We start from the raw sequence: 288,358 nt of genomic DNA, 5'->3' as shown, positions 1-288,358 counted from the left end.
TCTACGCCAATATGATATTTGCTTACATATTCTAGCCAATTTATTGCTCAAAAGAAAACACTTCTTATCATGCGTAGTTTCACACACTTTTATATACCTGTTTTATACTTGTGATTATTCAAAAAATATTCAATAAATATAAACTTTGCAATAGTGTGCTGTGGGAATTTTTATACTGTGCCTACTATATTAGGAATAGGGGGGGTGGAAAGAATAGGGATCAGATGACAAACTGTACTTAAGGGCAGAGCCTCCTGTTACCACTACAGAGAGGGAGCAGTTTAACAAGATATGCTACAGAGGGCATCTGTCACTTTACCAGACAGGGCGGGTTGATGAGATATCCCAAGGAGTTGGGGCACCTTACACTTTACTGGTAGTGGGCAGTTTGACAAGATGTGTACTTTACTACTGATGGGCTCTTTGTAGTGAGAAATTCTCTGCTTCCTGTGAGTCCCACAGTGATCTATGCACTCGGAGCGCTGCTTGGGAAAAGGTCTGCTAATGCTCACCAATCCTGACTACCAATTACAGATGATACATTAATTGTGGTGATGTCATTATGCTTCACCCTTGAGGTGTGGCATTCCGCTATGGTTTTATAAATACTTGTCCTTCCTGCCTGTTAAACATGCTTAATGAAGACCCCAATCTGGGGTTGAAAAGTGTAGCTTGTTTTATTCGGCGACGTTTTTAAAAAGTGTTTGTGGGCGTATGTTCTTGGTGCAGTGCCAAGTTCTGCAGTTTTTGATTTTTTTTTACAGTCAACCACCCATTTCAGGGCCCCAGCGGAAGGCACTCATGGTGTATCAGGACAAGGGCTTGCCGTTCTCAGAGTGTGAGATATGGATCATCACCCTGCTCCATTTCCTTGAAATATTTACATGTGGTTGAGCAGAACTCTCTGAGGTGAGAGTATTAACCATTCATTCTCTACTTCTAGTTATCTAACGTTACTACACCAAGCAAGCACCTTTTACTTTCATCCTTTGTTTTTCTTTGCCTGAGATTTGCTGGGATTACAGATCATGGTCTGTATGAGCTGCTGGGCATCCTCCAAGTATCTGCAACAGAGTACTTGCAGACATCACCCATACTTAAAGAGGTGCAAACTGGTTGCCATTCTTCCCCATACCTATGACCAAACCTTCTCCACAGATGTGTGCTCTCTCAGCTTCAGCCTCATGTTGCTGATCTCAGAGTCACAGAGGCGGGGCCCCCCTGCAGCATGCAGACTGACAGCTCTCCCCCCCTTTTATGTTTAGGGAGAGTTCTATCTGTCACTTTGAATGTTGTGAAAGGAGACAGGCTCAGAGTCAGACCCAATGTCCATGGGCAAATTTGAATTGCGGAATCTGAGGAGGTCACCCACACAGATGATCCACAGTTCAAGCCGCCCATAGGAAGACATGGGCGTCCGCAGCTGAAATAAAGCATGAGGATTTGTTTTGCGAACCTTTTGGTCCAGAAAGCAAATCGCAGCATGCTCCATTTTGCTGCAGTTCCCGCATGGATGGCTTTCATTGGAGTCAATGAAAGCTGGCCGATCCGCGGCCCATCCGCAATTGAATTGCAGACGGGACGCAAATTCTGCGGGAAAGCAGGAGATTTTTTTTTTAAATCTCTACTGAGCATGTGCGGTGGCGCGCCGGCCAGCACTTCCGCACACATCCGCAGTGAAGACTCGGACAGGTAAACCCGTTCCTTGGCTGCAGGCAGTGTCAGATTCCACTGTGGGCTCTTGCATCCGATATCCGACCTGCCTGTGGACCATGAACATGGTGATAGAATCGTTTTACGGCCACTTTCACACGAGCGACAGCAATATTGCTGCTATGTACACACGATTTTGTAATGTCAAACATGCTTTTTTCTAGGGGAAAGATGTAGCAATGCTTCGCTGCTACCTGCGATTTTGTATTGAGAAAGTTAATAGGACTTTTTAAGTATGAAAATCGCAAGTTCATGCTATGCGATGCGATGCGATAAACAAGGAGGCTCCATAGGGAAACATGGGCTACAAAAAAAAAAAAAAACGCAAATCACAGCATGCTGTGATTTTGTAGTCTCGCAATGTAGCAGCCTATAAAACATGGCTCGAGTGGAAGAACCCATAGGAAAGCATGGGCTTCACATACATGCGTTTTGTAGCGATGTCGCATTACTACAAAATCGTGCGAGAAAATTGCCCGTGTGGAAGCGGTCTTAGGCCTCTTCCACACGGGCTACAAAATCTTCCTACAAAATCATCGCTACAATGTGAAGCCCATGGTTTCCAATGGGTTCTTTCACATGAGAGATGTTTCGTAGCCTGAGAGAACCCAATGGAAACCACGGGCTTCACACACGTGTTTTGTAGCGATGATTTTGTAGCCTGTGTAAAAGAGGCCTAAACATAACCACACATTAAATAATAGACATATCTTGCATTTCTATAACTGTAACTCACACAATGCTTATTTATAGTGATCATTAAATTGTAGAAATGAGTGTTTTTTTAATCTAGTGTTTGCGTTGGTTTTCTAGGCACCATTTTATGACACACATATAATTTCCCTTGCAAAAAAACAAGACCCCCATAGAGCTACATATGCATAAAAATAAAAGTTGATGACTGTTGGAATGTGACAAGAAAAAAACTAATATATTTTTCTAAACATCTGAATAAGTTCAACCACCAAATTTCTGGCAGTGAAAGGGTTATATTGCAAACTTTATAACATGCAGCTGCTCTCTTTCTTAGGCCTCCTGCACACAGGCGGGTTTCCCGCAGAATTTCCGCCCGTGGAAGCTACCATAAGATTGCGTTAGCAAACGCAATCCGAGGCAGACGGTCGCGATTTGTCTGCCTGAAATCACGCGCAGAAAACAAATCGCGGTATGCTCTATTTTTGTGCGGGGCACGCAAAGCCCTGCACAGAAATCTCACTCCCCGGCCGCCGGCTCTGGTCTGTGTGTGTGCCTGCTGCCTGGCAGCCAGCACATCAAACAGCCGAAGCCGCGGCAGCAGGTTAGTGCGTGTTGGTTCCTGCAGGGGCGCGGATCGGGTCCCTCTGCGAGAATTCTTGCAGCCGGATCCGACCCGGCCGTCTGTAGGCGGCCTAAGACTGGCTTCACACGAGTGTACCATAATTGAAAGACATCTATAAATCTGAAACAACTGACCCTGCTGTGCACAGCAAATAAAAGACAAGCACCATCTCTAGAATTGTATAATGTGTGACATTTCTTCCTTAGAAATCATCTGCATAACCAATGTATGACCTCAATTCACACCCTATGTGCTATAGTGACCAGTTTCTTCTATTATATAAGAATACGGTTATATGGTTACATATAACTTAAGGCTTATTCTTCAGACAGGCGTATATCGGTTGGATTTTAACGCCCCGTCGATATACGCTGTCCCTCTCTGCAAGGGGAAGAGGCGGGCCTGGCCTGGGAGCTAGTGTACTGAGCGCCCGCCTCCTTTCCGCCCCTCGCCACTGTTTGCAATGGGAGAGGGCGGAGTGGATGGAACTTAGCTCCACCCCATCCCGCCTCTCCCATTGCATGCAGTGGCGAGGGGCAGAGAGGGGACGGGAGCTCAGTGCACTAGCTCCCGGCCAGGCCCGCCACCTTCCTTGCAGACAGAGACAGCGTGAAAACCCGACCGATATACGCCTGTCTGAATAAGCCCTTATGCAGTAGACTGAATTCTTTGAATATATTACTGTAGTAAACTTTGTTAGGCTCTGTATCTTAGTGTTCTAAGGCTGGTTCTATTACCATATCCAATCTTGATTCTGGTACCATATAAATACATTATGCTTGGTTCTGGTACCATATCTGTGTTAATCACAGTTTTGGCACAATAGGCTGTTTAGTAATTGTAGATCTGATATCATAGTTGTTCAAAAAATACAGTGGTGCCTTGACATACAAGTATAATCCGTTTCGAGACGGAGCTCTTAAGCCAAAAGTCAGCCAATGAAAGCCAGCGCTGGGCTAACCAATCACAGCCATTCAATGAAAGCAATGCTCTGTCGGTGTGGCGGAGGGAGCGACAGCCAGCATCCAGGCCGCAGACCAGCGCGAGGACAAAATGCCAGCGACAGGTGAGTACAGATCCCACCAGAGCCTCAGCTTGCGAGTTTTTTGACTAGCCAGCAGGCTCATACCCTGAGTTTTTGCTCGTAAATCAGAGCAAAAATCTGGTAGAGAGCCTGCTTGCAATTCAAAAAACTTGCAAGCTGAGGCGCTCGCATCCTAGGGTGCCACTGTATTACAAAAGGCAGCCATACCTACTGATACAAAGAACAAGGGGAGGTGAAAAACACCACTTCCCAGCAGCATGATTGTAGAATATTTTATTCTGTCGTCCAAACATGACCATGGGGGTTTCCTGAGCTACATTTAACATTATTCAGAGAGCTGCTTTACAGCAGCTACATGGGCCATCCACATAATGGACAGGAGGGGACATATTGACTTGTATGGGAGACTGGTCTGGACATGTTCTGTGACCTGCAGAGGTCATTTGGGGAGGGGAGTAAATAGTCACAGCTCATATCTACTGTGAATGGTGGACCCCATGTTATCTACATATAGATCTTACCCTTCTGTGTAATCTTACCTGTGATGTTAGTGAGGTTACTGCAGCAAAGTTTTCCCTACAGAACGGGAAGTATCAATCTATTATTAGGCTTTGTGGTCAGTGTGAAAAATGCAGAGTTTTAGGATTTTTTTTAAAAATACAGATTGTGACCGAAAGTTAAAAAGAAATCTTAAAAAATAAATTTATCACAAAAAATGTGATTTATACTCTATAATAGGTCATTTTCTGATGACGCATTCCCTTTAAGAATTAATTGAAGAGGCTATTGGACCATTGCCAACTGTAAAGATTATTACATAAAAGGAAGCAAAAAGTGGTGCTAGCCTTTCTCAAAAACAAATGCCAACCAGTGTGGGTAGCAGAAGTCTTAGATACAACTCTCAGTATTAGCTTCTAAAAAACAATATTGCCTCAAAAATTGTAAAAATGAAGTGTAGCTAATCTTATAAAGAATTTTCACCAATCTGATCAAAAAACTAGGACCCCCAGAGATGGGTAAAATGAAGGGATTGCAGCACTCATTGAGCACTGTGTACCCTTCAAAGATTTCCATGCACAATGGTGCTACTAGCCACTGCTGGGAGGGAACGGCAGCACAGCCTCATTCACTTGGTGCTGCATTGCCTTGTTCAAGGGTGTTTAGTTCTTTATTCTCAGGATCGGTGGGGTCTGACTGCTGGAAACCCTCCTGATTGCATATCCTAGCTATATTTGGAAAACCCCTTTAAGGCAATTCTTCTGTTGACATAAGTGTAGCTTACATTAAGCCGTAGAAGGCAATTAGTAAATATAAGTTTGTCACAAATGATCTTAAATGTCCCATCTGATCTGATTTTTGGGCAATAATTGAAAGGTTTCTTGTGATCTTATTTCCCATGATCAAACACTGAGGCTAAGCTGCTATCACAGTAAGGGCTCCTTCACACGAGCATATACGTTCTTACAGTCCCCCGCACGTGCCGTAAAATCACACAAATGAAGAGAAGACACAATCAAGTCCAGAGCTTAATTAGCATTTTCATGTCCAATCACACGACCAGGTGCGACATATTGGCGAAAAAAATACGCCGCAGCCCGAAAATCCCTCGCTCGGCATAAATCCTCAGAATGACTTCTAATGCCTAAGAAGAGGCACCTGTAAGCTTTTCCCTGCATTGGACGCTGCTAAACTGCCTACACCTCCTTTTTTTTTTTTGCAGCTTTCAGGACTCTATGGGAACCGGCAGCATATATCAGTCAAAAGATAAAGCAAAATTGTTTTCCCGCAGCGTATAATTTCGGACCCATATGTGCTATTGTTCCCTGTGCAACGTTTTTACGTGGCTAAAAATTGGTCATCTGAACGAATACATTGGAAGCCAATGCTTTAAATGCTTGCGATTTCATTTATGGTTGCGATTACATTTATCTAAAAACTATCATCAAACTAAATAAATGTGTTCCTTGCAGTCATTGCAAACTGGAACAGTGTGTCGCCACAAATGGCCTTGCTGCAGCAGTGGCTTGAAAACTTGGTCATCCTGTGCTTCTGGGATGGGCAAAATGAGCAAATTTTGTGTTTATTTGGCTTTGCTTGAGAAGTGCTTGCCACAACACTTTCAATTCTCAAAATATTTTTAATACTGGCTTTAATATCTCTCCTCACAGTCACAGCATTGAAACGTTCCAGCAACCACGTCGGGAGTCTGTCAGACTAATGTTTAGTGATTTAGGGTTAAATGGATTATCTAGCCTTTTAACACTGATGGCCTATTCTTAAGACAGGCCATCAGTATTAATTTAGTGGGGGGTCTGACTCTTGGCACCCCTGCCGGTCAGCTGTTTGAAAAGTTTCTGTCTGGTTTGAATTTGCAGACTCTGTACTTTTTGTAGGAATGATGCAAGATATTACAACGTTGCCCTATTTAGGTGAATTGGCTCCTTCAAACGGCTGATCGGCAAGGGTGCCAAGAGTCAGACACTTACTGATCTAGTATTGATGGCCTATCCCTAGGAAGGCCATCAATGTTAAAAGGTTGAATAGATAACCCCTTTAATGTGAAATACATTCACGGTTATAAGGCTGGGAGCTGGATGATGATCAGGCTCACTAAACCACAGCTGACTACATCAGTGCTCCATACAGGTTTCCTGTGCCCTCAAAATAACTTCAGATTACTGTACCATGCTTCATTTTTTTTCTCACCCTCTACTATTAATCTGATATCATTACCACTAAGAAAATTGTCTAGCATGCCAAAAGAAGCAGATAGGCATAGACACCTATTGACACAAAGTCTATGGGCAATGAACATTGTTTACTAACAATGGCCATTCTAAGATGAATGTGCTTGCCCTCGTCAGATCGTAGCTGCTACAAAGCCTCCGTCCTGCCAAGTACCAGTGTGTAGTTAAAGGCTCAGGCTTTACATACATGATCTATCCCAGAGGCGTAACTTGATGTCTCTGTGCCCCAATGCATAACAGAGGGCCCAGGGGCGTAACTATAGGGGGGGCAGGGAATGCGGTTGCACCCGGGCCCAAGAGCCTTAGGGGGCCCCTAAGGCCTCTTCTCTCCATATAGGGAGCCCAGTACTATGAAAAAAGCATTATAGTTGGGGGCCCTGTTACAGATTTTGCATCGGGGCCCAGAAGCTTCAAGTTACGCCTCTGACAGGGCCCCCAACTATAATGCTTTATTCATAGTACTGGGCTCCCTATATGGATAACTGAGGCCTTAGGAGCCCCATAAGGTTCCTTTGCCAGGGTGCAACTGCATCCTCTATAGTTACGCCCCTGATCTAGCCCCATGGCACAAGCTTTCTAAACATGACTCATTTCCTGGAATAAATGAAAATCTGTTTGTAGCCCATTAGGCTGGGTTCATGTTTTTTGTTGCATTTTTGAACCACAATTAAAATCACATCAATAAACTGCATACACTATTAAAGAGTGCTTTATACTGGAGATACCCAGGTTTTACCTGCACAGTCCATATAACTCTATATAGGGAAATGTATAACTTATACCAGCTGTATATATATAATTACATACAGACGATACCCAGGTTATATCAGCATGGCCAATATCACTATACATGGTCAATATCACTATATATAAAGAGATGCATATAAAACTTCAGTATATAGTGATATTGGCCATGCTGCTGCTGTAAGGCCATTTCACATCTGCATCGGAACCTCTGGTTGGAGGTTTCGTCGGAGATCCATCTCAAAATACAGGATGCAGTGCTTTATTTTCCGTCCAAAAGCTGGGCAGCTGGCGAAAAGTAGATGTACTCCATTATGGTCAAGGTAGTCCCCTTGGCGCTGTTCAGCATGGAGCCATTCAACCGCAAAGATTCCCCTTTCCTGCTCCCCGAACCCAGCATGAAAGTGGAATTCCAAATGCAGGTGTGAAACCATCCTAACCCGGGTATCTATTGTGTATAATTATATGTACAGCTCGTATAAGCTTTGCATCCTATATATAGTGATATCAACCATGCTGGTATACCCAGGGCCAGGGTATAACAGTGTGGTTGATATCACTATACACAGGAGATGTATAACTTATACCAGCTGTACATATAATTATATACAGTATATACCAGCATGGTCTATATCAGTATATACAGGATGTATACATTATATTAGCTGTAGATTAATAATTATATACAGGAGATATCCAGGTTATACCAGCATGCTGCATATCATCATATACAGGAAGATGTACTTCCCCCTGTATTTACTGATATGAAGCATGCCGATATAACCTGGATATCTCCTGTATATAATTATATATGATTATATGTATTACATACTGTCAGCATGGTCCTCTCCTCCTAAGCTTTGAGTTCAACACCAGCCAGACCAATCACGTGGCCAGCGTTGCACTGACAGACTGCAGTTGTGACCAATCACAACAGCTGTCTCTCAATGGAAGGGAGGACTGCGTGCTGGGGATGTCTGCAGCCTGTAATTGGCTTCCGGCCCATTGGCCTCGGCACTGAAACAGTATATGGTGGGGGGCCTGGAGGCCCCTGTTCGCTAAGGGCCTGGGTCGCAATTGCGACCCCCTAGTGGTACGTTCATGCCAATGTGGAAAACCAGCTAGGAATCCCAGGTGCTGTTAACTTTTTTGCCTATCTCTGGATCAACTTTGCAGAATAGGATGAACTGGATGGACGTGTCTTTTTTCAGCCTTAAACACTATGTTACAATGTTATTATTAGACCAGTAATGACCAAGTACACTCAATCAATCGGAGATGCAAGAATATAGTATAATTTGCACTTTTGTATGTACTATATGTACTTAAAACTTAGGTATAAAAATAGTGTAAAATTCATATAAAATATAGTATTTGCTTGTTAATTGACTTCCTATAATACCCGCCCTAGTGTGTGTGAGAAATTAGATTGTGAGTGACCTAAGGGGCAGCAATTATGAGAATGCTGACAATCTCTGTATAGTGAAGAATGATGGAAGGAGCATCATGGTTTGGGGCTGCCTCAAGGCCTGGATGGCTTACAATTATTGAGGGAAGAACAATTCTAACAGGTATCAAAACATTTTATGGCATAATGTAAGAGCAGCAGTCCATGACCTCAAACTGAGGACCTGCAGGTGATGTAACAGGACAATGGCCCAAAGCACAAGTAAATAAACTACAGAATAGTTGAATAATGAAGATTTTTTTTTTTAAATGGCCAAGCCAGACATTAACCCTATTGAGCTTCTGTGACCAGACCTGAAGAGAGCTGTGCCTGCTAGGCATCCCAAAAATATTGATTAAATGAAAGAATGGTTGAAACTTCCTCCTCAATATTGAGTGAATCTTATTTGCAGCTACAGGAAAATTTTGGTGGAGGTGATTGCTGCTAAAGGAGAATCTACAAGTTATTAAAAGGCGAGGGCTCACTTGCGCTTGACAAAAGATATTAATGGTACATGTTTTATTAGTTTAGTTAGATTGTGTTTGCCTTTTATTGTGACTTAGGCTAACTTCACACGGGCGAGCGCAATATGGGGACATAAATTCTGTATTAGTGTATCTTGACACCACCAGGAAGTCCTGGTGGAGTCAAGATTGACAGGGAGGGTGACGCCCCCTTGTCCCTGAATGGCTGCACAGCTGGCAGGGCTGTAGGTCCTGGAAGGCCAGTAAAGCGCTGGTGAAAAGCCATACATTGTCTGCCGTTGCAGCCCCAGGCGAGAAAGCAGTGAGGAGAAAGAGCGGTGAAGCGCCTTCTCCTGCAGTCCACAAGCGGCTCTCCCCCGGCGTAAGTTTCAGATGTCACCGCAGCTGGGAACACAGTGCGGCGGGAGGAGCCACCGTGACAGCCGACCGGACACACAGTGCAGTCCGACAGCAGGGATGGCAGAGCGCTGTGGAACAGCAGCACGATAGTCAGCAAGGCATGTTCAATTGCGCACGGCAAACAAAAATGCACTGATTGAAATGGCTAATGACTTTCAGATGTGTTCTTTTTCCAGCGAAAATATGCAGTGTTTCATGCACCTCCTTGCATATTGTGCACTCATTTGTGCACCCTCCATTGACTTCAATGGGGACCTTTGGTGCGCAAATACGCAGAAAAATAGAGCATATTCTATTTGCACCTGTAAAATAGGGAAATGTAAACGAATCTATTGAAATCAACAAGTTTAAATCTCTGCGTATTGCACGTGCAAATACACCCATGTGAAGCAGTTACCTTGGATAACACTCCGACTATATTTTATTGGTGGTCAATGTAGAAGTTCAGGTAACTCCAAAAGGTTTGCTTACTTTTTCTGTATATTGCAATTTCTATCAATTTGTATTGCTAGACGGTAGTCTAGCAGGGAGTGCACCACATTGCTCTTCTTCACCTTATGCTGCTGACTTCTATATTTTATGTTTTCTTCTAGATGGATCCTTTTTGAAACCCAAGGGCTTGTTTTGTGTCTCGTGGCTTAACTGTTTCCTGTTATAATTCTGTATTACAGAAAATGAAGTCCTTGAGACCCCGCCTCCAGAGCTGGTATAGCTGAGAACAATTCCGTTGCAAAAATACTAATTTCATTTCTTGTCCTCCTTATTTTCTTGCTCTTACTTGGTGACAAGATGACAAGACTGTCTGAGCCACAACTGAGCTGCAGAGAGGGTAAGCACTGGCTGCTGGATTACTTTATCTCCATCTTCATGCATTTATATTTCTGTTTGCTAAATCTCCAACTTCCTAATCTCATGTGCCGTTACTCTTCCAGCCACAAGAATTTTAGTTTTTATTCCTTTTTTTAGAGAACACATTTTCCAAGCTTGGTAGTTGAGATATGTCTCTAGTTAGTTATTTATAGAGCAGCCATGTATTTTCTGTAGTGTCGGAGGAGTCCGTAGGGTATTGTTATGGCTGTTAGTGAAATGAACATACTACAACTCTTTAGGGTCTATACTCCTGCCTTATAGATGTTTTCCGTTATATATAGTATGTAGTCTTCAAGGTGTCTGTCTTCTAAACCCAGTATAGCATTTGTCTGTATCTGGGGATGTATATACATGCTTTATTGGACTTGTTGATTATGATCTTTTTGGTATGTGTATGCCAAGACACAAACTTGCCCATCTACACTATCTATGCATGCAGCCTACTTTTAGCAGTCACTCTATCATTTTTTCAATTGTGGATTTAACATTTCCAGAATTTCAGGGTTAGCAGCCATGCATCATGACAAAGAGTAAAATAGTTCTGCCATGCACCACTGCGACACTTTGCACCATACTACAATCCAACTGACCAGGATTGTTTTTTGGGGGGATTTTTGAATCATATGTGCAACTGATTAATAGCACTTTAATGAGTGGTCCCAGATTAGGTTGCCTTACTCTGTAAAAATTTGTGACTAAATAATAGGACTTATGCCACAGTTAAGACCAATGCCAATAAGCACCTATTAATACAAACTCAAATAGACATCAGTTTAACACTTTCCGTATATTTTTGTAGCTTATTCTGAGTACTGTTTCTAAATGAACATTGAGGAGATATTATGCCACACCCAATACATTTTGGGGTGTATTCAAATGGTGTGGTTACAATGCGGTTAAAACAGCATCAAAAAGGCGTATTGAAACAACTGTATACAGTTTTACTACAGTTTACTGGGGGTTTCACTGTTGACGTCACTGGCTACTGCAGCCAATCCCAGAATTCGGCGTCCAAGCTGCTGCAGCAGTCTGTGATGAACCATAAACAGGCTAACTGAAGCCTATCAACACAGACCTGGTGCAGAGAATGGAGCTGCCGAGAGCTGGAAGAGGTTATATGATCTTTTATTAATTTGAAAAATGGGAATATAAAAAAAACACCTTTTAAGGCATCTGTATTTATTTAGGGCTTGGTGGGAGAGCTGGGAGTCTATATTTATTTAGGGGATCTGTTTTGTGTTCTGTTAATTCAAGGGTTTAGGTCTGGGATCTTTATATATGGATCTGGTCTGGATTTATGGGGTCTGGTCTGGGGTACTAATTTTTTAGAGGTCTGATTTGGATAGTTTTTATTTAGGTATCTAGTGTGTTTTTTTATATATGAGCTCTCTATTTAGAGAGTCTAGTCTTGGATTTGGTTTAGAGATCTAGTCTGGGGTCTGTATTTAGGGGGTTTGGATTGGGTCTGTATTTAGAAGGTCAAAACCTAGGGCTTCATATAAGGCCAAATTTCACATATGTACTACCATTTTTTCATAATTGCAGCAAAACTGTTGCGTTTTTTTTTTCTAACGCTGATTATATGTAGTTGCCATGGTGACAATAATGGGCAACAAAATAACTCATGATAATACATGCTATGGTGATTGTATTTCAGCATAGATGTAATATATATATATATATATATATATATATATATATATATATATATAGTGCACCTATCTTTTCATGTGAATTTTCTAAGCTGTTGTGTGTGTACATAAAAAACACTATTTCTATCTATTATAGGACTTTTAGGCCTCTTTCACACTGGCTACAAAATCTCACTACAAAATCATCACTACAAAACGCATGTATGTGAAGCTCTTGGTTTCCAATGGGTTCTTTCACATGAGCGATGTTTTGTAGCCTGAAAGTACCCATTAGAAACCAAGAGCTTCACATACATGCGTTTTGTAGCGATGATTTTGTAGTGAGATTTTGTAGCCCGTGTGAAAGAGGCCTCTTCCTCAATTTTCACCAATTTTACCATCAGCAGGCTCCATATCGAGTTGTCAGTTTTCCAAGAGCTGCTATGTATCTCACTGCACACAAAGAAAAGGGATCCTGTTCCCCTATCAATACACATGTAGCGAACTTGTCTGTGATAACAAGTTATCTTATTTTAAGCTATTGATAAATTATTGTCTAATCTCAACACAACAGTCATTAAAAAACTACTAAAATGGCAAATAAACTGTGGTACAGAACATTTTCTTAAAGTGGTTTTCTAAGCTATTTTTACTGATGACCTAACCTCAGGTTAAGTCATTAATAGTTTATCTCCGTGTCCTGGGTTTTGTTGGAGATAGCGAATGTCCGAACAGCTGATCAGTCGAGGTTCTCAGCAGTGGGACTTAGTTGATCATATATTGATGACTTATTCTGAGGATAGCTCATCAATAAAAATACCCCAGAAACCCCCTTTTAAGTATTAAGAGTCATGTGAATCTTTGCTACATTTATATTTCTCACACAAAAGCGAAGGCAAAAGGTACTGGCTAAGTTAAAGGGCTTTTTGCACTAATGACAATTAACACCTATTCATATTATAGGGAATAACTGTGTGATCTCTGGGGACCCACAATGATCCTGACATCTGCATATGTAGATAATAACATCCTGGTCCCCTCTATAATTGTCATACATGTATTGTCTCATGTGGATGCACTGTGCAAAACTGTCATGTCAATTTTCTGTATGTATGTTGCACAGCTGCGGCGTCTGAAGGGTTAACTCCCATACAATCATTGCCTGTTAGCTCTGCTGCTAAATGTATCTATCCTACTGTGTCATGTGGTACAAGAGAGGTTATAAATGTGAGTGTCTGGGAGCGGGAGTGGTTGTTGATGATCATCCATCTACCAATGCTGTTGGAGGATCTACGGTGATGCAGGAAAGCACCTTTAGCTTTCCTGCATTGAAAATGGAGAGGGAGAGGCTCCCTATGGAGGAGCTGAGGATCTTCCCTCTTCCCCTATCTGCTGGAGAAACCGCAGGGGCACAGGGAGACACCTCTGGTTTCCTTGTGTCTAACATGTAGGAGACAGAGAGACATCCCTACCACATGTGAAACACATAAGAGACTGAGTGAGTCACTAAAAACCCCCAGAGTGAGAGCAACACCCAAGTATTTCTGTGTAAAGCGACCCATAATACCAGGTACCCGTTCACACTACAGGCATTTTCCTGTGTGGCCGTCTGCCATTAAGATCACCACACAGAGGTATGTGATTGTGACACCCACGCAGAGAATATGTGAGGTGCATCTAGGTTAAGCCTTTTTCTAAGTAAGTATGTGGAGAGGTTCTTCTCTTTTTACCTTCTCCGGAGTATATTTAATGTCCAGGATCGGTGACATAGATAACGTGGACTATAGGGCCGTATTGTTCCTGTGTATTTTTCATCCCAATCTCTGAGCTTTTGCCTGTAACTGCTGCCGTGAATGATACCTGTAATTGTCTGTTTATTCAAGTTTACCAAAGTAAAGTTTACTGGGTCTCAACCATTCCTTAGGTCCCGAGGTACGATAGACAAGTCTCTGTGTTTATTATTCCGCCATATAGAATAACGGTGTGGGAACAGTGGCGTCACGACGTGATATATTGATATATATATATATATATATACTTCCACAAACATTCCCCTCAGTTTCACCACTCAGCTACACTGTGACAGGGACTAGGCCTACAGCCATACACAAGTCCCAGTGATTATTACTCCTTCTTATTACACATAACTTAAAAGGGCTGTAAACTAATAATGAGCTATACTCAGGATAGGTCATCAATAGCAAATCAGTAGGGGTCTGCCACCTGAGCCCCCCACCAGTCAGCTGGTTGCAAGGCCAGTGTGCTCCTGTGCTTAGCTGATTTTTGCATGAAGCAGACAGCTCCATTCTCTCACTGGCCAAGCTTTGAATTACAGGCATTGAAGTGAACGTGAACTTTGCCTGTAATACCAAACTTGGTCACTGCAGCGGGAACGGAGCTGTCTGCTTTCTGCAGAAATCAGCTCAGTGCACAAACATACTGGCCTGGATAACATCTGATCAGCAGGGCTCGCAGACAGCAGACCTCCATCAGTCTACTATATCTTATCCTAAGAATAGTCCAGTAGTAGAAGTTTACAACTGGAGAACCCCTTTATGTTCCCCATGTGAATGTAGCAGTGATGCCACTCCATTCACCTCTATGTGACAAAGGAAGATTACCGAGCACATCTATCTTCTTGGAAGTGAATGGACTAGTGGTCAGCAATGCACACCATGGCTGCATTCACATGGGGAACCTGAGGATGCAGATGCTGGGATCGCTGTGGGTCCTAGCAGTCAGATTCCAGCAATCAGACATTTATCCTCCATACTGTGGATTGGGGATTAATTTCATTAGTGGGAAAATTAGCAAAAACCGGTTGTGCTTTTGGGTGTAGCTTCACACAGAATTAGTGACCACACTTTCCTATGTTACATTATTATATCAGAGAGATACAGAATTTATTCCATTTACATAAGCCAGTCCCTAAACATTTCTTACCTAATGAGTTGACAAGTAGTGCATAGGATTCCTTCATTTCACCACGAAATTAATATAGATCCCAGATTCCCAAAGTGAATCACACTCAGACCGGAAAATAAAATCCAAGACCAGAATAGGTAAAGAAAATCCCATAATAAATACAGACTCCAGACCAGACCCTAGAATACAGAGCAAGACCCCCAAATTTATTCACACATCAGACCAAACTCCAGAATACATGCAGAGTACAGATAGTAGAATAAACTCAGGCCTCCAGTCAATAAAAGACAATAGAAAGCACAACAGAGGACATCTAACTGTATTAAAAGTAGCAGTAGACTGATAAATAAATGCAGACCCCTAAGGTAATACAGAAACCCTCTGATTTCTTTTGTACAGTCTTGGTGGGCCCTCTGGCTTGAAGAACTGACTAGATATGGTCATGTGACTATTTCTTACTGCTGGGACAATACTTCCTGCGGTGCAGTGTGTCTGTATGTTTTACATGGATCGGCCTTCTCATCTGAATACCAGTTGGGTCAGTGGTTTACTGGCTGTGAGACAGTAGTAGCAGCATCTCTACAGTATGTCTCTCTTTCACTCTGCAACTGCTCCCATCTCTTACTCATCCTCTCTTCATAGACTTCTGTGGGTATCAGGTGTAACCTGATCTCTCATCTATATGACTTTTATCAGTGAACTGAGGGTGAGTAATCAGTGCAGGAAGAGGGGTAATGTGTTAAAGGGGTTTTCTAGGGAAATGCTATTGATGACCTATCCTCAGGCTAGGTCATCAATAGTTGATTGGCTGAGGTCCGGCACTCAGGACCCAAACCGATCAGATGATCGGGTGCCCATTGTCAACACCGCTACACACAGAGCATGGAGGAGAAATGGTAACTCCAACCAACTCCTGTGCAGTGACTGTCGCTTGTAACTGTAGGCACAGCTCATGAAAGCTGCACCTGCAGTAACAAGCACCTGCAGTAACAAGGGGATCGGAGTTGAGTGCTTCTGCTCCAACCTTTGTGTGTTGTGGTGCTGACAGCAAGCGCCTGATCAGTGGATCAGCTGGGGTCCCGAGCAGCAGACCCAGACGATCAAGTATTGATGACTTATCCTAAGAATACATCAATAGTATTTCCCTGAAAACTCCTTTAAGTGAAAAATGAGCATCTTTCTGTAATAACATTTATTACAAGTTTCTAAGGCTATGGGACGGATATGCTGCGGGAATGGCTGCTGCAAAATTTCCGGTGTACAATCCATAGAATTTTGAAAACCCAGCTAAATGAATGAATTCCAGTGATTTTTCGTCTACACGGACTGGTAAATATCCGCTGTGTAATTGTGCTTGCGGAGCGGATTTTAATGTTGCAGAAATACAGCGTATGTGCAGCTTTTTCTGCACATTTACGCAGCAGAATTTAACATAGCTGTAGTATAGAGGAACAGAGGGGAAATACGTATAAGTGAACGGAAATTAAAATCCCATTAAAATCCATACAGAAAAAATGCAGCCGAGTAAAATGACACAAAATCCGCAACAAACAGCAACTTTATGTCTTGCAGATTTCAGGGCGGTTAATCAGCTACCCTGCGAAAAGTCCGCAGCAGACATTACACAGCGTATCCGTCCCATGTGACCACAGCCTAATATTCACTTATACTATGTATTTATAAGAAAATTGTAACATTTGTACACGCCTTTATAGCACTTTTTTGTTTTCTTCTTGTAGATATCCTTCAATAGTCTTGTAATGTTCTGTGAACATGTAACAGTGAGATAGCTTCATGGAAACGCAAGTCTGATGTGACCTCAGATACATGATCAAATAAGGTGAGGAGCATAAATGACATTTTTTTTTAAATTGCTACTCTTTTTACACAGTTACGGCTACTTTCTAATAAGTGGCGCTGTAAAGGCATTGTTCCATCTTCCAACAGATAGGTCGAAATCCACAACTAGGTCTGTGACAATATCCACATCTAACACATGCAGATATAGCTGTGAATTTGCCCCATGTGTACGTGCCCTTAGATAGTTTCACAAATTCTCCTGTATATTTCCTGTACATGTGACCCAATGGGTGATGTATGGCATGGTACAACATATTTCAAGTTCAAACATCTCAGTTGTTGGTTAAAGGGCCACTGCAGTGAAAACTTCTCACTGGTGTTATGTATACCCTAATAGGGCACCTGCACACGGCGTACCTGCTTACCTTAATTTTTAACTGTACTGCGGACACATCGCACGGCGAGCCGTCGGATATGCGCAGTGCAGATCTTGTTTTTAAAACTCTTGCTTTTTCCGCATCATCGCCTAGCGACGACGCGGAATCCGTGACCTTTCCGCAACGCCATTACGGAAAGGTCAGGGATTGGACGGTTTCAATAGAAGACATCCACGTGAAATCTACGGAAAAATGGGAGCATGCTGCAATTTTTCCTCTACTTGTGGAAACCGAAATCAGTTTATGCAAGTGTTCAGAAAGCATGTTATGCGCAGCATTTGCTGCGGCTCCTGATGCAGTTTCCGCAGCAAATATCCACCCGTGAGCCGGAGGCCTAAGGCTTAAAAGAAGTCTGTCTTCATACTGTATTTATGCTAAATTGGGTTATTTACTTTGTTTGATGCAGTATTTTTCTTAATATCCTTTTTCTCTGTTCAGCAGTATAAACTCCATGATATTCATGAGTGGCGACTGCCCCCTCCGCCCCACTCCATACCCGCAGATGATTGACAGCTTTCTTCCTATACTGTGCATAGGAAGAGAGCTGTCAATCAGCAACTAGGTGGAAAGCCAGAACTCACAAGCTTGAACACTGTATAGCGAAGACTACACAGTAGACCCTGCCCTCAGATAGGGCCCCATAAATGTGGTGACAAGTCCCCTTTAAAGCAAATATGTCATGGTGGTGCAAACTGCAATAATCAGGAGAACAGTTTCAGATAGTTTTGCATCCTCTTTGCAAGTAAAGCCCCATGGTAATTGTGCACAGCCACATTAGGGCTTAGTACAGTACATATTCGAAAGGAATTCTATGAATATCTCAAAACCTAGCTTTACCACTCCCAATGCTCTGCTGCAGCACCAGGTCTTCAGGCTAAGTCTGTTGTACACGGAAAAACAGAATAAACTGTCTGATTTACTGGCTAGACTGTCTGATAACATTGCGAAATAATGCACTATTTTTATGCAGTCAGATGATATGCACATGTGGCTGGTCCCATAGGCAACCTTCAAGCACAGATCATCATATGGTTCTGCAGTGTTGTAGCCTTAAAGTCATTTGGCTTGTTCCTAGGAAAGCACCAACCCCCCACCCCCACCCCCCACCTAATATATTTTTATTTTTTCCCCATTTCATTCCACTGGAACTGACACTTCAGGGGACTTTCCATGTAAACAAGACAGTCTGACAACAATATATCTTTTGTAGAACGCTTCAGAAATTGAAGCAAGGGCCATATTTTGCCTGTGGGAAGTTTTCTTTTTTTTTTTAGAGATTTCAGAAAATGCTTTCTAAAGAGGATTTTCACCCAAAAAGCGTAAAGAGAATCAGTTAGCAGATTCAGGCTAGCAGAACCATGAAATACGGACAGGCTCCCTCAATACTTACGACTATGTTATAGAGAAATATTGTGTAAGAACAAGAGTCATTTGGGCAGCTCTTTGCCAGTTTTTCTTCACCCAGTTCAGATTGACAGGTCTTTCCCTATTTGTCACAGCATGTCAGAGTATAGCATAGCTGTATCTATGGACAGGATCTGTATAAATTGGGAGATTGGGTAAAAAAGGGCCAAATTAGGTTCACCACGGATCAATGTAAGGTTTTGCACGTGGGCAGAGGACGTGCATGTCACCATTACACACTGAATGGGAAACAACTGGGTAACACTGACACTGATAGACAAGTATAGAATTTTTTTTTTAATGACAGAACCCCTTTTAGGGTGCGTTCACACGAGCGCATAAACGGCGCGTTTTTGCGACCAAACGTATATACGTGACCATCTGAGGTGATGGTTTCGAATGTATTCGTTCACATGGGCGATTTTACGGTGCGTAAAAACGTCAACCCGCAGAAAACCGAACATACGCGAACGAAATATGTGACGGCGAATATTCGATGGCCGAAAAGATCGTTTGAAAAGTAGGAACAAACGAAAATACGCTTTCTAGCTCTGGTCATGATCGCCGAAAAACGTTCTTTCCGGCGATTATACGCTGCGCACATGCAACGTAAATACGCCTACGCTCGTGTGAACGCACCCTAACTGTAAACTTAACTGGAGCAACCAGTGTCAGGAAGCTGCTGCCAAGGCAAATAGGATCATAGGGTGAATTAAAAGAAGTCTAGTGGCACACAATGAGAGCATTGTTCTTCTTCTTTACAAGTGACTGGTCAGACCACACATGGAATATTGTGTACAGTTTTTGGCACCGGTACTCAAGGACATATCAGAGCTTGAGCTGGTACAAAGGTGGGCAACTAAAGTAATAAATTGAATGGTTGGACTACAATACCCAGAGAGGTTATCAAAATTGGGGTTATTTAGTTTAGAAAAAAGACATCTGAGGGGCAACCTAATAACTATATTAGGGAACATTACAAAGATCTCTCCTATCCTCTATGTATACCCAGGACTGTGTCTGTAACAAGGGGGCATCCTCTACATCTAGAGCAAAAAAGGTTTCTACACCGACATAGAAGAGGGTTCTTTACTGTAAGAGCAGTGAGACTATGGTACTCTCTGCCTGAGGATGTGGTGATGGCGAACTCGCTGAAAGAGTTCAAGAGGGGCATGGACATCTTTCTTGGGCAATACAACACTATATGTTATAATCAGTAATAACTTCAGAAGGGTCGGTGATCCGGGGATTATTCCAGATTATTGTCAGATTGAAGTCAGGTAGGAATTTGTTTCCTTAAATGGGGAAAATTGGCCTCTGCCTCATTGGTTTTCTTTTTGTCTTCCTCTGGATCAACATTGGGAGGTAATAGGCTGAACTGGATGAACACATGTCTTTTTTCGGCCTTACATACTATGTTACTATGACAGATGCCCTTTAAAATGCTCATATATCAGTGAATCAAAAGGTACAGCGATAGTCAAAGATCAGTAATGTCTACAGAAATCTTGCAATTTTCATTCTTAACAGACATTTTTGCAAAAGTAAAAAGCTGAGGATACCAAAACCTCTCACTGTTACGGTACGTTGACATGGGATGGAAATGTGGCGGATTTTCTGGCAGATTTGTGTAGGGAATAGAGATGAGCGAGTATACTCGTTTCGAGTAATTACTCGATCGAGCACCGCGATTTTCGAGTACTTCAGTTCTCGGGTGAAAAGATTCGGAGGCGCCGGGTGGCGGGGGGAGGCGTGGCGGCGCGGGGGGTAGCAGCAGGGAACAGGGGGGAGCCCTCTCTCTCTCCCTCTCCCCCCCCCCACTCCCCGCTGCAACCCCCCACTAACCCACGGCGCCCCCCGAATCTTTTCACCCGAGTACGGAAGTACTCGAAAATCGCGGCGCTCGGGCGAAAAAGGGGCGTGGCCGAGTAGGCTCGCTCATCTCTAGTAGGGAAAAATCATAGTGGAATATAGCATAGTAACATAAAGCTGACAAAAGACTTGTGCCCATCTAGTTCAGCCTATTACCCCTTTTACACTGACCTATCAGGGTACTTATAGGTTATCTAACGTGATGTTTTTGCTGCCGGTATTCTGCTGTGGAAAAACCTGCAGCAAATACACACCAAATCTGCAGTGTAGAACGTTGAATGTCCACTGTGTTATCTCAATGGAGAGGGGTGGGGGAGCGAGAGGAGAGAAATCTCCTGCACTGCCCCGCCCCCCTGCTGGCTGCTCCATGAGCGAGCCAGCTCTGCTAGCTCCTGTGCAGGAGCACGGGAGCAAGGAAACACAGGGACGATTGTCGGGCATGGTTTGCCCAACATTCGTCCCGTGTAAATAAGCCTTTAGGCTCTGGTACAAACTTAATTGACGTTTGATAAATTCTGTAAGCAAATCAAGGTTGTGCTTGTTGCTAAACATGCGCTAGTTCACCTAGGAATAGTCTCTATCCTCAAACTGACATGTAATGATAATACCTTTGGCTGAGGACTGTCCTTTCTGGGTCACCGTCTGTCAAAGTGTGACTTTGCTTTCGGATATGAGTCACTAAGACTTGTTTCCAAGTGCTCCTTAGGTTGGTTACTTCAATTTCACTGTGATCGTCACACTTGAATAAGTCCTTGAAGCTGGTTGCAGGGACTTCTGAATACGGTGCGCATTGCCTGTAGATTCAGTCATGGCCCGTACACAGAACACCTATCTTCTGCACTATCAGCTCCTACTAGCATGTTCTTCTGGCTCAGTTGGAAGTTGCAGTATCAATGACCAGGACTCACAAAGTCCAGCTGTAGGTCTCTTTCTCTCTGCACTTTAGAAAACTGCTGACTCTCCGCAGAACCTAGGGCCTGTCTTTTATACCTACCACTTCAGTGTGCAGCTCAGGTTCTACCAGTCCACAGCAACAAGATCAGAGTGAACACACTCATGTGACCTCTCTCTAAAAGTCCTGGCAGGGCCAGAAAACAAGGTAAAATAGTAATATACACATATTGGCATTTAAGCCCTTACATTTATATACTAATGCCGAGGGGTGTGTGATTTCCACCTCCTCCCCTCTGCAGTCTGCTAGGTTTGCCTTCCTCCCTTTCTAACCTGATACAGGGGTGATCTGCTCTTCAGGAAGACTTGGATGCTTACCTTCTTCTCCACACTGATTCCCCAAGTACAACCTCCTCCTCACTGCAGATATCTCTAATGCTAAGAAAAGGGTCAGGGAGAGTAGAAACAGCCAACCCAGCCAGGAGCTTTGTGCTGTCAAACCCATGTGAGAAGCAGTAGCACCACCAGCTAGGCATGTGAGGAAGTCACAGAATCTATAGCTACAAAATGGTATGATATTTTCAATGAAGATTATTTACAAAGTTGCTTAATTTTGCATTTAAGAAGCAAATGAATAATAACAAAATATTTCAGTGGCCATAGCTAAGGTGATTTCTTGTATATATATATATATATATATATATATATATATATATATATATATATATATATATATATATATATATATATATATATATCTCAATAGGGCTACTATTTTCTTTCCTCCCCAAAAATACAATATTTTAACCATTGCCGGTGCCATAGCTGTTTGTGACTTCGGTAAAGCTCAGAAACGACATATGTTTTCTGTTGTTAGCCACCCTTGATGTTTTGTAACCGGGTCACAAGACATCCTGTTTGTACTTCAACAAACCCTTGCAAAATTATTGTCACACATGCAGCTGCCTCAAGTTCCTAGTTACTTTCCATGCCTCGAGTTGTCATGTTCTCATGGCTTTGAAACTTCTGATTTGACAGAAATGTTCAGTAATCAGTCTCACTATATTCTGCAGATGTTGGTGACAGAAACATATACTCCCCTGATGAGCCAACAGACCACTGCAAGAAGACAGGCAAAAACACAATGCTAAAGTAAAGGTAAACTCAGAATGATCAAATATGATTTATAATGATAAAATGTTATGTTTTGTAGCACATGTACGAAGGGTTTAGTGCTTCTTAAAGGGGCTGTCTGAGTTGTACCATCTCTGGATAACCCTTCCTTGTGTGCTAACATAACCAACTGTCATGATCTATTGCTGAGCAATGTTATTGGCTGCAGCCCTTGTGACATCCCGTAAACCAGGCGGGACTGCAGCTGTCAACAGAGACTGGTTCGGGGCACCGAGCACTGTCACAGGAGAAGCAGGGAGAAGCGAGTATATGACAGTTTGTTATGTTAGTGCACAGGAAAGGGGTCATCCAGAGATGGCACAACTCGGACAACCCCTTAAAGCTATTTATTGCACCTCCATTGATCTACTTAAAAATCTGTAAGAATGTGTGTTTTAGTACTAAATATCCCATCCAAACAGGGAATTGCAAGGTATTTATCTGTCTGTAGAGTGAAGTTTCTAGTTAATAAAGTCATTTGCGCTGATTCATACAGGCAGTTTCTGGGTTGTTTGAGAGTGACGTGACCACAGTAGTGTACTAACAACAGTACACACGAGCAGTGGCAAACGTAATGGGTGGTAGCAGGCTTGTAGACAGAGTGACCATGACCGGGCTGCAACTCACTGTATCTAATATGGCAGACAATGCTAAAAATTTCATGCCAGTGAATTAGGAATAAAGAGAGGTCTGTGGCACAAACAGTTGATGTAAGAGCCCTTTAAGTTTATATTTTTGAATGGAGGTGCACACTAAAGGGATTCTGTCACTAGGTTCATGAAATTTGACTCGGAGCCAAGCTCCAAGTCATGGAGGCAGGCTGTGCCCTCTTCTCCCCATCTGCACCGTGCAGACTAATAGCGCTGTTCCCTTTTGTGTATAGGGAGAGAGCTGTTACTTTGCATGCTGCGGGAAAGGGAGAGACTGGCATGGCCCGCCCCAGTGACTCAGAACTTAGCTCCAAGTCAAACTTCATGAACGTGGTTCATTCAACTTTATCAAGACCAAAGATCTTTCAGTTCTTCATTTCAGTTTTTTTTGTTATGGCTTCCAAGAAGCATAACATTTTTATCTTTCTGTCGATATAGTTGTATAAGCGTTTGTTTTTTTATGGGAGAAGGTGATTTTTTTAATAGTACCATTAATGTACAATATAATTAAAAAACGTTTACAAATTTATAAGTGTGCATTGATGAGGCTGTGTGAGGGCTTGTTTTGTCAAAGGTGAGCTGTAGTTTCTAATGTTACCATTTTGGGGTACATATTGGCATTGTGTTTTTTTCAGACAGCATTCATTATGTAGGATAAATAATGTGATATTTTAATAGATCAGACTTTTACAGAAGCAGCAGTGTTAAATTGTATCTTCATGTTTTATGCACATACTGGGAAAGGGACATTTTTTTCAACTTTTAAGATATGTATTTTTTAAAATTCAGCATGGGGGTTGTATGTTCTCTTTGTGTTTATTCTTCTTGCTCTTCTATTTCTGCTGGCAATGAAAGAACAAGTGTGGTGGCTCAGTTATTAGCACTGCTGCCTTGCCGTGCTGAAGTTGTAGTTTCAACTCTGACCATGGGTTATGGCTGTATTGATTTTTGTGTTTACTTTTTTGCTCTTCTCTTTCTCTGGCACTGAAAGAACAAATACAGATAGTCCCCTACTTGCGAACATTCGACTTACGAATTTCGCAAGATACGAACTATCTGTCCTGCACAGTATGATGTAATGCTATGGCATTACATCATAAGGTGCAGGGACCGGACAGGCTTCTGTCAAGCCTAATAGAAGCCTGTCCGGTCAGATCGCGGTTGCTAGGCAGCCGGGGGCCTTCTGAAAGGCCCTAGGGCTGTCTATGCAGAGCGCCTATCAAGCCGTGCGCTTGATGGGCACTCTGCATAGGCAGCCCTGGGGCCTTTCAGGAGGTCCCCGGCTGCCTAGCAACCGCACAGTGTCCCGCTATCTCATCGTGGGACGCTGTACGGGCCCCCTGAATGTCGGGTGCAGGCTGTTTCTTACAGCGGGCACCCGGCGGTAGCAGTTCCGACGAGCCGCGCCGCTCGTCAGAACTGTTAACACTTTAAATACTGCTGCCAGAGCGCTATTTAAAGTGTTAACAGTTCTGACAAGCGGTGCGGCTCATCGGAACTGCTGCCGCCGGGTGCCCGCTGTAAGAACAGCTCCGACGTTGTATGGAGCGGGATCCACCCGCGATCCCGCTCCATACAAGCATTTGTTCAACTTGTGAACAAAATGGACTTGCGAACAGGCTCCTGGAATGGAACCTGTTCGCAAGTCGGGGACCACCTGTATGGTGTTTCAGTTGTTAGCACTGCTGCCTTGAATTGCTGGACATGTAGGTTCAAATCTGACCAAGGGTGATGGCTGTATGGAGTTTTTCAAAGTTGATGTTGCCCTTGATAATATTTGAACCTAGGACCCCAGCACTGCAACAGTGCTATGAGCCACATTCATTGAGGAGGCACCCCCACCATGGAAAAAACAGACAAAACTGAAAATGGATTGTTTTCATGTTCCATCCGCCATCCATTGAGCATAGTGCAATAAAAAAGATCCATCTGTATTCTGTTTCCAAAGCTGGAAACAAAAGTGCAGTCTGTACTTTTGATCTAGTGTAAAAAAAAATGGAATGGATTGAAACTGAAGACCTTCCGCTTCAATACATTTCTATGGACTTGACAATGGAATCGGGTTCGTTCCTTTTTGCTGTTCCAACGATGGATAAAATTGTGAAAAGGCCCTTAATTAGTTGACTGTCTATTAATATAATAGATACTTCTGAAAATGTTTCATTTTAGTAATGTAAAATCAACATATTTCCAGTTCCGTAGTGATGGGAGGGGTATACATTTTCCACATTTGCAGTCATATTTTTTTTAAGCAGAAGCACGTTCATTCCTACCAGAAACCAGAAGTAGGTGACTGGATGCTGGCAGCTTACATACACCAAAACTAGCATAAATCACTGTTTTGATCATTTTGTGAAAAGTCCCAACATGCTGCTGATTTTATATATCATCTTGTAACATATATTATGTCATGTTTCCCATTCACTAAACAGGGAAAGTAGCTCACTGCTTCATGCATATAAGCTGGATAATATAAATAACAAATCTGGCAGTAGTTACATGTTCTCAGCCGCGGTGAACCAGCATTGCAGCCCCACGGTTCTCCCAGTCTGTTGACAGCGGACGTCGGGTGACCATTGTCTACCAATCAGAGGCTGCAGTGTCACCGTTCTGAACTCCTGGCATCATGGCGCCCAGGATGTAAGCACTGATAATATATATAGAAAAATGCAGCTCACCAACCAAATCCAGGTATCTAGATGCAGAATATGTGCTTGCTTATACAAAGCATGAAAATTAAGTAAATTTGGAAAATTAAAATCCAAAACTTTATTCTACTTAGTTAAAAACATTATTTGAATTGCAATCACAGCACTAAAAGCTCTGTTTACACATTTCTGGCGCTACACTGTGCCCTTAGCCGTAACGAGGCACTCTGTTTATAGGCTACATTAATCCTGTTGATGGGATGTCACTGGCTACTGCATCCAATCACAGACTTCAGTGGAAGGGTGGCGCTGCAGTCACAGGAAGCCAGAACAGGTGATCATAGTCTCATTTATTGTTTTTTAAAATGGGCAGCATAAAAAAACTATATTTTAACTTGTTAAACCCCTTTAAATTACCAGAGATACTAGGTATTACAAGCTAAACCACTGTAGACAACCAGGCATATTACAGAAATACTATCACTGATCCATTAACCACTCTTTGTTAGAATATATACATGTGTAATCCGGTTGCCGGTCGCTGGCAGACACTGGCTCTGCCTTTGGTGGAGCTGGAGGGATATGGTGGGGGTATGCCACAGCCCCAGGGGTCGCCATGCCAGAGAGGAGCAGGGAAGGGGACCAAGGCCAAGCCAAGCATCCGAGGGGTGAGTAAAACGAGGCAGGAGGGGACATCATGGCCAGCCATTCTCCTGCGCAGCCAATCAAATTGTGGGTGGTTGCTTGTGGGCGTGCATCTTGTCTCCACCCATTCTTCTGGTGGTGACAAGATACCACAATACCAGCGTAATATATTACTGTACATGCATAAACTTGGCAAAGTGAATAGAATCTGGGGAGGGGTCTTTCTTGCCCCTGAATGTTTCAGTCATTTTGTCTGAGAACCATACAATTCCATGTAGAGGTTATAAAATAGCTTTTTCTAAGGGGATTAGTAACTCCTCCCAGTGCAAAAAAGGGCAATCTGGAGCTCCACGCCTTTATATGGCCAAAGATTAATTAAAGAGTACCTGTACTTTTACCTTTAAAGCACTTCTACTCCGTTGACTGTTTTTAGCTCTTTCCAGCAGCTAAAGACAGACCCATATAGCACTTATATAGCGCTATATCTGCTCATCTTTATCTCCTGAAAGGAGCCAAAAGCAGCCAACTGAACAGAAGCACTCTGAAGGTGAAAGTGCAGGTACTCTTTAGCTAAATGCTTTAATACTTAGTGAACAGATTGTACTGAACAGCTAAGACAATACATGAGATTCTGACCTACTTTGCAAATAATCATAACTTGCTGTACACTTTAATGTGTTTAATGATTTTATCTTTTGGCTGACCTTACAGCAGTTAGTGTAGCTTTACTTTGGGCAACTGTCACTTCAAAATAGGTGCTGGAAACAGTGAATGTAAGCGATAGTTGTTCCATGTAACCACAGTCACCAATTGAGTGATGAGACAAAATTCTGTTATATTCGTGTGGGCTAGTGAGCACCGGACTCACACGAACAGTACCCGGATCGGGAACACCAGGTGAAACAACCACTGAATAACACCTCTCCCTATCTTCTACAAAGGAAGATTACCAAGGACCTACCTGAGCGGGGACATTGCCCCAATAGGGGGTGACCAAGCGGTCTTCAGATCTGGGCCCCTTGCTGCTCCTAGGAACCCACACACCCAGGCTAGGACACATACACATGTCACCACCGACAGAGACAACTGGACAGGTTAAGAAAACACACAAAGTCATAATCACACCATACAGCCGCCATTACCCAAACACCAATAGCTGATGTTAATGATGTAAATATCTGGTGTTTCTTGACATTTTGGCCAAAATATGGAAGCAAGCGGGCCATGTCAAGGCTCCCGGCAATACTGTTAGTCCTTTCACTAACCAAAAGTCCAGTGACATAACTAAACAAAACCACAAGACACAAACCTTTCTTGCAGCCACCGCACATAGAACCTGCTTACACAATACGGAAAAAGAAATGAGAACAGAGAAAGCTGACCACACCGACACCTGGGAAGACAGCTCTCATGTGTACTGACCCAGAGTGATTGGCTGACTGGAGAAACACACACGCCCAGCAAGCATAATCCCCCACACCTGAGCAGGAAAGAGCTCCAGAGCACCTGTAGTAAAACAGATCTCAGGAGACAGATGTGACACTACACCCCCTCCCTTTAAAAAAGTGGCCTCTGGACCCATAAGCGCATAAAAAAAATTTTTTTTAGCAACTCCTCCAAAACCACGCATGTGTACATTATTCATCTAAAAGAGCCCTGATACCAAGGCAAAGATGACAAATAGAAAGGAGTAACAAATTGTGCACCTCCTAAATAGAACCTCTGCACCTTACACAAATGGCTTCAGTCACAGAAGTCTGCAAAAAGAGTGCATAAGTCCAGAGGGGAAAGAGATGGCAACCACTGCTACTGACACAAGCATCGCATAGGTCTTATATGTACGGGCCTAGTGCGGATACCAGGAAGTCAACAGTAGAAGGGAATACTAATACAGATAGTGTCATACTCAGGAGAAAGTTAGCACAACATAAAGACAACATAGTGCATAACATAACATATGAACACCACTCAGAAGTAATGCATAACACCAATACAACCAAAGCAGTATGGAGCGACCACACCCACCGTATAAGGGGAAGAGGTGCAAGGCATCAACCACCTAGCATTTAAGGAGGACCGTGACCGGCATCACCAGCCTGCACCACGCGCAAGAACATCCGATGTTTAGAGGCCGCACCTGCAAAGGGATAAGGAGAAACCTGCGGGTGTATGCACCTGTGCAGTCTCTGTACCACACACTACATGATGCACGTACCCCAGAACGTAAGGAGGGGAGGGACAGCAGGTGTCCAAACCATCTTCGGGGAAATACGCTCGAACAAACGCATGCAAAGACACCACATTCTGAGCAAACACCAGAAACAAACACAACAGACGTGAGACTAACAGACTCACCAGACCACCCGTAACACAGATGTGACAAATTCGTTCTCTAGTCACTTCAGTTCACCTCACCTAAAAAAATATTTGCGTAATTATTATTGATTAGTTATTGGTTGGTGTAAACAGGCAATCATTTGTCTTTCAACAACTAGCCAATAACTTTGCAGGGAAGTGTGCGCTTTAGTGACTGAAAAATTGAACAAGTGAACAACAATTGTTTGTATGCTTTAGCGAGTATTTTGAGCAATTAGTCAGACAATTGTTGACCCGTGTAAAGCCATCCTAACTTTGTGGCAACTTCCTGATGTAATGTCATAGGTATTGTGAAGTACTGGTTTCCTTCACCTACTAAAACCACAAAGCAGGGTGTTAATATCCGTTTGGAAAGCAGCAAACTTTTTATAACTTCTGAAGATTGAAAATGATCTTTATGATTTGTACATCTCTGGCATCATGATCTCTGTTCATGACAGAAGCCATGGCACTGTGCTGGATCCATCGCATGGAGGATTCGATGGTGGACAGTAGACCATGTTGCCATTTAATGGGATTTGTTAAGGTTCTGTTGGGCTTTCGTCTGTGAACTCACACAGTTATCCTTGAATCCATAAAGTAATTAGACACAGAATTGCTTTGAACAAAGTATGATTTAAAAATACCGTATATACTCTAGTATTAGCCGACCCGAGTATAAGCCGAGTCAATACGTTTTACCACAAAAAAATGGTTAAACTTATTGACTCGAGTATAAGCCTAGCTATACTGGAGTATATACTGGGTAAATAAAAAATGCAATACTCACCTCCCAGCCGGCGTCTGTGTCTCCAGCGCAATGGTCTCCCCGTCGGTGCAGCAAGCTGCTTTAGACTTCTCCCCGCTGTCATCTCTCTGCTCGGCTTTGAATTCCCCCACCGTCAGCGCTGTGTAAGTAAGCGCTGTGATTGGATCGAGCGCCAGCCAATCACAGCCGGCGCTCAATAAACCAATCGCAGCCATTCAGTGATGTCATCCACTAAATGGCTGTGAATGATTGAGCACCGGTTGTGATTGGCTGGTGCTCGATCCAATCACAGCGCTTACCTACAAGGCACTGATGGCAGGGGAATTCAAAGCTGAGCAGGGAGATGACAGCGGGGAGAATTCTCAAGCAGCTTGCCGCACCGCTGGGGACACAGACGCAGGCTGGGAAGTGAGTATTGCGGGTTTTTTTTTTTTTTTTTTTTACCTTACTCGAGTATAAGCCGAGGGGGGCTTTTTCAGCATTAAAAAATGTGCTGAAAAACTAGGCTTATACTTTCTTGTGAGCAATGTTTTCTGAAGGGCTAGATGTATTACCTGGTTTCGGAAGGATTACCATTTTTATTGCTACACACAAAAGGATTCATCCATCTCTTTTGCTCTGTTTGCATTGCAATACTCACTAAGGGTGGTCTGGTGTGCACAACCCCTTAACACATAACAGGTTCCCAACAAGGTGTTTTGATATGTGAAAGTGGTGGTACAGAGCAGTATTTTAAGTGGAATCAAGCCAGATCTTCTGAAGGAACATTTGTGCATTTCAGCCTCTTTCTGACTATTTTTGCCATTTATAAATAATCATATGCTCAAACAGAGATACAGTACCTACAGTCCTACAAAAAAATTCACAAAAACACTTTGTGATGCATCTGACCATTTATCCATAATAGTGGATCTCACGTATTTCAGTGCTATATATCATAAATGAAACATGGAAAAACATACATACAGTGGCATGCAAGGCAGAAAAAAGACATATGTCCATCCAGTTCAACCTATTAACCCCCAATGTTGATCCAGAGGAAGACAAAAAGATCCCAATGAGATAGAAGCCAATTTTCCCCACTTAAGGGGGAAAAAAATCCTTCCTGACTACAATCTAGCAATCTGAATAATTCCCGCATCAACAACCCTTTTAAAGTTATTAATGATTGTAACCTATAATATTGTATCACTCAAGAAAGGCATCCAGCCCCTATTGAACTCTTATATCAAGTCTGCCATCACCACTTCCTCAGGCAGAGAGTTCTATAGTCTCACTGCTCTTACAATAAAGAACCCCCTTCTATGTTGGTGTAGAAACATTCTTTCCTCTAGACGTAGAGGGCTCCCCCTTGTTACAGTCACAGTCCTGGGTATAAACAGATTAAGGTAACAAAACTATGCTCCAATCTTTGCTGTTGGTGGAAGCAAGAAATGGGTGTATGAATTTCAATATGCCTGATCCTTTGTTTCCCAGAAACATAACTGCTGCCAGAGTTGACTGAAAGCAGATTTTTCTCCACTCCCTATGGCAGAAAGCATATAGACAATGAGGTTCTAAGCATCAGAGCAGCAACTCTTCAAATGCACCATGACAAACTCCATTAGACTATGCATGGACCTCTGTTTGCCTTAGGGTATTCCTGACAAGTATTGCAAAAACTTTCTACAGATCCTTAACCAAACTTTATTAGACAGTTACATTTCTTTTTCAAGTATTTCTATAGCATCGTATTGTATGTTGCTACCTTTCTTTATTTTTTAAATTAAACTTCAGCATTTCTGCACTTTTCATGCAAGAAGGTGCCAATCAAGTGACTAATAGTGTAGACATAAAGGAGCGGAAGGAAAAAAGATAAGAAAAATTGACCAAACAAGTGTTATACACTTTGATGTGTTTGCTTTCGTTGAATACTTAACTGGTGTTGTGGTCTGTGATTTGTTTGTGAATAATAAGTTGGACACTAATCACAAAAATGTATTTGCTTTGGGTACAGTCACATCTATCCTTCCTTCCACACTTAAAACACAAACCCGTCATGCTCGCACACATAATCAAATTGAATTGCTGTAATAAGTACAAGGTATTAGTTCATGGATTGGCCAAGTCACTTAAGGCCGCAAGCCCACATCAAGGGTCTTCGTTGACTCGTGGATCCCTACTCTAATGAAGAAACTACCACCAGGACACCTGCCTGCAAGCAGCGCGATCGCCCAATAAGGACAGCCCTGCACTGGAACCCAAGTACCTCACTTGCCCAGAGATGGTAAATGATCCAAGCAGCACAGGACACAGTTCACACTAGCACAGCATGGAAATGCAGGCAAAATGGAGCAGGATTGTTCAATTCCAGCTAACAGGGATCGCTTGCAGCCGCCCCCACCTACATACACTGCAAAAACGCATTTATTCAGAGATGAACAACTACCTGTTTACATGGGCCAATAGTCATTTGGTTTTTAGGTGAGCTAAAAACCAAACAACTTCAACAATTGAGTGATTTAGCTGTCGGTGACCGCATGTACACAGGCGACCATTGCCCAAGTTCTCTATTTCAAGCGATTATTCAGGCGATAATTGCCCCCTGTAAAGGTACCTTTCGTTATTGTTAACTTAGAGGAATGCAGATTCAAAATTTCAGAAGATGTAAAGTTCTATGCAATACTAGAAAACAGTTCTAAATGAAAAAAAAAAAAAGAAATGAAAAAGTTTCTATATGAAGCGTCTATCTAATATTATCCCTAAAGGGATAAAAGCTACAGACTGATTGAGATAAAAAAGCAGACAGATATAAGCTGGGTGTCATCGTCTGATGTTAAATCTGATAGCAATAGGCGGTAAAAGTTAGATTACAATGGATGAAGTAAAGCAAGCAAATAAGAGATGTGCAAAGTTACATTAACCCCTTCTTTGACTACTTGGTAACCAGGATCTGTAGCCCAGATGCTTGGCTGTATGTCCTTAAACTACAAAAGCAAGTAGTGGCCACATGCTGCTCTATCTCAGGACATTGGTAGTTAGAGGGATAGTCAAAGTTTGGCAAATATTTATAATATAATCAGAAAAGTTCTACAATCCTTCATTGTTTATTTCTAGTGGATGTAAATCTGTAATAGTCGTGATGGACATGTAACTTCACAGCATAGTATAAGACATAGCTCTGAATTGTATTGGAGGTGTAATCAGTCTTGCGTCTTTCCATCACATTGTTCGGACAGAGATTTAAAAAGAATGTATCATATATATTTATTTTACTACTTAAAACCAGGCAATAGAACATTTTTCTTATGTTTTTTCATTTTCTGATTTTTTATTCTGTTGTCTATTTATTCTATCTTTATTGGGAAATTGTGTGAATTTTCATTATACAAGAAATTACCCTTATTTGTTCAATACGCCTTTAGGAAAAAGAAAGCATCAGGGACTGCAGGAACCTGTCCGTGCTGCCCCCAAGAGTGTGAGCTCATAGACTGTGTAGATTTCAGATTGAGGCAAACCGATAACCCATTATGCAGTAAATGTATTAAGAGGCTTTAACCTCTTAATACATTTGGAAAATATTCCGACTGCAGGGTATCGATGAAGACTGGTGTATAACAAATTTTTAGCAACCAATGCTTACAAATGTACATTTTCCTGTAATATGTCTCTATTTTAGATTTAAACGTGATTTCTGAACATCACTCAAAGTTCAATGTGGTTCACAAGGTACAAAAGGTTGGGGGGGGGGCGCTCTTCTAGAGCAACCAATATGCAATCTATGATTTGTAGTTATTTTCAAGCCTCTGGCTGCCATGGCTACCTATTAGCACCCCATGATCAAATGGCGGGGATCCAGTGGGTGACAGAGGGAGCCTCCTCCCTTGTCAGCATTTTATATGCCGTGGTCACATTGACAGCAGTAGTAAAGAGTTTAACGATTGGGATTAGAGATTTCTCCATCCCTGGCTGTTAGAGCTGGAGTGCGGCTTTCATAATACAGCTGAGTCCCCGCTTCCCGCAGTACCGGACATGACCTTACTGCGATACTTCATAAAAATGCATCAAAATAAGGTTCCTTAGTAACTATTGTAAAAAGGGGTATTGGTGGTCACTAACGGGATTACTATTAATGCACAATTTTATGGATTGCTATGGTTGTACTTTTGTGATATGTGAAAACTACTATGTCAGAAGATGAAGATCTGACATACCTAAAAAAGGGTCTTAGTATTTTCCTAAAAGATACTTTGGGACAGATTTACTAATCATGTCTAATAATTAGACAGATTAAATGTAGACCACACAGTCTAAGAAGGCGCCAAATATATTACAGCGGCTAATGCTCGATGCTAAATTTGGCACATCTTTTGCATAACTTTATACCACATATTGGTTAGCCTAATGCGGGACAAAATTTTATCACAAAATTTCAGTGCGCATTTTTTCATTTAAAGGGGTTGTCCCACAAAATAAAGTAAAGTTATACATTTCTGTATGGCCATATTAATGCACTTTGTAATATACATCGTGCATTAAATATTGGCCATACAGAAGTTATTTACTTACCTACAGGGGGCCCCCCTGTGCTGGCGTCCCTGTCTCCCTGGCGCCGACCGAATCCTTCTCCTGGCTCGATTAGACGCGCTTGCACAGTCTGCCTCTTCTGTCCCATTGAAGGGGCCGCTCCAGCGTGCTCGCGCCGCACAGGTCGTCTGCGCATGATTACCACTAAGCCACTTCACTTTCTGACAAGCAACGACCTTTGCCACGCAAGACAAAGTGACTTTTATTTTATGTTGTATTTGCTTCATAAATTGTCCTAATAGTTGATGCGTTGCATATGCACCAAATTTGGTGCATTTTATGACTAGGTCTAGGCACAAGAACGCTAGTAAATCTTCCCCAACATGGCAAGATTTTGAGTCGGCTACACAAAGTAAAAGAACATGATCACTCGGTTTCTGTATGTGTTTTTTCCTCTCCTTTATAATGGCCAACAGGTGTTGAACTGAAAGTTCTGTTCAGGCTGGGGGCACGTAAAGAAATCAACAGCGGGAAGTGGCATAGCTTGGAGCCAACCAAAGGAAATGACAAGTGTATGTCTAACTACAAAACTACTAACTGTAAAGCAAAACGTCAGTTGCCTCTGCTGACCTGTCTGGTCTCAGTTATGGCTGGGCCTCGTTGTTGTGTCATAACATGGGCAGCAGTAGGACTCAGTTCATAGTGTGGGCCAGTCTTACCCTGCATGTATTTAGGACAAAGGGTTTCCATTCTCTGCCTTTACATTGGGTAAAGGGTGTTGCAATGAATGTAATACGCAAGCAATTGCGTTTTTCTTAGCTAGTTTTCTTCAGGCTAAACAAACCACAATGGTCTAGTATAGAGAAATGAGTCATCTTTGTATCTCAACTGCTGAACAACGGTAATCCAGGATGCAAAGTGACGTTCTTCACTTTTTTAATGTATTATTGGGTTAACCATTGAAAAGTTTCACCTTGTGTTTTTGTGATCCATGCAACTTAAATTCCAATTATATGCATGTGAAGTGTGTATTTCTAGAAAACAGGGGCTGTTCTAGGACAAAGCACAGGTTTTCACTGAGCACTGCAACAAGCAATTTCTTCTACACAAGATCATTTATGATACATTATTGCTAAGGTCTTGGTGAGGAGAAGCATTAGGTGATCTAGCCTCTCTGTATAATGTCACATTATGTCTTTTAGAAGAATAACATTTATAAATGTTCTAGTTCAATTTCTAAACTGTATTTATAAAATTGGGTTATGGAATGGAAAAAAATGGAATCAATGGCAATCAGAGTGAAGCTTTTATATATGTAGGTTTTAGAAAGACCTCATAAGAATACAGTTCTGTGTTTTCAGTTCCATTTGCCAGTGTATGTACATTTAATGTTTTGCATCACCATCTTTCTGTATTTAAAATTATCACATGGCAATCACAAGAGTGTTAAAAAAGGAAGTTTTCTTTCCTATTTCTAGATGGTGAACATGTCTTTAGTAATCATATGTACAGCGAGTTAAGAGAGCTTAAAAAAGAAACAATAAGAATTCTAATATTTTATGGTTTTTTTTGTATAAGTCGACCATACATAATTTACTATATTAATTTTGTCTGATTACATTTGTATGCATGGATTAAATGTAATTATATAAATGCTAAAAACATTACTCGTCAAACATCATATGTACTAATTAGAAATGAGCGAGCATACTTGCTAAGGCAAACTACTCGATTGAGTAGTGCCTTATGCGAGTACCTGCCCACTTGTCTCTAAAGATTCGGGTGACGGCGGGGGACAGCGGTGAGTTGCGGGAGTGAGCAGGGAGGAGTGGGGGGAGAGAGTGAGAGAGAGATCTCCTCCCCGTTCCTTCCCGCTCTCCTCCACTGCTCCTCACCCCCTGCCGGCACCCGAATCTTTAGAGACGAGCGGGCAGGTACTCGCATAAGGCACTACTTGATCGAGTAGTTTGCCTTAGCGAGTATGCTCGCTCATCTCTAGTACTAATCAGTAATTCATTTGTTCTATCATGCCCCCAAAATCAGACAACTAAAGCCACTTTACTGCTCTTAAAAGACTCCACACCACATAGTCAATATGCCAGTGAGACACAGATAAAAGGTTTTGTGCCAGTCAGACAAAACCCCAAATATGACTTGTGATAATTAGACCTTAGATGGGACAAAACATATGCCACCCACGCCTCAGATAAGACTGATTGTGAGTTTATGAAACCTATGATAAGATACATTTGTGATGTGTAAAAACAGCTGGTAAGGTAATGCTGCACTGAAACTGACCAAGAGTAGGCTGAACATAGTAGTTAAGATCAGGCGTCTGCCAAAACAGCTGCCCGGCTTTTGGAGGGAAGAAGAAATGCTACATGCTGAGCCAGATCCGTGACGGAAACTCCAGCCAGAGGTTTTGACGCAGATGTGAAACCAGTAGAGATGAGCGAGTATACTCGCTAAGGCACTACTTGCTCGAGTAATGTGCCTTAGCCGAGTATCTCCCCCCGCTCGTCCCTAATGATTCGGGGGCCGGCAGGGGGCGGCGAGCGGTGGGGGAGAGCGGGGAGGAACGGAGGGAAGATCTCTCTCTCCCTCTCTCCCGCCCGCTCCCCCCCCCTGCTCCCCGCCGCAGCTTACCTGTCAGCTGCGGCGGCCCCCGAATCTTTAGGGACGAGCAGGGAGATACTCGGCTAAGGCACATTACTCGAGCAAGTAGTGCCTTAGCGAGTATACTCGCTCATCTCTAGAAACCAGCCTTACACCAGCATGGTTCATGTCACTATATACAGGAGATGAATATACATCACTCTGTATATAGTGATATGTACTGTGCTGATGTAACCCGGAGATCTACTGTGTATAATTATATATGTACAGCTGGTGTAAATTATACATCTCTCTGTATATAGTGATATGGACCTTGCTGGGTATATACTGTATATTATTGCACACTTTACAGACAATTAAAAATGTATCAAAAACCTGCATGCAGTTTAAAAAAAAATGCATGTATTTTTTAAATCCACATGCGGTTTTTAATAGTGTATGCAGTTTTTTGATGTGATTTTAATTGTGGCTCAAAATGCAACAAAAAACATGACACATCTTAAGGCCTCTTCCACACGAGTGTAGGCGATTTTCAGTCGGCCGTATCACGGCCACAACGCTACCGTAAAACGCACGAACAAGAAGTAGCCGTTACCAAGTCACAGCTTCGTCTCCCGTTTGTGCGCCCGTTCAGATGGCCCGGTTCCTTTCGAGTATATGCCGAGCAATTGAATCCCATTTAGTGGGAGGGAGACAGTTTAGCTTTGCTGACCCTCGGCAAGGGGAAGGGGCGGGATGGGAGCTAGTGTGGTAAGCTCCCACCCCCTGTTGGCTGCCGGCAATGGGAGGGGGCAGGACGGGTGGGAGCTTAGCAACTAGCTTCCCCCCATCTCACCCCCTCCGATTGCAAACAGCCGGTAACAGGAAGAGGAAAGGGGGTGGGAGTTTAGCAGACACGCTGCTAAGCTTTATCCCACCTCCCTTCTCTGGCAGCTTCCATAGGAGTCTATGGGAGCCACAGCCGTATTGCGGCCGAAAGATAGTTCCTGAACTATCTTTTCTGGCTGGTGTAAAAATGCCCAACCGTTATGCGCTATCTTTGCGGGATTGTCCGTTTTTACGCTGCGGGAATATGCCCATCTGAACTGTTGCATTGTAAACCATTGCATCAGATGGGCAGCGTATATGGGCCGGGCTGTTTAAGCGTGGCCGATATACGCTCATGTGAATGAAGCCTAAGGCTTTGTGTGATGTCCCCATGAATGCAAGCCATTTTTGTGTTAAAACCAGCTCTCATCACCTTGGGGAAGTAGCGATAATTTTAGATGTGGCAGAGGATCGCGGAGTGTTTCCCATTGTTTTCAATGCGTAAACCTGGCATCGCTTCACATTTCTGTTCACCTCATACACCATGCGATGCTGTGTCGGCCCCATTGAAAACAATGAGTTTGACTAGAGTTTGACTGATTGACTGAATAGTGACTTTCTAGTTCAATGTTAGAGACTGATCTGACCGAGAGCAAGCACACTTCCACTGTGCTGCAAGCAAAGACCACTAACCAGTACGATCATGGTGTGCTGTATTACACTGATAGTTGGTTTAAGTTGGACTATTTGCAACTGAGAAGTGTTTGCGCCTTCTAGTAATGAAACCACCAAGAAGTGTATTTTGAGAACTGTAAGTACCAAGAATTGTGCCTTAGAAATATAACCACTAAGCTTCTGCCTCAAAAGCTTGCATTTATAAGCCAAAGGTAGAGGTTAATCCAGCAGAAAGGATAAATGCTAAGGTCCATGCAAATGGCCATGTATTCAGACCATGTGCTGTCCTTGTATTTCACGGACACACTGATAGGATACTGTTTCTACTTGACCGGATTTTAGCACTTGGCTCTGCACCTAACAGAAGCCAGTGCGAGGGAACAGGTGAATGTAGAAGGAAACTGCGATAGTCAGAGGGAACGTGAGTGCCCTACTGCCATAGGACACGACAGGTCCTCTTTAGCATCCACCTCAAGTTCTAGGTACATTCACTAAATTCAGCACTGCTAATTTCTGATGTTTTATGAAAGGTAATTTCTATATCACACCTTGTGAGGCTATACTCTGGCACATTGTGCCTCGACCATTCTTATCCCCTTTAAGAAAATTCAATTAAAATGTATTATGCTGAAAAAGCAAAAACTGCAGCATTTCTTCAAAAAGAGCTGTGTAAAACTTCAAAAAAAAAAAAATACTAGAAAAGGCTTCAATAAGGCACCAGTCACACAGTTACGTGTAGAGCACCATACTGGTTGGCAGGCTATTCTACTAGATTAGGTGGGCTAGTGTACCACACAAAGCACTGACACCCCTATCTACTATTTCAGATGTATGTATGTACAGGCTGCTTGTAAATCCTTCCATGGGCCTTATGTCACATCATAGAAAATTCTTCACTGTGTAAAGCTGTAGATAGAAGTAAATACAGTACATTAATTTAATATGAATAACTTTATTAAAGGGAACAAACAGGGCTTGTTCTTCATTACCAGTCTTGTTGGGTTTGGATCACAAGACATCAGCTGCATCCAAAGAAGAAGAAACTCTTCAGTTTGAAATGAAGTTATATGACGTCCTGTCTTCTATTTTCCTTTTATCTTCATGTCATGTAATAAAGCTAATTAGTAGTAGTTATTGTTTCTTGATCAACATTTATATTAAAGAGATGATGCCAAGGATCAGTTACAAAATAAACTAAACAGAAGTCCTGCTGATGTGGGACATGAAATGACGCACTCTTATCAGCATACCCAACGCAGCAGTGTTATGTAATTTGTAGCCATTGTATCTCATTCAAGTGGCAGTGGCAAATTATTGAAATTAGTACCCAATAGCAGTGAGGTCCGTGGCTAGTTATCCATAATGCCTGATTTCTAAGAAAAAATCCCACTATCTCTGCAGACAACTACTGTATAGATTTTGCAGCCAACGGTCGTGCAATTACTGTGACTATGAGAGAGATTTATGCAACTCTCCAAAACAAAATCTATCTTTGTTGCCTATAGCAACACATCATAGCGCAGCTTTCATTCCTCATAGTGCTCTTGAAAAAATGAAGACGTTTCCTGGTGTTCCCTGGGTAGGCTCACAACACCATCAGGTACCACCAGCCCTTCTGGGTATTCCCGCAGCCCCAAGAGTTATGTCTTACCCAGCCTGACTGATGAAGGGGTCTACCCCGAAACGCATATCTGCTGGTTTTAATCAATAAAAAGAAGTTGGATAAATCTATCCTACGGTCTGTCAGAATTCATTGGAGAGCAGCGCCGATATACCAGTTTTGTGTCTTTGTTTGCTCCCTACTTCACCGCCATATGGTGGATCTATTTGGTTGGCAGCACCTACAAGTGGAATTAGTTTTACATACATTTACACCAGTTTTTTTTTTTCAGCTCCTTGAGACCTTGGGACCCCAGGCATTCCACTGGGCCCCAGACTCTCATATACACTGGGTTTACTCGACCCCTTTTCTATTTCCTTGATCTGTCATTGGTTGCTACAGGCAACAAATGTGGTGCAGAGTGTTAAGGCAGCAGAATGCAGTCCTAAGCTCTCATTTGTGACCTGAGGGTTGCAGGTTCAATCCCTGCATGGTTCAGGTATCCGGCTCAAGGTTGACTCAGCCTTCCATTCTTCCGAGGTCAGTAAAATGAGTACCCAGCTTGCTGGGGGAGTAACAAACAAATTACCTGAAAGCACTATGGAATAGGTTGGCGCTATACAAATACCAAGTCCCTTCCCTTCCCCTTCTTTTAGACAGTTTTCATAAATCTGCTCTTATGTGCTTTTTGGTTCTTATTCCATCCTTCCGCATGCTTACAGGGGACGGGCTCTGTACATCATGGTGAAACATGCACATGTATATAAAAGTGGTGACTATGTCCCCGCGGATTTCTGTATCATGATATTACTTTTACAAATGGCAAGTAAAACAATGATTTTTTTTTTGTCATTTTTTTTAATTGAAATTTTTGAAATGAAAATTGAATATTACAATGGTGTTTGATAAGTGACAAACCAATAATTGCATTGAATGTTTAAAGGGGTTTACTGGGACTAAGGGTCATTTTACACAGGACGACTGTCAGGTACCTAGGTGCCCAACAGCCATCCCAGCGATTAATCGCTTCTGTGCTTTCACACAGCAGCAGGGATATATCACTGAATGGAGGCCGGTGAGCTGGACCAATCTATGGCCCAACAGCTACCATTCACAGTACACAGGCCATCGTTCATAGTTGGATGATGGCCTGTTTGCACAGACCAATCGTCATTTGAAGTTAATGCCTGCAGAAACTGAACAACAAATGAATCATCATTCGTCATTCAGTTGCTGCAGGCATTTACACAAACTGATCATCGTTCAGATTCCGGTGTTCCAGAGAGAATCCGAATGATGATTGCGCCGTGTAAAAGGGCCCTATGGTATTGATGAGTTATCGTTAGGATAGGTTAGCAATATCAAATCGGTAGAGTCAGTTAAGCTTTATAAAACTGCTTAAACGATTAGTATAAGTGACAGAACACCAAAATCAGCTTGTCTGTCACTATAGCCTGCTATCCGCAGTCTGGGCAGCTTGAGGGCTTAACGGGCCTCCTATAAGGTGCCCATATACATTAGACCACAGTTGATGGAAATTAATGTAGTTGGGTTAGACTTCTGTTCAGCCACACAGAGGGCCCAATGCACCTAATTTTTTAAGAGGTGTGCAGATCGCCAGTGTAAATAAATTTACTTGATAGTGTATTGGCACATGCTGCATGGGAAGATATGGGTGCACAGCTTACACGGTCCCTAGTATTACTCAAGATCCTCCTGTATGTTTTGTTACATTTTGAGAAAATTGATGACAAGGAATTAAAAATTGTGAGCTTAGTCCTGATTTAGGGGGTTTCCAGGCTGTAAAAAAACTGCACTTTATCATTGCATATGGTTGTTGCTGTAATAGTTGATATGCAGTTCTACAAGAAGTATATATGTAGCATGAAGGGTAAAACCAGATCTGGTCATGTACATATGTGTTTACTCACAATACCTGGTTTCCCTGAAAATAAGACAGTGTCTTATATTAATTTTTGCTCCCAAAGATGTGCTAGGTCTTATTTTCAGGGGATGTCTTCTTTTTCCATGAAAAAGAATTCACGTTTGTTGTTGAACAAAAAAATGAACATTTATTATATACTGTATAGTAGTTGTCATCACAAACCAGCAGAACCAGACAAACTGTGAATCCTATCAAGAATTTCTGTTACTACCATTATTTCCATTTACACACTGTCTGGAGACTGTAATGATCACCCCCTAAAGAATTAAAGTGACACACTGGTTGCCTGACTCACACACAGGGCCACAAAAAATAAGGGCTGTAAAGTACCTGGCTCCCACACACTGTCTGGAGACTGTAACGATCACCCACAGCAGTTCCTGGACTACTTGTACGGCATGGACGGTATTGCAGCTTCCGGATACCAGGGGGAGCTAATCACAGCAAACTCACACAGCAGGGATAGAGCTAGGTCTTACTTTCGAGGGAGGCCTTATATTCAGCACTTCAGCAAAACCTCTACTAGGTCTTACTTTCAGGGGGTGTCTTATTTTCGGGGAGACACGTTATGTTTGAGGGAAATACCCAGCTGTTAGGGAATGGCAAATGTCTATCAGCTGTGTTTTTGGCAGCTCTATCCCACAATCTATACAGTTTTTAAGCTGCTTTCACATCTGCGTCGGGGGTTCCGTTTTCCTGCAATGTTCAGGGAGCAGGAAAGCTGGCCGAACGGCTCTGTCTTATGGTGGGACTGAACAGAGCTGAACAGACCCTATTGATTATAATGGAGTCAGTTTGGTTTCTGCTCAGCGGTCCAGCATTTTTCCAAACAACAAAATGCTTCATGCAAAAAAGTGCTGTTTTTTCTTCTGGTATTTTGTGCCGGATCTGCGACGGAGCCTCTGAACGGAGGTTCCAGAGCAGATGTGAAAGCAGCCTTATACAGTTACATCCCATTGTAATTTTTTTCTCTTTTGTTTTTGCATAACAAATCCAACGTGTACATTCTTTTTACTGTATATAAACATTTCCCACATCCACCCCTGAGCTTCTTAACTATGCATTCCCTCTTCTCCAGGCTGTTGTAGTTGATCTTCTGAATATATTTGTGGCTTAGAATTGATTTTTGAACCATACACATTCAGCAGCACAGTAAACATGGACAACAAGGTCTCTTGTACGGTATTATTGTATCTTGACTAGAGATGAGCGAGCATTGTTCTTAGCGAGTATCTCCCCACTCAGAAGAAAAGGTTCGGCTGCCAGAGCGGGTGACAGGTGAGTTGCGGCTGTGAGCAGGGTGGAGAGAGGGAGAGAGAGATCTCCCCTCCGTTCCTCCCCACTCTCCCCCGCAGCTCCCCACCCGCCACCGGCAGCCGAATCTTTTTTTCCGAGCGGGCAGGTACTCGCTAAGGGCAATGCTCGCTCAAGTAATTGCCCTTAGCGAGTATGCTCGCTCATCTCTAATCTTGACGCTACCAGGAAGAACTGGTGGAGTCAAGATTGACAGTGGGGTGATGCTCCCTGTAGCTGATTGGCTGCTGAACTAGATGGGCTGCAGGTCATGGCAGCCCAGTAAGTGCATGCTGCAGCTGTAATGCAGCACTTCAGCTCCGCTCCTTCCCGAGGCGTGTGCAGTGATTTCTCACAGGGATGGAGGGTTAGTGTAAGGGAAAGTGTAACAGTTAGCCTTGCTTTTATAATATAAGGCTAACTGTTACACTAACCCCTCAACCTAATCCTCCATCCCTGGCACAAATTGCCACACACTGTTTTTCCTATGCCTCACCGCTGACCGCCACTCCCTGGCACTGTGTGCTCCCGCTTCCACTCCCTCTGCAGCCAAAGCAGGCAGGAGCGCAGTGAGTGGCATCCCTGCTGCTGTTCCCTGCTCCCACTCACCCTGCACCGCCACTGTAGTCTCCCGCTGCCGCTCCCCCTGCGGCCAAAGTAACCGGGAGTGCTCTCAGTCGCGTCGCCGATGGTGTCCCCGGGTCCCACTTCTGCTGCAGTGGCAAAGTTGCCTCCTGCTTGCACTCCCCCTACGGCCCAAGCAGGCAGGAGCGCTGTCACTGATCTCCCCACTGAATTCCGGCACTGTAGGCTCCCACTTTGGCTCCCCTTGTGGCCAAAGCAGGCGGGAGCATTGTCACTGTCGTCCCTGTGTCCCAGTCCTCCTGCAGCATGTCTCCCGCTTCAGCTCCCCAGCGCTGTTACTGGCGTCCCCAGCTCCTACCTCCTTCCAGGACCTTTGCTTCTTGAGCCAATGGGGAGCTAGGGGTGTGAGAGGGGTGTTCCTCCTGTCAAATCCCTAGCTTCCAGTAGCATCAAGATACAATAATACCCTCCTGTACTTAGGGCCTTGATCACCCAATTGCTACCTTCTCTCTCTATCCATCAGCATTTCCTCTCCTTGTAAAATACCAGAGAGAAAAAAAACTTGTATTTGTGGCACATTTATATGAGATGGTGCTTAAAGGGGTATTTCCATCTCAGCAAGTTATCACATATCCACAGAATCGGGAATAAATTGCTAATTGGTGAGGGTCCAACTGCTGGGAACCCCAATGATCCAGAGATATTACCCCTGGTGTATCATGAAATTTTGACAGTGGTGGCAGTGCTTGAGCAGTACCACTCCATTCATTTCAATTGAGACCACTAAAGAAAGCTGAGCACTTGAACTTGGGTATCTCTGGCAGTTCCCATTGAATTGAATAAATCATTGAAACACATTCGCGGTGCCTGCTGTCAAAATTCAGGGATACGCCAGGGGCGATATCTCTGGGTGGATGGGGGTCCCAGTAGTTGTACGCTGACTAATCAGAAAGTTATCCTTATCCTGTGGATAGAAGATAACTTGCCGAGATGGATATACCTCCTTAACTTTACTGCTATATCAAGATGTAAAACCTGGCTGGCTATCTTTATACTGCATGGAGCAATGAGGATAAAGTTAAAGGGGGTTTCCAGGGAAATACTATTGATCACCTTTCATCAGGATAGATCAACAATAGTTGATCAAATGGGGTCCGTCGCTCGGGACCCCGACCAATCAGCTGAGCAGGCGCATACTGTCAGCGCTGCAAATACACAGAGGTTGGAGCCACTACACATGGGTCAGCTTGGAGACTTCCGCTTTTCGTGTATTTGCAACGCTGACAGCGGGCGCCCGCTCAGCTGATCATTCGGGGTCAACTATTGATGACCTATCCTGATGATAGGTCCTAGTAAACCCCTTTAATCTTGACTCTAATGTCATCAGGATGCAGTTCCAGACAAGGTTACAGTCAGCATATTTTGTATTTCAGCCGCACTTCAGTAGCAGTGAGCGATTCCAGCGACCTAATTGGTTGTTGGGTACACACCCCCCCTTTGGAGATGTGCACGAGTGGGCGGCCCGTTAAATAAGCAGCAGCACGGCCGTAGAAGGGTAGGCAACTAACCCTAACCCCAACCCTAAACCCCAACCCTAAACCTAAACCCTAAGCCTAACCCTAAACACTAACCCTAAACCTAACCCCCCGCGGGTCTCGTGAAGTAGTACTCGTGCAGATCTCCAAAGGGGGGGGGTGTACCCAACAACCAATGAGGTCGCTGGAAACGCTGACCGCTACTGAAGTGTGGCTGAAATACAATATATGCTTACAGTCACACAGTTCAAAAGGCCTGGGAAGCAGATAACCACCCATGGGATCCCAGGGCCTGTGGGTCAGCTATTGGGCTTGCTGGACCCAACTCTACTACTTCCAGAGCAGTCAGTCTTGGGCTCAGAGCACTGTATTCACTGCCACTATATCACAACTGATCACAAGGCATGCAGTTATGGTCTCAGACTCTGCCTTCGAGTCTAGGGTTATGATGTTGATGTGGTATCTTCAGCTACCCCCTACCCACAGTGACTTAAACTACAAAAGTGATATGGACTAGAAAGAGTAAATCGTTACAGCAATCTTTTTATGTGGCTAAAGCATTATGCAATGTACCCGCATGGAATAAAAAATACCGCATATAAATGTCAATGCAGGAACTGGTCTTTGAAAACGAAGCGTGTATCACGACTGCTTGTTTTATGATTTGAAGAAAAAGGGAAGTTGCTTACGCAATATTCACATGATTTCAGAAGTTTATTTAGCAATTAGAAAATTAACCTTCTAAAGATCATCGGAGGTCAAGAAAATATTTACAAGCAAAGATTCTTCTATAGTTGTAGCAGAGACGACTTAAGATCTCAATTCCTACAATGCACTACGCCATTACCAGGGCAGGCTGACAAAATATTTAGTATTTCAATGCTTTGGTTTTATCTCAGTTGATGATTATCCGTTACGTCGCATCCGACCTTTGGTCACTTTATGGATTAACGTTCTCCACACATTTTTGACTTTAAGGCCGGCTTCACACGAGCGTGACGGGCTCCGCTGCAAAATATTCCGCAGTGAAGCCCGTCACGGCGCCCCCCCAGAGACCCCATACTTACCAGCGGAAGATAGCGTGAAGACGCTTCCCCGCCCACCGCCGTCGCGTCATGTGACACCGCGGCGGTAGGCGGGGAAGCGTTTTCACGCTATCTTCCGCTGTGTTACAGCGGGAGATAGCGTGAACGGACGGCTTTCATTGACTGCAATGGAAGCCGTCAGCACGTACCCCCGCGGCAAATAGAGCATGCTGCGGGTGAGGACGGGAGATTTCACGGTGCGAAATTCCGCGGTGGAATTCCGCATCGTGAGCATTGAGCTATTAGGTTCAATAGAACCTAATAGCAGGGGGCAACGCAGCGGATTTTTGCCGCGAATTTACGCGGCGTAAATCCGTTCGTGGGAAGGAGGCCTAACTGCTTCTTTCAGTTCCACAATTGACATATTCGTGGTGGCCTTTATCTCAGTTAGTGCCCTACATTTCTGTCAGTCACATTAACAAAATATAGAGGCCCCCAAAGAAAAAGATCAAAATTGGCGTCACGTTATGGTACCAGGTTTGCCACCCAGGGCAGAAAGTCTCCAGCTTCTTGCTTTCTATGGTTCCTCGGTTAATTTCCCAGCAACATGTTTGCTTACAACGCTGTCTACTGGAAAGTACACCCCTATCTAGGAGGCGTGAGGTTCTTTGGCGGGCATTATTAGAAATTAGACCCCTTCCCATTGCATGCTCATTGGTTGCTGAGTCCAGTCAACATACATAAATACTTGTAAGCTGTCTTCAAGCGAGCACTCACTGCTCTGGTCTCTTGTATGCTTGACTGAACTGTCGTTGCTGCAGCCTCTCGTTCTTCTCACCTGCAAGGACTTTGTTTTTTTTGTCTATTGCTAGCCTCTCTGCTGTTGGAGCCTCTGTGGCGCACAAACACTGGCTTTAGCCAGCAGATGGCACTGTTGTATAACAGCAAAAAGAGAAAGCCTTTTAGGAAACCCTGTAGCCAAAATTGGATTGGAAAGGGTTAAAGTCCAGCAGGGAGAGTTCAGTGGAGAATCACTTGCATATATTTATGTGTTTTCAGGAAACGATGAGTATTAATTGGCAGAAAAAATTGTTCAAAAAAGAAAGCCAAGAGTGTTCAATGGGAGGTGTGTGCTGCACACACCACACTGCAAAGTCGTTGACTAGTCGTTAAAAGACAATCACCTGTTTACACCAGTCAATGTTTTTAGGTGGGCTGAAACTAAGCGACTACTGAACAAATTCTTGCTTATCACCTGGTTGTTGCTGTATTTATACAGAACACTCATTGCTTACATTTACTCTATTGAGTGACTATTCGGACTATAGTTGTCCCATATAAAGCCACCATTACATGTGGTTTGCTCTCAGTGCTTGCTAAGTGAGCCAATCACTGAAACACTAACTGCAGCTGCATCCCCCTGACTTTTTACTGACTTTTGAGGAGTTAGATTAGTTACAATAGTTCTCTAGTGTTTTCTTAAGCTTAATGTTGAAGTCTAAGATAACTTGGATTTTTGAGGCACATGTATCAAAATTGTTGAACATCAGAAGTAGCCTTGGTGCTTATAACACCCAATCAGTCCACGTTGCAATTTTCCAGTTTGACAGTCTGTTACCAAAATGCTACATTTCTAGATTTTTTTATAAGTCATATCAAATTGATATAATAAACATGTTCTGCTCTTTGAGTTATTGTCTTCATACAGATATGTAACTTGAAGCTGCTGGTCCCCAAAATAAAGTTTATAAATCGGGCCCCCCAACTATGATGCTTCATTCATAGTCCTAGTCTCCTTATATGGGGATGAGACCTTATGGAACCCCGAAGGCTCCAAGGCCCAGGTGCAACTGCATCCTCTCCACCCATTATAGTTACGCCACATCATTAATCATAGCAATTAATGATGTATAATAGATCGAGAATGGTGGAACTTGATGGGCCTATGTCTTTTTTAACCTACATGTATAAATAACTATGTAACTCACACTGCTCATAAACATTCATTGAGGTTCCTATTGAAAAGGCAAGAAATTATAGTTAACATAAGAAACCATATTTGGCAAGGAATAGGTTTTCATATTATTAGTAGTAGAAGCGCACTGGATCTTGTCCCTTTTTAGGTTTGCATGTTTGCAGTCGCCATTGGAGGATCTTATGCCCTTTTTAGAGGAGCCTATTCTCATTTGAAGAGGTAAGCAATGTAACCACTAACTCATTCGAACTCAGTCAGCTTGTTTAGACGGACAAATCATCATTGAGAATCTTCACTTTTTGTTCAGTGTTTCACATTCCTATACGAACCACGGAGTGGGGAGCGTGCAAATGCGACAATAAGTGAACAAGACAACGATGATTTTTAGTCCTTCTGAAACTGAACGACGAATGAAAAGTCTGCAGTTCGGTCATTGACTCGCATTCAAATGAGCGAAAGTGAACTATAACAGTTCGGTTTAAATCATTTTTTGAACTATAATCTAAACGCAGCACATATATGGCACATAGCTTCACTATCTTTCTTATGAAACTTGTTTGTCAGTTACAGCATTGGCCAACCTATTGCATTTACTACAGGAAATGTCTCAATACTGACTTAGGTCACCACAACTTTCTTCATGATGCTATGTATCATCCCTGCTTAATATTTTAAGCTTTTTCAGTGAGCTTATGCTAGTTAATGATGTGGAAAGACTTAAAATGCAAAGAAACAATACCACACCTCCATCATACATCTCTTGTAGAGATGAGCGAGCATACTCGCTAAGGACAATTACTCGATCGAGCATTGCCCTTAGCGAGTACCTGCCCGCTCGGAAGAAAAGGTTCGGCTGCCGGTGCGGGTGAGAGGTGAGTTGCGGCAGTGAGCAGGGGGGAGCAGGGGGGGAGAGAGGGAAGAGAGATCTCCCTTCCGTTCCTCCCCGCCCGGCGCCGGCAGACAAATCTTTTCTTCCGAGCGGGCAGGTACTCGCTAAGGGCAATGCTCAATCAAGTTATTGCCCTTAGCGAATATGCTCGCTCATCTCTAATCTCTTGCTCTTTGCATGGCACAGCAGTTATCCCCAGGCATTCACTTATGGCAGATGTGGCTGTGATTGATCCACTCAGCACCATGATCAACGTGCTGCTGCAAAAGTAGGGGGCTAACTATGTTGTCCATCTGTAAAAACTAACATAGTGATTGCTGTCATTTGTACTCTACATTCTATAGAAACTGCCCTTTAAAAAGGGTCAAATGATCTCCTGACGGCTAAATCTAATGGCGACTACTCTACTGATTCTATTCGCAGCATTTGATACTGTAGATCACCAACTGCACCACTCTATGGCTGTAAATGGACACTGACTTTTCACACAATTTCTTCTCATTTAACAGCCTTTTTTGTTTTACCACTGAAACTCAGTTTTCAATTGCCCATCTAGGGGTTTCCCTTTTAGCACCTTTGCAATGCACTGCCTGGCATTTGGCTTCTCTAGTAACAGGGATGTGGAGACACTGCTAGTTAATACATGCTGTAGATAGGTGGGCATTCAGATGTAACACTGCAGCCGATTAGAACAGGGCTATGCAAGGCAGCATGGGAAATGTCAGAGAGGAAGTTCTGGCCAGTGCAGTACTGGCAGCATGGCTGGCTTAGGATATGTCCACCTGTAAATAGATTGAAAACAGCAAGGGATGGGAAAATCTACATGGAAACTGAATTGATAGAGCTCAAATGGGGTCCAAACAGCAACAAAATGGTGGCTAATGAGAACGTGGGCTGTTTTTGAAAAGTATTTGAACACTCAGGTACACGTTAAGAACACAGTTCTCACCTGGTTTTCCTCCTACCTCTCTGACCACTTGTTCAGTGTATCTGTCAGGGTTCAAACCTGGGATCTCCTGTGCTCCAGGCAGCATCTCTCCCTGGTGAGCTGTTTAGCCTGCTGGACAGCTGTCCTGCCTAACCTTGTCCAGTTCTTGCCTCTGCAACCCAGCTCCTGATTAGCCACATTATATAAACCTGGCCCTGTCTTTCAGTCAGTGCGTGGTTATTGTGCTTCCAGGAGTAGTCAAGCTTTCCCACCAGCTGTTCCTCCATACTGCTACCTCACATACCTACCAGGGTACCAACCTCTGGTTTCCCTGACTATGCTACCTGCCTGCTCCTTTTGCACTGCAACTGATATCTACCCATGTACTGACTTTTGGCTTTCCTGACTATGCTACCCGCCTACTCCTCTATACCACAACTGATATCTATTTGTGTACCGACCTCTGGCTTCCGCAACCATGCTACTGATCTGCAACGGTTACGACAAAGGGACTCCATCTCTGATCCAGATAGTTACAGTATCAATTATCAGATCTACTTCATCTCCTCTTCCCCTTGCTGTTGAGATTCCTTAGGGTTTGGTCCTAGGTCCTCTCCTCCTTTTCATCTACATGGCTCTTTTTGGACAAACTATCAGCAGATTTGACTTTCAGTACCATCTCTTTGCTGATGATACCCAATTATACATTTCTCCCCCAGACATTACCTCTGCACCTCTCAAAAACACCAGCTATTGTCTGCCTATTATCGCTAACATGTACTGTATCTGAAAGTGAATCTTTCAAAACTGATTTTCTTTTGTTTCTGCTATCTACTGACCTATCTTAGCCTGATATTTCCATTTCAGTGCTTGGTACTACCATGACTCCCAGGCAGCGCTCCCACTGTATTGGGGTCAGATTTGACTCAGATCTTACCTTCACTACTTCAATCATTTGCTCACTCATGCCATATGCACCTCAAAACAGCTTCAAAATTTGCCCTTTTCTTACTGTACAAACAAAAACTCTTACTGTTGCCCTAATCCATTCTTATCTTGACTACTGTAACTCACTACTGATCAGTCTTCCACTCACTAAACTACCCTTCCCCCCACAAGCCATCCGCAATGCAGCAGTCAAGCTCATCTTTTTGTCCACTATACTGATGACTCGACCCTGTGCCAGTCATTGCACTGGTTACCCGTCCACTATAAAATATGAACTCACCAGTCTCATCCATTAAGCTCTCCACAGTGCTTCAGCACTCTATATCTCCTCCCTCATCTCTGTCTGTCACTCTACCCATGCTCTCCATTTTGCTAATGACCTTAGACAAAAGCTTCATTTACATGCAATGATTATCACTCAAAATTCATTCAAACGATGGCTGTTGAGTGATAATTGTTGTGTATAAGCGCTCCCATCTTTCACTCTTCAGCTGAACGATGATTTTAAGGTGAGCATAAAATCCATTATTCAGCCATACAGAGATGGCAGGGAACGCCACAGGAGCAGCTGATCACAATGTATTCAGCTGACAGCCCGAGGCCGCCCGTGCAAAGACAATGCAGCTGAATGCAAAGTCCAGACCTTTAGCTGGGAATTTCAAACAGCTGCTGGAGGTTCATTTGCACGCAAATTCCAAGCTGATGCAGTTCACTGGAATGCAATACCCTAAAAATCAGGTAATCCCCATTACCCATTATTTTAAGTGTTCCCTTAAAGCACATCTCTTTTTAGGGAAGCATATAATATTCCCTAATCTAACTCTCCCCCATTTATTCAATTTTTACACTCTCCCTCAGAACTTCATTACAGAATCCCCTACAACCCACACACTTTAATACAGTTCATGTTTGTACATGCATAGATATTGGCTAATGACTGGCTCATGCAGCTTTATGTATACTACCCTAGTAATATAGAAGATGGCTGCATCATTGTACAAAACAATCACTTTTACCTCGTGTCCCCCCTATTTCCCCATGGATTGTAAACATGTGAGCAGGACCCTCACTCTTATTGTTCATATTGTTTATTAGTTTAAAACTGTATGTAATGTCTGATTTTGTCTGTCCGTGTACCCTCTGCTGTGGAATATGTTGGCGCCACATAAAGAAAGATTATTATGCATGCTATATGACAGGCTTAACCAAGGTTCCCACAGCTGTCCTGTAACAATGCCTATATATTGGCACACACTATTGACAAAGGGAATGGTACTACCCAATTGTTATCTTAATCATACAACCCTAGGGGAATAACTAAGGAATAACGCACCCTAAAGTTGTAAAATAGCTGCTCTAGAATGGTTATTTCATAGCAAATGCAAGTAGTTATGAAAAAGACATGTCAGAAAAGGTCCTCTTTAAAGCGGTTGTGATATATTTTTTTAAATCATGTTCCCGATGGCAGAAAATAATAAGCAATAGGCGTCAGCCTATAAAAATCACGTCACAGGGCCGGCCTGAAAATGCTAGCAAAGGAGATGTGGGGACCCAGGAGAGGTGAGTATAAAGTTGTTTATTGTTGTCTGGTATGGGGAACATGTTTAAAAAAGATATATCTTGGAGAACTCCTGTAAAGCTTCAACCCCTTTAAAGGGGATGTACCACAATTACAAGTTAACTGGATAGGGGACAAATTGCAGATTCCCAACGATTTTGAGAACAGGGGTCCTGTGTCCTCTGTCATCCTTACTGCAAGGTTACTGCACTCCCTCACAGTGAGGAGGAGAATGAATAGAGCAGCGATCGCACAAGGGCACAAGTCCTCCATTCACTTTCAGTGGAACTGCAAAGATAGCCGAATGGCGCTCGCTTGGCTATTTCCATCAGCCCTATTTGAAATGAATGGAGTGCCAACCACGCACGCTTGACCAGTACTCCATTCTCAGTGGTCTCTCTGCAGGTGGAGATTAAACCTCCTCAGTGACGAGCAGAGCTTGACATGGGAGTCCCATTCTCGAGATTGGCGGGGATTCCAGTGATAAGTCCCCCACCAATCAGCAAGATATCCCCAGTCTAGTGGATAGGGGCTAATTTGTAATTGTTGTACAACTCCTTAAAGCGGTTGAAGTTTTAAAATAGAATTAAAAAAACAGGTTTGATCACAAGTGCCCAGCTGCTAAAACCATGAAATGTAGACAAGGTTTTCATGCTTTATTTCTTGATAATGTTCAGTTTTTCCGGTAATCTCATGCTATGCTTGTTCTCTACATTTCCAGTGAATAGTGTTCGTTATGAAGGTGCTACAAGTTTAGTAATATAACAAAGCCAGGAAGACTTTCATGTGTTTCCGGCAGTGTTTTCGAAAGCTTTGCAGGTGCCTTTGAAATCAGGAAGTTGACATAATGTGCTAGTTGCATTTGTTGGTCTCAAACGTCAAACTAAATTTGACTATGTAGTGAAGACTTTCCTATGGCGTGTATCAGTGGTAGAGAAAACAGCATTGTGGTTCAGACACAACACTTGGGCTGGTGTGCACTCAAGTAACCGATAGCTATTGTTTAAAGTCTAATAATGAGTGAAATTGTTGTATACTGTATTACTGTAGATTAGGAAAGAGAGGCAGCGGGAGTCTCCACTCCTTGACCATGTCCTACACCTCCTTGTAGATACTTGCCAACTTTTAATTAGATTTCCCTGTAGACAGATCGTGCATTTGATCGAAAATACCAAAAACTTTATCCTTTGAGCTCTTGTCTAGTAAGTAACACTTTAAGAGACCTTTGCTTGGAACACCACACTATATTGTGTGGTCTAAAGACACAGCACAAGCTACATTTATTGGAAAAAGACACTTGTGATTTCTTTTTTGATATATCCAAGCTTCCTTATGTGTCTCAATAATAGATGATGGACTTTAGGGTTTGGGGCTTATTGTTGCATGATGTTCCTTGCCATCATGAAGATGCTTTGATGGCATATCAAGTCTACTTAGTCTACATTTGTTTCTGCCTTGATTATAAATTCTACATGTACTGACCTACCTAATGTTTCATCTTATTATCTTGCAGGTGTATTTTTTCAAATCTGGTTGAAAAGATCCTAAATCTGAATCACAATGAAATTGTTTAGTTTACCAAATGAAACCGATCCAGACAACGAGACATTACATATGCTTCAAAACAAAGTCATCTGGGTGGCTTTACCAGTGGTGTACTCACTTGTGACTTTGATAAGTATTCCTGGAAATCTAATCTCACTTTGGATTTTGATATTTCACTCTAAACCTATCACATCTTCAGTAATCCTCATGATTAACTTAAGCATTACAGATCTTGCACTTGCCATACTTCTTCCCTTCCAAATACACTACCATGCAAACGGGAACAATTGGATATTTGGAAAAGAACTTTGCAATGTGGTGACTATTATGTTTTATGTCAACATGTATGGTACAATATTAACAATCATGTTAATCAGCCTGGAGCGTTATTTAGGCATTCTCCACCCAATGAAATCAACCATGTGGAGAAGGAAAAGGTATGCAATTGGAGCGATTCTTCTAATTTGGCTGCTGTTGCTAGTTGCATTGATCCCTATGATGTCAACAGACCTAATGTATGAAGTGAAGCATCTAAACATCAAAACCTGTTTTGATGTCCTTAAATGGAGCATGTTGCCAAACATCTTTTCCTGGGCAGTCTTCATCCTTGGACTTGTACTTTTCCTTTTTTTAATACCATCTTTAATAACTGTGTTTTGTTATGTCCGTATTATTAGAAAACTGATTCAGACATCCAACAGGCACGGAACAAGTCATGAAAGAAGATCAATCAACCTTGCTATATTTGTCCTTATAGTGTTCATCACCTGTTTTGCCCCAAACAATTTCATCCTTCTGCTGCACACAATCGTTCGCCTCTTCTATAACAAGAGTTATTACTATGCTTACAAACTGACACTTACGTTAAGTTGTTTAAGCAGCTGTGTGGATCCTTTTCTCTATTACTTTGCCTGCAAAGAGTTTCGTAAGAAAGCATTAGAATTGTTGAATTTAAGATCAGAAAGCTTGGGATCGTTTCGAACAAGACGAGGCAGCTTGTTCTCCGCTTTGACTTTTTCCAGTGGACAGTGTGAAATCTTAGAAAACGGGAACAACCATAGATGTGACAAAAACCATCAGGAAAGTGACATGTAGACATTATCGCACTCTTACTTTAGGAGGATTTGAAGGCACTGAACATTATCTTTCTATTTACATCTAAGTGGGATCTCCGTTAATCAGCATTTGAATTAAGAACGTGGGATTACAAAGACAGCACTTTCAATTTACAAGATTGGTTTCAGATGAAGTTGATACATTACCTGATTGGCATTGCTTATTACATGTTTAAACTGGTTTAAAAGTTTGGGTTATGGGTAAATTATTTTATAAATTAACAAGTTCATACTAAAATATTGGTACATTTTTGGAACCAGTGTCACCACTTGAATTTAGTCAGTTAGGGTGACTACCCACTAGCGGGTTTTTTTCTGCTGCGAATTTGCGGCTATTTTTTCTTCCAATTGTCAATGGGACTTTCTAATGTTAAAAACGCAAAGTTGCGTTGCGTCGCGTTACGGTTTTAACATTAGGAAGTCCCATTGACAATTGGAAGAAAAAATAGCAGCAAATTTGCAGCAGAAAAAAAAAAAAAACTCTAGTGGGTAGTCACCCTTAATTGGAAGTCATTGTACTGGTTTTCAAACATTGAAGTAGCCCAACATTACATTACAGTTTCTCTTTTATTAAACAAACCATCTTTGAAAATGAATGAAATACATACAGTTTAATATGTGTATATTTTTTGTTATGGCTTAAATGTTACAGCAGTTTTTGTTCAGATTTCATATCTGTGTTGGGCTTTGGCAATTTCATTCCTTTCCAAGTGATAGTAAGAGCTGCATATGAACTATTGTAAATAAAATGTTTTGATTGCCCTTATTTCTATTGCTTGTTTGCATGCTACCAGTAGTCCCAAATTATGGCTATGTTACATAGGTGGACTAATTGTGCAGAGATTTGATTAAAAAAAGTACATTTAGGCAGGCTTAACACGGCCGAGAAAATAGTATGAGATTTGTGCAGCGCGGGCCCCACTGAAAGCAATGGGAGAAACTCTGTGATCCTCTGCCACGGCTGTGATAGCCCCACCACAGGATCCCTGCATCCCCTAAGTGACGAGAGGCTGTTTTCCCATGAAAGCGCCTCACATCCATGAGAATTTCACATGGTTGGGAGCACGATATGGGGGCAGAATTCATGGCCCCATATTACGCTTGTCCGTGTGAAGTTAGCCTTATGGTCTAGTGACAACATAAATGAGAACAAAGAATCACTCGGTATTAGTGTACCTTGACGCCACCGGAAGCTAGGGGTTTGACAGGAGGAACGCCCCTCTCACACCCCTAGCTCCCGATAGGGTCAAGCTTAGAAGGTCCTCTCAGCACAGTGTGCATTGCAATGTGCCGCCTGTGCTGCCTAAAGGGAGAAGAAGCACTTTTCCACTTACCGTTACTACCTGAGCACTTAAGAAAGTAAGGCAAACAAGAAAAGTAAGCGTGACGCTAAGGCAGCATGGGAGGCAAAAAGGCAATGAACACGCTGCAGCATGGAGTCTTCGCACTGGTTGCCGCAGGAGCTTCAGTGGGATGTGTTCCGTCGCCACCAGCAGATAAGCGCTCCTTCCCTGCCACACCGTTTATGTAACGTGTTGGCTGCATGCTGGCTCCACGGCGGCGCCTGTGACAGCGGATACTTTCCAGTCAAACGCCACATCACCCGTCCGTCCCGAACACAGGCTGTATCTTTCCTGCAGCCTGCCTCTTTATTGCACGGCGTCGGCTGTGGACCACGGATTGCTGTTGTGGTGCTGCACACAGCAGCGGTTGCCTGTCACAGTCTCCCCCCGCCGCTGTGGGCTCCGTGCTGCCGGCCAACATGCATAACTTATATGGGTGCGAGGGGGCGCCCCTTGTCTGTCGCCGCTGTCGAACAGCATTGCACAGGCGGAGGTATGTTTATTTACCCCTGTATTTCTATTGCTGGCCTGCTTCCATGTGCAGTTGTAGCTTAGTGTGCTGCCAGGACCTGCAGCCCACGCCGCTGTGCAGCCAATCACGTTCAGGGGCCGCAACCCCCGTCAATCCTGGCACTACCAGGACTTCCTGGTGGCGTCAAGATTCACTAATACCAAATCACTCTTTTGGGCACAGCCCAATTTGGTGCACTATCAGACAGTGTACAAATAACTGTACCATACATTACCTAATTATCAGTGTCAGTCTTTTATAGATTGAAACTTGGGGAATGCAGGTAAGGCTGGATTCAGGAGGTAAGTGAGTGCATTGGAAAAGACATGGACAGCAGTCTGTGTGCTGCCTGATCTCAGTGAAACGTTAAGGTTCTTCATCCTAGGATATCATCCCAATTCCTCACCATCTAGTTTTTCAAAAGAAAGGCTAGATCTCGAGAAAAAAAAATTTGTTCAAGAAATATAATTGACTTTATAGCCTTCCTCAGGTCAGACATGTTGCCTTCACAGTTTTTTAGTACTAGGTTCTTAATAGCCATCATATGCTGCACACATTTTTCTATTTTTATGATCAAGCCACTATTCTACCAGAACACATCTAGTTAGTGTCTGAATGCTGAACAACAACAGTTTTTAACTGAGTGCAGGAAGGGGAAGCAGAAAGACACCATTGAAGAGAATACAGAAGCCATTATCTCATGACAAACCCTTTGCTTCATGTCCTATTACAGCATGGATGTCATAGCGGGTTAGCATATTTAAGACCCCTTAATTAACCAAATTTGAGATTCTCTAACAATAAGCAGCATTTGCTCTGGTGGAGCCAGCACATCAGTATATCTGCTGTATGTACATTTGCAATCAAAACTATTCAGCAAATTAGGTTTATCTGTCAAATTTACAAACTTTCAGCTACTTGCAAACCCCCCCCCCCCCAAACTATCAAGAACAATTGAAATAGCTCAATACAACTAAGATAAAAAGGGATTTCCACAAATTTAACACAAAATGCCACTTTTAAAGGTGTTATCCAGTTGTAAACTATTGATGGCTTATCCTCAGGAGAGGTCATAAATAGCACAGGTCCACAACCTGGAACTCTTGTTGATCAGCAATTCTCTGGGCCAGTGCACTTTGCTTCCTGCAGAAATCAGCTCAGTAAATTGAGAGCTCCATTCCCACTGCAGTGGCCAGACTTGGTATTGCAGACCAAGTTCCCATTGAAATAAATGGACTGTGATACCCAGCCTGGCCAGTGCAATGGGAACGGAGCTCTCTGCTTCCTGCATAAATCAGCTCAGTGAACAAAGTCCACTGGCCCAAAGAACAGCTGATTGCTGGGAATTCCTGATGTAGTTTACAACTAGATAACCCCTTAATTACTGCTGCAGTCTCAAAATTATTCAATCCCCTGAATAGAATTCCTCATAAGAGCACACATTTGGAAATAAAGTGTTGTCTCATGGACACCTAATGCAACTAATCAAAGGCTTCATTAGTTGCATCAGGTGTGCTTGAGATAAAACACATCACATACCTAGACTGGCTAAGGCTTTGTTGACTGTGATGTTTAATTGTATGTTAGAAATATGGTTAAATCAATAGAGTAGTCCAAAACGTTAAAAGAAGATATCTTTGCCATGCACAAACAAAAAAAAGGATACAAAATGATAGCAAAGATGCTGAATGTTCCTAGCGATATAGTTGGAAGAATAGCTCACAAGTTCAAAGTTATGGGAACACTGGCTACACTACCTGGATGTTGCAGAAAGCAGAAGATATCACTGGCTACCTTCAGATTCATGAGATAGCAGGTGGGAGCAGACTCTCCCGGTATTTTGAGCGCTGTAACAGCCTGTCTCTTCCTCGCTCTCCTGTTAATGTGAGATGACAGAAGAAACTGAAAATATCGTGAAACCCCACAAATTAACCCCAAATTAGGCTGCATTCACATCTGCATTGGAGCCCCCATTTAGAGGTTCCGTCGCAGATCTGGCACAAAATACTATAAGAAGAAATAGCACTGCAGTGCTTTTTCTTTTGGCAAAATGCTGGGCAGCTGAACAGAAACTGAATGGACTCTATAATAGTCAAAGGGGCCCGTTCAGTGCTAAGGGTAGGTTCACACATAGTAAATTTGGGGTGGATCTGCACCAAAAACCACGTCATGATCTACACCATTTGGTGCAGATTTTGATGTGTTTTTTGTCATGGATCCACAGCTGATTTCACCATCGATGACTATGATTGGTTCATCGAGCGCTCTAATTGGCTGAGGCGTGGCACTCGAGAACCAATCACAGCCAGCGCTTCCTGGAGGCAGGGATTTTAAATCTCCAATCCAGGAAGTGCTGCCTGAAGCCTACAGAAAAGTGGCTGCAGAGGAAACTTGTGCCGGAGCTGATTGTGCCTGATAAGTGATGTACTCAATATTTTTTATGCAGATAGGGCTTATTTTGGGGGTAGAGCATATATTTTGAACCCCCTACCCCCGAAATCCCCGGCAAAAGAGTGCTACAAAGTCGAGTGACTTTGTAGCATTATGTGCATCTTTGTAGTGACCCAAAATTGCAACATTGACGTGAGAAAATGCAGCAATATCGCACAGAAGTCAAATGCGATATCGGTGCGATTTTCTTGTGGCGATATTGTGTCGCCCGTGTGGAAGCGGCCTAAAGAAGATGATAGCAAACTCTTTCCTTTATACTTCAGTTTTGCTCTCCTGGCTTTGGCTAAAGTGGAGTCTTCATGTAGCAGCCATGATGCAACTGATAATTGTGCTGACACACTGTTTTCCCCACAAATCGACATGGTTTTCAATTTCACTGTTAATGTCTGTGGGGTTTTGCATATAAACAGTAGTTTTACCCGTAAAACTGCATGCCATTACCAAAATGCTTGCAAACCACAGCAATTTTGCAGTAAAACTGCTTGTTGAAATACAGGGGAAAAAAAGGGACATTTCAGTTAACCCCTTACGGACGGACATATTTTTCATTTTCATTTTCGTTTTTTCCTCCCAACTTGCAAAAGAAAAATCATAACTCTTTTATCTATTCATCAACGTAGCTGTCTGAGGGCTTGTTTTTTGTGGCACGAGTTGTATTTTTCAATGATGCTGTGTAATGTACTATAGAATTTTTAAAAAGTTTTTCAATACATTATAAGTAGAGTGAAATGAAAAAGAAAGCGCAATTCCATCATCTTTGGGGGTGTCTTTTTTGGACAGATTACACATTGCAGCAAAAATGACACAATGGCTATTCTATGGATCCGTACAATTACTACGATACCAAATTTATATAGTTGTTTTTTTTGCAGCTTTACTATTAAAAAATAAGATATCTTTGGAAACAAATTATTTTTCTGACAACCATAACTTTTTTTTCCCATTGACATAGTTTTGTGAGTTCTCGTTTGTTGTGGGAAAACAGGAACCATTTTTGATTACATACGAATTTTTCATCGCTTTTTATTACATTTTTTTCTTGGAGATGGGGTGACCAAAAAAGCTCAAATCTGCCTTTGTGTATTTTTTCTTTTCTGACGTTCACCATACAAGATAAATAATGCATTAGTTTGTTAGATTGGAATTTTACCGTCGCAGCAATAACTAAAAAAACTTTTTAAAACTGATTTTTACTTGCAATGGTTTGATCCTTTCTGCACTACAATGTAGTACCATAGTATTACATCATACCTCAATCTGACACACAAATATGAACCTCATTCTCTTAAATGAGGTAATATAGATAAGCGATGTTTTCCTGCATGGCACTGCAATGTGATGCAGGAAACAAATTGCGGCATGTCCTATTTTGTGCGTGCTCTCCCATCACAGCCCCATTATTATTAATGAGGCAGGCAGCAGCATCGCACTACGTGCTAGATGCACTCGATGCGAGGTCTCCCATTGAAAACAATGGTAGAAACTCCACTAGCCTTCGCTATCGCTGACAGCCGCGGCGGAGGTTCCCTGTATCCCCAAAGTGATACGAGGCAGTTTTCACATGAAAACACCTTACATTCCTGGGGAATTCACATGGTGAGGAGCATGATATGGAGGCAAGTTCACAGCCCCATATTGTGCTCGCAGGTGTGAAGTTATCCTTACTGAGATAATAGTATATAGATATATACACAAGAGAGGTGAAAACACCACTCTTCAGCAGCATGCAGACTAGGCAAAATATATATGGAGGAGATTGGCCCGATGCAAAATCCTCATGAGCAGCCACTCATGCCTACTACACACTGGGGTGGTTATTGCTTAGTATTATATTTGCACATAAATACGGCGTTTTATGGGTATTGTGTTAGCCAGTAGAGCAGAATGTAATTGCTCCCAGCAAGAAAAACCTAGTAATCCTGGGTACTAGTGTATCTTGTCTCCACCACAAGTGTGGATGGAGACCTAGTGAATTGCAGGGAGCGGCTATGTCACAGGCAAAGGTGGTGATTGGCTGCCGCAGACACACCTTTCCTCCATCCTCAGAGCCAGGGCAGCAGCGGCGGCTGCAGTGGGCTATGGGCTCAGTTATCCTCCTTGTCTCCACAGCTTCCATGATCCCAGCAGTGGTGCCAGAGGCTATATCTTGTCTCCCAATCGGCATCTAGGGGCATGACAGGGGCGTTCACTCCTGCTAACACCTGTCACACCCCTAGCTTCCGGTGTCGACAAGATACACCAGTACCGTAATCCTGTAGATATGATACTTTTCAATGGCTAACAAAAAACATGGTGTTATAGCAAGCTTCCGAACCAACGCAGGGTTATTCTTCAGGCTTAAATGATCCAAAGAGGCATGCATATTTATACACACATACTTATGACAACGCACAGACATGGATGTGATTGGTTTGCACTTAAAAGAATACTGCAACAGAGACATAAACATTTTTAACTAGACACTGATAAGGGAATGAAAGTTTTATGGTCCCTGAATTACTGTTGGGGGAGGGGGGGGGGGGGCACCAGGCCAGCAGTCTTATCTGTGTTATAGATTTCCCATACCTCCCATTCACGCATAGAATCTCGTGAAGAATTTAACCCTCTATTAAAAGTGTCAAAAGTTGTTATAAATTTATATTCCCAAATTCTTCCATGGCTTTGTGACTTGAATTTCCCCTTTCAGTATTAGCTATACAGGTACATGTAGTGCACCATGCAGGCTTACAGCCTATGAGCTTATTCCAACAGGCCTATATCGGCCGGGTTTTCACGCCCAGCCGATATATGCTGTCCCTCTCTGCAGGGGGAGGGGTCGGGCCGGGAGCAGTGCAATGAACTCCCGCCCTGTCTCCGTCCCTCACCACTGTTTGCAATGTCAGGGGTGAGTCAGGGGTAGAGTTAAGTTCCGACCCCTCCCATTGCAAATAGTGGCGAGGGGCGGAGAGAGGGCGTGAGCTCAGTGCATTGCTCCCAGCCCATCTCCTCCCCCTGCAGAGAGGGACAGCATATATTGGCTGATATACACACGTCGGAATAAGCCCTGTTAGTGATGCCACTATTCGATCTGGCGGGCTGCCCTGCGCTTTACAAGTGAACCACAATAGTGGACAGACCCTGGACTTCCTCGGTATTTATAAGCCAGACCAGTAACTGCAAAAGTTACAAAAATTATGATGTATTAGTTGATATTTTGGCCAAAATACTCAAGCCCACATCAAGGGTCCTCATCATCTAACAAGCCCCTACATTAACACTACGTCCTCCACCACCATTAAAATCAAAATACAGGGGAAAAAGGGACGTTTAAACTGCATGTTAGAAAAATTGTATCACCAGGTAAGAACCTGGCCTAAGGCCGGCTTTACACAGCCGTAGGCACATTTACACTGCATATTTGCGGCCGCAAATGCATTTTTACAGTACTTTTTGCTCACGCAAATCGTGCACATTTGTGCATGCAAAAAAACATGCAACGATTCTCTCAGCCATTAAAATGGTCAATTAGTGGAAGGAGTTCCATATGTGTTCTATCTCTGTGCACATACACAGGAAAATAGAGCATGCTGCGTAATTTTTTTTGCGCGACTTAAATGTGCATGCAAAATACGCGCATGTGAACAATCTCATTGAAATCAATAGGTTCTATTCTCTGCGTATTCAGCTCAGTTTTCTGTGCAAATGCGCGCAAATACATCCATGTGAATGCGGCCTAAGCGTGTGATCACATGCTGCAAATTTATCGCAGAAATGTCTGGACTGAAGAATTCATTCCATACATCCGAATCGGGTACTTTTTGCAGCATGTGCATGGATTTCTGCAAACCCAATCAGATGAATAATTGAGTCACAGAAAATTCTTCAACTAATATACTTCATGTGAATATACCCTATGGCCAAGAAAATCGTGCAAGATTTGTGCTTTGCAAGAAGCAAAAATCTCACACAAATATGAACCTATTCTTTTGAATAGGTTCACATACATGAGTGATTTTTTCCCACATTGCATTGTGGTGCGGAAAAAAAAAAATCGCTGCATGCCCTATCTTTGGGCGTTTTCTTGGGACACCTCGATTCCTTAGTTGTTTTAATGGGGTGCACGCAAGTTTGATGCAATGCAAGGTTTTGAAAACAATGAGATCACTTGCTGTGCCAGGAATTGCTACTTCTCTGAAGTGAATGAGGCGGTTTTAACACAAAAACGCCTTGCATCCACAAGGATATCGCACATTGCCCAAGTTTCACGGCCCGATATCACACTGGCATGTGTGATATTAGTCTAATTGCATCAAAACAGCCTCAAAAACTGCATGTGTGACTCCCACCTTGTTTGAAGCAGATTTCTGCTTCTCTATATACAAATGTTTTTTATTCTCACCGTAGATATTTGAATCAGCAACATGAGTTCCACATTGCGGCTGCTTTTACTTTTGGGTTAAATCCTAAGCCGCACTAAAGCCTATTTGACTTTTCCCCTTCACATATTGCACTGATAAACTCAAGTTTGGTTATGCTGAAGATCTCATGTAAGCCACATGGTCAGAATTTCCTCATTACTTAGCTATTTTGAAGCAATCCATGCAAAGCCCTATTGCATCTCCATATTCATGCTCCATTTGCATTTAGAACAACTATACAAAGTAGGGTGACAAATTTTAAAGGATAAATGTCCTTTTATTAAACTTCTGACATGTCATAGAAAAGTTTATAGTAGGGGGTTTCTAGGTACTGGAGTGCCATTGCTAGAGCTCATTTCACTTCTATGACAAAGGTTGTCTATGGACCGTCACCAAATGCCAATAGAGGTAAAAGGAGCACAGGTGTTGATGGGCACTTTGTTCAAATGATTCGTTTAGTCATTATGTTACAGTTTTGGGGAGCCCCATAGTCTAAAGAGTATTCCGGAACAAAAACTCACATAGAACTGTGTCAAGAACTTTGCACTGTTCAAAGTTTCTGTCTGTATAAGTAACATAGTATGTAGGGCTGGAGAAAGAGACATGTCCATCCAGGTCAGCCTGTGCACCCCCCCTCCCCTCGCCATGTTGATCCAGAAGAAGGCACAAAGAAAACCAACGAGGTGGCAGTCAGGGCCGGGGAGGGGGGGGGGGGGGATTTAGCAGGTCAATAATGATCATCTTAGTTTACCCAGTATGGGTGTCCAGGAGCTGGTCCGCTCGTCTATATGTAGGTTGATAATAGTATGGTGACTGGCATCTGGGACCTCCACAGTCAGGAAAGGAGGAGAGAAAGGGACGCACTATGCAAGATGGGGTGCTAGGTGGGAGAGGCGGTAGAGGGGGGAAAGGAATGAACCTCGCCCTACCTGCCCGCAACCAGCACCGTGGACCCTACCTCATTAATGTCATTTCTAATCTTATGCCAGGGGCTCCATGTTTTTAGGAATCCATCATGGGTTCCGCTGTGCCAGCTAGAAAGCTCTTCTAGATTAGATAGAAGATCCACTCTGTCTTTCCATAGAGTCGGGGTGGGGGGATCTTGCTTTTCCACATAAGCAGGACAAGAGCTTTGGCTGAGTCAATCAGGAATGCAATCAGCTTATGTTTTAGAGGATGGAAGGCAGGAGATGGCCTCCACAGGAGAACTACTTCAGGGGAGAGGCTAAAAGACGGGGAGAGCATTTTCAAGACACTCTCCACTCCCTTCCAGAAGGGGGCGAGGATGGGGCAACTCCACCAAATGTGAGTATAGGAGCCGGAGGACGACTCACATCTCCAGCACCTGTCATGTGAAGCTAGTTTGTGATCGAACAACCATTGCGGAGTCCTGTACCACCTTGCCAGAAGCTTATAATGCGACACCTGGGAGGTGACACAAGGTGATAAGCCAAAGGCCATCTTAAGTATAAGCTTCGTCTCCTCCTGGGTGAGAGTAACTCGAAGTTCTCTCTCCCAGGAAGCAAGGAAAGCAGGTTTCGAGTTCCGAGGCGGGGAAACAAAGTTTTTGCGGATGAATTAGATTTTTCTTGAGGCATTAGGGGCACGTCTGATTCAAAAGGAGTCAGAGGTCTGAAAGATTTGAATCGCTTGAAGAAAACACTCTTATCATTAAGTTACTGAGTGGAGCTGTGTAATGTGTGTATGGGGTTAAATCTGATTCTATGTATAAGGTGACCGGACGTCCCGATTTTGGTGGGACAGTCTCGCTTTGGGACCCTGTGTTTCCCCAAGGTCCCACGTGGGACAGCCATTTGTCCTGCTTTCAGGACATCTGTCCTGATTTTGTCCTGCTTTCAGGATGCGGGATCACCATGAAAGCGATTACCAGCCAGGGGGCCATAGCTTCCTGGGTGGTAATCACTCACTGGCACTGTGTGCATCTGGGTCCCTCCTCTCCTGACCTCTCCTTATTGGTTCCGCAGGAGGAAAAGAGAAGGGAGGAGAAGTCCAGGTGTACACACTGCCGTTAGTGTGTGTATCCAGAAGCAGCATCGAACAAAGGAGCAGCTGTACTCTGAAGACCAGGAGAAGGGTGAGTATATTGGTTTTTAGTGGGGGAACTCTATTACTACTGTGGCTACTGTGGTGGTCACTGTTACTACTGGGGTCAATATAGGTGACAGTATTAGTAATAGTGTCCCTTATATCAGCCCCAGTAGTAATAGCATTACTACTGAGGCCACTGTGGTGGTTACTATTACTAATGGGGCCACTATTACTATTGGGGCTACTGTGGTGGTCACTATTACTACTGGGGCCACTGTGGGGACACAGCGTGGGACACTATTACTACTGAGGCCACTGTGGGGAACACTATTACTACTGGGGCCAATATAAGGGTCACTATTACTACTGGGGACACTGTGGGGGGCACTATTACTACAGATTGGCATGCATTTTGTCTATTTTTTGGATGCAGAATTTTCTCCCTGTCTTTTTTGAGACAGCCCTGTACTTTTTATAATGACAGAGGTCAAATCATACTTTGTGATAAGTCTCACCCCCTGACCAAACCCTTCTGTCCCGCTTTGACCCAGGGAAAATCTGGTCACCTTATATGTATATTGCAGTTTTACTATACATACGTCCCTGATAGGACCTTCAAAGAGTTCACATGGTTTAATTCACTTTAGCTCTGATACAAGTGGGCTGCCAGGACCTTAATCATGCTGCTGATTGGTTAGAGACTGAGCTTCTAAAAGTTTTTTTTTCCCGGGCTACCAGTTAGTGATGCAGTAGATATCACTGGACAACAAAAATGCACTTAAACTATCCTGATTTTGGGTCGTAAAACATGAATATGACATTAGACTTTGTTTATTAGCTCTGTTTGTTAAGATATACTAATCTCAAGCCAAAATGCTAAAAATACGCTTTGAAGTTATTTCTTTTCTCAAAATAACTAAACTACCCATATAGTGAATGTGACATTATATTTTGGCAAAAAAACAAAGCCCTAAAAACAGTGGGGGAATTTATGGGGGGGGGGGGGGGGGGTTACGCCCACATCAAAAATAAAATTAGTAAAAGTTTGTCCCACAAAAAACAAGTTCTCACACAGTGATGCTGATTAAAAAAAAAACGAAAAAAACAACAAAACCAAAAACTTATGGTACTTTTAATACAAATATTTAAAAAAACTTACAAAATAGTTTGGTCATTAGACCCCAAAATAGGCTAGACAGTAAGGGGTTAAATACGGTTAATCAAGAATTGGACAAATCTCTAACCTACCTGTAATAAATAATAAGAAAGAAAGTAAAAAGGTCTAATATGATCATTAAAGTTATGTTTCATCATCTTATTGGTTCTGCTCTGGAGGTACCGTATTCTCCATACCTTTATAATGCAACATGTGATGCCAAATTCTACATTTTTTTAATGGATCTTAAAGGGGTTGTCCCGCGCCGATACTGTTTTTTTTTTTTTTCAATAGCCCCCCCGTTCGGCGCGAGACAAACCCGATGCAGGGGTTAAAAAAAAAAACGGATAGTACTTACCCGAATCCCCGCGCTCCGGTGACTTCTTACTTACCTTGCGAAGATGGACGCCGGGATCTTCACCCACGGTGGACCGCAGGTCTTCTCCCATGGTGCACCGTGGTCTCTGTGCGTTCCATTGCCGATTCCAGCCTCCTGATTGGCTGGAATCGGCACACGTGACGGGGCGGAGCTCTCCAGCACGAGCGGCCCCATTCAGAAGGGAGAAGACCGGACTGCGCAAGCGCGTCTAATCGGGAGATTAGACGCTGAAATTAGACGGCACCATGGAGACGGGGACGCCAGCAACGGAGCAGGTAAGTGAATAACTTCTGTATGGCTCATATTTAATGCACGATGTATATTACAAAGTGCATTAATATGGCCATACAGAAGTGTATACCCCCACTTGCTTTCGCGGGACAACCCCTTTAATAGAATTTGTGAAAAGAAGAGCACTAGGTGCCATACCGTGAAATGGCAAGCAGTATGAGGTACAGTTGCTATATTTTGGATTTATGTGACATGGATCTAAATATGGTTGCATGCATGAGACCTTTGGAGGTTTTTTCTTTGGTAATGGGGAAGTGTTAACATTAGCAGCTGGTATGAAGCTCAGGTGCATAAATAGTTTCATACTAGGCTTCTTTTGGTATGTATTGATAAGAAAAGGATAGAAAGCTATATTATCATCTGGATTTATGCTTTAAAACTTTACTTCCATCGGACGTAGAGGAAGAGCGGTAAATATCAATGGAATCTTAAGGTAGGTACATTTTTAGTAGTCTTTGTACAGGGGAAGTGATAATAGGTTTGACTGCTGGCTATTGATGTGGATTTAAAAAAAGTGGACGTTATTACTATGATTGGAATACAGTCACCTAAAATGACTTTTTTGCATAATCGATAACGAATAGAGATGAGCCAGCATACTCGGTAAGGCGATATACTCGACAGAGCATCGCCTTTTTCGAGTACCTGCTGGCTCGTCCCTGAAGATTCGCTTACAGAGTATGCTCGCTCATCTCTAATAGCGATTATAGGTTTCTTTTTCAAACCACTCACATGTCATGCTATTATAAAGTATAGAAGTCACCAACCAAGTGTTCAAATAAATTCACGTCAATGCAAATATTACAGGAAATGGTGGTTTTGCAGCTTAAACCTAATTACAAGTTATAAACTGACTTTTGAAGACCCGGGAAAGACCAGTAGACAACCAACTTGAACCTTTACTTCCTGAGGTAAAACAGCACTGAGGTCAAATTGTGTACAGAGGTGATAAGTCACAGTCAACTGAAAATAACGCCTTCCTAAGTTGTGAGAAAAGAGCCTGCCATCATCTGGTGCACTTATTATTCACATTTCTGCTACAATTATCAGGCTTATGCGCTGTTAATAAATAGAGTTCTATCACAAGTTATTAAGAGACGTAGGTAGGCTTTCCATCATCCAGAGCAATGTTCAGTTTGCTGCCATAACCTGCACAAGATCATTACTTCCCACGATCATTGTGCTTGAGAAAGGAGCTTTTTGAGCTCCAAAACGCGTTACACCTTCCTGTTTTTTACAATAAACATCCTTATATGTCACCACCTTGGGTTGTTTGTTTCCCTTTACTATAAGAGATAGCTAACTACAAGTCATTTGCACAAGGTTTCTTGGAGGTCACCCTGAGCGCAGGCTTTTTTTCTACATTCTATACCCTGCATTTAAAAGGGTTATCCATTTGTAAGGTGTGTTTACTCTACGTCAGGAAATACGGAACTATATAAAATAAATATTAAAGTACAGAGCCCTAATAATTATAAAACAGCCAAATATAAAAGGCCATGGAGCATGGTGGCCTGGGGTAATTAAGGAATTAATGTCTATACTTGCAGGACTAAAGCAGTGAAGGGTTGATTCCAGTATCCCTGGTGATCTAGGGCAGTGAATGGGGGTAATGTAAAGATCTCTGGTGGCCTAGAACAGTGAAATGGCTAATATTAATATCCCTGCTGGAGGGCAGTAGAGATGGTGCACCATACCTGGAGTCTAGAAGTTTCTCACCTCTCCAGGCTCCAGCTAAATCTTCTTGTTTCCTTCCTGCACTGATCATATATATAAGTACAGGGATGGAAAAGATAGGATTTTGCAGCCCTGGCTGTAGAGATGGCCCCATTGAAAGCAATGCAAGAACTACGCAATCCTCTGCCGCGACTGTGACAGCCGCAGCAGGGGGGAATCTCTCATGCCTGGCAGGGGGAATCCCTTCATGCCCACCCGGATGAAGAGATTTCCTGTAGTGATGCGAGGCTGTTTTGACATGAAAACTCATCGCATCCACAGAGCTTTCACATGGTGGAAAGTGTGATATCGGGCCATGATTCTCGGCCCGATATCGCCCTTGCTTATGTGAAACTAGCCTCACAATATAACTGCGAATGAAAAATATTACATATTGGTATCAAGGATCTATTCCTCTGCTGTAAAAATACATTTAAAAATTTGAAATTCTTCAGCCACAAGGCTTGTAAAGGTATAACTGCAATATGTAGTAAAGTCAAACTACTAAAGTTACCTGTCACTTTCAACGCATTTCTTCCTTAATACTAAGGAGGCTATATTAGCTTCGCCAACTTATGAACCTTGCCTTGAGAAATAAATATACAAAATATACAAAATACGGGAATGTTCAAGCTGCTACTACTCACAGAAACATACCATAGGGATGCAGTATTATGCTGTGAGTAAAGTAGTATTGGGGTGTTCTCTATAGAGAAGCAGGGGGCTAGTGCTTCTCTCCTTTTCCTCACCTGGGGATATGTGTCCTGAATAAGCACAGGCACAAAAACCCTTGCGATACCGGCTTAGCGTCCCAGTATGCATATTGCATAGGACGAACCGGCTATCCAATCTCTGGACAGAGACGGATTGCTCCAATACTACTTTACTCACAGCATAATACTGCATCCCTATGGTATGTTTCTGTGAGTAGTAGCAGCTTGAACATTCCCGTATCAGTCCTGAACACCCCACGCCAGACATTCGCATTCAAGGCTGATTTGGGTCATTAGGATACGCTATCTATGGCAAATCTCAAATTATTGCTTTTGTCAATAAGAGAAATTTGAGTATCGAACTTTCTACCCAGGCTAGACCCGATCCTTTGAGAAACCTGCTGCATGAACAGGCCCTCCAAAAATTAAGATATTCGTTTCTTTATCAATTGGTCTATTGGTGACCTCATGATATCATCTATACTGTCTCTACTCAATCCCGATTTATAATGCTCCTGATGATCCACGAGAATTGAAGTGGTGAAACGCGTCGAGCAATTAAATACGAGAATCAGCATACTAAAAAGGGAAATTCGAATACGCTTGGGTCAAGTATTTACACTACGACCCTTATCTATAGAGGCGAGGCCGTCCTATACTAACCGGGAGACTCTCTCTGGAGGTTGGCATCATACATATCTAGCAACCTCGGGAGATGATCCCTACGGCCAAGGCCAATTCCGACTATCCATTTAGGAATTGGTCAGGTACCTCTACCCTCCTTTGAAAAAAAGGGGGGGGGGGGCAAAAAAGAATTGTGAAGAAACGAACGTTCAAATCACTAAAAATTGCATCCATCTACGGTGTGTGGGCTTTATAAATAAAAAAGACCAAAACAACTGGGGATAATCTTACAAACCCCAAGTACCAATATACCCCTGCCTCATACATTACCGGCTTTAAGCAGGACAAAAAAACTTCGTGGTCGCCGGTGACCAGATCACACAAACACCCACACACACAGCACAATTGGATGCCCATCTTTAGTGACGGTGTGGTTGGATGGTATTTACCACGCCCCTTACTTACTTTTTTTGTTTTTGTTGTTTTATGTGTTGTGTCCCTATATGTGCATTTTTAAAAAGTTCAAAATAAAAATTATATTTTTTAATTCAAGTCACCACTGTGAAAGGGCAACAAAGGATCAGGGGGCATATGCCTACTTCTTAACAGCTTGGCAGAAAACATTATTACTTCAACTCTAAAACATTAGCAGCAGTTTTTTATGTAATTGGGTAAGTTTTAATTTTCCAGATGTCCACTACATAATGCACACCATCAGTGCATACCACACCTCCCAAAATCTCAAGGGTGAAAGAATAATTACACTTATTTTTTACATACGGTTTTTATGTTTAACACATTTTCTATGAATTTTTTGTGAATTGTATGGGAATTTTGTGTCATTAGTAGAGATGAGCGAGCATACTCGATAAGGCAAACTACTCGATCGAGTAGTGCCTTATTCGAGTACCTGCCGCTCATCTCTAAAGATTCGGGTGCCGGCAAGGGGCGGGGAGTGGCGTGGGAGAGCGGGGAGGAAAGGAGGGGAGATCTCTCTCCCCCCCCCCGCTCCCACCTGCTCACCGCAGCAACTCACCTGTCACCCGCGACGGCAGCCGAACCTTTAGAGACGAGTGGGCAGGTACTCGAATAAGGCACTACTCGATCGAGTAGTTTGCCTTATCGAGTATGCTCGCTTATCTCTAGTCACTAGCCATAGTACAAAAAGATATCCTGAAATCTTGCAGTTTTCACACTGACCAATAAACCGTATAAGTAGAGATCACTTCTCAACAGTCATCTCATAGGCAAAATTATAGTGATAAGTAACACCTACATATAGCTAATATAGGTGACCGTCACGGTTCTCCTTCTCCTCTTCCTGCACAATAACCTCTGCACATGTCATAGAACTTAGCCAGAACATTCTCCCATTGAAGTGAATGAGTGATCTCCAGACTACAGGTTCCTATGGCAAAGCATATCTCAAAATGCTGTTAACAGCTCAAGTAAGATGGCCACCCTATCAACATGTACAGAATTTAAAATCAGAAAATCTTTAACCAGAGAAAAAAAAAGAATGTAATTCACTATTAGCTTTTTTAAAGGGCCTGTTCCAAGACTAACACATTTTCTGTATATTTAGGAGCAATGTGTTTTTCCTGTGGAATACAGTTTAGAAGTATTGTGCTACCCAGGGATCGAGTGGTTAAGGATAATGAGCAGCGGCCACAGACACAGTGACGATAAATCAATAATGTTCTATAACAGTGACAGGACCCAGCATTAATCACTGACAGGTCCCTGACCGGCAATGCTTGTAATTACAAGCAGAGAGGAGCATTTGGCCATCGGGTCTCCTAAGCTTAAGGCTGGGGTCATATGAGACGGAATCCCAGCGGAATTCTCGCGGAATGACTGCACCGAAAAACACCGAGAATTCTGCTGGAAAAGCGCAGCTTCAAAACTCGTGGCCTTTAGCCGCGGGTTTTGGAGCTGTTTTGCCGTCGGCATTCCGCTGCGGCCATTTCTCCTCATAGAGAGGAGAGAGGCCGCTGCAGAAAAGAGAAACGGATTGCCATGCTGCGGAATTGAATTCCGCGCCGCATGTCAGTTTTCATGTGGCTTGGCCGCAGCATGTAGATGAGATTTTTGCAAAATCTCATCCACTTTGTTGGCTAATCCCGGGATTAGGAGCCATGGGAGAAATTGTCATGCGGACTTTCCTCACGGAAATTCCGCCCCGTGTGAACCCAACCAAATTGCACAGGAAAAATCATTAGCTACTGTATATTATGATAAAAGCCCCATCATCAACAAGCCCCCTTCCAAGCTTATATTTTGTATCCCCCCCCCCCTGCTGTAAGTGGACTCAGGAACACCCCCTTCCCAAGATGCAGAACTTCGTGTTTAAGAAGAAAAATAACGGATCCGCGCTCCGAGAATTGGCACTTGTTCAAGTTTATTCACACACTACGCGTTTCATCCCTCCATGGGGACTTTTTCAAGTGTGGCACTGATCACATGTGGATCCCCCCGTGTAAGTTTACGTGTAGATCGCTAACTTTACTCTTTGTGCTGTCACGGCCGGCTGGCTCCTTCTTTGTAGACCTGCTTCCAACTACTGCTTCTAGTTGCTGCATAGACCGGATCGAGCCGCAGTGGCAGGGATCACTTTCTCCAGCATTATTAATGGAGAAGCCTTTGTGGTTGGTGTTTTTATATACATTACTATGATATAAGTCACCGATATCCTCTGGGAGCGCTACCCTGATTTTTTGTATAAGATGCAGAACTTGTCAGTCAGACTGATGGGTTTTGCAAGAATTCAGTTCACCAACTTGTAGTGTACACTACAAGCGTAGGAGAATAAAAAAAGTGATTTTTTTTTTTCAAAATTTAAATAATTGCAATGTTTTTTTTACCTCCGTCAAGTAACATTTTTATTATATATTTCTGTAGAAAGGACTGACGTATATGTGTATGGTATTAGTAACATTTGGTGGTAGGCGTACAAAAACGATTCGAATTATGCACATGTCTGTGGTTAAACATATCCCAACGTCGGCACACAGTACTGTAATGATGAAATCCTTGATGTGCATGATAGATATCAGGCAGCCGTAATAATCACCACATCCTTTTCAGTGCTGAAAACAACACAACGAAGCTGAACTTCCTGACACCTGCTGCCATCCATGAAATTCAAGGAACTATACCTTTATTTTGGCAGTAAAACGTAAACTGTCAAATTCATATATTTACTGCTTTTCCATGTTGTAACTCTTAGGAAATGCAGTAATATGTCACAAAGTGGTATGTTGTTTGGTGTGTTTCCGTTCTATGCTCCCTTTTCATGTTTTATTCTTTCTTTATTGTTTGTAAGGATCCCCATAACTCATAGCGGGCACAACAGAAGGATTGGCAGCAGAACCTGCGTTAGAATTCACTTCATTTGCTTACATATTGAAAAGCACGCAGCTAGCATGTACAGCCCAATATCACAGACCGTTACGTTTTGAACATTTCTTGGTTTGAGCCGTATCACAGACGCTACAACTAAGATCTGGAAATGTTTGAAATGCATTTGCATCTGTGATATTGGGCTGTACATGTTAGCTGAATATGTTATCAAAAAGAAAATTTTCTTTTAATAACGGAGGCTCTGCTGCCTATCCTTCTATTGTACCCGTTATGGGATAAGCATATAATCTATCCTAAGGGCTCCTTCACATTAACGTATTTGAGCACACAACACGGAGTGACTAGAACCCATTGATTTTAATGGGTTTGTTCACATGCGTGTATTTTGCGAACACATTTTTGGCTGCATTACAACAAAAAAAAAAGATAAAACATGTTCTATCTGCGCACCATAGAAATCAATGGGGGTGCACAAATGTGCACAACACGTGGGGAAATGCGTGAAACACTGCGCAATTCTGCTGTAAAAAGAACACATCTGAAACTAATTAGCCTTTTCAATCAGTGCATATGTTTGCCTTGTGCAAATGAACATGCCTTGTAGGCAGAAAAAGTATGGTAAAATATGCCGATGTGCATGCAAAAAAGTCTCGTTCATATCGCAAAATAGCTGCGCCAATGAATGCGTAATTGTGTGTACACTCATGTGCAGCTGGCCTAAGAGAGAAATAAAAGGAAATAACATAAGGGCAGACTCGATGGACTATGTGCTCTTTTTCGCTGTCACTTTTCTGTTTCTAGGATATGAAGTAGTCCGTAGATTAGTAATTGATATGAATGTATAACTACAATGCTTGCATGATTCATTTTCTAGAATGGATTCAATGTAACATTTAAATTAACTTATTTTCAGTTTCTTCCTGCAATTTTATGTACGATGGGTACCCAGAAGACACAGAAATCTTCTTCTAGTGCTTGGGGTGTTACTAGTACAGGCTTCTATTGCTAGGTGTATGTCTGCGGAACCCTTCTGAGACGGTGCGCCAGCTGATGGTGCTGGGGAAGGTTGCATTAGGCTCCAGTGAAATTTGGTTTCCTTATCCACTGCCAAAAGCACTCGTTTGTAAAAATCGGATGAATATGGAGGATGAAGCAAGGATGTCATGTTGTTTTTCATCAAAAATTGCATCACACTCAGCGCTGCGTCGTCATGATGGAAGAACCAGTCACCTGTTTGCCCACACAGTGCTGAGTGTTAAGAAATTTTGGACAAAGTTTAGTCCGGCTGTCTAGATAAAATAGTACATCTGGCTACACTATTTTACCCGGGATTACTGCAGGCGTCATTGACGGAGGCTCAGAACAGAATCTCCGATGCTGAATATAGTCTTACTCCTATGTGGGCTGTGGTGACCTGATTCATAAGTCCCATGACTTATTTTAATATTAATATAATAATTTCATTACAATATATTAGTGATTTAATATTGTTAAATCAAAACTACTAAACCATATCTATTGTAGGCTTGCAGAGACTGAATTCAAATAACTCCAAAGTGCTAATTCCTTTATTACGCAGAAAGCAGTATGGATTTTGTCTGGATGATTCTTTTACATGAAATCATTGCATAAAAATTCTGTACCTACTGTGGTGCACTTGGATGGCTTGCAGGGGGAAGGTACTAGAGATGAGAGAGAACACCTGTGAGTGTGTGAGGAAGTAACATAAAAGTATCAGTGCCTGTCACAGTCTGGGGAAGCTGGCTGCCAGTCAGAGAAAGAGGATGCAGCAGCAGCATCATCAGGACTGGGAGCCTGAGGTCATTCACAGCCCTCTAGACACCCTGGGTGGGGGTTGTCAACCCTGCACATGCATGTTCCACACAAATGTTTGCTGTGTATGTGAAATAAAGCTGGTGGAAGCCAGAAGTTCAAGTGATCCAAGTCTCTAGAGCCTTTATGCACGTGGTGCCCATTCCTTCTGAAAGGCAAAGATGGCAATCCTATAAGCGAGTAACCCCCAGGTTGCTACACTACCCATAGCCAAATGTAATTTGATGAAAAATGGTGAAACAATGAAAAAATACCACTTTACCTTCTTCCCTCATGAAATGTCACCATTTTCATTTTTGTTTCTCCTATGTGACATCTAGTGGATGTTTGTAAAGCTTACAACTTTAGTATTGTGACATTGTTTTAGCTGCTTTTTTTTCTGGTGACATTATCAAATATACAACGACAACAATGGAATTAAATGTTCAGAACCACTAGGTGCATATAATTAACCCCTTAAGGATGAAGCTCTTTTCAAAGCTAAAAGGCTGCTAAGCCAAGGCAGGTGACATTTCTATGAATTTGGTAACAAATGCAGTCAGACACATGCTCGTTCTCTGAGGAGCATAGAGCTTGAAATTTTATCCCATCCGTAGTTCAGCACGGCGGCAACACCACCACTGACCCAATTAACAGAGCAGCGGAATTTGCTACATTTTACTCTCATCATTATAGCCTGACACGTTATCTGTAGCATTGTCTCACTTGAGAGATACATACCTCCATGACTTCGGTAAGCTCTCGCTGTGACCATAACAAATTTTGCATTTGGATCTATCTGTCACAGGGGAATACGTAACCCTCATCCTTAGTTCTATGCAATCAGACACAGCCCCTGGTCCCAACAGTCTAAGCGTACGTTTATTACAAAAAATGTTCTTCTTGATCCCATGGTTCAAGCATTTAACTCCATATCTGCTAGGGCACTTATTCCTTCTGAAATGATGCAAGCCCACATCAAGGCCATTCCTAAAAAAAAAGGCAAGGATCCCAAACTATGTGCTAGCTAGCACCACATCTCCCTACTTAATGTCAATCTTAAAATCTTTGCTAAAGTGCTTGCATTAAGGTTTGCTCCCCTTTTAAAATTCATGTTGACCAAGTGGGAGTCATCCCTTCAAGAGAAGACTGGGACAAAATGGCCAAAGTCCTAAACAGCATATGCTCATATCAAAAGGGTTCCTCTGCTTGTTATCTACAGACACTGAGACGGCCTTTGACTGGTGGGCTGGCCTTTCCTCTTTGCCACCTTGAAGCACATCAGTCAAGGCCTGGTGATGCGTGCTTGGATCTCCACCTTATATAAGACTCCCACGGCAGTAGCAAGAGTTACTCATGAGCTTTCTGCCCCCTTTAAATCACTAAAGGCATACGATAAGGCTGCATTTTATCTCCATTGACATTTGTCCTCACTCTGGAACCTTTCCTTAGGAAAGTGTGAGCTTATCCTATAATAAAAAGGCCTTCGTATAGCTGCAGCGGAACTAAAAATTCTGGCCTATGCAGATGACCCTCTTTTTCATTTTGTCCCCATCTACCTCCCTTCCAGTTCTCATGGTGGAATTTAATACTTTTCAACCTATCTTCAACTTTAAAAATTAACTTTACAAAATCTGAGGCACTCAATATTACCTTATAATCCCCCCTACAGAGATAGTTGGAAGAGACTTTCCTCTTCCACTGGGGCCCTGAATACCTAAGCAACTTGACTCCTTATACTTTCGCAACCATTTATTGCTCCTGTGCTCCATCCAGAGAGACATCTGCAACTCGTTCAAAAATGTACACACTTGGTTTGGACACTGCACTATATTCAAAATGAATGTCTTACCCTGGCTTCTGCAGTTTTCCCTGGAACTCCCACTTAAAATCCTCAGAAGATTTTTCAACTGTCTAAATACGGTCATGACCCCTTCGCACGTCTTGCTCCCTTCTTTTCATGCTTAAAAACACTGGAGGTCTGAGCCCCTCAGACATCAAGCAATATTTCGAGGCCTGTCTTTTCAAAAAGTGCTAAATTGGTGCTGCCACGCTGACTCGAAATAAGGGGTTGCTGTTGCACAATCCTTTTCAAATGTCCCCCTGCACTTGCTGCCTTGGCTGCCACCTTCAGAAGCAGATGACATACACTCACAACCTATTATGGTACCTACTCTCTCCATTTAGAATCATAGGATCTTAGCGTTGGAAGGGACAACCAGGGTCATTGGGTCCAACCCCGTGCTCCATGCAGGATTCACTAGATCATCTTTGTACAGTCCCTGAAGACTTCCATTGAAGGAAAACTCACCACCTCCAACCTGTTCCACTCATTGAAAACCCTCACTATCAAAAAATGTTCTAATATCTAATTTGTGTCTCCTCCCTTTCAGTTTCATCCCATTGCTTCTAGTCTTTCCTTGTTCAAATGAGAATAGGGCTGATCCCTCTGCAATGTGACAGCCCTTCAGATAGTTTTAGTCAGTTATTAAGTTGTCTCTCTGCCTTCTTTTTTGCATGCTGAACATTCCCAGATCCTTTAAAGGGGTTGTCCCACGAAAGCAAGTGGGGTTATACACTTCTGTATGGCCATATTAATGCACTTTGTAATGTACATTGTGCATTAATTATGAGCCATACAGAAGTTATCAGAAATTATTCACTTACCTGTTTCGTTGCTAGCGTCCTCGTCTCCATGGTGCCGTCTAATTTTCAGCGTCTAATCGCCGGATTAGACGCGCTTGCGCAGTCCGGTCTTCTTCTTTTCTCAATGGGGCCGCTCGTGCCGGAGAGCGGCTCCGTGTAGCTCCGCCCCGTCACGTGCCGATTCCAGCCAATCAGGAGGCTGGAATCGGCAATGGACCGCACAGAAGCCCTGCGGTCCACCGAGGGAGAAGATCCCGGCGGCCATCTTCAGCAGGTAAGTAAGAAGTCACCGGAGCGCGGGGATTCAGGTAAGCGCTGTGCGGATTTTTTTTTAGGTCCCTGCATCGGGTTTGTCTCGCGCCGAACGGGGGGGCTGTTGAAAAAAAAAAAACCCGTTTCGGCGCGGGACAACCCCTTTAACTGTTCCTCATAGGACATGGTTTATAGACCGCACACCATCCTGGTAGCTCTTCTCTGCGCTTGCTCCAGTTTGTCAATGTCTTTTTAAAATGGGGGTGCCCAGAACTAGTTATAATATTCCAGATGAGGTCTGACCAAGGAAGAGTACAGAGGATAATTACCTCATGTGATCTAGACACTATGCTTATAGGGTTTGCCTTTTTTGCTGCTGCATCACACTGGTGACTCTTTGTTAAGAAAATTGTACATCAATGTATCAGTTAATTGTTTTTGCTATTAGATTGTAGACTAGGAAGATATAGCATGCTGCTAGTATAAGTAGTGAAGTGGTTAAATGAAACCATTTCTATACACACCTATGAGTGGCACCAGATAAGACAGAAGATAAGATAGTCCCTCAGACCCCCTCCCTTGCATTCCTTTTCACTGAAACCATAGCGGTTTCATTGTATATTGTAGTTACACCTTAAAAGGTGTAACTTATGATAAACATTTTAGCTGTGGCCTATCATGTATTATAATTATTCTTGGAGGTATATACTTTCCCTGTGATGTCATTTGTGATATATAAACCACATGCAACTTTGAATACATTAGAAATCATTTGATACCGCAACAGGCTGGTGTGATTTGTATTTCTCCTGAGGGCCCATGCTTTCTACACGAGATCTGAGATTGTCTTCTCCTTGGCAAATACACAAATTCTCATTACACTCATGTTCAGTCTTCAATCTATTAGTATACTCAAGTCTTTTTCACATGTGCTGCTGTTTAGCTCAATCCCTCCCATTCTGTATGTGCTTTTTCATTTTTCTTACCCAGGACTTTGCATTTCTCCTTGTTAAATACCATTCTGTTAGTCTCTGCCCACTGTTCAAGCATGTCTAGATCTTTTTGAATCGTCTCTCTTTTCTAGTGCTAGCTATTAGAGATGAGCGAACGTACTCGTCCGAGCTTGATACTCGTTCGAGTATTAGCGTGTTCGAGATGCTCGTTACTAGAGGCGAGCACCACGCGATGTTCGAGTTACTTTCACTTTCATCTCTGAGACGTTAGCGTGCTTTTCTGGCCAATAGAAAGACAGGGAAGGCATTACAACTTCCCCCTGCGACGTTCAAGCCCTATACCACCCCCCTGCAGTGAGTGGCTGGCGAGATCAGGTGTCACCCGAGTATATAAATCGGCCCCTCCCGCGGCTCGCCACAGATGCATTCTGACATAGCTCAGGGAAAGTGCTGCTGATGGTGGAGCTGCTATAGGGAGAGTGTTAGGAGTGATTTTAGGCTTCAAGAACCCCAACGGTCCTTCTTAGGGCCACATCTGACTGTGTGCAGTACTGTTGAGGCTGCTTTTTGCAGTGTTGCACATTTTATATTTTTTTTTGTATATCGGCCGTGCAGAGCATTGCGTCCTCAGTCTGCAGTCATTTTACATAGTCCAGGGCCAGTAGTGGTGAGGCAGGGACAGTGAAAGAGATATACTGTGTATATAGGCAGTGGGCTTTTCCAAAAAAATTTGTGAAAAAACATTCTGTTTGGGCTGCCTGTGACCGTCCTGAGTGTACTGCGTCTCTGCTGGGGGTAGTAGTCCTAATTAATACGCAGCCAGCTAAGTGTTACAGCAGGCTTGCGCAAAATTCTTTCCTGGCTCTGCTGTGCGTTACACATCACCGCTGTCATCCTGTCCAGAGGGAAACAGTCTGCAGTAATTTTACATAGTCCAGGGCCAGTAGTGGTGAGCCAAGGACAGTGAAAGAGATATACTGTGTATATAGGCAGTGGGCTTTTCCCAAAAAATTTGGGAAAAAACATTCTATTTGGGCTGCCTGTGACCGCCCTGAGTGTACTGCGTCTCTGCTGGGGGTAAGAGTTCTAATTAATACGCAGCCAGCTAAGTGTTACAGCAGGTTTGCGCAAAATTCTTTCCTGGCTCTGCTGTGCGTTCCGTAACCGAAGTCAGCCTCCAACCACAGGCCAATAAGCGGCACATTTAATTACAGCGTTCTGTTTCTGCACTACTGGTAATACACCATGCTGAGGGGTAGGGGTAGGCCTAGAGGACGTGGACGTGGGCGAGGACGCGGAGGCCCAAGTCAGGGTGTGGGCACAGGCCGAGCTCCTGATCCAGGTGTATCGCAGCCGACTGCTGCGGGATTAGGAGAGAGGCACGTTTCTGGCGTCCCCACATTCATCTCACAATTAATGGGTCCACGCGGTAGACCTTTATTAGAAAATGAGCAGTGTGAGCAGGTCCTGTCGTGGATGGCAGAAAGTGCATCCAGCAATCTATCGACCACCCAGAATTCTGCGCCGTCCACTGCTGCAACTCAGAATCCTCTGGCTGCTGCTCCTCCTTCCTCCCAGCCTCCTCACTCCATTACAATGACACATTCTGAGGAGCAGGCAGACTCCCAGGAACTGTTCTCGGGCCCCTGCCCAATGGTTCCGAATCCTCTCCCACTGGAGGAGATTGTCGTGACCGATGCCCAACCTTTGGAAAGTTCCCGGGGTCCGGGGGATGAGGCTGGGGACTTCCGGCAACTGTCTCAAGAGCTTTCAGTGGGTGAGGAGGACGATGACGATGAGACACAGTTGTCTATCACTCAGGTAGTAGTAATTGGAGTAAGTCCGAGGGAGGAGCGCACAGAGGATTCGGAGGAAGAGCAGCAGGACGATGAGGTGACTGACCCCACCTGGTTTGCTACGCCTACTGAGGACAGGTCTTCAGAGGGGGAGGCAAGTGCAGCAGCAGGGCAGGTTGGAAGAGGCAGTGCGGTGGCCAGGGGTAGAGGCAGGGCCAGACCGAATAATCCACCAACTGTTTCCCAAAGTGCCCCCTCGCGCCATGCCACCCTGCAGAGGCCGAGGTGCTCAAAGGTCTGGCAGTTTTTCACTGAGAGTGCAGATGACCGACGAGCAGTGGTGTGCAACCTTTGTCGCGCCAAGATCAGCCGGGGAGCCACCACCACCAGCCTTACCACCACCAGCATGCGCAGACATATAATGGCCAAGCACCCCACAAGGTGGGACGAAGGCCGTTCACCGCCTCCGGTTTGCACCGCTGCCTCTCCCCCTGTGCCCCAACCTGCCACTGAGATCCAACCCCCCTCTCAGGACACAGGCACTACTGTCTCCTGGCCTGCACCCACACCCTCACCTCCGCTGTCCTCGGCCCCATCCACCAATGTCTCTCAGCGCACCGTCCAGCCGTCGCTAGCGCAAGTGTTGGAGCGCAAGCGCAAGTACAACGCCACGCACCCACACGCTCAAGCGTAAAACGTGCACATAGCCAAATTTATCAGCCTGGAGATGCTGCCGTATAGGGTTGTGGAAACGGAGGCTTTCAAAGGTATGATGGCGGCTGCGGCCCCGCGCTACTCAGTTCCCAGTCGCCACTACTTTTCCCGATGTGCCGTCCCAGCCCTGCATGACCACGTCTCCTGCAACATTGTACGCGCCCTCACCAACGCGGTTACTGCCAAGGTCCACTTAACAACGGACACGTGGACAAACACAGGCGGGCAGGGCCACTATATCTCCCTGACGGCACATTGGGTGAATTTAGTGGAGGCTGGGACAGAGTCAGAGCCTGGGACCACTCACGTCCTACCCACCCCCAGAATTGCGGGCCCCAGCTCGGTGGTGGTATCTGCGGCGGTGTATGCTTCCAGCACGTCGCCAGCAGTCGGTGTTGCGCGGCGTGGCAGCACAGCGGTGGGCAAGCGTCAGCAGGCCGTGCTGAAACTACTCAGCTTGGGAGTGAAGAGGCACACGGCCCACGAACTGCTGCAGGGTCTGACAGAGCAGACCGACCGCTGGCTTGCGCCGCTGAGCCTCCAACCGGGCATGGTCGTGTGTGACAACGGCCGTAACCTGGTGGCGGCTCTGCAGCTCGGCAGCCTCACGCACGTGCCATGCCTGGCCCACGTCTTTAATTTGGTGGTTCAGCGCTTTCTGAAAAGCTACCCACGCTTGTCAGACCTGCTCGGAAAGGTGCGCCGGCTCTGCGCACATTTCCGCAAGTCCCACACGGACGCTGCCACCCTGCAACATCGGTTTCATCTGCCAGTGCACCGACTGCTGTGCGACGTGCCCACACGGTGGAACTCTACGCTCCACATGTTGGCTAGGCTCTATGAGCAGCATAGAGATATAGTGGAATACCAACTCCAACATGGGTGGCGCAGTGGGAGTCAGCCTCCTCAATTCTTTACAGAAGAGTGGGCCTGGTTGGCAGACATCTGCCAGGTCCTTGGAAACTTTGAGGAGTCTACCCAGATGGTGAGCGGGGATGCTGCAATCATTAGCGTCACCATTCCTCTGCTATGCCTCTTGAGAAATTCCCTGCAAAGCATAAAGGCAGACGCTCTGCGCTCGGAAACGGAAGCGGGGGAAGACAGTATGTCGCTGGATAGTCAGAGCACCCTCCTGTCTATATCTCAGCGCGTGGAGGAGGAGGGGGAGGAGCATGAGGAGGAGGGGGAAGAGACAGCTTGGCCCACTGCTGAGGGTACCCATGCTGCTTGCCTGTCATCCTTTCAGCGTGTATGGCCTGAGGAGGAGGAGGAGGAGGATGCTGAAAGTGATCTTCCTAGTGAGGACAGCCATGTGTTGCGTACAGGTACCCTGGCACACATGGCTCACTTCATGTTAGGATGCCTTTCTCGTGACCCTCGCGTTACACGCATTCTGGCCACTTCACATTACTGGGTGTACACACTGCTAGACCCACGGTATAAGGAGAAACTTTGCACTCTCATACCCGAAGAGGAAAGGGGTTCGAGAGTGATGCTATACCATAGGACCCTGGCGGACAAGCTGATGGTAAAATTCCCATCCGACAGCGCTAGTGGCAGAAGGCGCAGTTCCGAGGGCCAGGTAGCAGGGGAGGCGCGGAGATCAGGCAGCATGTACAGCACAGGCAGGGGAACACTCTCTAAGGCCTTTGACAGCTTTCTGGCTCCCCAGCAAGACTGTGTCACTGCTCCCCAGTCAAGGCTGAGTCGGCGTGAGCACTGTAAAAGGATGGTGAGGGAGTACGTAGCCGATCGCACGACCGTCCTCGGTGACGCCTCTGCCCCCTACAACTACTGGGTGTCGAAGCTGGACACGTGGCCTGAACTCGCGCTGTATGCCCTGGAGGTGCTTGCTTGTCCTGCGGCTATTGTCTTGTCAGAGAGGGTGTTTAGTGCGGCTGGGGGAATCATCATGGATAAGCGTACCCGCCTGTCAACCGACAGTGCCGACAGGCTTACACTCATCAAGAAGAACAAAGCCTGGATTTCCCCAGACTTCTCTTCTCCACCAGCGGACAGCAGCGATACCTAAGCAATACGTAGGCTGCACCCGCGGATGGAAGCATCGTTCTCTATCACCATCAAAAATGGGGACCTTTTAGCTCCATCAATCTGTGTATTCTATTCATCCTCCTCCTCCTGCTCCTCCTCCTGAAACCTCACGTAATCACGCCGAACGGGCAATTTTTCTTAGGCCCACAAGTCTCAGTCATATAATTTTTGTAAACAATTTTTATACGTTTTAATGCTCATTAAAGCGTTGAAACTTGCACCTGAACCAATTTTTATTTTAACTGGGCTGCCTCCAGGCCTAGTTACAAATTAAGCCACATTAACCAAAGCGATTAATGGGTTTCACCTGCCCTCTTGGTTGGGCATGGGCAATTTTTCTGAGGTACATTAGTACAGTTGGTACACCAATTTTTTTGGGCCCTCGCCTACAGTGTAATCCAATTAATTTTTTGCCCACCTGCATTAAAGCTGACGTTACATCAGCTGTGCTGGGCACTGCAATGGGATATATTTATGTACCGCCGGTGGCTTCCTGGGACCCACCCATGCTGTCGGTCCACACGGAGTTGTAACTGCATGTGTCCACTTCTAAAGAACCCCAGTCTGACTGGGGCATGCAGTGTGGGCCCAAGCCCACCTGCATTAAACATGACATTACCTCAGCTGTGATGGGCAATGCAATGGGATATATTTATGTACCGCCGGTGGCTTCCTGGGACCCACCCATGCTGTCAGTCCACACGGAGTTGTAACTGCATGTGTCCACTTCTAAAGAACCCCAGTCTGACTGGGGCATGCAGTGTGGGCCCAAGCCCACCTGCATTAAACATGACATTACCTCAGCTGTGATGGGCAATGCAATGGGATATATTTATGTACCGCCGGTGGCTTCCTGGGACCCACCCATGCTGTCAGTCCACACGGAGTTGTAACTGCATGTGTCCACTTCTAAAGAACCCCAGTCTGACTGGGGCATGCAGTGTGGGCCCAAGCCCACCTGCATTAAACATGACATTACCTCAGCTGTGATGGGCAATGCAATGGGATATATTTATGTACCGCCGGTGGGTTCCAGGGAGCCACCCATGCTGTTCGCCCACACGGACTTCACAATAGGGAGTTGTACCTGCCTGTGTCTACTTATAAAAAACCCCAGTCTGACTGGGGCATGCAGTGTGGGCCGAAGCCCACCTGCATTTAATCTGACGTTAGCTCTGCTGTCCAGGGCACTGAATTTGGATACATTTATGTACAGCCGGTGGGTTCCAGGGAGCCACCCATGCTGTGGGTGCACACAGAATTCCCATTGTGGAGGTGTACCTGCCTGTGACTATTTATAAAAAACCCCGGTCTGACTGGGGCATGCAGACACCTTGACAGAATGAATAGTGTGTGGCACATAGGTTCCCCATTGCTATGCCCACGTGTGCAGCTCCTGATGGCGGTGGCACAGGATTATATTTCTCATTGCTTCTGTACAGCATTGTGGGCTATCGTCCTGCCCCTTTTAAAGAGGGTCGCTGCCCAGCCGTGCCAACCCTCTGTAGTGTGTGCCTGCGGTTCCTCCTCATGGCAGACGCACTTATAAATAGACATGAGGGTGGCGTGGCATGAGGGCAGCTGAAGGCTGCGCAGGGACCCTTTGGTGTGTGCTGTGTTCACTGGGTCGTGCGGGGGGGGGGGGGGGTGTTTGGGCAGCATGTAACCCAGGAGAAGTGGCAGCAGAGTGTCATGCAGGAAGTGATTGTGCTTTGTTGGAGGTAGTGTGGTGCTTAGCTAAGGTATCCATTGCTAATGAGGGCTTTTCAGAAGTAAAAATTGTTGGGAGGAGGGGCCCACTCTTGCCGCTATTGTGGCTTAATAGTGGGACCTGGGAACTTGAGATGCAGCCCAACATGTAGCCCCTTGTCTGCCCTATCCGTTGCTGTGTCGTTCCCATCACTTTCTTGAATTGCCCAGATTTTCACAAATGGAAACCTTAGCGAGCATCGGCGATATACAAAAATGCTCGGGTCGCCCATTGCCTTTAATGGGGTTCGTTATTTGAAACGAACCCTCGAGCATCGCGAAATTTTCGTCCCGAGTAACGAGCACCCGAGCATTTTGGTGCTCGCTCCTCTCTACTAGCTATTCTTTCTAGCTTTGTGCGGTCTGCAAATTTGATCAGTTTCCCCTTAATTTCCTCATTTACATCATTTATAAAAATGGTGTACAACTTTGGGCCTAGGACAGAGCCTTGTGATACCGTACTTGAGAGATTCTTCCAATTGGATGTACAGTCATTTATGACCACTCATTGAGTATGATCACTCAACCAGTTGTGAATCCACCTAACAGTTGCCTTGTCAATCCCATATTTGGTAAATTTTTCAATAAGAATGGTATGAGATACTTTGTCAAATGCATTATTAAAGTCAAGACATATCTACCGCATTTTCCTGATCAACCCAGTCCATGATTCTGTCATAGAAAGAAATTAAATTAGTCTGGCATGACTTGTTTGTTACAAACCCATGCTGGCTCTGGTTAATTACTCCATTCTCATCCAAGTATTTGCATACATGCTGTTTAATAATTTATTCTAAGATCTTTCCAGATGTAGAAGTCAAGCTCACAGGTCTGTAGTTTCATGGATCCACCTTATTCCTTTTTTTTTGAGAAAGAGACATTTGCTCTTCTGTGACTTCTCCAGTTCTCTAGGAATTTTCAAAGATTACGGCGACTGGTTCAGCAATTACCTCTGCTGCTTCCTTCAGTACCCTAGAATGTAATTCATCTGGAGACTTGAATTCATTTAAGTTAGCTAAGCATTCCCTCACCAGCTCTGTTTATAGCTCTTTCAATAGCACAGGGAAGATCAGTTGATGCTACATTTATTTTCTCAGAAAAAAACAGATAGAATTTAAAAGTTTGGCATTCTCAACCTGATTTCTAACCAATTCACCATTTTTATCCTATAACCTGTTTAGAAAATCCTCAATTTCCATCTGGTTTAGAGGTAAGGCCTTTCGATGTTGGCAATAAGGGGGCAGATGCAGAACTGTACACTTTATCAGGTTTTAGCTGGCTACCCTGGGAGGAATTACTGTCATCCACAGATGTCCTACCCCTAGTTTGTGCACTTTTTTGCATACCTCCTTCCTGCCTGCACTTTTAGTAGACCTCCAACCTCACTTGAGCAATTATACTCTGGTTGAGGTGTCATTCATTATTCCCTCTCACCTCTTCATTTGCTGCTGATCTATCCAGTTTCTGATTTCAAGCCACTTTTTCTTGGCAAAATGGGAACATGACCTAAGCTGTATGTTCTCTACCCTCAGATTACTAGACTCTTTGAATTTACCCACACATTCTCAATAGCAAGTAAATTTCAGGAGGCCTACTAGAAAAGGCTCACTAGGTGGTATGCTTTCTCCCGCCTCCCCAAATTGTTGGCGTTATCAGAGTACTGAAGTTACCCTACTCCATGTCTTTTGGGACTGTCTGAAGTCAACTAATTTCTGGAGTAAGGTCATATCTCCTTGATTCTACCTTTTGCACCTATTTGACTTGCCCTAAATGGTCTATCGGAAATCCATTTAAAGTATTTAGTTAATGCTGCAAGGGCGTGTATCCACACCCTCTGAAAGTCAAGCAAGGTGGATGAAATAATGACCATGGAGGAGCTCACCGTGTCGCTACCGGATACACAGGCCTCCTTCATTTCCTCTTCGACACCCTGGACTATGTTTCAAGAGTCACATTCCTGTCTATCCTGGGTAATTCTGGTTAGTTTGTTCCACAACCCAAATCTTTTTTACAACTTTTTTTTTCTCCTTCCTTATCGCTCCTCATCTTTCTTGGCCTCTTCCTCGGTTCCTCTTTACACTTTCTTCTTACGCTCTCAGAGGCCGCTAACACGTATAGTTCTAGTTATCTAAATGTTGAAGCGCTGTTAGGATCTAGGTTTCAGTGATAGCTCAGTTTCAGAATGTTTACTAGGCAAACCCCCCACCCCCTCCCCACTGTGATCTCTCGCAATGCGACAAGAGTTGTAGTTATGGCATCTCGATTGTCATTACATTTGTTTTTTATACATAGTTTTTTCCCGATCGGTATACTGCTTGCCTTCTGTATCCTACTTCAGACTATGGCACATGTTTTATATTTTGTCCTTTTGTCTTTCATGATTTTATATTGATGAGAAGCTTACAAAAAAAGAAAAAAAATATTGTTCATTTTTAAATCCGACTCAGTCATAAACATTTTTTGTATTTATACTTATTAATAACTTTCCAGGATTGCTGTCACCAAGATGTCCGACAGGCACCACTATTGTGCCAAAATGCCATGTGGCCCTGACTTTGAATCACCCTGTGCTTTCAAACCCAGGCAGCTGACTCCTTGCTGCCCTCCAATATACTAAAAAAAAAAAAAATAAACGTTTCTGTTTTTATGTCTTTAAAAAAAATAAATGTTTCTAGACCCAAATATTCCAGGATTGTTAGAATAGTGCCACCTACTGTTTCTATTGAAAATACTTTGTGTCTAGTCCACCTCAGTAAATATTTCAATGTGGTCACATGTGCTCAGTCTTGTTTCTCTGCAGTAACACTGATCCACTCTTATCAATTGCAGCAACTTCAGAAACTGACGCTCCCCACACCAGGGATCCCGCCACATATCCAGTGGAGCAGAGAGTGAAGTAATACTGAGAAAGTGGAACAATTATGTATGAGGAAACAGAATAAAGACAGCAGGTGGTGCTATTCTAACATTAGTCCTATAATATCTGGGGATAGAAACATTTTAACAATAAGTGTAAATACAAAAGTGTTTATAATTATGGGCTAAAGGTAATTATAAACAATATTTTTTTGTGGGACATCCGCTTTAACCTGTTAACGATCATCTGCTCTATAGGTATCAGTCGAGCCAAACCTGTTCCATACCCAGCGGGTGTAAGTTATTCATGCAACAGCTAGCTCAAAATGCAGCTTTTTAACCTTTTGGATGTCATGGTCAATGCTAACTGCAGTAACCAAGTACCAACCTGGCATGCACAATCGTGAGATGCAAATGGGTTCACATGCAAGCCTGAAGCATAATGGGGACTCTTGGGGCTGCAATATATTACATTCTATTTGGCCCAATGTACATGGACGGAAATTCCACGGCGGGATTTCCCGTAGAATTTCCGCCATTGCACACTGTCATAGGATTGCATTAGTTTATGCAATCCTATGCCGACAGCCGCGATTTGACCGTGTGAAAACTCGTGCGGTATTTAAATAGCGGCATGCCCCATTTCTGTGCGGGCCTCGCAGAGACTCGCACAGAAACGTCACCTCTGACGCACCGGCTCCGATCCACGCATGCGCAGCTGTGCGCCAGGCGGCACGTCGCAGAGTGGAGGGAGAAGATGCCGGACGGGTAAGTATGAGGTCAATGCTGTTTCCCATTTTTCATATAATAAATTAACAAAAAACAAACATGTGGCATTGCCATGTCCATAAAAGTCTGAACTACTAAATATAGCATTACTTATTCCATACAGTGAACGTCATAAGAAAATCTGTCAGAATTGCTTTTTTTTGTGCATCCTGTCGCCTAAAAAAGATTGAACAGAAAGTAATCAAAAAGTCAAATGCAGCCCAAAATGGTGCTAATGAAAACTACAGGTTGCCCTGCATAAAATGAGCCCTCACGCAGCCCATCAATGGAAAAATAAAAAACTTATGAGTCTCAATATGGTGACAGAATTATTATTTTTTTTTTAAGAAAAAGATCATTCAAATTTTAAAAGTACTAATATGTAAACAAATTTGGTATTGCCGCACGTGTACTAATCCACAACATCATTTTCGCTGCACCGTGAACTCTGTAAAAACAACCCCCCAAAAAAATATTGTGCATTTGTGTTTTTTCCCCCCAATTTCTCACCACTCAATGCTGTCACAAGTCCAAAAAAATAAATTGATCCTACTGGAGAATGTCCTTGGTGTTCATGTGAAGAAAATATGTTCATAATCAATCCATGCTTCGGCAGCAGTGTACCCAGTGCCTGTCCTTGCCCAAAAGATATCACTCCTGATCTTCTGGACAGATTAGTGGAGGCAACAGCAATAGTGAAATATACTTAGACTCAAAGAAAAAAAAAACTTTTATTCTACTCACAAGGATAAAATATTAAAAAGCAAACAAAGCACAGCCCCTGCAGCATCATGGGTATTTCCATCTTGGCTTTGCATACCGAGATAAGAAACTGCTGCTACGGTATAAGTTACTTGCCACCTGGCCGGAGCCTATCGTAGCAGGGGAACGCTGTTCTACATAGCTCTCATTCACTTCAATGAGAGCTACATAAACAGCGCTGGGCTGAAGCGCTTGGGTTTTTCTGACAGGTGGTCGGAAACAGAGGGCCGAGTTTTCCCATCTCGGCCGTGAAAAGCCAAGACAGGGATACCCCTTGTAGGAGTGCAGTATACAGAATGGGCTGCAGAGGGCTACAGATAGGCATTCTGGAACACCTGTTGGTGTGGCAGGAACTAGATAAAAAGATCAGTTCCTACCACACTCAGGGAGAAGTTGATAGCTCAGTGGAGCTGGAAGAGCTGCAAGCCTGAGGTCCAGGGTGGACCAGCAGTGGCCTCGAGTCTGACAGGGACGACAACCCTAGACTCTTTCACCCAGGTGGGGTGCGGATAAGATGAACTTTGTATTGCATGCTGTATACGTTTGCCGTGTTGTGAAATAAACCTGGCAGGCACCAGACGTTAAGAAATCCAAGTTTCTGGAATGTCTTCCACACATGTGGTGCCCATTCCAAACAGAGAGGCGAGTAATCCCAGCTTGCCACACCCTTTAACCCCTTTGTGACCGTCAATACGGCTTTTGACGGCCTCACCAGCTGGGCTTTATTCCACATGGCCGTCAATTGACTGCCTCACTGTGGAATAAAGCCCCAGGGTTTGTGTGGCTGACAACTCCCTGCTATTGGCTACGCTACCCCCAAACATATGAGGAGCCGGAGAACCTGGAAAATGTAAAATCTCCTTGCACCCGGCTACCAACGGTCACCGACAGCCTGGAGCGGTGGCCTCGATGAGCAGTCCCTGGTCATGTGACAAAAAGGTAGCGATCTACCATTAGGCCGGTCTCACATGAAGGATAGAAATTGCACATTCCGCATGCGTCTGATCCGTGGTAATATGCGGGAAATTAAATGCACCAGATCACACAATTCTGGTCACATTAGTGGGTTGGAATTACGTAATTCACTTGCAGAAAACAGAACGCAGCAGGTTCTATTTTACCGCGGATCTCCGCAACATAGAGCCCATTGTGCTCCATGCTTACGGATATACCCGCAGCTCATACGTAACTAGAAAATAAATAAGCTGAGGTAAAATGAAAGCTGCTCTGTGATTGGCTGCTTTTTCTTATACCACTGAGGTAAAAATGAAAGCTGCTCTGTGATTGGCTATATCTTATACTGCTGGGGTAAAATGAAAGCTGCGCTGTGATTGGCTGCTATTTCTTATACCGCTGAGGTAAAAATAAAAGCTCTATGCGCTGCATAATGATGGCGAGGTGAGAAGAGAGGCAGGCTGAAGTCAGCTGTGGATCCACAGTGAACGTACCCATATAGCGTGCAGTGTATAGGAAGGAGCACAGTAATGTGCTGGAGGTTGGGCAGCGCTGTGGCTTGAAGTGAGACGAAGAGCAGCGTCCGCATGGAGCTTGTGTGTTTTCCCCGTTTGTGCGGCTGTCCTCCCATATTGATAGGTACATACAGACTGTGAGCCCAAATGCCTGTCCGGCTGGGTTATATAAACTACTGTACGTGATAGAGGAGCCTGCTTAGTTATCGACGACAGTCAGTGTATGGCGGGGCAGGTACGGCCGTGTACGCTCGTCCAGGACCCCACACACTAGTCAGTCACCTCACACGGCGCCACCACTTTTCCCAGGCGGGAGCAGCGTCAGTGGGCGGGCACATGGTCACGTGATCGTGACGTCACCCACGACCTGCCGGGGATGTGAGCGGCCGCTGCTGACGGAGCCAGGACAGCTGTGGTAAGTGGCGGCCGGCCGGCCGGCCGAGCTGACGGCTACTCTCCGGTCCGGCCTACAAGTTCGCCGGCAGGACGTATACTACCGGCGGTCAGTAGCCGTGTCCGGTCCCGCTGACGTCTTTCTTCTGGCATGTTGCGCCGGATCTGCATCGGAACCTCCGAACTGCAAGTACAGCTCCCATTGAAGAGTTGTGCTTGTAGTACCAAACTGGACCACTGCGGTACGGACGGCGCTATCTGTTTCCAGCACTGACAGCGGGCTAGCTTTTAGCTGATCGTGGGGATCCCAGGTGAGGGATCCAGGTGACCTATTCTGAGCACTGATTATGAATTGTAACAGTATATATTCCTATGAATCTCAAATTCAGAGCCAGAAAATTAAAAAGGTTTGAATCCGAAAATAATAATTATAAAAAAAACAACTTTTAAAAAAATCCATTACATAATATATGGCTAACATGAAAATGACTGCACATAGGAAGCAGTATATGGGATGACAGCACCTCCCATCACAATGATCATAGCCAAATAACTAAAAGGGGGCATATAAAAAAATCTAAAACAATACACCCAAAATAAAATAAAATTAAGGTGATCATGGATAGGAGGCAGAGCAAATCACAACGATGATGTTTAGGACTGTAGACCCCTTATTGTACCCCAGAGGGAGGCTGCTCCAAAATACGGGATGCTACATTATGTACCTGATCCATTCTGTATGTAATAACCTCTAATGCTTCCGTATGGCATCGCCTGTATACTATGGGCCGGCCGGAGGCACCGTGTTATCGATTAGAGCCACGCCCACAACATTTTATCTAAGCTACTGATTGGCTGAGCGGTCGCTCATGTGATGTATGGGTTGACCTCAGAGGTGTCCCTATTGGGAGCATTAGGCAGGGTCAGTATTGCCCTCTGACCTTGTCTGATGCCCTCTATTAGTTGCCCAGTGTTCTAGGACTTCTCCTTGGGACTGATTCACATTTGATGTAACCCATGTGGGAGGATGGAAACCGCAGGAATGTTTGCTTAAGGAATTTCTGTCGAAGGGTTTGGTTCATCCAGACCATCCCTGTCTGTGTGCCCTAATTAGGGCATATGATCATCATAGAGGGGGCTCCATACCCAGGACCCAGGACCCTCCTTCATAAATCAGAATGGAGATCTCATACTGCTGCATTCTTGTATCACAGCAAAAACAGGTGAGACCCTAGGAAAGGTCAGAGCATATATCTGTTGTGTCCAAGCTGGACGCAAAACACCGTGTTCAGACCGTATGTAAATATGTGTCTGAGGATCGCTAGCTATACACACAATATACTAATACGGGTAAAGTATTGATAGCGAAACCAAAAGTGGGGGAATGGGAAATCTGACCCTAACAAACTAGTGCGATGAGACCCTACTTAGAAGCGGAGCACTCACCCTGATGAAGGCGACCCTGACTCCTCCTAACTTGAAAGTAGGGATAATGTTTGTTACAGAAAATAAAGTTTACCGTGAAGATGGGAACGAGCACGCGATGAACAAAAAGGCAAGATGGCAATCTAGTCAGAAGATAATGTCACAACACCACGCCATGTCCATGACAGCAGATAGACTTATCTGACTAAGGAGTAAGACGGGCGCCACCAACCTGACTAGAAACGCCTTCGGACTAAAGGGCAGGTTCACGGAAAAAAACATCAAAATCCGCACCATTATTCGCTTGAGAATCTGCAGCACAAAATATACAGATGAGCAGCAAATCCTGCTGCGCGTGAGAATGCCCACAAATGGGTTTTCTGACTAAGAAAAAAATAATAAAACCAGCTGCCATGTGTGTAAAACCAAAAATGGAAGCAGTGCTTGCCCCCTGTTTGCCGCGGTGATCCATCGCTGTCTCTGTTTACATGCTGGCAGCAGTGTCGTTTTGTACTGTTGGTGACTGCTGCAGCCAAACAGCGGGCACATGCCGTATCCCTGGCATCATGCCTCCCATCTCTGAGCGGTGATGCCAGCTGATTGGCTGCACTGCTGATATGGGCCCTGCCGGAGCTTCAGCGCTGGGAATTGAGAGGCGACTGCTGCTTTTTACATTTATTTCTTTGTTCATTTTTGAACTTTAGAAACCCCCTTTAATCTTCTGTGCCCCCCTGACTGGTTGTATTTTGCATTCAGTGAAATGCCATCTCCACATAATGCGATAAGTGTCTTCTCGTGCCACTCGCTCTCCGCACAGTGTAGTCAGATTGCTCACTGGCAGCTGTGTGTCACTTCTGTCCACAGAGAAGTGTATCTGCGGTGCCATCTGCCTGTTGCTGTGGTTAATCTGTAATGTCTGGGCTGCAGTCCCTTTTGTTTCTGGCCATTCATCAAATTCTCTAGAGATCCGGTCAAAGTCTGGTCTCCATTGCTAAACTGAAGAGTCATGAACCTGCACTTATCTGCTCCCCTCGGCTCCAGGATATTAAAGGGCCAGGCTCGCTGCAGCTTGTAGCACTGTCTCATGGCACTTTCTTTCTGGGTGCTGAATCGTTGTTTCAGTTGTTCGTTTCTCCTCCCAACTCTTCTATTTCCCCCTGTCTGAGGGCTTGTGTTTTGTTTTGTGGGACAAGTTGTATTTTTCAATAGTGCCATTTAATGTACTGGAAAACCTTTTTAAAAATTCTAAGGCCGGGCTCACAAACGTGCGGTACGATGCAGCGTGGTTGGGAGTATCGTCGCGTGTTGCAGTGTTTTCTGCCTGCGAGTGACGGCACCTCTCCCGCTCGCTGTCATGTATTGGCTTCCTGGTCTCATTTAGTGACGGCACCTCTCCCGCTCGCTGTCATGTATTAGCTTCCTGGTCTCATTTAGTGACGGCACCTCTCCCGCTCGCTGTCATGTATTGGCTTCCTGGTCTGATTTAGTGACGGCACCTCTCCCGCTCGCTGTCATGTATTGGCTTCCTGGTCTCATTTAGTGACGGCACCTCTCCCGCTCGTTGTCATGTATTGGCTTCCTGGTCTCATTTAGTGACGGCGCCTCTCACGCTCGCTGTCATGTATTGGCTTCCTGGTCTCATTTAGTGACGGCACCTCTCCCGCTCGCTGTCATGTATTGGCTTCCTGGTCTCATTTAGTGACAGCACCTCTCACGCTCGCTGTCATGTATTGGCTTCCTGGTCTCATTTAGTGACGGCACCTCTCCCGCACGCTGTCATGTATTGGCTTCCTGGTCTCATTTAGTGATGGCACCTCTCCCGCTCGCTGTCATGTATTGGCTTCCTGGTCTCATTTAGTGACGGCACCTCTCACGCTCGCTGTCATGTATTGGCTTCCTTAGTGACGGCACCTCTCCCGCTCGCTGTCATGTATTGGCTTCCTGGTCTCATTTAGTGATGGCACCTCTCACGCTCGCTGTCATGTATTGGCTTCCTGGTCTCATTTAGTGATGGCACCTCTCACGCTCGCTGTCATGTATTGGCTTCCCGGTCTCATTTAGTGACGGCACCTCTCACGCTCGCTGTCATGTATTGGCTTCCTGATGTCATTTAGTGACGGCACCTCTCACGCTCGCTGTCATGTATTGGCTTCCTAGTGACGGCACCTCTCCCGCTCGCTGTCATGTATTGGCTTCCCGGTCTCATTTAGTGACGGCACCTCTCACGCTCGCTGTCATGTATTGGCTTCCTGGTCTCATTTAGTGACGGCACCTCTCACGCTCGCTGTCATGTATTGGCTTCCTGGTCTCATTTAGTGACGGCACCTCTCACGCTCGCTGTCATGTATTGGCTTCCTGGTCTCATTTAGTGACGGCGCCTCTCGCGCTCGCTGTCATGTATTGGCTTCCTGGTCTCATTTAGTGACGGCGCCTCTCACGCTCGCTGTCATGTATTGGCTTCCTGGTCTTATTTAGTGACGGCAGCTCTCGCGCTCGCTGTCATGTATTGGCTTCCTGATGTCATTTAGTGACGGCACCTCTCACGCTCGCTGTCATGTATTGGCTTCCTGGTCTCATTTAGTGACGGCGCCTCTCACGCTCGCTGTCATGTATTGGCTTCCTGGTCTCATTTAGTGACGGCACCTCTCCCGCTCGCTGTCATGTATTGGCTTCCTGGTCTCATTTAGTGACGGCGCCTCTCACGCTTGCTGTCATGTATTGGCTTCCTGGTCTCATTTAGTGACGGCACCTCTCCCGCTCGCTGTCATGTATTGGCTTCCCGGTCTCATTTAGTGACGGCACCTCTCACGCTCGCTGTCATGTATTGGCTTCCTGGTCTCATTTAGTGACGGCACCTCTCCCGCTCGCTGTCATGTATTGGCTTCCCGGTCTCATTTAGTGATGGCACCTCTCCCGCTCGCTGTCATGTATTGGCTTCCTGGTGTCATTTAGTGACGGCACCTCTCACGCTCGCTGTCATGTATTGGCTTCCTGGTCTCATTTAGTGACGGCACCTCTCCCGCTCGCTGTCATGTATTGGCTTCCTGGTCTCATTTAGTGACGGCACCTCTCACGCTCACTGTCATGTATTGGCTTCCTGGTTTCATTCTTATTAAATTGTCATTTAGTGACATTGCGTATAAACCGCACATAAGCAATGTAACTGCGTATGTAAAGCGTTTCATAGGCACACATAGAGAACAGCAGGGCTCTATCGCGTGTAATACACGGCTTAAACTGTTTTTATTAGATTACTTTTTTTTCAAGAATGCAACACAAAGTGCCCATTAAAAGTCACACAGAACCTGGTAACACTTGTAAAAAAAAAGAAATTAAACCTTAGTGTACTATTAACCCTTTCCAATCCAATTTGTATCCTGGTTTTCCTAGGGGCCTTACTCTATGCTGTTATACAACGGCGCTGTATCCTGGCTAAAGCCAGTACTGCATGAGGTGATATGTTGTATAGGTTCCGACAACAGAGAGGCTGGCAATATACAGTAAGAGAACCCCGACGGACGTCATCCAACATCGGAGCTGTACAGCCTTAAATCATGTCTTCAGATGTCAGACAGTGGATTGGAAAGGGTTAATCCTTATTGTTGTCACCTGAACTGGGACCTGGGAAACCTGGTAAAGGGGAAATACTGCAGTATAGCGGTTCACAAGGTAGAATTGATCCTCTGAGGACCAGTCCCAGGAGGTATTGTGTATATAATTAGTATAAACATCATAGAAGACGAGAGAAAGAGGGGGAGGTGGAAAAACCACATAGCGAGAGAGAAGGAGGGGCGCTGTGATTTAAGGGAAAGCGAGATATGGGCAATTTTGTACCTTAGAGTGGAGGTAATCATAGTGGGAGTATTAGTATTAAGCCAGCTCCTCCCCACTCGGTAGGATCCGTGAGCGCCCCCCACAAGCCAACCCAGGGACCATGACAAAAGAATCTTATGAAACTCCAGAGTAGCCTTGAACTCCAACTCAGACTGCCACTCTGTAAGACATTTTTCATTGTTCTGGGTTTTCTGCGCGTAGTTCCTCCATGTAACATAGGTGCGAGGGCTCATGATGCCGTTCTGACGAGGGAACCTGCGTACAGCGCTAATGGTGCCGAACAACTGTCCAAGCAGCCGCCACGCCGAAACAAAGTAAGCTGTTCTTTTGCAAGCTGATTGATCCAGGCAGTATTGATAGTGGGGTAATTTGGGGACTATTAGCGATTATTTTTTTTTTACCCCCTTTTTTGCCGACTAACTCAGCTGTATCCCTAAAGGAACTTGGTAGGCCACAGCTCCACCACACGTACCATGGTACCCCTCTCGGTTCCACAGTGCCAACACAACTCTGTCACTGCAGAGAACATGGCATGATCTTGTCATTTTTTTCCTGGGCGGCACAGGCTATAGGTAATTTATGGGTAAGGCCGGGCTCACATGACTGGGTCGGATTCCACAGCAGAATCCAACCCTGTGCCCAGGCGGTGACCCCCGCATACCTGTCCGCAGTTTTCTTATTTGTATTGCGGATGTGCAGGTGGCGCACATGCGCAGTACAGAGAATGCCACGCTGTCGTTAGCCGATGATGCAGATGAGTCGCGGGTCAGAAGTTTCCATTGACTTCAATGTAAGCCGTCCGCACGTAATCCACCCAGGAATAGGGCATGATGCAATTTTTTTTCCTCCTCTGAGTGGAAAATCACAATTGATTTCTGCTCATGGGCAGGAAAAATCGCTTTTCCATAGCATGCTATGGCAAGTATTTGCTGCGGAATCCGGAGATGGATGGCCTACTCCGGACTATGCAATATAAATCCACCTATTGGCGGGCTGCCTTCTCTAGTAGTATAAGGAGACCATTAACTCTATACCTTTTTTCCTATTTTTAAGTCCCATAACCTAAACTAAGGTGACAAGACATCCCGGTTTAGGTGGGATAGTCACGCTTTGGGACCATTTGTCCCGCTTTCACCAGGGTCTCAAGCAGGACAGCCATTTGTCCCGCTTTTCGAACGTCTGTTCTACTTTTGTCTTGCTTTTGGTATGCAGGGTCACCGTTAAAGTGATTACCAGCTGCAGCTGCCCGGCTGGTAATCACTCTGTGGCAGTGCTGCGACCGGGCACACACACTGACTGCAGTATGTACATCCGGGATATTCCCCCCCTGACCTCTCCTCCTTGGTTCTGCAGGAGTGGAGGATAAGGGAAGAGGGGAGTCAGTATTACTGCAGGGGCCACTGTGGGGAGTCAGTATTACTGCAGGGGCCACTGTGGGGAGTCAGTATTACTGCAGGGGCCACTGTGGGGAGTCAGTATTACTGCAGGGGCCACTGTGGGGAGTCAGTATTACTGCAGGGGCCACTGTGGGGAGTCAGTATTAATGCTGGGGCCACTGTGGGGAGTCAGTATTAATGCTGGGGCCACTGTGGGGAGTCAGTATTAATGCTGGGGCCACTGTGGGGAGTCAGTGTTACTGGGGAACCGGAAGCTAGGAATCACTGACAGCAGGGAGCCTTTGGAGGAGGTGAGCGCCGCTTAGCATGAAATCAGCTCCAGATACACAGCCAATTTCCAGTCAAAAACTTCACCAATTGTATAGATTTTGACTATTTTTTTTTTTTAATGCAGAAATGCTGTGGAATTTGTTCTTTGTCATTTTTTGAAACTGCCCTGTACTTTTTTTAATGACGGTGGTAAAATCGTACATCGTGATAAGCCCCGCCCTTGACCACACTCCTTTGCCCTGGAAAAATCTGGTCACCTTACCTAAGCGTCCCTTTCAAAAGGTAGTTGATAGTGAGGATCTTGGCCTTGTCACGGTCTAATCCAGGGGAGCAGTCTTAATGGGATGGAGCAGTCCTGTTCTATATTCACCCATGGTTTATGTGCGGCATGATGATGCCAGGTGTGATAGAGTTTGAGGCTCGGCAGGCCTAGAATCTTCCATTCTTTGGATTTGGAATACCGCGGATCGTCTGCGTAACGATCGCAGAATCCAGAATTCAAATCTGGTTGTGTGCCACCCGCCTTAGGGGGAGTTGTTCGGCCAGAGGTGCGGGGTGTAATGGGAGAGCAGGGGGATGGGGGAGGGATCCCATACCTGGTCCCTTGGTAATCCTTCCCTCTCCGTCTGTACTATGTCACCTAGGGACTCTCCTCAGCATCCTCCTCTGCCTGCTGTCCTGGTGAGGACTGTAGGAGTGCAGGGCGCTCGTCTGCTTCTCTTTACCCGTTATCACAGGTGAGGCTGGAGGTGGTTGCTGTAAAGTTTCCCCCGCCGCTGTGTTCTGGTCGGTTGTGCGGGGAGTTGCGGCTGCCATGTTGGCTGCGGATGGCTGTTCCTCCACCCACTGTGAGAGGGCCGGATAGCACTGGATTCTCTGTGCAGACAGCGTCCCCATTGGGGAGGAGGCATGAGATGTTGTCTTCCTCCTTTTGTTGCCCATCCTGTCTCTGGGTGCCTATTTCTTTCTTTTATCGGATGATGTGCACGTCCTCACTCCTGCATAGCCAGACCCCACCCCTCCCCACCCCCGCTGTGTTCTTTCTTTACACGCGTATTATATGTAATGAATAAACGCAAGTGTGAATGGAACAGTGAAAATCAATCTATCTGCATTGCTGCCATTTATATCACGGATGTAAAGCGCAATTCAAGTACATTCGTGAGGCCCGACCTAAGTGGAGCGAAATGGGTAAATTGTGCCATTTTTTTTCACCATACTTAGAGAGAAAACAACGAGTCTTAGAAAATTTAACACAAACAGCCAAAAAGAAGTGTTAAATTATATCACATGGGCAAAAAATACAATGGCAGCATACATGATAGCACACTTGTATTCTGGTGCGCCAGACGCATGTTTGACTCTGCTTTCCCAATCCCTTGAGGACTTGCTGCAGCCCCCCGCAGTGAGGAGGAGACGGACTGGAGCGGCGGTCGCGCATGTGTGGTTCCGCTCCATTCACTTTCAATGGGACTGCTGGAGATGGCTGAACACAAGCGCTCTGCAATTTTCGCCAGCCCCATTGAAATGAACGCAGTGGCAGCCATGTATGCTGGGCCAGTGCTCCATCCAGTCTGCCGGCACTGCAAGTGGGAAAAGCAACCCCACAGTGACGAGATAAAGGACCCCCATTCTTAGGATTGGTGCGGGTCTTAGTGGTGAGACCCTGCCGACCATAAAGTTCCCTGACCTATAGGGAATAACTTTAGATTTGGGGATAAACCCTTTACTTGCAGAAAGCATAATAGTTTGTGGATTCTGATGTGGATTTCACCAACCAATTGAAGAAATCTGTAAGAACCCACAGAATAAATTGCCCCGCTGCTATAATGTCTGCACGGAGCTTGTGGATGAGATATCTTGGAATCTCATTGACATTGCTTGTACTCTAAAATGTGGGACAAGGAGCCATGGAGATGACTACCGCTACAGCCCGCAGATGAGTGGTGGTGGCACACACGTGATGTGCCAGGGGAAAGTACCAAATGGGATATTCTTTATATTCAGCGAAGGTATTCAGAAAACAACCATTAACCCTTATGTACGCACCTGGACTTATCAACATTGTTTTACACCTGGGTACCCACGCGCGTTACAGCTGCTCTAGAACATGTACCCAGATAGAATTCGGGGGCCACGCATACACTCTCACTCGGAGAGGACTGCGAGTAACGGCCATTCATTGTATTTCGAATTTTCATGCATAAACATGTTCTCTGACACAAGCTGGTGTCGACACTATGGACCAAATGTTAGGCAGATATACCACGCATCGGCGTACAAATAGATGGCCATTAGCCTTTTTTCACAACATTGTCGACGTTACGACAATTCTTTATTACGAAAACAATAAAATGATTCCAAAGAAAACGAACCAAAGACGGCTCTTCCTGAGACAGTTGAGTGAAGAGCTTGCAGCACCAATAGTTGAAGATCGTTCTGAAAATCAGCAAGTTATCAGAAATTATGAAACCAAATTGGCAGTTGCGGGCGTTCTTGGTCAATCGATTTCCACGGTTTCACTACCTTCGACAACTCAGTCACAGTTAGATCGAACTGGTCAAAAAGTTGTGGTTGGTTCTTGCAATGTTTGCTATCAAAAAAGTACCAGAAAACTCAGACAAACAAGAAAATCTTGTGCGACTTGTAGTAAACCCGTGTGCGACGAACACGCCGTAACTGCGACAACATGTATCCTCTGCGAAAATGTTACTTAATAAGCTTGTAATTATAATTAAATCATTGAAATAAGTTTTATATTTTCATTAAATAATGTTTATTTTAATATTCTTACCATTTTAGAAAGCTAAAAATTAATTCCTAATATAAAAATACGCATGGTACCCGGGGAGCGACTGGGGAGCGTAATTTTCAACTCCATTTTTTAAAAATGATTGCATGCTTTAAAATTCTGGTGAAACGATATTTCCATTAAAAAAGGTCAAATTGTGAGGATCTAAAGCCGCTTGAGGAAATCTTTGCACAAACAAGAGGAAAGTCCTGAATAAGGCTTGTTGTCCCGGACATAAGGGTCAGAATAAAGATAGATAACTTTTTTTCTTATGTTACAAATGGAGATAAAGGAATTGTATCATGTAGGTAACTCCGTGTTCTGTTCGCTCACTTAGGAGGATAAATACCTGAACAGAGGAAAAATGCTGCTGAATCCGGTCATTTCCAAACTAGCTGGGAAGAGGGTGGTGCTGGCCAGCGCGTCTCCCCGGAGGCAGGACATACTGTCCAATGTGGTAAGTACTGAGATATAGGGCCTGCGCACATCATACCCCACTGCTGATGGAAAGTCATTTGAAGTTGACTTAAAACATTACAACACTTATCTGGTTCTGTCTTGTGTCGCATACAAGGAACCACAATGTGGCCGAGTGTAGGAGCCATTATTTGTCATTACTGTGTGCAAACAAACCAGTTTTGGCTGTGATTAATTCCAACTAGGTTTTTTAACTTTTCCTTTTTTTTTTTTTTAAGAAAAGAAAAAACATGACCCAAATCTGACTAATTTTGGGCATTTGTACATTTTAACTAGAGATGAGCGAGTATACTCGCTAAGGCAAAATACTCGAGCAAGTAGTGCCTTATGCGAGTACCTGCCCACTCGTCTCTAAAGATTCGGGTGCCGGCGGGGGATAGCGGTGAGTTGCGGGAGTGAGCAGGGGGAAGAGAGTGAGAGAGATCTCCCTCCCCGTTCCTCCCTGCTCTCCCCCTCCGGCACCCGAATCTTTTCAGACGAGCGGGCAGGTACACGCATAAGGCACTACTCGCTCAAGTAGTTTGCCTTAGCAAGTACGCTCGCTCATCCCTAATTTTAACCCTTTGGTGAATAGCAATGTACCTGTTTTTGGATTGTGTTCCCCGCGGCAATGATCCGTCCGCGGGGAACGCAATGTGCGCTTTCCATAGTGTTGCTATGGAAAGCGCAGCCCCCCTGCCAACAAGCGGAGAATCATAGCGATTCTCCACTCACGGCCAGCAAATCGCAGCATGCTGCGAATTGCCGCGATTCTCTGCGGTCAGCCTATCTGTCAGTCATTGAAAAATCTCCCACTTTATTTTATAATTTATTGCTTTCTACCTTAGGCCGGGCTCACACAGCCGTATGTTAAAACGCTGCAATCCCAGTGTTTGGGATCGTGTATACCTGCGTATGACAGCATATCTCACACACACTGTCATGCTCTGGCATCCTAGTTTCTTCTTTTTTTTTTTTTCAACTTTCACTCTATTATCTATAAGCAAGGTTGCATAAAACGCCGTACATACGCGATCTAATTGCGCACGTACTGCATTTTTGTACGCAGCCATAGAGGACAATAGGGCTACAGGAGTGTAATATGTGGTTAAATAGATCATGCTGTGTTTGCTTTTTGTGCTTATTATATGCAAAGTATATAAGCAAGTGTGAATGTATCAATGAAAATCAATGTACTTTCATTGACTCCATTCATTGCGTAAACTGCACACGTAATACGCAATTAAATTACGCTCCTGTAGGCCCAGCCTTAACCTTACAGCACTGAGGTTCTCCACTGAATGCGGAGAGAATCTGCTCTATCTGTATCAAATTAGTTCAGATTTTGCTGCGGATTCATTGTGGGTGTTACTGCTGACAACGATGGGGTTAGTGAGTACTCCGGATAGGGATCGCTGAGAGTGACAGGAGGCAGGGGAACAGGATGCGGATCACCAGGAGACAAGGAAGGAAGAAAGAAAGCCACAAGGAACGACAAAAATCAGAATAGATTTTCGTGTCCTGAACTTGTTCACTGCTGAAGGTGGTTTTGGGCAGCCAGGCCTCGTTTCAGGTTTTGCCTTGTGGTCCTATGAACCCTGTAAAGATATTCTGCGCATTCCTTCACTCCTTGATCTGTCTTTCTATTAGGTATGATTTGCTCACTGACATCAAAGTTTATTTCCAGCTGAATTCTCTTTTTAGCCTATTCTGGAGAACAATACTTATCTCTCCATTCCCACTATCTTCACACACGTTATTCCATCCTGTAAAACATTTTTATCTTCCTTGATTTTAGCTTTCTCACTTTTTCAATTACAGCAGTGTCTTCAGGCAACATCCTTATAATCATATCCCATAATCATATCGTTTAATCTGGATCTATCGCAATCATCTGAAATTGGTTTTCTTTGATTACTTTAAGGATTTTTTTTTCTTGTAGCTTTTTCGCTTCAACTTCTTTTGAAACTTTGACTTTAGAAGTTCATGATGTGTTCAACATTCTGCTTCAAACTATCTTTGTTCCAAAATAATCTTCTCAATTTAATACCCATTACCTATCCATCAGATAAATGCTAAATGTTGGATATTGGAGTTAGTTTGCTACATATAGTTGCCACAGACAGCGCATAGACCCATTATAGCCCATTGTTTTGTTTTCTCGTCCGTATCATTGGGGGACCCAGCCAGACCATGGGATATAGCCACTGCCACTAGGAGGCGACACTAAGCAAAAGTGTTAGCTCCTCCCACCAGGCTATATCACCCCTGCAGGCACTCAGCTAATTAGTTTTTAGCTTAGTGTCTAGCAAGGAGGCAGACATGTCAGGTCCAGGAGGACTTTATGGCGGGCATACGGGGAGTCGGGGCTTTTCCCTGGCTTTCCTGTACTCCCGGGGAGGGCGCAGGCAGATGGTGTCTCCACCACTCTGCGGCGCCCTACCCAGCGAAGAAAAGGTGGCACGACCCTGCCTATGTGCATTGGCGTCGTTGGCCCGCCAGCAATAGGGTTCCCCCCTCTGGAGCAGCGCCCCTCTCTGACGGCGAGCGCAGGGGGGAACACTGCTGGAGCACAGATGGAGAGAAGGGAGCGTATCCGGGAGAAGGGAACGGAACTTCAAGCCTCCCTCCAAGTCTGCGGTCGGCTGCCAGGAACCCCTTCAGAGGACCCCAACCACCTTGGAAGGTCCTGGGGAAAGGAGTTCAGGTGCATTTACTCCTTCTCTTTACCTATCTCCCCCTCTCTCCTCTGCCTAATTCAGTACATATGGGATTATGCCCTTCCCCCCCCTCCCCCTCTCCACTCTCCCCTCTCTATCCAGAGACACTGCTGAAAAGGGGGAGCTGGGTGCTTACCGGCCAAGGCTGGGAGGGGGTGGATGCTCGACCACAGGAATGTATGGTTGTGGGTGACTGCTGCGGCTGCGGGCAGTGGATCACGGCTGTGGGACAAGGAGCAGGCTGCAGAGTGAGCTGCGGCGCCCCGGGGGGCGGGGCGCCGGCCACGGGGACGCATTAGTGTGGTGCACCTAGCACTTCCTGTGATGCGTTTGGACTTCCGGGGCAGGCCACGCCCACCCCCAGCCGGGCGGGACTTTCAGGGAGGCGGCCAGCAGAGAGGATGGCCGCTCCCAGTAGCTCTTACAAGGAACTACTTACTAGTGAGCAGCTCCACTTCTTGCAATTGGCACTTACTGCGGCAGGTGTTTCTCTCCAAACCGCAAGCACCTCCTGGCAGTGCGGTTTGTTCTACAATCAGCAAGCTCCAGTCAGCACCCATCGGTCAGCAGCACCCATCGGTCAGCAGCACCCATCGGTCAGCAGCACCCATCGGTCAGCAGCACCCATCGGTCAGCAGCACCCATCGGTCAGCAGCGACAGTCGCCAGCAGCACCCATCGGTCAGCAGCGACAGTCGCCAGCAGCACCCATCGGCCAGCAGCACCCATCGGCCAGCAGCACCCATCGGTCAGCAGCACCCATCGGTCAGCAGCGACAGTCGCCAGCAGCGACAGTCGCCAGCAGCGACAGTCGCCAGCGGCGGCAGCTTCCAGCGTCTTTACCACAGAGAAGGCCGCCAGGTCCCAGAAGCTCCAGCTGGGCCAGGACAACCGCAGGACGGGGTAAGCCCTGCCAAGGCAGCTCTCCCCTGTGTTTGCTAACCCCTGCGGGTACTTGCTCTCAGCAGTACACGGAGACACCCTACCCCTATTCCCACCACTCCCTTGCGGTTATCTGTAGGTGTGGATTGCTTCATGTCTGACCCTAGACCAGAGGGTTCCAGTCAGGCTATGGGGAGGGCGAAATACTATGTGTGCACGTTATGCAACGCTAAGTTCCCAAGCGGTCAGGCGGAGCTCCGCTGTGTAGCCTGTAACCCAGTGCGATCAGCTCCAGGGACCCCGGTGCCCCCCGCCGCCCCTGTAGAGCAGGTAACCGAGCCTGAATGGGCTAGATCACTGGCCGCTGCAGTGTCGGGACTAGCCAGATCGTCGGCCGCAATATTGCGCCGATTAGAATCCGATTCAGAGGTGTCTTCCCCGGAGCGTTTTCAGGGAGGGTCGCGCAAAAGGCGGAGATCCCGCAGCTCTGAAGGGGTTTCTCACAGGTCTTGTCGGTACAGAAGGTCATCCAGATCTTCTAGGTCTCAACAATCTAGAGAGTCTTTTCATGCTCCTATTGGTTCCAGGGAAGCATCCCGGACGTATCATAGGTCCAGGGAAGCTTCTAAGCGGTCTCTGCATACAGGGAGGGCGGCTAGATCAGATCCCTCACTGGCCTCATGCTCCTCAACTCTTCAAGCTGCAGACCAAGATCAGCCTCCGCACGGTTTTTCGGGGGGTAGTAGCGGTCTGGAGGAGGAGGAAGCGTCTGCAGTGTCATCCCTGTCAGACAAGAGATTGTTTTGCCCAAGACTCGCTCCGAGGCACCTACGGGCGCAAGGACGGGAGTATCAGTTTGAGGGTCTTTCCCCACCCGCTATTTACAGGGTGGGGGGCAGGCTCTTGGGGTTCCAGAATGTATGGTTAGCCCGCGTGACCGACGCCTGGGTACAGGAGGTCGTCTCACGAGGGTATGCCATCGAATTTGCAACATTGCCACGGGAGCATTTTATCAGATCCAGGATACCGAAGGACCCAGGAAAGGCAACACAGCTGCACCAGGCAATAAAACAACTGTTGGCGCAGGGAGTAGTGGTGCCGGTGCCGGGGTGTCAGCACGGAAGGGGTTTTTATTCGAATCTCTTCATAGTTCCCAAGAAGGATGGCAGAGTCAGACCGGTCCTCGACTTACGAAGGCTAAATCATTACATCAAAGCAAGACATTTCAGGATGGAGTCCCTCAAGTCGGTAATAGCGTCTATGGAACCGGGGGAGTTCCTGGCGTCAGTGGATATTCCAATTCGCGACTCTCACCAGCAGTTTTTACGCTTCGAGGTCCAGGGGAACCATTACCAATTTGTAGCGCTGCCATTCGGGCTCTCGACAGCCCCTAGAGTCTTTACAAAGGTGCTGGCAGCGGTAATGGCACTACTCCATACAAGGGGGGTGATGGCCATCCCTTACCTGGACGACATACTGGTGAAGGCTCCAGACCAGGAAGGCAATCTAGAGAGCCTGAGAATCACACTTCAGACTTTGGAGGAATTTGGTTGGGTCATAAACCACGAGAAATCATGTCTACTACCAACCCAACAGTTGGAATTTCTGGGGATGGTGTTCAACACCAAGAAGCACCAGATTCGCCTGCCGCAAGCAAAAGCAGTAACACTGGTCAACAAGGTGCGCCCGCTACTTTAGGGGAGGCAAACAACCATCAGGTATTGCATGAGAGTACTGGGCATGATGGTAGCCTCCTTCGAGGCCATACCATTCGCACAGTTTCATTCCAGGGAGTTCCAGCATTTCATTCTGGCACACTGGAACAGGTCGCAGTGGACGTTAGACCAGCGAATCTCCATAACACCAAAGGTTCGCCTTGCCCTGAGATGGTGGACGAGTCTCCGGAGAATCCAAGGTGGTCGGTCACTGTTTCCAGGACAGTGGAGGATACTGACCACGGACGCCAGTTGTTACGGCTGGGGCGGAACTTTGGAGGGACACTCCACCCAGGGGAGGTGGTCACAGGACGAGGCAAGGCTACCGATAAACGTCCTGGAGCTGCGAGCCATACGGCGAGCACTGCAGTTTTTCCATCCACAGCTTAACAGAAAGGATGTGAAAGTCCAGACAGATAATGCCACGGCAGTGGCATACATCAACCGCCGGGAAGGCACAAGAAGTGCGAGAACAATGACAGAGGTATCCGGCATACTCAGCTGGGCGGAGAAACATCTACAGTCCATATCGGCAGTTCACATCCCGGGGGTAGAAAACTGGGTAGCGGATTTTCTCAGTTGAAAGACAGTGGACTCCGGCGAATGGCAGCTGCATCCGGAGGTCTTTCAAGCGATATGTCAGCGCTGGGGCACCCCGGACGTGGATATGATGACTTCCAGACTAAATTACAGGGTTCTCCCTTTCGTGGCACGCTCAAGAGATCCTCAGGCGGTAGCAGTGGACGCCCTACTGGTCTCGTGGGCAGGGTTCAGACTACCATACGTGTTTCCTCCTCTTCCACTCATTCCGAGGATATTAAAGAAGATCAAGAGGGAAGGAGGACCAGCAATCCTGGTCGCTCCGGATTGGCCGAGGCGAGCATGGTATCCAGACATAATTGAAATGTTGGCCGACGCTCCGTGGCCACTCCCAGAACGGGAGGACCTACTATCACAAGGACCAATCTTCCACCCGAATCCAAAGTCATTTCGTTTGACGGCCTGGCCGTTGAGACCACGATATTGAAAAAAAAACAAAAAAAAAAACGGGTATTTTCGAAAGCAATTATCCGAATTATGGTCCAAGCCAGGAAGCCGACATCCTCGAGAATTTATTATCGCATATGGAGACGCTTTTTTTTTTTAGCTGGTGTGAAGACCGCCATATACATCTCATGCGTTTTCTCACTAGCAAACATTCCGGATAGCGGCCCACTCTACAAGGGGCAGTGGAGGCTTCCTTGGCGGTTCAGCATGGAGCCTCAGCATTACAGGTATGTAGGGCAGCCACTTTGGCGTCCCTGCATACATTTGCAAAATTCTATACGGTCCATACATATGCGTCAGCGGATGCTGCCCTGGGTAGAAGGGTTCTACAGGCGGCAGCCCCCTGACTACTGGGACCTTTTTTTCTGGGAATTCCCACCCTTTTATTTCCAGGACTGCTTTTGTACGTCCCATGGTCTGGCTGGGTCCCCCAATGATACGGACGAGAAACGAATATTTTTGGTATAACTTACCGTAAAATCTCTTTCTCGTCACGTTCATTGGGGGACACAGCACCCTCCCAAGGATTAATTTCTTTGTAGCAGGGCGGAGCCCTTTGGTCTCAGGTCACAAATGACGAGATATATATCCAGAAGACTGGTATGTCTTTCCTTGGTTTACGTTAAAGTGTAAAAATTTTTTGTGTACTCCCACTGGCTGTTCCTACTGCTTGCATACAAACTAATTAGCTGAGTGCCTGCAGGGGTGATATAGCCTGGTGGGAGGAGCTAACACTTTTGCTTAGTGTCGCCTCCTAGTGGCAGTGGCTATATCCCATGGTCTGGCTGTGTCCCCCAATGAACGTGACGAGAAAGAGATTTTACGGTAAGTTATACCAAAAATATTCGTTTTTTCCACATAGACCAATTGTCCGTGTGAAAAACAAAAAGTGCTGCATGTCCTATTCTCATCCCTTTTCATGGAAGAGAGTAGGACATGCAGTTAATGGGGTACCATCTGAATATGGCCATCTGAATATAGCCTAAAGATGTCTATAGGTTTAATCTGTCTATTGAGTTTTGGATTACAATAAAGTAGAACAGGAAAGTCCAAGTCATGAACAAAATGATAATGACCACATTACATCACTAGGAGTATTCTTAGGGTAGGTATACAAGAGACAGAGTCAAGAATCCAGAGTCTACGAGACCAATGAAGGTAAGTAGGTAGTTCGTTAGATAGTGGCCAGTTGTTAGATGATGGCTTTAGGCACTGGTAGTAACTAGGGTAAAATTGCAAGGCAAAAACCCGGAAGTCCCCAACCTCCTGTGTGTGCTCACCCACAGGGCCAGCACACCCATAAAACAATTAACCATAAATGAGAGGAACACTGGAGTAGAAGAGAGGAGAATATTAAAAGAAGGACAAGAGAAAACCATGGAAGATTAAGAAAAGAGTGTGGGGGGGGGGGGGGGGGGGAATAGGTGCAAACCCATGGGGAATGCCTCCCAGCATCTGTGTATCCCGTACAAAAAAATTCTGAAGGTCGCTAGTATCCTGTGAAGAGGACCAGGGAAGCCATAGGCAATTGTTTTTGCAGGGGTCTTATGAATCCTTGGCCACTGGTTTCTTTATGTGCATTAGGTGATTCATTTCCTGAATGAAATTTATCACAAATGACGTCTGAGTACTGCGCAAGTGCCAAGGGATTACTGCACATGCAGCAGTCAAGAAATGTCACAGGAGGCCTTTTGTCATGTAAGAGAGGGAGCCCGGAATAATACAGAGTAGGTCCGCTTGAGGGATCACCACCGCGGAGCATGATGCTACTTTCTCATAATCAGATAGACCGCTTTCCAAAAATGTTTTGAGGTCTGGGCACTTCCACCACACGTGAAGCAGGGTCCCCTTTGCAGGGCTACAATGCTAGCAGGAGTTGGAGACTGTCGGGAAGATGTGATGAATGAGGTCTAGACACTGATGCCACCTAATGGGCAGTTTATAGTTTTTATCTTGCGCCGCACAGGGAAGGGAAATTTTTGATTGTGCAAACACCTTGTCCAAACCTTCATCAGAATAGAAAGACCGTTGCCTTTCTCAGGAGCCAGTAAAGGCAGGGTTCTCTGAAGGAACATCAGCGAGCAAGATATCGTATCGGGGATAAAGTGGGTAGTAGCTGCCATTATGAGGGGACATAAAGCTTGAACAAAAGTTGCCCCCCTCCTGTCAGCTATACCCTTTCCTGCCTGCTGGTGAAAGTCAGTTTTAGCTTTATGTCCAAAGGAGGTCAGACATGCTCTCCCATGTCCGCGAGAAATTTTTTTTATTTTGCAAAGACGCAGGATTTGTGGGCTTAGGTCTTCCGAGTGGGAAACAAGCAGCCTCGTAGCGCATTTGTTTTTCTCCTAAAAATGATTACAGTGTGACCTACACAGAGGAGTTCCAGGCTCCATTTGCCCGCTCAAAGTGGAAGCTGCAGGAGCCCATTGGAATATAGAGGCTACAGGGGTACCCAGCTGGGTTAGCCTCCAGGTTAGTGCAGGGATGCGGGCTTTACCTTTCCACCGTCCCCATTTTCTCACTACTGGCTGCCATTGCATCTGCTACAACCACAGCTCAGCACTCCCATATACCCTCTACTCTGGCATGCCCTGTCTCCCCTGCCCTCAGTCGCTTGGTCTTGGTACTTGGAGGCCTCCGGCTTTGCTGAAAATTGAGCCCCTGGATTTGGGTTCGTTTAGGCCACGCCCCCTCCATTTTCCTACGCCGGGTGTGTGCCCTAGTGTGTTGGAGAAGTTGGGCACTCCTCTGTCGATCAGGAGGCTCACTCCTGCAGTCACAATGGGCGGGCTCCTAAACTTTTTCCTGACACAAGGAGTTTAAGAAAGCGCTTTCGCTGGAATGGGAAAAGCTTGACGGACGTCCTGCTCAAGTTGAAAGCTTTTGATGTCATTTATCTTTTTCCGCAGGATTTGTTCCAGAAGTGGTCTGTTCCCCCTATGGTGGACCCGCAGATTGCCCGCTTATCCAAGCATACCACCATTCTGGTGGAGGACAGCGCGTCATTCTCTGACCCGGGTGATAGGAGGATGGAATCCATGGCGATTTTTGAATCCATTGGTTCTACTCTGCGACCGGTGTTAGCAGCAACATGGCTATGTCACAATGTTGTTGCATGGGCCAAACAACTTCGAGAGGGCCTCCTGGCCTTTGCCTTTCCACAAGCGGAAGTTCTTTACGCACAACTAGAGGTAGGCGTCAGTTTCGTCTGTAACGCCACCCTAGATGCCGAGTCTGATTGGTAGCACATGCCTCGTCATCGTCAGTGATAGGTCGTCGAATCATCTGGCTTAGATGATGGAACTCCTTTACTACAAGGGAATCATAGCCATACCCTATCTGGACGATATCCTCATTAAGGGTCCATCATGCACGGCCAGCCTGGAGAGTTTGCACATGTCCTTACTCACTCTGAAATGGTTCATCTGGAAGGTAAATTATGCCAAGTCATCGCTCGTCCCCTCGCAACGTCTGGAATTCCTAGGGATGATCCTGAACACTGTGCAGGCACGTGTGTCTCTACCATCTGCAAAGTGTCAGGTGTTTCAGCCTCAGGAACTGGGCCTTAGCCAGTGGCCCTCTGTTTCCATTCAGGGGGGGGGGGGGGGGGTGGACACGATCCCTCCTCACATGACCCAGTGCCTGCCTGTGGTCCACAGCGGAAGCGCGTCTCCCAATAAATGTCCTGGAGCTTTGGGCAATTTATTTGTTGATTCTCAACTTTGCACGAGACATCTTTCAGCAACTTTGTCATTGTTGGGGACGGCCAGATGTGGACCTCATGGCCTCCAGGCTCAACCGCAAGGTCTTGCAGTTCGTATCAAGCTCCCAGGACCCTTGGGCCTTAGCAGTGGACGCCCTCATTTTCCCATGGTCGGGTTGCAGTTTCCATACCTATTCCCATGTTCCCTCTGTTACATGGGGTCATCAAGAGGGAACACATTCCGGGGCTGCTCATCGTTCCAGATTGGCCACATCGGGCATGGTATGCCGAATTAATGGATCTGCTTGTCGACATGCCGTTGCATCTCCTGCTCCGCAACTATCTCCTTTTGCCAGGGCCCTTCTTCCACCAGCATTTACCAATGCTGCGTTTGACGGCGTGGAAGTTGATTTCACGGTGTTGAGAGCCCGAGGATTCACTGATCGGTTTTCCGCACTGTGATTAGGACACGGAAACAGTTTTCTTTGAAGATCTACTATCTGGGCTGGAGGCGCTTCTTCGCCTGGTGCGTACGTCAATCCGGGCATACCATGCAGTTCTCCCTTCCAAAGACCCTTGCCTTTTTGCAGGCTGGGTTAGAGTTGGGACTCATTCTCGGTTCCCTTAATGGTCAGGTTTCGTCCCTTACCATCTTGTTCCAGAGACCGCTGGCAGGTCTTCCATCGGTCCGCACCTTTATACAGGAGATGGCGCACATAGCTATGCTGTACCGTTCACCTCTCAACTTGGTGCTGGATACTCTACAGCGACATCCCTTTGAACCCCTTGTGGAAGTGTCGACTCGCATGATGATCAAGGTGCTGTTCCTGGTGGCTATCACCTCCATTCGAAGGGTGTCGGAATTGACGGCACTTTCAGCTGTACCACTGTTCGTGGTTTTTCATCAGGACAAAATGGTCCTGCTTCCCAATCTTTTTTTGCAAAAAGTGGTTTCAATTTTCAATGTCATTGAGGACATTGCGTTGCCCTGCTATTGTCCGCAGCCGCTGCATCGGATGGGGAGTGCCCTTCACAAACTCGATCTCATCCGAGCTCTGAGAATTTTCTTGGCACAGATAGCCTCGTATCAGCGTTCGGATGCCCTATTTGTGCTTCCCGAGGGAGCGCATCGTGGTCAAGCCTGCTCCAAGGGCATGGTTTTGCGCTGCATTTATTCAGTGGTGGCTGAGGCATATAAGGCCAAGGGCTAGACTCACCCTTTGTGACTGTTTACTCGACAAGGGCTGTAGGAGCATCATGGGCAATGCGCTATGGGGCATCTGCCGTGCAGGTTTGTAAGGCTGCTACGTGGTCCTCTATGCACACCTTCACCAAATTTCAAAGAGTGCATGTGGCGGCATCAGCTGATGCCGCCCTTGGCCGAAAAGTTCTACAATCAGCTGTGGTCTGACAGCGGACGCACATTGTAATACCAACCCAAGGGAACTGCTTGTGTAAGTCCCACTGTATCCCTGATATTCCTGACAAGAAAATGGGATTTTTTTTTTTTTTACTCTAAAATCCCTTTCTTGACCGGATGTCGGGGATGCAGCACCCTCCCTTTATTGTGATACCAGGTTATGTGGCTCCCTGTTGGAGCCCTCGGTTCTCAGATTTCACATGATGTCACTAGTATCATGCTGATTTGTACCGTGTTATCGTGTTTCACAATTGTATGTCATGGCATTTGGTTGTGCTTCTCTGCTAGGACTTCTACCACTAATTGCTGAATTTCCCCAGCAGGCAGGAAGTGTCTTTGCGAGAGCATGTCTGACCTCCTTTGGACATAAAGTTAAAACTGACTTTTCCCAGCAGGCAGGAAGGGGTATAGCTGACAGGAGGAGTCACCTTTTGTTCAAGCTTTTTGTCGCCTCCTAGTGGCAGCTTACTACCCACTATATTCCCGATTTCTGTATTGCTGTTCAAGAAAAGGATTTTATGGTACGTAAAAAATCCCATTTTTAGAAAGGCAATGTGTTGGGGGTACTTCTGAGTAGATGGCACCTCCTATGGGAGTTGAAGGAGTTTGCAGTTGGTAGATTTCAGAGTTGGCCCTAAGGCTAACTGATGGTACTCCAACCACGAAATACATTTATCTGGGCAATTATCTTAAAGTACCGATAATACAGGTAAGGATGTTCATACAACAAAGTCTCCCAGTCTAACCTCTTCTGATGCCTGCCAGCACAAAAATGTAAGATTATTCTGTCATATCTGTCCTGGGGGAAAAGGATGGATTGTGAAAAAGCGGGGCCATTGTAATTAACAAGATCACCCCCGATGTCCAAACAGGGGGCTGAAAGAAGGAAATGTGATAGTGTAGGGGGTGTATTTTTGGGGGGTTAACCAAGGTAATGTATGAATATAAGGCCACGTCAGAGCAGTCTCCAAGCCCCCCACTGCTTAGACTGCCTTGAATAGTGCTAGTCGAATAATCTGGTGAGGATAGACGCAGTTTGGTACAGTTTGAGGTCAGGCAGTCCAGCGCCGCCACAAGATTTTGTTTGGGACAGCCTACAAAAGTTGATTCTACGACTTACAAATTGTCATATGAATATGGTCTTAATAAATAAGTGTCATCTTAGTTAGCTTGGTTCCACTGATAAAAAAGCGTGTTTAAAATGGTTTATATTCTTTTTTTATTCCCTTTAACTTCATATTGCAGGGTCTTCGTTTTGAAGTGGTTCCATCTTGGTTCAAGGAGACGCTTGACAAGTCCTTGTTTTCTGCTCCATATGGATATGCAGTTGAAACCGCCAAACAGAAGGCCCTGGAAGTCGCCAGAAGAATGCATGTGGTTGGTGTGAACTTATTTTGCTTGCAGTTTCTAATTTACTTGTTACAAGTGTTTAGACTAGAATTGGAATGCAAAAGTGCATTTTCAGATTTAAATAACAGCCAAGGAACGTATGAAAATATGGGTAAGTTGGAGAAATTGCCCATAGTAACCAGTCAGATTGTTGCTTTTCTCTTTATGAAAGTGTCTGATAGGTGGGGTCCAGGAGCTTGGCTGTTTATGTTTACCCCATTTAGACGGGATGAATGTCGGGCAAACGATGTCTGACACTCGTCCCCGCACATGCTAGCTCCCGTTCACCTGCACGGAAGCTAGTATCACTGGCTCACAGCGGGGCGGTAGGAGGAGATTTCTTTGCTCGCACTCCCCCGCCCCTCTCTATTGACTTAACAAAGTGGCCCTTCAATACTGAACGGCTGCTATTTACACTATGCAGAATAAACTATGGACCATGAGCTGATCGCTCATCATTCAGTGTAAATAGCAGCCGTTCAGTACTGAACTGCCACTATGTTACGTCAATGCAGGGGGCGGGGGAGCATGAGGAGAGAAATCTCCTGCAGACTCCCTGCTCCACTGCTGGCTGCTCTGAGAGCGAGCCAGCAGTACAGCACGGTAGCGAGGACGACTGTTGGGCATCGTTTGCCCGACACTCGTCCCATCTAAATGGACCCTAACTCTCATGGACTACTATGAAGAAACTTTTACCTTCCACTCTCTTCTGTAGCTTGAGCTCAGAGCATGTCTGGGTTCTATGTTCAGTGATACCACATGAAACCTGCCACAGAATGGATGAATCTCCAGCTGTAGATGTCTGCTATTGACTCCCATTTATACAAAAATACACGTACCGCAAAGGGCTTATTTACTTTGCAAAATACGGCAGTTGTCTGGGTAAAGTAAGCCAGAAACTGTCTTGCTTGCTTTGTGCTACATTAGCTATATGCTTTTTTTTTTTTTTAATATAGACACTTTCAGACAGTTCTTCCGACTTGTCCGAAAATGGGGCATGGCCTAAATTGCAACAAAAACTGTGCCAAATTGCCATGAATTTTGCCATTATTTTGGTAAAATGTTTGTAAATGAAGTCAACCAATAAGTGGTCTAAACTTGGGCTAGATAGTCTTAAAATTCAACAGATTTATCATTCGGCAAAGCTGCTGTTCTAAATCTGCCCCAGTATTTTTAGTATACAGTGGTATCGAAGTATGAAGTTGTCTGCACTTCCCAGCACAGTTGAGACAAAGTGAAAACTCTAGAGAAGTAGAAGGAACTGCTTCAATCTTGCGGTAGCCCTTAAAGGGGTTTTCCAGGCAAATACTATTGATGACTTATTGTCAGGATAGGTCATCAATGGTTCATTGTTTGTCACTTGGGATCCTTACTGATCAGCTATTCCGACACGCGCTGTCACCAACAAAATACACAAGGTATGGAATAGAGCCGATCGCTTTGACCCCTATGTAGTAGCCAGCACTGGTAATTGGAGGCACAGCTCCCTTTAAAATCAATGACAGCTGGCCCTGTGATTACCAGTTCCAGCCACTACACAGTGTTCTGAGTGATCTGCTTCTGCCCCGTACCCCTGTGTATGGTGACAGCGGACCCCTGAACAGCTGAAGGGCAGGTATACCATGAGAAGGACTCCAACCGATCAACTACTGATGACCTATCCTGAGGATAGGTCATCGGTAGTATTTGCCTGGAAAACCCCTATTAACAATCCTATAACATCCACACCACGGCTGCAGTGCACATTTGATATATGCACTTTGACCTCTGCTGATGCATATAACAAACATATACATGGGCTGTCATTTACCTGACAAGGACACTCAGTAAAGTGTTTTTCTCTGTATGAAATAGTGCACTATTCCATGCAGCAAAATCCAGTAAAAAATGCATATCTCACATGGAGCCTCTAAGACCAATGCCATGGTATGCCCATACAGTGGGATCCGTTGGTGCTATATGTTGTGAAATCTTCCCCATGTATGCCACCAGGGGACACTGCAAAAAGTAGCCCTGTAAAAGAAGCCTTGTGTTGCTTTATTAAATCTCACTTCACCATTCAGAACTGAGTTTGATTTCTTGCTTTTTGTTTTTAGAAGCACCTGAAAACTCCTGATATAGTCATTGGGGCAGACACAATAGTGGTAAGTAGGACAGAAGTACGTGTCAGCAGTCTTCATATTAATCTACATGCATTTATGTATGTGTTTGTTACCCCCTAGCTGTCTAGAGTACTTGGAGGTCTTAGGCAAACTTGAGATGGACCACAAAAATTTTCAGTCTCGTTTTGTTGCTGCAACCCATACTAGTCACTTTTTAATTTCAGTATGCAATTGGTGGTTTAAGAAAGCGGTGGGGTTACTGTCACTGACTAGCCTAGGCTATAGTCTTATGTATATTTCACAATTGATATACAGATGCAATTACAGTGTGGCCCCTCATGCAGAAAATCAAAGACCAGTTTCCACATCACCATGTGAGACAGCAGCAGCTTAAGGCTGTCTTCATATGGGCAGAATTGCGCGGGATTTGCACGTTGCGAGATGCACACATCTCACGCAAATATGAATCCCATTCGTTCGAATGGGGTCATACACGAGTGAGGTTTTCCTACATGGCACTGCTACGCGATGGTGAAACAAATGGTGGCATGTTCTATTTTGCTGTGTTCTCTCGCATCTCAGCACCCATTGTTTTCAAGGCCTACGGGTGCTTTCGCAAGTGGCGGGAAAGTCTGCACCAAAAACTTGTTGCTGATATAAAAATGGCAAGATCCACAGCATGTCAGACGTGCAGAATATTGCACTACGTGAAGCACCCTCACCCTTCCACTGCCCTGTGGCTTGTACAGTGCTGTGCTTTTGGTATTTGTCTACATGTAGAAGGCAAGACTCCCAAGGATAAACCTTAAAGTGTAATTATCTGGTAAAATATAAGCTACAGGAGCAGCGTGCCCAAAATCTGTGTCTCTGGATGCAATGCCTGCTTGCACCCTCACTCATTAGGGCTGGCAGAAAGGAAACCATGTCCACGGTGCTGCTAGCCATTCCCCCTCCCTCCAGCAGCACCTTGTAAATGGGCACGCACTGACTTGTAATTGGAAGATTAAGTCAGCGAGTGTGGTCACACTGGTCAGCAGCGGACATCAGCATTGGAATTAACCTCCTCTTCCTTGAGACGATCAGGACTTGTCTGAAGTGTCCCAGGCAGCATGGGAGAGCGGAGGACAAGCTGCAGTGCCTTCTGCTTCACTACCCCCTTTTATACCGCACTACCACCAGTCAGAGCAGTCAGTGTCTAGCACTTCACAGCATAAGATGCCCACACTTTTATCAAGAATTTTTCTTGTTAAAAAGTGAGCCTTCTATAAAATTAAATGGTTAACCATTATCATTGAAGTTGGCTGTTTTTGACCACAGGCTAGGCTCCTGAGTTCGCTCCATAAAACCCTGCGCACATCCGATATACATGTATGTCACATGTTGCCAAGGAGTTACAGCTCTCACGCAATAGCTGCATTGGTTGTATTGATGAGCTATGACTGTATTCTAGTCTTCATACAAAGCAGTTCTTCTGTCGACCTTGGTTAATTCCCAGTAAAGAAGTGTTTTGTGTTGTACGCCGCAGTACAGCACATTCGTTCCAACCCAAATGTCTGTGCACCAATTTTATTATGTTGTGGCTATCAGGTTACATCGCAGGCATGACATTGTTGTAGATCTTGGCTTCAGTTCTGTCTTCTATATGCATATGTGGCAGCTTGTAATGACAGCGTTCTCTTTCTACAGACTCTGGAAGATACAATCCTTGAAAAACCGTTTGACAAACAAGATGCTTATAATATGTTATCAAGGTTGGAGGCTTTTCTAGTAACTCTTTTGTACACTTTCTGAATGATGTAACAAAAGGTAACACTAACAACCCTTTTCCAATGTCTCATAGGTTGAGTGGTAAAGAACACAGTGTCTATACGGGCGTTGTAATTGTGCACTGCAGCAGTCAAGAAGGTATTTTAGTTAGTTGGGTTCAGTTTCTATTTGGCTTTTAAACAGGACTTATCAGCTACTGATGTCTTTTTTGTTATACTGTGTTTCCCCCAAAATAAAACCTACCCTGTTTTTTTTTTTTGGGGGGGGGGGGGGGGGCTTGAAATATAGGCTCTCCCCCAAAAATAAGCCCTAGCTACACTACATGAAACAACAAAAACTAACAATACTCTCATTCGGCTCCCTCACACTGGGCTGCAACGCTCCGGCAGTCTTCTGTGTAGTCCTCGGCGCTGAGAGAGCATTCTCTTCCTGGTAACGGAGCTTGAATACCCCACCTCCAGCAAGAGATTGCTGTGATTGGTTAAGGAATGCTGCCTCAGCCAATCAGAGCCAGTGCTTGATGAACCAATCACAGCCATTCACTGAGAGGGGGGGAGTATTAAGACACACCCTGAAAATAAGACACTGTGCTTTTTGGGGGGCAAAAGTTAATATAAAACAGTGTCTTATTTTCAGGGAATCACGTTAGTAATTGTTTGCACTATAATACAAGCATTCTGAAGCATCTTCTCTTATGTGTGGTGAGGATCACCTGTTATTCCTCCTTGAAATTTATGATTGAATGGCCAACTCGGTGTTAACAGTTGGGATGGGGGTTGTCTCCATTTGGTTACAGTGTCCAATCAGTGCTGACAGTGTCAGACTCTATACAGAAACGCACCCTTTGACAAGTGGAATGGTAACGCCTAGCGATGTCAAGGTATAGGAATAACCGTAACGGCACAACCCAGAGTTCTTAGAAAAGATGATTCAGAATTGTTATTTCTTGGGGAATACAATTTTTCACTAAGGCAGACCTATCTGGAGACATGGCAGGTCCTCTTTAAAGGGATATTTCGGGTTACAAACTCACCTTTTAAAATTAGAGCCGAATGAATTAAAATAATAGAACAAATGGTACATACGTTTTCACAGCCCAGGTGACCCAGCTCTGCAGCCTTGGGATCCTCCCAATCTGTGATGACAGTGGATGTCACTTGACTATTGCCCGCCAGAGGCTGCAGCATCAGTGTTCTGAACTCCCGGCATCATGTCGCCCAGGATATGAGCACTGATGCCAGGAGAATGGGCAGTGATGCTACGGCCTCTGATTGGCAGCAAAAGATTGTTGAAGGTTATGTCCACCCTTGCAGTTATTTTTTTTTTTCTTAATTCTCTCAATGCATCTAAAACAGCTTATCTGCAGACTGTGTCTCCATGGTTACAGACAACAAGCACTCTGGGTACTCTGATCCCTGCAGTCCTAAGGTGAACGATGATCGTTTAGAAAGTCATGTAAACAAGCAAAACTGAACAATATCGTTCAGTTTAAACGCAGCCAACGACTGGACGGCGAATGAGGAACTGCGCCGGCTTGTTCACTTGTCATGCAGTTTAAAAACTGCTCGTTCAGTGTTTCCCATAGAAGTGTGAAACGCTGAATGGCAGATGAGCGAGAACCGCACGTTTGTGAATGAGAATCCTGCAGTTTAAATGTACTGTCCGAGCGCCGGGGATGACGTCTCCAACTCGTTCGCTTGATCAAGCGAGAATCGGCCTGTGTAAAAAGGGCATTATTCCTTGGTAACTGTTCTCTCCTTGTGGCAAACCAAAAATGTTACATTAACACAAAATAGGTCACAAATGAGAAACAATTAAGACATCAAGACTACAGGATTACCAAATTTGTTTGTTTTTTATTGCCATGGAGACACATAGTCTGCGTAGGAGCTGTAGAAACAAAATTATAGGACATTTGTAATGAATCCCTGTTGCAAAGTTGCTTCATTTTCTGATTTTTAGATGTAGATAGATCCCTAAAGTTACAATGACCTCGGGATGCAATACTTTCAACATCCTGTGGTCCCTCGGGAACCAATAAATATTTTGTGTTGGGGGACCACTATACTCGAACCATAAAATGATTATAAATGGTAATACTTTTGTAATGATCCTCCAAACACAAATTGATCAATTAGAGTTTCAATTCTACAGTTTGAAGTCCGATTAGCAATCATGGTAAAACCACAGATAAGTATTTGATGAACAGCAGTTATGTACACTCAGATCATTAATCTCTTAATGAATGTCTATCGTATTTTTCCTAGTTGGCTTATATTTTTAATTTGTCTCAGTGATTACACAGCAGGTCATATAATCATAAGATTGACCTCTGTGTGCCGGAACTGCTGGATCTTATTAGATTTAGATTAGTGCTGAATGTCATAATAGACGGCTTTTTATAAGGCTGTCTGTACATGTGTAGATTTTGATCAAGTTTTTTTATGCAGTTTTTAGGAATAGATGTGAAAAAAGTCTCTATCTGTTCTTTTAAACTTTCTCTTCCTTTTATGAACCTGGTTTTCTCTTCAAAAACTGCAACAAAAAACTTGTCCGGGCACCATAAAGGTACCTTTACATGGGTTTTATTCATTGCCGACTACATACAGAAAATCTGCAGTGGCTAAATCTGCTACGGATTTGCAACAGTTGAAATCCACTGTCAAAATCCGCAGGATAAATTGACATGCTGCAGATTTAGAATATTTGAAATACTGTGGATTCTACATGGAATTTTTATGCTCCATGCTGACAAGATTTCTTAACTCTTGTCCATATGACTTGTACTGTAAGTGCAGCAGATTTTCCTTGGCAACCTAAGGCCTCATGTCCACGGGGAAAATCAGGCCCACTAGGGATTCTCCATGGAGAATCCGTAGCGGGTCCCTCCTGCCCTGCAGACATGAGGCATAAAAATAAGAATTAACGCACCTCTCGCCCGCTCAGGATCTTCCCTTCGCCGCGGCTTCATCTTCTCTCCGTCGCGGCCGGATCTTCTTTCTTCGGCCCGGCGGATGCGCAGGGCACGTCGGTTGCGTGCACCGCGCATGCGCCGGCCCGAAGAAAAAAGATCCGGCCGCGACGGAGAGAAGATGAAGCCGCGGCGAAGGGAAGATCCGGAGCAGGTGCGTAAATTCCGATTTTGGTCTCCCGCGGATCCGGATGGCTTCTATAGGCTTCAATAGAAGCCTGCGGGAGCTTTCCCTGCGGGAGACCCGCACGAAAATGGAGCATGGTAGATAAATACCCGCAGATGGTAATTAAAAAATTTCTGGAGCATGAAAAAAAATGGACATGCTCCATTTTAGTGCGGATCACGCCTGCGGGAGCTCATAGAGCACATAGCTCAATTGATCTCCCGCATGAAAAATAAAGACAATTACAGTGCATCCGCCCTGATCTGCAGCCCAAATCCACGTTACAAATCTGTAGCTGATCTGATTTTCCCCGTGGACATGAGGCCTAAGGGTATGTTTGCATATTGCTGATTTGCCAAGGATTTTGTCACAGATTTCGGTGCAGATCTGCAGCAGATTTCATCCCTTCAATGTGAATGCAACTGAAAGGTTGAAATCCTAATGTATATCTGATCTTGTATGTATAATATAATAATGTATATGGATGCAGCACACTGACACTCCGCCTTATACTCACAAGGGAGCACTTCCGAGCACTGATGCACGCTCTCTGGATGAGGACTTGTCATTTGATGTCCATACAATATCAATCACTAATAAAGCAGCATCTGGGGAACGAAACTTGCGTTACCGGTGAAGATTATTATTAATTGATCTTGTAAATATACATTATGTTGACAAAAGGTGGTGAAATGTGATTTTATTCACATTTTCAATATGGTGTTCGGCCGCCTTTGGTCCCAATGACTGCAGTAACCCTCCTAGACATGTTTTCCAGCAAATTCGGATAGTTGTATGGAGGGATTTGCCTTCGTTCCTCGAGGAGAGCTTCATATAGTGATGCAGGGGATGATGGGCATGTTGGGTGTGGTTGGATATGACGTTCTAGTTCGTACCAAAGATTCTTGATGGGATTGAGATCTGGACTTTGGGCTGGCCAATGAAATTTGCAGATGTTCTGCTCCTCAACGCTGCGTGCTGTACGACATGGTGCTTGGTCATGTTGGTAGAGACTCTTAGCTATACCTTCTGCCCCAGGGGAGATAATGCCACATTGTCCAGAATGTCTCTGTACCCAAATATATTGAGGATGGACTTCATGATAACTAATGGCCTTAGTCCTTCGCAACAGAAAAAAAAACACATTTTGCATATCCCCTCCATCTGACCACACAGGATTGGTGGGTGTCCAAATATTTTTGACAACATGGTGTATAAAAATCTGCTTCTTTGTTGCCAGGACTTATAATAATCTGACACTTATTAATGTTTCAGATAACCATTTGGAAACTGACATTATTGATTTTTATGAAGAAACCAAAGTTAAGTTTGCAGACCTGTCAGAAGACCTTCTGTGGGAGTATATTGACAGTGGAGAACCAATGTAAGTCTGCATTGCAGTATGATGATCCAGTACAGAGCAAGTACATGGGAAGTGTGCGAGCAGGACCATCACAGCCCGAGGCACAATGTCTGGAGCTGTGTGTTTCCAGCACGTAGCAAGTCTGTTCAGCTGATTGGCACTGTTATACTCTAAGGAGTTGTCTTATATTTGTCCAAATTTGACAGCGAACAGCTCTCTGTATGAAAGAAAGATTTTTTTAAAAAATTACTCACCCATTTAAATGCCCAGTTGCTGATTTCCCAGAGTTCTTGCAGTGGTCAAATGCCATTCATCAACCATGTGACTGCTGCAGCCAGTCAGTGGCCTCGCCAGTCACGTGCACATGAATGACACATGACCGCGAGGCCAGTGATTGGTTCAGTTACAGCAGTCATGTGAGTGATCAATATGATGTTCATCACTGCAGATGCTTTCAGAACCAGAGGGGTGACACTGGAGCGTTAGGATATTTAAAACCGAGTAATGTTTTCTTTTCTGACTTTTATAACCCTATATCTGCTTCCTGCCAAATTTTGAAAAGTCTCAACCATCTTCTTTTAAAGCAGCTGTTTAGGTAAATCTATATTCACAAGGCCTTGAGAGGCAAATGATATTCTTCAATAGCTCCTCTGTATAGAAAGTAAGCAGTATGAGTGGTAATTTATCAATTAAATTGGCTTTAATGCCGCCATCCTTTTTGCCATCCGTTTTCATTCATCACCTGTGAGGAATGGATATTGTCATTTTTTGTATTTCAGCGGCTGAACGGATTAAAAAAAATGGATATGATGGATAAATAAGTTGCCAGTTTTTAAAAAAATTAAAATGGGTATATAAGACCTGTGACGTACAGGAATAAGCAGGCTATATTTTATTGCACTTCTTCTTGCAATCTTTCAGTCATCACAAAGGCTGACAGACTGTAAGAGACCTGAAAGCATCAAATGCAATCTATTAAAACCAGTAGGAGCTAGAATAAATCGTGTTTTCTTGTTTTGTGGGGTGGAGGAGGGAGGTTGCAAAATTTGTCTGCAAATGGACCAAACATCTCTAAGTGTGAAAGGAGAGGTTACATTAAAATACTGTTGTTTGTTTGCTTCATCAGGGACAAAGCTGGTGGCTATGGCATTCAGTCTCTCGGAGGAATGCTGGTAGAGAGCGTGCACGGTGACTTCCTAAATGTAGTTGGGTTTCCCTTGAATCACTTTTGCAAAAAGTTGGCCGAGATGTACTACCCACCATCGAAACAAGCCATACACAGGGTGAAGCATGACTCCATTCCTTATGTCGAGAGTTTTGAGAACCTGAGTGATATCGAAAAAGATTGCACCTCTCCCAGCAAGACCTGCAAGGCAAACAAAGGAGTGCAAGATCACGTTTGTAAGGCTAGCAGCTCCGCATCCTCTACGCCCTGTACTTCATCTCTTCAGAATGGGATTGATGAAAGGCCTAAAATCTGTACGCAGGAACTGTCCATAATAACTGACCTACTTGATGGTTTTAAAGCATCCAAGGTAATATGATCTGTACTGTGCTTGGAGTTGTAGTTTCAGAACAACTGGAGAGCCGTAGATTGAAGACCACTTGCTTTATGTACTTGACTGCTCAGTTCTCAAGCCTTTTACATCAGGAGATACATGCCCTTGCCCCAGTATTCATTTCGCTATAAACTGCTGCCTGCAGGAGGTTTGATCTGGCAGCTCCTGATTAAAAACTTATCAATCAGACATCAGAGCACTTCATGTTGTCCTCCAAGTCTGTAAACATACGCAAAACCTATATATTTTCTTGGAAGATTGGAATTTGCCCACACATATTGCTATGTGTCATGTGACTCGCTGCAGCCAATGACATGCGAGGCAGTGATCAAAGGGAAGGGTCTCACTTTTTATAAATTATATTTGCATAATTGCGTGTCATGGGGATTATATTTGTACTTGTATACAGAGACCTTTGTAAACTTTAAACGTACAGTGCAAGCGAGTGAATCAGACATGCAAAACATAGAAAACGAACAGTATGTTTACTACATACAAACCAGCCCGTGAGCCAGAGTACATATTAAAGAGTCTGCAGCCCCTTCAAACAGCTGATCAGGCAGGATGCTGAGAGTCGAGCACCCATTGAATTGATATTGATGGCCTGCTCCCAGGATAGGCCATCAATTTTAAAAGCCCAAATAAACCCTATAAAAGCTATGGCCCCTTTTGACATGGGAAAAATCTATGCTAGTGGTTACCTTGAGTTAAAAAAAAAAACAATGTTTCATGCTGCAGTCTTCATTCTTTATTAATTTTCAGCTCCTTGATATGCACTTTGCAACCTGCTACTTGTTTCAGGTATATTTTTCCTAATACACGCTGCATGTGAGGATCTCTGTCTAGGATGTTGCTGCTCTCTTTACACAGGCTATGTGATTTCTTTAACCCCATGTTTTCCTCTATTTGTACATTCTAATACAGTACAGTCAAACCTCTAATTTCGTTGGAAATCCGTCCGAAGGCAATCCGCCAAACTTGAAACCAATGAAACATGAGGCATAGGAATCAATGTAAATCCAATTAATTTGTTCTAGACATTCCAAAAAACACACCAAACCACATTTGATAGAGAATAAATATGGCTTTTAATACCAATAAAAAACAATGTACAATAATACATTAATATAAAATACTACTGTAAAGAGTAAATGAACATTTAACATGTTGTTGAACATCTTACTGTGTCTTAACTGCGCTGTTACATAGGACTGCAGGTCACATCTACTGCATCTGTCCTCAGCGTTATCACTGTGTTCTCTGTGGTGTTACATAGAACTGCAGGTGACATCACTGTGTTATCTGTCCTAAGTTATCACTGTGTTATCTGGGTAAACATGGCCACTTACATTACACTACAGTATTGTTTTACTAGCTCCCACAGCGACGCTGGAGAAGGGTGGGTAGCGTTTCGGCATCAGGAGGAGGAGATGCTGAGCAGGAGATCACGTGGGTCGGCAGCCGCCAATAAAACTAAAAGCAGCCAGGAAACTAGAGGCAAAATTCTGGCTTGAAAAAAATCTGTGAAACTGGAAACCGGCTAAACTAGAAGACAATGAAACTAGAGGTTTGACTGTACATTGTGATCTGCCCTTCCTGCAAACGTGGATGCTTCCGTCCCTCTGTATATGCTGATCTCCCTTGTACAAACTCCTCCTCCTTTCTGTTGCTGTCTCTAAAACTGAGAGAAGGAAGGTGGAGAGAGCTGACAAAGCCAGGAGCAGTGTGCCCTTGGATCTATGTCCAAAGCAGCTGGACAGACAGTTTTGTGAAGGAGTTGCGCATACTCTACATCAAGTTGCTTCATTTTGCATTTAGTAAATAATCAAAAAATGTCAGCACAAAGGTTTCTAAGTGTCTTATGCTACAACTGATGGAATCGGCATATAAATCATTAGGCAGTATGCAATAGATCTTTAATTATAAAATGAATATTAGTGATTTGAATTTGAGTTTAAGTTTGCAAATCTACTAGTTAATGGATTTTAATGTTTTGCTATAACAGAAATCTCTTCTCCTTGATATTACACTATTGTCAGTTAAATCAGAAAGACAAGATGTTTTGTAAGTATCTTAAGGCCTCATGTCCACGGGGAAAATCAGGCCCGCTACGGATTCTCCATGTAGAATCCGTAGCGGGTCCCTCCTGCCCCGCGGACATGAGGCATAAAAATAAGAATTAACTCACCTCTCGCCCGCTCCGGATCTTCCCTTCACCGCGGCTTCATCTTCTCTCCGTCGCAGTCGGATCTTCTTTCTTCGGCCCGGTGGATGCGCAGGATAACGTCGGTGACGTGCCCCGCGCATGCGCCGGCCCGAAGAAAAAAGATCCGGCCGCGACTGAGAGAAGATGAAGCCGTGGCGAAGAGAAGACCTGGAGCAGGTGAGTAAATTTCGATTTTGGTCTCCCGCGGATCCGGATGGCTTCCATAGGCTTCAATAGAAGCCCGCGGGAGCCGTCCCCGTGGGAGACCCGCACCTAAATGGAGCATGGTCCAGATTTTTTCATGCTCCGTTTTAAAAAAAAATCACTTTTATTGACCATCCGCGGGTATTTATCTACCCGCGGGTGGTCAATGCATCCCTATGGGAAGCGGATCCGCGGGCAGGAGAAGAGTTAAAATCCGCTGCGGATTTTAATTCTTCTTTTGCCCGTGGACATGAGGCCTTAATGCTACATCCTTGTATATGCTGTTCTTTAACAACTGTGTTTAAATGAAACAAATGGGAAAAAAAAGAAAGAACATTAGTGGCAGATTTTACGTTGGCGCTTTCTAATTGTGTCATTCGCTTTTATGGCCAATAGTTTCCACAATAATAATCCATAGTATCTCAAAATTTAGATCTATTGAATCCTATTACTGCTGGAATTAAAGGAATGTTCCTGTAAAAGTTCGATGCTATTAACCACATTTTATAACTACTGTAATCTAAACACATGAAGAGTGCAAACATGTAAAACCTGCATAAAAAGGCCATACAAAGTACATATGTGGCTACATTTCAGGAGGGGCTCTAACATGATACTCTTTATTGTATCATGTAGCTAAATGTTATTTATTTAACACCTAATGGGACAGCCTAAACCTTGTCCGGGTGCGCGGCTGAGATAAATGTCCAGCACTCTGATTTCCTCTACTTGTCTTCTGTTTACAGACATTGTTTGCAGCATCTAAACTGAAGGTCTTTGATAAGTTGAAAGATAAAGGTGCGCTGAAGGCCATGGAAATTGCGGATAAGATTAATGCTTCTGTACATGGAACTAAAAGACTTCTTGATGCTTGTGTTGCCCTTGGCCTGCTGGAGAACACTCATCAAGGTGAATCTTAGTGGTAATTTATTTCTATGTAATGTTATAGTCTTCAAGACCTTAAAATGAGAGCCAGAAATCTATCAGGATATGGTAGCATTCCTGTGTGCAATTGATTTTCACAAGGGAAACGAATATTGCTAAACTTCAAACTCGTTCTCCTCTGCGGCCGAGCTTAGAGTTTAATTTTTGATGCCTGGTTGCTGACATGCAAGGTGAATTTGTTAAATCCAGATCCCCAGATAGTGTTCCACTGTGTGCTTTTAAAGGGCGTACCCACTACACTAACATGTCATATCACAAGGATATCGAAGTACTACTATCCATGTTGTTTAATGCTTCCACAGATATCTAGAATGTAAGTGCCCTGGGGTTGTGGTACGTAGGTTCAGTAGCCCCATCACTTTGGATGAGCCATGACACTTATTGTTACCCTCATCCATTCTTGTCTTGACTACTGCAACTCACTACCGACCTGTCTTCCCCTCACTAAACACTCTCATCTCCAGTCTGTTCTGAATACAGCACCCAGGCTTATCTTTTTGTCCGAAAAGACTACCCTGATATGTCTATCCAATGACTATGAATAACAGAGCTGCATGACAGCTTGAAATGCGCCATAAATCGGATCTGTCTGTATGTCCTTCTTGATGGGATTTTAATCTTATGAAATAAAGATGTGATTTTTAAAGGATGTTGAAACTTCTCTTTCTACTTTAGTGGATTGATTCCAATTAAGTCCATCCATCCCGCCGGTGAGCTGTATTACAATACTTGTACCACAATCCTTGAATGGTGGATGCTACTGGGACTAGTTGGCTGACCACTTGCACCCATACCTTCAGGAAGTCTCCCCCCCCCCACCACCACAATGCCATCTTTCAACAGGACAACGCTCCGTGTCAGTGAGCTCTTATCACTAAGGAGTGGTTGGAGGAACACTACAATGACTTCTCCACACTGCCTTGGCTCCCAAATGCCCTACGCTTTAACCCCATTGAATAAGTTTGGGTTTTGCTGGAAAGGGCTGTGACATCTGCTCCTATTTATCCTCAAAATGTGCACCAACTGACAGCTGCTGCAGCGGACGTGGGTCAAATTAAAGGGGTTTTCCCAGGGAGAATGCTATTGATGACCAATCCTCAAAAAATCAATGCAAGCCTGTAGTTAAGAGCGCTAGCCACTACACACAGGTCGAAGCAGAGTCTTACGTTGCTTCCACTCCAACCCCTGTGTATTTGCGGCACTGTCAGCAGGCACACAATTAGTTGATCGGTCAGGGTCCCAAGTGACGGACCCCAGCTAATCAAATATCGATGGCCTATCTTGAGGATAGAACATCAATAGTATTCTTTAAGTATGGAGGATGTTTGCCACCTTGTGGCATTTGTTCCCCGATGTCTAAAAGCCAAAGCCTTGATCGTCCAAAAGGTCCAGTTCGTCACATCCCTCCCGCGTGCATTTTCCCTCATAAGCTGACCACCATCATCCCTCTATACCCCGCACAAATCATACACGCCAATGACTTCATATCTGTACGTGCGCAAATTCTGGCTGGTGACCGGCTCATACAGCTTTACTGTGTGTGTGTGTGTGTGTGTGTGTGTGTGTGTGTGTGTATGTATATATATAATACATACACACGAGTGCACAGAACAAGCATTGGTACCTCCTTGTCACCCTGTTTTCTCATAGGCTATAAGCTCTTGCAAGCAGGTCCCTCATTTCTTTTCTTAATACTTGCCGTCGCCCTGCGGACTGGTCAGCAGACTTCGGCTGTTATATTACGTGTCCTTAAAACACCCTAATTAATTGTTTTCCTGCTCTGTTCTATACTAAGCAGCTATTTAACCCGACTGGATATTTCCAGGGACCATTGTACGTAAAAATCTGCAGCTCACGTCTAACTTCTTATATTTTGTTTTATTGATTTCTGTGAAGAATTTGCTTTGGCTACTATAAAAGTTGACACTTATCACCCTCCACATTACTAATCACCGCCAACATTACCACTCGAACGCCAAAGTGATGGGACCCGCGTCCTGCTGAATGAAGCAATAACTTTAATAATACTTTAAAAAATTGCTGACTATTCTGGTGATAAAATGTGCAAAACTGAAAGTGAGACATAAATATCTTTTATTGGCTATAGGCACATATAAATGTTAGTAAATACATTAAGGGGTAAAAATCACTATTTGAAATTTTTTTCCGCTTTTGGTCAAAAGTGAATTCCTTTTACCAAAATGAGAGCAAGGAGCTACTGTGACGCTGCCTGCCTCTTTATGACATCACATTGTTGCCAATGTAGTCAAATGATTTTCGGGATCACTTTCCTGAAGGTGTTTTAAGACCTCCTGCACACAGGCGGATTTGCATTGCGAAATCCGGGGTGAGATTCTGCCACAAATCCAGCCCATAGCATGCTATGAGAATACGCAATTTCCTGTCCAGGAGTGGAAATTGCAGCATGCTGCGATTTTGTGCAGGCGACGCACGGCCCACTTCCATTGAAGTCGATGAAAGCGGTCCGTTCCACGGTCATTCTGCAGTCATCATTGCAGAATGGTCGCAGGAGACGCATAATTGCCATAGCGACGGCGCGGCGCCCTCTGTACTGCGCATGTGTGCCAGCGCTCAGGCCAGCACATTAGCAGCAGAGGAGAAGACAGCGGAGAGGTATGCTGGGGCCACTGGGTCTAACTCCTCTGCGGGAATCCCGCATGCGGGGTCTGACCCACACGAGTGCAGGCAGCCTGAGGGTGTTGAGAAAAAATACTATCTGAAAGAGACCTTGATACAATGTGCATATATATGTATGTTCTTCAACTTGTTACTTAATGAAGACATTTGAGTCAAAGGCCTCTTTCACACGGGCTGCAAAATCATCGCTACAAAATGCATGTATGTGAAGCCCATGGTTTCCAATGGGTCCTTTCACATGAGCGTTCTTTTGTAGCCTGAAAGAACCCATTGGAAACCAAGAGATTCACATGCATGCGTTTTGTAGCGATGATTTTGTTGCCCGTGTGAAAGAGGCCTTAAAGACATACAGTAAATGGACAGTTTATTAGAGACCCCTCTCCAGTAGCACATTGGAACCCCTTTGACCTTCAGAGCCACAGCAGTTAGTTGTGGCATAGATTCACTGCCAGTTCATCAGAGCAATTCTTGACATCCTCCTCTGACCCCTTTCATCTATGAGTTATGTCCGCTCCAAGTTTTCACTTGATCACTCCATACTCTTTATACTCTGAACACCTTTGCACAAGAAAACCCAACAAGGTTTGTAGATATTGAAATCCTAGTCTAGCACCAATGACCATGCCTTTTCAGAAGTCGCTCATATTGCTCGTGGTTTTTTTCATCCTAATGTTGATTCACCCAGAAACTGATCCAGAGAAAATGGATATGATTTTTATGCTGCACTTCAGTCAAGTGTCTAATTTCCATGTAGGGATGCTCTAATCGTGAATGGGCAGGTGCCTCTAATGTGCACTTTCCTTGTACAGTATAATCTATAATTTGGCACCTACTGGTAGTCCCTGTTAATCTGTAATGGCACAACTCTGGTATAGGATAAAATGATGTGATTTGAAGCTTCGGGGGAGTTCGCATTGACTCATAAGTGCAGAGGTCAGCAGTGTCTTCTATGGCATCACTGCAGCATTAGCACCAGCTTGCTTGGACATGAGTGGCAATTCTCAGTATACAGCGCCCGCACAACACTCGGTAACCATCATATTATAACCATGAGAAGCTGGGTCCAGCTATTTATTTCCCTGGCATTGACCACTGATGGAAAACTTAGTGTCACAGCAGCTGACCTGAGGATCTCTTAACACTAATTCAGGAACCATAAAAACTTCACATCTGTTTGTATTTCTGTTGTGTTTTTGTAAGTGCAAATTAATCCCACTAAGGCCTCCTTCCCACGAACGGATTTACGCCGCGTAAATTCGCGGCAAAAATCCGCTGCGTTGCCCCCTGCTATTAGGTTCTATTGAACCTAATAGCTCAGTGCTCACGATGCGGAATTCCACCGCGGAATTTCGCACCGTGCAATCTCCCGTCCTCACCCGCGGCATGCTCTATTTGCCGCGGGTGTACGCGCTGACGGCTTCCATTGCAGTCAATGGAAGCCGTCCGTTCACGCTATCTCCCGCTGTAACACAGCGGAAGATAGCGTGAAAACGCTTTTCCGCCTACCGCTGCCGCGTCATAGGCGGGGAAGCGTCTTCACGCTATCTTCCGCTGGTAAGTATGGGGTCTCTGGGGGGCGCCGTGACGGGCTTCACTGCGGAATATTCCGCTGCGGAGCCCGTTACGCTCGTGTGAAGCCGGCCTATGTCTGTGCCTTGTCAGAAGTATGTGTGTTTAAAATATGGATGCCTCATCGGATCCATTTCATTATGCCTTGATGAAGGACTCTTTGAGGTCTGAAAGCTTACATTCACATCATGTATTTTTGTTAGCCCTTAAAAGGTATCACGTCTACAAGATTACTTGAACAATCACTGACAGCAGCTATTCTGATGACTGGTTGGATGTACCAGATCAAGAGCTACTGTTTGTTAGCAGCTCTTGGCAGACTCTGTATGAGCCACAGCAAAGTGGAGGAGATATCCATATTCCTTAAAAACCCATGTGTTAAGGGCGAATTAAGGGTGCTTTAACACCTTCTTTGGGGATTCCACTTTCCTGCTCCATTCAGGGAGCAGGAAAGGGGAATCCCCGCCGCCAAAAGGCTTCGTTCCTGGATGGAACCAAGCCGATCCGGTTAGACCCCATTGACTATGATGGGGTCAGTCCACTTTCTGCCCAGTGGCTTCTATGTAATCTAATTGCTGTTGGCTGTGTAATATCTGCAGAGCGAGAAAACTGCTCTGTGTAAAATATTTTATCCTAACATGCCATCCTTGAAGCAAATGAGTTTACCAACATAAGCCAGGAGGGATTCGGAGTCCTTCTTCAGGACTCATCTTTGTTCTCCATTCCTTGTGAGTTGTACATTGCTATTGGATGTTTCCTCTTATGGACAGTGTTTAGACAATGTTATTATGGTGACCTGATAGGTTTCATTTGCAGCAAATATTTTGGTTTCTGTTTAGATTCTACCAAAGCCCCAATTCTGTTTTGTAAACTGTCTTTTCTCTTTTAGTTTACAGCAACACTAATTTAGCCAATACATATCTGGTTTCTGATGCCACATTCTCAATCCACGAATATATTCTTTTCTTAAATGACCATGCATGGTCTTATTTCACACATCTTGAATCTTCAGTAATAGAAGGAAAAGCCCAGCACCACACAGCCATGAAGAAAACCTGTGACAAGGTAAATGTGAGAACGCTTGGTCATGTAGTAGACCTATATACTCTGTTCTATGAGGGTTCTGTAAACTCAATATTTTACTTCGAATGGTTAATGGGCTTTCAAGAAACTTTGCATAAATCAATAATAGTACCAGAGTAGTACAGTGTGAGGGTTATGAACATATTAATTTATATATGTATGTATCTTTATACGTTTCCGGAGGCTGTAGGCCTAAATTGTACACTCTATTCTGTGTCCTATGAAAAGGTCTGCTAAATGCTCGTACATTTAGCTTAGTACTTAATTACATTAAGTACAGGTGTAATCTTAAGTGTCCATCATGTCTTCAAAGATCCTGTTTATCTCGTTACACTGATCAAAAGGTTGTATGGAATGCTTTGTACTGCTGTCTAGGTAGGGCATGCAATTAGAATGTAGAGTGTGATGATAATCAGGGTACCAGACACGATGTCTACAAACAAACAAATAAAGCATTGTTTATAGAGAAGACAAAATCACTTACCAGAAAAACAGGTCGACCTCTGTAAAGCAGTTCAACCTCTGATACGCCTACTATTTTTTGTATAAGAATAAGTCAATGTACGAAATAAACTCAGATTGCTCTAAGACACGACCGTGATGCCTGTGTCTATTGCTTTCTCATGGTGGCTGCCATAACCACCTCTGATTTGGAGCCCCACAGCATATTAACGTAACATGGATTTTATCCCTAACATAATTGGCGCCCAACGTGGGGCTTGATGGAACAAGAGGACCACCTACACCTCGAACCCCCCCGGACCCAGATGGGATAAGGAGCCACTCGGAACCACGGATTGACAAAAACTGCGCAGTAAGGTAAGGTTTTATCTTGCCACAATCTATCCGTGCTTCCTGGCTGCTCCTTTCCTGTCCGAGGGGTAAGAAGTGCATGCCTCTTATAAATCTTCAAGCTTTTTAAGAATTCATATGGTGGGCTGAATATGCTGTGCGGGTGTTTAACTGTTATTGTCTTTATTTGTTACTTTGCATGGTCAGTGTACAGAATATGCAGGGTGAGGAAGTACAGAATATGAAACCCGCTTGCCGATCTCTGAAAGGCATGGTATAAATTGTACCAGGGAAGCCTAAAATTTTCAGGGGATAAAATCCCTGATGGGATCCTCTTATAGGTATAAGAGAAGTAGTTGAGACGGGGGGAAATAAGCAGGGTTGGGAAGTACCGACACTTTTAGACAAGTGAGGAAGTACTGACACTTAAAAAAGTACTGACACTTTAGTAACTGACATGCAAATGTTTTTGTCTTTATGTGTGTGTATAAATGGAAGGACCTGTATGAGAGTTAGACTGTGTTATATGGTGTGTACTGTCCGGTAACCAGAAACGAAATGAAGCAAAAATGACCAAATGCTGAGCCAGACCACAGGGGGTGGGGCTAGGTGATGTAAGGAGATGGGAGGGAAGAACAATAGGAACAGGTCTTGCTCCACCCTCCACACAGTCCAGCCTAGGTGAAAAGTGTGTCTCCATTTTAAGTGGATGTTGGTGTATATATATGTATATTGTGGTAATGTATAGAGTGAAGGTCACTCTTAGACTCCATGTTAAGTCTCCCACTTGAACAAATGGAGTGACCAAAGGAGGGGCATCTAATTATCTAATTTTATTCCTGAGACTAGTTGTGTGAGATAATAGCCCAGGATTACCACAGTGTATATATGTATATACAGATTCGTGGAATATGTGGAATTCAAAAATATTGAGTTGTGTTAATTTGAATATTATTGAATTTAGATATTAATATGAGATAATTGTGTACTTGAAACACCTGATAAGTACTTTAGTCAAATTAATAACAAAAGTTCTATTTAAAGTGTAATTCATCTTCAATGAACAACAGTATTTTATTTGAAGAGTGTATAAAGAAAATAATAATAATAAGCCTCTTGGTGTACATAAACCGCCAGCCATTGGCCATAGTGCTGGTAAAGAGGATAAGGTGTGAATATTGGTCCCCATCCCACTTATTAGGGTCCCAATCAACTACAGTATGAACCTTTTATAGTGTCTAACTCTCTATAAAGCGTAATTTGAACTAAGTCTTACTCCTTCCAGTAATACATAAATGGCGCTGTGAACCGGATTACGCAGAGAGTAATACACTAGTTTGTTTTAAAGGAAAATTTTGATAAACTGATAGTTGAAGAATTTCTTGTGATAATCTGGCATAGTGTGAAAATGTCGCTGTTTAAGAAAATTTGCAATAGTATGAAAATGTCGGTAGCTAAGAACAAAGAAGTATCCGATGAATTGTTAATTATGCCAGGGTGGAATAAAGCCCCCTATAATATATTGGCCGCTGAGTGGTCGCAGTGTGATGAATATCAGTATGTGGGTAGAAATGGGCATAAGTTGTATTGTGTTTGTCATTGGGTAGCCTATTCTGAGCAAATTGTGTAAAAACCGCGGTACTAAGAGTTTTTCTTATCTATACATAATTCGCTCATTATTGGAAGTCTGGTGTACAGTAAATACAATCCCAATTTCTACTTCACATATTATCAGTCCGTATAGGAATGAATAAAACCCCCCTTAGTGAGTGTGAATTTGCAGTTTTGTAAGGTGGGGGGGCAAGTGTATTACACTCTAAGTTCATTTTGAATAGGCAGCCCAGGTTATTTGCAGTTTAGAAGATGTTTACAGGCAGTGGAACCAGTTATACAGCTATCTGTCTGGACAAGTTTCTGTGTTCTATAGAAGATAAGATAAATTTCAAAGGGTGGGGAGTACTGGGCTTTAGAAGACCTACTTGTCTTTGCAAAGAAATCTGAATTAAGAATTGGTTATATTTGGCTATACAGGAAGTATGTTGTATTACATATATATATATATATATATATATATATATATATATATATACTGTTCAGTAGCTGAAAATGAAATGAGAAAAGAATTCAAAGATGTTCTCTCATTGTCGGGTTAGTTCCCTCTTCCATCTTCACCCCCTCCTTCATCTCAATTCCAACCGTCTCCTCCCCACCCTATGCCAAGTCATCCACTCCAAGGTCAAACATTGGACTGGAGGGATGGACCTGCTGGCATTGTGGACAACAGAACCCGGATTGGAGAGAGAGCTGCCCTGCTTGCGGAGCTCCTCGGCACAAACCGGTTATGCCTATGCTCACTAGATCCTAGGCTAGTGAGTGGAAGCATGAGGACAAGAAAGAGATGCAGGGAGCGGAGGGTGGAATAGGAGCAGATGTAAAACAGGGAAGGCAGTGGGAACGATAATCTAAAATTATGTGAAAAACTATTGTGGCACAGATTAGGATTAAATTAATCATAGAGAATTGAGAAGTGGTAAAATATTTTTAATTTGTCTGAAACATTGGGAAAAAAAAAAGAAAAAAAAAATTTTGAGAGAATCCTCCTTGTCTCTTTCTAATATCACACAAAGAGAAGGAAGAAAGTGTAAAACAATTCTATGCCCGCCTTCAACAACATTAGTCAGATCTGGGGTATAGGGGCATAGAAAAGATGGGCAAACATGTACTTAGTATGGCCTTTGTAGAAGGTCTATTGGAATCCCTAAGGTCATAGATAATAAGCCAGAGTGGAGACAGTCTGAATCTCCGGCCCTTTTTCAGACAAAAGGGCATTTATGTAACTGTCCTGCAGGCTTGGACTCCGCCTGAGGGGACTGTGCTGTTGCAATATGTTAATGACTTTCCAGCTTTGTGTTGAGGATCTGAAACATGTCAATCTGCATCTATTTCTCTTCTAAAATTTTTTTTAGCAGAAAATAGCTGCAAGGCTTAAAAAGGAAAAATTACAGCTTTGTAAACAAAAGGTTGTTGTCTAGCTCAAGAAGGCAGACATCTCACAGAACGACGCAGGGCTGCAGTTCAAGCCATTTCTGTATCTTCTTCTGCTGCCAAAGCTTCGCACCTTTTTGGGACTTGTCTCATACTGCCGTCCCTGGCCTTTCATGCGACAGCAGTATTGACGCAAAAACATGGAGGACGTCCACGGTCACTTGGGTATTACTCCGGTAGCCCGAGGAGCCCCCTCCTGTGTCTGTGCGGTGGCAGCAGTACAAGTAAGGGTTGACAAGTCTTCTGAGTTGGTCCTGAACTACCCCCCCTAGTGGTTCTCACCCCTCATGACATCCAGAGTATACTCACTCAAGTACAACCTAAACACCTGTCTCTAGCTCGTCAAATAAGGTTGCAATGTGCTTTGCTCATGCCCCCCCCCCTTTAATATTTCTTTTCAATGGTGAACCCGGCTACTCTTCTTCCAATCAAGTATCCTGTTTCAAATGGGGGAGGGGGAGGCATAGGTGATCAAATGGGGGAGGGGGATGCATAGGTGATCTATGTATTACAGATCAGCTATTTTTAAAAAAATTTTTGCAAATAAGAACGTGATCTATTTGGAATAGAATATCAGCATGATTGTCTAGCATTGATGCAACAAGAAAAGTTTAAGTTTTAAAGAGTTATTGAAACCCCTTGTTAATACATATTTTGAGTTGTATTTTATAGATGGTACCAGGGTGATTGACGACTCCACACCAGATGTTCACACAACAAGATCTCTAAAAGCAGAATGCCTCCGCATGTCTCAATACAAGAAGCGGAACTGAAGGCCCTCACTGAGGCGTGTAGAGTGACAGAAGGTAACCATTTACACTGACTCCTGGTATGTATTCGGCATAGATCATGGTTACGGCCCAATATGGAAGGCCAGACATTTTTAAACTTCTGTAGGACAACCCATTGAGAATGGTGTAGCAGTACAGAACCTTATGAAAGCCCTACTCCTACCAGACAAAGTAGCAATCCTGAAGGTGAAAGCTCATACTAAAGCCAACAGTGCAGAAGCAAAAGGCAACGCCCTAGCAGACTTCAGCGCAGACAGCGGCCCTCAAGCCGTGGAAGAAAGAAGAAAAGAAGATACTGACCGCACAAGTCAGAGACTATGATTTGGACTTTGATAAAAATTTGAACATTGATGTACTAAAGACATTACAGTCACAAGCCAGCAAAGAAGAAAAAGATAAATGGACTAATATGAGAGCAGTAGAACAGGGTGGCGTATGGCAAACAGTCAGTAACTTGCCTACCACGATCCCTGTACCCCATGATGGCCCAGCTGATCCATGGAAAGACTCACCTATCGAAGGCAGCTATGTTACCTACGCTTGAGAGAGAAAGGGTTGCCCCCTGGGTTCTTTGTAGCTGCTACATCATTTGTCCAGTTTTGCATGAGCTATGCCGTAAGCAACAGGGTAGAAGTAAATTGACCACAAAGGCACTTGCCAGGACCACTCTACCCATTTCAGGGATTGCAAATTGACGACATTCAGCTCCCACGTGTTGGGAAGTATGAATATGTGCTTGTTGTTGATGTTTTTCAGGTTGGAGGCGTACCCTGTTACAAAAGTAAATGAGCAGGTAACCGAAAAGAAGCTCATGAATAAGGTAATCTGCAGATACGGGGTACCAGAGGTAATCGAGTCAGATAGAGGTACACATTTCACAGGTGAAATAATGCAACACTTCATGTCTGCCCTGGGTAACTCCCAGGCATTTGACACCCCTTATCATCCACAAAGAGCCAGAAAACCATATTGCATTATAATATTTCTCTTCAGGCAATGAAACCCTGCACCAGAGGAAAACGAAAATGGTATGATACCCTATTAGGGGGAATTGGTACAGGTGTAGGGGTTCTGAACTCTATAGATTTAGAGGTGATGAAGAATAAAATGGCTGGGGTAGGACAGGATGTTTCTAGATTGATAAATGTTCAGGCACAATGCATGCCTTCCTTGTTCCTCCCCCGATGTCTTGCATTAGGATATGATAAGGATGTATTAACGCTTTTTAATCTGGTTTTGCAGTTTAAAAGGATTTGTTTGTAAATATGAGTAAATTCATGAACTATACACAATGTAGCCTGCAATATGTATATATGATTCACGAGAGGGACAAAGCAGTCAGATGTGATGACAAATAATGAAAAATTGTGGAGAAATATTCTCAATAATGTAATTCCAGTAGCATCCTGGATACGGCCCGGGGCTGATGGTGTAGAATACTCTGATGAGTATAGCACTGGGGAAATGATTTTATGATGTAAAGGACACAAGCCTGATGTGTAAGTCTGTAGTACTACCTGTGGTGTTTGGACCGCCTCTATATGCTTTACAATATTGGTTGCCCAAGTACACAGGTACTATGATTTATAGTGAAAATAAAACCCATGGCATAGAGAACTGTGAAGAAACACTGGATGGCCTAGCATGCGGACGGAGTACAGCCGCATATGAGCCATGTTTCCAGCAGCCTTCAATCAGCATATGTGATTGGACGGTGTTACCTGCTTCTTCTATATGCTGATAGAAGTTGGCCCCCAATATATATTCTTTGTTGCCAACCGAACTGGAACCACCAGTATGTATAATCTCACCACTCCATTGTCTGGATGTATACAGAACATATCGGTGATACATTGATTTACAGAAACTTACACATTTTTGTCAGATGCTGAAGCAACATTAAGGTACTACTGGTACCCAGATGCTATCCCTATGTCAACTCTGACAGTATCCTTGGGTAGAATTGTAAGACTAATGATAGATACTGAACACCTTTAAAAGCATTTGGATGTTACTAACCTCTCCCTTATGGAATTAGAAAAATGTATGGGTAGGAGATAAGCTAGTCAGCCTAGGTACTAAGATCCAGGTAGACACAGAGTATAACTGGTATGATATTTTTACTGAATGGTCACCTATTGCAGGAAAGATGATGGATTTTATGTTTCACCCTTTACTAATACTGTTTCTTTTGTTCATTCTTTTGAGTGTTTGCAATTTATGGACATTCTGTGGGATACGGAGACAAGCAAATTATCTGGAATCGCTCCCTCTACGATATCGTTAAAACAGTCATACGTAAAAGAGCAACAACAGTGGGGATCCGGCGAAGAGGATAGAAAGACCGGCAGGGGTGGCTTAGCACCCTTGATAGCACCACTACAAAGGCTCTTTTCAAGATGGACTGTTTCAAATGGGGGATTGTGAGGGTTATGAACATATTAATTTATATATGTATGTATCTTTATACGTTTCCGGAGGCTGTAGGCCTAAATTGTACACTCTATTCTGTGTCCTATGAAAAGGTCTGCTAAATGCTCGTACATTTAGCTTAGTACTTAATTACATTAAGTACAGGTGTAATCTTAAGTGTCCATCATGTCTTCAAAGATCCTGTTTATCTCGTTACACTGATCAAAAGGTTGTATGGAATGCTTTGTACTGCTGTCTAGGTAGGGCATGCAATTAGAATGTAGAGTGTGATGATAATCAGGGTACCAGACACGATGTCTACAAACAAACAAATAAAGCATTGTTTATAGAGAAGACAAAATCACTTACCAGAAAAACAGGTCGACCTCTGTAAAGCAGTTCAACCTCTGATACGCCTACTATTTTTTGTATAAGAATAAGTCAATGTACGAAATAAACTCAGATTGCTCTAAGACACGACCGTGATGCCTGTGTCTATTGCTTTCTCATGGTGGCTGCCATAACCACCTCTGATTTGGAGCCCCACAGCATATTAACGTAACATGGATTTTATCCCTAACAACAGTATAAAAAACTTTGTAATACATCTTACCAGAGACAAATGCTGCTTTCTCCACTTATCAGCCTCCTTTCCTCCCATTCCTTCCCCCTAAACTGTTCACTATGAAATACTGCTAAAACCTGTCTTTGTAGACAAGTCAAGCTAACAGTTCACTGATGGATCAGATTACTTGCTACATATCAAAGTCTAGGGAGAGAGGAGGTGGAGACAAGAGACAAAAACTGAAATGCTGGTGATGTTAATAGAGTTGCAAGAAAAATTGAACCCTTTGGAATTACCTGGATCTCAGCCTTGATTGCTAATTTTTGCAGTCTGTAGGGTCTACTGTAGCTCTTTTGCTGCTACCCATTAATTCTCCACCTTTTTCAGGATTACCCGTTGTGTTTTGGGATTGACCTTAAAGGACATCTAGTCCTGAATTATCTGTTTGTAGATTTGACCAACCATGGATGGATGTGCACCGATCTCTGTAACATGTCTTCGGAAAGTTGTTTGCATTGAGGCTTGGTTCACACTAACCATTCTTCCTTGAGAAGAACAGAACCAGGCTTGCTTTGTCAGTAACCGGGCTTTGTGCACCTTTATTTAAAGGCCAAAGCACCTGTGAAATGCACACTTCCAATCTCATTTCATTAATTGAAACACATTTTTCTAATAAATGCTTCAGGCTGGAAAACCCCATTAATACATAAGCAGCATGTGCACACGTATTATCTGTTTCTCCCCAGCCAAACAAATCAGATTGGTATCAAGGTTTTGCTACATTGGAAATGGGCAAAAATTCTGCCATCTCGGCATACTTCAGTTAAACATGAGCAGAATGTGCATCTTTCTTGCATATTTTCATTGCACCACAACTTTGTGCCACTAGAGTGCGCTCAAAGATTTTTTTTTTTTTTTTTTAATGAAAGTGTAATGTATTTGACTTACAAATATATAAAAAAAAACTATTTTAGGAAGAAATGCGCTTGTGAAAGTTATAGATCCTGTGCCATATTCTTTCAAATTGTGCATATCTGTTGAATACAGTGCAAACTACCAAACAACATGAGGAAAAAATGTGCAGGGACATCATGAATATGGCATTTGGGCCAAACCTGATATTTTTCAATTCATTTACACTAGGGGATTCACGTAAAGACATTAATACCCATTTTATAAAGATTTGTGTCTTTTATTTTGTCTCATTTCCTGTTAGTTGAAAAACTATTTTCTCATTGTTCAGTTTGAAATGGGAAGCCTCATAAGTCAAGTTTCCCACCAATTCAACTATGTTGCTGTATTTTTGTATTATACAATGTTTGCAGATAATAGTTGGACATTTGGACACAGTAATAGATTAATAGCTTTTCTTGGATATCCCCCCCCCCCCCCCACACACACACACACCTCTGAAACCTGGATGCCAGCCATGCTTACTTCACGTCTATTTGAAGCCCTTTGAGAAAACGCTTACCACTATATTTGTTTATAGTGGACATGCAGTAACTTTACATTTCTACTTTTCTTCTTTATAGTGTCTAATAAAAAAGCAAACCTCAGTCTGCAGATCCCACAGCTCAAAGCTTGATCGCAGGGTAGCCAGGTGCTGGGGGCCCAATGATCGAACATTATCTGTGGGGCGACTTTTGTGTCAGTGTGTTGTAACGTGTTCATAGAAGTCAATAGGTATTTATTGTTTTAAGCAGATGCCTGTAGTCTCTTAGAGCCATTGGCCACAGCACTAAAGGCTCATTTACATGCAATGATGATCGCTCAAAATGAGCGATCGTTGTTGCGTGTAAATACTGCCATTGTTTACTTTTTGGCTGAATGATGATAAGGTGAGCTTAAAATCCATTGTTCAGCTGGAGAGATGGTAACAGGGACTGCACTCTGTATTCTCCATGGGAATCAGAGATTACATTGTATTCTGCTGACAGCCCCTGCGAGAACAAAGGGGCTATGTGCAGAGCTGAGACCACATGCTGGGCTCTGCAAACAGTTCCAAGAGGCCCTTTTACACACAAATGAAGCTAATAAAGTGTTAATGGATATAAGTGTCCATTAACACTTTATGCAAAATGATCGCTAAAACTGACAATCTTTCAATCATTTGAAAGATTGCCTTTGCGTGTAAATGCACCATAAGCTGTATAAACGACTTGCAGATGTATGCCTGCAGTAGTTTTGTTCCTGTGTTCCTATCATGTGCTGTTCAGCTTTTTTTTAGGGGTATTATGCGTTGTATGAACAAGAATGGAGAGCCACTATGAAAGAGTGTGAAGATTACTGAGTATGTAATACTACAATTTTCCTGTGGCAGCTACCAAATGAGGCTCGTCTCCCAATGTTGACGCCTGTTGTCAGGTTGTCTTTGTGAGATAACCGCTTTAGAGAGTATCTAACTTTTCAGGTGACTTTTCAGAACACATTCCTCATGTTCATACACAGCAATAACACCATATCTGGCCATTATTTGACTTGTATCTTTCATCATTTTCCACTTCTGCAGCTTGTAAATTTTGTCTGTTCTCTTAGAACTGGTGGGAAGTGTCGTCACCGTTAAGACAGCTTAAGAAACTGTGCACAGAGAACTGCAGATTCTGCTCTGTCTGTAAAACTTACAGAGACATAACATCATCATGTAGGATAGTATACAGCAGTGTTACGGATTACAGGAAATGCAGAGAATGTGGATCCACTGGACCAACCCACCAAGGCTGATGACCGTCCTGGAGTGGTTGGTAGCTGACTCCTCAGATAGAACCAGGCGGCACTGGTAGACAGACAGAACCAGGTGGAACTGGCAGACAGACAGATGCAGGACAGACAAGGACATACTGACAGAAAATAAATGTAAGAACAGATGCAGTTATGCAAGATGCCTCAGACAGAACAGACCCAAGACAGAGAGGCAGATGGGACACAGACAAGACAGAAGTCAGACTGCAAAACAGAACCAAGAGAGCAGGCAGAACTGACACAGAACAGAATGATCAATGAAGGCTGATTGTCGGAAACTAACAAACTCTAATTCAAAGGCAACCAGGAAGTGCATCAGCTCACCTTAAATAGGGGAGTAATGCCTAATTAACTCCACAGGTGAACTGAGAGGCAGAGACCTGATTTACCCTGTCAGTGCTGAACAAAAGCGAAAAGGAAGGGCAGTGACCTTATAAGCAGTGCTGAGCAGTGTAGATGTCAATAAATGGCAGTAAAACCTTCACCATTAACACTTTGCAATTCACTGTCTGACGTCTGAAGACATTATGATTTAAGGCTGTACAGCTCTGATGTTGGAAGACGTCTGTTGGCGTTCTCTTACTGTATATTGCCAGCCTCTCTGCTGTCGGAGCCTATCCAATGTGTCACCTCATGCAGTCCTGGCTTTAGCCAGCATATAGCACCATTGTATAATGGTAGAAAAAGAGTAAGCCCCCTAGGAAAACCAGGATACAAATTGGATTGGAAAGGGTTAACTCTAACAGCATGTCCATGTGTGTCTTTGCTTCTCTTCTCCCTCCATCCCCTCTGCTCTAATAGAATTCATTGAACAGTGATTTTCTCTTCCTACACTCTCTGGTCTATCATGCTGACTCAAGTAATAGAGAGAACCTCACTTGACAATAGGACAGCAATTTAGGATGAAGAGAGACCCCTAGTGGTCAGCAGTTTAGAAGGATTTTTAAGCAAAAAAAACTCATTATAGGTTAATAAAGTGCTTTCCACTTTTGCTAGTTATCACATTGTATATATCATATTAGTACAAGTTCTTTGAAAACTTAATAACCATTTTAAGAGTTCTCTTTACAAAAATCATACATTGTAAGGTGAATGGTCTGAAATCTATAGCCTTTACCGCTTTCATATTGTTTCATTTGTTTCAGCTAGCACATTGCTATTTCTATGATCTGCCACTTAATCTTGTTTCTGTTGCCTCTCACAAGGGACATGAAGGCAAGGAGCGCTCCATGAGGTTGATGCACTGTATGCTTAAAATCGCTGCAAGAGATATAGTAACAGCATTTGACCTTTCCAAGTACAGATCTGCTTGTGATTTAGGAGGTGAGGAATATGTTGTACATCTGCACTCTCAATGTAGATCTCTCTTATGGCTCCCATTCTGTGCATTGTAACCCCCTAACACATTAACCCCTTAGTGGCTGCCAACCTAACCTCACTAGTGGGCTTTTAACCTGCACGTACATCATCTTAAGGGTTTTTTCCCACGAGTGTATATACGCTTCCATCTAAGCGATCCCCCCCTTTTCTTCCACTCACCGGCTCTCTGCCTCTCCTCCACTCCTGTGTTTGCAATGGCAGGGGGCTGGATGGGGGCGGAGCTAAGCTCTGCTCTGTCCTGCCCTCTTCCATTGCTGGCTGTGGGCGTTCTTGCCCCCTAGGGGTGTTTTTTTACCTCTCAAGGCGGCAGGGGAATAAAGAGGGGGCAGTAGGGGGGCGTTCTGTGTTTGCTTTGTTTATTTATTTTTTTTTTTTCCCCGTCTAGTAACTACATTTTTCTAAAACTTAGTAGTGATACCTTGTCCGAGCAAATGTGGGGAGGGGGAGGGGGGCGCAGGGGTGAGCGGGAAGGGGGGGGAGAGAGAGATCTCTCTCACTCTCCCCCCCCCCCCCCCCCCTGTATTTGCTCGGACGAGTATGCAGTTACTCAAGAAGAGCGATGCTCGCTCGAGTATCTGCCTCTATCAAGCGTGCTCGTTCATCTCTAGTGAAAGGGAAGAATTATTAACTATCCTTTGGCAGGAAGTTATGTTGCTCGTCTTAGCTTTTCCGTCTACGTACTTAGTGGAGAGGGGCTTCAGCGTGGTTCAGCAGCTTCGCACAAAAGCAAGAAACAAACTTCAGATATGTGTAAGGGGCAACTTGAGACTGTGGTTGACGATGATAAAACCAGAGATCGCGAAATTGGCGTCCGCTCTTTAGTCCCAAGGCAGCCATTAATGACACAGATTGATTGTGACAAACATTATTATTATTCGAATTTCCTTGTTCTTGCATTTTGATTAGTCTTCTGACCATTCAGGCTGGGTTCACATGGGGCGGATTTGCCGCGGAAACTCCGTGCGGAATTTCGTCGCGGCAAATCCGCATGCGGCCGCTAATTCCGAGATTAGCCAGCCATGTGGACGAGATTTCTGAGAAATCTCGTCCACACAGGATGGCAAATCCGCTGTGGCTAAGCCGGCAGAAGCCGCCGCTGCGGCGCGGATTTGCCGACCGCAGCATGATCATTTTTTTTTTTTCCGCTGCGGCCGCGCTCTCATCTATGGGAGCCCGGCCGCGGCGGAAGAGCGAGCAGCCGGGCCGCTTCAAAACCGGCCCGGGTTTTGAAGCAGCGGTTCTCCCGGCAGAAATCTCGCGGTTTTTCGCTGCGGCCAAACCGCGAGATTTACGTCAGGAATCCGCCCCGTGTGGACCCAGCCTAAGGATTATGGTGTATCTTGCATTTTCTTTATACGTTGTATGTTTCTATCGAATGATAAAGATGTATTATTGTTTGCTTTCCAAGAAAAATTCTTCTGCAATAAAACCTATTTATTATTGTATCCACAATTAACCTGTTTTTAAATATTTAGCAGACTGAAATACTTCTTTGGTAATTTTTAGAGACCTGTTATCACAATGAATGCTAATCTGTTAAAGGGGTTGTCCCGCGCCGAAACGGGTTTTTTTTTTTCAAACCCCCCCCCCCCCCCATTCGGTGCGAGACAACCCCGATGCAGGGGTTAAAAAAGAACACCGCACAGCGCTTACCTGAATCCCCGCGCTCCGGTGACTTCTTACTTACCTGCTGAAGATGGCCGCCGGGATCTTCTCCCTCAGTGGACCGCAGGGCTTCTGTGCGGTCAATTGCCGATTCCAGCCTCCTGATTGGCTGGAATCAGCACGTGACGGGGCGGAGCTACACAGAGCCGGCATCCTGCACGAGCGGCCCCATTGAGAAAAGAAGAAGACCCGGACTGCGCAAGCGCGTCTAATTTGGCCATTAGACGCCGAAAATTAGGCGGCTCCATGGAAACGAGGACGCTAGCAACGGAGCAGGTAAGTGAAAAACTTCTTATAACTTCTGTGTGGCTCATAATTAATGCACAATGTACATTACAAAGTGCATTAATATGGCCATACAGAAGTGTATAGACCCACTTGCTGCCGCGGGACAACCCCTTTAAACATCACACTTTCCAAAAAAAAGTATTCTGTATTTTAATTTGTACTTTAAACTTTGTAACAAGGTAAACTCTGACTGGGTTTTAACTAGTAAGGCTCGGGGGCGCTGGGCTGAAAAAGGTTGAGAACCACTGGCTTAGCTAACTACTGACAGCCAAGCTGCATCTCTAACTACTGGATGCGGAGAAACCTCAGATCCTGGCAGTTTAACCCCTCTCATGCCAATCAATAGCAACTGCAGCATTTAAGCAGATGCTAGGAGAAGGAAGATCCTTCTGTCACCCATCAGCACCCTGCAGTGTGATTGCAAAATACCAATGGGTTGTCATGGCGGCCAGAAGCCTGACGAAGGCCTCCATGTCTGCCATGCAACTCTGCCTATTAGACTCCACCTCTGTAGTCGAACAGGCTGCTGTTATAAGCTTAATTGAATGCAGATTCACTGTTTTTTCTTTAAAAATGTTTTTTATTGCGCAAAAGTAAAAAAAATAAAATAAAGAAATCTGTATAAACTTGGTATCACAGTAATTGTACTGATCTGGATAAGAAAATTATTTTTTTTAACCAAATGGTGAATGTTTTTAAAACAAAACCCCAAAGCAATGGGGAAATTTCTAGGGGGGGTTTACCCCCTCCAACCACCAAAACTACCAAAAAGTAAAAAAATAAAAGTTATACATTACGATCTACTTGTCCTAACAAAAAAAGTCCACATGTGACAATGACAATCACTTAGGCTCGCCACCAAATTGGAAAAACCCTCTTGAAAATGTCTCCCTTTATCTATTGTAGATTTTGACTTTATGCCTGTATATAAATATATTTAGCGCAGAACTTAGTTGCCTTAGGCTTTATTTTTAACCCCTTAGCAATCTTACGAATTTTAGCCCTAAGAACCAATAAATCATACCCCTTTTGTGTTCCAGCGGTCGTAACGTTTTTTCATTTTTTTTTTTTCCCTTTAGTGAGAGCTTGTATTTTGAAGGACAAGTTCTAGTTTTTATAGGAACCAATTTTGGGTATATATAATGTATCGGATACCTTTTATTAATGTTTTGCTGGCGGGCAGTGCTAAACAGAGCAATTCCACCGTTTTTTGGGGCATTTATTTTTTATGACTTTTTTACTATGTAGCTTCAGTTCTATAAATGCTACAGTCATGCTCTTGGTGTCATTTTAAAGCTGAATCCTGGCTTTAGAAAGATACCAAAGGCATGTCGGTACACCGATAGAACCGGAGCTAAAGCCATTTGAAGTCAAACAAACTCCGTTCATCCAGAATTGTAATGTCCTTTTTCTGCAGAATCTACATTGATTTGCGGTAAACTGTAGGGCGGGGGTTAACCCCTTGAGTGGCACGCCCGGAAATTTTCCGGGACGAGCTCCACTGCTCATACCGACATAGCCCGGAAGATTTCCGGGCTATGTATCACTATGGGAGTTGCAGAGCACAATGCCACAAGCTGTGACAGTGTGCTCTGCCTGCACAGACCTACAGAGAACAAAGCAAGGGCTTTGAAAAACCAGAAGATATTGCCGATCTGCCAGCAATCTCCTGCTTTGTTTACAGGTTGCCATAGAGACCATCGGCTTGTCAGAAGCAAGCCGATGGTCTCTGTGGCAGAGAGAGCTTGGTGCTTGGCTGTCAGAGGACAGCTAGGTACCAGCTCTTACAGCAGAGATCAGAGAAAACCTCCGATCTCTGCTGTGTTAACCCTTTACATACTGCAGTCTATGTGATTGCAGCATGTAAAGGGCTGTCACCATCGGACCCCCGGAATGTGATCAGGGGGTCCTGATGTGTCCCTGTGGAAGTCCCCTAAAGGGACAAAAAAAAATTAAAAAAAAAAAAGTTAAAAAATTATAAAAAAAAATAATAAAAACACTTGTCTCCCTTTACTTTGTAAAAAATCAAAAATACAATCACACATGTGGTATCCGTGCGTCGTAATGACCCAGAGAAGGAAGTTAATACATTATTTAAAGGGGTTGTCTCGCGGCAGCATGTGGGGTTATACACTTCTGTATGGCCATATTAATGCACTTTGTAATATACGTCGTGCATTAATTATGAGCCATACAGAAGTTATTCACTTACCTGCTCTGTTGCTAGCGTCCCAGTCGCCATGGATCCGTCTAAATTCGCCGTCTTCTGGCGATTTTAGACGCGCTTGCGCAGTCCGGTCTTCTCCCTGGTGAATGGGGCCGCTCGTGCCGGAGAGCTGGTCCCGCGTCGTCATCGTAGCTCTGCCCTGTCACGTGTGCCGATTCCAGCCAATCAGGAGGCTGGAATCGGCAATGGACCGACAGAGCCCACGGTGCACCATGGGAGAAGACCCGCGGTGCATCGTGGGTGAAGATACCGGTGGCCAGCTTGGTAAGGGAAGAAAGAAGTCGCCGCAGAGCGGGGATTCGGGTAAGTAATCTAATCTATATATTTTTTTTTTTTTTTTTGCCCATCCCTTTGGTTTGTCTCGCGCCGAACGGGGGGGCCTATTGGAAAAAAAAAAAAACCCATTTCGGTGTGAGACAACCCCTTTAACCCCTTAATGACATGGCCCCTTTTTTTCTTTTTTCCCCATTTCTTTTTTCCCTCCCCCGTTTAAAAAATCACAACTTGTCCCGCAAAAAAACAGGCCTTATATGGCCATGTCAATGGAAAAATGAAAAAGTTATGGCTCTTGAGACGCAACTGCAAAATTAGTTGAAATTCAATGATTAGACCATTTAAAAAAAACCTGCCCTGGTGGGCACGACAGGGTGGTAGGAAACCCGCCACTCAAGGGGTTAAACAGCTGCATAATTTTTAGGTTGATTAAAATATATGGCCTAGAATAGAAGCTCATGCAAATATGGTCCAGTTTCCTTTAGAAGACCATTGTCCTAATGCAGTGATGCTGTAAAGAGATCGTGTCTAAGATGCTCGTAAAGAGTTAAAATCGCCGCACCAAATTTCAAGGTGCCCTTGGTAATGCTGATTTAAGGAGAGCCACCATAGGGACGCTCCTCGCGATATGCTGCCGTCCGTTGTAAGAAGAATGGCAGAAGTGCTGTATGATTTAAATTTTGTCCTTTAATTTCTTCTTAAGGTTGCACCGGTGCGATGGCTCATGAACTGGTCTGGACTTACCCAGAAATAAAAATCAACGTGCTTGACCTTCCTGAAGTCATTAAACATACTTCTCCGTTTCAGCCTGAGAACTTGGATTCCAGTCGTGTGACATTTACTTCAGGTAGTATTATCACTCTGAGTTATCCCATTATTCCATCTCTGTAGTCGACACAATAGAGCAGCGGCGCCCGGTGGTATTGTACCTTGAGCCACCACAAGTGGTGGGTGTCCACCAGGGTAAGGCTGTTTGACAGCCAGATGACTCCCCCTGTTTCTGACTGGCTGCAGGGCTGGCTTCACTTCCTTGGCCTCAGAGGTCCTGTCCACTGCGTTTTCCACATCGCATTGTCGGACAGCCATCTGCCTTTGCCACTTATGTGAGTATCCCCCGGCCATCTCCCCTCCCGAGGGCGCTGGCATTGTCCCCGCTACAGCGTGCATGTGCTCTGGCGCCCCTGCTCCCACCCCTGCTCTGTCTAGCCTGTGGCGCCCTGCCAGCGGCGTTATGACCGTTACAGCAAACCTCTGCTGAGACGGCCGTGCTCCTGCCCCCGCTGTGACTGTAGGTGCCTACAGGTTCCAAGTCCTGCGGCGCCTCTGCTACTGACCCCGCTGTCACTGTAGCTACCGGCGCCGTTCCAGCGGACTTCTCCCCGCAAGAAGAATCTTCTGCAGAGGCGGCCATGCTGCTGGTAGTGTAGCTTACCAGGCCCCGAGGCGGTGTGCCAGCGACAAGTAAAACTGCACTTAGTAGCCAGTGGCAAGATCTGTGAGCCTGACGCCGGGAAGCATGCTCTGCATCCAATCAGAAACTGGGGAAGTCACTTGGCAGTCAAACAGCCTTCCCCTTGTAAATGCCCACCTTTCCGGTGGCTTCAAGGTACAATAATACCGCAGCACCCAACCTTAAAGGGGTTGTCCCGCGGCAGCAAGTGGGTCTATACACTTCTGTATGGCCATATTAATGCACTTTGTAATGTACATTGTGCATTAATTATGAGCCATACAGAAGTTATCAAAAGTTTTTCACTTACCTGCTCCGTTGCTAGCGTCCTCGTCTCCATGGTTGCCGTCTAATTTTCGCCGTCTTATGGCCAAATTAGACGCGCTTGCGCAGTCCGGGTCTTCTGCTTTCTCAATGGGGCTCCGTGTAGCTCCGCCCCGTCACGTGCCGATTCCAGCCAATCAGGAGGCTGGAATCGGCAATGGACCGCACAGAAGCCCTTCGGTCCACCGAGGGAGAAGATGCCGGCGGCCATCTTCACCGGGTAAGTAAGAAGTCACCGGAGCGCGGGGATTCAGGTAAGCGCTGTCCGGTGTTCTTTTTTAACCCCTGCATCGGGGTGGTCTCGCGCCGAACCGGGGGGGGGGGGGGGTTGGAAAAAAAAAAAAAATCGTTTCGGCGCGGGACAACCCCTTTAAGCCATTTTTATATACAGAAGTTGCCAATATTAAATTTAATGTATAACCAAGTGCTATGGCTCGTACCCTAATGTTAGTCGTCTGTGATTATGGTTTTGAACACCAAGTTCTAGTAATGCTATGACCTCCCTGGTGCTGCTAGTGTACAACAGTATGTATGGGAAGCTACGAGTCCTGAGGGCCATGTGTGGGTCTCCAGACCTTGGCTGGAGAACACTGCAATAGAGTAATAGTGAGCTGCCCCGCTGCCGATATTAACCAACCTATCATGTACCTAAAGTCTTATGTTGTAGCTCTGCTCAGTTTACAAGGACCAAAAATGTTATCTAATCTGATGCTTGTTTAAACACTTTGAATAATTTAGGCACTCTGCACAATACATGTGTAGTCTGCATTCAAGGTTTTCTGAAGGATACCTTTGTTTGCATATAATAGATGCCACTTAGTGGTATCTGTGACTCATCCTCACAGTAGAAAAAAAATGTATGTCACCCCTACTGTTTCCTTTAATTGTTGTCTTGTGTTATTTCCCCTGTATCGTAAGCACTGTGGAATATGTTGGCGCTATATAAATAAAGATTATTATATGCTTTCTTTTTTTTTGCACTGGATGACTCCTTAATCTGAAGCCTGCGACAAATGGATTAAAGGTTTATCCAGGGAGGAAGAATTTTTTCCAACCAGGTCAAAGTGGTGGAATAACAGTTGCTGGCAGACTTAGATCAGTGATCAGCTGCAGTGACGTCCTCATTGGCTTACTGCAGCAGGAAGTGTGGGGGAATGGGAGCAGCAGGGGGTCGGGTGAGGTATGTCTATTTTCATGCAGTTGCACTACTTTGTGCTGGTTTGAAAAAAATGTTTTTCACTAGAAATCCCCATTAACCCCATCCCAGCATGTGCCCTACATGCATGGCATACGTCAGATGTCTGTGTATGAAGCTGATTAAATATATGGCGGGTGTCCGTCATCTTTGACAGCTGCCCCTGCCAGCAACAACTGCGATAGGCGTGAGCACTGATCCCTTTAAATGCCCCAATTAGCGTTCAGGAGTTCATAATGGTCCCTTTGCAATGTCCCCTTATGTGATGCTGTTCGGCTGTTATGGCAGTCCAGGGCCTGCTGTAGGCCACCAGGACTGCCTTGAATAATTGCTTAATCGGGCGTGCCTGTGACACATTCTGATAGACTGCCTGTAAGAAAACAGTGTAGTGCAATACTCTAGGATTGCATTATACTATTTGAGCGATCAAACAATTGCAAGTTCAAGTCCCCTGTGTTGGTCTAAAGAAAAGATTCTAACTTAATTTGTTTTTTTGATTATTAAAAAATATTGTGTGTAAAAAAAAAAATAAAATAAATAATTTTCTCAACAAAACAAAGATTGAGATCACTGCATCTACAAAAGTCAGTTATTAAAATATTGCTTTTTTTAAAAATTCTGCACGGTGCATGCCTTCAGAAACGAAACACAGTGGTACATCGGGTTACAAGTGCCTCAGTTTGCGAGTCTTTTGACTTGCGAGCAGACTCTCTCCCGAATTTTTGCTCTGATTTACGAGCAAAAATTCGGCGTACGAGCCTGCTTGTAAGTAAAAAAAAACTCGCAAGCTGAGGCTCTGGGGGGATCTATACTCACCTGTTGCCAGTGTTTCGCCCTTGCAATAATCTGCGGCGCTGCTGCAGGCTTTCGCTCCCTCCTCCACGCTGACAGAGCATTGCTTTTTGGATTCGGGGCTTAAATGCCCCGCCTCCAGCAAACTAATGCTCTGATTGGTTAACTCAGCGCCACATCAGCCAATAAGTCGGCGCTGGGTTAACCAATCACAGCCATTCAATGATGTCATTCAAGCCACAGATCATCGGGGACCGCTGGCGGTAGGTGAGTATTGATTGATTTATTTTTTTTAACTTGTAGTTAGTTTCCCAATTGAAATTCATGAATGGCGTTTCAATGCATTTTCAATGGGGAAAAGTGCCTTGACATCCAAGTTTTTTGGCTTACGAGCTCCGTCTTGGAACAGATGAAACTCATATGTCAAGACACCACTGTATATGCAATGCCAGATTTGCATTTCTTCAAATAAAAGTGATCAAAAGTCGTGTGTACGCCAAAATGTTAATAAACACTACAGGGCCTCGCACAAAAAATGAGCACTCCTACAACCCGCTCTACGGAAAAAAAAATAACGCTGTCTGGGTCAAAAGATAAAAACTGAAAGCAATTTTTTGAAAATTAGATAACTTTTTTTTAGTAGTACTACATCAAAAATCCCTAAAAACATGGTATTGTTATAATTGCACTGAAGCGCAGAATAGAGATAGCGTAATTTTTACTGCACTGTAAATTTCTTCAAATCAACCCACCCCTCCAAATGGCGCAACTACATTTTTTTCAATTTCTCCCTACTTAAAAGTTTTTCAGCGCATTACATGGCATGTTAGTGTCATTGAAATATACAGCTCGTTCCGCAAAAAACAAGCACTCATGTAGCCAAGGAATTGAAAAGATAAAAGGGCTATGATTTCTTAAGAGGGGAGGAAAATGAGAAAAGGGGTAGGTAAGAGTTAATAAGTGCAAGCCTCTACCTCATTTGGCACGTCTTGAGTGCCATGATCTGAAATCTATGCCAGCTATGAGCTAGTTTGATTGCTGCTATAATTTACACTAGCTTGATACATAGTAAATTTTGCACTAAGCTCCGCCCACTTTTGTTTTTCAAGGGGGGGGGGGGAGGGGCAAGATCAACAGAAAATTGACAATGGTTGCAAATTAATAGGACAAATTCCCTGCATTCTTTGCACCGTCTGTGGTAACTGCATTGGTAGCCTGCATGTTGCATATGATCGAAATCAACAAATGCGTAATTTTCATGCACAATTAAAAACGCTGCATGCTCTATTTTCCAGGAAAAGAAAACTTCTTGAACTCAAACGAATTGGCTATTTCAATGGCTGAGAGCAATCGTGCAGATTTTTTTTTTTTTTTTTTGTGTGCACAATTGCGCATGACTTGAGATTTGAATTAAAACACATCTGTTTTCTTTTCCTTTGAAAGGGCATACCAGGGCAATAACTTTATATCAGTGAGGTCCCAGCAGTCAGAGCCTCACTGATCAGCAGGTTATCCCCTGTCCTGTAGAGGGGAAATAACTTGATGAGATGGGAATACCATTTTGGGTCTTTCAAATTCATGTCCAATGATTTCTGAAAGGGCTTATTTTCTGCTGATCATGTTGACAGGCTATATCGTCCCATGTGCAGGATCACTGCTGAGTGGGATTGCAGGTGCATTATCTCTGCACAGATCTTCTGTGGTCTGAAGAAAAAGGGAACTATTGTTGTTCAGAAAGAGGAAGTTGTAGAAATCAGACGTTTTATATTCCTGTTTTCTCTATTTCTAAAGAATGAAATGCTAAAAAATCATTAGGCATCATGGTGTGTGTGTGTGTGTTTCATCTTTTGCTCTATTAATCACAGTTTAACCCTTTAATACTGTTGCACCCAATAAACTTAGGTACAGTTGAGTATACTTAAAGGGATGTTCTGAGAATTAAAGCGTACTTGAATTTTTAACAAGTTTTCTGAAATTCAACAGATTCTCCTTACCCGCTCATTTGCTACTATTTGCACCCTATTTCATGTCTGTAAGTTCTGATTTTCAAGTGGTCTTCACCATTTTTCAGTGAGGGTGTGTGCTGTAAGCCTAGCATTCTGTCAGTAGTTCACTGTCCTGACTTCCTTGACCTTCCCATGCTGCATTGCACTATATCTGAATGCCCACCCCTCTACTTTCCCAGGATGATTCAGGCATTGAGAGACATTGTGGTCAAATGGTTAGTAAACCCACTGTGTGTAATGTGCACCCCCACTCGCACACTGCTACAGCAGGAGAGGCAGAGACTGTGGAGATCATTATCACAGAGGCTGACAGATCTGCAGACAGAGTGCATGGTGGCTACCTGTGAAGATAGCTCCTCCCTTGCTATTAAAACATCCCTATGTCCTTGTTACCACAGAAGCTCTACCCAAGAACAGAATGTGGATTGCAGAGAAGCTGGAAGGGAGACCCTTAGTAGCAGCCCTTCACAGTAGTAAAACAAGCACATTTTAATGCAAGTTTATTACAGAAATTGAGACTAATTCTAGCTAGTAGATTAGCAGACGTCGTCTGAAATATTGGTGCCCCTTTGACTATTGATGACCTATTCTCAGAATAGTTAGAATCCTCAGTAGTTAATCAGTAGGGTTCAGCTGTTTTTGAGCCTGCTTTCAGTGTGGACAGATACAGAAGCTGACAGCTGTATTTACATTGCAGCAACCTGAGTTGGTAATGCGGGCATTGAATTCCATTAGAGCTATGCCTGAAATACCAACCTGGGTCACTATAATGTGGACATTATCAGTATGAACAAGCCAGAAACTGACAACTGATGATTGCCGGGGAACCTGACTAGTAGAAGCCCACTGATCTCAACTATTGACCGATTCTGAGGATAGGTCATCAATAGATAAATCACAGAAGACCTAGTTAACCCATAGCAAAATTTCACCCTTTGGAATGCTGCATTCTTTTTTTCTTAGTTAACCCCCATTTTTTTTTTATTTTGGAATACATGGGGCTTTCTTATTTAAAATTGTGGTGGCTTATAATTAAAGGGGTTGTCTGAGATAAAAAAAAAAAAAAAAAAGTTCCCCATGCCAAAAAATAAAAACTATATACTCACCCCTGACAGGTTCCTGCATAACCCACATCACTGCTCAGGGCTCCATGTCAGGTTTGTGTTTACCAGCTGCAGCAGCTTGCATGTTGAATGTCACAGGCTGCTGCAGCCAATCACAGACCTCTGGGCAATATTTGATTTTTTTTTCCATTTTTTTTCTTTATTGAAACTCACTAATAAAATAATATACACTACGGTCCTTTTCGCCCCCTCTCACTCTTCAGTTATGTTTGTAGTAAACTAATTAATTGGACATTTTGTAGAAATGGCTATAAATGTATATATCCTAGAATAATGTAGTGATTGAGGTTACCTCCATTGATTTTTGCAGAAATGTTCAGGCAAAAGTGTGAGCATATGACATATTGCTATTTAAGGAGTTTGAGAGTTGGGTATTGATGATTTATCTTCAAGATAGGTCATCAGTATCAAATCAGTGGGGGTCTCCCACCCAGCACCCCTGCCAATTACCTGTTTGAAGAGGTCATGAGGCTTGGGTGAACTCTGTTACCTCTTCACTGCATACCAGGCACAGCACCATAGATTTTGTAGGGGGGCTGTGCCTGAAGTAGCAGCCCAATTCCATTCACTCGTATGGGACTGAGTGGCTGAGTCATCGTGATGTCGCTGGTCGGAGAAGAGGCCGTGGTGCTTATCTGAGGACTAGGGCCGCTTAGACAACTGATTGGCGGGGCTCCTGACCTGTGGGCCCATGTCTTCTAGCTCCGGAAAACACTTTTAATTTAATTATTTAAATTTACCCTTTGTAATTTAGTCTTGACTTCTTTGCCAGGTAACTTTATGGAAGACTCCCTACCTGAAGCTGAACTATACATTCTCTCAAGAGTATTGCATGACTTGTCTGAGGAAAAATTAAACCACCTTTTGAGGAAGATCTCTGACGCTTGCCGTCCAGGTAAAGCCGGACAAACAGTAGATTGGTAATAAAGCCATCAGGAATTACTGACCATTTTCACATGACTTCTCTTTGCCTTATTGTAGGTAAGAACGCCTTGCTTATTGCAGATATTGTCCTTGATGAAGAGAAAAAAGAACCAAGAGGTCCGCTTCAGGCTCTTACTATTAACGAAGAAGGCACGCACAGAACCGGCACAGAATACAAGAAGCTTCTAGAAAATCACGGATTTAATAGTGTACAAATTAAGACTACAGGCAACTTACTAGATGCAATTTTAGCTGCCAAAAGATAATTGGAGTTTATATTAACTAGTGTGAACTGAGTAACAATTGACTTTTTATACTGGTGGAGGATGTCTGTGGAATACATAGCAGTAAATTGTTAGCTATGTGTTGCTGATATACGTGCATATTATTGCTGGATATGATCATGAAGTTGGGGAGATTTCTTTAAACCTTTTATGTTTTGTATTTGCTTATAAGACTACATAAAACATTCTGTTTCCTGCATTTATGTCAGATACTTTTACGTTAAGGCACTTAGATGATGTCTTCCTAGTTGTATTACCTTATAGAAAAGTCAGGTATTAGTGTATCTGAACGCCACCGGAAGCTCTGTGTTTGACAAGACTTCCATGGAGGAACGCCTCTCGCACACCCCTAGCTCCCGAATGGCGTAATAGGGCAAGGTCCTTGAAGGTGCTGCGCTCCCTGTATGTTTAGATGTTGATACATCACTGAAAAGCGTCTATGTATAACAGTACGGAGTGTCCTGCGGCCCTGCTGGATCCCCACAGTGTGCGGCCGCCGGCTGTCATTGATTTTTGCTGCACCCGCTTCACTGTACTCACTGTTTTGCGCCGCAGTGTGTGGCTGGCGGCTGTGACACTTATTTCCACGGGCACTGTAAGCTCTATACTGCTGGCGGCAATCTGCTAGGTAAATGGGGGTTGCAGCGCGTTGTGCCCGTCCGCCGCTACTGTCATTCTAGTGTCCCAATCCCTTCGGTCTCCGGGCGCCGCCTGTCAGTCTCTGTGGCCCCAGAGCTGTGTTGCCTATGCTGGCGTCCGCGAAGGCTTGCGGCCCTCCGCGATAAAACTGGGTTCAGCACGCTGTGCCCTCCCTGCTGTCCAGCCAGCTAACCGCTTACCCAAGTTAGGGGCTTGCCTTATTGTGGGACGGCGGCAGTGAAGTCACTTTCACCTGGGGATGTGCGGCAGCAGCGGGGGCTGAGGTATAAAGGTGTAATATATACTTAGTGGGCTGCAAAGACCTGCAAAACACCCATGGGTCCAGCCAATCAGGGGCAGATGGCGTCACCCCCCTGTCAATCTTGGCTCGACCAGGAGTTCCTGGTGGCGTCAAGAAACACTAATACCGAAAAGTCATTGGTTAAGTCCTGTAAGGTTTGCTGACATTCTGCATAGACATTCAGATTCAGTGCAAATATGCAAACGTCTTTGCCTAAATAAGTACCTTTAACCCCTTGAGTGGCACGCCCGGAAAATTTCCGGGGACGAGCTCCACTGCTCATAGCAACATAGCCCGGAAGATTTCCGGGCTATGTATCACTATGGGAGCTGCAGAGCACAATGCCACAAGCTGTGACAGTGTGCTCTGCCTGCACAGTCCCACAGACAACAAAGCAAGGGCTTTGAAAAACCAGCAGAAGATATTGCCGACATGTCGGCAATGTCCTGCTTTGTTTACAAGTTGCCATAGAGACCATCGGCTTGTCAGAAGCAAGCCGATGGTCTCTGTGGCAGGGAGAGCTTGGTGCTTGGCTGTGAGAGGACAGCTAGGTACCAGCTCTTAAAGCAGAGATCAGAGAAAACCTCCGATCTCTGCTGTGTTAACCCTTTACATGCTGCAGTCTATGTGACTGCAGCATGTAAAGGGCTGTCACCATCGGACCCCCGGAATGTGATCAGGGGTCCTGATGGGTCCCTGTGGAAGTCCCCTAAAGGGCCAAAAAAAAAAAAAAAATTTAAAAAAAAAAAAAAAAGGAAAAAAATTATTAAAAAAATAAAAAAACACTTGTCTCCCTTTACTTTGTAAAAAATCAAAAGTACAATCACACATGTGGTATCCGTGTGCGTCGTAATGACCCAGAGAAGGAAGTTAATACATTATTTAACCCCTTAATGACCTGGCCCCTTTTTTCTTTTTTCCCCATTGCTTTTTTTCCTCCCCCCTGTTTAAAAAATCACAACTTGTCCCGCAAAAAACAAGCCCTCATATGGCCATGTCAATGGAAAAATGAAAAAGTTATGGCTCTTGAGACGCAACTGCAAAACTAGTTGAAATTCAATGATTAGACCATTTTAAAAAACCTGCCCTGGTGGGCACGACAGGGTGGTAGGAAACCTGCCACTCAAGGGGTTAAAGTATTGTTACACGGGCCGAGTATCAGCCCAAAAAAAAATTGCCCTATTACTGATTTTTGACAGAGGAGTCCTGTTTTTACTTGGGACCACTAACAGTTACTGAGAAAGTAATCACTGATTAATTGCTTTGTTTGAGGTCATTGACACAAAGCGACTAATGAGCGGCTTCTCGCTCAGTGTAAACAGGCAGTCATTCATCTTTGAGTGACTGCCTATTTACGGTGAATGGAGGTGAGCAGTCGGACGAGATCTCCGGCACGCTCTGCCTCCTTCACTGAACCTGTATGAAAGCACAGGAGGGACAGTTGTCTCGTGTAAAAGTACCTTTAGTCATATTTACTGTTAACCTACTTAATGAATGTTAGTAAGAATTAAGAGAAAATAGAAGGGCGTGTGATTGCAGGGTCAGACAACAGTACATGCGATGTTCTTGCAGTCTGTTACTCGGCAGACCCATAGATCTGCATAGGCACTCTATACACAAAATGAGAGCTTTTCAGTTACTATTTGCAGAGGTTTTTAGATGCAATGGAACAATTAAAAATAATCTACTTGTGAAGGCTGACCTTCTCTTTCAACATGAAATGTCCAAGCATGCTATGCACTATTTTGCATAGCCAACACTTACAAAAATGATCCTTAAAGCATTGCCTTTATGCAGAAGTAATAGTTTTGCTAAAAAGTTTTAGGGAAAAATTCTATTGCTCATAGACACAACATGGCTCAAGATTGTTATTGCCATCAGTGCCTCTTATAATAACAATAGCATAATATCCTTTATTTACAGCAGCAATTTCTGTACTGTATATTTGGGGAAGTACTGTAGCAAACAGCAAACAAATAAAATTACAAAACTAATACGAGAGGGAGAATGCTCCCTGCTCATAAGAGCTTACAATTTAACCCTTTGCAATCAAATTTTGAATTCAGGGTTTCCTAGGCGGCTTTCTCTTTCTGCCATTATACAATGGCGCCGTCTGCTGGCTAGAGCCAGTACTGCGGTATGGGACATGCTGGAGAGGCCCCCGACAACAGAGCGGCCAATAATCTACAGTAAGAATACCCTGCCGGACGTCTTCCGACATCGGCGCTGTACAGCCTTCAATCAGAATGTCTTTAGACGTTAGACAGTGGATTGGAAAGGGTTAAATCAGGGGTCTCCAACTTTTTGACATCTCTGTGTCTTAGATGGGTATTAATATATTATTTGAACCTTAAGGAATTTTGACATGTGCAAATTCCACCTCTAAAAACTGCAGTTAAAACCGTGGCAGAAAGCCAAGGATTTCGCCGCATTTTCTAGAGGTGGAATTCGCACATGTTAAAATCCCACCAAGTCAACATACCCTTAGGGTTCAAATAATATATTAATATCCACCTAATACATAGTGGCAGCAGCATTGAACTAATGACTTCCAATTAAATGCAGCTGGGGTGGCTGACCTGGCTAGTCTACTAACTACTGTCTGCACTGGGCCGCCTGCCCATTAATTCACACAGACTCGCTCTTGAGTATTGACGCTGGGCCCTGGCCTCTGACCTAGCTGCAGCCCAAGAGTGAATTGGAGATTGGGCAGGAAGGGGCGGAACTTACAACAGGACCAGGTGTCTTGCCGACGCTCTACTGATTACATGACCTGGAGGCAGGACTAAGTGCTGCACCAGTGATGGGCTCTGTGGCTTAGACTCAGCCAGCATGGGTCCCTAGTGACGCTCTTACAACTTACAGCAGTGGCTGAACTTAAGTGCCCTTCCCCAACCCTTCCCCATTTGACCCAGCGGCTCTGTACTTTTTTTACTTTAGTCACACACAGGGCCGCTGTGGTTCTTATACACCGGGCCAGTCGCACATATGTGAGTTGTTACTGACAGCAGCCGGCCCACAGAACGGTCAGCTCACCAGGAATTTTCCCAGTGCAATAAACAGCTAATCTGCCCCTGTGGGCTACATTCATATCCATCATAGGCTTCAGGTTGGATATCAATGGTCTAAATAGACACTGTAGGTACATGGTGCTAAATACTGACTTGAAAAGCAGGAAATATGCAGCTATTGTAATGATTTTTGTCTAATAACTCAAATGTATGTACATCTCTTTAAAGGTAATTATTTTCAGTTTGACATTAAAGAGTCATTTTCTGATCATAAAAATAAAGCTGTACTGAAATGCACAACCGTATCTGGAGGTACAAAGAACCACATCTAATGTAAATATGAAAAGTATCACTGGCTGCCATTGTATGGGATCCATGACAGATCACTCATGATCAGTTGGAGGTCTTATTCTTCTTTCTATTGACTTTTACAATGGGTTCAGAAATGTTTCCACTTTAGTATCGTCTAAAATAACAAAGTACGTTGTGCTATTCTGACTGTCCATTCTAACTTTATACCTTGGACGCAAGTCAAAAAACAGATGCGAACAGAGCCTGAGGCTAGAGCATAATACAAGTAAGCTTATCGATGTACAGTAGGCTTGTTACTTTATTGTTGAGTAGCTAGGGAAAGTGAAATGAAACTTGGTAAGTTCAACAACTTTTAGCCCTTTTCTATAGACTTGGGCACAACAGAAAAGTGAAAAGACTATAGGATACAGGTGTGTGTGTGTGTGTGTGTATAAATATATTTATATGGTGAAAGCCTAAATAAGAAAAGTAACAGGGGTTGCAACTCAATTAGTCAATGCTATTTGCAAAAGTTAGTGCACCCCTATGTAATGTAACTTCCCGGTGTCGTGCCAGCATGAAATTTGGCGCAAGCATTCTTTACTCAGGAGAGTGGGAGGGGTGCCACCTTTTGTAGTGGGACATTGGTACATGCAGCCTTAGGAGAATCTAACGCTCTTCTATATGTATACATATTTTATTCCTCGGTTTCTCTAAAGTAACCACGACTTCATAAAGTTTTCCGTGTAAACAACACGTAAAGACCTGTATCAAATTAACTTGGGAAGCCGGTTATATCCGCTATCGGTATATAGTTTTATACGTGTTAAAGAGTATTTCCCACTCTATACGTCAAATTCCTGAAATGCAAAGTGAACAGAGAATCGGTGTAGTTTAACTTACTTTTTATTTCGCTTTTAAAACCAGAGCTTTCGACTTGGATGTCTGCATCGCTAATTAGTGCTAGCAGGGATGTGGGTACAGAGAGACTTTGGCCGCCTGCACACGAGCGTTCCGGATTCCACTCGTGGATTTTCACGCGCGTATGGTACCTAAATGTGCTTGCGGATAGGTGCGGATGCGTGAAAAATCACGCGCGGATATACGCGGATGTGTTGCGGAAAAAAACGCGCAGAAAAATCCGGAAGACACCCTTATTGTAAACCCAACCCCTAGAGAACTGCCCATTCCCTGGAAAACAGCTTAAAAACCAACACCCAGACTCCGTTTTGTCCCTCTTGCTTGTGTGAGCACTGTTAAATTATTCTGGCAACATGCTTTCACCCGGTGAGCAGATGTCTTTGTGGGCATGGTTGATCCATGTCACTTTTTTCGGACGTACTGCGGTAACGGAGGAGGAAGAGCCCCCCAGGAAAAAAAGGAGGTACTGGGTGCACCCTGGCTGGTGTCTGCTGGCTGCTCTCTGGTAGATGAGGGGACTGAAAGGACAGATCTGCAGTTGAAATGTGCCTGTGAAGCTCTGTGCTGTGTGTTGGGACGTCTCCTACCATGCCTACTTCCTGTAGTCATAGCAACCAGTGACTCCATCCGCAGCTGCACTCCGGATGTACTGCGTGAAAAAACGCACCCATTCACTTGTATTGGAGGCTTCACGCGCATGATCCGACCAAAATTAGAACAGGTCGCAGATTTTTTCACTCGCGTGAAAAAACGCGATACACATCCGTCCGTCTGGGGACAACTGCGGATCCTCATAGGAGTATATTGGCTGCGGTCTGGGGCGGATTATGTGCCTAAAATCACGCGCTTGAAATTCTGCTCGTGTGCAGGCACCAAGGGGTTGTTCATTTGCAAACTGCTGATGGTCTATCTGCAGATTAGACCATTAATACTAGATCAGCAGGGGTTTGCTGCCTGTGTGAGTCAATGTGCTTGTACACTGTGCTGTTTTCTGCAGGAAGCAGATAGCCCTCTTCCTACTGCAATGGCCAGATTTGGTATTGCCTGCCAACTTCCCATAGAAGTGAAATGGGAATTTTGCCGGTAACACCAAGCCTGGGCACTGCAATGGGAACAGAGCTTTCTGCCTCTTGCAGAAATCGTCTCCGCGCATGGGTCTGGTGAACAGCTGTTTGGTGGGGGAGTCACAGACTGTGAACCTATGTGAATCTACTGTTGATGGCCATCAATATTTTACAACTGGACCACACCTTTAAGTCCCTCTGTTACTGGAAATACTGTTAATGAGTGGAGATTCCACAACATGTTTGGATACTAATACTTGTCTGACAAGACAGGATTCCTATTTCTTACATAGCCAGTTATGTACCTTGCTCCATCACCTGTTTACATCAATGTCTTAAGTGAAGGATAACGACTGAACATTTGGGCAACGAGCCAACAATGACTTTGAGCGATATTCGTTCCGTGTAAAAGGACTTTAGGTGAAAGGACAGCGACTCCATTTAAATTTTCTTTGAAAGCACAGTATGGATAGAGCAGAATTCCCGACCTTTCAGTTTTTAGTGATGGTCGGGAGCCACATTCACTTCAGAGATGGAGGTGAGAAATTTACATACACTACGCAGCCAAAGATTGCACCGTGGCCCTGTTACACAGCATCCTAATGTAAATACATTTAGTCACTGGGGAAGAAGAAGTCTATAGTAAATTAAACTTGAAGCCCTTCACAGTTATAGACAACCTAAAACAATATTTTATTGATTCTCATTAAAATAGGGCTGACAAAGACAGACACCAAAGAACGAAAAAATACAACGTAATCTTTGGCACTGTTTTGGTATTGATGAAGATTTCTTGCTCGCACATTATATAGTATGTCAATCATTGTTGGATTGGAGTGAGCATTCATAAAACTGAATAGTGTCAATTTTTCTCAAAACAATATTGGATGGCAGACTTGGTCCGATTTATCAGACAATATACGTAGAAATCGTTAATCATGAATGCCTCATATAGGAGCATCTAAGATGCACAGTGACAGACGATTGCAGGGATCCCTCTATACCTGCTCATATACTAACTGTACTTATTGCCAAAAATTATAATCATCAGGGTTGTAATTATCATGATTTGTCAATTATTAATAGTTGGTCCATCAAAATTGTATTTATGATGATTTGTATACAATTGTGATGCTTTTCAGTTGGTTCAATGATTTTATACACTTTCAGTTAGTTCAACGCGTTTCCGTGCCAAGTGTAGGCACTTCGTCAGGAACTTAAGTACATTTTCACCAGCCATGTGGTATACTAGTACAGGTAGTGTACTGATACGTGTGTGCCTTTTTGTGTGATAGTGACTGAACCACTGGAGCGCTGTGTATAGCTGTAGGCAGCTATCAACCTTATCTCTCTTATTATGACCCCAGTTGTAATGATAGGTTTGCAGCAGAGGCCTGCCAGAGTGAAAGCTGGCAATAGTCTCTCTTCATATAGTGTCACAGCAATCGGTTGTCTTGCTTAATGATTATTTTATTAGACCTTGCTTCCTCAAAGTAAGTCACAGTACATTAAGAGTTAACCCCTTTTCTTTTAGCTAATGGTCTATTCTGATAAGGTATTACATAACAGCTATGATAAAGAGCCCAATCCCTAGATGATCAGTTCCACAAGCTGAGCACAAAAGGAAATAAATGAGAGGACTGATAGAGCCTCTGGCCTGGATGATATATAATGTAAATACATGTGGTCACATTGCAGCTCGCAAATTGCCATGGTCCGAGAATCATAAGAACTCTGTTAGGTTTGGATTTTTGTTCGATTGTCAGGTCGCAGAAACTTGTGAGTTGAAATCAAACAAAATCCAAAGCCATCTTTAGCCATCTGACATTTATTACACCTAAATTCGCCATATTGGGCAATTTCAAACATTTGCTAATTACAAAATCTCATTGCGAAGCATGAAACTATTATGCCATTCAAATTGACACTGCTTGGTTATATCTTTATTTCTTTTTCTTTAAACTGAAGCTTTAATTACTTCTAAGGACTTATTTTTCCATCTGTCGCCTTTTGGGATGAAATGTCTCTGCAGTATGTAGCATAAGGCAAGTAATCCAGCACAGTTTGTGGTTATAATTATGTGATATCTGTTAATGTGTTTTGCGGACTGTGTTGCTGGCAAAAGTTAAGAGCAACTAGTGTCTTAAATGCGTCAGTAATTGAACCCTGTCGGGAGTAGGATTTTATGGTACGTTTCAGGAAAGACTGTTTGAATTTCATCTGAGCTGTAATGCTGGAGTCTTCTTCGAGTTAATGACAAACGTCTGCAAAAACAAACCTTTTCGCTAGATTATAAAAGACGTGCAAAATGGGGAAGAGCCATGGTCAGACTGGTCTATAAGAAGATTCTCTGATGCCACCAGGCTCCTACCCAATAATGGTCTCCAAAAATCCAGAAGAAGACAACTCCATTTGGAGCAATCACTTGTCAATAGGACCTTTTTGATATGCCCTGTGTGTATGATGACAACAGAGTTTACTGTAGTTCTGTATGTAACATAGTATATATGGATGGAGCATAGTTTTTTTTTCTGGTGGACCCAAGGACCGCAGTCCAGTACTGGAGAAACCTGATTGTGGCTTATCTTTATAAGGGTTCTCCTATTACGTAAATCTATGTCATATCCACAAAATATGGCATTAGTATATAACTGGTGGGAGTCTGACCTTCTGGAACCCCCACCTGTCTTAAAAAGAAGGCTTCCAAATGTCTGAGTATAAATGGAGCGGAGATCATGCTGAATATAACCAAGCGCGTGTACTTGAGAGGACGGAGATGAATTCCTTTACGCTTTTCAATCATTGCTGAATTGTCAATCCTGGTGATTTACCAATCCTGATGGAGCCACGGGACTGTGGCTATCAATCACAGCCATCCTCCAGGTGGCTGATTGCCAAACATTATCACTTACACGAAGGTGAAGTTGTTGGATCTCCCTCCTGCTAACAACATACGTAAATAAAAGTGCGCCGAAGAAGTGGAGAAGGTACTGCTGAAGGACAGATCTGTATACTAGTATTACCTACATCCATATTTGTTTGCACCGTTACAGTGAATGCCCACTTTTGAACACTTACTTTTGTAATCTTAACATGTCCAAAATTTAATGCTGATTTAGTACTTTGTATTACTCTATAATGAGTGGAGGTCTGTTTTTTGTCATATAAAGCCCCTAATACCCTAAATAGCCATAGTATTAAGTGGTAAACTCTTGCCACCACTAGCGGAATTTAGGAGCTTGCTGCCTACTTAACCCCTTAGTGACTAGCCCATAGTGTTTTTACGTCCTGCCCAAGTGGGCTTTAATCCCTGAGGACGTAAAAACATGCTTCCTGCAGGGATTAAAGCCACGTGGGCTGTGCCCGCAGGTAGCCTACAGCCTGGAGTTGTCATCTCGGGCTACAGGGAGTCCTCCCCCCGGCAATACGATCGGTGCTACCCAATGGATAGCGCCGATCACATTAAAGTGCAAAAAAGTTAAAGATTCAGCTGCCCTCATGGATCGGGTCCATGGAAGCAGCGGAGATTACTCACCCCCCCATCCTCCGTGCTGTCCCCCGCTGCTCTGGTCCTCTGGGACCAGACGATGGCCTCCTGCGCATGAGTGCCAGACGGATGACGTCACGTACATGCGCAGAAGGCAGGGAGCCCCAGCAAATTTAAAATCTCCTGGCTCCCAGCTCCTGAAGGTAGCCGGGAACCAGGAGATGTTACCGGGGACCACAGTGATCGGTCCCCGGACCCGTGATTGCCGCTATCTAATGGATAGCAGCGATCACGAAAAAGTTTAAAAAAGACGTTCAAGTTTCACCTCCCCTCGGATCCATGGGGGAGGTGAAAATACTTACCCAGGGTTCTCCGCGATGTCCCGGTCTTCTGGGACCTGAAGTCCCCTTCTACGCATGCGTGCCCGATGTCATTCATCGGGCGCGTGCACAGAGGGGCTTGCGCCCCGGGAAATTCAAAATCCCTCTGCTCCTGGCTACCATCTGTAGCCAGGAGCAGAGAGATGCCACTGGGGACGTGATCACTGTTATCCCATGGATAACAGTGATCATTTAAAGTAAAAAAAAAAAGTGTAAAAAAAAAAAAGTTTAAAAAGCTTACGTTTCATCTCCCCATTATGATCCGTGAGGGAGGATGAAATTACGTACCTAGGGCCCCTGGATTTATCTGTGGACCTTACCCCAGCTTTTGCGCACGCTCCCATCGCCAAAATGGCAGACGCATGCGCAAAAGCCGTGGATTGCCAGGGTAATTTAAATTTTCCCTGCTCCTGGCTACGAAACTTAGCCAAGAGCATGGAGATTTCACGGGAGCCGCGGTGAGTGGTTCCTGATCATGTGTGCGCCATTATCCAATGGATAATGGCAATCACGTAAAAGTGAGAGGAGATGAAACTTTTTACTGGAGGCCTCCGTCTTTGAACCCCTCTCCGTGAACCATCCCTGCCACTGAGGTAAAAAAAATACCCCAGGAGAAGGGATACCCGGTTTCATTGCCCCATGTACCCATCCCAACCAGCACCCGTGATTACCCCTGTCTTCGGAAATACCACTCAGTTCACATTATTACTTTTATCTAAGATTTGGGGAACGCCAAAAATGGCGTACGGGGGAAAGGTGTGTGTAATATTTTTAGGGAGTCAATTTTTATTCCGTACAAGTGAGCAATGGGGCCTGGAATGTATTCAGTTGTGATCTGCAAGCCAGAACCTTGCCATGGGTCCTGTAAGTAGATTAGGGCAACAACGGGAATGTTTCTGAACACGGGACAAATGGGGGTATCCATTTTGGGGTGAACGTCTTCATTCCTATGCACACTGTACAAAAAAAAACAGTTTTTAAATTGACACAATTGCCAAAAAAATAAAAATTGTAATTTTTTCCTTCTGCCTTGCTTAGATTCTTTCAAATAGTGTGGGGTCAAAATACGCAGTACACCCCTAGATGAATTTGTTAAGGGGTTGTACCCTGAAATCCAACAGGTGCTTTTTAGATTATAGGCCTTGCGATGTGTCCTGTAAGTAGATTAGGGCCACAATGGGTATGTTTCTGAACATGGGACAAAACAGGACTATCCATTTCGGGGTGAAAGTCTTCATTCATATGTGTGCTGTTCAAAAAAAACCTTTTTAAGTTGACACAATTGCCCAAAAAATGAAAATTTTAATTTTTTTATAATGCTTTGCTTAGATTTTTTCAAAAATTGTAGGGTTAAAAAAAAAAAACAGTACACCCCTAGATGAATTTGTTAAGGGGTCTAGTTTTCAAAATGCGGTCATTTGTGGGGGTTCTCTTTGGTTTTGGCAGCTCAAGAGCTCTACAAGTGTGCTATGGGGCATAAAAGGCCTTCAACCAAAATTTAGGTTCTAAAAGCCACCGATTTACTCCTTTCATTTTGGGCCCCTTTGTGCATCTAGACATAAGATTAGTGCCACAATAGGTATGTTTCTCAACACAGGACAAACAGAGGTATCCATTTTAGGGTGCAAGGCTTCATTCATGTGTGTGCTGTACAAAAAAAGCTGTTTTTAAGATGACAGTATTGCCAAAAAAAAAGAAAATCACAATTTTTTCCTTTTGCTTTGCTTGAATTAATTCAAAAACTGTGGAATCAAAATACGCAATACACCCCTAGATAAATTCGTTAAGGGGTCTAGTTTTCAAAATTGTGTCATTTTTGGGGGTTCTCTATGATTTTGGCCACTTAAGGGCTCTACATGTGGCGCCTAAAATGCCTTCAAGCAAAATTTCTGTTCTGAAAGCCACCGACTACTCCTTTCATTTTGGGCCCCGTTGTGCATCCAGACATAAGATTAGGGCCACAATGTTTTTTTTTGTTTTTTTTTAAACACAGGACAACCAAGGGAATCCATTTTGGGGTTACAATTCTCATTTTCATATGCACTATAGGAAAAAATATGTCTTTAAAATGACATATTTGCAAAAATATGAAATTTTACTTTTTCTCCTCTAAGTTGAATTAATTCCTGAAAGAAACTATGGGGTCCAAATACTCATGAGACCCCTCAGTGAATACATTAAGGGATATAGATTATAGGGTCATTTGTAGGGGGTGTCTATCATTCTGACACCTATGAGCATTTGCAATCTTGGCTTGGTGTAGGAAAACAAAGTATTCCTCAAAATGCTGAAAAGTAATGTTAAATTTGTACGTCTCCTAAATGGTTAAAAAAACACAAACGTTTTTCAAATGTGCATTCAGAATAAAGTAAATAGATGGAAATATATATCTTGGCAAAACTTTGTACAGTACGTTTGCACATATTTGAGATATTGCAATTGAAAATGTGAAAAAATGACAATTGTTTTCAAAATTTTCCCAATTTTGGCACTTTTAATAAATATACACAAATTATATTAGACTATTTTCACCACCTAAGTGAATTACAACATGTGGCAAAAAACAATGCCAGAATCACTTGGATATGCAAAACCTTTATGGAGTTATTCTGTGTTAAAGTGATCCGTCAGATTTCCAAAATTTGGCATGGCATTAAGGCGCAAACAGGCTTGGTCACTAAGGGGTTAATATTCATGTATAGAACTGAATAACAACATAGTATGTAGTAAGGGCCTCCTGCTGAGTGTGGAATTTTGTCATTCAACTATATTGCCAAGCAGGGAATTTAAAAATGAATCAGCATTGAAGCGATCTCTGGCCCTTATTTATTAGGCTATCATCGTCCCTGTGTGAAAGAACAGGACAGATAAACACAGGCGATTAAACTTCCAACAATCGGCCAGTATAAAAGGAACCTTAGACTCTACTCACATTGGTGGTGGTTCCCATCCCATTGTTTTTAATGTCAGGAATTGCATATCCTGTAACCATTATTTTTGCTGCAAAAAACACTGGAACATCATTGGAAACTTGACTCTACCACCCCCACCCCCAGTACAAGTACCGGGTATTTGTCCACATCCATCATACCTGGTGTGAATAGATCCTTAGCAGTAAGGCATAAAAAGTAAAGGCAATATGTGAACAACTGATTCTGTAGCATTACTGTAACGCACATGATGTGGGCTATTCCATCCAGTTGTCTTGCTCTGTAAAAGACGTATGCCCTTGAGTAGTATTGAAGGATTTAATCATGCTTTATTAAAGGGGTTTTCCCGTTACCTACCCTGTTTCCCTGAAAATAAGACATGGCATGATTTTCCAGAATTTTTGGATGCAAAATAATTTTTCAGGCTTTTTGAGGATGCTTGAAATATAAGCCCTACTCCAAAATTAAGCCCCCTGCTAACAGTTAATTAAAAAAGTCAATTTAAATAGTGTCCAGGCAGCTATATACATGTAAAAAAGTTAAACCTTTTTAAACACAAAATTAACCCCTTAAAGGGGTTGTCTCGCGAAAGCAAGTGGGGTTATACACTTCTGTATGGCCATATTAATGCACTTTGTAATATACATCGTGCATTAAATATGAGCCAAACAGAAGTTATTCACTTACCTGTTCCGTTGCTAGCGTCCTCATCTCCATGGTACCGTCTAATTTTCAGCGTCTAATCGCCCGATTAGACGCGCTTGCGCAGTCCGGTCTTCTCCCTTCTGAATGGGGGCGCTCGTGCCAGAGAGCGGCTCCTCGTAGCTCCGCCCCGTCACGTGTGCCGATTCCAGCCAATCAGGAGGCTGGAATCGGCAATGGACCGCACAGAAGACCTGCGGTCCACCGAGGGTGAAGATCCCGGCGGCCATCTTCGCAAGGTAAGTAAGAAGTCACCGAAGCGCGGGGATTCGGGTAAGTACTATCCGGTTTCTTTTTTAAACCCCTGCATCAGGTTTGTCTCGCGCCGAACGGGGGGGCTATTGAAAACAAAAAAAACCCGTTTCGGCGCGGGACAACCCCTTTAATGACGCGGCCCTTTTTTTAATTCCATTTTCGTTTTTCCCTCCCCCCTTTAAAAAAATCATAACTCCTTTATTTATCCATCGACATCGCTGTATGAGGGCTTGTTTTTTGCGGGACGAGTTGTATTTTTCAATGGTGCTATTTAAAGTACCATATAATGTACTGAAAAACTTTTAAAAAATTCTAAATGGAGTAAAATGAAAAAAAAACGACATTTCGCCATCTTTTAGTGCGTCTTGTTTCGACGGCGCACAAACAGCAAAAAAAATGACATGATAACTTTTTTCTATGGGTCGGTACAATTACTACGATACCAAATTTGTATAGGTTTTTTCTTACTATACTCCCCTTTTTTTTTTTTCAAAGACATTAAATTTTTTTCAATTATTTTCTGCCGTCATTTTGTGCGCGCGATAACTTTTTTATTTTTCCGTCGACATAGTTCAGCAAGGGCTCATTTTTTGCGGGATGTTCTGTAGTTTCTGATAGTACTGATTTGGAGTACATACGACTTTTTGATCGCTTTTTATTGCGTTTTTTCTGGGAGACAGGGTAACTAAAAAAGTGTATTTCTGGCGTTCTTTATTTTTTTTTTCGGACGACGTTCACCGTGCGGGAACAATAATGCACTACTTTGATAGATCTGACTTTTACGGATGTGGCGATACCAAATACATATTTTTAATTTATTATTTTGATTTTTTAATAAAAGATATGGCAAAAGGGGGGTGATTTAAACTTTTGCAACTTTTTTTTTTTTCAATTAAAAAAAACTTTATTGATTCTTTTTTTTACATTGCTTTGAAGTCCCCCTGGGGGACTTTAATATGCGATGCTTTGATCGCTCCTGCAGTATGACGTAATGCTATAGCATTACGTCATACTGCTTTTTGACAGGCAGCCTATGAAGCCACCCCACGGGGATGGCTTGATAGGCAGTCTGTTAAGGCAGCCCTGGGGCCTTTCATTAGGCCCCCAGCTGCCATGACACCTGCACAGCTCCCCCGATCTCACCGCGGGGGGGGGGGGGGGGGCACGCAGGACCCCCGAACATCGTTCAGGGGATTTAAACGCCGCTGTCAGAATTGACAGCGGCATTTAAATGGTTAATAGCCACGATCGGCAATCGGTTATAAACAGCTGACGCCTGCACTGTATGAAGAGAGGTTGCCACTAGAGATGAGCGAGCACAAAAATGCTCGGGTGCTCGTTACTCGAGTCGAACTTTCAGTGATGCTCGAGAGTTCGTTTCGAGTAACGAACCCCATTGAAGTCAATGGGCGACTCGAGCATTTTTGTATATTTCATTTGTGAAAACCTGGGAAATTCAAGAAAGTGATGGGAACGACACAGAAACGGATAGGGCAGGCGAGGGGCTACATGTTGGGCTGCATCTCAAGTTCGCAGGTCCGCACTGTCAGCATAAAGATCGTTCTCCTCTGCCACAGCTGTAACAGCTGTGGCAGAGAAGAACGATGTTAGCCCATTGAATTCAATGGAGGCGGCAATATAGCTGGCTCCATTGAAAGCAATGGGCTGCCGGCGATCGCAGGATGAATTGTCGGGAAGGGCTTAAATATATAAGCCCTTCCCTGCAATTCATCCAGAAATGTGTAAAAATTAAAAAAAAATATACTCACCTTGTCCCGGCAGAACGATGTTAGCCCATTGAATTCAATGGAGCTGGCAATACAGCTGGCTCCATTGAAAGCAATGGGCTGCCGGCGATCGCGGGATGAATTGTCGGGAAGGGGTTAAAAATGATAAGCCCTTCCCTGCAATTCATCCAGAAATGTGTAAAAATAAAAAATATATATATACTCGCCTGGTCCCGGCAGACGGAGTTCAGAGCGGCCAGCGGCAGTCCTCCTGAACTGTTCTGAACAGCTGTGAGTAGTATTCAGCAGCCGGGGATTTAAAATCCCCGCCTGCTGAATGAGCTGCCTCTAATTGGTCACAGCCTGACCAATCAGAGGCAGATTCCACTCACACACCCATTTATGAATTTATGAATGGGTGAGTGACTGCTGCCTCTCATCTGATTGGTCCCGCTGAGCCAATCAGAGGCAGCAGTCACACACCCATTCATAAATTCATGAATGGGTGTGTGAGTGGAATCTGCCTCTGATTGGTCAGGCTGTGACCAATTAGAGGCAGCTCATTCAGCAGGCGGGGATTTTAAATACCCGGCTGCTGAATACTACTCACAGCTGTTCAGAACAGTTCAGGAGGACTGCCCCTGGCCGCGCTGAACTCCGTCTGCCGGGACCAGGTGAGTATATATATATATATTTTTTTTTACACATTTCTGGATGAATTGCAGGGAAGGGCTTATATATTTAACTCCTTCCCAACAATTCATCCCGCGATCGCCGGCAGCCCATTGCTTTTAATGGAGCCGGCTGTATTGACGGCTCCATTGAATTCAATGGGCTAACATCGTTCTGCCGGGACAAGGTGAGTGTATATATATATATTTTTTTTTTTACACATTTTTGGATGAATTGCAGGGAAGGGCTTATATATTTAACCCCTTCCCAACAATTCATCCCGCGATCGCCGGCAGCCCATTGCTTTTAATGGAGCCGGCTGTATTGACGGCTCCATTGAATTCAATGGGCTAACATCGTTCTGCCGGGACAAGGTGAGTATATATATATATATATTTTTTTTTTTACACATTTCTGGATGAATTGCAGGGAAGGGCTTATATATTTAAGCCCTTCCCGACAATTCATCCCGCGCTCGCTGGCAGGCCATTGCTTTAAATGGAGCCAGCTGTATTGCCGGCTCCATTGAATTAAATGGTCAGTGCTCGTTTAATCGAGACGAGTACCGCGTGGTGCTCGTCTCGAGTATCGAGCATCTGGAGCACCCTAATACTTGCTGACCCCGTTCTGAGTGACATGCCACTATTTTCTCCGCACCGCGATACGATGCAAGGAAAAAAATGGCTCATGTATATAAACCATTCAAAAGAATGGCGTTCATATTCATGTGAGATCTCGCAATGCACAAGTCTTGCATGATTTCCTGGGCCATGTGAAAGCAACCTAAACTGTGCAATGTATTTTCACTTACATTTTCCATCTAGCGGGCGTTCTTTTGCCTTGGACACAGACCTGCTTTTCTGGAGGTTATTTTGACCTTACTTGTATGAAATAGACCATAAACACAGAAAATCCCCTGAAAAGGAGCTTTGAGATAAATGAAAATTTTTTCTGCCATTCAGAAATAGCCTTTTGGAGTTTGTAGGTTTTCTAAAGCCGCCATCCACTTCAGTATACTAAACATACAATCTTGTCTTCTTGATTATAACATTTTTTTGTCAAATAAACAGCTGAGTTTTGACTTCTTTGAAGATATGTATGTTTCTCAAGCCCGTAGCAAATTATCTTGAAAATGTAATAAAAAAAGACATGAAATACAGGCCTTGGGCTGGATCCATACGGGCGTATTTGAACACACAAAGTTTGTGCCCCTAGAAAATAGGACCCGTTAATTTCAATGGGTTTGTTCACGTTCGCGTGTGTAATTCGGTCACAGAACAAATTTTGAGCTCATGAAACTATTGGCCATTTCAATGGGTGTATGTTTTTGTGTGCACGTAATTACACATGACTTGCACACAAAAAGTACAATAAAACACGCTGCTATGTATGTAAATATGCAACGCCCATTCCGTAAAAACACGCTGCAGGAATGCGCACATATGCCTATGCTCCTTTGAATCCGGCCTTAATGATAGTCCTAAAAAATAACCCTGTATATATGAGCAAAAGAGAATTCTATGGCCAATTTCACATCTGCGTTGGCACCTCCGGCTGGAGATTGCATCGCGGTTCCGGCTGAGAATAACAGAAGAATAAGCACTACATGCAACTCTTTTTCTTCCGTCCAAAAGGCGGTCAGCTGGGCAGTAAGCTAACAGACTCTATTAAAGTTGATGGGGCTGTCCGGCGCTGTTCAGTTCTATCCAGAGACAGAACTGTTCGCCTGCGAGGATTCCCCTTTCCTGCTCCCCAAGCGGAGAGGAATCCCTACAGCAGATGTGAAATAACCCTATAATATGCATTTTGACAGACCTGCAAAAAATACAAATTTGTAAAACAATTGGACTTGGCGATTAAAAAAAAATACTAATAAATGCGTCAATGAGAGAAGAAAGTGAGAATGTTCCAAACTGAAGCCAAATTATGATTGGAGTTCTATAATTACACAACATTATGCTTATGATATTTATATATCAATCCAGATACTTCCTAGTAAAATAAATGAATATACAGTATACAACACATGGTGTTTTATGAACATAAAATATAAAAATAATGAACTTTTTAATACACAGTACTCATCTCTATCATTCTTGTTTCACAGGTCTCCTGCATCCCAGCCATCTGTGCTTGGAAAGGTGCATGATGACATATCCACAGTGATGACATCACCTGACCACAGCAGCCAAGCGTTGCCACAGTGGTTACAGCATCATGCATCCATCTAAGCAATGGAGGAGCACCAGTAAATGGTGGCTCAGTGGTCTTGAGTTCCAATCCAACAAAGGGAGTGCATGCTTGCACAAGCACCATGATGCCTTCAATCAGTTGATTGATGGAAACCTTGGGATGGCCTATCTTGAGGAGACGCCATCAATTTTTTAAAGGCTGGATAAGCCCTTTAGCAAGTTGTGAGTCAAGTTAAACTGCTACATCTGTACATTGTCTCTGGTTTGCTATATTTCATATAGTACACCATGATTTCAGCCATGTGAAAATGTCAGTTGTTTTTTTTTTATTTTATGATGGCAAAAGTAAACGTCCATGAACATTTTGCATTGATATTGCCTTTGTTTCCAAGGACATGAAATAACAATGAAAGAGCTCGTCAAAGAATACAGGATTGCGCATTGCTAAATTCTTAAACAGTATAATCTGTTCAGAGGACTTGTACTTTAGCATAAAGCAATACATAAAGTCATTCAGTCAGCCTTGTCCTGTTGCTTCCTTATTCATGGATTACTCTTCTGTTACAGATGTTGAAAGAACAGGAGACATTAAATCCATTTTCTGAAAAGATAATAAAAGTCACAAGGTAGTTTATCGCCATTTGTTGCAGACTCATTTTTGTAGCAAAATTGTATCAAATTTGCCATTTGTAAATAATTCAAAAAGAAAACTGCGCCATGTTTGCTTTTAACAATATGGTAAATTTATGTCGCTGCTTGCTAAGGTCTGTGCAGCAGCGACATATATTTAGGTCCTACATTTCACCGCCAGTGACATCCCCTGAGCAAGCGAGTCAGGCTGGTACTAACAGCCTGTTGTTCGGGTCTCAATGATGTCATCACAGTTACAGCCAATCACAGCTCTAGCTGTGAAAGCTTCATGTAGTAACATTTGTGCTCTAACAGCCTCTTTTCCAATGCTATCCTGTCAGTGTGAGATCGGAGGAGAGAATTAATATATTCATATTTAGTTAGTATAGGTGACATTATAGTATAGAGCTCATTGATTTCAATGTCTGCAATATGAGCGCTGGCCAGTACACAGGGGTCTGAACAGTGGCTTCCGCTCCAACCCCTGTGTATGCTGGCACTAACAGCAGGCACTGCCTGGAAAACTCTTCCTCTCCTTCAGGCTAACTCCACACAGGTGAGTGCGATCTCAGGCTGTGAATCATGGCTTGATATCGTGCTCGCCAACATACGGTTTCCCCAGAGATGTGAGGCGTTTTTATAACAAAACCGCCTCGCATCACTTTAGGGAAGTAGCGATTTCCCTCTGCGGCTGATAGTGTTTTCAATGGGGAGACCTAGAATGAGGTGCGATGCTGCTGCCGGCCCCATTGAAGACAATGGGTGATGTGATGAGAGGGCATGCCCAAGTATAGTGTGTGCCATGATGTGTTTCCTGCGTCGCAGTGTGATGTTGGAAAAAATAAATAAAAAAAATGAGGTTCATATTCGTGCAAGATTTGTGCGACTCGCAATACACTAATCTGGTGCGATTTGCTCGGCTGTCTGAAAACGACCTTAGTGCTTTGTTGTCTCATATTGCAAAGAGAACTCTAAAGACACGGATAAAGAATCTTCCAGGATATTCAGAATTTCTTCACTTCGCATTCTCGTACGTCCTTGTCTGGGTGTAATGTTCCTTTTAGACCAGCCAAGTTCTCAGCCCAATCTAACCCAAGCATCATTCTCAACATTTGTCACATGATTGTGAGTCACACCTGACAAGAGGGCTCACCCTTTGGGGTTATTTCTGCTAAATCCTCATTATTGCGTTAATGATGGGATGTAAGAGAAGCAGTAATTTCGATTGTCAAGCTAGGAAATGGGGGCCCAAGATGTCCTTTTACAGGCTAATTCCCCATTTACATGGGACGAACTATCAGGCAAGCAATGCCTGGCAGCTTGTCACAGAGTGTTGCCGACATGGAGGTGGAGCGGGCCGGGGAGCAATCTTCCCCTGCCCGCATCTATTCACTGTAAGCAGACAGTTGTTCAGAAGTGAATGACTCCTGTTTACACTGAATGGCTCGTTAATCAATTTTTCTGCATGCAGAAAGTGAACGACTGAACAATTCTCATTCATTCGCTGCATCCATTTATACTGGATGATTTTGTTTAAATTCACAGGGGAGCACAGGAATTTTAAAGCTTCAAAATGATAATAGTCCCATGTAAATTAGTTAGTGTTTCACTTTATTAATAAAAATTCTAATAATATTATTACACAGAGCAGAAATACCCCATTATTGTGCTGCTGTTTGGGCTCAGGAAAAACAGAATAAAATAGTACAAATGAACGCTTTGCACTACGTGATTGTATTGTTCTTCCAGTAACTCAAACTGCAGCTGTTCTGAATGTTATCTATGTATCTTAATGAATTGACTGCTGATGAATATTTATTATTGGTTCCGCTCTTGTCCTGTTGTCTTGGAATATGGATTGTAGCATCACATCATGTGATCTCACTCTGTCAGCTACACTGAATCTGCAGCTCCAGCCTATAGACGGATGTAGACAAAAGATGACCCTTTGGGCTTATTTCAAAGTGTAAGTCTGCTTTCAAATGGCCCGAGAAGTACGCACGAGATTTGTGCGTTGTGAAACGTACCAATCTTGCCTGAGTATGAACCGTATTCTTCTGAATGAAGTCATATACACAAGCGAAAAAAAACTGTGGCATGTTCTATCTCTTTGCGTTCCCCAAAATGCATCTCCCATTGGTTTTAATAGGGCCTTTAATGCATCGCATGGCTCTCGCATGCCATGCAATGCGTATGTGAGTGCAAAGCAAGGTTTCCCATTGAAATCAATGTGAAACTCTTGTGGTCCACTATTGCACGTGAAAGTCATGCGAGAGGATCGGAATTTCAGAGGTTCGAGGCATTTTTGCTGGCAAATTGCTTGTTCTCGAGCGCGATACCGGGTCGGGTTTAGGTAGGTAGCCTAAGGTATAGAAAAAAATAAAGCACTATGACGCTAAAAAAAGTGAAAGCTGAATGCCTAAGGGAATATTTCATAGACTAGAGGCCCTTTTAGACGGGCCGAGTGTCGGGCAAACGATGCCCTACATTTGTCTCCACAAATACTAGCTCCCATGCACCTGCACAGGAGCTAGTTTCGTTAGCTCTCAGCGGGGAGGCTGCAGGAGATTTCTCTCCTCTCACTCCCCCGCCTCTCTCCATTGACATAACACAGCGGCCGTTCAGTTCTGAGTGGCTGCTATTAACACTGAAAGCTCATCGTTCGGCTCATCATCCATTGTTTATGCTGCATAAACGATGGACGATGAGCTGATCGATCAGTGTAAATGGCAGCCATTCAGTACTAAATGGCTGCTGTGTTATGTCAATGGAGAGGGGCAGGGGAGCGAGAAGAAAGAAATCTTCTAGCCGCTCTGTGAGTGAGCCAGCACTACTAGCTCCCGTGCAGGAGCACTAGAGCGAGGACACACAGGGACGAGTGTCAGGCATCGTTTGCTCGACATTCCTCCCATGTAAACCCAGCTTAAGAATCGATTTAAGTGAACTTATTCGCACAAGCAAAAACGCAATGCCTATCCAGCAAAAATGCAGCATGTCAGGTGCATGTTGCCCTCTGGTAGTGACTTGTACAGTAAGCCAGAATTAATCTTCCCCATCTCATGTAGTTAGTTTACTCTTATAAAACACCTACGGTATCATACTTACAGTATTTATTTTTAGGCTTCTATGTCATCAAAATTAATTTTTGGCCTTGGAATCCGTGGGAATAAAAACTTGATGATCCTAAAACAACGCAAAATCATAAAATATTATTTCTACTATTATGTCTCAGTAAAAAATAAGTAAGTTGGTTATTCAATTATTTTTTTGGAGTGTTTAACATCTTGTTCCCTGCACTAGTAATTGTATATATTTTACTTCCATCTTTCATTTGCCACTATTTCCTGTCACCATCTAGGGAAAGTCAGGGTTGTCCTCATCAGGGCAGTTGCCCCATTTATAGGCAGGAACTTTCCGTGTGGAGAGGTCAGGGTTAGTTTCCCTTTTTTTGTATTTCCTTATCATGAAGTAAGTGCATTTTGTGCTGTATGCATTTATGAGAATGTATATATTTACATCTGGATAAGGATGCTAAGGTTACGTCCTACACGGACATAAAATCAATACTAACTGAATTCATTTGCATCCTTAGCCACCCAGTGGCTGCTGCATGCAGAAATAATTTCATGGTTGTGTGGCTTCCGCTCTCCAGCAATGCTCTTCCGGCACCTGAATGAGCACTCTGGGCGGTATAGCTGCAACTATGGCTGTAATTATAGTCATGGACTTGAACACTATTTGCTATTATTTGTAATAGCTTTACATTTCTTCCAACATATTTGTAATCTATCGTTACAAATGAAACGTTACCTTTTGTACTGAATGTTTATCATGATCGTAAGCAAGATTATAAAACAGGAAAGCCCCAATAAGATAAACAGGATTATTATTTCAGTATTGTCAGGTTTTTGCGGGCCAGCTAGAATAAAAGGAGAAAATAGATGTTATAAAGTAAGAAGGAACATATATAAAGTCTACTGTCAAACTAGTCGGCATTATTGTTGTAATGACATGGTATGAATATGCGGATACTGTTAAATGGGATCTGTCCTGAAAATATGCTGAAAATTATCATCACAGAATTAACTAGAATACCAAACGGCACAGCATTTTGCCAAGAAATTGACAGATGACAGAGGAAGTAGAGTAAAAGCTCTAGGCTCATGGCTGTGCTTCTGTTGTGCTCCTCTCAGCTGTTATCCAAATGGCACAATGTTTTTTGTTCTATTTGGTAGTTTTTGAGACAGGAGTCCAATGGAAAAATTTAAGTTCGGTCTCACCTGTGTGAACATACCCTTTAAAAAACATCCCCTTTGCATGCACAAGAACTGTGTCAAGCAGTGAGTTAGCTACCATGTTTCCCTGAAAATAAGATACTGTCTTATATAACTTTTTTGCCCCAAAAGAGGTGCTAGGTCTTATTTTTGGGGGATGTCTTATTATATTTATCTAACAGGCTCAGTCCAGGTCCCTCCCGCTGCTCTCCAGATCTCCGACGTACTTCTTGCAGTCCTTATCCGCCCACAGAGGATCACTTCCTGATTACGGGATTTATCAATCCTGCCTCCAGGAAGTGATGGCTCTAATTGGTTCTCGAGCATTGCTCAGCCAATCAATGCAGCGTTCGATAAACCAATACAATGGCTGTGATCTGTTCATCGAGCACTGCATTGATTGGCTGAGCAGTGGTTGAAGAACCAATCAATGCAGTGCTCGATGAACCAATCACAGCCATTGCATTGGTTCATTGAGTGCTACACTGCTTGGCTGAACAGCGCTCAAAAGCTAATCAGAGCTGTGGCTTCCTGGAGGTAGGATTTATGAATCCCGTAACCAGGAAGTGATCTTCTGTAGGCAGCCGATAACTGCAGGAAGCACGTCGGAGCTCCAGAAAGCAGTGGATGGGACCTGGACTGAACCTACTTGGTAATGTATTCCTTTTTTTAATGGAAGGCACTTAGAGCTTATTTTCAGGGTAGGGCTTAAATTTCAAGCCTTCCCTAAAAATCAGGGTTGGGCTTATTTTTGGGAAAACGGGGTCCTACTTCCCCAGGCACCAATGAAGGCCACTGTCTAGCTGGAAGCTCCTGATGACATTCAGCCTTTATGTTACTTTCTGCACTGATCACACAAACCAGGCAGGACAGAGATTTCAAAAATTGTGCAGCTGTGAATTATTAGCAGGGTGGTTCTTTCTATAATCAGGGAATAGATGAACTGCAGCAACACTGATAAGGAGGGCACAGGTATGTTAATTACACATTCTGCATATATAGTGAACCTTTTTTTACTGTAAACTGAAGCTTGATGAGTGCACGTGGGGCTTTCTAAGGGGACCTGCCGATTGGTGCCCCCAGCACTCATCGCTGATTCTAAAAATGGCCCGGTAACCGACAGACAACAGGACAAATATGAGTAAACATATGAAAAAATTGTAATATCTAATTATCAAACTACATGCATGGAAGAAGTAAGTCACATGCAAAAGAAATCGACACCATATAGATTACTGTGCGGATTCTCGTTCAAATCAATAGGTCACGTAGCAGGAACAGATTTGTCATAAACTTGATTCAGAATCCACCTCAGATCCATGGCAAATTTCCACCATGTAAACATACCCTAAATGTCCACCCTGTTAGCTAAATTTTATAAAAGCGACTCTGATTTGTTACCCGTAATATCTATACAATATTGAATAGTCAATGGCAAGCATCACCATTATGCCTATACTTTAGATAAGTGACTGTGCTGAGGGACAGAGCTATTCTGATAAAACAATGACCCTCCAGTTTATAGTAAAGAATTTCACTATATATGCAGAATGTGTAATTAACATACCTGGTGCCTCCTTATCAGTGTTGCTGCAGTTCTCCATTCCCAGTCCTCTGGTCATGCCTGTAAATTGGCCTATAGATTCTGCGACTAGCGTATGCACAGTGTACTTTGGTAGTGTGAGACACTCAGTTTGCGCTGAGGGCAAGAGATCTGCAGGGGAAGATAGATGAACACACTGCTGACTTCATCAGTGCTAGTCCATCCAAGAGGCTGTGTTAAGCAGCTGTGTGAGTGGCTGTCTCATCATGTCCCTCACAGGTGTAATTAGCTCCCTTATTTGGTAGTTTGCTACCTGCATGTTTAGGGGATGCAGCTATCTGCCCTCCTCAGACAGTAAGTATATGGCCATTTTCTGTGATTGTTTTTATATTTCCCCCTCTGTGATGTATTTATAGTAGTATAGGGACCCACTACATGCAGGGAACCTTAACGCAGCTAATGAGCTGATGTATCTTTGCCAAAATCCAACTAATGACTTGCATTTATTATCTATTATTCACATGCAGCGTGGCTTAAAAACGCCGGGGGAGCCCAGGGTGGCAGTACTAATGTGGTTCACTTTTTGAGCTGCAGTGCAACCCGCCAAATTATTATGGCATCATTAAAAGGTTGCTGGTCTGCATAGTGGACTACATGTATCAGAAGGTCTGCCTCTTTGTATCTACTCTGTGTGGGAGTATACACCAAGCAGCTACTCCCTTCTATATGAAGAGGCTACATGAGTGGCTGTCTCATCGGTGTCCCTCACAGGTGTAATTAGCTCCCTCATTTGGTAGTTTGCTACCTGCATGTTGAGGGGATGCAGCTATCTACCCTCCTTAGTCAGTAAGTATATGGCCATTTTCTGTGATTGTTTTTATGTTTTTATATTTCCCCTTCTGTGACGTAGTGCTAGTCCATCCAAAGGCAGGAGAGGTGTCTTAGACTACCGGAGCATACTGAGTTCAAGCACTTGAGTATCTCCAGTAGTCCTGTTGAAATGAATGGAGCATTGGTGCTCATGCTCAATTGTCGTTTCATTCCTGTTAGTACCCTCCATTCTTGTGATCACTGGGCATCTCAGCAGTTAGACCCAAACTAATCGAGCTCCAGTATACTGCAGTACCCTTAGAGTTCAAGAATGTAGACTGAAGTTTTTTCATCTGCTCAGAATGGGTCAGAGGTCTACCAGAAGTCTGCAGTGAAGTCATCTGGTTGCTTATTTTGGCTTTAGACTGTTTGCATTTCCTAAAAGTGTGATGCTTTCAGCCACAATTTATAACTTTTCCAAACCAGTGAGGCCCTTACTTCTAATCTACACTGTACAGCACTATGGAAACCTATTTACAGTATGTCCATTGTACATTATAATCTTACCACATGATATCTCTTCACTCCATAGGCCCCAGTTGTTATTCATTCCACAAGAAGAGTCTCCTCTTGCTCTTACTCTGATCAAACACTTCTTCTCTAAGTTTGACATGGAATATGGATTTTTTACATCAGAAAGTAACTCCTACAATAGACAGATATATTACATAGTATGATAAACATACATGTCCGGTTACTCGAATGCATGCTAAGTTCTTTTTCAATATTCAGCTCCCTCAATAATGGCTGTTGGTCAGATATAAAGACATAGTGAGGGGGACTCATGACGGAATAGCATTGTGACCCTTCATTCTTATATTAGTAGGTTCTCAGCAGTTGTATTCACACCAATCAGGAAGTTATGGCATATGCTACCCTGTTTCCCCAAAAATAAGAGCTACCCTGAAAATAAGCTCTACCCTGATTTTTCGGGGAGGCTTGAAATATAAGCCCTACCCTAAAAATAAGCACTAGCTGCATTATATTAAAAAAAGGAAACGTACCTAGCAGGCCTGGTCTGGGTCCTCCTGCTGCTGTCCGTAGCTCCGCCGTGCATCTAGCAGTCCTCGTTCACCCACAGATGACTTCCTGGTTGCGGGATTCATAAATCTCACCTCCAGGAAGCGATGGCTCTGATTGGCTGAGCAGCGCTCAAGTACCAATCAATGCAGCGCTCAATGAACCGATGTGATGGCTGTGATTGCTTCATTAAGCACTGCATTGATTGGTTATTCAACTGCTGCTCAGCCAATCACAGCGATCGTGTTGTGGAAACAAGATTTATGAATTGGCTAATCAATGCCATGGCTCAGCACGGTGGAGCTCCGGAGAGCAGTGGGAGGGACCTGGACTGAACCTGCTAAGTATAATCGGACATCCCTTAAAAAAAAAAGACCTAGTGCCTCTTCTGGGGCAAAAAATTAATATAAGGCAGGGTCTTATTTTCAGGGAAACACGTTAGTAATTTGCCGTCACTATTTGTGATACAAATAATCATTTACGCTTGTCTCATCACTATCTTTTTTTGGAAACAAAAAAATTACCAATCATGTTGGGTCCATTAACTGACCCATCATTTTTATGAAACTCAAGTCTTCACTTAAGATCCATCAAACTCTGTTTTTCTTTTCTTATACTATTAGGATCAATAAGTGATAGATAAAAAACTACAAATGCAAACTGCTTAAATATATCATCAAGATTTCTACACAAAGATGTAGATCCGAGTATTTATAATTAGCTAGAATATACTTTTCTTTAGAATTGTTTTAGTAGCTATTAGTCACTCACTACCTCTTCCGTTCAGTGATAAAATGAGGGGAAGTGGTGGTCTAACAGTTGTTTTCTGAGGGCTTGCTCAAACAACTGATTTGACCCACAGTCGACCCATGTAAAAGTAGGGCCTGGCAGGGTACTGAGCAAGACACCCCTTATTAGTTGCTAATTGCTTCACTTCAGCTCACTGAATTGGAGCGACTAATGAAAGACTCTTCGCTAAGAGGGAATCATTCATCTATAAACAACTGTTAATGGAGGCGACCGGCTGGAAGAGATCTCTGGAGCACTCCACCTCCATTGACTGAACGACTATTGCTCATGTGTAAAAGCTTCAAAAGCACCCTAAGGACTCCTTCACATGGGAGTATGCGTAAACGCCCACGCTTCAACGCAATGTATTCGTACTATTAATGGGGTTGATTTGTGCCATCACCTGTGTCATATACTGTACTTTTTGCGCATGCAGGGTCTGTTCGTATGCGCTCAATCCCCCCCGTCGACCTGATTGAAAAAACTATTCAGCCTAATGAGGTCCAGATATGTTCTTTTCTGCAGTTTTGCACTGTTTTTCGCGCATCCCCTTGTGTATTGCGTGCTTCTATGGGGCCAATTAGTGTGAAAATGTGCACAAAATAGAGCAGGTTCTATTTTTTGTGTGCGCAAAAAAAGGACATAAATGAAACCATCGGAAGGGATTGGTTCTATTCTCTGCATATTGGGCATGCAAATTTTGAATGCGCATATATGCCCTTAGAAGGAGCCCTAGGATTGTAATAAGCTTTAGTGCAGTTTACTGTATGTAAGTGAGACAGGCTGCAGCAGCGGGTCGGTTCTCTCTTCCGGGACATTTGAAACTGGGAGCCTGAAGAGCTGTTACAGGGGGAGCAAAGAAGTAATAAGAAATTATATATATATATTTTTATTTTGTAACCCAACCAATAACTAAAATCCTCCACGGGGACACATGACTACTGTGAAGTCTGGCTGGTGAAAATAATACTACAAAGGAATGCTGGTACAAAGTTATCTCTGACGGCAAAACGGAAGGTCATTTTAGCAATGCTTTATTTTGTATGGTAAACATTTTGGAGTTGCTCAGAAGTGATACTCTAAATGTGGCGTTGATGTTGGTTTCAAAATGTCATTGAGGGTTTTTTGCAAAACAGCAGACGGAGGGAAAAGAGAACCCGAATGTTGGATGTTGCATAAACTCTCCCTCAGCTTTTAATACAAGTGAATCACTTCTATTTTCATTTCTGCATTGTGTTTCCCCCAACTTACAAGCACCTTTAGATACTTGAAAACCAAGAATGAGAGGAGAATTAAAATAGTTCCTTTCAGTTCCGGTGATACTGTTGTGACATCAATATAAAAGTAACATCATGTGAGTGTAAAAAGCCAATAACCTAATTTGAATGTTAAAGGGCCACTCCAGCGAAACACACTTTTCCAACTCTGCCCCCCTCACCTGATTACCTATCACACTCTGGAGGTCTTCCCTGCAATGTGGCTCCCTTATCAGCCACCATCTTCTTGCTGAAACATTTTGCTTTCCATTTCACATTTATCCCATGATGCATCAGCACAGCTCTAGCATTTCTTTCTTTATCATTATCACCTATAGTCTTCTAAATAAGCGGCAGACCACAAACATACAGCTAGGAGGGATGAGCTGTGATCTCCTCTATCATAGCTGTGTGACAGGAGCTGTGTGATCACAATTAGCAACTGTGACAGGAATGAGTGTGCCCCCCCCCCTGCAGCTAGATCATGTGTAATAGCATCATACAGACTATGAAATTGACTAGAAAAGGAACACATAATTTTAAGCAGACCTGAGCTGGTCAGAATTAAGATCACTTGACCATCCGGTGAAAGAGACAATAGAAGTTTTAGATATTGTTACCTTAGTTATTTCCCTCTAACTCTCTTATATATACTGGGAGATAATTACATAATGAATGGGGGTAGGGGGGTAAATCCCCTGAGTGGCCCTTTTGATGGGTATTTCAACGTTGATAACTGACGTTTCTATTTGCCCGAGTTGCTATTATATGCAGTCCTTTAAATAAATAGGCAGCATGTACATAGTTCTAAACATATATGGATGAGACAAATGTAACATATATTGATTGTATTCGGGTTAGTACACAAGAATGAGAAGATAGAAGATAAAGCATCACCAAGTATTAGAGGAAAGTCAGCAAAGAAATTTTATCCAGCCGTACTAGTTAGGTATGAAGGTTCTTTCATTGGTATGCAGAGGTGTATACGGTAGGGGGTGCAATAATAGGGATTGTACCTAGTGCCAGGTGTCCATATAAAATGACACCAGTACTATAAATGGAAAATGGTAGGTGCAGGGCATATTACTTGAGTAATTTTACACTGGGAATCAGATGTTATACCCCTGTTTGAGTTTTTACGTATTCTGGCCAACAGGCGGTATGATAGTAAGTAGTTGTGTACCCAGTTTGCCGGGTTAATTTGAATTGTCTTGAAAAGTAATAACCACTTTTCTAAGAAAGAAATATGTCCAAAGCAGTCATTAGTTCTTTTCTTGCACTCCTTTTGGCAGGGCATTATTCAATTATTCAGCTATTAGACAAAATGTAGGCACGAGAAACATAACTTATTAGTGTTTAATTTCCCATTCATGTTAACATTCATCAGCAGTGGAATTGTCCTCAGGATAGGTGATCAATGGTTTATCTGCTGCCGCTCGGGACCCTGGCCAATCAGATTATCAGGTGCTCGCGGTCAGTGCCGCAGTACACAGGGATCGGAGTGGAAGCTGCTGCTCTGACCACAGGTATAGTGGCTAGCTAAAAACACAATTAGGCTCTGAGATAACAATCTGGATAAGTTCAAACCAGTGTGCTCGTAAGGGTTCTTTCCCACGAGTGCATAAACGGTGAAGGCGTTTTTATGTTTTCACGCCTACTCTGTATAAGCGCCTGAATAGGCTTTTCTTCCGCGATCACGGCCAGCGTTTTCTCGTCCATTCACACGACCGCGAGTGTCATTTTTAGCGAAAAAATAGGCTGCACCCTGAAAAACCCTTGCTCTGCCAAAATCCTCCGGATGCCTTCCAGTGCCTATATAGAGGCACCTGTATGCTTTTTGCAGCATTGGACACTGCAAAAATTCCTCCCCCCTACTTTCTCTTTCCCGGCTCCCATAGGAGTCAATAGGACTCGCCGGCGTAAATTGGCCAAAACATAGTTCCAGAACTATGTTTTGGCTGAGCATATATACGCCGGCCACGTATATGTTCCATTTTTCACGCTGCCGGCATATTTACACACTGTATATTCGCCCGTGTGAACGGCTGCATTGGAAACCAATGCTTCACATAGGTACCATGTTTGCGCCCGGGCATGAAAATGCGACGTATATACGCTTGTGGTAATAAAACCTAAGACTGTGTTCAAAGGCATTTTTGCCGAAGGGGTAAGTAATGTAATAGTTTATTTATCCTATCTATCACAGATTAAATTGAGTCTTAGGACTAATGGGCCATTCATACTAAGGTCATTAATGCTCGTACAGAGAGTTGACACTGACAGACTTCACCGCTGGATTGTGGGCTTCTCGCTCAGGGAAGCGATAAGAACTTGTGAACGAATAGTGAGCAATTTTTTTTTGCATTTACACTGCTTGATTATCACTCAAATTAGTTTGTTTGAAGAAATTTTGAGCAATAATCGTCCCGTGTAAATGGCCCATAAGGACCCTTTTATATGGGTCAATAATCGTTCAGATTCCCTCGATCCAGTGAGAATCTGAACAATTATAGTTCAGTGTAAAAGTATACGCTGACTGAACAATTCTTCGTTCACTTAACTTTCATCATTCAGTTTCTGCATGTATAAAAAACTGAACAATTAGCCTATGTAAACAGGCAGTCGTTGATCTGTGATTAACTGCCTGTTTACTGTGAATGGAGGCAGGTGGACTGGAATGATCTCTCGCACGTTCCGCCTCTGTTCACTGAGTAATGATTGTTTCTGTGTAAAAGCACAGGAATGATTATCGCTGGGATGACTGTCAAACATCCTACATCCGACGGGTCATTCATTGTAAAAGGGCACTAATATATGTTTTACTGGAGTACAGGAGACTGGATGTCCAATTGATACATTTTTTTCTATTTAAACTGTGTCCACATCTCTTAACTATGAAAGTGGAGCTACTGAATAGTCACAGGAGGTGGTCGCTAAGCACTTCCAGAATGGCTTTATTGACGTCCTTCAAGCTGGGATGTCATCACAGGCCAGTTCCATTGGCATCGGTTTCATGCACAGAAGAAGCTGAGGCCAGTAGACACCTCACTTCACTGTGATTTGTGTTGGATGTTGCTGGAGCTGGCTTGTGATGATGTATCCCGGCCAAGAGGATGTCAATCATGTCGGAATGGGCATGTTGACCATTCACTGTGACCATTCAGTCACTTGGCTCCATCTCCATGACTACTTGGATAAATTCTCTTAACTAATGCAACTGCTATTAAATTTTAGTGGGACATGTTTAGAAAACTATCCTGCTGCATTATAATTTAGGCGTGGTGCTTTAGGATTCACAACTAAAGTCAGCTTCCCTTTAACATGGGAACGAGCCTGGAGTTTAGACACTCACTACAGTCTGTGTTTTCCTGCTGTTAGGTACTTTTATGCAAATCTTTACAACAAGATTCTGTGTGGCTGGGAAAAAATATTTTTAGGAAGTGTGTAGAAGTTGGCTCATAATGTCCAGCCCCCATAAAACCTAGTAAGATTGCATTTTCGAGAAAATTCCCACTGACATGAATAAGTATTCAACCTTGATGTGAATATTTTTAAAATAATAATGCTATTTGACATGGAAATATATAGTAATGGGGTACCCAAAAGAACCAGGAATCTTCTTTTCGTCATCAGGGCATTACTAGTACAGGTTTATGTTGCCAGGTGAATATCTGTGGAAGCCTTCTGAGGCGGTATACTACCCAACATTGTTGAGGGAGGTAGCGTCCGGCTGCAGTAATTTTTTTTTTTCTCAACAGTTTTTCGCCTATTTTGTGATGGCCAACTCATAAAATGAGTGAAATCAAAGGTAAAAACTATGCTAATTTGTTTCTTAGATGTGAGAGGGGTAGTGCACTCAGAATTTGTACCCCAGGGTCAAACAGTCAACCAAAGTATTTATCTGAACTTTTTGAAAAGGTTGCATCATAATGTATGGAGAAAACATTCCAATTTGTGGCAAACAGATGATTGGTTCTTCCATTATGACAACGCATCTGCCCATACAGAGCTGAGTGCTAACCGATTTTTGACAAAAAAACAGCATGACACCCTTTGCTTTGCCTTCTGATTTCACCCAATCTTGCTCCGTGCAACTTTTTAAAATCTCCCCAGGTTAAGGGCTAATGCCACGGACGGATATCGTGGCGGAAATCTGTGATGTTATACCGTAGCTATTAGGTTCTATCGAATCTAATAGCTCAATATTCACGCTGCGGAATTCCGCAGCGTGAAAGAAAGCGCGGCATGCTCTAATTGCCACAGGAAAACACGCAGCTAGCTTCCATTGTAGTCAATGGAAGCCATCCGTCACGCAATAATTCCACTGTGAGCACAGCGTAAGTATCGCGTCATTGCACGTCATCACCCATTGCCCACTGCCGGCGCGTCATGCACTGTACTGCGCATGCGCGCAGGCTCGTCAGACGGGACTCGCACGACGGATCCAGATAGATGAGTATGGGGTTCTTGGGGGACGCCGTGTCGGACTCCGCTGCAATATTCCACTGGTGGAGCCCGACACGGCCGTAGGCATGAGGCCTAAAAGAGACCTCAAATCAAGACGTTTTGCAGATGTTGGAGAGGTGAAACCAAAAACGCCACAAGTACTAAAAGGCATCGATAATGACAATCTGGAAAATGCTTCGAGCTGTGCCAAAAAAAAAGGTTTGAAGAAATGTATTGCTTCAAAAGGAGAGTTCTCTGAAAGAAATTGAAGTTTCAAAATGTAGAAATAGATTATTTTTAATAAATGAATTCCTGTTTCTTTTGGGTGCCCCCTCGTACAGTACATGCTGTATCTGCTATTAACACGTTACATTCAGTGTGATACCTGGTTCCTTTGCACTTGGTATTGAAAGCATGATTCAGGAATGTTGTACTGTGTATGGGGTCTTCTCCAGCTCAGTCTAAGATTTTCTTCAGTGTATGTCACTGTCAGGTTCATTGGTGGATTGAAAATTTCTTAAAAAATGAAATGTATATAGATTATACAGAATGACCACAGACAGGGTTATCCAATGTCATGTCAATATAGCTTAACTATTGTCAAATTAAAAGTTGTGGAACTTTTTAATATATTTTATGTTTCAATTATTCAATTGTATTGCATTTTGAAGGTCTGTACTTGTTGCTAGCAAATGGAAAAATGCTATTGTGATCCATGTTATTATAACCCATACAGACCTAATCAGGGACAGAACCAAGGTTGCAATCTGTGGGGATGAAAAACAGCAGCATGCAATGTGCAGCATAGCAAGTTTTGCTTTATTTTTGCCACTTTGTTGAACATGTAAACTGTGCTACCAACACAAGAAGGAAACTAAAGGGAAGCATAGAAGTACCTAATCACGCTGTCAAGGGTAGACTTTGCCTTTTCAGGCAGGGACAAGTGTATGCTATCAATATACAAGCACTAATAGTACCGCCATACAGTGATCACATAGTGATGATCTGTAGAGTATTATCATGCTGCAGACTATACAGTATAATACAGTACTAATAAAACACAGCAACAGGCAGAATACATAACAATGAAGGAGGATCTTTTACCTCTCCTCATATGTCTGCTTTAGTAAATACTTAGTAAAGTAAGTATTAGACAGGAAATAACAATTCTGGGCCACCTATTTGTGGAACTAGGAATTGTGCCAGTCTTCTGTTATTCCACCTGGAAATCTATAGTAACAGTCATAAATTCAGATCCCAGAATTAACTCAGATGCTCGACCAGATGGCAACATGAATACAGAATCCAGAGTCCCCAAAGAATTTTAGACCCCAGAAAGAGCCCCAAAATTAATTCTGATTCTGGACCAGAACCCAAAATTAATTCAGACCCCAAACTTGACCTCTTAGTTAATGTAGTATCCAGACCGGACCCCTAAATTATCGCAAAATCTAAAACAGACGCCTAAATAAAATTCATACTCCATACCAGACCCCTGTAGATACTTTCCATTCTCTCTCCAGGGCTCCTCTTCAGCTCGGAGGACTGACACACATGTCGCCCCAACGCTGGCAGTGTCAAAAATTAGTGCGATGGTTACCGAAGCTGAAGTGGAGCCCAGGAGTAAAGATAAGTATTATCGACACAGCGGTCTAGGGAGACTATTTCTGAGCCTGGACCGAATACTTCTCTCACCTGAGAGTTTTTACCCAGTATAGTCAAACCTAATCCCCTAATTGTTACTAATATGCCATTGATAGGTTAGTTTGAAGTGGGGGGTCTCAGGGAAGTAAAACCATCAGCAGGATCAAACTTCACAGGTTTTGTTTCTAGTCTGTTAACATGCAAACGTATAGACCTGTATGAAGGCTGCAGGCCGAAAACAATAGGAAGTCTAAGTAAAACTATTTGCAAAATTGCTTCACTTTTCATTTTAGGCACATTGGAACAATAACATAAATTAGTTATGAATCATGATGGTAGACATATCCTGGGTACTGATGTATCTTGTCTCCACTGGAACTGTGGGTGGAGACATGGCTTTGTCTGGTTGGAGTTAGAGGGAACGCCCACAGCTTGTAAGTGCCTACCTGGATGGAGGTAGAATAAGGTGCCTGACACATGGTGGGGAATGGGGAGACAGAGAGCTGCGCCGGCTTTTGGGGCACCGGGGAGACACAGAGCATGGCCGGCTTCTGGTCGGTGGCCGGACGGCATGACATATTGTATGAGAGTGACAGGGGGGGCATATTGCAGGGTTCCCAGTGCTGAGAGTCACAGCGGCGGAGGGAGAGTGACAGGGGGACATTGCAGAGAGTCCAGTGGTGATAATCACAGCGGTGGACGGGAGCGGCCATGCTAGCACACTGACAGCCGAGGGGGAAGCATATATTGGAATTCAGCCGCACTTAAGCACCGCTGGCGATTAGAGCCAACTCATTGGTTCTTCGGCACCACGTGGAAAGACATCATGCACGCAGATACAGTTACACAGCCGTGCATGAGGAGTTGTGCATGACTATCACGTGATCAGAGATGTCGGCATGTTGTACTGCTGCTGAGAGGAACGGACCTGCTGCATGTAGAAAATAATTGCTTACTCGTGCAGAGAGGAACGTTTCTGACATAAGCTGCCCCGTGCTGAGAGATGTTGGCGCGTTGTACATATATTTCCTGGATGCAGCAGCTACATTCCTCTTAGCACGAGTTAAACATGGCCACATGTCTGAGCACATGCACAAAAATAGCACATGCAGATCAATACAAGAGGCAGAAGAAAACTATATGTGACATAGGAGAGCCCGTAGACCGCTACTACAGAGCCTGTAGACCCCAACAGACAGAAGTGACATGAGAGAGCCCAAATACAGGCTACAAGACAGCCCACAAGAGAGGTCATAGAGCGCTACAACATAGCCCATACTCGTGCTGAGAGGAATGTAGCTGCTGCATATAGGAATGTTATGCTTACTCCTGCTGAGAGGAATGTATTTTTCCTAGATGCGGCAGCGTCGTTCCTCTCGGCACGAGTAAAACATGCCCACATCTCTGATGACGTCATTCTCGCGCACAGCTCCTCGTGCACGGCTGCGTAACTGTATCCATGAGCACGATGTCTATCCACGTGGTGCCGAAGAACCAATGAAGTGACTGTAATCGCCAGCGGTGCTTAAGTGCGTCTGAATTCCAATATATGCGAGGGGGGAGCTGACATGGCAGAAGTCTGACAGTTCGTGGAGGAATTTAAGGTAGCCAATTACCAGTACCCATATCTTGTAGCTTTGTTTACATAAAACCCCTTTAATTGTTGCATCAATAGTTTCACATACAGTACAAATCATTGGTCAAAAACTTTTTTTGTTTCTCAACTGTATTTTCACATAGAGTTACACCATTACTGAAATAGTTTTATCATAATTGTTGTCATAGTTTTAGAAAGACAACAGTTCCAGGTAAATGTTCTTAGAACTATTTCCATGGAAAACCACAGCTGAGGAACCACGTTGCATTTTTAAATTACGTCAGTGGGGAAAACTCTAGAAAACTGCATTTTTGCTTATGCTTTGTGGTACTACACTGGTTATGGCAAAACTGGAATATCTGGGCATATGGGCAAATAGTCAAGGACCATGAAACTCTGTGTAATGAACTGGAGCGGGTAAAGAGTCTTGTGTTGTAACCTGAGCAGACAGATAGCATGGTTAAAAAAGACCGGGGGTTGGTAACAGGTAAGTATCTGTTGAAATACCAGGGAGCAGGCAGGTAGCATAGTCAGGATGTAGCCAGGGGTCGGTAACAGGTAAGTATCTGCTGCAGTACCAGGGAGCAGGCAGGTAGCATAGTCAGGATGTAGCCAGTGGTCAGTAATGGGTAACAGCAATTGTATAGGGAGGAGCAGTTAGTAGCAGAGCTTGACTAAAGGCAGTGAGCAAAATAAGAAGGGTCAGGCTTTTATAGCATGCCCAATCAAGAACAGGGTGGAGCTAAAACAGGGACTGAATTTCAGAAACTGGGAACAAAGCTAAGGTAATGCAGGGGAGCTGTCCAAACTGCTGGATCGCTCAGCAGGTACAGCTGCCACCTGGGGTACAGGAGCTCCTAGGTTCAAGTCCTCGCATTCTGCTTATGTCCATCAACCCTTAATCTTGTGACCTTGTGTTCTATTGCGAACATTTCGTATACATTTACTATTTATGATATTTTTGCAGCCTATCAATCCTACACCATATATTTAGCATGGGGAAGAGTGGACAACATGCTAATTAGAGGCCTATACATTTGCACTTGCTGTAGTGAAATGAAGGGCACCATGTTGGGAACTGGGTTTGCACATCACTATCCATGGTATGTAGCAGCTAAAAAGTCAGCTTGGGCCCCGTAGTTGTCTTGGCCTCTGACAGCAATACTACCTGCACTGCCTTAACCCTTTCCAATCCACTGTCTGACGTCTGAAGACGTTTTTGATTTAAGGTTGTACAGCTCTGATGTTAGAAGACGTCCATTGGGGTTCTCTAACTGTACATTGCCAGCCTCTCTGCTGTCGGAGCCTATCCAATGTGTCACCTCATGCACTACTGGCTTTAGCCAGCAGATGGCACCATTGTATAACGGCAGAAAAAGAGTAAGCCCCCTAGGCAAACCAGGATACAAATTGGATTGGAAAGGGTTAATGCTAGCCTTCATGGATTGTAGTTGAGTAGTTTAAAAGGCTGTTAGCATAGTTCTACTTTACAAGTCATGATCTACTATACCTTTATTTGCAGGTTGGAACTCTTCTTTTAACACATAATGCTCAGAACCTTTTCTATTCAAAATAATAGTCACATCGTCAAAATAGTCTAGAGTTAAATCATGAAAAGAGCAGCTGCCCGTCTTCCTTTCCAGATCATTTATGTATTGTGGGCAGTTGATGACATTTGCATTTTGCCTGCAGCAAAAATATAAGGTTCTAAAAGTTAGATCAGAGAAGTTTATTTTAGAAATACTTATACAAATGATCTTCCACTTACTTTAAAGAAAGTGTGTACTCAGTTTTATATGATATATTTTCACCCAAGGTCCATGTACAGTTCATAGAAGATGCATCATAAACGATGCATTGAATACTTTCTGCCGTCTGCGTTCCTCCTGTGAAATGTAACGCACAATTTATTATGTTCTTTTGAATCTATAGGTCTATATGCAACAGAATCACAGTAGTTATATACAGAACAGCAGAGCTACGTCAACGGTGCATGTATGGAGGCAAAGACAATCCCTGCAACTCCATGTTACGGACCCTTAAAGGGGTTGTCCCGCGAAACAAAGTTGGGGTATACACTTCTGCATGGCCATATTAATGCACTTTGTAATGTACATTGTGCATTAATTATGAGCCATACAGAAGTTATTCACTTACCTGTTCCGTTGCTAGCGTCCCCGTCTCCATGGTGCCGTCTAATTTTCAGCGTCTAATCGCCCGATTAGACGCGCTTGCGCAGTCCGGTCTTCTCCGTGTTGAATGGGGCCGCTCGTGCTGGAGAGCTGCCCTCGTAGCTCCGCCCCGTCACGTGTGCCGATTCCAGCCAATCAGGAGGCTGGAATCGGCAATGAACCGCACAGAAGACCTGCGGTCCACCGAGGGTGAAGATCCCGGCGGCCATCTTCGCAAGGTAAGTAAGAAGTCACCGGAGCGCAGGGATTCGGGTAAGTACTATCCGTTTTTTTTTTCAACACATGCATCGGGTTTGTCTCGCGCCGAACGGGGGGGCTATTAAAAAAAAAAACCCCGTTTCGGCGCGGGACAACCCCTTTAAGCATTCCGTGTACCACCATGTATCGTCTCCATCCAGCAGCTGTATAATATGAACAATGCAACAATTTTTTTCTGCTAAATTCCTACTGAGGACACAAAGAGGCATAGTTACTTAGACCGGCGTTTCATCTTGTAGCGACAAATGTATTACGAGGCGCAAGACTTCTAATACATTTGTTAATTCTGGCAGCACCTCTGCTAGGAGATAAAGTAGGTTTTTGCCACTGTAGAATTTATACACGTTTCTGGCGTAGATATCAAGAGATTGGCCACGCATGGCCATGCCCGTAAATCTGAAACCTTTTTTGAAAAAGTGGTGGCCCCAAAAGTAGCCATTTGGGGGGTGCATTAAAATTGCTATTTTTGGATGCTAGAATTCTGGTGATCAGGGTTACCTAAATAGGCCCCAGTGCACCTGGAGTTGTCTACTGCTTAAAGGCATAGATAGTATGGCCTAATATATGCTACCTTAAGAGTATACATGCTACTTTTGCCATAAACTGTACACGCTTGCATCAAACATGTGAACTGTACTGGGTTACTGTTATGGGACTGCAATTGTCTTTGAGACACAACTAAGGTTTTTCATATTGATCAGTTGGCAATGCTAAAAGTTAACAAGTCCATTTGCAGTTACTGTATTCTTCTAAAGGTTAACTGCTGGTTGTTATTGTGCATATTTATTGATACTAAACATGAGTGAAAATGCTGGAGATTGGCACCACACGGGCTCCATGAAGAGCGAGTCCAAAGACCATAACTGGAACTTTTTGGCATTCCTCATGTGAGCTTTGATGTAGTGACAAAGTCAACTGGAGCAAATGTCAGTAAGACTGACTGAAGATCAAGAGTCATACGTTTAGTTTTGTGACAAAGTGAGTTGGGTCTGGTGAGTAGAATAGCCATAGATTCTGGAATCCTGTGTGTGATGCTCCATTGGCCTGGCCCCTTGAACTGTGTTGACCGTGGTCTTATGTGTGAGAGATGGCATGATAAGAAACCTCACCTGCAAGCTTTCTTGGATAACTGAGGTGGTTCTGGGCTGCTACATGAAACTCTAAACTGTGTGCTTGTTGAGCCCTGAAAGGGTTGCCAAGTGGACTAGATTGTGTTGGGTGTAACTTACTACCCTGGGTTGTGTTAAACTGAGTATATTGTGTTGTAAGAGACTGTAACTATAAAGTAGTATGCCGTGGAAAGAGACTGTCCATTGTTCCCTAAAAGTGCCTTGTTCAGAGACTGTTAGCACAAAATGTTGTGCCAACTTGTGACTGCGAAGCTCTGTGACTTATAAAGACTTTGTAACCATTAAACTTACACACATTGTGCCTATAACATGCTTTGTACCTCCGATAGAATGAAGTTTATTTAAGTGATTTATGGTGTCCACTTTCACTGCTGCCCCATCTTTGAGTGGGGCTGAGGTTGAGGTCAAAGACTACACTTAGAATTGACCCTTTTACACATCCTACTATTACTAATAGAGCATGAAAACTACAAATACACAATACAAGAACATTGAAAAGAGCCTAAATCATAGTTTCACATGTACATATGCTTTATAAATTACATAAGTTACAATGTTCCATCATCTTACCTGGATAAGTACAAATTTCTGATACAATTTGACATACATTATTGTTCAAAGCGGGAACCACCTGGACACAAACTGGATTGAGTGGATGATTTTGCAGAGACAGTTCTATCTCTTTCCCGCATACATTTTCCTGCATGACAAACAGCAATTGAGAATAAAAGATTTTGAACAAAGGCAACATCCCATCGCATAGTAGCAGGATAACAGGTTTGTCTCTGTATCATGGCCACCATGCCACAACGCCGCCGTGACCGACAAGCCGTGACAGGCACCATGGGTGAAATTTATCAAGACCAGCAATTTAAACTCCAGTCTTAATATTATTTCCCTCCGCGCCCGATACGCCTACTACATGGAGAGTCACGTGCCCCATCATATCTCAGCAACTCCACTGAAATGATAGATTGGACCCCGGCATACAATTTTGGAATAATTTGCACCAGTTTCTGGTGTATATTATGCATAAATGGGACAGATCATGGTGGCCACAAACCATGCTAATGAGCTCCACCCAATTTTTACAAATGTGTTGAGAACAGCGAAAAAAGCCGAAAGGTCATACATTTTTGTTCAAGCAGGACTTGTGCAAAAAGGCATCTTTTCTATTGCAGAATTCTGTTGTAAAAGCCTTTTATAAATGTCCCCTTGCATATGGAGTTCCAATAGTATATTCCCTTTCCCCCAATACAGGTCAGTATACATGACACTAGCATGTGCATGAGGCTCTATTCTAAGGTGTTATGTATACATAGAGCCATGTGCACAGAACATGAATGGAGGGAAATGAAGTCCCTGTAGCTTCATAGTATATAGCTGTAGGCAATCTGTGTGCCCCTCTATGGGTACCTCCATAAAGCAACTCCATACATCGAAAATCTTTGGCTGTATGAAGTATACACACTAATCACATGTACATTGCAGTCATAATATATTATATGCAATCTCTGAAATATATATTTGAAACTCTCATCCACAAGCTGCAGAAAGCAGTGCAGATATTGACATGCAGTGTGGAATTTAATTCTGCAGAATGTCAATTTTATTGCAATTTCTGCTGCAGAATTTACCTCTTCTGAATGAGGGAGTGAATTCTGCACAAAAATACAGGTTTTCTGATACTGATGTACTGTAGAATGTCTGCTGCTGACCATCCTTAGCATATCAGCCTTAGGGTATGTTTAGAAGTAGCGGAAAGTATGCAGATTTTCCGCAGTGGAAGATTCCGCTGTAAAATCTGCAGTATTCCTACAAAAAAAACAGAGTCACAATCCACACCATCAGGTACATTTCTGCAGCTGATTTCAGAAGATACCGCACTCCCTGTTACCTCCAAAGTCTTTGCATTCTCGGCGCCTCCTTCACTGTAAACCTGTTGGCCTCTAGTGAGCGCAGCACCACTGGTCAGGTGATTTGGAAAGTGGCCAGTGGTGTTGCGCTCACTAGAGGAGTGCCCAAAATATTAGAGGCAAAATCATACATAGTGATTAGCCATGCCCCTGACTACACCCTCTTTTTGGTAGTGGTGCCTGCGGTAAAACATTTTTCCAAGGGCGCCCCAAGGCTGAAAAGGTTCAGAAACACTGCTTCACAAATATCTAAATTCTAGTGTATGAAGAGTGAATGGGAAAAAATATATAGAAAATAGCAAAACGAGCAACTAAGTTTGCTAGTAGAGGACCACAAATGTACTTTACACTAGAGAATAAAAACTGGTGATTAAAAACTCTTTCAAACTTTCACACAATAAAAAAATGACTGCAAAATATGACTAAAAATGTATTACAACTTACCTCTTTTTCGAATTCCCAATCTTCATGTTTCAAGTAGATATAATATGAAACGTTACTAAAGTTTTCAATGGGAACATCACATTTCCAAGTCAAAAAAGCTTGTTTGTTCCTAATTCTCAGTGATAGATTTCTTGCTTCCAAGTTATATTTAATCTCTGAAAGAAATTTTGGAGAGGTGGTAAGTATATGTCCATTGTTTCATCTGTGACTACCATGTATTTGGGCAATATACAAAAAGGTGGGCAGAGCACTGAGTAGAACAACTGGAGAGGTTGAAAGTGCAGATGAGACGTATCAGAAGAAATGGTTGTGCGGGTGGTGCTGCCTGTCTAGTAACATTTGAGCGCCCTAGGACTACCCAGTGTTATTATCCATGGAAGGTGTGTAGAAAAAACTAGTGTTCTGGAGCGAACCAAATGAGTTCGTCACTGCAATCACTGTATGTAATCAGAGGGATCAGTTAGGGCTTGCAAGTAAAAGTATACAGCAGCCATCAACATAAAAAAAACAACTAGTTTTTTTCTACGCACCTATCTTGCATTTGAGTTTCGAGGGTTGTACTTGCTCAGTAATTTAATGAAAAATAAATAAATCTTGTTATTTATATAACACTAGCTTATTCCGCTACACTTTCAGGTAATTTATTTATCACCTCCCCCCAAGCCAGGTACTCATTTTACCGACCTCGGAAAGATGAGTCAACCTTGGGACGGCTACCTGAACCAAGCGGGGATTGAACTTGCAACCTTCAGGTCGTGAGTGAGAGTTTAGGACTGCATTTCTGCTGCTTTAACACTCTGCGCCATCCCTTCAGTAGTGCATTTAATGTTCTTGACTTCGAAAATGTCAAACCTACTTTATTAATTATGATTATGTGCGTGTTAAAAACTGTCAACCATAAAAAACTCAATGCAAGCCAGATGCTTTATAAATGTGTCCTACTGTCGATTCCGTTGGTTTCTCCATAAACCAGCAGCCCATATAGTAAAATGGAAAAAAAAATGTTGTGCAGTTGTCCATATTACTTTCACCAAGCACTCTAAAGGTAATTATAAGAGGGACTCCTTTCTTACCATACCTTTCTGACCACCCTAAACATTTTGTACTTCCCAAATGTGGGCACTTTCAGAACAGCAAAGTTGGACAGTCAGGTCCCAGCAATTGTCATTCCCCTTTTGTGCTGGAAAAATATTGTCAGGCTTGGCCACCCCTGATGAGACTTCTGTATCCTCCATAGGTGACTCACAAAGCTGACACCAAGAGAGTAGCTCACAGCATTTTTCCCATAGTAATCTGCCTGTACAAGATATTCAACTGTCCACTAATCCTGAAGGACTCATCAGCCAATTTCATGGCCTCCTGCAAAAGAGCTAACTAAATTTACTGCTGAACTCATCCAAAAATCAAAAAGGGCGGCTAAAACACCTGTAACTTGAAGTAGAGGATTCATAATGTCACTGCAGCAGAGTTCCCTGAGAAGTAGGTTGAACTACTTTACAATGAAATCAAGCAAACTATCATTAAGTAAACTCTGTTTCATGAACTTTGTCCCAACATTCAAATTGAGCACCTTTAAACACACAGAGTCTATTGTATACTGACTGACAGGAATTAGTATGGCCTACCTTGGGACATATATTATGACTATTATTACTGAGTTGTCCTCCCCGACGAACAATTACTACAAGCAGTTTGAGTGTGCTTGGCTTCATCCTTCAAAGGACACAAATACCAGGTACTTTAAGACCTGGGTTCATCTGTTATTCTGAGGAGCCTGTAACCCATGTTGAAAGATTCTGCAGGTGTCCATGTCATACCCACTTTGCTAACAACTTATAGTAGCATCCCAAGTGAATTTTGGATTCTACCTACCCATAATCTAATACCTGCTAGTATTCAGTTGACTTATGATGTCTCAAACAATGGCCCCAATTCTCAACCAATTTCTTTCTTGACTGCTTCTCAACTTAGTTGAGAAGATAGACTTGATAGACTATGCTAGTCTATCAAGAAATAAAGATGTTTTCTAGGAATATATATTGATGGCCTATCCTTAGGGGTTCAGAGTCCTACAAATCAGCAAAGCAAGGGATCTGATCAGTGTTTATCGAGGTATAGAGGTGCATCTATACATGTGGTTGTGCCTAATACTGCAGCTCTTGTTCTCTGTAGTGTTGGTGATATGCTATGGAAACTAACATAAAATAATTACCTTATGTCAAATAAACGATACAATGCATGCCATTTTCAGTGAGGGTCCAAATATTCACACTTTATAGCAAATTCTTAACTAGCTAACGTTGTATTTGAGATTTTATTTCATTTATTATCTGCTAATTAATTTTCCAGTTTTGTTGAGTTTTCTCTCATTAAAGTGTTTTCTCCAAATCAGCATTTCTCACCTATCAAAAGGATATATAATAAGTGTCTGATTGCTGGGGGGTTTCACTGCTGGTACCTCCACCGATCACGTGAACATTGATCCTATGTCCTTCATTTGAATGGACATATGATCAACATGCACATTGCTGCTCTATTCTAAGCCTACTGTATGTGATTGATGGAGATAACTGAGTCCTATGTTCATCAGTCCCATAGATTTGGAATGACAGCTTGTATACGTGACATTTTATCCATTCTAATGGGGAACAGAGGACCTCCCATGCTTATGATCAGTGGGGGTATCAGTAGTGGTACCCTCTATGATCAGTTATGTCACCTAGGTGATAAATGTAAATTCAGGGAAAACCTCTTTAAGATAGGAAACTTAGTAATACTGAAATGTTTTTAGTTGTGCAGTGAGGATGAATGGGGAAGGGGGTTGGTTAGGACCACTGCTTTGGTGATTGGTGGGCGTCTCAGCAGTGGGACTCCCAGTAACCAGACATTAAGCTCAATCCTGTGGAGAGGTGATAAATAGAGATAGGACAATAACTTTTAGATATTTTCACAAACTATATATTTCTGCATCAATTCTACTGCATGTGAATGTACCTTTACAGGGCCAGAATGGGACTGGGTATGCCTAGTCTTATTATTACTAAAGTGAAAAGGCAAATTTTGAAACTTGATACAAATTGTGAGGTTCTGTTACTGAGGATAATATCTCTAATGAGTAATGCCATGAGTAATGCTATGCCTCTATTCCAGTTTTCAAAAACACATGCCTTATACCTGGAACTACACATACAAAGCACATAAGAATACAAAATAAAATGTTAAAGGAGCATAAAACATAGCGAATAAGCAAAATTAAAAAATACCCGATTCTCCGCCTACTTATTTGATCCTAGGGTATATCATATTACTTTTCATACGAGAACAATGTAAAGAAATGGCCTCTGTGCATCCCAATAGCTCAGCCTTGTCCTCCTCTTTACTGTCCTGTTCCAGGCTGTAAGACAAGTAGCTGCAGCGGGATCCTCCCCCTCTGCACTAGAACAATAAGATCATTAAACCCTGCCTCGGCCAAGTTTCACCCCTTCACAGATGAGCAGGATTCTCTGCAGGATTTCTACAAATCTGTTTGCTTCAGAAACATTCAAAAATTATTTAATAGTCAACTTATTAAAACAATTATCAATTTCTGGAGCTTACCATGAAGGTTGCAGCACAGATGTAAACAAAAGCACTGGCAAATTATCCAAAGAAATATCAATGAAATTCTAATTTTCATTTTTGTTCAAACCTGAAAAATGATTAACATGTAAATATTACAATTTTCTTTATTTCATGTGCATATAATAAGAGCATATAAAAATATGCATCTGCCAGGCATGTTAGTGGTTTCCATATGGCATGGGCATAGAAAACTGTAACTAGATAGACATTAAGATGTACCATGGTAGAAATGTTCCAGTTCACCACCACACCGAAAGCAACACATTTTAGCCAAATGTATGACTTTTTTACTCAATGGCGCTGGCGCATAGGTGTATTAAAGGGGTATTGCCATCTTAAGGCCTTTTATGCAGAATGTTACTGTTCAGATTATCACTTGATCGTTCTAAACTGAATGATAGTCGTTCAGTGTAGATGTTGCCAGCGATTCATCGATGAATAATAATTCATTTACTTATTGTTTGTCATTCAGTTTGTGCAGGCATAAAAATCAAACAATAATGGACCTGCATAAACAGGCAGTCATTCATCTATGAACGACTGCCTGTTTCTTGGCAATGGAGTACGCTCTGCATACATTGACTGATTGATTATCACTGTGGGAAAGCACAGGAGCGATAATGGCTGGGATGAAAAGTGCCCAACAGTCGTCCTGTCTAAAAGAGCCCTTAGGCATTTATGGCTCTGAGTCGATGAATGGACATCCTAGGACCTCTGTTCTCACAAACTAGTAAGAGTGAGAAAGGTGGGAACTGGATCTAACAGATAGTTGTGGCATACCCACTGGATGGGAATACCCCTTTGATTTCCATATAGAAAAAGCTCTGAATGTGCCGCTAACATTGTGTTTTTTCACGCCATTGTATATTTACACTGTGGTGTTTCTGCACGCAATCTAAATTCCAATTAATTCATGTTTTTTAATTGATGTAGGTAGCTGTAGGGAAGCTAAACTTTCTTAGTGCAGAAAAGTTGTGAGTTCTTCAGGTTCTGAAGAAAATGTGTTTTCAGTCTCGAAACGCATTCTAAGATCTCATTCAAACTTTGGGAACATATGGATTCTATATATTTTGGACTTGTAGCAACCCGGGGATCATTCGCTCACATCACAGGTAGACACCAATGGGTTAAACTCCAAATGCCTATTTATTTTAAACTCAACAGGAATAGCAGCTTGCTTCAACACAGCACTTTATGCAGGTAAATCAACTTAAATGTCCTTTTACTTCAAGGTTTTGATAAACAGTCCAACTGTGGCTCTCACCCACTCTCCAAGGCAGCTTCATACAGTTGTCTTCAGGACGCACTCTGTTTTCCCTCAGGAAGGTCTCACCCCCAATCTTCCTGAGGCACACAAACAGTCTCTTTCAGCATCCAGGTCTCTCTCCAGACCTGTTGCCTCCTATCCAGGTCTCCCCCTGGATCTGTCTTGGGCTCTCACAGCCCAGGTTTCTCTCACTGGACCTCTCTGGCTCACAACCCAGGTCTCTCTCACTGGACCTGTCTCTGGCTTGCAGCCCACTTCACCTCTGACTACAGCAGGAACAAACACCTTTATCCTCCTTACTGACCACACCTGTGGATGTTTTCCCCTTGTCTCAGGCACCAGACTGCCTGTCTGTTGCCCCCTACAGGCCATACTCTGCAGTGCACCCCTACAGACTCTATATTCTGAAATAGGAGGAAGGTTTGCTCCTTATCCAGAATATTTTAGTTGACATCCATTGTACTACTTGCAACGCTGATGATTGTTATGGTCTGGTGAAAATCCTGAGAGCGCAGTAGTTCAGAGCTATGCCTTTATAATGGTTGGGACTGTACACAACTTTTGAAGGTGAGCGTAATTTCAATAAAAAATCTAGATTAACAATACATAAGGTCCTATGAGGCGCTCCTCCCAGTGTTTCTCCAAAAATCATACTTTAAAAATCATTCAAAAATGGGGAGAATAATAATTGGGGCAACATACCACCATCTGTTCTACACCCAGCTTGGATAGAATGATAGGTTTCTCCCTATTTGTATGTAAGGACAGTCCTGTCAATCTAGCCAATCTGGTTGGGGAGAAATCAGTGGAGAGCCGCCTCAGTGGTTCTACTCTCTCTTCTTGGCTTCTTCTTAAACTATATTTTCTCTGAAATATCACAGCATTTTAGGATAAAACATACCTGCAATGTGAGTGCCTGTCTGGATTCCATGCTGCTCATGCTTTGGCTTTAAGGTTTTCCATTGTACAGTTTATGGACTTGTTTCCCATGTGATCATTTTTTGTTGTCAACAGGAGCTACATGAAATAGACTCTTTGAATTAATGTTATCAAGCCAGACGTGTTTGTACTTGGGAAAAGTGCACTCTTCACAATTACCAAGGAGAAATAAACTTTGGGATTACTAAAAATATGCATTTTAATGAAGGTGTCTTCCAATTCCAGGAACGTTCTGCATCTTTGTGGGAAATAATTATGTTTTTTTTGAAGGCCTACTATTAACCAATGAAACATTTTCCATCTTCCAGTGTATTATATAGCTTTGTGAATGGAGAAATAACATATCACTGTAAATGTATTTTTTCACCAAAGACAATGTTGAACTACTAACACAAAGGCAAAAACCAATGTGAACTCAAGTATTTTATCTTAGTTTTGTTATGCAGTTGTCATTTCAGATAACTCCTTTACTGTCTTACGAATGTGGTTCTCCAGTCTAGTGCAACATGATGTCTTAACTTCGGTATTTCAGTATCATGTGATTTCCATGTTAGACATGCCGAAAAATGAAACTTATCGGAATGTAGTGGTTGATTACTAAGAATATGCAGCTGTGATTGATATTCATTAGGTTCAATATGAATGAATGGAATGGTTAGTTAGGGAGGCACATTTAGAATTTACATGTGGGGTATACTTGGGCATTGCAGATGGTGTAATCGTATAGATGTGCTTTGTGAACTTGATCTACCTGGAGCATATATATACACAGATATGATACAAGCTACTGAGCTCTCATGGATTCAAATAATGTTTAGTTTGGAAGAATGTCTATCTGTGATCATCTTTGATGAGATTCAAAGGTTGTAATCACTCCAAAACACCTTCAGAAATGCTCGTAAAACATGTTGGATGATCTGAAAGCTGCATAGGTCGCTAGAAAAGGGGCTGCGGCACATTAGTAAACAGTATGCCCATCCACTTTATGTAGAGATGTCCATATCTAAAGGTGATGATTCACTACACTCTTATAATAATCGAGCATGTACCATGTCCATTTCATTTATATTGTCTTCAATTAGGGGTATAGTTCCATTGACATGTCTAGCTCTAATGTAAGTCAGAATGTTGTTGTGGAGCTTATATGTTAGGTATACTATACATGGAAGATAGTATAAGCATGTGTTATAGACTTAGCAAACATTAACTTAACACTTAATTAAATCCACAGTTTTCAGCAAACTTTAAAGGGGTATTTCCACTACACCAAGTTATCCCCTATACACAATATAGGAGATAACTTGCTCATCAGTCGGGGTCCAACCACTGGGTCTTCCACTGAAACCAAGAATGCAACCCTGGTATGTCCCGAAGTGTGATCACCGAAGGATATACATGCACACTACTGCTCCATTCATTTCAATGACATCGTCAGAGATAGCAGAGCGCTTGAACTGGACTATGTCTGGTGGTCTCATTGAAGTCAATGGAGCGAAGATTCATCTGAGAATAGAGGATAGCTTGCTGTATCGGGAAAACCCCTTTAAACTGACACTAAGTACAATAAAAGTAATTAAAAAGTCCAGTTAAAGTTTGCTGCAATTATGTATTTAGCATGATAAGTGTCAAGTGAACACATGCTAATCTGTACCTGATATATTAGAATATATACGAACACAACATGATAGTTGATGACACTACAATTCTTCACACGGGCCAAAATTGTGCAGAATTCTTACAAATGATCTATGCCTATTAGCAGTCCTTATGACTTGTTTGATAATGACGCCCTTGTTATCAATAAGAATTTTATATAGCAATATAGATAACTGTCATCAGGTACATTAAGAACATTCTTGGTATCCATAGAAATATTATATAGCAGTTTAGATAGGAGTGTTACCAGCTACATCATTACTTAGAAGCTACACATAAATGGCGCAGATCTAATTAGGCATGGCTAGTTTTTCAATCTGCTATTCAACCTGTGATAACATACATACTGCAATGAAATGCTTGCCAAAAGATGGAATACTTTTAAACATAGTGACCATTATGTACAGATGTGCCCTTCTTTACTTTTTCGCCTATTGCAAGATATCCCTATTCCCTATTGCGAAGCTGGTCATCTTGCACCACTTATCTTGGGATATCTTGAAAAGGCAAAAAGTAAGAAAGAGCACATCTGCGTATATCACAAATCACATATACTAAGTATGAATCAGAGGCGAAACCACATATCACAGTTATCACATCAGCCTACTCACCTACATCCTTTGGCCATTCTATTCACTGGAGTCTGTGTCCTTATTGTTAGAATATGTAACATACACGAGTTAATACTCTAGAGCATAGAAGTGCATAGAAGTATATAACACCAATGACTATTAATCATACTAAGCATTTGCAAGGGACTTCCCACAATAGTACATACAGAAAGGAGGACAGAAAGCAGAACAAATGGTTAGTTTTGTTCTTCCATCAGTTCCCCTGACGTTAACTGTATAACTTTCACAAGCAGAATACATTTGTTTTTCCAGTTGATATATATTTAGCAGTCCTATATAGCTAATATAATATAATTCAATGAAAGTATACATACATACATGTAAATGCACACACATGTATTAGTACTGTTCAAATGGTAATCTATTTTCAAATAAAGCAGAATATACAGAATTCTGTATTAAAGACTAACTTTTATAATTTTTTTCAAGTGATTTTAATCCTTTTTTAAAGGATGTTCCTATGTTGGCCAAACATGGCTCAGGTGAGAAAACAGCTGACTACAGGATAGCTGGGTAACTAGGATAAGGGATCTGAGCTACTTAGTTTCTGTTACTCCTATAGAAGTCAATGAGAATTACGCAAACAGCATAGTACAGAAAGCTACACTGTTTCCACAGCTCCCCAGTCATGGGAATAGAATGGCTCACTGTGCTACACTGTTTGTGCAATTCTCATTGACTTGCCTATTTTTGTCCTCCTGACGTCCCCCAGCCCCACCGCACCAGGTAGACTCTGGTGGCCCATCCTGAGGAAAGTTTCGGTATCCCGTGAAGTTGATCCAATAAATCCAATAAAGTTAAGGTTGACACACCTCGTCTTGTGTCTTCCTTCCAGGATAATCCCAGCTGCCATTTAATTGTGACTATTCAGGGGTCCTTTTCCATTATTACAGTGTATTACACACGCTGAACGAAACTGTGGATTAATGTTAAAGCAGCTGACTACATCCTGAGTTGGGCAACATGTATTATTGAATTATTCAGCTAGAGTCATGACTATTCTTACAACTGGATTACTGTTAATACTGTGAATCATTCTCCTATTCATTGCTGACTTTTGCAAAATGAGTGAAAAGCATTGCAGTCTTTAGGTTAAAGAGTAGAGATGAGCGAGCACCAAAATGCTCGGGTGCTCGTTACTCGGGATGAAATTTTCGCGATGCTCGAGAGTTCGTTTCGAGTAACGAACCCCATTGAAGTCAATGGGTGACCCGAGCATTTTTGTATTTCGCCGATGCTCGCTAAGGTTTTCATGTGTGAAAATCTGGGCAATTCAAGAAAGTGATGGGAACGACACAGCAACGGATAGGGCAGGCGAGGGGCTACATGTTGGGCTGTATCTCAAGTTCACAGGTCCCACTATTAAGCCAGAATACCGGCAAGAGTGGGCCCCCCCCCCAACAACTTTTACTTCTGAAAAGCCCTCATTAGCAATGCATACCTTAGCTAAGCACCACACTACCTCCAACAAAGCACAATCTCTGCCTGCATGACACTCCGCTGCCACTTCTCCTGGGTTACATGCTGACCAACCACCCCCCCCCACGACCCAGTGTCCACAGCGCACACCAAACTGTCCCTGCCCAGCCTTCAGCTGCCCTCATGCCACGCCACACTCATGTCTACTTATAAGTGCGTCTGCCAGAGGAAAAGCAGGCACACACTGCAGAGGGTTGGCACGGCTAGGCAGCGACCCTCTTTAAAAGGGGCGGGGCGATAGCCCACAATGCTGTACAGAAGCAATGAGAAATATAATCCTGTGCCACCGCCATCAGGAGCTGCACACGTGGGCATAGCAATGGGGAACCTATGTGCCACACACTATTCATTCTGTCAAGGTGTCTGCATGCCCCAGTCAGACCGCGGTTTTTAATTCATAGACACAGGCAGGTACAACTCCCTATTGTGAAGTCCCTGTGGACCGACAGCATGGGTGGCTCCCTGGAACCCACCGGCGGTACACAAAAATATCCCATTGCATTGCCCAACACAGCTGAGGTAGTAATGTCGTGCTTAATGCAGGTGGGCTTCAGCCCACACTGCATGCCCCAGTCTGACTGGGGTTCTTTAGATGTGGAAACAGATGCATTTATAATTCCCTGTGGACCCACAGCATGGGTGGCTCCCTGGAACCCACCGGCGGTACATAAAAATATCCCATTGCATTGTCCAACACAGCTGAGGTAGTAATGTCGTGCTTAATGCAGGTGGGCTTCGGCCCACACTGCATGCCCCAGTCTGACTGGGGTTCTTTAGATGTGGAAACAGATGCATTTATAATTCTCTGTGGACCCACAGCATGGGTGGGTGCCAGGAAGCCACCGGCGGTACATAAATATATCCCATTGCATTGCCCAACACAGCGGATGTAACGTCAGCTGTAATGCAGGTGGGCTAAAAATTCATTTGATTACACTGTAGGCGAGCACATTCACTGAAAAAGCCAAAAATACCTGAAGGTCTGCAAAGCAGACACGGTCGCCATAGCGGCCGTCAGCCTATGCGTTTTGGCCAAAATGCAGTACTAACACCCGCATTTTATCAGTATGCATTAGTACTTTTGTATGTAGTTTGCTAGTTGGTGGGGGAGCCCAAGATGTCAGCCAGTGTGGCCCACCTTAGAGATACAGGGCAACCCGCTGTCATATCAGCCAGGGTTGATATCCTGTATGGTGGGTCACCACCTATCAATGGCTGACATCTTTGGTATCGTTCACATGTGCAGGCTTTTAGTATATGCAGTCACTCCTCCCCATTCTGGGCTGGGTTGAGTGGGTGACTGCATATTAGCTTGCCAGGAACAAGTTGCTCCTCCACACATTATTGTCTGGCTGACTACATATCCTCAGGGCTTAAGGCCATTGCGCCTGCCCTACGGCGATTGTGCCGGTGGCGATTGTGCCTGCCTTATGGCGATCGTGCCTATGGCGACCGTGTCTGCTTTGCAGACCTTCAGGTATTTTTGGCTTTTTCAGTGAATGTGTTTGTTTTTTTCTTTTTCCTCACCTCTGTGATTTTACACTGTAGGCGAGGGCCCACAAAAATTGCTGTATCAACAGTACTAATGTACATCCAAACAATTGGCCATGGCCAACCAAGAGGGCAGGTGAAACACATTAATCGCTTTGGTTAATGTGGCTTAAGTGGTAACTAGGCCTGGAGGCAGCCCAGTTTAACGAAAAATTGGTTCAAGTTAAAGTTTCAACGCTTTTAAGAGCATTGAAACGTATAAAAATTGTTTAGAAAAATTATATGAGTGAGCCTTGTGGCCCTAAGAAAAAATGCCCGTTCGGCGTGATTACGTTAGGTTTGAGGAGGAGGAGCTGGAGGAGGAGGAGGAGGAATATTATACACAGATTGATGAAGCAGAAATGTCCCCGTTTTGGATGGTGAGAGAGAACGATGCTTCCATCTGCGGGTGCAGCCTACGTATTGCTTAGGTATCACTGCTGTCCGCTGGTGGAGAAGAGAAGTCTGGGGAAATCCAGGCTTTGTTCATCTTGATGAGTGTAAGCCTGTCGGCACTGTCGGTTGACAGGTGGGTACGCTTATCCGTGATGATTCCCCCAGCCACACTAAACACACTCTCTGACAAGACGCTAGCCGCAGGACAAGCAAGCACCTCCAGGGCATACAGCGCGAGTTCAGGCCACGTGTACAGCTTCGACACCCAGTAGTTGTAGGTGGCAGAGGCGTCACGGAGGACGGTCGTGTGATCGGCTACGTACTCCCTCACCATCCTTTTACAGTGCTCCCGCCGACTCAGCCTTGACTGGGGAGCGGTGACACAGTCTTGCTGGGGAGCCATAAAGCTGGCAAAGGCCTTGGAGAATGTTCCCCTGCCTGCGCTGTACATGCTGCCTGATCTCTGCGCCTCCCCTGCTACCTGGCCCTCGGAACTGCGCCTTCTGCCACTAGCGCTGTCGGATGGGAAGTTTACCATCAGTTTGTCCACCAGCACCCTGTGGTATAGCATCATTCTCGAACCCCTTTCCTCTTCGGGAATGAGAGTGGAAAGGCTCTCCTTATACTGTGGATCGAGCAGTGTGTACACCCAGTAATCCGTAGTGGCCAGAATGCGTGTAACGCGAGGGTCACGAGAAAGGCATCCTAACATGAAGTCAGCCATGTGTGCCAGGGGTACCTGTACGCAACACATGGCTGTCTTCACCTCCTCCTCCTCCTCCTCCTCCTCCTCCTCCTCAGGCCATACACGCTGAAAGGATGACAGGCAAGCAGCATTGGTACCGTCAGCAGTGGGCCAAGCTGTCTCTTCCTCCTCCTCCTCCTCCTCCTGAACGCGCTGAGATATAGACAGGAGGGTGCTCTGACTATCCAGCGACATACTGTCTTCCCCCGGCTCTGTTTCCGAGCGCAAAGCGTCTGCCTTTATGCTTTGCAGGGAACTTCTCAAGATGCATAGCAGAGGAATGGTGACGCTAATGATTGAAGCATCGCCGCTCACCACCTGGGTAGACTCCTCAAATTTTCCAAGGACCTGGCAGATGGCTGCCAACCAGGCCCACTCTTCTGTAAATAATTGAGGAGGCTGACTCCCACTGCGTCGCGCAAGTTGGAGTTGGTATTTCACTTAAGCTCTACGCTGCTCATAGAGTCTGGCCAACATGTGGAGCGTAGAGTTCCACTGTGTGGGCACGTCGCACAGCAGTCGGTGCACTGGCAGATTAAACCGATGTTGCAGGGTCCGCAGGGTGGCAGCGTGCGTGTGTGATTTGCGGAAATGTGCGCAGATCCGACGCACCTTTCCGAGCAGGTATGACAAGTGGGGGTAGCTTTTCAGAAAGCGCTGAACCACCAAATTAAACACATGGGCCAGGCATGGCACGTGCGTGAGGCTGCCGAGCTGCAGAGCCGCCACCAGCTTACGGCCGTTGTCACACACGACCATGCCCGGTTGGAGGCTCAGCGGCGCAAGCCAGCGGTCGGTCTGCTCTGTCAGACCCTGCAGCAGTTCGTGGGCCATGTGCCTCTTCTCTCCTAAGCTGAGTAGTTTCAGCACGGCCTGCTGACGCTTGCCCACCGCTGTGCTGCCACGCCGCGTGACACCGACTGCTGGCGACGTGCTGCTGCTGACACATCTTGATTGCGAGACAGAGGTTGCGTAGGAGGAGGAGGAGGGTGGTTTAGTGGAGGAAGCATACACCCCCGCAGATACCACCACCGAGCTGGGGCACGCAATTCGGGGGGTGGGTAGGACATGAGCGGTCCCAGGCTCTGACTCTGTCCCAGCCTCCACTAAATTCACCCAATGTGCCGTCAGGAAGATATAGTGGCCCTGCCCGCCTGTGCTTGTCCACGTGTCTGTTGTTAAGTGGACCTTGGCAGTAACCACGTTGGTGAGGGCGCGTACAATGTTGCGGGAGACGTGGTCGTGCAGGCCTGGGACGGCACATCGGGTAAAGTAGTGGCGACTGGGAACCGAGTAGCGCGGGGCTGCCGCCGCCATCATGCTTTTGAAAGCCTCCGTTTTCACAAGCCTATACGGCAGCATCTCTAGGCTGATCAATTTTGCAATGTGCACGTTTAACGCTTGAGCGTGCGGGTGCGTGGCGTCGTACTTGCGCTTGCGCTCAAACTGTGGCGCTAGCGACGTCTGGACGCTACGCTGAGAGACATTGCTGGATGGGGCCGAGGACAGCGGAGGTGAGGGTGTGGGTGCAGGCCAGGAGACGGTAGTGCCTGTGTCCTCAGAGGGGGGTTGGATCTCAGTGGCAGGTTGGGGTACAGGGGGAAAGGCAGTGGTGCAAACCGGAGGCGGTGAACGGGCATCGTCCCACCTTGTGGGGTGCTTGGCCATCATATGCCTGCGCATGCTGTTGGTGGTGCCTCCCCAGCTGATCTTGGCGCGACAAAGGTTGCACACCACTGTTCGTCGGTCGTCAGGCGTCTCTGTGAAAAACTGCCACACCGTAGAGCACCTTGACCTGTGCAGGGTGGCATGGCGCGAGGGGGCGCTTTGGGAAACAGTTGGTGGATTATTCGGTCTGGCCCTGCCTCTACCCCTGGCCACCGCACTGGCTCGGCCTGTGCCCACACCCTGACTTGGGCCTCCTCGTCCTCGCCCGCGTCCACGTCCTATAGGCCTACCCCTACCCCTCAGCATGGTGTATTACCAGTGATTTGATTTCCCAGGCAGGAAAAAAATTAGCGCAAGCCTGCAGCCAAAATAGAATTTTTTCCCTTGTTTTTCAAAGGACAAGCCACACTGCGTGTATTCAATGAATACTACTAAGTTTAATAACTGTGTTGTGGCCCTGCAAATGTGTCACAGAACTGCAGTGATGCAAAGTTATTCGCTACAGCAGATCAGGGATTTCCCATGCAGGAAAAAAATTGGCGCAAGCCTGCAGCCAAAATAGAATTTTTTCCCTTGTTTTTCAAAGGACAAGCCACACTGCGTGTATTCAATGAATACTACTAAGTTTAATAACTGTGTTGTGGCCCTGCAAATGTGTCACAGAACTGCAGTGATGCAAAGTTATTCGCTACAGCAGATCAGGGATTTCCCATGCAGGAAAAAAATTGGCGCACGCAGCACACAGGTACCCAGAGCCCTGAGGATTGTCAGAGGCAGGCGAAATAGAATTTTTTCCCTTGTTTTTCAAAGGAAAAGCCACACTGCGTCTATTCAATGAATAATGTATGTCTTCTGGCCCTGCCTACACAATTCTATCCCTGTAGTATTAATGCCGGGTGCAATGGTCTGCACAGCCGGTTTTGAGAAAAAAAAAAAAAATGCAACACTGCTAACAGCAGCCTGGACAGTACTGCACACGGATAGATGTGGCCCTAGAAAGGACCGTTGGGGTTCTTGAAGCCTACACTCACTGCTAACACTCTCCCTGCCTAACCACCACTTCTGTCCCTATTGCAGGGCGCAATGCTCTGCAGATCCAATTTTGAAAAAAAATAAAAAATACAGTGCTAACACAGTACTGCACACTATTAGATGTGGCCCTGAGAAGGACCGTTGGGGTTCTTGAAGCCTACACTAACTCCTAACGCTCTCCCTACAGCAGCTCCAGCAAGACAGCACTTTCCCTCAGCTAACTCACAAGGCATCTGAGCCGAGCCGCGGGAGGGGCCGATTTTTATACTCGGGTGACATCAGATCTCCCCAGCCACTCACAGCAGGGGGGTGGTATAGGGCTTGAACGTCACAGGGGGAAGTTGTAATGCCTTCCCTGTCTTTCAATTGGCCAGAAAAGCGCGCTAACGTCTCAGAGAGGAAACTGAAAGTAACCAGAACATCGCGTGGTGTTCGTTACGAATAACGAACATCCCGAACACCCTAATATTCGCACGAATATCAAGCTCGGACGAGTATGTTCGCTCATCTCTATTAAAGAGGTTTTTTGGGAGTCTCAGTCTCTCTTTATATGCAGACACTTGACATTAAGTATGTGCCAACAATTATGAGACTTCTGACTTCCCCATCAAACATTGACCACCTCAAATACTTTATATTTACTGTATTAGTACCAATTAGCAGATTATGCAAAATGATCACTCAAAAGCCATTTTTGAGCGATCATCTGTGTGTGTAAACGGGCCTCTAGTGTACTCCCACTCCCCAACTGAATCAACTGTTTGGACAATACATCTGTATTATATGCAAATAGTTAAAATGTGTTTCATTATTGCAGCACTTATTGTGTGTGGCAAAATGGGAAGAGAAAGTAAATCTTCAATTAATAAAGTACTGTAGTTCTAGTCGTCATACAAATATAACGGTAATGTACAGTACAGTTTCTTTACGTTGTCACTTAATGATTGGGAAATCCTGCAAGACTAGTGTCAAGTCTGAATATCAGAGATTTATCTAATAGCACAGCTCTTGAGGTACATAGCATCTGGTGGGGATCCACAGCATTTATGTATTGTCCCTATAGCATTCACATGAACACACCTTTATCATTACACTACTTGTGTGTGGTTACATATGAGAACATCAGCAGAGGAGCTGACCAAGCAAGCATGTGTGCCATGATCAGCATCACTATGTGATCAAAAATATAGACTCATGCCCTTCTTTACTTATCCTCTTGGTTCAACATATCTCAAGATGTTTGTTGCAAGAAGATCAACCTTGAAAAAAACAGGATTTTTCGATATTTTGTCATGAGATGTGGTCTGTCAAACTTTTTACTAACTTGTTGAGATATTTTACTGAATTTGCTTTGGGAAAAATTGGAGTCCTTAACTAAAATTAAGGAAAGATAAAGGTGGAAACATCTATATAAACGTGTAAATACAGTATACCCTAAGGCCTGCCTCACACAGGCATTCGGCAAAGCGCCGCAATTTCAATTATGGCACTTTGCCACGATTTTACTTTCGCTTACGGATGCAGGGAGCTGCATCCGACAGCGAAGTTTAGTATACCTCATCGTGGATGAGGTGCGCTAAACGTCAAAAATAGATCACGCTCGCTCAAAAATCGCGGCACTGGAAAGCCCCGCAATCGAGCGGCTGTCTGTGAGGCTCCATTAAAAACAATGAGAGCATTATGCCACGATTAAACGCTGTGCTAATCACGGTGAAAAAAGCGCCTGTGTGAGGCAGGCCTAAGGGCAGGTTTAAAACTGTCAAATTAATGCAAATTTCTTGCACAAAGTCCATGTTAAATCTACTGATTATGGAACGCAACTGGAATATCACCCCCTACCCCCACCCACAGTTTGAATCTACATCATGAAAAAGAGAAAAAAGTGACTGTACTTGTTGATGTGGATTCCACACCATACACTGGCATAACTATAGGGGATGCAGGGGATGCAGTTGCACCCGGGCCCAGGAGCCTTAGGGGGCCCATAAAGCCTCTCTTCTCCATATAGGGAGCCCAGGACTATGAATAAAGCATTACAGTTGGTGGCCCTGTTACAGGTTTTGCCTTTGGGGCCCAGGAGCTTCAAGTTACGCCTCTGACATGCACAATGCACATCAATTGTGAATTAGCTTGATTGAATGGGACTAAAGGAGAATCCTACAGTGTTTTTTTTTTTTACTGTGCTTTGGGGAAGGAACAGAACCATTCACTTGCATTAGTGAAACATTCACTACTTTGGTGTCCGTATTACAAGGGTTACGTTCATTTCCATTATATTTGAAGTACAGAATAACATAGTCGACTGTGTTATTTTATCCTCCAAATATAATGGAAACTCTGTCAAACAGACACCAAAGTATTGTCCGTTTCACTAATGCAAGTGAACAGTTCGGTGCCTGCCTGTTTAGGGGTTCCGTCACAATGCTGCTTTTGGCAACTGTGACTGAACCCCCTGATGTAATTCCACAGCCTAGCAACAGTGCTGTGGGAATGCTCTCTAATCTGCATGTGGATCCACAGCTCCAAAAATTCCAAAGCTCGGCCCCTCAGATTCTACTCAGTTGCACAATGGATCTTTCTGCAAGAGAATGTACTCTAAATGTACCGATCCTGGTGGCCACGCCCCCTCCCAACAAGTCACTCTCCATTTCCTTATGAATAAAAGTGGAGAATGGTGGCGTAGGCAGCAAATAGTCACAATTTTCTGCATAAATCCCCACTTGCACAACAATTTGCAACTTTGGCATAAATGGTTTTATGATTGTCTCCCAGTGCTAGTTTACTGAGTAGAGCAAAACAAGGAGAGGTGAGTAGCTCAATATTTGATATGAGATCTGCAAAAAGAGAGTATGCCCTTGTATATCTTTGTATTAGTATATAGGTAAATAGAACCGCTGGCAGTGATATTTCAGTTTATTTTTACCTTTGCAGTGAAATGTTTGTTAATGTAGGTAATCGCGAGATAATGAAAACCCTTATCATAGGCTTGCACGCTTATAAATTTTGGCCAAAATCCTAACTAGTACCTCATATTTATTGGTATTTATCATTGTTTTTTGCAGCAGGCAGTCTGGCTTTAGATGTTGGGGGAGCCCGGGGTGTCAGTCCAATGTGGTTCACCTTGGGATGCAGAGCAACATCATTAATAGGTTGTGAGCCTGTATGGTGCACTACTAAGTAACCACTTTCCCCCAATATGTAGTAGATGTGTGAGTGGTTGTTCATCAGTATTTTGCATTTGTGCAATGTTACTCTGTATGGCAATCTGCCTGTCCGCATTCTGTTGAGAAGTGGTGTTTGTACCTGCCCTCGTATATCTTTATACTAGTAAATAGGTAAATATGGCCGCTAGTTGTGATAGTTGAGTCCATTTTTCCTTTGCAGTGAGATGTTTGTAAATCCAATGTGAACATGGCCTAAAAGGTTTCAAAGTTTCACAAGGGCATTGTGAGAGCAATGTACAGCAACTCAAGCCATTTATCAGTTTTTTAGAATTAAAAAGCTGCACATTTTATACTCTTAAATATTGCCTGTTCCATGTTTTTGTTTGACCATGATTACTTGTTGTCAGGATCGGTGGGTGAGCCTTAGTGGTTTGATCCCCATGGTCAGACATTTGTAGTTTATCAAATTGATATGCCATAAATGTTATTTGTGCCCAAACATTTTTTTCAACTTTTTATTAAGTTTTCAGAAAAAAAATCCCACAACATGGGAAGTAGTAGGCTAAGGCAGAGCCATTAATCACTTAGATAAAAAATAATGAGAAAAGGGAGGTTGAAAAGGGAAAACGTAAGGCAAAAGGAGGAAAAGAAATAGCCAAAGGTGAGAATAAATTCCAGCACTCCAGATGCCGACAAAGAAACAGTGTGTAATCAGATGAATAAAGGGCACTTACTGCAATGAAGGGTTCAGGGACAACCTACAGCCCCCTCCTTGATGTGCCTAAATCGTACTTGCAAGCCAATATCAAAGGTCTTGATCCATATGGTGTAGAGAAGAGCTTATTTATTATGAATGCAAAGATACATCTACTAGCGCAACACGTTTTGGAGAGTACTATCTCCTATATCAAGCACATATAAAGCTACAATTAACAGGTTTTATAGAGCATACAAGCTGATACACTCGGCTTCGCCCAAGTTAATTTGATACAGGTGTTTACGTGTTGTTTGCACGGAAAATGTTATGAAGTCAAGGTTACTTTAAAAAAGCTGAGGAAAAAAAATGCATACACAGGAGCGTTAGATTTACCTCAGGCTGCATGTACTGATGTCACTCTGCAGAATGTGCCTCCCCTCCCATTTTCCTCTCTTAGGACCTTAAGAATACTCGCACCAAATTTCATGCTTGTACAACACCGGGAAGTTACATTACATAGGGATGCATATACTTTTGCAATTAGCATTGAATAATCAAGTTGTGACCCCTTTACTTTTCCTATTTAGGACGTAAAGAATACGCGTGCTAAATTTCATGCTTGTATGACACTGGGAAGTTACATTACATAGGGGTGCACTTACGTTTGCAATTAGCATTGAATAATCAAGTTGCGACCAATTTACTTTTTCCATTTAGGACATAAAGAATGCTCATACCAAATTTCACGCTTGTACGACATTTGGAAGTTAGAGAATTAGATTAGGTACATTACATAGGGGTGAACTACTGATGTCACTTTGCAGAATGTGACTCCCCTACCATTTTCCTCTCTTAGGACCTAAAGAATGGTCGTGCCAAATTTCACGCTTGTACAACACCGGGAAGTTACATTACATTGGGGTGCACTTACTTTTGCAGTTAGCATTGAATAAGTGACCCCTTTACTTTTCCTATCTAGGACTTAAAGAATGCTCCTGCCAAATTTCATGTTTGTATGACACCAGGAAGTTAGAGAATTAGGGGCAAGTCAGTCAGTGAGGGCTTTCACCTTAAAGGGGTTGTCCCGAGGCAGCAAGTGGGTCTATACACTTCTGTATGGCCATAATAATGCACTTTGTAATATACATTGTGCATTAATTATGAGCCATACAGAAGTTATAAAAAGTTTTTTACTTACCTGCTCCGTTGCTAGCGTCCTCGTTCCCATGGAGCCCGACTAATTTTCGCCCTCCGATGGCCAAATTAGCCGCGCTTGCGCAGTCCGGGTCTTCTGTAGTCTTCTATGGAGCCGCTCGTGCCAGAGAGCGGCTCCGTGTAGCTCCGCCCCGTCACGTGCCGATTCCAGCCAATCAGGAGGCTGGAATCGGCAGTGGACCGCACAGAAGAGCTGCGGTCCACGAAGCAAGAGGTTCCCGGCGGCCATCTTCACAGGTAAGTATAGAAGTCACCGGAGCGCGGGGATCAAGGTAAGCGCTCCGGTAAGCTGTCTGTACGTCCCTGCATCGGGGTTGTCTCGCGCCGAACGGGGGGGGGGTTGAAAAAAAAAAAAACCCGTTTCGGCGCGGGACAACCCCTTTAATATTATATTATATTCATTGGTGACAGCCGGAGAAGGTGAGTTGAGTTCATTGGCATTCGCCACGTTGTTTGTACATTGCCATGGGACTGAAAACATGCAGTTGTAAGATGGAACAAGAAGTTAATTGGATATTAGTTTCTAGCTTGGAATTAATGAGTCTCTACAGCATCTTCCAATGTGAAAATATGACTGGACAAAACCATCAGATATATGCTAAAGTGCCACAGCTCCAAAACTGCGAAAACAGGAGTTTAAGTAGGAAGGGATTTTGCTAGAATCAAGGTATTTCCAGTGTAGACAGAAGAAGAATTAGGGGCATAAATGTTAGTGAATTTAGTGTGATGCCCTACCAGCATCCTGTAAGAACGATGTAATGGCCTTGTGCGTCATTAACAGTGTCAGTAGTTGTAAAAGGAAGCAAATCGCTAGTCATATAGTTACATGTACTATGTGTAATAATTTGAGGATGTAATAGTTCACATAACACTATGTCTGGGCGACCTCTCTTCATATGGTGCAGGCATCAGCTTTTTATTACATCTGACACCCACGGGCAATAGCTGCAATCGGGGCAGCCATGCAGGTGTCATGGCAGCCGGGACCCTTCTGAAAGGCCCCACAGCTGCCTTAGGAGACTGCCTATCAAGCCATCCACAGGAAGTGGCTTGATAGACTGCCTGTCAAATCGCAGTATGACGTAATGCTATAGCAGTATATACGTAATCGTAGTAGGACGTAATCACAGCCGGCTGCTGCGGGATTAGGAGAGAGGCAAGTTTCTGGGCTCCCCAGCTTCATATCACAATTTACACGTCCGTGTGATAGTCCTTTATTACAAACAGAGCAGTGCGAGCGGGTCCTGTCGTGGATGGCAGAAAACACGTCCAACAATGTATCAACCACCCAGTCTTGGTGGGGGGTAATAAGTAATAATTACCTGAAAGCGCTGCGGAATAAGTTGGCGCTATACAAACACCATGATTTGATATATTTTTTTGTCTTCTACGCAGTCCACTACTCCTGGCCTAGGGACTGCAACTCTGAATCCTCTGGCTGCTGCTACTCCTTCCTCCCAGCCTCCTCACTCCATGAAAATGACATATTCTGAGCAGGCAGACTCTCAGGAACTGTTTTCGGGGTCCCTGCCATGAGTGGGAAAAAATGGTTCCTCTCTCACCTGAAGAGTTTGTCGTGACCAATGCCCAACCTTTGTAAAGTTCCCGGAGTCCAGGTGATGAGGCTGGGGACTTCCGGCAACTGTCTCAAGAGTGTGGATGAGGATGATGAGACACAGTTGTCTGTCAGTGAGGTAGTAGTAAGGGCAGTAAGTCCGAGGGAGGAGCACACAGAGGATTCGGAGGAAGAGCAGTTGGACGATGAGGTGACTGACCCCACCTGGTTTGCTAAGCCTACTGAGGACAGGGCTTCAGAGGGGGAGGCAAGTGCAGCAGCAGGACAGGTTGGAAGAGACAGTGGAGCGGCCAGGGGTGGAGACAGGGCCAGAGCATAGAATCCCCCAACTGTTTCCCAAAGCACCCCTTCGCAGCAAGCCTCCATGCAGAGGGCTAGGTGTTCAAAGGTGTGGATGCTTTTTAGTGAGAGCGTGGATGACTGACGAACAGTGGTGTGCAACCTTTGTCGCACCAAGATCAGCCGGGAAGCCACCACTACCAGCCTCACCACCACCAGCATGCGCTAGGTGGGACAAAGGCCATTCACCGCCTCCAGGTCACACCACTGCCTCTTCCCCTGTGACACACCCTGGCACACAGATCCAATCCCCCTCCCAGGACACAGGCACGAGCGCCTCCCGACCTGCACCCACACCCTCGCCTCCACCGTCCTCCACTCCATCCAGTAATGTCTCTCAGTGCAGCATTCAGCTGTCGCTAACACAAGCGTTGGAGCGAAAGCATGAATACTCCGCCACCCATCCGCATGCACAAGCTTTGAACGTGTACATTGCCAAATTAATCAGCCTGGAGATGCTGCCATACAGCCTTGTGGAAACAGAGGCTTTCAAAAGCATGATGGCGGCGGTGGTCCCGCGCTACTTGGTCTCCAGTCGCCACTATTTTTCCCAGTGTGCCATCCCAGCCCAACACCAGCACGTCTCCCGCAACATAAATCGTGCCCTCACCAACGTGGTTACTGGGAAGGTCTACTTAACCACCGACACATGGACAAGTACTGGCGGGCAGGGCCACTATATCTCCCTGATGGCACATTGGGTGAACTTGGTGGAGGCTGGGACCGAGTCAGAGCCTGGGACTGCTCACGTCCTAACCACACCCAGAATAGCGGGTCCTACCTCGGTGCTGGTATCTGCGGCGTTTTATGCCACCTCCTCCAAACCCTCCCCCTCCTCCTCCGCCACCTCTCAATTATGAAGTGTGAGCCTGTCGCCAGCAGTCGGCAACATGCGGCAGCACAGCGGTGGGCAAGCGTCAGCAAGCCCTGCTGAAACTACTCAGCTTAGGTGACAAAAGGCACACGCCCCCCGAGCTGCTGCAGTGTCTGACAGAGCAGACCGACCTCTGGCTTTCGCCGCTAAGCCTCCAAACGGGCATGGTTGTGTGTGACAACGGCCGTAACCTGGTGGCGGCTCTGCAGCTCGGCAGTCTCACACACTTGCAATGCCTGGCCCACGTCTTCAATCTGGTGGTTCAGCTGTTTCTGAAAAACTACCCCCACTTGTCTGACCTGCTCGGCAAGGTGCGCCGGCTCTGCGCACATTTCCTGCCACCCTGAGGACCCTGCAACGTCGGTTTCAGCTGCCAGAGCACCGACTGCTGTGCTACATACCCACACGGTGGAATTCTATGCTGCACATGTTGGCCAGGCTGTACGAGCAGCGTAGAGCAATAGTGGAATACCAGCTGCAACATGGGCCGCGGAGTGGTAGTGAGCCTTCACAATTCTTTACTGAGGAGTGGGTGGCAGATATCTGCCAGGTCCTCGGAAACTTTGAGGAGTCTACCCAGATGGTGAGCGGCGATGCGGCAATTATTAGCATTACCATCCCGCTGCTGAGAAGTTCGCTGCTAAGCATAAAGGCCGACACTTTGCAGTTGGAACAGGAGACGGGGATGACAGTATGTTGCTTGATAGCCAGACCACCCTCATGTCTATATCTCAGCGCGTTTTGGAGAAGAAGGGGGGAGGGAGGAGGAGGGGAAAGAGACAGCTGGTCACACTGCAGAGGGTACCCATGCTGCTTGCCTGTCATCTGTTCAGCGTGTATGGGCTGAAGAGGAGGAGGAGGATCCTGAAAGTCATCTTCGTAGTGAGGACAGTGATGTGTTGCATACTGGTACCCTGGCACACATGGCTGACTTCATGTTAGTCTGCCTTTCCCGTGACCGTCGCGTTAGGCGCATTCTGGCCAACACGGATTACTGGGTGTACATCCTTCTCGACCCATGGTATAAGGAGAACCTTTCCACTCTCATTCCCGAAGAGGAAAGGGGTACGAGAGTGATGCAATACCACAGAGCCCTGGTGGAAAAAGTGATGCTAAAGTTCCCATCTGACAGCATTAGTGGCAGAAGACGCAGTTCAGAGGGCCAAGTATCAGGGAAGGAGCGGGGATCAGGCAGCATGTCCAGCGCAGGCAGGAGAACAATCTCCAAGACCTTTGCCAGCTTTATGGCTCCCCAGCAAGACTGTGCCACCACCCCCTAGTCAAGGCTGAGTCGGAAGGAGCACTGTTTAGTGCAGCTGGGGGAATCATCATGGATAAGCGTACCTGCCTGTCAATTGCCAGTGCCGACATGCTAACACTCATAAAGATGAACAAAGGCTGGATTTCCCCAGACTTCTCTTCTCCACCAGCGGAAAGAAGCGGAACCTAAAGATTCTTTTCGCTGCTACAGGAGAAAAATGCATCCTCTATCACCACAAAAAAGGGGGAATTAGCTTTGTCAATCACTCTCGGATATTATTACTCCTCCTCCTACTCCTCCTCTTTAAACAGCATGTCATCATGCTGAACTGCCAATTTTTCTGCGGCCCAAACGGCTCTGTTTAAAAGTTTTTTTTACAATTTTTCAAAGTTTCAAGTATTGATACTTTAACAGAAACCAATTTTTTTCACAGGGCTGCCTCCAGGCTCTGTTACAAATTAAGCAACAGCGAGTTGTATCTTTAAAAAATGTTTATGGGTTTCACCTGCCCTCGCTCAATTTTTCTGGCCCTCGCCTATACTGTTATCTAACTAATTTTTCCAGCCTTCGCCTACACTCATGGTACACCAGTGTTTCAGGGGTTCACCTATACTCTTGCTACAGAAATGTTACACGGGTCTGCCTACACTCTTGCTACAGAAAAATTTTACAAGGGTCTGTCTATACCGAATCACAGAAAACGGCCATTACTTACTGAGTAAGGAGTGCATATAGATGCATCCTCTCACCATGCAGGTAGCTGACTACCAAATGGGGGAGCGAATTACACCTGTGCAGGACACCGATGAGACAGCCACTCACACTGCCTCTTGATATAGAGGGGGTTGGGGGGTGGCTGCTTGGCGTATACTCCCACACATAGTGGATACAAAGTGCCAGACCATTCAGATGTATGTAGTTCACCATGCAGACCAGCAACCTATTAATGACGCCATGATAATTCGGCGGGTTGCCCTGCACTTCCATCAGTGAACCACATTGGTACTGCCACCCTGGGCTTTCCCTGGAGTCTTAAAGCCACGCTGCATGTGAATGATAGATAATAAATGCAAGGCATTGGTTGGATTTTGGCAAAGATACATAAGCCCACTAACCACTTCATGGTTCCTTGCGTTGTAGTGGGTCCCTACACTAATATAAATGTGATGCAAGGGTCTGCCCATACTTTTGCTACAGAAATGTTACTGGGGACTTCCTATACTCTTGCTACAGAAATGTTACTGGGGTCTGCCGATATTTTTGCTGCAGAAATGTCACTGGTGTCCGCCTATATTCTTGCTACAGAAATGTTACAGGAATCTCCCTATACTTTTGCTACAGAAATGTTACTGGGGTCCGCCTATACTGTTGCTATAGAAATTTTATTGGGGTCCGCCTACACAGTTTCTACTGAATGCTTTGAGGGGTTCGCCTATACTTTTGTTACAGAAGTGTTACTGGGGTCCGCCTATACTCTTGCTACAGAAATGTTTTAGGGGTCTGCCTATACTTTTGCTGCAGAAATGTTAATGGCGTCCGCCTATACGCTTGCTACAGAAATGTTACTGGGGTTTCCCTATACTTTTGCTACAGAAATGTTACTGGGGTCCGTAAATACTCTTGCTACAGAAATGTTACTGGGGTCCGCCTATGCAGTTTCTACTGAATGGTTTGAGGGGTTCGCCTATACTTTTGCTACAGAAATGTTACTGGGGTCTCCCTATACTCTTGCTACAGAAATGTTACAGGGGTCTGCCTATACTTTGCTACAGAAATGTTACTGGGGTCCGCCTATACTCTTGCTACAGAAATGTTACTGGGGTCCGCCTATGCAGTTTCTACTGAATGGTTTCAGGGGTTCGCCTATACTTTTGCTACAGAAGTGTTACTGGGGTCCGCCTATACTCTTTCTATAGAAATGTTACTGGGGTCTGCCTATACTCTAGCTACAGAAATGTTACAGGGGTCTGCCTATACTTTTGCTACTGAAATGTTACAGGGGTCTGCTTATACTTTTGCTACAGAATTGTTACTGGGGTCTCCCTATACTTTTGCTACAGAAATGTTACAGGGGTTTGCCTATACTTTTGCTACAGAAATGTTACAGGGGTCCTCCTATACTTTTGCTACAGAAATGTTACTGGGGTCCGCCTATACTCTTGCTATAGAAATGTTACTAGGGTCCGCCTATACTCTTGCTACAGAAATGTTTTAGGGGTCTGCCTATACTTTTGCTGCAGAAATGTTAATGACGTCCGCCTATACGCTTGCTACAGAATTGTTACTGGGGTTTCCTTATACTTTTGCTACAGAAATGTTACTGGGGTCCGCTAATACTCTTGCTACAGAAATGTTACTGAGGTCCGCCTATGCAGTTTCTACTGGATGGTTTGAGGGGTTCGCCTATACTTTTGCTACAAAAATGTTACTGGGGTCTCCCTTTACTCTTGCTACAGAAATGTTACAGGGGTCTGCCTATACTTTTGCTACAGAAATGTTACTGGGGTACGCCTATGCAGTTTCTACTGAATGGTTTGAGGGGTTCGCCCATACTTTTGCTACAGAAATGTTACTAGGGTCCGCCTATACTCTTGCTATAGAAATGTTACTGGGGTCCGTCTATACTCTTGCTACAGAAATGTTACTGGGGTCTGCCTATGCTGTTGGTGCACAAAGACTTCTCAACGTGGTGCTTTACCTATCTGGCACAAATACACTGACTGACTTCGGCAGATATGTGGACCAAGGCTGAGGTCCTTGACGGGGTGAAACTCTGCCATGTTTGGGCACTTTCATTTCTTCCTGTATAATACCATCTTTGTGCACCCACAGCATAGACGAGCCCAAGGAACTCAAACACTTCCCATTGCGGTGTTGAGCTATTTGACACCTACACAGAATGAAGTGTGTGGGGACACATGGATTTCCCATAGCTATTTAACGCATGGCCCCTTGGGTCTCACAAGGTGGAGGCAGGGACCGAGCCTGACCCAGGGCCCGCTCACGTACTTCCCACACAGAGTATTGCGGGTCCTACCTCGGTCATGGTTTCTCGGCCTTATTATGCCTCCTCCTGCTTGGGGTCTGGGGATCAGCGCTGGGCGACATGTATTTTCTCTCGTGTTACCACAGTTATCTGAGACACTGGTATGGGCCAAACAAAAGGAGCGTTACTGCATTAATGAGATGTTCACAGCTGCACTAGCATCCGAGTCCGCTTTATGCCCACGATTAATAAGGTTGTGAGCCGAGGCCGAGGTCCTTGGCAGGGTAAAACTGCCATGTTTGGGCGCTCTGATTTCTTTATGTGCAATACTTTCCTTGCGTTCCTTGGGCTCACCTATGCTGTGGGTGCACAAAAACTTGCAGTGTTTTACCTGTCTGGCACAAATACACTGACTGACTAGGGTAGAAATGTGGGCTGAGGTCCTTGGCAGGGGTAAACTCTGCCATGTGTGGGCACTCTGATTTCTTCCTGTGTAATACCATCTTTGTGCACCGACAGAATAGGCGAGCTCAAGGAACTCAAAGACTTCCCATTGCGGTGTTGAGCTATCTGACACCTACACAGAATGAATTGTGTGGGGACACATGAATTTCCCATTGCTATGTAACTCGCGGCATCTTGGGTCACACAAGTGGAGGCTGGGACCGAGCCTGACCTTGGGCCCGCTCACGTGCTTCCCACACAGAGTATTGCTGCATTGTGGAGATGTGCAGAAGTGCTGGCACCTGAGTCCCCTTTATGCCCACATTTGTGGCTTCTGACAATTTTGTGACAGAGGTGGCACGGGATTGGAATCATGATCGTACGTCAATTTATCATCAATTCTCAACAGCATTGTGGGCTATTGCCTACACTTTCAAAGAGGGTCGCTGCCTGGCCCTGCCAACCCTCTGCAGTGTGTGCCTCCGTTTCTTCCTCATCCAGTACACACTTATAAATAGACATGAGGGTGGAGTGGCTATGAAGCGAGCATTTGGCATGAGGACAGCTGAACGCAGCGCAGAGAAACTTTTGTGTGCGCTGTGGACGCAGGTTCGTGCAGGGGTATGGACTGCAATGCCAGCATGTAACCCAGGAGAATAGGCAGCGGTGTCACCCGCAGGCAGTGATTGTCCTTGGTTGCAGGTAGTGTGGTGCTTAGCTAAAATGTGCCAGCACGTGTGCCTTGCTAATGAGGGTTTGTCCCATGTAAATTGTTAGGGGGGTGACCGCCAGACTCTCGCCCCCATTTTGGCTTAATAGTGGGACCTTGGAGCCTCAGATGCAGCCATGCATGCTGTCCCTGCGCTTCCCTATCCGTTTCTGTGGTGTTTCCATGACATTCTGATGTTTTCTGGTGTTTCACAAGTCATCACCTATGCGGAGCATCGGTCTCATACAAAAATGCTTGAGTCCCCCATTGACTTCAATGGGGTACGTTACTCGAAACGAGCTCTCGAGCATTACGAAAAATTCGACTCAAGCAATGAGCACCCAAGCATTTTGGTGCTCGCTCATATCTCTAGCTGTAAACTGAGGGGGTTGAATGAACAATTATCTTTTGCAGCTTTCTAATGATAATTAGTGTTAGATCGTTACCTATATATTTTCTTTTTCAACCATCTTTACGTTGACTTAATTGACTTGGCTTGGAGTTTTCATCTACCATTGCTGGCTCTTTACAGATGTCCTTGTCTCTGTTCTCTTGTTGATCTCTCTTTGTAATACTAAAGAGACCTCTTTGTTCGCATTTTTTATTGTTTTATTATGACAGATTGCATTATTGGGAGTTAGTCACATATGTGTGGCACAGATTGTTAAGTGTGAAGGTTATGAGTTTAATGGTTCAGGTAGCCGACTCAAGGTTGACTCAGCCTTCCATCCTTCCAAGGTCGGTAAAATGAGTCAGTCATGACTCGGTGCTTGTACCAGAGAACTTCACCTTTACCTAGTCACATATCAGATTGCACGGGTGATTATTCTATTGGACTTGTGTCTTCGCATATGTGATAAGTTTATTATGTTTAAATTGCTTCATCCAAGAGAAGTCCTTTTTTATCTTTGGATTTTTGATCTTTTTGTTGCAAGCATTCTCTCTACCAGAGAGAGTTTATTCACTATATTCTTCCTATCATGTTGGTCTTCTACCAATGCTTGAGCCTGCATATTCATCTTTATCTGTGATTATCCCTGCCTATTAAGAGTGGTTTCACGCATGTGTGATGCCTACTTAATACAATCTCTCTAGTGTTGCCATAGGCCCTCTGCACAGTTGCTGTTTTGATGGTAGACGTCACTGGCAGTGGGCGTGGCTTTCTCTGCGTGTCACTGGCAGGTGAGAGATTCTACCTGAGCAGCACTTACCCGTTTGGTAGGCTTCCTCTTTGGATTTATTGATGGGATGGTTACCACATACTCCCTGAGCGATCGGGATTGGTCGAGTGGACCTAGCCCCTATAGTGGGGTGGCATCTTTCGGGGGCTATTTAAGGTACACCATCGGTAGTGATATATAGCTCATCTTACTTGTCACCATCAGAACTGGTGGTGCTGCTGTTTATTATTTTATCTTATCTCTGCTCCTTATGAATTCTTACTGAAGGAAGCACATTGAGCTAACTAACTAGTGAAGGCTATTATAAACACTCCAGTAATTCAATTTGGTGGATGGGAGCTTTATCACCATTCCCTGGTGCATACTTGAGCTTTCTCTGGAGCTGATTGACTAACATTAGCTATTGCAGGGATCCTCAGGACACATTCAGGTGGTATAGATCTCTATTTTAGGCGTTATTCACACGAGCATTTTTGCATTTATACGTCAGCTGAAAATCGCAACTATCTGAAGCATTGGTTTACAATATATTCATTCACATGAGCGATGCCTAACCGCGTAAAAAAATTGCGCTGGAAAAAATAGGACATACATGACCAAATATGGCGGACGATTTTATATACTGCCTGAAAAGATAGGTCTTGCTTTATTTTTTGCCCGAGATACGTTGGCAGCTCTCATAGACTCCCATGGGAGCTGAATAAATAGAGAGGGAGATTGAGTTTAGCAGCACCCGGCGCTGCAAACAGGTTGTCAGAATTAGAAGCCCTTCTGAGGATTTGTGCCGACCAAGGGATTTCTCAGCTGTGGTGTATTTTTTTTGCTAATACGTCGCAAGCGCCTATGTGAATGGTAAAAAAAAAACACTAATGCAATTAAATGGTGCGTACGGACGAACCTATAAACACATACGCTTGTGTGAAGGAGCCCTTAGACTGTTATTTTTCTAAGTATTTTTCAGATTATTTATATGATTTCTAATTCAAGAATTCATTTGCTATTGATGTTTCTGATATTTACTGTTAGGGTATATATATATATATATATATATATATATATATATATATATATATATATGACACATCTAGGGTGGGAGGAGACTTGTTATTTGTATATCGCCTACTTATTCCGCAGCACTTTCAGGTAATTTTTGTTTTTACCAACCTTCTTTACAACAATCTCTTCTCACAGCCTTGCACAAGGAATGGCGAGCTATTCTTTCCCAGACTTACAAAGAACTGTATGCCTCCACGTGGTGCAGCTGTAATACAAGCAAAAGGAGGGCCGACACGTTGCTAAATAGGACAACAAAGCACTTTTTCTGAAAAACATGCAGTGTCCAAATACTTTTGTCCATATCTATATATATATAAAGACGAGCCCTCACTGACTCACTGACTGACTGATTCGCCACTAATTCTCCAACTTCCCGATGTCATAGAAACATGAAATTTGGCGCAATCATAGATTATGTCATAAATAGGAAAAGCTAATATTTCCCAACTCGATTATTCAATTCTAAGTGCAAAAGAATTAGCGTCCAAATTTTACGTACGTAATCTAATTCTCCAACTTCCCAATGTCATAGAAATTTGCCACGAGCATTGATTATGTCATAAATAGGAAAAGCTAATGGGTCCCAACTCCATTATTCAATTCTATGTGCAAAAGAATTAGCGTCCAACTTTTACGTGCGGAATGTAATTTTCTCACTTTCCGGTGTCATAGAAACGGGAAATTTGGCACGAGCATTGATTATGTCATAAATACGAAAAGGTAATGGGTCCCAACTCGATTATTCAATTCTAAGCACAAAAGAATTAGCGTCTAAACTTTACGTACATAATCTAATTTGCTTACTTCTCGATGTCATAGAAATTTGAAATTTGGCACGAGCATTGATTATGTCATAAATAGGAAAAGTTAATGGGTCCCCACTTGATTATTCAATTCTAAGTGCAAAAGAATTAGTGTCCAAATTTTACGTACTTAATCTAATTCTCTCACTTCCCGATGTCATAGAAATTTGAAATTTGGCGCAAGCATTGTTTATGTCATAAATAGGAAAAGTTAATTGGTCCCAACTCGATTATTCAGTTCTAAGCACAAAAGAATTAGTGTCCAAATTCTACGTACGTAATCTAATTCTCTCACCAATTCCTGATGTCATTTTATATAAAGGAAACGTCACATGGTTACCTCCACGTGGTGTTTCCTGGGTAACGCAAAGAGCCATGCAAAATGGTGAACATATTTTTTTCCTCGGTATCTCTAAAGTAACCACGACTTTATAAGATTTTCCAGGTGAACACCAGATAAACACCCGTACCAAATTAACTAGGGCGAAGCTATACTATACTGAATAACATCTGCAGAAGCTGAAAAGGCTCAAGAAAGGTAAACACATAAATTATTTGGACATGTTTGAGCTGTTTAATGGATAATAGAGATGAGCGAGCGTACTCGGAAAAGCACTACTCGCTCGAGTAATTTGCTTTATCCGAGTATCGCTGTGCTCGTCCCTGAAGATTCGGGTGCTGGCACTGAGCGGGGAGCTGCAGGGGAGAGCGGGGAGGAACGAAGGGGAGATCTTTCTCTCCCTCTCCTGCCCGCTCTCCCCTGCTCCCCGCTGCGACTCACCTGTCAGCCGCAGCGGCACCCGAATCTTCAGGGACGAGCACAGCGATACTCGGATAAAGCAAATTACTTGAGCGAGTAGTGCTTTTCCGAGTACGCTCGCTCATCTCTAATGGATAACTAACACCAGAAGAAAGAATGTTCTGTTTTTTTTTACAAAAAGATGGGACGACATGTCAAATCTGCCGTGAGTCATTGGTGTTAGAGCATATGTTCAATGTAGGTGATACTCATTGGGTATTGCATCCTTAGCTATTAGGTATGTCTAATTATTAGAGATGAGCGAGCACCAAAATGCTCGGGTGCTCGTTACTCGGGACAAACTTTTCGCGATGCTCGAGGGTTCGTTTCGAGTAACGAACCCCATTGAAGTCAATGGGCGACCTGAGCATTTTTGCATTTCGCCGATGCTCGCTAAGGTTTCCTTGTGTGAAAATCTGGGCAATTCAAGGAAGTGATGGGAACGACACAGCAACGGATAGGGCAGGCGGGGGGCTACATGTTGGGCTGCATCTCAAGTTCACAGGTCCCACTATTAAGCCACAATAGCGGCAAGAGTGCCCCCCCCCCTCCCAAAAACTTTTACTTCTGAAAAGCCCTCATTAGCATGGCATACCTTTGCTAAGCACCACACTACCTCCAACAAAGCACAATCACTGCCTGCATGACACTCCACTGCCACTTCTCCTGGGTTACATGCTGCCCAACCCCCCCTCCCCCCCACAGTGCACACCAAAGTGTCCCTGCGCAGCCTTCAGCTGCCCTCATGCCACACCACCCTCATGTCTATTTAGAAGTGCGTCTGCCATGACGAGGAACCGCAGGCACACACTGCAGAGGGTTGGCACGGCTAGGCAGCGACCCTCTTTAAAAGGGGCGGGGCGATAGCCCACAATGCTGTACAGAAGCAATGAGAAATAGAATTCTGTGCCACCGCCATCAGGAGCTGCACACGTGGGCATAGCAATGGGGAACCTATGTGCCACACACTATTCATTCTGTTAAGGTGTCTGCACGCCCCAGTCAGACCGCGGTTTTTTTTAAATTCATAGACACAGGCAGGTACAACTCCCTATTGTGAAGTCCCTGTCGACCGACAGCATGGGTGGCTCCCTGGAACCCACCGGCGATACAGAAAAATATCCCATTGCATTGCCCAACACAGCTGAGGTAGTAATGTCGTGCTTAATGCAGGTGGGCTTCGGCCCACACTGCATGCCCCAGTCAGACTGGGGTTCTTTACAAGTGGAAACAGATGCATTTATAATTCCCTGTGGACCCACAGCATGGGTGGGTGCCAGGAAGCCACCGGCGGTACATAGAAATATCCCATTGCATTGCCCAACACAGCTGAGGTAGTAATGTTGTGCTTAATACAGGTGGGCTTCGGCCCACACTGCATGCCCCAGTCAGACTGGGGTTCTTTACAAGTGGACAGATGTAGGTTAAACTCTGTGTGCACCTACAGCATGGGTGGGTGCCAGGAAGCCACCGGCGGTACATAGAAATATCCCATTGCATTGCCCAACACAGCTGAGGTAGTAATGTTGTGCTTAATGCAGGTGGGCTTCGGCCAACACTGCATGCCCCAGTCTGACTGGGGTTCTTTACAAGTGGACACATGTAGGTTAAACTCCGTGTGCACCTACAGCATGGGTGGCTCCCTGGAACCCACCGGCGGTACATAAAAATATCCCATTGCATTGCCCAACACAGCTGAGGTAGTAATGTTGTGCTTAATGCAGGTGGGCTTCGGCCCACACTGCATGCCCCAGTCAGACTGGGGTTCTTTACAAGTGGAAACAGATGCATTTATAATTCCCTGTGGACCCACAGCATGGGTGGGTGCCAGGAAGCCACCGGCGGTACATAGAAATATCCCATTGCATTGCCCAACACAGCTGAGGTAGTAATGTTGTGCTTAATACAGGTGGGCTTCGGCCCACACTGCATGCCCCAGTCAGACTGGGGTTCTTTACAAGTGGACACATGTAGGTTAAACTCTGTGTGCACCTACAGCATGGGTGGCTCCCTGGAACCCACCGGCGGTACATAAAAATATCCCATTGCATTGCCCAACACAGCTGAGGTAGTAATGTCGTGCTTAATGCAGGTGGGCTTCGGCCCACACTGCATGCCCCAGTCTGACTGGGGTTCTTTACAAGTGGAATCAGATGCATTTATAATTCCCTGTGGACCCACAGCCTGGGTGGGTGCCAGGAAGCCACCGGCGGTACACAGAAATATCACATTGCATTGCCCAACACAGCGGATGTAACGTCAGCTGTAATGCAGGTGGGCTAAAAATTCATTTGATTACACTGTAGGCGAGGGCCCACAAAAATTGCTGTATCAACAATACTAATGTACATCAAAAAAATTGGCCATGGCCAACCAAGAGGGCAGGTGAAACCCATTAATCGCTTTGGTTAATGTGGCTTAAGTGGTAACTAGGCCTGGAGGCAGCCCAGTGTAACGAAAAATTGGTTCAAGTTAAAGTTTCAACGCTTTTAAGAGCATTGAAACATATAAAAATTGTTTAGAAAAATTATGAGTGAGCCTTGTGGCCCTAAGAAAAATTGCCCGTTCAGCACGATTACGTGAGGTTTCAGGAGAAGGAGCAGGAGGAGGAGGAGGAATATTAGACACAGATTGATGAAGCAGAAATGTCCCCGTTTTGGATGGTGAGAGAGAACGTAGCTTCCATCCGCGGGTGCAGCCTACGTATTGCTTACGTATCGCTGCTGTCCGCTGGTGGAGAAGAGAAGTCTGGGGAAATCCAGGCTTTGTTCATCTTGATGAGTGTTAGCCTGTCGGCACTGTCGGTTGACAGGCGGGTACGCTTATCTGTGATGATTCCCCCAGCCGCACTAAACACCCTTTCCGACAAGACGCTAGCCGCAGGACAAGCAAGCACCTCCAGGGCATACAGCGCTAGTTCAGGCCACGTGTCCAGCTTCGACACCCAGTAGTTGTAGGGGGCAGAGGCGTCACCGAGGATGGTCGTGCGATCGGCTACGTACTCCCTCACCATCCTTTTACAGTGCTCCCGCCGACTCAGCCTTGACTGGGGAGCGGTGACACAGTCTTGCTGGGGAGCCATAAAGCTGGCCAGGCCCTTAAAGACTGTTGCACTGCCTGGGATGTACATGCTGCTCGATCTCCACACCTCCCCTGCTACCTGGCCCTCGGAACTGCGCCTTCTGCCACTACCGCTGTCGGATGGGAATTTTACCATCAGCTTGTCTGCCAGGGTCCTGTGGTATAGCAACACTCTTGAACCCCTTTCCTCTTCGGGAATGAGAGTGGGAAGGTTCTCCTTATAGCGTGGGTCGAGCAGTGTGTACACCCAGTAATCCGTAGTGGCCAGAATGCGTTGAATGCGAGGGTCACGAGAAAGGCATCCTAACATGAAGTCAGCCATGTGTGCCAGGGTACCTGTACGCAACACATGGCTGTCCGCACTAGGAAGATCACTTTCAGGATCCTCCTCCTCCTCCTCCTCCTCCTCCTCAGGCCATACACGCTGAAATGATGACAGGCAAGCAGCATGGGTACCGTCAGCAGTGGGCCAAGCTGTCTCTTCCCCCTCCTCCTCATCCTCCTCATGCTCCTCCTCCTCCTCCTGAACGCGCTGAGATATAGACAGGAGGGTGCTCTGACTATCCAGCGACATACTGTCTTCCCCCGGCTCGGTTTCCGAGCGCAAAGCGGCTGCCTTTATGGTTTGCAGGGAACTTCTCAAGATGCATAGCAGAGGAATGGTGACGCTAATGATTGCAGCATCGCCGCTCACCACCTGGGTAGACTGCTCAAAGTTTCGAAGGACCTGGCAGATGTCTGCCAACCAGGCCCACTCTTCTGAAAAGAATTGAGGAGGCTGACTCCCACTGCGCCGCCCATGTTGGAGTTGGTATTCCACTATAGCTCTACGCTGCTCATAGAGCCTAGCCAACATGTGGCGCGTAGAGTTCCACCGTGTGGGCACGTCGCACAGCAGTCGGTGCACTGGCAGATGAAACCGATGTTGCAGGGTGCGCAGGGTGGCAGCGTCCGTGTGGGACTTGCGGAAATGTGCGCAGAGCCGGCGCACCTTTACGAGCAGGTCTGACAAGCGTGGGTAGCTTTTCAGAAAGCGCTGAACCACCAAATTAAAGACGTGGGCCAGGCATGGCACGTGCGTGAGGCTGCCGAGCTGCAGAGCCGCCACCAGGTTACGGCCGTTGTCACACACGACCATGCCCGGTTGGAGGCTCAGCGGCGCAAGCCAACGGTCGGTCTGCTCTGTCAGACCCTGCAGCAGTTCGTGGGCCGTGTGCCTCCTATCTCCTAAGCTGAGTAGTTTCAGCACGGCCTGCTGACGCTTGCCCACCGCTGTGCTGCCACGCCGCGCGACACCGTCCTGCTGCTGCTGACACATCTAGATTGCGAGACAGAGGTTGAGGAGGAGGAGGAGGGTGCTTTAGTGGAAGAAGCATACACCGCCGAACATACCACCACCGAGCTGGGGCCCGCAATTCTGGGGGTGGGTAGGACGTGAGCGGTCCCAGGCTCTGACTCTGTCCCAGCCTCCACTAAATTCACCCAATGTGCCGTCAGGGAGATGTAGTGGCCCTGCCCGCCTGTGCTTGTCCACGTGTCTGTAGTTAAGTGGACCTTGCCACTAACCGCATTGGTGAGGGCGCGTACAATGTTGCGGGAGACGTGGTCGTGCAGGGCTGGGATGGCACATCGGGAAAAGTAGTGGCGACTGGGAACTGAGTAGCGCGGGGCCACCGCCGCCATCATAGCTTTGAAGGACTCCGTTTCCACAACCCTATACGGCAGCATCTCAAGGCTGATAAATTTGGCTATGTGGATGGTTAACGATTGAGCGTGCGGGTGCGTGGCGGCGTACTTGCGCTTGCGCTCCAACAGTTGCGCTAGCGACGGCTGGACTGTGCGGTGCGAGACATTGGTGGATGGGGCCGAGGACAGCGGAGGTGAGGGTGTGGGTGCAGGCCATGAGACGGTCGTGCCTGTGTCCTGAGAGGGGGGTTGGATCTCAGTGGCAGGTTGGGGCACAGGGGGAGAGGCAGCGGTGCAAACCGGAGGCGGTGAACGGCCTTCGTCCCACCTTGTGGGGTGCTTGGCCATCATATGTCTGCGCATGCTGGTGGTGGTCAGGCTGTTGGTGGTGGCTCCCCGGCTGATCTTGGCGCGACAAAGGTTGCACACCACTGTTCGTCGGTCGTCAGGCGTCTCGGTGAAAAACTGCCAGACCTTAGAGCACCTCGGCCTCTGCAGGGTGGCATGGCGCGAGGGGACGCTTTGGGAAACACTTGGTGGATTATTCGGTCTGGCCCTGCCTCTACCCCTGGCCACCGCACTGCCTCTTGCAACCTGTCCTGCTGCTGCCCGTGCCTCCCCCTCTGAAGACCTGTCCTGTGTAGGCGTTGCACACCAGGTGGGGTCAGTCACCTCATTGTCCTGCTGCTCTTCCTCCGAATCCTCTGTGCGCTGGTCCCTCGGACTTACTGCCCTTACTACTACCTCACTGCAAGACAACTGTGTCTCATCGTCATCGTCCTCCTCACCCACTGAAAGGTCTTGAGACAGTTGCCGGAAGTCCCCAGCCTCATCCCCCGGACCCCGGGAACTTTCCAATGGTTGGGCATCAGTGACGATAAACTCCTCTGGTGGTAGAGGAACCACTGCTGCCCAATCTGAGCAGGCAGGCCATGTGGGTGCAGGCCATGAGACGGTTGTGCCTGTGTCCTGAGAGGGGGGTTGGATCTCAGTGGCAGGTTGGGGCACAGGGGGAGAGGCAGCGGTGCAAACCGGAGGCGGTGAACGGCCTTCGTCCCACTTTGTGGGGTGCTTGGCCATCATATGTCTGCGCATGCTGCTGGTGGTCAGGCTGTTGGTGGTGGCTCCTCGGCTGATCTTGGCGCGACAAAGGTTGCACACCACTGTTCGTCGGTCTTCAGGCGTCTCGGTGAAAAACTGCCAGACCTTAGAGCACCTCGGCCTCTGCAGGGTGGCATGGCGCGAGGGGGCGCTTTGGGAAACACTTGGTGGATTATTCGGTCTGGCCCTGCCTCTACCCCTGGCCACCGCACTGCCTCTTGCAACCTGCCCTGCTGCTGCCCGTGCCTCCCCCTCTGAAGACCTGTCCTGTGTAGGCGTTTCACACCAGGTGGGGTCAGTCACCTCATCGTCCTGCTGCTCTTCCTCCGAATCCTCTGTGCGCTGCTCCCTTGGACTTACTGCCCTTACTACTACCTCACTGCAAGACAACTGTGTCTCATCGTCATCGTCCTCCTCACCCACTGAAAGGTCTTGAGACAGTTGCCGGAAGTCCCCAGCCTCATCCCCCGGACCCCGGGAACTTTCCAATGGTTGGGCATCAGTGATGATAAACTCCTCTGGTGGTAGAGGAACCACTGCTGCCCAATCTGAGCAGGGGCCCGAGAAAAGTTCCTGGGAGTGTTCTTGCTCCTGAGCATGTGTCATTGTAGTGGAGTGAGGAGGCTGGGAGGAAGGAGGAGCAGCAGACAGAGGATTCGGACTTGCAGCAGTGGACGGCGCAGAACTGTGGCTGGACGATAGGTTGCTCGAAGCACTTTCTGCCATCCAGGACAGGACCTGCTCACACTGCTCATTTTCTAATAAAGGTCTCCCGCGTGGACCCATTAATTGGGCGATGAATTTGGGGACGCCAGAAACGTGCCTCTCTCCTAATCGCGCAGCAGTCGGCTGCGACACACCTGGATCAGGAGCTCGGCCTGTGCCCACACCCTCACTTGGCCCACCGCGTCCTCGGCCGCGTCCACGTCCTCTAGGCCTACCCCTACCCCTCAGCATGCTGTATTACCAGTGATTTGATTTCCCAGGCAGGAAATAAATTGGCGCAAGCCTGCAGGCCAAATATAATTTTTTCGCTTTTTTGCAAAGGGAAGGCCCCACTGCGTATATTCAATGAACAATACGTTTAATAACTGTGGTGTGGCCCTGAAAAAGTGTCACACAACTTTAGTGTAGCAGAGTTATTAACTCTGGCAGAGCAGGTATTTGCCAGTCAGGAAAGACAATGGCGCAAGCCTGCAGTAAACCGTAGCTGGTTGCGTCTGATTTTTGTACGTTCTCCACGCAGCACACACGTACACGGAGACCTTAGGACTGACACAGGCAGGCCAAATATAATTTTTTCGCTTTTTTGCAAAGGGAAGGCCCCACTGCGTATATTCAATGAACAATACGTTTAATAACTGTGGTGTGGCCCTGAAAAAGTGTCACACAACTTTAGTGTAGCAGAGTTATTAACTCTGGCAGAGCAGGTATTTGCCAGTCAGGAAAGACAATGGCGCAAGCTTGCAGTAAACCGTAGCTGGTTGCGTCTGATTTTTGTACGTTCTCCACGCAGCACACACGTACACGGAGACCTTAGGACTGACACAGGCAGGCCAAATATAATTTTTTTCGCTTTTTTGCAAAGGGAAGGCCCCACTGCGTATATTCAATGAACAATAACTGTGTTGTGGCCCTGCCTACACAATTCTGTCCCTGTAGTATCAATGGAGGGTGCAATGCTCTGCACAGACGATTTTTAGAAAAAAAAAAAATGCAACACTGCTAACAGCAGCCAGCACAGTACTGCACACGGTTAAATATGGCCCTAGAAAGGACCGTTGAGGTTCTTGAAGGCTACACTCACTCCTAACACTCTCCCTGCCTAAGCACCACTTCTGTCCCTAATGCCGGGTGCAATGCTCTGCACTGTCGATTTTGAGAAAAAAAAAAAAAAAAACACTGCTAGCAGCAGCCTGCACACAGGTAGATGTGGCCCTAAGAAGGACCTTTGGGGTTCTTGAAGCCTACACTAACTCCTAACGCTCTCCCTACAGCAGCTCAGGCACCAGCAGCACTGTCCCTCAGCTAACTCACAAGACATCTGAGGCGAGCCGCGGGAGGGGCCGACTTTTATACTCGGGTGACATCTGATCGCCCCAGCCACTCACAGCAGGGGGGTGGTATAGGGCTTGAACGTCACAGGGGGAAGTTGTAATGCCTTCCCTGTCTTTCAATTGGCCAGAAAAGCGCGCTAACGTCTCAGAGAGGAAACTGAAAGTAACCAGAACACCGCGTGGTACTCGTTACGAGTAACGAGCATCCCGAACACCCTAATATTCGCACGAATATCAAGCTCGGACGAGTACGTTCGCTCATCTCTACTAATTATTATTCGATGCATAGGAGAAGATACAATGAGAGACACTCAAGTGATGTTTCCAAGCTCTTTATTAGGCCGCCTGCAGACGGGCGGGTCGGATCCGGCAGCGAGGATTCTCGCCGCGGGACCCGACCCGAGTGCCTGCAGGGACCAGCGCGTAATCACCCGCGCGTGCCTGTGGCTCCGGCTGTTTGATGTGCTGTTTGATGTGGTGAGATTTCGCGCGGCCAAACCGCGGCCGTCTGCATAGGATTGCGTTTGTTAACGCAATCCTATGCAGGCTTCCAGCTTGGAAATTCCGTGGGAAATCCCACTGCGGAATTTCCGCTCGTGTGCTGGTGCCCTTGCTTATGTAGTTTATAAAGAAAAATGCAAAGCAGTAATAATAATCGGCCAATTATCATAAGAAATATCAGTGCAGCATTTTTCTCCAGCATTTTGTTGCAAATCACAAAGTCTTCTATGATATTTACAAATATTAGTTCATTTCACTTCCCCGTCATCAATTGATTTTAGCCAGACTGTTTTGCTTTTGACAATTTTCATGAGTTTTTTTAAGTGAAGTATATTAACCTTAGGGAATAATGTCCAGAAGTCAAGGGAATTTTATTAACCCTGGGGAATAATGTGCAGACCCAACTGCTAGACTACTCTTACACTGGAATGGGTTCATGAACTGCTTATAGAAGAGTGAACTGTGAGCAAGGGATTATGCCCACTATGTTTCCTGTCCACATGCAATTTTTATCTATGAGGGGATTTAAAGCTGAAAATGTACATCGATAACCCACATACCCTGGATAAATGCAAAGAAAAAACATCTCAAACACCATCCACAGCATCACTGTTGAAGAGCTGTAGGCAGTATCAGCTGGCATGTTGTGACATGGCCAGTGGTACACAAAAGTGAAGGTGAACCACTTCCAGCATCTGTTGTAACATGTGGATACATTCATAAAGCTGTAGAAAAAACAATTCCGCTTGCTCGTCACAGTATTGTCAGAAGCAGACCACTTTTCTGTGGTCAGCCATGTACTTGTCATTAAAATTCTTCAGCTCTTTTTCTGGAGTAGAGTAGATCTCAATGATGATGAATTCAAAGATCTGCAATACGCTGGGCCACTTTATTTAGTCATTGAGGGTCACAGAAACAAATCTTCCATAGTGAAATAACAGTCTGTAGCAACTAATGAATGATGCAGTCACATGATATTACATTATTGAGAATGCAATGTGTTGCGGCTAGTCGGTCGCGATGGTGTCATGGTACGTTGACCACTATGCGGAAGCAGACTAGTCAATCTGCTCCTATACAGGTTGCTGGTTGATACATTTTATGTGGGGGTTGCCTGCTACTATCTCTAACCGTATAGTTGCATTTTGGTATTTCCTCTTAGACTCCCCCGTCCCTGAGAGAGTTTTTTTTTAGGTCTGGTTTCTTCTCTGGTCTACCTACCAACAGGTAGGGTGGGCTCTATATTCCTAACCCTCGCTTAGCTCATTGCTATTTTATTGCAGTTTAGTTGGTTGTGGTGGTTAGAGCTTTGTCCAATTCCTCCTAGAGTTAGCTGTGCAAATTTCATTTAAGTTGTGGTTTATTTCCCTCACTCTTGGTTATTCATACTGCAGTTCGGTTTTCTCCCTTGCACCCTGTTAGGGTCAGGTAGCAGGCCAAGAGGTATTCAGCAGGTACACACTTATCAGAGCGGTCAATCTGCTTTTAATAATATAATAATAATAGTCTTTATTTATATAGCGCCATCTTATTTCGCAGTGCTTTGCTAGGTAGGAACCGTTCCCGGTTGGGAGCAGGGTCAGTTTTCCCTCTGTTTTGTGTTTTCCTTTGTTAAACAGGGGTTTTACTGCAGCATTGCATTTCCCATTTGTCTGGTGTTGGCACAGTCTTGTGTCTGTCCTGGGTGAGGTATGCATTGAGCCCAGGTCGAATGTGATACAATGTCACTTAAGCCTCGTGTATGTAATACTCTAGTAGGGAGCAGCGGCACAGCAGAAGAAGTAAAGAACTTTAACAGTACTTTATATATAAAGGCAGTTTCAGACAAACATGATTTTCTCACTTTATGCGGCTGTGATTATCTTGGCTGCATAACAGGACAAAATGAAACCACTGATTTCAATGGATTTCAGTGGTTTTGTTTCCACTAACTCTTTTTTCGGCCATTAACACTATGGCCGAGGAAAAATAGGACAGGCCCTATCCTTTCCGCACGTAGTGAATACTATGTGCGGGAAAGATAGGGCAGGACCTATCCTCCCATGTTTTTTTCAAACTTCTGTGCTATGGCACCAAGTTTGAATAGCCGAAGAATATCCTCCATAGCAGAGAGCATAGTTGCACCTATGGCCATCTGAAACTGCCTTAATAGGCACATTTTTTAATTGATATTTTAAAACACATTATTCAGTTTTGCACTGCAAACAAAATAACAAAAAGACAAAATTGTTAAGAAAGTAAAATGAAAACATCTCAATTCTGATCAAAATTCACTTAAAGGGGTTGTCCCGCGCCGAAACGGGTTTTTTTTTTTTTCAACCCCCCCCCCCCCGTTCGGCGCGAGACAACCCCGATGCAGGGACCTAAAGAAAGCTTACCGGAGCGCTTACCTTAATCCCCGCGCTCCGGTGACTTCTATACTTACCGGTGAAGATGGCCGCCGGGATCCTCTTCCTCCGTGGACCGCAGCTCTTCTGTGCGGTCCATTGCCGATTCCAGCCTCCTGATTGGCTGGAATCGGCACGTGACGGGGCGGAGCTACACGGAGCCCCATAGAGAACAGGAGAAGACCCAGACTGCGCAAGCGCGGCTAATTTGGCCATCGGAGGGCGAAAATTAGTCGGCACCATGGAGACGAGGACGCCAGCAACGGAGCAGGTAAGTATAAAACTTTTTATAACTTCTGTATGGCTCATAATTAATGCACAATGTATATTACAAAGTGCATTATTATGGCCATACAGAAGTGTATAGACCCACTTGCTGCCGCGGGACAACCCCTTTAATATGATTCTTTTTCACCTGGCACTATATGTTTGTTACCACGAGCATACATTTCATATAGCCTTATATAATATATATCAAAAATAGTCCAGAGGTAGTCAGTTATGACAAGCCTTAATAATATTATACAATTTGTTATAGATTTTGTACAACTTCCTTTTAAAGGGATTCTAGTTTACTTATCATTGCTCTACAATGTAGGAACTTAGCCAAAGTGCAATTTCCCATTAGCTTCATAAAAGTTAATATTGTTTTTTTTTACTTAAAGGGTACTATTACTATGGGTGTGCGTGCACAACATACAGTCAGCGGTCTGGCTGCACAGTCCGAGCTAACTTTCAGGGAAGGCAGCTCTGGATCGGTAAGAAATCTCTGAGTAGTCTTCTGTATAAAGCCTTTTATACTTGATTCAGGCATTTGTTGTTTTTAGGGAACAGAATGATACAGCCGTTATCACACCTCCTACAGGGCTTGTTGACCTTCAGTAATCCAGGAAAGTTGGTTGAGAAGAACTGTAATGGCAGCCATGTTGTTTTATCTCATTCTACTTCTGAGAAGTAGATATAAATACCTTAGAAACGTTTTTTTTTTTAAAGGCAAAATGCCTAATAATTTTTTCTTCTGTCTTCCCAACTGTCACACATTGTTCTATTTAGTTTTCATGTTTTGAGCTTTTCTGGCATTTCGGTAATATATGAGCATATCAATTCTTCATCTTTTTTCAGAGATATGATTTCAATTTCAGGCTCTTTTGGCACCTAGACACACAAAAGACAATTTGGTTAGATGTACAGAACTGATAATATGTGGAAGGACTTTAGAGAGGGTTTATTAATACTGCTTGTTGCAATCTGTAGGTAAAAATATTGGGGTGCGTGCAACTATTCTGAGGTCCTATATAATTTCAATAAGTGTTTTTGTTGACACAGATTCCCCCATAGAGGGTAAGCTATATAAGACAATATTAGGGACTATTCAGTCGTCTGCATTTTCAATTTGTGTGTATTCTACAGAGAGCACACATGGACTCATGTTAACCAATAAGGATGTTCAGACGAACTGATGGATAGGAATAGGACATGGCTTGATTTATTATTTCATCTATGGGTTTCCGTGAACATTAGGTTAGTCACAGAAGGTGTTGGTGTGCTGTCCGATATTTTTTCGCACCCAATTTGTTGGAAGGTCAAGGCTGACATTTCAAAAGGATAGTATAGTTGGGTGAGATATTGTGTACAAGAATGCAGGGGCGTACATAGATTAAATAGGTGCCTTAAACCATGACATGGAGCCTGTTTGCCCTCTATTCTTGTATATTAAATTATTATATTATACAACCCAAATTCCAAAAAAGTTGGGACGCTGTGTAAAATGTAAACAAATGTGAAGAAAAAAATGAATGCATTGATTTTCTAAACTCATAACTATATTTTATTTACAGTAGAACATATATCAGAAGGGGAAAGGGAGACATTTTTTTCATTTCATTAAAAAAATTAACTCATTTAGAAATTGGTTGTAACAGCACATCCCGAAAAGGTTGTGACAGGGCCATGTCTACTATTGTGTAGTATCGTCTTCCAATTGCTGGAGTTTTGGGAGAGGAATGTTGCCCCATTCTTGTCTGATGAAGGATTCTACGAGTTGCTCAACAGCTATTTTCTTTAATAATGAACCAAATGTTTTCTATTGGTGAAAAGTCTGGTCTCTTCCTCTCCGAAACCATGCCGCTGTGATGGATGCAGTATATGGTTTAGCATCGTCTTGCTAAAATATACAAGGCCTTCCCTGAAAGAGATATAGTCTGGATGGGAGCATATGTTGTTCTAAAACCTCTGTATACTGCTCAGCATTGATAGTGCCTTTCAAGATATGCAAGGTGTCCATGCCATAGGCACTAACACAATCCCATACCACCAGATATGTTGGCTTTTGAATTGTGCACCGATGAGCTGCATGTCCCCTGTCTTGAGCCCGCAGGACACGGTGTCCATCTTTTCCAAAAAGAATTTCACATTTTGAGATATCTGACCAAAGAACAGTTTTCCATTTTGCAGCAGTCCATTTTAAATGAGTTTTGGCCAAGAGAAAACGTTGATGTTTCTGGGTGGTCTTGATATACTCTTTTCATGATACAGATTTAACTGGTATTCTTTATATAGATTGCATGGCAACCTATGTTCACAGACAAGGATTTCTGGAAGTATTCCTGAGCCTATGCAGTGATTTGCATTACAGAATCATGCCTGTTTTTAATGCAGTGACAGCTGACAGCTCGTAGAACTCGAGCATCCAATATTGACCGTTGGCCTTGTGCACATAAATTTCTGTAGATTCTTTGAATCTTTTAATGATATCATGCACTGTAGCTGGTGGGATATTCTGTCTTGTCAATTTTACGTTCAGGGACAGTTTTCTGAAATATTTCCATCATTTTTGGACACTTTTTTTTCAGATTGGTGAACCTTTCGATCATCTCTTCTTCTATGAAAGTCTGCTTCACTAACATCCTCTTTTTATACACAGTAATTTGACTTAGGCCATCTTCACACGGGCAGACCAGGTTCTGCATGCGGCAGACTGTGCCGCTGATTGATGACCCAGCGTACCTGAATTTTCTGTATTCTATATAACCGTGTCTGCTCGCCATTAGTCATGTTCAGTACAGGTTTTTTTTTGGACCCTCAGCCAATACACATTGTTAATTGCATATGGGGTTGCCGGTCGAACGGCCTCCATTAAAGTCAATGAAGGTTGTCCTCACAGAATTCGGGACAAAATAGAGCATGCTACGATTTTCCTCTGCATGCAAAATATTCAATATGAAAAAGCTATTTTACATGCTTTACAACGTCCACTTTTTGTCACTGATGCTCCGCGCGGATTCTACAATTGGAATCTGCCCATGTGAAGCTGGTCTTAGTAGAAAAGCAACCCTACAGCTGTTTTCCTTTTGTACCACTTACTTTTCCAGCCTTTTGGTAATCTTTTGCCAACTTTTTGAGATGTATTGCTGCCATTAATTTCTAAATAATTTAATTTCTTTTAAAGTGAAATAGGAAAATGTCTCACTTTTAACATCTGATGTGTTCTATGTTCTTTTATGAATACAATATGGTTATATGATTTCCAAATCATTGTATTCTTGTTTTCTTAACATTTATTTAAATTTTACACATCGTTAAAACTCTTTTGGTATTGGGTTGTATGTTAAAAGTAAAGACAGAGTGTTCTTCATCTTATTAAAATCTATACAATGTGTAACTGTAATAAGGAGCACTAAAAATTAACCTACCGATTTTTCTTTTTGTTCAACTTGTTCAAACAATTTCATTGATGGCTTAGGAATTTGTGGAAACAGCCTCATCCATATCCTGAACCTTGTATACCAAACAGAACTATATTAAATACTGCAGATATAATTGACATTGTACTCTTATAATCCTAATAGTATGATTGTCTATGGCCACGAATAATTGTGTCCAACCTGTAAACATCATACATGCAGTTGACACATTTCAGCATGTGGTTGCCCTAAAAATGTATCAACAAATGTGAGAATTTAGCTTGGAGTACTGAACCTTATACCATGTAATATGGATATGCTGCGTCTTGTTTTTCTATAGGCTGCTCATACACTATCGCTTCTCTACATTGCTTTACAGGCTGAGCGAATTATACAGCAATTATGAGATGTTACATTTTTTATATCTACTTGTAGAATATTGGTTTATCTTAGAAAAAAATCTCTATATATGTCATGTCTTTACTTTTATAGCATATAATTGTTGGCTTATACAGAAAGCTAATCAAGTGTTATGTCATTTTTAAGTTTGCTAAAATCAGTTGTGATCATAAAGTTATTCCACCTATAGAAAGGGCTGGATTAACAATGATGCCAATGGAGTACCAGCTCTAGGTTCCATGTCCCCCTATGTTTAGGATAGGCCCTGGCCAGAGGCATAACTTGAAGCTCCCGGGCCCTGATGCAAAACTTGTAACAGGGCCCCCAACTATAATGCTTTACTTATAGTACTGGGTTCCCTATATGGAGAAGAGAGGCCTTATGGGCCCCCTATGGCTCCTGGGCCTGGGTGCAACTGCATCCCCTGCATCCCCCATAGTTACGCCCCTGGCCCTGGCTACCAGCCTGTCAGCAGGCTGAGAGTTCCTCAAGCACTGGTTCTTACCGGCTCGGCAGAAACCATTAGACCCAATTGAGGTTTAAAAGAAACACAAAAACACCTCTATACTCACCTCCTTCACAGCGCTCCAATGCCACTCTGGACTGCTCTTCTGATCTTCCATTCTTTTGGGGCCAGCGCGGTCATGTAATACATGCCGTGAATGGTGCTGGCCTATCGCTTAGGCCATGGATAGGCTAGCGCTAGAGCTGAGCATCTGTCACAGCACATACCCGCGCTTACCTTGGAAGACAGGAAGAGAAAGAGCGTCTTGAAGCAGCTTAGGGGTGCTGTGCAGGAGGTAAGTTTACAAGTGTTTCTTAAACCAGCAGAAAATGGGGCAGAGCAGAAGTGGCAGCTTTATCCAATTAAGGTCAGTAAATGAAGCATTATTAGTAATAGAAGCAGAAAAAGCAGCATTAATAATTACTGGTGCAGAAAAAGGTAGCAATATTAGCTATGGGTGCAAGAAAGTCAGCATTATTACCACATTTCCCCCAAAATAAGACCCTGTCTTATATTAATTTTTGCCCCAAAAGAGGCACAGGGTCTTATTTTTTGGGGGGTATCTTATACTCACCTAGCAGGCGTCATCTGGGTCCCTCCCATGGGCTGAGGCGCTCCCGCAGGCTTCCATGCAGTCTCTTGCTGGTGATGGGGCTTGAATACGCCACCTCCAGCAAGCGATTGCTCTGATTAGTTCAGGAGCACCACCTTAGGCAATCAGAGTCAGCACTCGATGAACCAATCAGAGCCATTCAATGATGTCATTCAATGAATGGCTGTGATTGGTTCATTGAGCGCTGGCTCTGTTTGGAGCAATCGCTTGCTGAAGGCAGCATATTCAAGCCCCATCACGAGCAAGAAATGCACGGAAGCCTGCCAGTGCATTGCAGCCCAGCAGGAGGGACCCAGATGGTGCCTGCTAGGTGAGTATGGTTTTCTTTTGTGTTACATATTGTAGCTAGGGCTTATATTTTAAGCCTCTCCCCCGAAAATCAGGGTAGGGTTTATTATCCGGACAAAAAGCAGCACTATTAATTATGATGACAAAAAAGGCGGCATTATTAATAATGGGTGCAGAAAGTGGGCATTATTGCTTATGTAGGCAGAAGAGGTGGCACTTTTACTGTATAGAGAGCACTGAAAGAGACCACACTTACTGGGTGGGGCCTAATTAATATCTAGGTCACTATACATTGTGTAGATGTGTAGAAAACATAGGTAAAGTTATGGAAAAGCAAGGAGCCAAAGATTTCTGTGCGTCAATTTCTGTGCAGACAAGTTGTGGCCGGGAGGAGTCATCGTGAGGGTCTGGGCATGGATAGAGAAAAGGGAGAGAACGACACTAATCAGAGCTGCGGCCACGTATGATCACTAGAGGTAACTGCACTGTAATCAATGTCACTATGCAGAGCTGATAACTTACTGTAATTTAGAGATACTATTACTATGAAGGGGTCACTAGCAAGGACTATTATCTCGGGAATATATTAGAATATAATACCCTCTATAATCATCATTTAGGTAAAAGACAATATTCATGACTAAGTAATACTTTACCTGTAGCACAGGAATATAAGAACAATAAGAATAATAGCTGTAACCACTCCTAGTACAATCAAAATGTCATGTGATGTCAATGGTGGAGAATTACCTCCTAAAAAAAGAAAGCATACATGAACATGGAAAAGAAATTCTTCATCATGATCCTAATTGGTATAAACAATTTTCTAACAGTATAACTGTAACGGTTGTGCTGGCTGTGATCTGTTGTACGACATAGGTTTCTAGCAGCACAGCCCCACAGGTGTGGAATGATTGAGCTGGCTGGGTGTGGTGTTCTCCTGCTAGCCAATCACCACTGGTCTGGTTGCAGTTAAATATCCTCCCTCTGCAAGAGGAGGCTGGTTTCCCTTCACTCTAGGGTTTGTTGGTCTTGGTCTGTATATATGTTATGTGTTTGAACAGGGGCTAGTCCAGTATTTGTGCAGATGGCCAGACATTAGGTGTGGATAGCCCTGTTCTGTGTATATGGTGTGAACAGTGTAATGTTCTGTATGTCGGTGTAGGTGGCTAGACATGAGGAGTGAACTGTCCTGTGATTGTGTGTCTGGCATGCTAACCCTAGTGTGTTGCTGTCTGATTTGTGTTCTGTGTTCCGGTCTGTTCTAGTTCTGTGTATTAAGCCTTGAGGGATAGTCAGGACAGAGGTTCCAGCGCGAGGCCGCCTTTATCGAGGTGATCGCCTTGCTTATTAGGTAAGGTCCTGCCATTCTCCCTGCAGCTTGGGGTCTGTTGTCTTGCTAGTGTAGGGCCCGCAAGACAACAAGAAGCCTTGCTCATGGCTTCCGGGCTTAAGTATTTTGGCCAGTATATGAACCAATACCTTGTACTTTTATAGCTATAACATCTGCTTATGTGTACAGGTATGCGTGGCGAGTGTGTGTCGTCAGTCGGTTCCTGTTTGTGTCCTGGTCACGTTTGTGTGGGCCCGTTGTTTGTTTGCCCACACGAACGTAACAATAACTGCATAAATGCTATACGTGGCACATAAAAGAAACTAAAACAGTAGGTTAACATGTCTTCATACGCATAGCAGTAATGGTAGACTAAGTGATTGCATGGTAGACTAAGTGACTGCAATCTACGTTAGCCTAGCCAAGTCTGGGAGAAGTTCTAACCTAATATATATATCACCATAAAAAGTTATGGTTCTGAATTTTGGTGAGATTTGATTAAATGGAAAATCGCATTTGATGATCCTGTACAATTATTATCAAGGGAGAATTCCACAATAAGTTTAAGGAGACCTGATCTATGACTATATGGTATAGCAGGGGCAGCCATAGTGTGCTTCAGGAGATGAATTGCATCTTCCCTGCAGCTTTCCACCGCATGACATATTTCGAGTGGGCTGAATTCTGTTAAACAGACAAGAAAATATTGAATCTTTTTTCATGCATTTGTTTTTTGGTAAATAGTAGTGCAGGTACACTCTTGTCTTACTGCTACTTTATTCCCAAGTTATCAGCTCTGTGCAATCCCTCCATTGTACCACATGACTCTCTTTACGCGACTGTGTTTGCGTGGGTATTTGCACGTGCAAAATCTGTGCACGCTAAAGACAAAAAATAGAACGCAATGATTTTAATGAGCGTGTTCTGCGTGTGCAGAAAAAGAGTAGGACCTTCTCTTATATGAGGACCCTCATGTAAATCTATGAGAGGTATGCAAAAAGGCAAGGGTAAGCGTGATACACTGCAAAAAAAATGCAGGAAAAAGAACACATCTGGACCTCATTAAGCTAATTAGCCATTTAATGCATGAAAAGGGTGTGTTGCGCACATGTAAACTGACTCTGTGTGCACAAAAAGTACAGTAATATGTGCAGACGCGCACGCAAATGTACCTCAACCAACCTCATTCATGCACAAATACGCTGCGCTATGGCAAGAGTTTTTGCACATAAGGTCATTTGTTTAAGCCCTCACTCTGACACTCCACTTTATGCAGTGTCTTATGTGCGAACTGTAGAGATGAGCAAACACGCTCAGATAAGTCAGTTACTTGAGCGAGCCTCGCTCTTCTCGAGTAACTGCATTCTTGTCCGATCGTGCTCGGGGGGTGGCGGCAGGGGGCAGTGGGGGGGGGGGGGGAGATAGAGAGACCTCTCTCACTCTCTCCCTGATACCCCCCGCTTTCCCCCGTCGCCCGTGCTCAGTGCCGTTCCACCGAGCACGCTCGGACAAGAATGCAGGTACTCGAGAAGAGTGAGGCTCACTCATCTCTAGTGAACTGGAATGCAGTCTGTTTATGTACACGTACGCTTAATGTGAGTCTCAGCATTGCATACAAAGACTGACGTCTGGTGGACTTCCAGGGAGCTGCAAGAAGATTTGTTGTATTGTACATAAACCCTCTAAATTCCCACACTTGTTGTAAACTGTTACTTGCCAGTTATGGGTTTGCTCCATGCACTCCACGCTGAATAATCCGAATATTTTTGGTCCCATTTAACCCTCATGGCTACAGTAACTCTTTCATTTGGATGGTATTCAGAGGTTTTATAAACATTTTCCTTACTCCCACAAATGTCTTTTTTCTGAAATTATATCAATTAATATTAGTTATTTTTATTTTATTTGACGCAATGCCATAATAATCTAATAACTTATCTTAAAGTGACATTCTCAAGAAGAACCAACTGTATCTCCCAAGAAATTTGCCGGCAATGGTAAGACAGACAACATTTCAAGTAAAGGTCTGCAGGAGTGGCTTCGTACATCACATGGTTACATAGACAGTTGGACCCTCCCGTCTTATGTTGCCCACCATCGCTCAGGAGATGTGGTTCATTCTTCTTGAAAATGTCACTGTGAGGCCTTAGTCACACGGGCGTAAATACGCGCGTATATACGCGCGTAAAAACCCACGGGCGTAAATACGCGCGTAAAAACGCACCTACTAAAGATAGAGCATATTGGTGGCAATGGACATGGTCACGCGTTTTTTTTACGCGCGTATATACGCCCGTGTGACTAAGGCCTAAAGCAGCATCTCTCTGAAATAATATATAACAGTGCACTACACAAATTCTTACATTTAGATAATAGAAGATAATCTAGAGATTCCTGCCCCTAGTGCTATCCAGGTTAAAAACTATGTATACTTTTTATCTGTTTTATTACTCCAATCTATATAAATAAAATTGAATGCATGCGTGTCTGTGTGTCTGTCTGTCTGTGTGTGTCTGTGTGTTTGCCCTTTATGCGCTACTACACCATTCATCCGATCACCATGAAACTTTGGGAAGTTGTTAAGTACACTCCTGGGAAGATTATAGGCATAGTACAACTATCCTACGATAAATGGCGCGCGTGCGAACGTCGTCGACAGTTACGCCCCCCCACGTAGATCGTTCGATTTCCATCACTGCCACTAATTTTCTCGCTTCCCAATGTCATAGAAACTTGAAATTTGGCACAAGCATTGATTATGTCATAAATAGGAAAAGCTAATGGGTCTCAACTCGATTATTCAATTCTAAGCGCCAAAGAATTAGCGTCCAAATTTTACGTACGGAATCTAATTTTCTCGCTTCCCAATGTCATGGAAACTTGAAATTTGGCACAAGCATTGATTATGTCATAAATAGGAAACGTTAATGGGTCCCAACTCGATTATTCAATTCTATGCGCCAAAGAATTAGCGTCCAAATTTTACGTACGGAATGTAATTTTCTCTCTTCTCAATATCATAGAAACATGAAATTTGGCACGAGCATTGATTATGTCATAAATAGGAAAAGCTAATGGGTCCCAACTTGATTATTCAATTCTATGCGCCAAAGAATTAGCGTCCAAATTTTACGTACGGAATGTAATTTTCTCACATAGAAACTTGAAATTTGGCACGGGCATTGAATATGTCAGAAATAGCAAAAGCTAATGGGTCCCAACTCGATTATTCAATTCTAAGCGCAAGTTGTTGAGTACACTCCTGGGAAGATTATAGGCATAGTACAACTATCCTACGATAGGTGGCGCGCGTACGAGCATCGTCGACAGTTATGCCCCCCAGACAAAGATCGTTTGATTTCCATCTCGATCTTTCCAGCACGAAAGCAAACGGCATTACGAGCAACGGGATGAGAGTTCAACCACAAAATGATGCATCCGCCGAACGTTTCGCAAGACAATTGCTGGATATTGAGAATGCTGAGGTAAAATGAAAGCTGTGCTGTGATTGGTTGCTATTTCTTATACTGCTGAGGTAACATGAAAGCTGTGCTGTGATTGGTGGCTACTTCTTATACTACTGAGGTTGCATGAAAGCTGTGCTGCGATTCGTTGTTATATATTATACCACTGAGGTAACATGAAAGCTGCGCTGTGATTGGTTGCTATTTTTTTATATTGCTGAGGCAGAATAAAAGTTGCGCTGTGATTGGTTGTTATTTCTCTTACTGCTGAGGTAACATGAAAGCTGCTCTGTGATTGGTTGTTATATTTTATACTGGTAAGGTAACATGAAAGCTGCGCTGTGATTGGTTGTTATATATTATACCACTGAGGTAACATGAAAGCTGCGCTGTGATTGGTTGTTATCTAGATATATAAAAACGAATGAATGTATGTCTGTCTGCCTTCGCAGCAACGCGCGACGGGTAAGCTAGTACATCTATACAAACAATGAAGTTATGTTTAAAATTACCCTACTATTTTTGTATGCAGCTCTTATGCAGACTTATGTGTCTCTATAGTTATAGACTATAAATTGTACAATTTGATCTTGCAGTCATATGTTACTTTTTCCTACTGCAGAAGGAGAGAGAATTGACATGACTGCAAGATCAGACTACACATGTAACCATGCTGGCACATAAGTTTACATAGGAGCTATGTAATCAAAATTGTAGAAACTTTTCAAAACAGTTGCTTTATTTGTTTCCTTTCCTAGATTAAATTAGAATATATTCAACAACTGCCATCCACTTTAATGTTTATGTAGACAAATTTCCTATCTCTCTATTGTGTTTCCCCCCAAATAAGACACTGTCTTAGATTTTTTCTTCAAAAGAGGCACAGTGTCTTATTTTCGGTAGGTGTCTAATAATACTTACTTAGCAGCCAGCGTTCGGGTCCCTCGCGATGGCCTGCGGTGCTGCTGTATTCCTTCATGCTGACACAGCAGTTCTTCCTGGTAGTGGGGCTTGTATACCCCACGTCCACATAGCTAATGCTCTGATTGGTTAATCGAGCACCATGTCAGCCAATGAGAGCCGGTGCTCGATAAACCAATCACAGCTATTTATTGAATGACATAATTGGATGGCTGTGATTGGTTAATCCAGCGCCGGCTTTCATTGGCTGATGCGGTACTCGATTAACCAGAGCATTAGCTTGCTGGAAGCTAGGTATTCAAGTCCCACTACCAAGAAGAACTGCTCAGTTGTCAGTGCCGCAGGCCATTGCGAGGGACCCGAACGCCGGTTGCTAGGTGAGTATTGTTTTTTTTTTACACATGTAGTCTAGCTAGGGCTTATTTTCAGGGGAGGGCTTAAATTTCAATCCCACCCCTGAAAATCGCAATAGGTCTTATCGGGGAAACACGGTATCTATCATCTATCTATCTTTAGCATTACTATTATAGCTTTCTGAATTTTCACTAATAAAGTATACTGCACAAAGTAACAGAATATTAAATAGTGCTGGAATTCTTAATAGAAATATAGTATTACAATTAAATATTAAAGGGATTTATGGAACATAAAGATTGAATTGGCTTAAAATGAAGAAAAATTGCTTACCTATGTTCCCCATCCACAGTGTTACAGCCCCGGTATCCACCACACGGAATCCAGAAGAAGTGGTGGACGTTCACATTCCGCTCATTGTGTACGTGACCGCTCAGACAGTCACAAGCTTAAGTTGCCATGGAAGAATCATGAAGCATTTGAGTGGCTATTGGTTAGGTACACAATGAATGGTAGATGACCGTTCTTCGCTTCTCAGGGGTTCCTTGCAGTGGGCACCAAGGCTGCAGCACTGGACAGTGAGTGGCTGGAATATGTGAGTATGTAATTTCATTTTATTTTAAGCCCATTTAACTTTTTTGTCCTGGAAAACCCCTTTAATTGAACGTAAAATGTTTACCACGTTGCCGTTGATAATAATATTGTAACAAAAAGAGTTTTCTGGCATATCTTCGTATGTTTCCGGCTTCTGCCATTTAATTTCAAGTTCATCTGAATTATATGTTAGAGTTATATTTCTTGGAGGATCTAAAATGACTGAAATTAAGTTTGGTAGAGTTATTCACACACTTTATAAGTAATCAAATATCAAAAAAGTAAGGGATGTAAAGATGGTGATTCAGTGATGGTTGCATAAAAGCACATCAATAATTCAATTTGTAATACTATAAATAAAAAAAATGTTTTTAGGAAATTTGTGTACATTTTTCTAAATTAAAAAAAACTGAAATATCACATTTACATGTTTGAATGTACATGTAATTAGAGCGTCTGAGGAGCGGGCCCACAGCAGAGGAGATAGCAGGGTAGATAAGGCCTTGTCATGGGGCTCTACTATTTCCTCCCCTGGGGTTAGCACGGGACCCGACCGAGTTACTGCTGGGGGAGTTTCACAGGGAAAACCCAATCACGGTTTACCTTAAACTCCTTTTTGTCTCTTGTGACAAAATACACCCTCTGTAGTGAATCCAAAAGTTGGAATAAAATAGTCCACGCACACAGGGATAATTTTCTAAGCAAAACCGGGAATGGTTGATATTGCTTATTTACTTGAATAAATTTGAATACAGTCTGCATTGCCCAGTGGTTCCTCTCACTCTCTCTCAGTACTCTGTACTAGCACAGAGGGGGCCTGGATGAATTAAGCCCAGGGTAGACATTAAACCATCACTCAGCCTCTTCCATCTTTAGGATCCTCATAGGACGATGCACACTTTCTCCTACTCAATGAAAGTTCTCCTCCAGACAGACTCAGACTTAAGAGTAGACCGACTCCACTCTTTGAGACTTTCTTGTTGACTGCTTTGCAGAACAGACCAGAACTGAACAGAACTGAACAAAACTGAACTGCCTTCACATATCACCCTTGCAAACACACACACACACACACATATATATATATATATATATATATATATATATATATATATATATATATATATATATATTACACGGTCACAACAAGATACATTTCCCAGACATAGCTCAGACGTTAACCCATTCAGTGCTGCAGAGGTGCAATACACATCAAATGCATTAAAGACACTGACAATACAGATGGGCAAGACAAACACATTCATACTTATGGAGGGGCTCCATTAACTCTGGGCCACTACATAATCTGTTTCTTTCCTATGACACTCAGATTCGAGCTCAGGTACATCCTGTTTCCCATCAAAATTCTTGAGATGTCTATTATGACTGGAGTCCATCTATTGTAAATGTAATTGACTAGACATTATTTGAAGACACCTGTCCATCTCAGAGTTGACAGTGGATGCCAGAGCAAAAACAAACCCATGTCAAAGTTATAGTAATTGTCTGTAGACCTCTGTAACAAAATTGTGTCAAGTTACAGATTTAGGGAGAGTACATAAAATTGCTGCAGCATTGAAGGTCCTCAAGACCCAGTGACCAACATCTTGCTTAAATATAAGAAAGTGAGTGAGAAAGGTATTATACAATATATAAGTGAGTGAGAAAGGTTGCAGTCAGAAAGATGAAAACAACCTGATGCCAACTCAGACAGAGCTTCAGACTGCTGCTCTGAAGATGGGATAATGATCTCTGCAGCACTCTACCAATTAGGCCTTCATAATACTATGGTCTGATAGAAGCCACTCTTTAGTAATGGGCATATGACATTCCACTTGTAGTTTTCCAAAAGTCACTTAAAGAATTCACAGACCACGAGAAACATGGTCCAATGAAACCATCAATGAACTCTTGTCAAGCATGTTTGGAGAAAAGCAGACACCGCTTATCAATACCATTTCTCCAGGGATGGAGTCCATCCAATTGATTGGTCATGCTTTGGAAAAAAACACAGATGACAATGCATGTCAAAGCAAAAGTAAACCCATGTTGAAGAACACAGTAACCTCCATCTTTCTCAAAGGGGTTTATCCTATCCTTAAAATAGGCCACCAATACTTTAAAGCTGGATAACCCTTTAACTGTAACTCTTTGACCTGAATGGTAAGCATCATGTTTGTAAGACAGCAGGCACTGCTCATAACTTGGCCAATAATATGCTTTCAGTAAAGCATGATGGTAGCAGCATCATGCTCTGCAAATGTTTTTCAGCTGCACGAACTGCCATAAAAGAATAAGGAAAAAGATAAATGGAGCAAAATATAGAGAGATATTTGGGAAAACCTGCTTCACAGTGCTCTGAACCTCAAAATGGTGTGAAGATGCACCTTCCCATGGACAGCAGCCCTAAGCACAGAGCCAAAACAATACAGGAGTCAGTGGCGTCAAGACCAGTATGTGTAAGTCCTTCATTAGCCCCACCAGAGCCTGGATTTGTACCTTACGGAACATCTCTGGAGAAACGTAAAATATCTGTGCATCAATGCTCTACATCTCCTGATGGAGCCTTAGAAGATTTGGAGAAAATGCCAAAAATAAGCATGTGCCATCATGCTCAAGAAGACGCGATGCTGTAAGCACTGCAATAAATACCTTACAATGCCCAACAGTCATGCCTTTCACACTGGAGAGATAGTCATTGAGTGAATGTAGGTGGAATTCACTGTGAACAGGCAGTTGTTCAAAGATCAACGACTGTCTACTTATACTGAGCAAGAATTGCTCACTAGTCACTTCATTTTAATCTGCTGAAACAAAGCAACTACTAAGCAATTTGTTTCTCAGCACCCTGTTGGGGCAACTGTCGCTGAAAGTCAATCTTTTGAGCAATTAACAACAATAAAAACAAAAATGCTTCGTCCGCGCTCCTGCTGTGGACTAGATCACTGGAAATAATTTCCCATGAAGTCTCTCAGGCCAATTTCCACAAAAATATTTATTCCACTTACAATATTTTTAAAAAACAAATGACATAAGTCAAATGAAGGTTATTGACATATGCAACGCGTTTCGACGTACTTGTGATGCCCTTTTCAAGCAAAGTACAGACATAAACGAAATGCTATTTCAATGAAAAAATGCTTACCTTCAGGGATCCGGTGATCCAGGCGCATCACGCGAGACGCCGGTCGATTCTACACTGACGTAATCTACAAGCGTCAGGTTACTGAGGTTATCGGACCAATGATTGTACTGGGCATGCGCACGTCAAAGGCGTACGTACTCAGCGTATCTAAAGAGTGGCGCATGCGCACTGGATTAACCTTCTCTGTGAGTAAGAGGATTTTTACATTGTAATTAAAAAACAGCCTATAATAGACAACCTTTGTTCTCACAATTCATGCGGAGTGGATGGATGCATTTATATGACACAACCCTATATATTATGTTGTTCAACTATATACCAAATAGAAAATCTATATTAATATACATCATAAATAGAACTGAGTATAAAACACATAAGAATACCCTTAAAAATAACCAGATAAAATACGTCATAGTAACATAGTAACATAGTATGTAAGGCCGAATGAAGACATTGTCCATCTAGTCCAGCCTGTCTATCCTACTGTGTTGATCCAGAGGAAGGCAAAAAACCCCAAGGCCAGAAGTCAATTAGCCCTTTTGGGGAAAAAATTCCTTCCCGACTCCCTAATGGCAATCAGACTGTTCCCTGGATCAACCCCTAATAGTTCCTACCTGCCTATATACCAGGATTGACACTTAACCTAAAATTTATATCCTGTAATATCCTTCTCCAGAAAGACATCAAGTCCCCTTTTAAACTCCTCTATGGATTTTGCCATCACCACTTCCTCCGGTAGAGAGTTCCACAGTCTAACTGCTCTTACAATAAAGAACCCCTTTCTGTGTTGGTGATGAAACCTACTTTCCTCTAATCGTAGCGGATGTCCTCTTGTTACCGTCGTGGTCCTGGGTGTAAACAGATCGCGGGAGAGATCCATGTGTTGTCCCCTCATGTACTTATACATGGTTATTTGGTCACCTCTTAACCTTCTTTTTTCTAGAGTAAATAATCCCAATTTGGACAGCCTCTCTGGGTATTCCAGTCCCGTCATTCCATGTATTAGTTTAGTCGCTCTTCTTTGAACCCCCTCAAGCACTGTGACATCTTTCCTGAGCACCGGTGTCCAGAATTGTACGCAGTATTCCATGTGAGGTCTGACAAGTGCCTTATATAATGGAAGGATAATGTTCTCGTCCTTCGCCCCTATACCTCTTTTGATGCACCCCAAGACTTTATTTGCCTTTGCAGCGGCTGACTGGCATTGGTTACTCCAGTTTAGTCTATTATCCACTAATACCCCCAGATCCTTTTCCATATCACTTTTCCCTAGTGGTACCCCATTAAGTGAATATTTGTGACATCCGTTCCTCTTGCCCATGTGCATAGTCTTACATTTTTCAACATTGAACTTCATTTGCCATTTTTCTGCCCAAGCCCCCAGCTTATCCAGGTCCCTTTGTAGCCGCACATTGTCCTCCGTTGCATTAATTATATTGTATAATTTTGTGTCATCTGCAAATATTGATATTTTGCTGTGCAGCCCCTCTATCAGGTCATTAATAAATATGTTGAACAGAGTGGGGCCTAATACTGAACCCTGTGGCACCCCGCTAGCGACTGTGGTCCAATCAGAGTATGAGCCATTTATTACCACCCTCTGCTTTCTATCATTGAGCCAATTCTTTACCCAATTACACACGTTTTCGCCCAGTCCGAGCTGCCTCATTTTGTATATTAGCCTATTATGTGGCACGGTGTCAAAGGCTTTAGAGAAGTCCAGATATACAAGATCAATAGATTCTCCCTGGTCCAGCTTAGAGCTTACTTCATCGTAGAAACTGATCAGATTTGTCTGACATGAGCGACCCTTCATGAATCCATGCTGGTGAGGAGTTATTCCCTTAATCTCCTTGAGGTACTCATCGATGGCGTCTCTCAGAATCCCCTCGAAAATTTTTCCCGTTACTGAAGTGAGACTTACTGGCCTGTAGTTACCAGGCTCACTTTTGCTCCCTTTTTTGTAAATTGGAACCACATTGGCAATGCGCCAGTCCAATGGTACTACTCCGGTCTTGATAGTGTCTAGAAATATTAGGTATAGCGGCCTAGCTATCTCGTCACTTAGTTCCTTTAGTATCCTTGGGTGTAATCCATCTGGGCCCGGTGATTTATCAATTTTAGTTTTCTTTAGACGCTTCCGCACCTCCTCCTGCGTTAGGTATGAGATATTTTGTGAGGGGTTCGTTTTATTCCCCTGCATCTCGTGTGGCATTTCCTTTTCTTTGGTGAACACACTTGAGAAGAAACTGTTTATTAGATTTGCTTTCCCTTCGTCATCATCAATGATTTCTCCTGCATTGTTTTTTAAAGGGCCAGCGCTCTCCCTGCAAATCCTTTTGCTGTTTATGTAGTTGAAAAATAGCTTCGGGTTGTTTCTGCTCTCTTTTGCAATCCGTCTTTCTGCTTCCTCCTTGGCAGTTTTTACATAAACAGAATTGTTAGTCATTGGCATTGTTTTTCTCTTTTTCTGTCAATGGTCAGTTTGAATTTGTTGGAAATATTCATTACAGCATCATAGCATTAATTCTGGATTCCATCTTAAATGAAGTTGTGAATAGAGCCTAGATTTTGTCAGGATCAAAGGAAGTAGATCCACATAGCCACAGAATGGTCTGGTCTTGACCTAAATCTTAAGGTGACACCTGAGTACATTAGTCATCACCTTTGAACCCCATTAGTCAGGATATGGGCTTCACTGCATGGTCACCAGGCCAATACTCAGGAAATAGTCCCAATACTGTTGCACCTGATGCTACTTAAGGCCTTGGCGCATTACCTGGGGGTGTGTACAGGAGCGTTATCAAAACGTCCAGCTCGGAGCAAGTAGCACACTTCAGCATGAGAAACAAGCTAGAGGTTCGATCACAGAGAGCAGGGTTAGTGCGGTAAATCAGGCCATATGTCAGAGAAAGCAGTGGACAGAAGAATCATCGATATAACAAGCTGAGATCAGGAAACGGAAACAGAAACATAGTCAGACTAGCCAATATCAGGAAACTAGAGAATCAGAAGGCACTTCATAGCACCCTTAGACCAAAATGACCACAAGAGTCAGGCAGTAGGATGCCTAATGTAACCAAGGATCACAGACTATTGGTAGGAAAAGATTTTGATTGAGGTGCACTGGCTCTTTTAGAGAGTTTCCGGGAGCATGCACACAACCTGTGGGATACTGACAATGATCAATCAGATGGTTCCTGCAGGAGGGAGCATTGTGTGAGTCGCGGCCACCAAGAATGACCAATTGACAATCGCAGATACAAATTGTAACAGATTTTCATTAAAAGCAAGGTTTAGAACAATGGTTTCCAACCTGTGACACTCTATTATAGTAAAACTCCATCTAGGTGTACACTATAAGAGCTGAATACAGTCAGGGTGTGCTGGCAGTAATAGTTTCACAATAGCTGGCAAACTGCAGGTTGGAGACCTTTGGTTTAGAAGATTTTTATACTTATTGGATTTTGTGAGGGTTTTTTGAAGGTGGAAGTGAATTTTGGTATTTTGTTCTCTTTCATTTCTGGTAGCACTGATGTTGTACCCTAGTGTTCCAGACTGTCCATAACATTGCATGATGGATCTGGTTTCAAGTCATTATGCCCCAGGAAAGACCATTGTATATTAAACATATTGTATCCTGAGGCCATTGAAATTTGAGGTAGCACTGTATATGTCATAAAGACTGACAAAATTGAAGACAAGATTTTGGCTAATGGCTTTGGGAACTGATTACTTAATAAAAGGTATTAAAAATGTATAATAATAAACACAACATATTACCATCCTGAATGGGGTCATCATACACTTTATCGAAGAACTGGATTGACGTTTGATTGCTTAATCCCAACACCACTACATAAACCTCTGCTTTGAATGAAATATTTGGTCTTTTCAAAATGCATCCTACTTGTCTCCCAAAGGAATCCTTCCTGTAGTCTTGGCACTCAACATTTGTGTTCTGCCTAATCCCAAATAAAATAAACACTTAGTCAATATTAATTGTAAATTTGCAGTAACTGATGTAGATTATTAGTGCAGTAAATAAATAAACTCACTAAATGTAAAATTATTATCATTTGTATTAACTGAATTTTCACCTGAGAACCAAAGAATATTGAGTATCTTCAGGGGCCTCTTTGCCCACAGTCCATGAACAGTTCATAATGGAGACATTATATATCACACAGGCAAAATTTTCAGCAGCAGAGTTATTCTTCCCTGAAAAAATGAAGAACTAAGTATTATATAGCTGGATATTATGATGTTTATGTAAAGAACTTTGGCTCTTAAACAGAGCCCAGAAAGCAACAAACAGGGGGGCAAAACTGAAGAAGATGCTATATGCGAAATGTCTCACTCCACCTTTCTGCAGGCTTCAAAGGCCAATCAGAAGGGATTGGAATATCTTTTCAAATGACACAATATCATGGTGGTGACTTGCAGCACCGGTCATAGGTTAGAATTAGAGATGAGCGAACGTACTCGGTAAGGGCGATTTCGCAATCGAGCACCGCGATTTTCGAGTACTTCACTACTCGGGTGCGGGTGCTCTGTGGGGCGGGGGGTTGCAGAGGGGAGTGGGGGGTAGCAGCGGGGAACAGGGGGGAGCCCTCTCTCTCCCTCTCCCCCCCACTCCCCGCTGCAACCCCCCGCTCACCCACAGCGCACCCGAGTACTTTTCACCCGAGTAGTGAAGTACTCGAAAATCGCGGTGCTCGATTGCGAAATCGCCCTTACCGAGTACATTCGCTCATCTCTAGTTAGAATCCAATCAGCGCACAGTTGTAATGAGTTTGCGTGTTCTCTTTGTTTGAGTGCTGTGAAACATGTTTAGGCTTTATAAATAAAGATGGTGCAATACGGCATGTAAGGCCGCTCTCACACACAGCGCTGTCATAACGCCGCAATTTCGATCACGGAACTGTGCCACACTTTTGCTTTTGGCCACAGAGAGCTGTGGCCGACAGTGGCTTTTAGCTTTCCCCCCATTGATGAGATGCATGGGCGGCTTGGATTTCAGGTCGGAGCCCCCAGCGGATTCCAACACTACCCGCGGCTGAGGACCCTGCTTACCCACCCGGGTCTTCCTTTTTCTCTACTCATGTGTGTGGAAGCGCCGGCGCACATGCGCAGTAGAGAGCTTTTTTTTTTCAAACTCCTGCTTTCCTGCAGAATCTGTGGCCTGTCAATTGTGGATGGGACGCGGATTAAACAGGGACCCGCACTGTAATGGATCATGAAAGGTCTGCAAAACAAATCCACTTGCTTTAATTCAGGTGCGGATGCCCATGTTTCTCTATAGACGGCTTGAACTGCGGATCATCTTCACGAGTGTCCCTCGGATTCCTCAATTCAATTCCACCCATGGACATGGGCCTTAGTATTGTGTTTGCACAAGTAACATGCTACTATGTAGATACTGCTACTGAAATAGCATACTTGTGTTTAAGATGGTGCACTAATTGTATTTCAGCAGCAGATTGATCCGATTCTTGGGCACACTACAGAAAACGATTCGGAGGGTATATCCTCCATTTATAGAGAATGTTTGCACATCTACTTTTAATTACATTAAAATCTGTTACACACAGAGCGTACAGTATCATCAGTAAGGTCGAATAAGTTATTTGTGCATTTAAGACATGGACCCTGATTTGCTTCTGTTCTGTTGAATGCTTGAAAGCCTCATATACCAGAGGCTCATTATTTTGTCAAAGCAATGGAAGAAGTTGTGGCACCAGGTTGGGTCAGTTCACTCTTAGAGTTTATGCAGAGAAATGACAAGCAAAGAGTATTTGCTTTGTTATAATTTTCATAGGCCACCAAATATAACTCAATGCACTGAAAATCTATTACTGAGGCAAATCACATTGAGATAATTATTGTGGGAGGCTCCAACTATCTAGATATAAACTGGGAAGCTGAAACCTGCGGATCTCATAAAGGTAACAAGTTTCTGTCAGCAGAGAAAGCGGGATGTAAACAACAACGCTCAGTGTATTTCTCAGAATGAAGTAGAGCTGAAAATCAAGAGGATAGACAATGGATGGACTTACTATGGTATTGTGTGATGATTTATAACTACCGTATATACTTGAGTATTAGCCGACCCAAGTATAAGCCGAGTAAATAAGTTTTACCACAAAAAACTGGTAAAACTTATTGACTCGAGTATAAGCCTAGCTACTGTATACTCGAGTATATAATAGGTAAAAAAAACCCCCCGCAATGTTCACCTCCCAGTGGGCGTCTGTGTCCCTGGCGTAATGCTCTCCCTGACAGTGCGGCAAGCTGCTTCAGACTTTTCCGTGCTGCCATCTCCCTGGCTCGTTGTGGCAAGCTGCTTCAGACTTCTTCTCGCTGTCATCTCCCAGGCTCAGTTTTGAATTCCCTCGCTATTAGCGCTGCGTGATAAAGCGCTGTGATTGGATTGAGCACCAGCCAATAACAGCCGGCACTCGATAAACCAATCACAGCCATTCAGTGATGTAATTCACTGAATGGCTGTGAATGATCGAGAGACGGCTGTGATTGGCTAGCGCTCAATCCAATCACAGTGCTTCCTCACACAGCGCTAATAGCGAGGGAATTCAAAAGTGAGCCAGGAAGATGACAGCGGATAGAGAAGTCTGAAGCAGCTTGCCGCACCAACGGGGAGAGAATCGCATCGGGGACACAGACGCCCGCTGGGAGGTGAGTATTGCGTTTTTTTTACCTCACTCGAGTATAAACTGAGGGCGGCTTTTTTAGTACAAAAAAATGTGCTGAAAAGCTCGGCTTGTACTCGAGTATATACAGTAATTTGAATTTCGTCTCAGATAACCCCTTTAAATATGATAAAAGTTGCGTCTATACTTTTTCCTCCAGAGATTTGAGAATTGGGGCAGACGTTAAACTCTACGGAACGGCTGTGAGCTACTTTCAGTACTACTCCGTAATATAAATAAGCACACATTTCCAAAACTATCATTATATAAGTGTAATCCAGTATACTATATATTTTTGTATTACTTGAGAAACACTTACCTTCAGGCATATATATTTCCTCTTTATCTCTACGTTGCGTTTTACCAGAGGTCTTATTTCTAATAACAAGTTGGACACTCACGCCTTTGTGCATTTCAAAATCTATTTTTGCATGAACTTCATATACAAATGAACACATGAACACCTACAAGATGTAGAAAATGTTACTTTACAATACTGTGCCTAATCTGAATCTTTATATACAAATATCATTCATTTATATCAATACAAAATACTAACAGCCTTATATCATATAGGGCTATTTTTTTATATCTTTTTTCACTGACTTTTTTCCCATTTTTAGTTCTTTGGGGCATTAAAAAGCTAAAAAATAAGATTTTTTTTTTAATTTATAGTTTTTATTAAATTAGCAGTTAACAAATGCTTCTCCCTTCTCCTCTGGGACCTCTGCTGTGTCTAACGGCTGAGAACCTGACCTGCTCCTCCTTGATTGCAAGAGCACAGGCTTTAATCCCAAACTGTAATCTGCTATCGGGGAGGATTAAAGCTTAGGACCAAGCGTTGTATATTTACTGCGCTTGAACCTTAAGGGGTTGTTATTAACATAACTGTTTGGAAGCATTGGGGTAACATGTCATGGCTGTAGAATATAGTAGGCTAAGGCCAACCATACATATGAATTAACTGTTGGAGCCCTACGGAATGTGAACATAGCCTACAGTTCTTTTACATGGGTCTAGAATCTCACGATTCTCATTTGCCCGAGCTGGTGACGTGATCCCCAGCTCATGCAGGCTGTTTAAATTGCATGATTCTTATTGAGAATCATTCAGTTCTCAATCACTAGTCGTTCAGTGTTTCACATTACTATGTGCAATACTGTATGATCAGTGTTAAACTGCATGAGAACTGCACGAGCCAGCACTGGTTTTTATGCCAGCTGAAATTGAACAAGGAGCGAGAACCTTATGATTCTCTTTCATCGTTCAGTCGTTTACCAGCAGTTAAACTGAACGATTACATTGGTAAATACATTTTTGGGACTGTTTTGTTTTCTCCTCAATTTTTGTTGAACCAAGTAGATTTTAACATGCTGAACACAACTACGTATTTATCATGTCTGTATCACGTACCGTTAGCAAATAAAAGACGATACATCCTAAGCATTGCTATATGCCTATAGCGTCATACACTATGGCATTAATGGTGTCATCAGGAAACAAAACTAGAAATGTTTTGCCTCATATTTTTGTTTGCAATCACTGTTCAATGCTTTACGGATGAGAGTCCAACAATAGTCACTCAACATAGATGGATTCCACTTGCACCTGATACCCTCTTCTCCATCTTGGTAATGTCCTGATGAAACCTTTCACCATGTTCCTCGCTCACAGTGTCCAGGTTGTCTGGAAAAAAATCCCAGTGGGAATGAAGAAAATGTATCTTCAGTGACATGTAGCGCTTCCTTGATTTGTATGCCTCAAGCAGACTTTCAACCTGTTGTTTCGTAGTCTGGTGCTTTATAGATGCCTAGAGAGTTACAAACAACATTCTTGAAGGATGTTGACGCAACATGTTCTGCATCCTGTAGAAGACCATCAAAGTGGCTATCCTTCATCACATCCTGGATTTGTGGGCCAATGGAAACACCTTCTTTTATCTTCGAATCACCTATGCATAGAAACCTCTGCTGCAAATAAATAAAGGCTTCACTTTGCTTGTTGATTGCCTTAACAAAGTTTTTCATTAGCCCAAGTTTGATGTGTAAAGGTGAAAGAAATAACTTCTTTAGATCAACCAATGGGTCATGTGTGACATTCTTCTGCCCTGGAACAAATTGCTTGAGAGGCCAGTCTTTTCTGATATAATGCAAATCTCTGGCTCGACTGTCCCATTCACAAAGAAAACAGCAATACTTCATGTAACCAAGCTGCAGAGCCAGTAGAATTGCAATTACCTTAAGATCACCACACAAATTCTAGTTGTGCTTTGAGTATTCAAGATTAATATTTACTTTATTTTCCTGCTAGCATTTGCTTACTATTAATACATAGTGCTGCCACTGCACATCAAACTTGGTTTGATGAAATAATTTGTAAAGACATTGAAGAGAAATGGAATGCGTTTTTGCTACAAATGTAGAAAATTTCCTACAATGAGCATGGAGAAGCCGAAAGTTGGTAAATTCGATGGACCACAAAACGCAAACTCATGAAATACCAACATTTCCAAAATTCAGTGAACAACTTTGAGGCACGTATGTGGCTGTTGTTTTGTATGGTTGTATTGCCTTGGGAACTACAAAAGTCCCCAACTATGGTGAACAACAGTGAACTGTGTTGTGAAGAATATGCTCACTTCTGTTTTTGAACACTTGGTTGTAACATGGATAGCAAATTGCAGGACCTGCAGTCATTTTGGATAGATTTCCAGATTGTCTTGGTGATGTAGGTGATGAACAGGGGGAACGATTTCACAAAAAAAAAGGACCGTAGAAGAACAGTATTGTGTACGATGGGCTACACATATGATGGAAGACTAATGTTGAAATATCTAGCACGAATGTCCAGGAATATCTCATCACAGGAAATTACAAAAGTGTAGTTTCATCGACTTGTTTCAGCTTTTAATTGCCAGTTATTACATGTATAATTCAATATGTGTACATATACACATTTATATGGACATATGTCATATATTGAAAGAGGAAAAACTAATGTCATTTTTAGAAGCTATGATCCTAAAATGCCCTAAAAATTGTGTTCCCCAGTGTAATCATCCCATCTAAACAAGGCTTAAAGGGTTTTTGTCGTTGGGAAAAAAAAATCTATACTTACCTATTTCTCCCTAGGAAGTTTTCTTACCACATCATCTTCTCACCAATCTTCTCCTGGGTCCTACACCCCCACAATCCAGCTGCACCTTCTTCTTCCTGTTATGTAGTGTCCATTCACTACATTTCTCTTCCTGCAGGGCAGTGTACGCTATGTCACTAGTGATGTAGCGTTCACTGCCTAGCAGGAAATGCCGAATCCTCGGCAGCCTGTTTTAGCGCACAGGTGCAGAATATCATCATGACTGAGCATGTGCAATGTCTAGTTGTGAGTGTTCATATGCTATATATAGGAGGGATTTCCAGATCCTTGGTTACATGGTAAGACTTTATTATGTGCATGACATTAAGCTTGGTTGCGCCTATTGTAGGTTAGTATGAGCAAGATTTTCTTTGGGAACTTCTTACATGTGTGACCTGAGGTGATGTATTTCAATATATATTGATGCTGCTTTTCTTTCATGTTCTGTTTTTTAAATGCTTTCATAATATATGTAATTCTCAATAAACAATTTAATAATGATAATCTCTGCAGTCATGCTTTGACATTTATTTTGGGGTTGTTATATTGGTTGATGTATGGGACTGACATTTTTGGCGGGACTATAGTTGTCTTCATATAGGATTCCAGTATTTGTTTGCAGGCTGGACATAGGGGAGCAAGGAGAGGTATTTGTTGGTTAGTTATTTTACTGCATGGGGAATGGGCTTAAAAAAAAAACTACTTTGCAAACCCCTTTAAGTGTTGTGTAAAAAACAGTGTTAACTGTTAAAGCAACAAGAGGGAAATATATTAAGAATAGCTTTTTAAATGATAGCCTTAATATTGTTTCCGTTGACCATAATGTTCCTAATATATCAGGAAGTGACTGCCTCTTTGTATACTAGGCGGATCTTAGCTCCTACGCAGAAATGTGGTCCTGGTCCACGTAGGGAAGGAAACAGAGGTATGGCTTATGGTCTTACTTGCCCTTTGAACAGACTATAATGAAGCTAGCCTTGAATGCTCAGCCTTTGCTTCCTCATCTCCTTTTAAACAAGGGACGCCAACCAGATTACTGTGATCTTGGTTCACTCTTCTAGTGATCGTGGTGATTCCAATAATCTTATACCCATCAATCTAATATTTATCACATATTAGCAGGATGGGTACCAAATATTTAAGTTGGGAATACCTCTTAACAGCTGAGACTACACTCTTGAAGCATCACCCATAGTATTGTATAAATTAAGAACATTTGAATGTTACACTCTTACATTTATGTCTTCATAATGTCCCTTCTGAAGTAAAACCACATATTTGTATTGCTTCATAGACTCTGTTATATTGCAGTTCCAAGTAATATTGATGAATCCAGGAGAAACTTTAACTCTGAAATCTTGCAGTAATGGAACAATATTTTCTTCTGTAAAATTGAAAATTACATTACTACATATTAGTTTCAACATAACTGTTCATGGTCATTGTTATTTATATCTTAAAATCATGTTTGATGACATAGTTTGACATTCAACTTAATCAGACATAGAACAAGGTTTACTTTTGTTTAAAAATATAGGATGTGCAGGTGAGACAATATTATTATACCAGGTCAATATGACACATTATTGAATATCATTGTATTTAAAAGGACTATCCAATTCGAATAATAGCTTTTTGTAAATTCAGCTTACAGGGTGTACTGCTGTTGCATTCTTTTTTTGGCTGTCATAGTATTGCAGTTAGTGTTCTATTTTCCTACAATGCCATGGCAGCATTAAAGGGGTTGTGACAAGATTACAAGTTATTTCCTGTCCACAAGATATGGCATAACTTGCTGATCGGGGGGGGGGGGGGGGGTCTGCCAATCTCGAGAATGGGGTTCCATGTCCTCTGTCCTCCTCACTGTGGGCTTACTGCACCCCCTTCACTGAGCAGGAGACTGAATAGAGCGCTGGGCCATCATCCATCATTCACACTTAACCAATCTGCAACGACTGCTTCTTCTCTCCACTGCATATGTTTCATAATCTTCAAGGACTCCATCTCCACTTCACTGCTTTGCTCATGCCTATGTATTTGCTCCTTACTCTATATTAATGGCTGCTCTTCTCTTTTGCATACCCTTCACCATACGCAATAGCCTGCTCCACACACACTCTGCTTTACCTACCCAACTGCTCAATCGAGTGAGTCGTGCTGCTAAATATGGCAGCTTGACAGGGCAGGAGCCAGGTCGATTACACTAACTGCCCGCCCCAACACCTTACACATCAACAACATCATCTCTGCTATAGCTTCTATTGTCATTTTCATTGCTAACCTTAACGTTTTCTTCCTACGCCCACCACTGATGCATTCCATCTGCATTAGCCCTCTTCTCTTCACCGATGCACAGCTCACACGCACTATCCACCTTCCTTAAACTCCTCCATCCCACTGACACCACCAAGAAACACATTAGCCACCCTCACCAATTCCCCAAACTCCTGCTCACCCTCCTTACTCTATTACTTCTAGCAGCTAGGGATATTTATCTCAATCCTGGCCCACTACTTCCTGCTCCCACTCACACTAAAACACCCCCCAATACCAACCACCAGTGCTCTCTGGAATTCCCAATATGCATGCAAAAAACTCCAACTATCCACAACCTCTTCACCACCAAGGATCTCAACCTGTTCGCCCTCACCAAAACTTGGATACAGCAATTTGACACTGCTTCCCCTGCTGCACTCTCCTACAAAGGTCTGAAATTTTTTCACACCTCTAGACTGGGTGACAGATGCGGTGGAGGAGTAGGCATTCTACTATCATCGAATTGCACCTTCCAGATTATCCCCCCAGTTCCCTAAATCATTTTCCCATCATTTGCAATTCATACACTACGGCTCTTCTGCTTACTGTACCTGTGAGTTGCAGTTATATACTGGCCTCTGGATCACCCAGCCGTTCCTGGACCACTTTCCACCTGGTTCCCCCATTGGCTGCCACCTGGGTCATTCTGACTAGACTGTTAGTGGATGTGTGAGGGCCCACACGCAAGGTGACCGAGCTCAGGATTTCCTTGATAGACCACCAGTAGAGAGAATCGTCTGATTGTTTGACAAGTACAAGCAGCTCCAACTGTTTCGTTGTTCGCCATCTAGAGGCAGGTAACACCATGGTTACAAGCCCTTGTGTCTCTAAAACCATTTCCTAATAAAAAAATGGCTTGGCAGCATAAATAGGTGCAAACAAAGCAGAGTTGTTTTATTCTCCCATAATGCACAAATACAGCTACTTTTCGACCATTGTGGTCTTTGTCAAGTGGTCTACACATACATTCAACACACCCCTTGGTGATGTCAAAAGGAGGATGGATGGGGTGTGGCCTGAGGAGATCTTAAAGCAGAGAGGTTTCCTCTCCCATCTGTCAGACTTCAGAGATATGCCTCAGTGTAAGGCTGTTCCCATTTGCTTCAGTGACTGCATGAATTAGAACCTTTGGCCGGATATCCTAAATCTGGTATCTTTCTTCCTGTTTATTTTAAAAGACTGTTTGTGTGTGTATGCCTGTATACCCTTATATTCCCATGTAACAACCTTTTTGTATATCTTTTGTATACATATATATCTGCACTGTTAGTCTTTTTTAGAATAAATATGCAATTTATTAGTCGAACCTTGTCCATTTTAAAATGAACCATAACTCTGAAGAGATTGTGTTCATAATTCATAGTCTGGGTAGAGTGCTTTCGGCCTGCACATGGCAGAACTCCATGAAAGCTGCTTACAAATCCACCTGTAGTCTGACGACTCCACACTCACAATCACGCTAGAGCGATCAAACTCTGCTGTGACAAATTGGACGCAATGATTAGAGCACTAGTGTCTCGCCTCCCTATCCGTGACACCATCGACCTAATCTTCCTCCACCTCTGCTCTGCTTCCCACTTTACCAACTCCACCCTCTCACTCTCGGACCACAACCTCCTCTCCTTCTCCATCAAACACCCCAGCATTTCCCCAGATGCTCCTACAGGAACCTACAGACCGTCCTTACCCAACAGTTTGTTGATGACCTACAGTTTTCCATGCCCCCCATCTCTCTCCTCACATACCCTAATCTGGCTTCTGCACACTACCACACCACCCTCAGATGTGTCCTGGATGAAGCGGCACCCCCATGAGCTCAGCTTTCCACTGCAGACCGCAGCAACCTTGGCTCATGTCCCAAATATGTTTCATTCGGTGGTGCTCTCAGTGTGCTGAACAGCTGTGGAGAAAGTTGAAACAGCCCATAGACTTCCACCACTTCAAATTTATGCTTAAAGATTATAACCTCCCCCTCCACCATGCCAGACAAGTCTATTTCACTTCCCTTGTCCTCTCACTATCCCACAACCCCAAATAACTTTTTGACACCTTGCACTCCCTCAAAGAACAGGCCCGCAAAGAAAAAAAACGAAAACATCAAAAGAGAAATCACTGCATACTACATGGCTAGCCCTGATCCCAGTCTCTTATGCACTGCATTCATCAATCAATCAATATCTGTACTCGAACCAACGACAGAGGATAAAGTCTCCAGACTGCTTTCTGCTGCCTGCCCCACCACCAGTGCTAGCGACTCTCCCCCCTCACACCTCCTCTAGTCCCTTTTACCCGGCTCTCATTACCCACCTAACTACCATCTTTAACCTCACCCTAACCTCAGGCATCTTTCCCTCCTCATTCAGACATTCCATCACATCTCCTCTGCTAAAGAAACCGATCCTTGACGAGCAATGCTGGCAACTACTAACCCATCTCAAATCTCCCATTCATCCCCAAACTTTTAGAATGCCTGGTCTATTCCTGCCTCACAAGCTTTATCTCTGAAAACTCTCTTCTCGACCCCCTACAGCCTGGCTTCCACCGCCTACACTCCACCATATCCACCCTCACAAAAGTATCAAATGACCTGATGACGGCCAAATCGAGGGGCGACTACTCCCTACTGATCCTCCTTGACCTTTTCAAAACACTTTTTTGACACTATTGACCATGACCTTCTCCTTACAATGCTTTTCTCTATGGGCCTTAAGGAAACCACTTTTTCATGGTGCTCCTTCTACTTCTCTGACCACTCATTCAGTGTCTCCTTCACTCTTCCCCGCTTCCCCTCACTGTTTGGGTCTCCCATGGCTCGGTTCTCAGCCCCCTACTCTTCTCTATCTACACAGCCCCAATCGGTTGAATCATTCGCAGATTTGGCCTCCAATACCATCTCTATGCAGACAACACCCAGCTTTACATCTCCTCCTGCAATATCTCAGCACCATTCCTCCAAAACATCACTGACTGCCTGTCCACTGTCTCAAACACCATTTCCTCCCTCTTTCTCAAACTTAACCTCTCAAAAACTAACCTTTTTTGGGTACCATCATAGCCCCCAGACAGCATGCCCGCTGTTTTGGGGTCACACTGGATTCTGAGCTCTCCTTTACCCCCCACATCTAATCACTGTCCCGAACATGCCACCTGCACCTCAGGAATGTTACAAAAATCAATCCATTCCTCATATTTTTCTCACCTTGGACATGCTAAAGACACTCATAAAGGCTCTCATACACTCTCAGCTCGACTACTGCAAATCGCTGCTAATTGGCTGCTAATTCCCCACAGCAGACTCTCCCCTCTCCAATCCATATTAAACACCACAGCTAGACTCATCTTCCTATCGAGCCACTCGGACGCCTCTGCCCTGTGCCAGTCACTGCATTGGTTGCCCATCCACCAAAGAACTCAATTCAAACTCCTTACTCTCATGCACAAAGCTCTCCATGGCACTGTGCCACCGCACATCACCTCCCTTCTGTCCATACATCACATCGTTCTGCTAACACACTCAGACTAAACGCCCCCTCTAATCCGAAAATTTACATTCTTACCTCCAGGACCTCTCTAGAGCAGCATTGGTCCTCTGGAATGCACCCAAAACATCCGGACAATCCACGATCCATGGAATTTTAGATGCGCCCTGAAAAAGCACCTCTTGAAAGCAGCATACCAAATCCTCTAAACTAACAGCCCCTCACCCCCCCCCCCCACAACATCCCCACCCCCACTGCATGCCTGGACTATGATCTATCTACAGCAACCCACACATCTCCACTTTGCCTACCATGTACATCTCCCACCCCTGTACCTCCTGCATCACCTTCTCCATGTTGTGTGTAAGCTTGTTGGAGCAGGCCCCCCTACCCCCTTTATTCCCAATAATTGATTACTACCTGTAAATGTTGTATCGTCTGATAAAGTCTCCAGACTGCTTTCTGCTGCCTGCCCCACCACCTGCGCTAGCGACCCTCTCCCCTCACACCTCCTCTAGTCCCTTTTACCCGGCTCTCATTACCCACCTAACTACCATCTTTAACCTCACCCTAACCTCAGGCATCTTTCCCTCCTCATTCAAACATTCCATCACATCTCCTCTGCTAAAGAAACCGATCCTTGACTTGAGCAATGCTGGCAACTACTAACCCATCTCAAATCTCCCATTCATCCCCAAACACAGGGCAGACTGGCTAGGGACCTGGCGACTACACTAGATGGAACTACTAACAGGGGACAGAGTGCCGACAGAAGAGGCAGGTGGAACAGACCAACAAAACTTACAAGCAGAGTAAGGCTGGAGATGGAGCTCACAGGCAAACTGACAGGATACTGACGAGCAACTAGAGCAGACTGAGACAGACCTGACTAGAGGCTAGCAGAACCAATAACTGGCAGTGAGCTCAGGTCACTGCCAGCCTTTTAACTTAAAGCCTCCGCCCAGGGGCGGAGAGTGGGAGGAGCCGACTCTCCCACTGTTGCATATGGAAGGTGGAGGAGAGCGGGCGGCACCCTACGGGCGGACATGCCCACGCCGCTGCACGCTGGCTGCTCCACGCGCCGGGAGAGCCCCGACAGCAGAGCTTCGGGACGCCGGAGCCGACATCGGAGCGCCGCGCGCCGGCCACGGGACCCAGCGCCACCCTGCATGGTAACATTACCCCCCCTCTGACGGGGGACCTCCGGGCCCCCGGAAACTTGACCAGGCTTATCTGGAAAACGACGGTTGAACCGCCGTACCAACACGGGAGCATGAACATCACATGCAGCCACCCAGGAGTGATCTTCTGGTCGAAACCCCTTCCAGGCCACCAAATATTGTAGGGTTCCTCGACACCGACGAGAATCCAGTATCTCCTGGACCTCGTATTCCACTTCATCCCGGACCAGGGTGGGCGGAGGGGGACCGGAAGTGGGCATCACCAAAGGGACAAAAGGTTTCAATAGCGACTTATGGAATACCCTGTGAACCCTCCATGTGGCTGGCAACCCCAGCTCGTAGGGGAGTGGGTTCACCACACGTGTGATTGTAAACGGCCTCACGTAACATGGCGCCAGCTTCAAGGACGGGACCCGCAATTTGAGATTTTTAGAAGACAGGTATACCTTCTGTCCCACCCTGTAAGGTTCAGACACAGACAGACTCTTCCCACTACGCAACTGCATACGGGCCCCCGCTGCCTCCAAGTTTCTTTGTACCTCTTTCCATACCCCCCGAAGCGTATCTGTGGCGACATCAGCTGCAGGACAGACCGACGGAGTAGGGACTGCTGTAAGGAAGCGAGGATGCTGACCATATACACAAAAAAATGGAGACACCCCAGTGGAAGAACAAAGGCGGTTGTTTAGTGCAAACTCTGCCAACGGCAGGAACTCTGCCCACTGATGAGCCTTTTCGCTAGCAAACAACCGTAAATATTGCACTAAATCTTGGTTCTTCCGCTCAGTCTGACCATTAGTCTGCGGGTGGAACGCTGAAGAGAAGGAAAGCGACGTTCCCAGGTTTCTGCAGAAGGCACGCCAAAACTGCGACACAAACTGAACCCCTCGATCAAATACAATATTTTGGGGAACCCCATGTAGGCAAATTATTTCCTTTACAAAAATCGTGGCAAACTCTTTTGCCGAGGGTAGCTTTTTTAACGCCACAAAATGTGCCATCTTTGAGAAGCGGTCGACCACCACTAAGATAGTGGTGCACTTCTGGGATTCTGGTAGGTCAGTGATGAAATCTACTAATAGGTGCGACCATGGACTGGAAGGAACCGGTAGCGGTCTCAGGGGACCCTCCAGAGGACGCCGCCGACTCTTATTGCGAGCACAGACCGAGCAACCCCTCACAAAGTTGCGGATCTCCTGAGACATGCCTGGCCACCAGAAGTGTCTGGAACAAAGCTCCAGGGTCCCCTGGAACCCTGGACACCCGGCGAGAACCGACGAGTGAGACTCATCCATGACTCTAGGGCGTAGTGTCTCTGGCACAAACCATCTGCCCTCCGGCACCCCCGAAGGAGCGTCCTACTGAGCATCCTGTAGTTGAGGGACGAAGTTAGACTCCACAGCTGCCACCACCACGCCGGGGGCTAAGATATTCTCGGGAGTCATGGTCTCACTGTCTGGTACCCCGAAACTCCGTGACAGGGCGTCCGCCTTCACGTTCTTCTCTCCTGGGATATATGTCACGACGAAATTAAACCTGGCGAAGAACAACGCCCACCTGGCTTGACGAGCTGTGAGTCTTTTCGCATTGGCGAGATATACCAGATTCTTGTGCTCAGTATATACGGTAATTGGGTGTCTAGCACCCTCAAGATGGTGTCGCCACTCTTCCAGAGCCCATTTGATAGCCAATAATTCGCGGTTACCCACGTCGTAGTTGCGCTCTGCGGAATTGAACTTCCGCGAAAAGAACACACATGGGCTATACCCAGACCTCCCGCTGACTTCCTGCGACAATACTGCTCCTGTCCCCACTTCAGACGCGTCTACCTCAATAAAAAAGGGTAGTAGTGCGTCCGGCTGTATTAGCACCGGGGCAGTCGTGAATGCCTTTTTTTAGACAGCTAAAGGCCTCAAGGGCTGCAGGCGACCACTTACCCAAGTCGGCCCCCTTCTTCGTCAGGTCGGTCAGAGGTTGAGCAATAACTGAATAATTCCTAATGAATTTGCGGTAAAAATTTGCAAAACCTAAGAACCGCTGGAGAGCCTTGAGGTTGTCTGGTCTGACCCATTGGGAGATTGCTGCTACTTTATCAGACTCCATCTGAATCTCCGTGGGTGAGATTACATAGCCAAGGAAGGATACTTGTTTGGAACCAAATTTACATTTCTCTAACTTGACAAAAAGTTGATACTCGCGCAAACGGGTCAGGACCAACCTCAGGTGCTGCACATGTGAGTCCCAGTCAGGCGAGTACACCAGAATGTCGTCAAGATAGATGACCAGAAATACCCCCAGGAAGTCGTGGAAGACCACGTTCATAAAACCCTGAAACACAGCGGGGGCATTACAAAGTCCAAAAGGCATGACCAGACATTCAAAATGTCCTAATGGGGTGTTGAACGCCGTCTTCCATTCATCTCCCTCTCTAATGCGAATTAAATTGTAAGCCCCCCGCAAGTCCAGTTTTGAGAACCAGTGGGCCCCTACCACCTGATTCAGCAAGTCAGGAATTAGGGGCAAAGAGCACTGGTTCTTCACAGTGATTTTATTCAAGGCCCGATAATCCACACAAGGCCTTAGTGTCCCGTCCTTCTTCTCTACAAAGAAGAGACCTGCCCCGGCAGGGGACCTGGACGGACGGATATGTCGGTTGGCCAGAGCCTCCGAGACATAGGACTTGAGGGCTTCATGCTCACGGCCTGACAAATTGAAAATGGCTCCCTTAGGGATGGGACTGTCGGGAATCAGATCAATACCACAGTCCCACTCCCTATGAGGAGGCAGAGCCTTAGACAGTTTTTTGGAGAACACATCCTGAAAGTCTGACAAATACTCCGGAATGAGCACCGTATCTGTGGAGCACACAGCTATGGTAGACAGGTGATTATAACAGGATGATCCCCAATGAGTCAATTCCCGGGTGGACCAATCAAATTGGGGATTGTGCAGTGCCAACCAGGGCATACCAAGAACCACATCAACCGACATTTTTTCCATAACCAGGAAAGACAGTTCTTCCAAGTGGAGGATCCCCACCGTGAACTGTAATGTTGGGGTCCTCCATCGTACCAGGCCTGTAGAGAGGGGGGTAGCATCAATACTGGTAAAATGAATTGGCGTCTTCAGCGCCACAAATTCGCCATCAAAGAACGGACAAAACACAGACTTATCAAGTTGGCGGCTGCTCCAGAATCAATAAACGCCCGCCCTGATCGGGAAAAGTCACGGAATCTAATATGACACGGTACCAAAAGTTTAGGAAGTACCTGAAGTCCTAGGCGATCCTCCCTGCAATCGCCTAGGACTCGGTGTTTTCCGCCGGTTCCGGCTGCGAGCGTTGAGACCTCAGTGGGCAGGTTATCACCCGATGTCCAGCTTTCCCGCAGTAGAGGCAGAGACGATGCAACAAACGGATCCGGCGTCGCTCTTTGGGGTCCAGCGGATCCACCTCCATCGGCTAGGGGACCGGGACTGGTAAGGAGGAAGAGGGACCAGGGCAACCGACTTCCCTGACTCTACGGGTCTGCCTGTCCTGCTTCCTAGACCTGAGCCTCCTATCTGCCTTCACCGCTAGCTCCATAGCCTCCCTTAAGGACTCGGGAACGGGATGGGAAATTAACAGGTCTTTAACTGCGTCCGAGAGGCCCTGTAGAAAAACGTCTTTCAGCGCGCTATCGTTCCATGTCGTATCCCCCGCATAGCATCTGAAGTTGGAGCAATAGTCCTCCACACAAGACGACCTCTGCCGCAGCGCCAACAACCGCGAAACCGCCAACCCCGCTCGGTCCGGTTCGTCGAAGATACCCCCGAGTTCCTGAAAAAAGGAATCCACAGACTGCAGGCAGCAGGAACCCTCGGGGATGGAAAAGGCCCATGTCTGGGCAGAGCCCTGCAGCAGGGACATTATCAGTCCGACCCTCTGAGCCTCCGACCCGGAAGAACGGGGACGCATCCGAAAAAACAGGCGACACGCCTGTCGGAAAACAAAAAACTTGTTCCTCTCCCCAGAAAACACCTCGGGAAGAGGGCACTTGGGTTCGGGGCTGGTTGAGGCGTGCGACCTCTGCGACACCCCCCGCTGCTCCTGGGCCACCATGCGGGCGGATAAATCCTGGATCACAGGCACCAGGGCCTGCAGCTGGTTCGTGAGGGAACTGATCGCCTCCATGACAAACAGGTTTTAAGGGCCAGTTATTATGTTACGGCACTCTTCCCCCGAGTGCCAGGTGGGGTGCTCTGATCTTCCCGCACCCCACTGTCCCTGCCTACTTGCCTCGGCCCTGGCTAACCCCAGGCGGACAACTGGGCGGCGGTCCCTGCGCTGGCTAGGAACCTGGCGACTACCTAGATGGAACTACTAACAGGGGACAGAGTGCCGACAGAAGAGGCAGGTGGAACAGACCAACAAAACTTACAAGCAGAGTAAGGCCGGAGATGGAGCTCACAGGCAAACTGACAGGATACTGACGAGCAACTAGAGCAGACTGAGACAGACCTGACTAGAGGCTAGCAGAACCAATAACTGGCAGTGAGCTCAGGTCACTGCCAGCCTTTTAACTTAAAGCCTCCGCCCAGGGGCGGAGAGTGGGAGGAGCCGACTCTCCCACTGTTGCATATGGAAGGTGGAGGAGAGCGGGCGGCACCCTATGGGTGGACACGCCCACGCCGCTACACGCTGGCTGCTCCACGCCGCCGGGAGAGCCCCGACAGCAGAGCTTCGGGACGCCAGAGCTGACATCGGAGCGCCGCGCGCCGGCCGCGGGACCCAGCGCCACCCTGCATGGTAACACTATTACTATATAGCAGACAGCATTACTACAGAGGCCGCTGTGGGGGATACTATTACTACAGGGGCCGATATAGGAGACCGTATAACTACAGAGACTACTGGGTGGGTCACTATTACTACTCGAGCTACCGTGGGGGGGAGGGTCACTATCACTATTGAGGCCACTGTGGGAGTCACTATTACTACTGGGGCCAATATAGGGGACAATATTAATACTAAGGCTTCTTTGCAAGTGGCATCATACCTCAAGCTGACTTAGGGTATGGTTACACGTGGGGGAAATGCTGTGGAATGTCCGCAGCAGAAATTTCCAAGGCAAATCACGCAGCATCTTCGCATCCAAAAAAGAGTCACCATTGGTTTGAATTTTGACTGGCAACCAGCCACGTATTTACAGTTGATTTCATATTATGCAGCGCTCTCCTCACCTCTTCTGAAGGCTTCCCACAGTCATTGCTCCCTGGCTTCCGGTTCCCAGCAGCCTGGTCATGTGTGGTGCCACTGGTCAGGTAATACTGGTCCAGTGAAGCCACTACAGATCAATGGGAACCAGAAGTCAGGGAACGCTGGCAGCAGGAAGCCTCCGAAGGAGCTGAGGGGGGAATAGTATGAAATCAGCTGCGGATACGTCAAGATCTGCACCACTGGTATTCCAGTGGTCCAGCTAGGAAAAAAATACAGGGAGTTCCTCTCTGTCTATTTTGAAATGGCCCTGTCCTCTTTATATAACAACGGAGGTAAAATCATACATCGTGATATGCCCCGCCCCCTGGCGTGTTGGCACTTAGTTATAATTAAGTGGGTTTTGGTCTGCAGTTTGAGCACTCGGTCTCTAAAAGGTTCGCCATCACTGTTCTAGATACTTGATTTTTTTTTTTACAAAGAGTGTCTATTGACAAAGAAGGTATTATTACAGTATAATGAAAGTCAAGCATGACTAGAGTATATACATTACCTGCACCCTACTCTTATTTTGTCACTACAGTACATGTACATTGCTTTTATACAAGAAAATCTGTATCTGATAATGTGCTTACCTTCATTAGTTTTATCTTCAGTGCACACAGTTTTAAGAGGAAACAACACACAGATAAGAAATGCCAGACAGAATGGAAGCACCATTTTCTAGAAGTTTAGATTTCAAACTCATCAGACCTAAAATACAGAAAAGTGATTATAAAATTTAAAGAGTTGTTAGTACATTTTTAAATGTGTTCTACAGATTATTGAAAGGGTTGTCGGGTTTAGTTAATCCATTTTCATGTATTCTATTAGGGAATTTTTAGGTAATTGTGGGTGTGTGTGTGTGTGTGGGGGGGGGGGGGGGGGGGGTGTCTTTCTGTTTGGATCTCTCGACCAGAATAGAAAGAGCATGTCTCTCTCTGGAGGGCCTGTTCTGTCCTGTGTTATACAGACAACCCATTGATTTGATTAAGAACTGTCTAATTCTCAGTTTGTCCTGTGGTGGCGCTGCAGGTAAATTGAACACTTGCTGGCAAGTTTCCTCACAGATTACAGCTGATTGTTGTTAGTCCCAGCAGGGAGACACTTGATAATTTGCTTATTATTAAGAGAACCTTCTAACAAGTAGGAATTGTCCAAAGTGGAGAACCCCTTTACTGACTTAGGTATATGGCAAAGCAATGTACATAGACCCTGTACAACTACATGCTTCTAGGGAAGAATATATCTGTAATACAATATGCAACCTTACATTCCCGATTCACTAAGAATCTGTGGTAAAGCCTCTATGTCCCTCCATATGATATGGAAAGGCACAGTGAGAGCCCATTGGCGGCTATGGGCAAATTATTATGGATCTGTTCATTTCAAATCCATAATATAGCACAGTGCGAGAGGATCTACATATTTATACATAAAAAGAATACATACATGTGTGTACGTATGCTGAATTTCAAGGAAAGACAACTACGGGCTGAGCCATGGCTGCAATGCTTACAGTGGCTGCATAGAGCCAAAGTGAAGCTCTGACTGCATAAAGGGAGCTGATGTTGTAATTCAAACACATTACAAAGTTGTTTTTTTCAGTAACATGGGTGCATATGACCAGTGTTAATAAAAAGTTAACAAAAAGTTAAAATTAAGTCATAAATATAATGTCATTGTAGAAATGACTAGTGTGTGAACATTCAGAGAACACTAAGGGCTGTAGGGGAACATCACATTTTTTATGCATGCTATGTGAGTCATTAGCAAAATACTTCTGCAAAGAGGACGCATAAATGGATGACAGGCTGTAGTCTGCTCATTATTGCAACACTCTTGCGGGGAAAGACATTATATGAGGGAATTGCTATTTATGCTGCTTAAACAATTTCCTAATATTTTCTAAAAAATTCATACACAAGCTGATCCCACACTTTAATATGGGATAATGCTTAGGCTGCTTTCACATCTGCATCGGGGGGGGGTCGGTTTTCCTGCTTCATCATGGGAGCAGTTAAGGGGAATCATCTGGCCAAACAGATCCATTTTATGACGGAACTGAACAGTACCAAACTGACCCTATTGCCTATATTGGGGTCAGTTCGGTTTCTGATCAGCTTTCTCGAATTTTACGATACGAAAAAGTCCTTTTTCGTCTGATATTATATTCCGAATGGAAGTCCCAGCGCAGATGTAAAAGCAGCCCTAAATACTTTTATTCTAACTAAATAAAAATAAGGCAAATGCTAGAAGAATATAGCACTGCTAATACTTATCCTATATGTTTCTTAGCAATCATGAAATTGATATTCTGTTTACATGTCTCTTCCTGATGACTTTTTCTTTTTATTGCACTTTCCTTCTTTCTGATTATTCCCTTTTTCCTTTTTTTAATTCTCTCCCTTTCTCTCCTCTGCTTACTCTGGTTTGTTCAGTATGCACTCACCTCAGTTTTGAGCATATGGTTTGCAGCAAGCAGGCAGCGTGTTTCTCAGTCAAAGTAAGATGTTATATGTTTTCCGTGTGTTTTAACTGCCAAAGACAGGTCTAATCAGACTAGAGATACATATCTCCACAAGAGGAGGAGACAGGCTAGAGGCAGAGAAGAACTGTCACAGCAAGTGTTTCAATGGTGTTGTTTTGTTTTAGTATTTTACGCTTTTGCTATTTTATTACATCTGGTTATTATGGTAATTCTGTAGAAAAAGAACTGTTGTAAGCAGAAAGCTTTCTAAGGAAATTGTTACATGTAAATTACATAACAAAAATTGCGTAATGTAACTGCCAATATCAAAACGCAGGGTTACAACATTTATATTCCAAAATATATAATGCAATGTTATCTTCATCTGGTCAGTAGTAATATTCAACCAGGATTAGTTGGAAGCTTTTCAGGTGCTCAGGCTGACCACGAGTCAAACAACTTGATCAGCAACAACAAAGGAGAAAAGTCAGCTCCATAAAAACATTTCCTTTATTCAAAAAAATCCATTAAAATTTCAAATGATAAGTACTGTGTAATATCATGTCCCCACTCATGCACGTTCCTAGTGAGAGGACATACAGGAAAAGGGAAATCTAAGAGTGTGTGTGGTGGAGAGGGCAGGGGCGATGTTGTGACTACTGAATAAGGAGATTAAGTTTTGCTGTATAGGGTACTGGTGTATCTTGTCTCCACCACAAGTGTGGGTGGAGACCTAGTAATGGGCTGTATACACCCAGTGTATACCCAGCAGGTACCGATTGGCTGCCTGGATGAGGGTCCTAGCAGCACGGTGAGGAGCACAACCCCGCCAACAGTGACATTATAGGTGAGAGGAGACACACAGTGGCGCGCACTGAAAGAACCCCGGGGACACTCACAATGACACAAGTCAGAGCTGGGAGCCGAGAACCAGCGCCGTGCTGCACTGCCGACTAACACTTTAGCAGAGGGAAGGCTGACAGTGCTGCACACTGTGAGGCCTGCGGGGACACTGAGAATGGGGGACAGGGCCATGAAAGGCAGGAGCCGGGAGCCAACAACCAGTGCAGCGCTGCAGCGCTGAATAATAGGTTAGCTGAGGGGAGCATGACAACGGCAAACACTGTGAGCAGAGAAGGGAGACCTGGGGGAAAGAGGTTGAGTAGCAGGACCCTAGAGGCCGACGGACGACGGGACTGCCATTACCTATACGGGAGCCAGCCCTGTAGCCAATCAGGAAGTGGGGCGTCACCGGACTGTCAAGCAGCCTCACCCTTGTCAACACCCACCAGTTCTAGTGTCGACAAGGTACAACAGTACCGCTGTATAGTCCACATTTAAGGCCCATTTACACTGGGCGAGTGTCGGGCAAACGATGCCTGACACTCGTCCCCACACATACTCGTTCTCATGCTGCTGAATGGGAGCTAGTATCGCTCGCTCACAGCAGGGAGGCTGCAGGAGATTTCTCTCCTCATGTTCCCCGACCCCTCTCCATTGACTTAACATAGCGGCCATTCAGTACTGAATGGTTGCTATTTACACTGAATGTTAAGCAATCAGCTCATCGCCCATCATTTATGCAGCATAAACAATGGATGATGAGCTAATCGCTCATTGTTCAGTGTACATAGCAGCTGAGATGAAGCTGGAACCTAAAGTGGATCCTTTCAATAATAGTAAATGTTAAGGGCCTGTTTAGACAGGACAAGTGTTGGGCATTATTTGCCTGACACTCGTCCACACACATACTCATTCTCATGCTGCTGAATGGGAACTAGTATCACTGGCTCACAGCGGGTCAGCAGGAGGAGATTTCTCTCCTCATGCTCCCCCGCCCCTCTTCATTGACTTAACATAGTGGCCGTTCAGGCTCTGTCAAAACACTTTTTTCCCGAGTTCTCGCCCCCAATTTTGAAGAGGTTCACCACTAGAGTTCAGCAAACGTGCTGGTTCCAGCTTCATATGCCCACAGAGTCCACAAATGTATCCCAGTGCAGTGTCCAGCTATCTGACACCGAGACCGAATGAATTGTCCTGGTTTGGCCACTCTAATTTCTTCATAGTACATGCTGTCTTTCCCTGGGGCACTGGTTAAAAAGTCCCTCAGGGAGAGGCAGGGGCTGGGACAGGCGTTAGCTTGCCATTAAGCAAGTACAAGCTCTATGTTTAAAAAATATTTCAGGAGTTCACCTGCACTCTGGATAAACAAATATTTCAAGGGTACACCTATACTCTTGGTACACAAATTTTTCAGGGTTTCGCCTATACTCTTGGTAAAGCAATTGTTTCAGGGGTTCACCTATAATACTTTTGGTACACAAATCTTTCATGGGTACACCTCTACTCTTAGTAAACAAATACCCTGCACTCTCGCTCAACAAATCTTTCAGGTTCTCACCTGCAAACGTGGTAAAAAAAAATTCTTCTTTTTAAAATGGGTTGTTTCCTTCATTAAAAATGTAGAAGTACTGGCCTCTGAGTCCCCCCTATGCTGGCGTTTGTGGCCAATGAAATACTGCAACGTAGGTGGCATGGGATGGCGCTTACAATCCTACATTACTTTGTCAGCTATGAAGCACAATTTTAAAAGGCTCACATGGCATACGGAAAAGTATCCCAGCGCCGTGTGCATCTTTGGCCACTAATAAGTTATCTTACATATTTCTATATCTTGAAATATGAATATGAACATGTTAGCAGCATTAGAGATACCAGACAAAAGTCCCCCTTTGACAAACTGCCCAGGAATTAACAGCTGATTCACAAGCTTGGCCAGAAGCTTAATGTGGCATTGGCAAAAATATGCCAGCAAAACATTCTGAGAAATTAAATAAAAATATATGTATGTATGTCTGCCTTTCAAAGGCAACAGATATTCAGCATGAGCTTAATCACATTTCCTTGTAACTTAAGTAGCAAAGTTACTGTTGTAAGCAGAAAGTTTCCTAAGAAAATTGTAACATAGAAATGACATGATATAAATTGCGTAATGTAGCTGCACCTTTTAATCTAACCAGAATGCAACATTATAACTAACAAATATGTTTTTTGCAATGATACAAGCATTATTTAAAGTAGTGCTCAGTAGTAAGAATATCCAGTTCTGTCATAGAAGAAATATAAAAGAATTAGTCTTTTTTACCATGTCAGGCTGGAAGTTGCATATTCAGAGGGAAAGTGTACTAAAAGGATTTCCTAGTGAGAGGACAAACAGGAAGAGGGAAATCAAAGTGTGTGTGTGTGTGTGTGTGTGGGGGGGGGGGGGGGGGGGAATGAGTTGTTGACTTCTGAATAAGAAGATTAAGTTTCACCATATAGTCCACATTTAGCATTTACTGTTATTAGAATGATCCACTTTGTTTCATCTCATGCTCGATTGGCTTTTAAAAGAAATACCAGAAAATATAAAAGCATGAAATGAATAAATAAAATGTTTGAATTTCCTAGTTGCTAGTATCACAATGCAGGGTCACAGCATTTAACCCCTTAAGGACCCAGCACAGTAAATTTAATGTGCTTGCTCCTGGGCTGAGTAAAAATATGTCGTGGGTAGGGATGAGCGAGCGAGCGTACTCTGAAAAGCACTACTCTCTCGAGTAATTTGCTTTATCCGAGTATCGCTGTGCTCGTCCCTGAAGATTCGGGTGCTGGCACGGAGCGGAGAGCTGCAGGGGAGAGCGGGGAGGAACGGAGGGGAGATCATTCTCTCCCTCTCTCCCGCCCGCTCTCCCCTGCTCCCCGCTGCGACTCACCTGTCAGCCGCAGCGGCACCCGAATCTTCAGGGACGAGCACAGCGATACTCGGATAAAGCAAATTACTCGAGCGAGTAGTGCTTTTCCGAGTACGCTCGCTCATCTCTAGTCGTGGGATTAAAGCTCCTGCTCCTGCAATCCAGCAGGAGCAGGTTTGGTCCTTGGCTGTTAGTCACAGCTAAATACCTAGATTAGAAGGCAGAAGCAGTTTTTAACTACTTCTGTGCAGTGACAGAGACACGAAGCACACCACTGAGGAGATGACGGGGGTAGTTATTAGTTGTCACGGTGGCACTACCAAATTGCTCCCCTGAAGGATACATGCAACCTTGGCCAAGGCACCACTAGGTCTCTTCCAGGCAATGCTATGACAGCGGTTAACTGAATAAATGGTGCAGTGGGCTTGAATAAAGATGTCACAGGTGACGCCACCATTCCTTACACCACAGGATGTCCGACGGAAAAAGTAAGAAAGTCCACACACAGATATTTGACAACTTCAGTCACTGGGAACGGTCAGAGACTGGAACTTTACTTTCACAGATTATAACTTCACACACCAGTGCAGGAAGAACAGGTTACAGAGGTTAGGGAGGGTTCAGAAATAAATAACGTCTTTGTCAGACACTTGGTACACTACTTGGTTCATCAATGATCCGTCATGATCA

General features: G+C 44.1%; 4 protein-coding genes and 1 long non-coding RNA gene across 12 annotated transcripts; 2 read left to right on the top strand and 3 right to left on the bottom strand.

Moving 5' to 3' along the window:
- Window positions 1-10,610: 10,610 nt before the first annotated feature.
- Window positions 10,611-55,906, top strand: P2RY8 (P2Y receptor family member 8). Of its 3 annotated transcripts, none has more exons than XM_066598635.1 (4): window positions 10,611-10,727; window positions 17,064-17,164; window positions 22,802-22,886; window positions 54,367-55,906. In XM_066598635.1, exon 4 carries the CDS (start codon window positions 54,414-54,416, stop codon window positions 55,491-55,493), a length of 1,080 nt encoding a protein of 359 aa, XP_066454732.1. In that variant the 5' UTR covers window positions 10,611-10,727; window positions 17,064-17,164; window positions 22,802-22,886; window positions 54,367-54,413; the 3' UTR covers window positions 55,494-55,906. The 3 variants fall into 3 exon arrangements, with proteins under 3 accessions (XP_066454732.1, XP_066454734.1, XP_066454733.1); XM_066598636.1 differs by lacking the exon at window positions 10,611-10,727 and adding an exon at window positions 11,802-11,880; XM_066598637.1 differs by lacking the exon at window positions 17,064-17,164 and having other exon boundaries at window positions 10,618-10,727.
- A 36,534-nt stretch (window positions 55,907-92,440) lies between these two features.
- On the top strand, window positions 92,441-158,847 carry ASMTL (acetylserotonin O-methyltransferase like). Of its 3 annotated transcripts, none has more exons than XM_066599869.1 (14): window positions 92,441-92,459; window positions 102,783-102,902; window positions 115,633-115,764; window positions 117,873-117,920; window positions 119,565-119,629; window positions 119,719-119,783; window positions 124,058-124,166; window positions 125,272-125,680; window positions 128,861-129,023; window positions 134,176-134,351; window positions 145,922-146,039; window positions 151,253-151,396; window positions 158,213-158,335; window positions 158,422-158,847. In XM_066599869.1, exons 2-14 carry the CDS (start codon window positions 102,810-102,812, stop codon window positions 158,628-158,630), a joined length of 1,854 nt encoding a protein of 617 aa, XP_066455966.1. In that variant the 5' UTR covers window positions 92,441-92,459; window positions 102,783-102,809; the 3' UTR covers window positions 158,631-158,847. The 3 variants fall into 3 exon arrangements, with proteins under 3 accessions (XP_066455966.1, XP_066455964.1, XP_066455965.1); XM_066599867.1 differs by lacking the exon at window positions 92,441-92,459 and adding an exon at window positions 92,673-92,750; XM_066599868.1 differs by lacking the exon at window positions 92,441-92,459 and adding an exon at window positions 92,765-93,039.
- An 18,216-nt stretch (window positions 158,848-177,063) lies between these two features.
- Window positions 177,064-209,475, bottom strand: LOC136624682 (interleukin-5 receptor subunit alpha-like). 2 transcript variants are annotated; one of them, XM_066598633.1, is made up of 12 exons: window positions 209,324-209,474; window positions 207,019-207,134; window positions 204,827-204,917; window positions 201,230-201,384; window positions 199,440-199,569; window positions 197,058-197,175; window positions 196,800-196,975; window positions 192,434-192,564; window positions 185,045-185,183; window positions 181,661-181,769; window positions 180,956-181,033; window positions 177,064-177,821 (listed from the first exon to the last, which is right to left on the bottom strand). In XM_066598633.1, exons 3-11 carry the CDS (start codon window positions 204,903-204,905, stop codon window positions 180,967-180,969), a joined length of 1,104 nt encoding a protein of 367 aa, XP_066454730.1. In that variant the 5' UTR covers window positions 204,906-204,917; window positions 207,019-207,134; window positions 209,324-209,474; the 3' UTR covers window positions 177,064-177,821; window positions 180,956-180,966. The 2 variants fall into 2 exon arrangements, with proteins under 2 accessions (XP_066454730.1, XP_066454731.1); XM_066598634.1 differs by lacking the exon at window positions 207,019-207,134 and having other exon boundaries at window positions 209,324-209,475.
- A 33,122-nt stretch (window positions 209,476-242,597) lies between these two features.
- On the bottom strand, window positions 242,598-243,996 carry LOC136624681 (uncharacterized). Its single transcript, XR_010792378.1, has 2 exons — window positions 243,757-243,996; window positions 242,598-243,704 (listed from the first exon to the last, which is right to left on the bottom strand). It is a non-coding gene; the product is annotated as an uncharacterized lncRNA (long non-coding RNA).
- Window positions 243,997-244,129: 133 nt separating this feature from the next.
- Window positions 244,130-287,126, bottom strand: LOC136625572 (granulocyte-macrophage colony-stimulating factor receptor subunit alpha-like). 3 transcript variants are annotated; one of them, XM_066599863.1, is made up of 11 exons: window positions 287,080-287,126; window positions 282,061-282,178; window positions 270,491-270,639; window positions 266,440-266,584; window positions 263,511-263,631; window positions 263,194-263,375; window positions 256,351-256,487; window positions 252,650-252,797; window positions 250,256-250,352; window positions 247,804-247,888; window positions 244,130-245,266 (listed from the first exon to the last, which is right to left on the bottom strand). In XM_066599863.1, the coding sequence occupies exons 2-11, from the start codon at window positions 282,143-282,145 to the stop codon at window positions 245,168-245,170; spliced, it is 1,248 nt and encodes a 415-aa protein (XP_066455960.1). In that variant the 5' UTR covers window positions 282,146-282,178; window positions 287,080-287,126; the 3' UTR covers window positions 244,130-245,167. The 3 variants fall into 3 exon arrangements, with proteins under 3 accessions (XP_066455960.1, XP_066455961.1, XP_066455962.1); XM_066599864.1 differs by lacking the exon at window positions 287,080-287,126 and adding an exon at window positions 283,917-283,982; XM_066599865.1 differs by lacking the exons at window positions 282,061-282,178; window positions 287,080-287,126 and adding an exon at window positions 267,534-267,930 and having other exon boundaries at window positions 244,131-245,266; window positions 270,491-270,548.
- Window positions 287,127-288,358: the final 1,232 nt, after the last annotated feature.

The sequence above is a fragment of the Eleutherodactylus coqui genome, chromosome 4 (assembly GCF_035609145.1).
Source record: "Eleutherodactylus coqui strain aEleCoq1 chromosome 4, aEleCoq1.hap1, whole genome shotgun sequence".
Taxonomy (NCBI): domain Eukaryota; kingdom Metazoa; phylum Chordata; class Amphibia; order Anura; family Eleutherodactylidae; genus Eleutherodactylus; species Eleutherodactylus coqui.
Note: the sequence above shows the minus strand (reverse complement) of the source record. Positions and strands in the feature narration are given on the sequence as shown.

Excerpts from the sequence above, each read along its gene's own strand:
- P2RY8 (XM_066598635.1), top strand. The coding sequence starts at position 54,414 with ATGAAATTGTTTAGTTTACCAAATGAAACCGATCCAGACAACGAGACA.
- ASMTL (XM_066599869.1), top strand. The coding sequence starts at position 102,810 with ATGCTGCTGAATCCGGTCATTTCCAAACTAGCTGGGAAGAGGGTGGTG. Across the intron at positions 119,630-119,718 it reads GCTTATAATATGTTATCAAG|GTTGAGTGGTAAAGAACACA; the intron begins GTTGGAGGCTTT and ends AATGTCTCATAG. Across the intron at positions 124,167-125,271 it reads ATTGACAGTGGAGAACCAAT|GGACAAAGCTGGTGGCTATG; the intron begins GTAAGTCTGCAT and ends TTGCTTCATCAG.
- LOC136624682 (XM_066598634.1), bottom strand. The coding sequence starts at position 204,905 with ATGAAAATTAGAATTTCATTGATATTTCTTTGGATAATTTGCCAGTGC. Across the intron at positions 201,385-204,826 it reads TCTGTGCTGCAACCTTCATG|AGATTAAATATAACTTGGAA; the intron begins GTAAGCTCCAGA and ends AATTTCTTTCAG. Across the intron at positions 181,770-185,044 it reads GAGTGAAGAGATATCATGTG|CTGGCCCGCAAAAACCTGAC; the intron begins GTAAGATTATAA and ends CTTTTATTCTAG.
- LOC136625572 (XM_066599863.1), bottom strand. The coding sequence starts at position 282,145 with ATGGTGCTTCCATTCTGTCTGGCATTTCTTATCTGTGTGTTGTTTCCT. Across the intron at positions 270,640-282,060 it reads TGAAGATAAAACTAATGAAG|AAGAAAATATTGTTCCATTA; the intron begins GTAAGCACATTA and ends TCAATTTTACAG. Across the intron at positions 263,632-266,439 it reads GGAAATATATATGCCTGAAG|GGAAGAATAACTCTGCTGCT; the intron begins GTAAGTGTTTCT and ends TCATTTTTTCAG.